Source organism: Lepisosteus platostomus, chromosome 5, assembly GCF_059453375.1.
Source record: "Lepisosteus platostomus isolate fLepPlt1 chromosome 5, fLepPlt1.hap1, whole genome shotgun sequence".
Taxonomy (NCBI): domain Eukaryota; kingdom Metazoa; phylum Chordata; class Actinopteri; order Semionotiformes; family Lepisosteidae; genus Lepisosteus; species Lepisosteus platostomus.
This window is the reverse complement of record NC_142615.1, coordinates 28,840,825-29,129,182: the sequence shown is the minus strand read 5'-3', so window position 1 is coordinate 29,129,182 and position 288,358 is coordinate 28,840,825. Positions and strand designations below refer to the sequence as shown.

At 41.2% G+C, this 288,358-nt stretch overlaps 4 protein-coding genes, 1 long non-coding RNA gene and 1 other non-coding gene across 8 annotated transcripts; 3 read left to right on the top strand and 3 right to left on the bottom strand.

The window, feature by feature from the left end:
* Nucleotides 1–4,169: 4,169 nt before the first annotated feature.
* On the bottom strand, nt 4,170–17,346 carry LOC148665500 (uncharacterized). Its single transcript, XM_088631627.1, has 2 exons — nt 16,724–17,346; nt 4,170–6,197 (listed from the first exon to the last, which is right to left on the bottom strand). The coding sequence occupies exons 1-2, from the start codon at nt 17,106–17,108 to the stop codon at nt 4,891–4,893; spliced, it is 1,692 nt and encodes a 563-aa protein (XP_088487753.1). The 5' UTR covers nt 17,109–17,346; the 3' UTR covers nt 4,170–4,890.
* Nucleotides 17,347–74,082: 56,736 nt separating this feature from the next.
* On the top strand, nt 74,083–74,155 carry trnaq-uug (transfer RNA glutamine (anticodon UUG)). Its single transcript has one exon. It is a non-coding gene; the product is annotated as a tRNA-Gln (tRNA).
* A 62,582-nt stretch (nt 74,156–136,737) lies between these two features.
* Nucleotides 136,738–152,559, bottom strand: LOC148665498 (uncharacterized). Of its 2 annotated transcripts, XM_088631628.1 has the most exons (4): nt 150,339–152,559; nt 148,767–148,847; nt 145,096–145,296; nt 136,738–144,171 (listed from the first exon to the last, which is right to left on the bottom strand). In XM_088631628.1, exons 1-4 carry the CDS (start codon nt 150,655–150,657, stop codon nt 143,510–143,512), a joined length of 1,263 nt encoding a protein of 420 aa, XP_088487754.1. In that variant the 5' UTR covers nt 150,658–152,559; the 3' UTR covers nt 136,738–143,509. The 2 variants fall into 2 exon arrangements, with proteins under 2 accessions (XP_088487754.1, XP_088487755.1); XM_088631629.1 differs by lacking the exon at nt 148,767–148,847.
* A 1,760-nt stretch (nt 152,560–154,319) lies between these two features.
* Nucleotides 154,320–194,906, bottom strand: LOC148665497 (uncharacterized). 2 transcript variants are annotated; one of them, XM_088631619.1, is made up of 3 exons: nt 194,400–194,906; nt 169,069–169,275; nt 154,320–161,337 (listed from the first exon to the last, which is right to left on the bottom strand). In XM_088631619.1, exons 1-3 carry the CDS (start codon nt 194,785–194,787, stop codon nt 158,741–158,743), a joined length of 3,192 nt encoding a protein of 1,063 aa, XP_088487745.1. In that variant the 5' UTR covers nt 194,788–194,906; the 3' UTR covers nt 154,320–158,740. The 2 variants fall into 2 exon arrangements, with proteins under 2 accessions (XP_088487745.1, XP_088487746.1); XM_088631620.1 differs by having other exon boundaries at nt 169,159–169,275; nt 194,400–194,905.
* Nucleotides 194,901–198,843, top strand: LOC148665496 (uncharacterized). Its single transcript, XR_015936564.1, has 2 exons — nt 194,901–195,065; nt 198,378–198,843. It is a non-coding gene; the product is annotated as an uncharacterized LOC148665496 (long non-coding RNA).
* A 12,392-nt stretch (nt 198,844–211,235) lies between these two features.
* Nucleotides 211,236–260,508, top strand: LOC148665495 (uncharacterized). The gene is made up of 3 exons (XM_088631621.1): nt 211,236–211,738; nt 256,738–256,944; nt 257,374–260,508. Exons 1-3 carry the CDS (start codon nt 211,351–211,353, stop codon nt 259,911–259,913), a joined length of 3,135 nt encoding a protein of 1,044 aa, XP_088487747.1. The 5' UTR covers nt 211,236–211,350; the 3' UTR covers nt 259,914–260,508.
* Nucleotides 260,509–288,358: the final 27,850 nt, after the last annotated feature.

Here is a 288,358-nt window from a genome sequence, read left to right as displayed (position 1 = left end):
ATTTTATCATTATGGAAAGCAACATACAGTTTGATTTAGTTTAATGCAAGTATTCATTTCCTTTCTGGATTTTTTTTCTCAAGAAATTCATTCAACTTGTGAAAGATAAAATACAAATCTTGCTGATCAATGCAGAAGAAATATTGTCGGTTGGCAAGAAAATACCAGCTATTTTATCTTTCTTTAAACAAAAACCTGCAGATTGAGAAGCCCGACACGTGGAAGTCTCTGTCTCACAATTAGTTAGCATGTTTAGCAAAATATTTAATGCTCTTGAGAGTTGCAGGAAATATGTGAACAACCACAACAAGTAAATAAATAAGTTCAGTCGTCACCAGGATTGCCAAGTAATGATCAACATTGGCATCTTCTAAAAAAAATCATACTTACCCATGCCATTTGATCTTCGAATGGGTCATGAGAGAATTCATTTCTACGCACATTGCATCCTCAGCTGAAACATTTTAAAATTACGACGCAGATTTGTTTGGGAATTTGACATGCAAAAACGACAGACTGCTGATATTGTTAAATTGGGATTAAAGAGTTCCATTTCAATATTTTTAATAGTTCCATTATAAATTTACCTGAGTTTGAATATGAATTCATGAATGTTGTTAAGTATATGGTAATATTGTTATATTTTTTGTATGCATCACTGATTAAATTGAAAGTAACCCAAGAGCAAATTTCTTTCCTTGTTTGAATAGATGAATCAAAAACTCTCCATTCAACATATTTACAACAGGCACTCTGACGCAGATAAACCCAGAGAAAGTCTTCCCGCATTTTAATCTGTAACTGCAAGAGTAAACAAATTAATTATCTCAACCATAAGTTTCAAACTTTACTTACAATTTCTCTGCTTTGGACAACATTTGATTCCGACACCCCGCAACACTGTACCGGACTATGTAGTTACTGAAACTCAGCTATTAAACCTTTACAAGGTAATGATAACACCCACCAGCCAGCACTCGACTGGCTCAGTCATTGGAGCAAGAGGCTCTGCATCTCAGGGATATGGATTTGAGCCCAAGTTGAGCAGTGGGCATCTTATTTACAGTACATTTACATACAACACATTAATGATTCCTGGCACTACATCACAAGACACAGACTGTGCAAGACTCTGTAAACAATAAATACACAACAGGTGCTTGGACACTGAAAAACACAGTGAAAATCTTCCCTTGTAAAAACATGTTACTGTGTGAGAGAACTGAGCTTTTATTTTTCTGCTTTCAGTAATCAACAAAGAAAACCACACAATTGAAAGACAGCTAGCATACCTTTTTCAAATTGACATCAGCAGGGACTAATAAACTCTTCAGTGAGTGCCAGACTAGCTCACTCAGTAGAGTATGAGTCTCTTAATCTCACAGTTGTGGGTTCAAGCTCTATGTTGGCTGATACAGATTTTTCTTATTAACGAAGTTTCCTGCTCATTCTTGACCATCTTTCACCTTGATGGTACCCAGCACTAAATTACAATGCACATATTTTGATCATATTGATAAAAAAGAACTCTAGCTCAAAGATTCCATTGATAACCTATTTGCGCCAGGCACTTGGACGGAATTAAGAGCTACAGCTATCAAAAATAGTATTTAAAATAATAATAGCCCGTCTATTTACAGTATAATTTACACTAGCGTTTCCTTAAAAAATGCTTGTAAGAATGCTAAGAAATTTCAAAGGTTTTCTAATAAAATAAATATTATGAATCTTTTCACCATAAGGGTTTCACTGTGACTTTTCAGGTAAAATAATGTTTTGAATGCGATCAATAACCACACCAAAATAATATCAGAAAGAAATGGTGAAAATCAAGAAAATAGTCTCTTCAACATGTGGAAATATATTCCTGAGAGGGGTCCTTTTCTCAAAGGTCAGCACTCTCTAAGAGTCACTTCTCCCAACTCAGGACCACAGCTTTCCATAGTGTGCCTGGAAAGAGCAATTCATTTGAGACAGGCACACGTCCCGGTTTTATTTAACAAAGCCATATACACATTTTCTAATGCAGCCAATATTACAATAGACAGTTTATTTCTCGAAAGCTTATGTAAAAAATAAAAAAAAATAAAACATGGATGACAATCTTTCAAAGCTGAAGATTTTACTTTTGAGAAATGGACATTTTATGTATCTAGATGCTTTATAAGCTCTGGTTTTAGAACTTCCAGCATCATTTTCAGCCTTACAAACTGGTTATCGAGTTGCTGATCACTTTGTAAAGTGGGTCCTCCAACTGATAGGCTGGAGCTGTTTAGGCTGCTCTTGCTATTTCCTTTAATAAGACGCTCTAAACATGTTTTTTTGTTTTCAAGTCTTGCATTAGGTTTGTTTTTTTTCTAGCTTTTAAATCAGATGCATGAAAATACTAAATAAGTGCTTAGACCCTATTAAGTCACCGCTTTACAAACTAGAATATTGAGGAAACACCCATACAAGCTGTGCGATGGGGAAGAAATCAAAATTCTTGTCTGTTCTGTGAAGGAGATTCCTAAATGCTTCCATCATATTGCTTTCACGCTAGGACATGAGTGTGCATATGTGTTTGGTTTTCGTTTTACTGATTCTCATTGAAGATTTGGAGATTTAAAATTAAAGAATGAGTAGGCTAGGAAAGTTAAACTGCAGGACTTGAGGTTTTTTTTCCATCGCATTTGTAAGGGCATAAAGCAAATCAAAGGCAATTCCTGCCTCTAACATGACTATAAATTATATTCAAAATACAACAGCTTCCGAACGCTTATCCACATTTCCCCGTGGTTGATTTTTTTTTCTAACAAAGTTCCATTTTTATTTTCAAACAGGGAGACTTTATCATTCCAACTTTAAACCACCCTTAAATCCTCTGAAGCCTCCATCTGTTAGCATGTATTTTGTAAAAGTTTTTTTTAAATGGAAAGCGATTTTGAAACGTATTTCCGCCACCACCTCACACTCCATGTTAGATTTTAGCAAGATAGCAGCACTTGCTGTACACATGATCAAGTGTTTAATGTGATGAACTAGAAATCCCTTGGGGTCTCCCTGTGCAGGTCTGAATCCTGCTAACTACAGCAACCTTCTCATGGTGTTGTGTGCCTGCACAAAAAAAGCACCCTTTCTCTTTTTCTTGTACTTTGAAAACGCTAAATTACTTTGACTCGCTGCATAAGAAAACAGAGCCTATGAACAAAATTTCACAGCTGGAAGTAGATAACAACGCTTTTTGCATGTAGTTCCAGCCTTTGAAATTTATTTAATTAATAAATATGAAAGCACAGACTCCGTAGGTGTTCACACTGCACTGCACTCAGTGAGGATGGCACGGATGAAAACTCATTTTCTTCTATTAAAATAAAAGCCAAAACCGAAACAGTAGTAGTTGTAAGAGGAAATGCCTCCTAGCAGCAAGCAAGTGCTCCTTGTTAGTACAGTGGCAAGTATCCACACCTGACATGGGAGACCAGGGTTTGATGCTCTGATAAGGGAAAGGGTAGCTTTTCTCCAATCACATTCCCATCTCTCATGTAAGAGCTTACGTAGTTTTTCTTTCCCGTCACTTTCTGATGACTGTTCCAAAGGGGAACCCTGTCAACTGTTAAATACTTTCAAAAATCTGCCTGTGTGTTTGATTACTGTTTTTTTCCCCAAAAAAGTTAAATATTGATCTCCAGCAAACAAAAAGGGGTTAAACATGCAAGGCATTTTTGAAGCACAGCTGAGCTACACGGGTATCTTTTCTGTGGTGGTCAGGATATATTGGTATTAGAAACCAGGAGGAATCGCTTCACTCCTATAAAGCATGAGCTGAAATAGAAAAGGAATGGGACATTTTATGTGTTCTTGTCAACGCATTACCTATATCATAATGCCTTTCTCATTTGCATGCTACTAGAAAGACCATAGAGCAAGCTCTTTTTCATGAGTGGAATTCGAACCCACGCCTCCAGTGTGACATCAGTATTGAAATACTGAAAAAGGTGGAAAATGTGTCAGCATTTATAATCCGTCTTCTTTAAGGTGTGAATGTTCTATTGCAAACTGCAAATCATATTCATACAAGGTAATCAGAAAATAATATATACTTACATTTAGTTATGTAGCTGTTAAATAATATGTACTGCTTCTCCTGTCTGTGGAAGTGTGGAATATGGAATTATTAGAATGATGTATTGATTCATACAATATCTCTGATTCTTTATTATTTACCCTTTATTGCATATTTGTTGTATTTGATATTTATCCTCTTAAGGGATAAACACACTTTAGATTGTACAACAAAGACTTTGAGCTTTTAGTAGAATTGAATTAGATGTTTGATTTTTTTTTCTTATAGTGACAACTAAGGATCCTAACCGGTTTTATACACATTTCCTGCTTTACATGGTAAGTTAAAACCGTTACATAATTAAAAGCCTTTCCAATGAGAACAGTCTTAATTGTAAATTAAACAGGGATAAACATAACATTTCAGGACTATAAAGAAATAAACTAAAGAAATAATTCAATCTAGACTGAATAAAACTAAAACCTTTATTCATTTGATTATACACCTAAATTTAACTGCATGACTAATTCAGTTTTAGTCAACCATAAGAAAGAGTAATTATAGTCAAAATTTAGTGGACTAGACTAAATCAAAAGTGGGTGACTACAAAGTGACTATGACTAATAAACATTTAAGGAACAAATAAAGGTTTATCCTGTGCTGAAAAGAGAAGAAAGGAAACACAATGTTTTGGCTGTGAAGCATTTTGCAGGTGTTACATGCTGACTCAGCTACCTACTTGAACCAATAGACATTTTAGTTGACTTGACTAAGACTATGATTAAATCAAAAACTGGTGACTAAATTGGTGTTTTTAAGTCACCTGACTGGACAAAACACTTCCCTCACTGACTGCAGGTGAATGGTGTCTCCCTTGTGTTAATGCGCTGGTGAGCTCTTAAGGTACTTAGCCATCTAAAGCTCTTCCCACACTGACTACAGCTGAATGGTCTCTCTCCTGTGTGAATACGATGGTGGGCTATCAAGGTACTTAAGCGTCTAAAATTCTTCCCACACTGACTGCAGCTGAATGGTTTCTCTCCCGTGTGAATGCTCTGGTGGGCTCTTAAGGTACTTAAACCTCTAAAACTCTTCCCACACTGACTGCAGCTGAATGGCCTCTCTTCTGTGTGAGTGCGCTGGTGATTTCTTAAGGTACTTAAGTCAATAAAACTCCTCCCACACTTATTGCAGCAGAACGGTCTCTCTCCTGTGTGAGTGCGCTGGTGAGTTCTTAAGGTACTTGAGTCACTAAAACTCTTCCCACACTGACTACAGCTAAATGGTCTCTCTCCTGTGTGAATGCGCTGGTGTCTTTTTAAGTACTGCGAGTAACTAAAACTCTTCCCACACTGACTGCAGCTGAAGGGTCTCTCTCCTGTGTGAATGTGCTGGTGTCTTTTTAAATGGTGTAAGAGACTAAAACTCTTCCCACACTGACTGCAGCTAAATGGCCTCTCTCCTGTGTGAAGTGGCTTGTTGGTTTTTGGAATCTGAGACTGACAGAAACACTGTTCCTGTCTGTGCTGTAATGGCAGTTTGTTCATTTGCAAATTCTCCATGGAATGGGCTTGCTCAGATCCTAAGGGATCATATGACTGTGTTAAACACTTCTGCAATGACAGTCCTTCTACTTTAACAGAACAAGGCCTAATTGTTATAAAGTCCTGTTGCAGTTCCTGTTGTTCTTCTTTGTACTGCCTCTTGCCTGTGTGCTGTAACTCAGCACTGTTCTCTTCACCAGGTACATCAGTCTGCTGCTCTGCAGAGTTAATCAACTGAGGCTCCATCTCCTGCTCTGTAAGATTGAAATCACCTGGTTCTTCTTTGAAATCTTGTACAGAGACACAGTCTATTTCATTACAACCCTGTGTAATACTGTTTGTGCCCGGATTAATAATCTTCTTTGTAAAATCATCAGTTACTAGGAACCCAGGTGTCAGGCTGTCAGCCTCTGTCTTCAACATGGGCACAGAATCCAGATCCTCAACACTCTGTCTGCTCTCTCTGTGCTGCTCACTGAGTGTCTCTTTCCCTTCTGCAGCAGTGAGCTCTGTCTCCTGCATCAAACTGGAGCCCCACTCCTCCTCCCTGTGCTGCTGTTCAAGAGGAGCCCTTTCCCCAGCACCAGGGAGAGCACTGGCCTCCGACCCTGAAAATACAGGAAAAAAGGACAAGACCTCTAACATGGGCTGAGTAGAATTTAAAAAGCAAATAACACCATGGAGATACAAGAAAACAAACTTAAAAATATAGGGATTTTTAGCATCTAGACAGACCACCACAGAAAACTAAAACACTGCAATGTTCACTTTATCCTTTCATAGCACACATTTAGTCAACAGTGTTAATTTAGTCGACAAAACTTGACATAATGTTTTGTCAGCAACCCATTTTGCATTTTAGTTAAAGAAAATATAACATAAAAATAATCCACAATGATAATGACAAAGACTTGATTGATCTGCATTTCTGTTTCAGGGCACTAAGATGAGACAAAATGACCTACTGGAGTAAAACTCATATAAGAAATTAATTTCACAACACCATCTGTGTATCTACTTTGTCTGACAAATAGCAGGCTGGCCTTAACGGGTAGAATCCCAAGTCTGACGCTGTATGTGGACTGCGCGGTCGCAATTATGTAATTATCAGGATGAGCCATTTTTCATCTTCTTCTATTTTCCAGCAGTCTCCCATTTGTGGATGGTATTTTCAACACCTCATGTCATGAATTCTTACTGTCTGTTACAATGAGATGTATACACTAGGCTAATCAGATTAAAGAAAAATAAAAGCTGTAGAGAAGAAAGACATGCTTGTAGTGCTCCATGCTTTCAGCTGGAAGAAAAAGATCTGGATTCAGAAAGTATTTCATTAATAATCAAACCAGGAAAAACAGTACAACATTACTGAAGATAAACAGAACTCAGCCACATTATGAGTTGAAATCTACAATAAATCTGAAGCACCTTCTGAGCTGCAGTACCCAGATGCTTGCATTAAGATATCTCTTTTTTACATTGTAGCTAGAAATCAAATTAACTGGTAAACTGAGCAGGATTAAACTGTTCTACAGCTTGAAAATATAGAAATTACAATTTCTTGTCTTGGATAGAGATTATCGTGTAAGAAATAAGATACACTTTTAAAATCTGAGAGTATGTCGAACACGCTATATGTACTGCATTTCAGCTTCATAATGGTGCTCTGTCAGAAATGTTATTTTGGTTCAGATTTTATTTTCAAAATGTTAGTGACTCTGTAAAATGCCTTTTTGTGTACTGTACATTTCACAGCATGTAACAGCAAGTAGAAAAATTCAAAAGAATCAGTTTGTGTAGGTGGCTGGGTATTTAGCTAACAAAGAAAAAATTTTGTAGCACCAACATCATATAGCAGAGTAAAAATATCCTTGCAAAAATTCAAGGTCAAAATTCTTCAATGCGTAGGGTACCTTAATGGCGGAGATGACTACACCAAACATTTTGGGCACTTCCTCTCTCTAAAGCCCTGGTCAAATACGAAGACAGTATGAACAGTTCAAATTCAAACTGAATTTAAAACTACACATTCCTGTTAATGTGGCAGTGCATGTGATCCTTGCTTTTAAACAACTAAACAGGGTAAAAAATCAGTTACATGACTTTGGAGCTTTTGAGTTTTGAAAGCTATATGCAAGTGAACGTAGCCTATACAAAACAAAATATTGCTCTTTTTGCAGTATTCCTCTATTTAAGAATATGGCTGAGCATTTCATAAAAGAAAATGTATTCAAGATAATAATAAGGTCAAACTTTTTAGGTCATTTTTGGAAATGTAACTATATTGCACAAAATGAATTGAAATAAATAAAAAACACAAATAAGCATAAGTCTACATCACAAACTGTTAGCCTACTGGTGCTTTGCCAAGCCAGAAACCTGAGCTCTTTTCTCTGATGCAAGAAAGTCTAATCTTGGCATAGAATCCTGAACGGCAACGAACGGCAAGTGAATACGCAATAAATTCGATTGCTTTCTCTGAAAGCTGCTCTTGTAGATCGTTAGCAATCTCGTCCACTGGAGTAGCCATTGTATTTCTAGTGAGTGATGTTTGCAAGAGCAGACCCTGTCTCTGGACACACTACTTCATTGACTTTTAATAGGCACCACTTTAGAAAATCGCCCTGACAGTATGGTCTCTCTGATTTAGCCATTTCTTCAGCCACGATAAAACTTGCCTTCACCACAGTTATGTGTTACTAGCAAGATGATAGTGTTTTTTCTACTACTAGATTCACAGTGATATCTGTGTAAACGTAGCCAAGGGCTATGCTAAGGGCTCATGGGAACTGGAGTTCCTGCCGCCGTGGAACTCGTACAATAGACCAGGAAAAGTCTTGCAAGGGCCGGATTAAAGTGGCTTGTGGGCTGAATGTGGCCCGTGGGCCGCGAGTTTGACGCATGCGGTTTCAACAGTGGAATTTCAGCTGCAAAAGATTGCACCAGAGACAGCACTAGGTCTGCTTGTCATACACATTCAGGAAAGGGTGAATAGTGCAATAATTAGGTGATCAGTAATGACCGTTTAAAATGTGCATAGAGTAATATATAAATGCTGGGAACTTCACAATTAAAGAGCTCTGAAGGACAAGAGACAAAAGATAGAGAAACCTTGAGCTTTTTAAGGCTGAAACTAAAATTCAGTCTAAAAAATTGAGGCAAATGAAATGTAAAATGTTAGTGTTAGAGATGTAAATAAATGTAAAAATATAAAAATGAAAATGAGCAAAAAGTTAATAAATGGAGGAGGTGTTACTTTGAAATAAGCAAACAGAAAAACAAACATGACCACTCAGTCAGAAGAGGGATGCAGGAACACTTGCAAAAGCTTAGGTAAACAAAAAAAAAATCACAGAAAGGTGTGTTACAAAAGAACATGAAAACATAAAATAGATTTGGTAGAGAGTGAGGGGCTTGAATAATCAGGTGCATTCCTGGCAGTATGAAGAGTATGAAGGTTTGATAGGATAGAAAGCAAGAAAATCAGCTCATATGACAAACAGAGCAATTTGGTCAGAGAGCCTTGTATGAATTATTGGCAAACATGGTTTCATGAAAGGCTTCTAAATCAGCTGGGCATTGAGGTATATTGCCATGGTAAAGAATTTATAAACAGATTTTGTTAAAGCAAGTCAGGTGTTTTTGCAACACATAAAACGTTTTTCCAAGCAACAAAGAGACATTTTTCCAAGAAAGTAATTTAGCCTTTGTCACTAATGGAACCAATAAATAAAGACATAAATATAGAATCTAAAGATTTTTAATTCAATGCTGGTAGCAGGATAAACTTAGGACTCGGCAGCTGTCAGGTTGTGTTCAGTGTATATTTTGTCACTGAGTTAGTGCAAGATGAAATCAGTGAAATCAGGTATTTAGAAATGACTTATTCCAAGAAGGAGATTTTCAGAATAATTATAAATCTAGCAGGATAGAGAAAGCACAGGATAAAGGTAGTTAGATCGATCAGATTAGTATACAAAGCCATTTAGCAAAGTATACTTTAGATCTTTTTTCTGAACCAGGGAAAACCTGATCATGTTTCACTATAACAAAGTTTTGATTACTTAATATAACGCCTTTAAAATTAGCATCTTAAAGCAATACAGTAGGTCTAAAAAGAGTTATAAGGACCACAAATTACAAAGCACATATAAGGTATAAGTATATATAAGAAAGACAAGCAGTTAGAAGTGCCACTGTAATTAGAAAATTAAGACGATACAGACACTAAATAAAAGCCTTACTGAAAAGAAACGTTTTGAAATTAAATTTAAATGCGCTCAGGGTAGGTGACTCAGATATCACTAGGGATACAAATTTAGAGCTCTGGGGTGCAGCTAAAGAAGGCCCCATCACCCACAGAATGTAGAATATCCTGAACACCAGAGTCAGATGAACAAAGGTTGTAAGGGGGGAAGTAGATAGATAAACCAGATAGGTACTGAATGAGGATGAGGATATTGAAGTTGACTTGAAACCTGATAGGAAGCCAGTGGAAGGACTTGAAGACCGGCGTAATGTGATTGCTTGCTAGCAACCCGGTCAGGATTCTGGCTGCCAAATTCTGAACGTATTGGAGATTGCTCAGTGAGGATTTAATTACCCCAGTGAACAGGATGTGCATTTATTTATTCTAGAAAAAAAACCCTCTTAGTTTCTCTAGTTCCCTTTAAAAGAAAAGGAATCAGTGTGATATTCCACAATGCAAAGTGCTACATGGCTGGTATTTACATATGATATTTAACAAATTAATACAAGCAGTTTTTGAGGATTTAAGTATAGGCCTAGTTATTGCATGATGCAAAACTAAAGATGTACATAAGAAAAAGATAATTTTGGGAAAGTTGAAGAATACACTGATAACAAGAACACTTCCTAAAATTTTGGACATACTGCAGTTTGTTCAAAGTAGATTTAGATACCCCAGCGCGTAGAACATTACAGTAGTCAATTCGAGAGAACACAAATGTGTTGATCAGCTTTTCAGCCACAGTTAATGATAGCATAGGGCGTAGTCTAGCGATATTTCTGAGGTGAAAAAAATAATGTTTGCCAATATGCTGCACATGTGGGTCAAATGTTAAACCAGAATCGGTTTATCACTACTCCCCACCTCGCAACCTTCGCTCTACTAACTCTGGACTCCTTACTGTCCCCCAAGGCATACTTTTGACAAATTGACAGGAGATGTTATAGACTGCACCAGCGGCCATGTCACCCTCCAGCTCTCAACTGGCTACCCACTGAAGCTGAACAGGTTTGAGCCTGGTCAGTATGGATGAGAGACCTACTGGAAAGCTATGGATGCTGCTGGGAGTGGTGTTAATGGGACAAGCAGGGGGTACCCACTCTGCAGTCTGTGTGGGTCCTAATGCCCCCATATAATGGCAGGGACACTATAATGTAGTGGGCGCCGTCGTTCGGATGAGACGTTAAGCCGAGGTCCTGACTCTCAGTGGTCATTAAAGATCCCCAGGCATTTCTCGAGAAGAGTAAGGAGTTACCCCAGTGTCCGGGCCCAATTTCCCCCCTTGACCTTTACTGTGTCCGCATGTATAATTTAATTGTTCTTGTCCTGCGATGGACTAGCACACCATTCAAGGTGTACCCTGCCTTGCGCTCGCTGCTTGCCGTTGCTAGGCTCCAGCTCTTCCCAAAACCCTGAATGGGATAATTTGGTTCGGTGAATGGATGGATGTTATAGACTGCAGAGGAAGATGATGAAGTTAACAGACTGGATGTTTACACAGCTACTGAAAAAACATACAAAAAGCATGCTAACAACTGTCCTATCCTATTCCTTAGGTAAGACATTTGATTTTTATAAACAGTTAACATTGAATAATCATTCAATTCAATTTCATTAAGCCAGTCCTGTAACCCTATCTGTAGATGAATCTATACTTGAGAAATTGAAAAACCTTGGGGTTATATTCGATTCTGGTTTAACATTTGACCCACATGTGCAGCATATTGGCAAACATTATTTTTTTCACCTCAGAAATATCGCTAGACTACGCCCTATGCTATCATTAACTGTGGCTGAAAAGCTGATCAACACATTTGTGTTCTCTCAAATTGACTACTGTAATGTTCTACGCGCTGGGGTATCTAAATCTACTTTGAACAAACTGCAGTATGTCCAAAAATCTGCAGCCAGAATCCTGACCCGGTCTAGTTTAAATGATCACATTACTCCTATCCTGGAGTCCTTGCACTGCTTCCGGTCAAATTCTGTGAAGACTTTAAAATCCTTATGCTCACCTATAAGGCTCTGCATGCCTTGGCACCTCAGTACCTGTCTGAACTATTATCGCCCTACTCCCCACCTCGCAACCTTCGCTCTACTAACTCTGGACTCCTTACTGTCCCCCAAGCCTGTCTACATTATGTGGGTGACAGGGCCTTCTCCTGTTATGCCCCTAAGCTCTGGAACTCTCTCCCCAAGTATATCAGAGAGTCACTTTCTCTAAACTCCTTCAAATCCAGGCTCAAAGCCTTATTTTTTAGAAAAGCCTTTACTTAACTTTTCCATTCTTCACCCCTCTACTTTTCTTTTTAGCACCATCCACGGTCTCCTCTGTATATTGTAATTGTGTTTTATCTTGTGTATTCTTTTTATTTATTGTTGTTGTCATTCTGTAAAGCGCTTTGAGAACCCACCTTTAAAGGCTCTATATAAAATAAAGTTTATTATTATTATTCATTCATCAGGAAGTACAATAACCTTCTACAAAAATAAATGTAAATGGTGACAAATCTGTGATTAATGATTAGGGACTTAGAAGTCAAAGAAAATTTAAATTGTTTAATTGTAAACACTAAGTCATATATGCAGAAGCCATTGGCACTTTGCGCTATAGAACGTTCATTCTGTACTGCTGAGCCCCGCACCTCTTCTCTCTTTTGGTACTGCCCCCCTCTCTGAGAGCATGCAGAGGGCGGTGCTCTATTTTCCCAGCCTTTGATTTGAAAAAAAAGACCTGATGATCTGCTTCACACCACAGGAAGAGAGGAGAACTTGATTTTTTCTGTACGAAACGTGTGTTGCATTTATGAAATTCAAGTTTCGTAAATGTTTAGTTAAGAAGTAAAAACCCTACAGCATACACAAATTTTCTAAGCTGATCATAAAGAAGAAAAATCACCCATTGTTTGAACATACAAAGTGTTTTTTAATCTAAACCCAGTTATTTGTAGCTTTTAAAGTCATGCAATGTTTAAGTTAGGCAGGAACACATCATTTTATCTTATTTTTTATTTTAAAAATTGTTTGCCTAGCATGGTAAAGAGCACTGTGATAGACTGAAACACAGGCCTGTCATAATACTTATACTTAACATAATACTTATGTTATCATAATACTAGCACAACATGATTAACACTTACACCATTCAGACTATGGTAGGTTTTCAACTGAATTATTATGGCATCAAAAGACCCAGTTATTAATAATATCAGTGAGATAAAGAATGTGTATATTAATTTTCCTGTTCTGTGGTAATATTTTAAGTAACTCATTCAGTAATTACCCTACAGTTATTACAAATTGAGTACTGGTGGAAGCCTCTACTGAATAAACTTGTTGCTTTGAAACTTTGAAAAAACTTCCTTTGAAAACAATTTCAACACAACTTATAGAAAAATACAGAATTATTAACAGTTGTTAATAATAGATGTTATAAATAGATCTTTTTATTAGGAAAGATTCATTCGATGTCCCCTCTATGAGATTATTTATTACTAATCAAAAATAAATTACTTATTGTATCGATATTTGACATTTCTGTGGATCAATACTCTTTAGACTGAGCAACAAAAACTTGTGCTTTTTGACAAAATCTTATAAAATGTGTTAAATATTTTCTTAGCCATACATTTTATTATTTATTACAATTTAGTACTGATTATACCTTTATACATTTTATTATACAAATAAATTTAAAAAATGTGATTAAAACTAATGTAGTTTTAATCAGTTTAATTAATTTAATTAAGACTAATCATAGTGAAGATTGGGTTGAATGGACTAAATTAAAAATGGATGACTAGAAGGTGGCTATGACTAACAGACACTTTCTTTGACTTGACTAAGACTATGACTAAATCAAAATCTGGAGACTAAATTAACACTGCAAACAAGTACACAGAAAAATAACACTCAGAATAAACAACTTTTCTAAACACACATTACATTTGTTGGTTTCATATATCTCTATTGGCAGCAACAATCAGCATCGACCAGCAAAGTCTCTTAATAACCACATCAAGGTTTAAATGTGAAAATAGCATGGTGATTGGTTGAAGCCCAAGCACAGTCCTCAGAGTGATGTTTAAGGTTGAACTCTAGAAGCTGTGAATGGCTTAGACAGTGAATTCAGAGGGAAACAGTCTGATACAGAACTGTTTAATTACAGAGAGGCTCCCAGCTGAATCAGAAAGAGGCGAGCTGGTGATTCAGAAAATAAACCAAAAAGGGGGAAAAAGGCAAAAAGGCACAGAGATAACCAGTGGTTATATAATGCTAACACGAGTGCAAGACACTCATTAACAACAACAGCGGATTGAATCATAATACTATATAGAAAACGTTATTTTATATAGCCCCTTTAAAAGGGGCTTCTCAAAGCGCTTTACAGATGGAAAAAAGTAACACAGTGGGAGGAGGCAGCAGAATTAAACCAGTACAGTGAGGGTTTGGAAGGGGCAATAAGGAGTTTGATTAAATTGATTGAGATTCTTACTGAAAAACTGGCAGTTTGAGAGAAAGGTGTCCCAATCTGTTTGAATGGCAGGGTGAGAATGTGAGAATGTTTGTGTTGCCCCTGGCAACCGCAGGATGCAGGTCAGACTCAGTCTTGGCATGACAATAAAAGGGCAAGGCCCCCAGCAAAAGCAAAAACCCAAACACACAAATTAACTGAACCTGATTCTTTAGAAAGCAGAGAGCATATATTCTAAAAAAAAAACACAAGTATCACATTTTATAAAAAATATTAGGATGTTAATCTAGATATAATGGGTAACTCCTCACTATTGTAAACATTTCAAGTTTCAGAGCAAAGGGGATGTTTGCTTGGATGTGAAAGCCCCAGACTCACTGATTAAAGCAATTGTCAAGTTTACCTTAGTTTACATTAGTTAATTAAATTCTGGAAAAAGGATTAAGGGTTAATCAGCAGTCCAGGAGCAGTCCAGGAACACAGCCTAAAAGAAAAGGACAGAGATAAGAACAGAGGAGAAAAGACAACATGAAGGTGAGAGCTCCTTGTTCCAAATCATCCATATCATCAAGTATTTGAACCTTTTTAATATAGCCTGTTGTTCTGTAATTTTTAGAGATCTCTGACTGCTGTCCAGTTTAAAGAATCCCTTGGTTGAAACACCTGATTAGTGGGTGGATTTTGAGAATAGGGAGATAAATTGCCATTAATCTGGTAACATAAGGGTTAAGAGAAGAAGTGAGATTTAACTGCAGGTAACAGTGTCTTTAGTTTAGAAGGCAGCTGATCTTTAAGATATTTAAGAGTTGAATACTTTGCAACAGTCAGGTTTTGCTGGGTAGACAGGAAGTGGGCCTCTGGGGCACCTTATTTATAAATTGCATAACTTGCATGTTGTATGTTTATTGTGTGTGTAGTTTAGTGTGTGTTTTGTCATTGTTAATAAATATTTGTTAGCCCAGTGTGTCTTACTTCTGACTCTTTTCTGTGTCAGAGCACAAAGAACCCAAGTGCTTCTCAATCTAATTATTGCTCAGTTATATGGGGGATAGAGTCATTTAATTTAATTCTTGATTTACTCTCTGGGCCATTTCAGGCATTTTCAGACCTCCCATTTGTAACAGGTTGTCAACGATATTCTGTGATGAACTGGTATCCTGTCCATGGTGTATCCCACACTGTGCCACTTGCATGCTGGGATAGGCTCCAGATCTACCCTAACCCTTTACTGTGCAGAGCAGTGAATTCAACTGAGAGGAAATGACTGTCTCTCTAGAAGACTCATACACATTCTGCTGTGTACTTAATCCAAAGAAGTCAGGAAGAAAACAGTGCACATTGCAGTGCTGGTACTTAACTCAACAGTGAGAGCAGACAACACTGGCCAGACAGTGCAACACAAACACACCAAGAGAAAAACCCTGGGAACAGTTTGTCCTTTCAATTCCTTCCAAATCCAGGACACTCCTTCTCCTCCAAGATCAATCAATACAGCAGAATCCCCAAACTTAAAACACCCAAATATAAAATGTGAACAATATACTGCACCTCACCAGAGACAATCCAATATTCACTTGAACCTGCACCTCAAACCCCTAACCACTAGAAAACATAAGAATGCAAATATCTGTCGACTGATTGACCACTTTTATCCTGTTTACAATTTTACCTATATTTCCAGATTTTAATTGCTTTTTTTAAACTTAAATCCCTGGAAACACATTTGGCCAAGATTATGTTAAAAATAAGGAGAATGTTCCAAAGATAAAAAACACTAAATAAGCAAAATACCAAAGATAACAATGATGTAAATACAGTAGCTCATCATTTTTTTACTCCGGTTTCTGAATGATATGAAGTCTAAACAACGTGTTCTCAGTCCTGTTACTGAAATACAGATGAGGGGATGAGGAGAATAAGGGGTTAATTCAGACACAATAACTGGACACTGCAGTACATTAACAAAGCACTGAGAAAGAGGGGTTAATACAGACACACTGACTGGACAATTCAGTACATTAACACTACACTGAGAGAAAGGGATTAATACAGAAACACTGACTGACTTAATATTCCAAAGGAGTTAGTACAGACAGACCCTGGTGGACTGGAATATTTAAATAATAAACAAATATAAAATCTAAAGATATAACACAATACTTATATTTTTCCCTAATGACGTCGGATTATACACTGATTTAGCGAAAGAACTGGTGAATGTGAACGAATTGTTTTTAGCACCATAACCAGACAACAACAGTTCAGTTTTCAGTAAAGAATCCCGTTGCTAAATCACACAAGTCTTTCCCACTTCACTCTGCATCTCTTCACTATATTCTGAACAGTGAGGAAGTTTAAGACACCGTTTTTAAACACACACACACTGACTTCATACAAGTCACCCCACTGACCTAACAGCTGCACTTTCGTGACCATTTCTTCTTTTATTCCTGCAGTGACTTCACGGGGAAGCTTGTGTCCAACATGATGTGTCTGTCTCCGATCTCCTGCTCCCGTCTCCTTCTCCCACAGCTGCAATCTCCACTTCAGGCTCTCGTTTTCCTTCTTCAGCTGCGCCATTTCACTCTCGAAACTGTCCTCCACACACTGTGTGATTTTAAACGCGGCCCGTCTCACCAGAATCTGGGAGACGCTGCGGAGCTTGTCTTCAAACTCGTCCTCAGAGTCAGACATCCTGTTTCGGAAAACGTCTGCCACTTCATATACGATCGATTTGAGTAAAATATCCATGAAAGAATGAAGCTCGGTTTGTAGATTTAACAAGGACGCCGCCATCCTTCTTTAGAGTCGGTGAGAAACAAAGGCTACGGGGTTTAAACACAAGAACTTTCTTCTGTATTTTTATTCTTCACAGATCCTGCATTCAGGCCTGTGATCTGTTCAAGCATGAACACTGCCGACAAGTCGTGTGCGATATCAAAACTTGAAAAGTTACTTTAAGAAATGAATAAGTTTCTTATCATTTAGCTAAAGCAACTGATTCAATCACCGCCACGTGGGTGAAATATCTGCAGTGTCGCGCAGTATGATGACGTCACTCCAGCACTGCCGCGGCTTCAAAGCAACTGAGGGCGGTGCTAAGAAAGAGGAGTTTCTGCAGCCGAACATAAACCTCACTGTACCTCCTATCGCCACCTAGTGTGGAGGAGTGAATCACCTACGAGTTTCACTATTCGTAACTGTCAATTTTAAATTTATGTACTGGACTTAATAACGTACATAATTTACAATGTAAAACTTTCATGTAAGGTTCATGCCCCTCTAGTTAAAAGGTTGCTGGTTCATATCCTGCATCTGGTAAAGGAATCCTACTCTCCTGGGCTCTGGACCAAGGCCCTTAACACCAGCTGCTCTGGGGGTGCTGTACAGTGGGTGATCCTGTGCTCTAACCCCAAGCTTTTTCACTGTCTGTGTATCTCATGGAGAGCAAGCTGGGGTATGCGAAAAATACATTTCTAATGCAAGAAATTGTATTTGGCTAATAAAGTGATCTTCACTTTTTGAGAAGTGGGTGCACACACAGGAAGACATTAATGTTTGTCTTCATTAGAGAATGTATATCAACAGTTTAAGCCAAAATGTTTGTAATTGTGATTTTGCTAAATTTAATAAATCGTCTATCGATGTTAGAAATTAGTCAGAAAGTTAGAAATAGTTTTATTTCCAAATCTATAAACTGTGAAGAGAGTTTACCAGATTATATTCTGAGCTTTGTTTGTAAAGAAAGTCTTTTTAATTGAAGGTGTAGGATTCCAGCCCATATGCGGACGGTTGTGTTCCCTGAATCTATTGTGATCCCCCCGTAGTATTAGTTTTTGTGTCCTTCAAATAAAACTAAGTATTTTACTTGCCCTTTATCGAGTTTTACCGTATGTTTTTTTAAATGTTTGATCATTTTGTATGCTCTTTAGTACTTTACAGGAGATGTTTTAGGATTTATTTAGCTGTCAATACATAAAGCAATTTTATCAGTATCGAACGCTAAATGTAGATCCTGGCAATATTAATGAAATGTTCTTTAGAAAACTGTTTTTTTTTTATATTTCCAATATTAAATTTTTCCAATACCATACAAAAAGTTGAAAGTTTCGATTGCATGCAGCTGATGAAATCTCTCTTTGATGGAAGTTACAACTACATCTAAACTACTACAGAAACAATCACATTTACACGTTTCTTGTGGATCCAGAAGAAGATCATTATGAGACTCAAAACATGCCTCTTTTCTTTTTTGGAGGATGAATGGATTATTGATGTGTAAACATCTGTTCAAAACCAAAATCATCTCCTATTGCTGCTGCTTCTTTGATAGTTTCCTCAAATCCTTCAACTGATCATCGGTATCAAGGGATAATGTCATAAAAATTGTGGTTTTCTTTTAATTGCCAATTTTATTGTAATTACATTTTCTTTTAAAGATGTCTTGCATGTATCACAAGGTATAATAGTCCCTGTCCGTCCTCAGCTAAAATGTTTTTAAAAATACGAAAAAAGTACAATTTACTTAACAACATTTATGGTTACATCTATATTAAAATGAAGGTAAATATACCAAGATATTAAAATTTAATTGTACAGTCCTAACCTAATAATGATTGTGAAGTTTTCCAATACATCTGAACAGTAATTTTGAAATATTTTAGATGAGAATGTAAAGAGAGTACAAAGATCAAATTCAATGACTGAAAATAAACCAGTAGATCACTAAACTGAGTTTCTTCCTTGAAATGATTTGCTTGCGAAGCACTAAGCAACCTTGAATGTATTACGGGAATCAAATATACAGATGGAATCAGACCGTGCTTTCCACATTTTGTGTAACATTTTCCTTTGATAAGGCGGAGTTGTCTTCACAATCTGGATTAAATAAAAAGAAGTGACGTCAGTGTAAAACAGCTTTCCTTCTTGGGGAACAACGGTTGTGTTCAATATTTCTAATAATTTTGGTTTCAAGATCGAAATTTAGTGTGAAGCATAAGAGCCAGCTGGATAAATCTTTTACACGTCATTGACAATGGTCTTTCAACTAATAGTCCGTGCAGGGATCAAATTCCAGCTGCTGTTAAGAGTTGTGTAAGGCTCTGCAACATGCAGAGGAGAAACTAGCTCTGCTTCTTCATTATATACACAGTGAGCAATATTTGCGAGCTTACTTCCCCCTTCAAGCTCTGTATTCGAATGCAGTACAGGACCGGTCATGGAGAAATGAAGCGAGGAGGGTGTGTACATTAAAAGGCTCACAGCGTCCCTGGGAGGGCTCAAACAACCATCCACCCTTTTGGTTAACAACCGAGGCACAAAGATTCAAGTACAGCTTGACACTTCTCGGTCTCAGTGAGATCAATACACTCAGTGTATTTTCAGAGATTCATTTTTTTAAAGGAAAAAACCAACAGCGGCTGAGATCTTCTGGAATTTTTTCATTCTATACTGCAATTTCGGATGGGTACCCTGTGAAAATACGACTTTTGACAAGATGGGATGGACATTTAAGGTCAGCAGGCTTGGGGAATTAGACTTTGTGGCGAAGGCTGCAGGTTCAGCAGCAGCAGAACCTGATCAGTATCAGTTGAGTCTGATATACTTTGAAAACTTGACTTTTGGATTTAGAGTCAGTGTTCTCAGTGTTCCTGGATCTGTTATCGAGAACAACACCATTACTTCTTGACTTCCAATCTTCTTTCTGGTTCATGCCATGTAAAAAGACATACTCAATGGAGTCATGCCAAGCTTGTGAGTTTAAGCCTCACCTGGAGCAGCTCAGTTTTCTTTCTGGACTGTTAAAGAGGGTTTTGTGTTTTTTGTGAAATGAAGAGAGGATTCTCTGTTACTTGTGCTCCCCCTGGGAGAGGTAAAAATGTGAAGTTCATGAGGTGGTGGTAAATATCCTCATATTTAGGAATCCAGGATATGGAATATCAGGGCTGTAGGCATTCAGATCTGTAGATGTAGTGAAAACATTAGAGGAGATGTGTCACTCTCTGTTTGAGAGCTGCGCAGGAAGAATAAAATGTGGCCTGGGAAGAAGAGATTCTCTTTGGAAGAGTGGCACTCCTCAAAGGGAAAGTGCAGGAAAAGTTTTCACAAAGCTGATTTTTGGGGGATTAAAAGTAGATTTTTGGTGTGCCATCATGGTGCAATGCTGGCACGTCTGACTCCACATCAGAAAGCTACGTGTTCAAATCACGTCGGGGTCAGCTATTAGCTTTTCAGGTTCTGCTTGTGCCAAACCTGGAATTCTCACCATGCAGTTGAGTTTTATCTGTGCACCACATAGATAATCTAAACAAAATAGAGCAGTACAGGACACGCAGTGAGGAGCTCATGCAGCGAATACCCTTGAACACGACAAGAGAATAGGCACAGTTCACATCTGCTAAACATCATGTCCGACTTTAGAGACAGCTGCATCAGAGAATGGAATCCTGGAGGAAAGAGATCATTTTTGTATTACAGGTTCAAGCAAATCTGAAAGTTGGGGAGTTTCGGGACACTTTGGTTTTATTAAAAAGTGTCTGAAGCCTGTAAATGTAATTTGAAATGGCTAACCCTATTGGACATTAGCTGGTGCTTTTTGTAACGATTTGCTATTTCATGCAGGAAAAAAAAAGGATACAAACCCAACGTTTGCTTTCAGGTGCAGTTCATTTACATAACGGACATTTATTACTGAGGAGCCTGATTAAAATTTACACGAGCCAGGTAGAAGTCGAACCTAGAATTGTTTGACCCCAAATCAGGCTCGTTATCTATTAAACCTCTGGCATATCATATAACCTGAATTGCACCATAGCAAGCTCAGTGCTGCTACTAGTAATACACCACTCCATCTAAAATTTCAAAGTGACAAATGTGTGTCCTAAATTTTTATGAGTTTTAAAATATCATCTCTTTAAATCAGACAAAATTGTTAATGTGTCCCACTGAAATTCAGATCGATTTAGAATTCAAAGAAAAACTGTTTTCTTCCACAACACCGTGAAATTATCACATCTACCAGACTCTCCAACTTCTCTCTTGTAGTTGTAAAGCAGACTTTGCTGGGTGAGCATTCACTCTTGTAAATTAGGTCACGTATCATGTTAAATCATTTCTTTTCAACACAACATTTCCTGGTGCACGTTTTCTCTATGAAAAAAAAATTCCCTTACACAATTTCATGTTTTTTATATAAAAGTGTCACAAAAGAACTCTTGGGAGATGTCAAAAGTATTGGACATGAAAAATTCCAGATAAGAGCCATTTCTCTTCAATTTTCAGTGTCGGGGCTGCTATGTAACTTACTCTGAGAGTAGGCTCAGTGCTTACTGAACACAGATGTCTCTTTTGACCAGGGACAAAGTATTTCTGATGGAGCGCTATACGCAAAGATTTAATAACTGTCACAGTAAGGTGAACCCTTGGGCGAGGAATGTTCCTGCCTCGTGTATGACTACGCCACCTAGCAATACAAACGGGGTGAAAGGGCCCCTCTACATTGCCACAGGTTCTGTTTATCTTCCAGAATCACCAATGCACACACAGACCAGCGACAATCATTTGTATTGTATAAATGGCTTTTATTTTCTAACTACATTCACATTCACTATCACCCAAAGACACAACGAAAACAGTATTCACAGCAGCAAAAGGTCCTTCCCAGGGTCATAATGAATCCGGAGGGACAGCAATCTTTCCTGTAAAGTACTGAAGAGAGGCCACTCGAACGATTCTTCTTAGTACCTGTAGTCTCTGATGGCCCATATGAAGGAGAGGGGTATCACCCAGTCCTATTTCCCCAGTCCACAGCCAGGTAACAGTAGAAATCCTCTGCGGGTTGTATTACATTCCTTTCAGTTTGAATCAGCTAGCTGGAGTGGTTTCCTTGTTCTTTGCCTTCAGGCATTAAAAGTATCTGTACAGTACCTCTGTTCCAATGCCGATGTCTCCCATGGTCGTCAGTTACTGAACCAGTACTTCCTTGCCTTCAGGTATTAGAAGTCTCTGCAAAATACCTCCATGGTCTCACACTCTGCAGCTTCCTTGTGCTGCCTGTGTCGTCTCCAGGGTCCAGTGGGAATATGGAGCCCCCTCTGTTCTGTCTCAGGTGTTTTTATTCCTCTCCTTAACCAATCCCTCTCAGGGGGTTTTCCACAGTCCCTGTCAGAATTGGGTTTCCCCAGCATTTTTCCAGGAGAAAGCTTGTGGTGTTTGAGGGGTGTGGGAGTGCCGAGCTATGTGTTATTGGCCCTTATAACCTGTTCACTCTCCAGCTCTCTCTCCTCCTCCCTTGGTCTGGATAAAACTGGCTCAGCAACTCCTCAAACCTCCAAGTATTGATACCTAATTGCTTCCTGAACAACTTGAGTATGACTGTTGTTACTGATTGTTCCTGCTAGACTGTATTCCTTAGAACTACAGTTGCCACCCTTGAGTGAGAAGCAACATTGACACCATCCTGGAAATCAACATAACCTAATCAATTACAGCCTGTTACTGCCTAAAGGACCCACATCCCGTGACACATGCATTCCTCCAATTTAATAGTTTTATTCCTGGGAAAAGGCACTGCAACAGAGAGTTGATATTCAAAGACTTCAGCGTCCGTATTGCCATATTGGACTGCTTGTATGCAGACATCGCTTTGATTTTGATTCTCCCGAATTCTGTTTTGCAAGTCTTTAGTGTTTTACTTAATTCAGAGGGTTTTGTATTGACACCGCTGAAGTAAACAAGTGACATAATCACAAATGCGACCAATTGTTCTGGATAAAAATGATTGATGCGAGAAAAATACAGCTTCTTGCATTAACAGCAAGATCCACCAACGCACTCACTTGTTGTGTTGGGGATGTTTCTGTAGTACTCTTCCTCAGAGTCAAAGTTATTTGGCAAGCAAGGACCACTGAGAACAAGTGTGAATGAATTAAGATCACAGTGATTTCTAATATTGCACTGTCATTTTGTGTACAGAGACCTGATAAGAGCACTTCTACTTCTTCCTTATTAAGGGTTTCAGTGTTTAAGAAGATGATTCTCACCTCAATTGCTAGTTTCAAAAGGTTTGTTCAAAGGCACGTTGGCTAGGAATCAAACCTGCTTGTGAGACAGCTGGGCTCACCACTATACCATGAACAGACTTCCAAGATCACCAACCAAATTTTACAATCCTCTCTCTCACCCTAAAAGATATGTAGACTAAGACGCCAAATGGAAACAAATTTTATTCACTCAAATTTCCACTAAATATTTTATTGTGATGTCATTTTAATTAACATTAGCTGTGACAAGGCGTCATTTTTGCCTCTTCAAGTTTAAGAGTCTGCTACTTTATTTGGACTTGGTAAAGGAACAACTTGTTCAATGTTTGCTTACACAGCTCCACCATAGTTATTTGTCCACATTCTAACAGGATGTAAAAATAAGTGATTCATTAGTGCAGAGTGACTGGAAGCTTTAACGTGATAAATATGATGCCTTTTTTCTGCTTATGTCTTAATTTCCATAAATTTACTCTGTAGTAAAGGAAACGCTAAAGCAGGAAATTGCGGGCATTCTTCATTCCTGGTTGATTGCTCGTGTGCAGAGGGCTTCTGCACGTCCCAAAATCAGTTCTGCAGTTGTGTTGCTGTGTTGTGGATGTAACTCAGTGGTAAAGCACATGGTTCGTATGAATGAGGTCCCAAATTCAATCCCCGGCATCTCCATGTCAAAGCAAGAAATGGTCTTCTGACTTGTTGTGGCTGTTCAAGAAGACACCTGTTGAATCTCACCAGGGATTTCTTGAGAGATTGTTCAGCGAGCAAAGCCTCCCTCTGGACTCTGCACTCACCTGAAAACTGTGTGAGCTCTCGTGTAGATTATCTACATGGAGAACAGTGACAAGAACACCTTTGAACTTTGAGAAGAGAAGTGCTAAAGAGCATTAAAAAAATATTTGAAACACTCATAGTACAACTCAAAAACCTAAGGAACAAAAGACCTTTCCATGTTCACAATAGTTTAATGAAAATCAGCCGCTTGAATAGGGACCCTCAGGTTAATAACTAGATCTTCTATTGACTGAGCTATTCCTGTCTACTTGGCTTCTTTTCTTAAACAACATTTCTCAAGAATTTCGTACAACTTGCGAAAGCTGATATAATTATTGCTTATAAATGCAGAGGAATACTGCCTGCTGGTAGGAAAATGGCAGTGATTATTATTATTATTTTGCTTCTAAACCTGCTAATGGAAAGAACAGAGTCGAGAGTCTCTGTAGTGCAATGTGTAGTGTGGTCGGCTTTAAACTAAAATAACATAGGTGGTTCATGAATACCTGAAAATCATTGACCATGCCAGTATTAGCAGCGGATACGAGTGTTTTGCACGTCGAGCTACAATACATAAAAATAAAGCTCCCGAGTCAATATCATTGGGAATATCCAATAATGACGAACATCAGTAACAGTAAGGAAAATTAGACTCACTCATGGAGTTTTATCTTCGAATGGAGGGCGGGAGAATTTGTTTCTAGCTCTCCACTGTTAATTGACAGGACTTTTGATGAAACTGTTCTCATACAACCAACATACAAATCACACATCTTAATGAACATGAAGGGAAATCCATATTGTGAATAACATAAAACTGTCACTACCCATGATTGGGTCCTTGAGTCTGGCACCTAAGACCACTCAGCCATCCTGACAAACAGTGGAAGCTGGTGTGTTGAATGCACCCGTTGCTTTGTCAGGGAAGCAGGGAAGATTATGCTAGAACAACAGAAGGATTATTAACCACTACCAATAGTTCTTTACTTATTATTACAGAGATTTCTACATTGCAAGACAATTGACAATTTTAGATCAAGGAAAGGCATGGTAAACAAAACAGGTACAGAGAGAGTTTGAACTGGAAATCTTCAGTCTACAAGACAAACACCTTACCACTTGGCCACTGTGCCTTTGCTTCTGCTTCCTTTTCCATTAAGGCTAACACGTTTTTAAAATAAAAAAAATAAAAAAAAATCTTTGTGCACAAATTGCCATGGTAAGAGGAATAAAACAAATGACTTTGTGGTGTTATGACGCGTGGAAGTGACTACACCTCCTTTTTCTGAGATGCTTCCTCTCACTTGGTGAAATATTCACTTCTTTGGCCCCCTGGATATAGTTCTTCTGTTAAGCAGGCTTCAGACTCTGCTTATAGAGCCCGTGTAGAGATTTTATTTTTACAGGAAGACGCATTCCGAAATGTATCTCTGTATTTTTAGAAAAGCTTTGAACGGCATATTTTATACAATGCACAAACAGTATTCTAATTGCAGACTGCAGTTCTGTGCAGCAATTGTACTAGATTTGACTATGAATCTGAAATACTTTTAGCAAAGATATTCAGGTTTCCTTGAACCATTAATAAAAATCTACTTCGCTTCCAATCTCTGATGTTACTGTAAACTTGGACGTGATGTTCCTCAGGTGTGCAGTCTGCCTTTCCTCTAGTCGTATTCAAGAGTACTCACTGCGTGAGCTCCTCACTGCATGTCCTGTATTCTACTGTGATTTCATTTAGATTATATACGTGGAGTGCAGTGACAAGATCACCTTGAACATTTCCGGTTTGTGAAAGGAAACACTAAAGAAAATATAAGTGATGAACGTTTAAAATAACCACAGTACAGCTAAAAGAGTGAAAGATAAAAGACAATTTATAATGACATTCACAATAGATTTAAGAAAAGCACAACCACCCAAACAGGGAGTTGAACCCTCAGATTAGAAGTCTAGTGTTCTACTGATTGAGCTATCCAGCCTCTGTGAAAATTCAGACACTGGTGGAATCCTTGGAAGTTACATATCTCTTCTTGTGCCAAAGTGCAGTCATACTTGACCCGTCTGGAACAACCACTGACAGACTTTATCCAGAAGTGACGGCACCACTCCCAGTAGAATGAGAGAGAAATACAACACTGCATTTATCATTCCTCACAGTACTTATATTTTCACTACCATTTTGACCTTTTAACAATCATACCCTTTTCACATTTAATAAGATATTTTAACCATCAAAATTTATGAAAATAAAGAAATGGAACATTTTTTGGAACAATAATAATACAAAAAAAACTTTCAGTGCCTTGAATGCATAAATGTGCACACCCTTTATACAGGGGGTTGTAACTGTTAAAATTTAACCAGTCACATCCCAAATCATGTACAAAGGTTATTTGGCTTCCCCAGACATCAATTGTATTGATTCTGATTAGTCCTATTTAATATCAGCTGATCTCATATAAGGAACCAGATCTCTGAGAACAAACGTTCAAACTGCACAGCGGAACCTGAAGAGAAATCCGTCTGCGGATTGACACTGAATAATGTCATTACAAATTATCCTCCGAGCTGTTTTAAGTGTCCGGCACCTCTTCCTTTCCTACTTTGCAGTGAGCATAATTCTTTCAGTTTCTTCTCTTGTGTTTTCCTCGCTATTTTACTGTCCCTTTCCCCCATGTGGAGATGGATCCAAAACTGAAACCCTGTTTTCTCCCTGTGTTTCTGCAGCGTCTGTCTGTATGAGAAGAAGGAGCTCCATAGCTCCAGTGGCACAATTGGGCAGTGTGTGGTACTTATACAGCAGTACACAGAGGAGTCATACTGAGGTTGTTAGTTCAAGCCTCACCTGGAGTAGTGTAGCTGCTCAATATGGCTTCATGCAAACAATCAGTGGAAGCAGAAGCAGAACAGTGTTGTCTCCAATTACCCAGACTGTAAGCATGGGAATAAAGCTTTGTTTGATTTCTGAAACACTTTCTTTACATCCTGTTTTCATTCAGGTAAGGGTCAACTATATTCACAATACTGCTGACAGCAGGAATATTCAAATATTCTTTACTCAGCAGCTTATTAAAAACAGCTCCCATGATATTCAAACTGATTTTTTACACAGAAGACTGACACAGCTTTGCGTTCTGAATCTCTTTTTCTCGTGTTTCTATTTGATGTGGCACTATGCACTGGGATAGGGGAATGCTGTTCACATGCCAATAGCATTTAAACCACAGCACCCACACTGCTGCAAGTAAGTGTTTTACACACTAAGCAGGTCCTCTGACCTTTCCCAGCTTTGTTTTGGGCTGTGGAACCTTTAGTTTTTTATTATTTTTTTTAACATAACACTACAGGTAATACACTGTGATAGAGGGTCTTCTTCATGACTCAATAGCATTTCAAGCATAACAGCCACAGTTCTGCAACCAAGTGTTTTACACACCAGACAGCCCCCCTCACCTTATACAACGTTTCTTTGGGTTGTGAAACTTTTCCTTATTTTTGTATGATTTTTTGACTGTAATCAAGTGTTGTGCTCACTAGGCAGGTCTCCTGACCTTTCACAGTCTTGCTTTCTTGTGTGAAACTTTAATTCTCTTTTTAGGATTTTTTTAACATGGCAACTTCCACCGATATGGCTGGGGGGTGGGGGGGGGGGTGCTCTTCAATAGCTTTTTCATCTGTACACACAAATGGATGTAACAAAGACACTCAGAACCAACAGAATCAACCTGAACTCATAGGAAAACAAGAATGCCCCTGAGACACCTGCACCCCCCTCCTTGACCACTTTGGTATCAACACCCCCAAACCCATCCATACCAGCTAACAAGACTCAGAATAGGTATTTCCTTTATTTCAGTTCTCTTCCCTCCCCAGGATGCCTGCAAATTCACTATCGCATATTAGAAGCTGTACATGCATTACCTATAACATAGCTACTAATAAATATATACATTAAAGTTAATTATTAATAAATATCTCTTTTATTAATAAAAGTTGTGTATTCATAAGATTCATCGTGAATAGTTGTCTAGAAAGCAATTGTAGTTAAATATAACAATAATTTTCTAGAGAGTGGTGCATAAACTCATTATTTAGTGACTATATTATTTCCACTACATTCAGGACAAATGTGATTGATTCTTCTGCTTAGTCCCCTACTGAGGGGTACAACAACTTGTGCCTTTAAAAAATAAGAAAAACAGAGTAGTAATTATTAAGGTAATTTCAGGTAGAATGTAAGAACTAAAGTTAACTAGTCCTACAGTAATGCGTGGGGTCAGATCAATAGAAAAAAAAATAGTTGTAACTCGAAAACACAACAACCACAAAAGGAGAAGTCTTCCGAGAACCTAGGTAAATCACTGTAGTAGTCTAACAACTACAAAAACAAAGAAATGAAACAACTTGAAAACAAAAAAGAACATTAAAAACATATCTGGAGAACAAGAAAATCACAGAATCTAATTGCGAGAGCTTTTTCAAGTTTTCGATCCATGCTGAAACAAGAAGGAAACACAACATTTTGGCAGTGGAGCCTTCTTTGGGTGTGATACACAATAAACCTTTACTTGTTTCTTTCATTTAGACCTGATCTCCAGCAAATACCTAAGAGCACCTAACCTCATCAGTTGCTTTCAGTAGCTTAAGACACAGGCTACACTACTCCAGGTGAGGCTTGAACTAACAACCTCGACATGACTCCTCTGTGTACTGCTGTATAAGTACCACACACTGCCCAATTGTGCCACTGGAGCTATGGAGCTCCTTCTTCTCATACAGACAGACGCTGCAGAAACACAGGGAGAAAACAGGGTTTCAGTTGTGGATCCATCTCCACATGGGGGAAAGGGACAGTAAAATAGCGAGGAAAACACAAGAGAAGAAACTGAAAGAATTTTGCTCACTGCAAAGTAGGAAGGAAAGAGGTGGCCAGATACGTAAAACAGCTCGGCGGATAATTTGTAACAACATTCTTTGCTGACAATCAGCAGATGGATTTCTCTTCATGTTCCGTTGTGCAGTTTGAACGTTCGTTCTCCCAGATCGGTTAGTTATATGAGATCAGCTGATATTAAATAGGACTGATCAGAATCAATACAATTGATGTCTGGCGAAGCCATATAACTGATGTATATGATCTGGAACGTGACTGGTTAGATTTCAGCACAGTTGCAACCCCCTTTATAATTTGTGTGCACACATATACAACCAAGGCATTGAAAGCTTTTTTTATTATTGTTCCAAAAATGTTCCATTTGTTTTCTTTCTTAAATGTTGTTGATTAAAAGATCTTATTAAATGTAAAAAAATCTGATTGTGAAAAGGTCATATTCTTAGTGAAAAAATGTGAGGAAAGATGGAGTGTGGGAGCCCCTTGACTCCCCGTGTCGTTCTGTATTTCTCTCTCATTCTACTGGGAGTGGTGCCATCGCTTCTGGATAAAGTCTGTCAGTGGTCATTCCAGATGGGTCAGGTATGACTGCGCTTCGGCACAAGAAGAGACATGTGACTTGTGAGGATCCCGGCAGTGTTGACGTTCAAGCAGGGCCCAGGTAGCTTAGCTGGTAGAACATTGAACATTTAATCTAAAGGTCCAGGGTTCAAGTCCCTGTTTGGGTGGTTGTGCTCTTCTTAAATCTCTTCAACTACTTTGAATCTGTAAAATAGATGGTCTGTTTTCCCTCAGTTTTTCAAGTTGTTCTACGAATGTTTTAAATGTTCAATATTTGTCATGCTCTTAAGCACTTTCCGTCACAAAGTTGATGGTGTTCTTGGTGCTGTGCAGCATGTAGATAATGTACACGAGAGCACAGGTCACAGTACGGGACAATCAGTGAGAAGCTCGCATACAGTAGCTTTCAACTCAGTGCAGCCTCCAGAGGGAAGTCTCGCTCGCTGATCGATCTCTCAAGAAACCCCAGTTGAGATTCAACAGGTGTCTAATAATCATGTTCAAAAAGGTGACGATAAGTTTTTTTTAACATATCCTCACATTTTCCCGTACAGTACTACATATTTTCTGTACCCTCAAATCCCCAATGTTACTACTTTCTACTGAGAAACACAAGTATAGTGTGAAATCACAATAAATTTTACAACAAATCTATTCAAATGCCCAGATATGACAGAACACATTTAAGACTTACATCCCCTTTGTATTTCCTTCATTTCAGTTTTCTTCCCTCCCCAGGATACCTGAAAATTCACTATCTCATATTAAAGGCTGGACATGTAATACAACTACTAATAAAGACGGACATTAAAGTTAATTATTAATTATTCATGAATTACACTTTTCACGAAGAAGTGTATTGATAAAATTAATTGTGAATAGTTGTGGTGTCTGGAATGCAATTTTAGTTAAATATAACAATAATTTTCAAGTGAGTGGTGCATAAACTTGTTATTTAGTGACTCTATTATTTCCACTACATTCACAATAGTTCAAATTTAGTTCAGGTGGGTAGCCGCGTCAGCATGTATAGGCTGCAGAGGAACAAGTAATAGGTTTATTCCATGCTGAAAAAAAAGAAGAAAGAAGGAAAACACAACGTTTCGGCCATGGGGCCTTCTTCAGGCACTTGAAGAAGGCCCCACGGCCAATACATACAGTTCAAAAGTGATCTCTTGTTCCTACTGAGTTGCTTAAACCCTGTGAAGAGGCTTCAGTAACATCTAATGGGCAGCAGCTGTTATTTTAGGTTTGTTGCAATTGAGAACAGCTTTAATACAAAGATGAAGACAAATTTCAGCGGCCAAGTTCGTTGCAGGTGACCTGTTGTAGATACCATTCTGAGTAATAATTAGAAAAGATCTATCAGTAGTGGTTAATAATCCTTCTGTTGTTCTAGCATAATCTGCCCTGTTTTTGAGTCGACAAAGCAACAGGTGCATTCAACACACCAGCCTCCACTGCTTATGAGGATTGTTAAGTGGTCTAAGGTGCCATACTCAAGGACTCTTATCTTTTCATGTCACTTATGTGCTCTTGTCTCTAATTGGAGGCGTCAGTTCAAATCACTCCCAATAGTTAAGCTTTCCCTGTCTTTCACTATTCAAGTCTTATATTCACTGACAATCACAGTTAGAGGAAAACAGAAATTGCTTAGCAAGAACATAATGGACAAGAAAATGCTTTCCGAGCACTTCAATGTCTTTGTTAGATAGGAAAATTTAGATATTAAGATTTGATTTCTGCATTAAGAACTGTTTGGGCTGTCTGTAATCGAGAACAGATGTATGGTAAGGTATGCATTAAAATGTGAAGGACTGAATTTTAAAAGCAGCAGGAGAAAGGTGCAGCACAATGCAATTTGTTTTTATTAAATTTATTAAAATTCACAGGTTTTTATGCTGCTTGGATTTCATTCAAGCCTATGAAGTGAGCCCCATTTCATTTTCTATTCATCCACTTATTTTGTAATACGCCTCTCAAACTTCAGAACCGAATATTGTTTCCACTGTGTATTGGGCGAACCTGAATGAAATATTTTAGTGCTGGCTCAAATGCGAAAAAATTCAGGAAACCTGGAAAAGCAACGTTTGCAGTAAATGATATAAATTTAAAGCGTGTAGTCAGCATGAATAGAACAATGCAGCGCTCAGTAAAAAAGCTCTTAAGCCGCAATTCCTCTTTAATCTCAGGCAGTGCATTCGGATACGATGGCTCTGCAGAAGAAATGAGAAATGCCAAACACGTTGTTGCCTTTATTGCTACCCCTGCTGCTGTAGTTTTAAGCTCTAATCAGTGGATATGTTATGTTGTATAGAGTATAGACTACTTTGCGCAATCCAAATTCCACTATGTGAATTTAAGCTTTTTATAATAACAGCATTAACAATACAATGCATGCTCAAAAACTGTTACTTATTAGTTTAAGAAGCGGCAGTGTTTTGACAAAGTCTGGTTTTCAAACAGTAAAAGCTGAAGTGTTTAATACTTACTCGTGAGCAGATCTCCCTCGATTTAGACAAACTCTTGCTCCCCCGATGCTTTCGGAACAATATCTGGATCAAGGCCCAAAGTGGAAAGAAAGCTGAATTATGCAAAGGTCATAAGGCACTGGGGATCACTGTACGCCATCAGGTTTTGCTAGGAGGATTGGAGGGATCAAATGGATACAGAGGGACCCAACGTGGGGGCTGAACCCACAGTTCTGAGATTAAGAGATTCAAGCTCTTTCGACTGCGCCTATTTAATGCTTGTGCTACAACAGTAATGTTTCTAGCTGTGGATAAACATGACATAGTAGGCTGACAGCAGGAACATGTGTTCCACAAGCACTGACAGTATCACTATCAGATTTGGCTGGAGTATATTGTGTTGGGAGCAGCAATAACTTTCCTGCAGAAACAGGTGTGCCTGCATTTATACAGCTCTTTGAATCGGACAAAGTAACAAGAACCAACCTAAAGTCAATTCATGCTATTTGTTCCGATGATGATGTTCATGTAGAAATAGTGAGAAGTCAACATTTGCGTGAACCACCACTTCACTATTTTAGTTTAATGCCGACCACACTAACTGAATGCAACAGAGAGACTCTGATGACTTGGCTTTTTCCCTTTGCAGGTTTTTGAAAATCTCTCATTTTCCTATCAGCAGGCGTATTCCTGTGCACTTATAAGCAAGAATTTCACCTTTTGCAAATTGTACAAATTTATTTGAAAAACATTGTTTCAGAAATTAAATAGACCAGAAAGCTCAGTCAGTAGAACATCAACCTACTACTCTGAGGCTGATTTTCTTGAAACTATTGTGACCGTGCAAAGTAATTGGTCATTTGTCCTTCATTTATTTGAGTTGTACCATGAATGTTTAAAAAGTTCAATATTTTTCATTCTCTTTAGCACTTCTCTTCACAGAGTTCGAGGGTGTTCTTGTCGTAGAGCTGCACATATATAATCTACACGAGAGCACATGAACAGCACAGGACATGCAGTGAGGAGCTCACGTAGCTTTCAGCTCAGTGCGGACTCCAGAGGGAGGCCTCGCTTGCTGAACGAGCTCTCAAGAAATCCCTGGTGAGATTCAGCAGGCATCTTCTTCAACAGTCACGATAAGTCAGGAGACCATCTCCTGCTTTCCTGGAGATTACATGAAATTGGCTAAACTCATTTAAATCATTTTAACCAATTTTACATGAAATTGGTTAAAATCATTTAAATATTAACAAAGCTTAACCTCCTGTTACCTCCTTACTGATCTGGGGACGTCAGACACAGTCCTGTTACAGACACAGGCTGGACCAGACTCACAAGCACACACACCAACAGACACACATTGTCACATGCTAACACATATGCAGACGCAGACACTGTCAGGTACAGTCTTCTCTTCCCCAAGAAAGGACGGCAGGGCCCTGCTACTGTGAGTTTTAATTTCAGGGGAAGGAGGAAGAGGAAGAATCAGAATAATAACAGGAACAACAGTGGACTCACAGCTCTCTGGGCCTGGGGCCTGAGTCTCAAGCCCATCTCCAGTCTCTGTTGGGTCTGGACTGCTTCTCTGGTCACCTCTGTTGACATCGGTGGACAGGACGGCTCTGTTAGACAAATGAGCTCTATGAGACGTCACTCCCACAGTCAATCAATCAATCTTTTTTTTTTTCTTGTATTCTGCCTCCAGAACTAGAGTTTAAATGTGTAATACTATATTTTCTAAAGTACTGCTTGGATAATCCAACTACCACTGCTGTTACTGCTGCTATTGCTGCCATCAGTTCTACTACGACCATGACTACAAATTCTAATACGAATTCTGATACTAATACTCCGCTACTACTAATCAGCTGTCATTACTACTAAGAGTGATAATAACGGAGCACTCACAGTTCTGTGGTCTGGACTCTAGAAAGTGATTCCATTCTCAAGCAGCTCTGGACCTCAACACCTGTTGATGATTCACTTCTGTGGAGTCCAAGCCCACCTACTCACACATTCACACACACTGACAGATATATATTCAATTCAATTCAATTTATTTTTATATAGCACCTTTCACAACAAGGTTGCCCCAGGGCGCTTAACAATACAATTGACGATACATTTTATCAATAAGGAACAAAGACCAGAAGACAATGAAGGAGAGGAATCAAAAACTCCTTAGTAAGGAGAAAAAAATCTCTAGGGGTTCAAGATCAACTGGTTGCCCAACCCCTTTGGGCATGCTAATATTATATAATCAAAAAAGGAAATGATGAGAGTATTAATCCATCCTTTCAGCATGTCTTCTGTGTGTTAGTACTCCATGCAGATATCTGCAGACCAGTAAATTCCTCCTAAACGATAGCTGTATCCACAATGTCCCTCTTGGATCCATGGCAGTGATACAGCCTCCAACTCAGATGGTACCCAGCCCGGGCACCATCCAGACATGTGGGGAGGAGATAGGATAGTTTGGTCAGAACAGATGTATCTGCCTGGTCCGCCAACATAGAGACACACAATGGCATGTACAGCAGCACCAGTAGCCATGGTTGCAGCAGGCTATAATGCAAGGTGTGAGTAGGCTTGGCTGAAGTAATAGGTCTTCAGTCTGGATTTGAATACTGAGATTGACTTGGCAACCTGAATATGGGGTGGGAGAGTGTTCCATAAGCTAGGGACCCTGTAACTAAAGGCTTTACCGCCAACTGTTATTTTATTAATTCATGGAATATGAAGAAGACCTGCATTCTGTGATCTAAGCAGGCAACTTGGATAGTAAACATTAATAAGGTGCCTGACCTCTGAGAGCCTTGTAAGTAAGTAGAAGGATTTTGAAGTCCACCCTGTACCTGACCGGGTACTGCTACTTTCTGCTCCTAGTTATAATTCTAGCAGCTGCATTCTGAATTTGCTGTAAGGTGTTGAAAGAGTGGTGGGTGCTCCCTGATAATAGGGCATTGCAGTAGTCTAACCTGCTGTATACAAGAGCATGCATTAATTTATCTGTGTCTTGAGTGGAGAGAAACTGCGGTAGTTTCGCAATATTTCTTAACTGTAGGAAGCATGTTTTAGATATTGTTTTAACATGAGAGTTAATATGACACCTAGGTTACGTGCTGACTCTTTGAGGCAAATTTTTAAATCCTATGAGTTAAGTGCTAAAGTTATAGTAATCCTATCAGTATTGTTTCCTCCAAACAACATAACCTCAGTTTTATTAGGATTAAGTAACAAAAAGTTTTCACACATCCAAGACTTTACTTCAGTAATACAATTAACTAAAGTGATAATAGAAGAGTTTTCGTTTGGTGTAAACAAAATGTATATTTGTGTGTCATCGGCATATGAATGAAAGTTAATATTATTATGTTTTCGTATTATCCTACCTAGAGGCAGCATGTAGAGAGAGAACACTATTGGTCCCAGCACTTATCCCTGTGGTACCCCCAATTGAACTGGTGACATTGATGAAACAGTACAATTATAAGATATTTGAACATAATGAAAACGATTACTTAAATATGAAATAAACCACTTAAGGACGGTTCCAGATAAGCAAATCCCAAACTCAAGCCTGTGTAACAAAACAGAGTGGTCAACCATGTCAAACGCAGCACTAAGATCTAGAAGCACAAGCACTGTTGCATTCCCTGCTCAGTAGCTCACAGAATATCATTTACAACTCTTGTTAATTCAGTTTCAGTGCTGTGGCCTGGGCAGAAACCAGACTGAAATTTCTATATTATTTGAATCCAGATACGATTGCAGCTGGGCCACAACTATTCTCTCACAAATTTTTGATAGAAATGGGATGTTTGAAACAGGCCTGTAGTTGTTAAGAACCTGTGGATCCAAATTTGACTTCTTAAGGAGCGGTCTAACAACCGGTACCTAAAATTATTCAGGTACAACGCCAGATGCAAGGGAAGTGTTCATTATACTAATTATAGGTCCTGCCAGTACTTCGAGGGAATCTTTGACAAGCTGAGTGGAGATTGGATCTAGCGGACAGGTGGTTGACTTTGTCTTAATAATTAATTTCTTGAGTTCTAGTTCATTAACTAATTGGAAAACTCTAAAGAGGTGCTCATATTTTGTCTGCACCAGATTTCTTTGTGGGTTATTTGATTGTGTTTGAAGTCTGATGGTGTTAATTTTATTTTTAAAGAAGTTTATGAAATCATCACTACTAAAGTAAGATGGTGCTATAGAATTGGTCTTATTTGTTAGATTAGCTATTGTCTTAAGTAAGTAGGTTATTTTTATTGCTTTCTATAAGTTCAGAGTACCAAGCGGACCGAGCTCTATGAAGGGCTTTCTTATATTGTTGCAGGCTATCAGTCCATGCCGACTTGAATACTTTCAAACCAGTAGACCTCCATTTGTGCTCTAGTTTTTGGAAGTCCTGTTTAAGGGATTGTATGTGATCATTATACTATGGAGAGTGTCTACCTTTTTTGACTACCTTGGTCAATTTCATCAAGGGGCAACGGGGCAATTTCATCAAGGGCCTGTCTGACAACTGTATTAAAATTATTTGTGATTTTATTAACATTTTTACTGGAGATGAAGCTAGCATTGTTCATCGTGTTCATGAAATTTAATGAAGTACCCCCGTTGATAAAGTCTTCTCCTTTGCAGCTATCAGGGGCAGTCGAATCTCAAAAGTAATTAAAGAGTGGTCAAAAACAGAGTTATTGATGGGATGGACTAGTACATGATGAATATCAGCTCTATGAGTGATAATTAAGTCTAGTGTATGATTGTATATGTGTGTCTATATTCATAACTAAATAACATAACAGTTCACCAAATTAGGCAATAAACAACACATATGGGCTTGGGGGTCTGTAGGCTAAAAAAAAGGTTTGTAGGCAACAATGTGTAAAAATACATTTCCGATTCCTAAAACCTAATAAAATCCACATAAGTCTCCCTTTCGTTCCCAGTGCACATAACTGAATATAAACCAGACAAGTCAGGTACTTTTCCGATGTATCTGAATAGGTCTGGCGCAGCTGTTACAACAAAGAGACTTACGAACGTTTTTTTCATATGAGCTCTTGCTGTTTAAAATTTGAATATTTTTTCAATTCACTAGAACACACAAAACACAAACAACACTCATCGTAAGCATCTGACCAATCATATTCCTGAATTTTAAACCCATTTAGTATTTATTTTTAACTTGTTTCATTTTTTTACACACCTGTTTTACATATTCTTACCATTTTTAGCAGGTTGTAAGTGGAATTTTTTCAAACATTTTTTAATCATATGAAACACAATCAACCCATTGTAACTTCCCATTGATAATTCCTGAGCTTTCTAGCTGTGTATTATTTCTTTTTACCTTGTCTTAATATTTATTTTATTATTTTCTCATTTTGCAGAGCTTTTTTAATATATAGTGAGCATTTTAGTGTAATTTTAAAATAGGACTATCGATGCTCCTAACTTTTAAACCTGTATTTATCTGTTCACCTGCAGATGAGAAGTGAGATATTTGATTTTAAATTGGTTGATTTTGGGGGGGGGGGGGGGGGGATGTACATTAATTTCCTTGTATGTATCACCAGTGGGAAACTTGGCATTTTTGGAGGAATTGCAATTTGTACTGCAAGGTCTTCAGACTGATATAGTAATGACTGGAGGAGATTTAAATGACACATTTGATCAATCAGACAGGAACAGCATAAAATCTAAAATGGCAGAACCCTCTAAATTACTTAAACATTTCAGACATATTAATAATCTACAAGATTATTGGTGGTTACTGTGTCCTGCTACATACCCTTTCATATTTTTATAGTGTGCATGAATCTGTCCCACTTCATTTACTGGTTTTTAAGGAATATTCCAGACACAAATGATGTCAATTAGTTGGAAGAAAGATACAATGAATTGAAAATGTAATGTGTTTTAAAGGATCAAAAACCTAATATTTCAGATACTCTCATATAAAAAACAAACTTATTAAGATGATTACATTACATTATTAAGTAATGTCAGGTATAATATTCAGAGATGGAATAATCTACCTATAAATATCACAGGAAGAATAAATCATTTTTATGAATAATATAACCATATTATAACCTAAATGTTTATTTTCCCCAATGTTCCCAGTAACTCTTTCAAAAACATTTTCATAGCTGCTTCTTCAGTAATCACTGGTTTTATATTGGCTAAATGATAGTTTAAGAAGGCAACTTCTACATCTGCCCAGCACGGAAAGTGGGTTAAATCTGCCAGATCTAGAATACCATCAGCTTGCAACACAAGGTTTTTATTTGTATTATATATTTTTAAACTCCAAACAAGAGCAATGTGTTAACATTGAAACGTACCCATGACATTGAAAAGGTATTCTCAGAATGTATTGTTTTGTTCTTAAAAATAGGTTTTAGAGCACAAACAATGTTATTAGTACTGTAAGTCTGTTGTTATTAGCCTAGTGCAAAACAAGTTGAATATAACATTTATTCTGGAATACTCATTCTGGTTATTGATATGGTGCTTGACAACAACTCTGACCTGTACCTTCTAACGGAAACCTGGCTTAGGCCCACTGACACTATTCCTTTAGTTGAAGTCTTGCCTAATGGTTATACTTTTTTACAGAAAGCTCTTTGCTCAGGGCGTGCAGATGGCCTAGCAGTCTCTGAGAATTGAATGAAAAACTATTACTGACTTTCACACATCTGAAGCAATGCTCCTTAAAATAGCACCCGAATCATCGACTTACATTCTTTTAGTGTACAGACCCCCCAGGCCCATATCCATTGTTTATTGCCGAATTTGGTGAACTGCTATCTTATTTAGTTATTAATTTAGACACACGTATACAATCATACACTAGACTTAATTATCACTCATAGAGCTGATATTCATCATGTACTAGTCCATCCCATCAATAACTCTGTTTCTGACCACTCTTTAATAACTTTTGAGATTCGACTGCCCCTGATAGCTGCAAAGGAGAAGACTAAGTCATGTGTACCTGGATTGAATATTGGGCATTTTGTACAAATTAATAATGTGAGCATACTAATATGATTGTGCTGAAGCCAAACAGAGAATCACTTTCAAAAATCTTCAATTTAACCTCTAGTGTCCGGTCTTGAAATGCTGAGCATCACCCATCTTCTGACTTCTAGATGCAAGTGTTAATGGATATTTCTTGTCATCTTTTTATCCCCATATGCTCTTCGCTGCTTCATTAAGTACTTCTGGTTCATCTCATGTACCTAGTGGCATCTTGGCTGGTGGTGAATGGCAGGTGGCACCTATAAAATGAACATGCACATTAATATGATTATGTTGAAGACAAAACCAAAACAATACATCTGTTTTGCACTTGCTTGTTAGATTTATAGTCATCAATTGATTTAGGCTGCTGTTCCTGTGAACTCTGTCCTTTGTTTAAGAGACAGGTTAAATTTTAAAACTTTACTTTAATTATAAACTAATGACATTATGGTAATCAAACTTGCAACTTCTTAAATGTTTTAAGATGGCTCTACAACTACTGTATGTTGTCCTTAACCTGTTCAAAACTACCACTGAAATTGTTCTTTAGACTCATCTTGTGGGCTCTGTTCTCGATGAATTGGAAGGGTGTCGTTCATGAAGTCCAGGACTCTGTCGATCTCTCTTACCAAGAGACTGCCCATCTAACGCCGCTGGAAACCCCAGTGTCTGGTTTGGGAGTGCTGTGCTATTCAGATTCTGTCAATAAATTTCAGAAATGGTTCGCCTCTCAAAACTATTTTTGTTTACACTATGTGGCATCTCTTTGCAGTAAGAATTGAGAGGCGTAGATATCGACCCTCTATGGTCATCAGAAAATCATGTATCTTTTTCGCAGTCCCATATCCCTTCCTTATATCCTTGCTGATAAGAATGAGAAATGCAATTTTCAAGACATTAACACGAATATCATTTTTATATTAATTTCAAAATACAAGAAAATGAAAATCTGCAAAACATGCTTTTAAAATTTGAAATGGGCTAACTAATCCACCACAATGCTCTTCTGTGCATCAGTTAAATTTTTTGTGGCCATCTCAAATGCCCTCCTGGCAACCTGGCTGCTAATGAATTGCAGGAGGTATCTACAAAATAAGGAAGCAAGAATGTCTTATTGTTTCCAACCCATGAAAATTAAAGTAATTAAATTGAATATATTATTCTGCTTACCTCTCGTGAAGTATTCTTAAGTCTTGAGAAGGACTGTGAATTTGCTCTCCAGCAGATGGAATGAAAAACTTCTCTGTCTCCTTTCCACAGCTGCTGTCTTTGGCTTTACGGCATAGTTTAATGAAGTAAGAAAGAAACTTCTCATAAAACACAAATAAAATGCAACTCGGGTACATTCCAATTTTTCTAAAATTCTGCACATGGGAGCTATGACCTATGCAGGTGGAGGTCTTTTCTGTATTAACATAGATTTTAATTCAATTCTATGAAAATTGGCATTGGTGCAAGTGTGTGGGTCCTGTAATGGGATGGTTCTAGTTCCACCACAACCCTGAATCGAGTGAATGCGATCAACTTGCATGTTCCCTTCTTCACTCAAAGCAAAGGAAGCCAGCAGCTGTGACGAGGTTTTGTGCTCAGCAATCATGCAGCAATTATGACCATTTTGGTTGCAGAACCAAGTTGCAATTACAGTGCAAGGTCTGCATTTTTAGTATTCTCCTTGAATATAGAAGCATTTCAGTAGAACTGATAACAACTCTTATTGAGTTTAAGGGTATTGGTAGTCCTGCTGCTGTATATTGTTAATATATTGTTATATATTAATGTTTTAAAATATTATAAGTGTTAAACAAATCAAATTCTTACAGATTTGGGCAGGTTTACAACAGGCTTTTAAAGAATTTTTCTTCTTTCTGACATAAAGTATCAGTCATCTAAGACAAAAAATATTTGTTATGGATTTAAATTCTGAATTAATAGATTATTCATTTTTAGTGGAAAAAAAGGGAATGTATTTTTGCTGCGAACATCAAAAGTCATGTATAGTTATTTCACTTCCTTGTTTTCAAGCTGCTGGGTTTTCAGAGCCTGCAGAAAATTAATCTGCATGTGCTGTTCTGATTCAAATGTACTAATTTATATACTGAAAATAAGGATTTTGTGAAAAAACAATTTGTTAGGAATACAGATCCTTGGTAAGGTCCTTTTTAAACCCAACAAGGACAGGAGCTCCAGGGGGTGTCTTCAATACAGTCGAAGTTGTGCTTTTAACTGCTGGGAGCCTGTAGGACTATAAGATACACATTTAAACATCTTAAATCTACAAGACAAACTAGAATACAAGTATAAAAAAATAGAAAGTCTTACTTCTGATACAGTTCTCCAGAGCTCGTCTTCCCCTTTTCTCTACTTTTACTTCAGGCTCTAGAGCCTCTGGCATCTCTTCCATGAGATGGGTAGCAGCCATATCACCCTGCAACTCACATCTGGCAGCCCACTGAAGCTAAGCAGGTATGAGCCTGGTCAGTGCCTGGATGAGAGACCTCCTGGGAAAAACTAAGGTTGCTGTTGGAAGAGGTGTTAGTGGGGCCAGCAGGGGGTGCTCACCCTGTGGTCCATGTGGGTCCTAATGCCCCAGTATAGTGATGGGGACACTATACTGTAAACAGGTGTTGTCCTTTGGATGAGATGTAAAACCAAGGTCCTGACTCTCTGTAGCCATTAAAGATCCCAGGGTGTCTTTTGAAAAGAGTATGGGTGTAACCCTGCTGTCCTGGCCAAAATTTCCCATTGGCCCTTACCAATCATGGCCTCCTAATAATCTCAATCTATGAATTGGCTTCATTATGCTGCTCTCCTCCCCACTAATAGCTGATGTGTGGTGAGCGTTCTGATGCAATATGGCTGCCGTCGCATCATCCAGGTGGATGCTGCACATTGGTGGTGGTGGAGGGGAGTCCCCATTACCTGTAAAGCGCTTTGAGTGGAGTGTAAGCAATTATTATTATTATTCTACCTGGACAGCAGCCTCTTGCTCAGGCATCTGGAACATGGGTATATACTTTTAATATACCTTTACATGAAATGTTCCAACAAAGCTTTTGAAAAGAAGCCTTATAAATTACGAATATATCGCCTTGCTGATGTGTCCTCAGGCTTCCCCCCCTCAAAACAGCCCTCCTGCAGTCATAAAGCCTGTTTCTTTTTTGCCTCATCAAACCCAAGCTCTATGCTCTTGTAATCCCTGATCTGCCTGTTCCTCGGGTGATTCAATTCCTGGAGAGAGACCTCACTGATCTCTGCTGTGGCTTGTTTCATACACACCCACTTTAGGTGAAGAGGAAACTGGGCAAATGTTTTCAGGTAGATCTTGCAGACCAGAGGAATCCTCATGGGTTTCCTTTGAAAATAATTAACATTTATAGGAACATCAGCCAAAACTGATTCCTTAATGTACTTTTTTCTCTATTAGCTTGATGGTGTTTATTGTATTTTCATCAGAATTATACTTTGTTCTAAAATAAACAGACTTTATATACACTGAAAGGTCTCAATTGCAGTTGTAGATTAAACCGGTTCAGGGACGCCAAATATGTAATCATAGTGGCTCTCTGAAGGCACCAGATCTGTAGGGTTTGGGCATTTACTGAGACAATTATTAATTGTAGCAGTAAATCACAAAGTTGATTCTTTTGGTGGCTTTAGAATCCAACCATGCGATATAACTCAAACAACGCACACCCACAGGTACTAATACCTGAGGATACATTTATTAATACATAGAATATGCATATAAACCTAACAGATCTTATCGAGAGGGTTATCAGAATACAAAAGATATATATTCAATCAGTTACAAAGAGTTACACATCAAGAGGACATACGTTCAGTATATCATTCATTAAGACCGTTTCGTAAAGTGAACTTGGTTACAACTTCTACATTAGATACTCAAACAAGTACATAACTCTTAGGACTTAAATTGATATCAACTGGTTTGGATAACAATTGAGTTCTCGAGCTGTAATGCATTGAAGTTGAATACTCATCCAATCTTTGGGGATTCAGATCTCCTGCGGGCACAAAGAAACAGTTGCAGGCTGTTGCTGTCCAATCCGCGCTCTCTGGCTCCGTGCCAGGCTGTGCTGTGCGGCTTGCGACGGTGCGGTGCTGATGCTCACTAACCGGCTAGTTAGTATTGGCTTTAACTAGCAAAGTTTGTGCACAGGAGAAAAGATGACTGTGGGTCCCAGCAAGTCAGGAAGAGGACCGGTTCGTTCCTGATGAAGAGCTAGTTCTGAATAGTGATTCAGCTTTCCACAGTTCCGACCTGTTCACGAGGCCTGCTGCTGGTTACTCTCTGGCAACCTCCACTCTAGACTCTTAGAACAAAGGAAAGTTCTGGCACTCGGACACACTGGCCGTTCCGTGGTTGTACGGGCTGAGTCTCAGGATGGTCAGGAGGCGCGCTTCGAGAATGTCCTGCCCTTGGGAGCCTTCTGCTCCTGGGCCGTCCTGCCCTGGAATTCTCCTTAGAATTCCCTTTAGAATTGTTGAATCTGAATCTTGTCTGAATCTTGTTGAATCTGAATCTGAATCTCCCAGGCTCTCTGTGTTGCCTGTTTTTACCTGGAGGAACTTTAGCTCATTGATTGGCTAAAAGTTCCATGGGCATCAGAGTCCCACGTGGGTTACTCGGCCCTACCAGTCCCTGATTGGTTGATCAAGGTGAGATATGAGTCACTTAGTCCTGACACTTAGGAATGCAATCCAGATGTCCAACTCGCACTCCCTAGACAGATAGGCGCCAATGGATGACCATTGATCATGATAGCCAGGCTTAGCTAAGTGCATCCCCCTTTGGGAGCTGTCCTTGGACCTTAAATCACCTTGCATGAATGGTTTCTCTGTGGCTGCACCACAGAGATGAACAGAGAAATGAGGCCTAATTTGGGAAAGCTCAGAAACACTTAATTCTGCCTTATTATTAAGCCTCGCCGCTACACAGTCTTTCCAGTAGAAGCCATTGTATAGTTTAAGAACTGCTGGTTCTAGAAGCTGCAAAGGGATGAGCTATAGAAAACAGGCGCACCCCCAAGTGGTTTTTACTGGAATTAACCCTCTACCTTGTCATAAGGCACAACTGTATTTTAAACAGAATTCTGCCATTTATTGTATCAAACTATCAATACATAACCATCAAAGGATTAATAAGATGCAGAGTTATCTTTCCAAACACCTCAAAATCCTGCAAAACTTGGAGCTGCTGATATTGCTCAGTTGAACATTCTCACTTTTTCTCCCCTAGACAGTATTCAGACAATAACAGGTCATGAAGTATAGTAAGTAAAATATTGATATTTTTAACAATGTTTGTTGCCAATGTGGAATTTACTTAATTGGAGAAACAAAAACATATCGATAATGAATTCAATAATGAGTACCAATAATGAGTACCAATGCTATCGGGCCACAGTCAGATTTTTATTTTAATTGCTTGGGGGTCCTTCCAGGGTTTCATTTGAGGTTGCTGCCCAAACCATGTCATGAAGTAGAGGAGACACATTCAGACACACACTCAGCATCTTGTAAGTTACTGACACATATGATTAACTTTTCAAACAATCCTGACACTTTTTGGCTGTATGACGTATGAGCAGGATAAGTATATCCATTCCTCTAAAGAAAATATACCAGGCTGTTTCCACAGTACTGCAGCCCCGTGTTGTGGAAGTCAGTGGTATCTCCCAGCTGGGAGGAGGGGTTTAAACCCCCTTGATTTTGTTGGAAATGAGATGAGATGCATTGGACATACTTGAATATCACTCACTTAGGGTCCCCGCCTAGCAAAGGGTTAAGTCTCAAAGGTGCGAAGAATGGGGTTTTGTGATTCCTGAGTTGCCTTTTAATTTTTTTCTTTCTTAACCATAATATAATATTGAAGAAGCATAACTTCAGCAAAAAGCAGTAAGGTTGCCCCCCTACAAATAGCACAAACATTGAAACCATCTCACTCGTTAGTGCTGCATTTGTGCTGCTTACGTTTCTGAGATATAGCACCTTGTTCCTCAGGGGTCATGAAGCTCCCCTTACAACATCATGTGACCCAACTGGTCCCATCGATTAGTACTGAATTTGTGCCAGACTGTGCCGTTGAAAGTAGCTTCCCAGCTGCTACCGTTCCCCAAATTTTGGGGGTTCACCTTGCCCCGCCCCCTTCAACGTCGTGGGGGAATCGGAAAGGTCTCATTTGTTAGTGCTGTATATGGTCTGGTTTGTGCCGTTGAAAGCAGCACAAATGCTGCTTTCATTCCCAAGATGTAGTGCCTTGTTTTTTGGGTGATCACATGATCATGCCTGGTGACCTTATCTTCCGAGTTCAAGGGCTCTGTTACTGGTGCAAGAGTAACAGTTCTGCAATTGTTTCTCTGTTTGCCTGGGTTTTTTGTGCTGGCAGCCGAGCAGAACGTAGTGACACATCTTAATTTGAAGGTCTCCCCATTTAACTTCAGGTTATGTGGAAAATCTGAAAGTTGACCCTCAATGATATTTTGTGACTGGTCGTGTTTTCTTCACTACTCATCCAATCTCCCTGTCTGTCGCAGTACCTTTACACAAGATGTGTTCTGATAAAGTTGAGTCATAAACTTGCATTTCTACCGGAGTGTTCTGCACATCTCTAAATTTAGAGAGACAGTTAGATTGGCCTAATTTGTTTCTGTACAGCCTCCTGTAGCTATGCTGCTCTTCTTGCTCTCAGTGTATTCAAATCTACAGAAACAAATGCAATATTGCCTGACACTCCACAATGCAGGGGGCAACTTGCCGATGAGCACCGACTTAGTATTATCACACTAGGCACTGTTAAGCATCCTTTTGCTATGATTTCTGAAACATTACTTTCGGCTTTCACCTGTTGTAGCCCTGACTCTATTTTCGTTGCACCAAAGACATGCCTCAAACTTTTAACTCTTAGACCATAAACATCTTTGTGCACACCTTTCTGCGCTAAATGTTTTACCAGTTGAAATATTTCTACGTTATCTACAGCCTGATTAACATAGCTGCTATTACAATAGGGACTGCACGGGTACTGACAAAACGCATCAAATATACAACTGTTCAGTACACCCACAGTGTCTACACTCTCCTTTACTGTGGGAGGTCTCTGCTGTTTCCATTCTTCATCAGACCCACTACAGCCTTTTTTATAGGAATAAAAGAATCTATGTAACCACTAAGAATGAAGTGAAAGATAAGATTTTCATGTTTTGGGTGGTGCAGCAAGCCCTCTCCAATTTTCCAAACAACTCAGATCTCATGGATACACCAGTTCTTTGTCCTTTTTGAGCTCTGTTTGTTTTCCAGAACTCATAACTTTAAGTGTTCTGCTCTGCTATTCTAAAGAGCTGGATGTCTGTGGCTCACAGGTGGTAGCAGTGACAACGGCATCCTCACACTACTAATATTCTCACGTTACCTCCTATGTGTGCTAGGTGCTTCATAAGAAACCTGTCAACTCGCATTGGCAGAGTATCATGCTTCAGCACTGATTGATTTAGGTTCTTGAAATCCACCTCCACACAAGCCAAGCTTACAGTGATGTTTACATTTTTGAAAAGTGGAAGCATTAAGCCAGTCCAGAGTGGGATATAGCAAGCAAGCCTTGGGAGATGAGAAACAATGTCCGGTAGGAAATGCGGGTTATCTTTATCACCACTGTCCACAGCAAGCAACCTGCATTCTTCACAGATTTCTGTTACCCAGTATTTCAGTGCTGTCTGGCATGCGTCAAGGGTACAGATTGGCTCTTGGTCCCCTGCTACATCTATTTCTTCAAGAACGTCATCAGGAGAAAAAGCAATGTATCCTTCTGCTGCTCTTTCCTCCATAAATTTTGTCCAAAATGACAGGTTTTCCTAATTCATCCTTCCCTTCTGTCTCATATAAAGCTACAATAATAAGAGCCCTGAGGCTTTGTTTTCATCATCCAGTGACACAAACTGAATCAGCAGGGCTATGCTTCTGATGTAAAAGTCTGAGTCTTCGTCCCTTTTAAAAAAAAAAAACAATCACACCTGCTAACCAGTTTAATGCAGTGTGCTACATCCACTCCGATAAAACAAGGTGATAACTGTGAATACTCATTCCCCAACAATACATACAAAAATAAATGAATGTAGCTCTCAAGGTCAGGATATGGCATGAAAGCCCACTATACTCCCTAGCAATTCCAGAGAAAAATCACACACTGTTTCTCTGGGCAGTAGAGCTCCTGCACGTATCCATTCCAAGATTCAGAATGTGATTGCATTGATGTCTTGCCTCTCCAACAACATCTGAATTAATGCCTTCTCTCTGATCTGGTACTTTCACTCCTTAATATAAAAATATATGCCCTGACTTACCTTGAGGTTGTTTCAGTTTTTTAACAAGGATGTACCTGTAGCATCCATACCTGTGCATGCCAACAGACAAATGTGTTTTGGAATGTGTTTTATAAATATGCATTTGTGAATTTGTCCAATAATGAAACATTTGTCAAGTCTGATATCATGAATACCACCAGAGTAAGGAGAAAAGTACTTAATGTGCTGAATAAAAAGAAGAGAATCCCTGTCAGGTACCTCCTGCTACCTGTGTTCCTGTTTTGCTTTTTTTTTGCTCAGAGCCTCAGTTACGCCAGGAGTACGACTGAATTCTGCCTATGGACAGTTCTGCTAACATACGTAAACACAGGCGTCCTGACAGTCTCTTCTATGACTGGCCTGTGTAAAGATCTATGTTTGTGTGTTTCAGTTTACACTTCAGTGTAACCAATTCATTACTTTGTGGTAGATGTTCACAACAAACAGCTTTCCCTTGCATTCTGAACATTAGGCCTACATGTTTAAAAGTTACACATTACTAAAGGGAATACCTTGACCCTCTTTAAAACCTATTGTTTTAGAAACAGATTGCTTCATTGAGAACATGTGTCCAGAAACCACGTCTCAAGTCCTTCTATTCTTGGCCCTCAGTGTACCTGCTCTCCCCGCACTTGTAAACAACACTCTGGCATGTTTTCCTTCTGTTGCTCGGCTGAGAAGGAGACATCAAATTTCTCTAAGTTTCTTGTTGTTCCTCACTCTGCACTGAACTGGAGCTAGAGGACCTCATCACTTCTTCTTTCGATGTTGATATTTGCAGGCTCTCTACACATTCCCACTCTAAATCCTGCCACACATCACTTCAGTTTGCCTTCGTAAATGTATAGAGAGCTTTGGCAGATACACTACTACTGAGCTGCTCACTCATTTCTTTACACACCCTGTCTGAAGGAACAGCGATTATCCCCCTCCTCAATACGCCAGGTTGTCGTTCTGCAATTATTCTCACAATGGATTCTCTGGGAATCTTTGGCCACTGAGGCATCTGGGTTCAAAACCTAAAACAATGGGCATGAGATCACTTTCACAAGGAAAAGCTTTTGGTTTTTTTATCTCACTATTGCATCTTCTACAAACCTCTATGTGCAGCAGTAGTACAGGTTGGGTTTTTCCCTGTTTGCAGTGCACCAGACATTGTTGTTTGCATCGTGGCTTCAAAGATATTTCAGAGAATATGAAAATAGGAGAATACTATCATTTCTGCAGGACATTTCATTTTCACTTTGTGGAATACAGTAAGTGGTGGTAAAGAAGCCTTTTTTGCATAAAGATGTTTGTTGATTTATGCCTGGATAGCTCAGTTGGAAGCGCATTATCTTAATCTCATGGTTTTGCATTCGAGCCCAATTTTGCATGAGCTTGTCTCCTGCCAGCAGCTATATTACTCTGCAATTCACACCTGGCAACCTACTAAAGCTAAGCAGGTATGTGCCTGGTCAATGCCTGGATGGCAGACCTGGGAAAGCTAAAGTTGGTGCTACAAGTGATGATATTGGGGCCAGTAGGGGGCATGAACACTGTGGTCTGAGTGAGTCCTAATGTATAGTAATTGGGATACTATGCTGTAAAGAAAAAGTGCTGTTCTACATTCTTGAGACATAAAACTAAGGTCCTGACTCTTTGTGGTTATTAAACATCCCTGGATATTTCTTAAAGTGTAGGGGCTTTACCCTGGTGTCCAGGCCAAATTTCCAATTGTCCTTTCCCAATAATGGCCTCCATAACAATCCACATCTATGAATTAGCTTCATCACTTTTCCTCCCCACTGAGAGCTGGTGTGTGGTGTGAGAGTAATGGTGCACTATGGCTGCTGTCGCATCATGCAAGAGGATACTACAGATTGGTGGTGGTGGAGGGGAGTCCCCATTACCTGTGAAGATGAGGGCTTCTCAATATCCTGAGCCAAATGGATGCCTTTTGCCTGCAGGCATTGACCTTTGCCCTGCTGGTTCATACAGGACACCTGGGGCTTGATGCTGCCTGCTTTCCTATTTTTGATGGTTTTCAGTGGTCTGACTTTTTTCACCTGCTCCAAACCGCTCTTCTGAGGCTCCAGCCCATCTTCTCAGAGCTGTTGATTACTGTGAGATGCCAGCCTGTTAGAATGAGTATAGGAGAAAGCTGACTGTGTGGGAAATCAAGGATGAGGCTTTGTGCAGGGAAAGGTGTTAGAGCTCACCCAGGGCTGTAAATCTGTTATTGTCAATATAAAACCACAAATAGTCAGACTGTATCTTTACTTCAAATGTTGGCAAGCAGTGGGCGCATGGCAGTGTAGTGGCAATGCTTGTTAATAAGACAGAATTAAGTGTTGCTGTGCTTTCCCAAATGAGGCCCCATCTCTCTGTTCATCTCTGTGGTGCAGCCACAGAGAAGCTATTCATGCAGGCTGATTTAAGGTTTCCTTTGATAAGGAACAGCTCCCAAAGGGGGATGCACTTAGCTAAGCCTGGTCATCCATTGGCGCCTATCTGTCTAGGGAGTGCCAGATGGACATCTGGACTGCATTCCTAGGTGTCAGGAGTAAGTGAATCATATCTCACCTTGATCAACCAATCAGGGACTGGTAGGGCCGAGTAACCCACGTGGGACTCTGATGCCCATGGAACTTTCAGCCAATGAACGAGCTGAGGTAACCTCCAGGTAAAAACAGGCAACACAGAGCTCCAGGACAACTATTCTAAGGACTATTCCAGTAGGAGAATTATAAGGAAAAATCCAGGGGTGCGAGACAATTCCAGGGCAGGACGGCCCAGGAGCAGAAAGGCTCCCAAGGGCAGGACATTCTCGCAGCGTGCCTCCTGACCATCCTGACACTCGGCCCGGACAACCACGGAACGGCCAGTGTGTCCGAGTGCCAGAACTTTCCTCTGTTCTAAGAGTCTAGAGCGGAGGTTGCCAGAGAGTAACCAGAGGATCCACCCGAGGTTAGCATCAGCAGCAAGCTTCGTGAACAGGTCGGAACTGTGGAGAGCTGAATCACTATTCAGAACTAGCTCTTCATCAGGTACGAACCGGTCCTCTTCTTGACCTGCTGGGACCAGCAGTCATCTTTTCTCCTGTGCACAAACTTTGCTAGTTAAAGCCAACACTAACTAGCCGGTCAGTGAGCATCAGCACCGCACCGTCGCAAGCCGCACAGCACAGCCTGGCACGGAGCCAGAGAGCCCGCAGGAGATCTGAATCCCCAGAGATTGGATGAGTATTCAACTTCAATGCATTACAGCTCAAGAATTCAATTGTTATCCCAACTAGTTGATATCAATTTAATTCCTAAGAGTTATGTACTTGTTTTGAGTATCCAATGTAGAAGTTAACCAAGTTCATTTACGAAACGGTCTAAATGAATGATATACTGAACATATGTCCTCTTGATATATGTAGCTCTTTGTAACTGATTGAATATATACCTTTTGTATTCTGATAACCCTCTCGATAAGATCTCTTAGGTTTACATGCATATTCTATGTATTAATAAATGTATCCTCGTGTATTAGTACCTGTGTGTGTGCGTTGTTTGAGTTATATCGTATGGTTGGATTCTAAAGCCATTAAAAGAATCATTTCGTGATTTACTGCTACAATTAATAATTGTCCCAGTAAATGCCCAAACCCTACAGAACTGGTGCCTTCAGAGAGCACACTACAGCAGGGTTCACCCTGGACAAGACACCAGTCCATCTCAGGGCAAAGACACAGACACACTCACACCTGGGCTATGTTTCCCAGAAGCCAATTACCAGTGTGTTTTTGTGTCGACTGTGGGTGTATGCTGTGGCACCCAGAGGAAACCCACATGAACACAGGGACAACATCCAAACTCCACACAGGCAGCACCCCACAAATAGAACCCAGGGCCTCAGGACTACAAGGCAGCAAAGCTAACCACTGCACCACATTGCTTCCTATAAACATGACAAAATAAAATTTAAAACTTTAATTTTAATTTAATAACAGTGCTGAAAACAAGTTAGTAACATACAGAAAATATTTACACATTTGACTGCATGAAAGTCCTCTTCTTCCTACCTCTTGCTGGTGTTAGACGTCTGTGATATTATGCTTATATTATAGAATAAAACTGTGTTAGTTTAAGAGCTAGAAATCCAGATTTCTTTCTTCACACTGTTGGGAAATAAAAATGTCACTAGAAAACATGATCTCAGATAAACTCACAAACCAACATACACAACTCTCCGCCTTCGGGGCTTAGCACATCACTAGATGATTTAAATACAGCCCACGAACAACACATCCACATCCTCCCAAGTGATCAGGGATCAAGAGGTTTAAAATCCTCCTCCCCGCTGGAAGATACCACTGTCTTTCACAAAGTGGGGCTGCAGCACTGCAGAAAAATCCCAGTATGTTTTCTTTAGAAGAATTGAAATACTTATCAGCTCTCGTATGTCATATAGTAAAAGATTGTCCAAGGATAACTCACTAGTATGGTATTAAAAATATTAATCACTCACAAGACGCTTAGTGTGTTTTGGATGTGCCCCCTCTACTTCACTTTGTGGTTTGGGCGGCGCCAAAAAAGAAACCGTTAGCAAACTCCCGCGAGATTTAAAAATCTGGTTGTTGATCGGCTGCTTTAGGAAGGTAAGATCACAGTTATTAACATGTATATGTAAAATAATCGGAAACAAATCTTTTCATCACTACTGTATTTTTAGGTTTCTGTAATAATACGTGTTCCGCATTGACTACCAATAGAGAAATCTGTATTCAGTTCAGTGCACACGGACCACTGATGCTCAAGAAACTGATAATGGTGTTTTAACAATAAATGTTGTTAAAATGGTAATGGTAAACTATAAAAGATAACATTTGAATAAACACATTTAATTTCCATATATTCATTGTAGGAATATGAGAATTACTTGTTTTGCAGAATAGGTGAGGTGTTTTTGGTTTGAGAAAGATGACAATGGTGTTATGGAAGTAAAATTGGAAGTTTAAATTTTGCCAGCTTCACGCAGCTTTTCCAAAGAGATTTTTTTTATCTTTTGTTTGCCCATTTGGCGGTTTAGTATTTTTTTCGCAGGATAAATGATGTGCTTGTTTACAAAAAAAACTGCTGAGCTTGTGGGGGAAATTCCACTTCCGCTAGGGGCAAAGGGGTACTTCTTGTTTGAACATCTTTGAGCGACATAACAAACGGTCAGCATGTGTGGTATAAACATTACTTTGTTTTAAGCCTCATAGCCGGCATTTAATTCCTTAAATTGGGTAGAGTTTGCCTCTTAAATGTTATTCATTGTTTCTTACAGAGTCACAAGTAATAAGTAATAGGTTTATTCCATGCTGAAAAAAAGAAGAAAGAAAACACAACGTTTCGTCCGTGGAGCCTTCTTCAGGTGAGGTGCCAGTGGTGTTGAGGTATTTTAAAGTGCTTCATCACAAACTGGACCTCTCTCTTTTTGCCAGTGGTGTTGAAGCTTTGCTCTTTGCAGTAGAGCAACACTGACAGGATTAATTGGCATCAAACAGATGCACTGCTGTAAATGTCAAACATGATAAGTTTGTCAATGGCAATGTGAAAAACTTGATTCACTTGTATGCTTTGCACTCATGAAGCTCACATACTATAAAAAATTGCATCTTACATCTTCTAACCTCTAATGTGGTTTTCTTGTTGACCAAAATGAAATGTTAGTATAGTTTTTCTCTGCACTTTAAAGCACAATTTAAATTAATTCAATTCAAACAAATACAGCACAAATGTTAAAGAACATGATTATTAAAAGCAAGCTCTGCCATTTAAGAATTAGCACTATTTTATAATACATGAAGGAGACTGGAACAATTTTTTTTGTAGAAATTCTATTGGTAGTAGAGTGATGGTAGTTGTAAGAAAAAAGGACCCAAAACTATTGAAAGCATAGAGGAAATTAATACTTGCCATAGTATAAAGTACATTTCTAAACACAACCATAACACACCCGTGATTTACGAAATGTTTAAGTAATAACAATTGGAGTCAGTGTTGGATAAACAGGGCATAAAATACATCATTCAGACTATTCTTGAAAACAGTAGGGGTGTAACCCCGGCGTCCTGGCCAAATTTCCCATTGGCCTTAACCAATCATGGCCTCCTAATAATCCCCATCTATGAATTGGCTTCATTACTTTCTGCTCTCCTCCCCACTAATAGCTGATGTGTGGTGAGCGTTCTGGCACACTATGGCTGCCGTCGCATCATCCAGGTGGATGCTGCACATTGGTGGTGGTGGAGGGGAGACCCCATTACCTGTAAAGCGCTTTGAGTGGAGTGTCCAGAAAAGCGCTATATAAGTGTAAGCAATTATTATTATTAATTATTATTACAAATGCTTACAGCACTCTCCCCCCCCACCCCCCCTTCACTCGCTGGTGTCTTTCAACATCCTCTCTGAATATCTCCTTCAGCAGGAAGGGCAGTCTGTTGATCCCGGGAGACAGAAGCAGATGCCCAGGGCTCTGGCAGGCTTTGATTCCCCGACTCCATAGCATCCCTTAATCTTGGATTCTGAAGTCCTGTAGAAAACCAGGACCCACCTGAAGACATCCTGGCAGTGTTGGTCTATGCTGAGAGCCGATCTTCAGCCTTTGGCGGGGTTTGGCGCAGTAGGACTTCAATTGCAGGAGTTCACAGTCTAGCCTTGTGCATTCCCTTTGTAGAAGTCTTGGTCTCCACAGATTGGCCAGTAGCTCTCATCATGAAGCACAGAATATTATTGAGCATCACAGCCTCTGATTCCAGGATGTCTTCAGTACAGGAGTGCTGTGGAGGAGGGAACCATGCAGACTGGTCTGGAGACCCTTAAGACCTCATCCCACTCACTCACTCTTGTATCCTTTCTTGCTGAAGATCAGGGCACTCTGATAAGAACAGTTTTAATTTTACAACTTTAATGTATTTACACAGTAACATGGAGTACATGGTTCTTCATCCAGTCAATTTCAGGATCCAGACACTCTTTTCTGTTTGCAATTACCATAAGAAAACTTGTTTAGCACTGGTGTATCTGTTTGATTTCTCCTGGCTCTTAAACAGTGAGGGCCAATTGTACCAAACTTTTGGATCTAGCATTCAGCTGCATACAAAATTCTGGACTTGTTAATACAGTATTTTCTGGAGACCATTTACAGTTCTAAGCTGAATTGCAAAACAATCTATTAGAGACCAGCTGAAATGGTGCTGAAAGGGCATTGCAGGACTGATCACTGAGCTGCTGTATTTTTGGACACCCTTGTCATCTGATACCTCTGCCCATTTACTCAGAGTCTTGATAAGGACAGCAGCACCAGGGATCCCTCTGACTGCAATATGCCTGACAGGAGACCTGTGATGAGTGGCTCTGATGTTTGACACACAGAGAAGAACCAACATCTCATCAGATCTCCAAGAAACCATGAGGATTGTTTGCCTATGAAAATACTGACCAGCACACGATCAAGAACAGTAAAAGTATAACTACGCTTGAGAACCTCCTGGAATTAAGAAAGCCTCAAACTGAGAATAACATGTCAAAATTTAGAAGAATGCCACAAACCTGAGGTATGTTTCAGTAGATTTCCTGCACCTCAGTCCAGTCTTACCTTCCAGTGACCCACCTGCTGTGTGAGAGCCATGCTGTGTGGTTTTCCTGATTAGATGTCATCAGGTCCTGTAGTTTTGTCTCCTGATTCTCCACTGATAATGGGTTGTGTTGTAACAGAAAGAATAAGGTTCTGGATCCCAAGATGAAGTTAAACAGATGAGTGTATTGCATGCAAGGAACAATAAAGCCGAAGTCTTGTTTCCTGCAAGAAACAACAAAACCGAAGTATTGTTCAAAGTGCCGGTACAAACTTTAGGTTTGTATAGTCTTTCCTTGCTGCTCTGACATCTTTCATTCTTATGGTAAAGAGGGGGGGGGGTCATGGTATTTGGCCAGTTAAGAGACCCTGGCCAAATGGTCAGTTTAAGATTACATCCCCAGGGGGTTTTAGCTCGCATCTGGAATCCTTATCAGTTAACCCCCTTTCCTGCCATAAACTCCAGCTTGTTGATTAGAAGTCTAAACCTCATACAGAAAAGGATTTAATTTAAACTTCACATCTTTCTTCAGTTGGTACTGTGGGATACAGCAAATTGTATTCTGGACAGAACACAATTGAGCTTGACTTCACCTCCTGCAGGATCATACAGCACCTCCACTGGCTCTCCAGTGAACAGAGCGACAGACGGAGAGGCTCCAGGTGGCAGAGACAATGTCGTTGTGAGCTGAAATACAATCAGGACAGAAGGATAAAAACATTATTTCAGGAGTATATAAACTTCTAGTATCCTTACTGTAGACCCTGCTCACCTGGTGCAGTGCTGATGCAGTTTTTTGAAGGTCCATCACTGTGTAGAACCTCTGGTCAGCTGGTGTGAGTGCAGTGTCAGAGCGTGTCAGTGCAGGATGGCTCTGTGCTTGTATCCTGGGCCAGGGATCCCTGCACTGCTCAGTATTACCCTAGGAGACTCAGTGGGTCCTTGCAAGACAAAACAGCACCTCCACTGTGTCAGGGAGTCGAGGACCGAACCAAATTCCTTCACTTTCTATGGCTTCTAGTGGTGACCAGGGAAGTTTCAGCTCAGTTGATCTCAGCTTGTCAGTTGTGGCACAGCGGTGTGAAGTTGGTTCCCCCCTACAAATGGCACAAATGACTAAATCCCCCACATTCGTTAGTGCTTTATTTGTGCCAGTTTGTGCTGTTGACAGTAGCTTTCCTAGCTGCTTTCATTACCAAGATTTTACATCGTGGCTGTACGGGCAGCACTGCTCCAGGATGCCCTTTTCCTCACAGTCTCTTGCTGTAGCCTTGTGTGTTCCCTCTGTAGAAGCCTCAGTCCCTACAAACGAACTCCAGATTGACCACCAGCTCCCGGTTACAGTGTGACTTTGTGGCCTCGCCCCTTTGCCGCAGCATAATGAAGCACAGAACATTATAGAGCATCACAGCCTGGTTCCAGGATGCCTTTAGTGCAGAACTGCTGTTAGGGAGCCATAGGGACTGGTCTGGAGGCCCTGAAAATGACCTCATTCAGTTAACCCATCCCCTTCCTGGCAGAAGATCAGACACTCTAGTAATAAGTGCTGCACTGATTTTGGTCCAGAGGTGGAGAAGTGATGCAAAAACCTGGCCTTGTCTGGGAGTGCCGTTTCCCAGAGTGGGTTTTGGGGTCATTAGGGAGCCAGGCAGCAGGGTCGCACACAGACCTATGAGAACCCCACTCCACATCAGTACAGCAGGTCCCCTTACACCATGTCAATCCATGAATCCTCAACTCTTGTTTCTCTCTCATACATCACTCTATCCTTCCCCTCTTCAATGAACTCATCCCTCTCTCTACAACTGAGCCTACGACATTAACCATCTTGCCACATTCAGGTAATTCCAGACTCCAGTCCTTCCCATTTATCACTCTCACAGTCTCTCATATCTGAATCCATGCAAGTACAGCTCATCACCGCATGATGACATTGCTCACATCTATTTATTTTTATAGCGTGTTGCATAATGTTTGTCTACATTCATAACATACAATGTTCAGACTGGTGTCACTGGGGGAATGTACATTCCAACTCGGGAGAATATTGTCTGAAATGCTCACACCATAGAGTTTTCATTTTTTATTTTCTCAGATACACCACTGTCACCACTCCTTTTCCTGTTGTTGATTAGATGCTTTCACTATTTAAGAAATCCATACAACCTATCCTAAATAAAAATCTATAATTCATTATATGTTTCATTTCCAGTCCGTTGTCCTTAAGATCCAAACTCAATTTAGATTAAACCAGTATACTTTATTCCACTGTACACCCACTACTTCCTCCTTGTTGCTTCCGCCCCGCTGAGTCTTTCTGGGTCATTTATATATTGGGTTCAAGTTTAGTCATTATACTCATACACAGGTATGTAGTATAACGAAATGCTATTTAGCTAGCTATTAAGACAGTAGGTAGTACAAAAAAACAATACAAAAAGAAAAGAAAGACAAAGACAACAGGCAATATGCAAAACAACAACAGGTAACTGATAATGTGCAAAACAACATCAGTTGTGAAAAATCATACGTCAACAGAATGAAATAAAGGATAGAAAATTATTTGAACTTTTTCACATGTGAGATAGAGGTAGATTTCAATGTGTGTTTGAGTTTTGATAAAGAGAAGGCACTGTAGGGGTTCAGATCGTAGGTGAGAGAGGCTGTTCAATAGTTTAATAGTGCAGGGGTAAAAACTGTCTCAGAGTCTAGGTAGTCTAGGCCCGAATTAGGGTATTAATCCATCCATCATGTCTTCTGTATGTTAAGGACACTTCCAGATAAGCCAACTTCAAACTCAAGCCCGTGTAAAAAAACAGAGTTGTCAACCATGGCAAAAGCAGCACAAAGATCTAGAAGCACAAGCACTGGTGCATTCCCTGCATCAGTAGCTAACAGAATATCATTTATGACTCTTGTTAATGCAGTTTCAGTGCTGTGGTCTGGGCGGAAACCAGACTGAAATTTCTCAAGTGTATTATTTGAGTCCAGATACGTTTGAAGTTGGGCCACAACTATTCTCTCAAGAATTTTAGATAGAAATGGGACATTTGAGACAGGCCTGTAGTTGTTACGAACTTGTGGATCCAAATTTAGCTTCTGAAGGAGCAGTCTAACAACCGCTACCTTAAATTGATCAGGTACAACTGTCAAACTGATGCAAGGAATGTGTTCCATCATACTAGTTATAGGTCCTGCCAGTACTTCGAGGGAATCTTTTACTAGCTGAATGAGGATGGGATCTAGCTTACAAGTGATTGACTTTGTCTTAATTAATTTCTTGATTTCTTGTTCATTAACTAATTGAAAAACACTAAAGAGGTGCTCATTGTTTCTGTACTGGACCCTTTGTGACTTATTTGATTGTGTTTGAAGTTAATGGTGTTAATTTTATCCTTAAAGAAGTTCATGAAATCGTCACTACTAAAGTTAGATGGTGCTATAGAATCGGTCTTATTTGTTAAATTAGCTATTGTCTTAAATACGTAACACAGGTTATTTTTATTGTTTTCTATAAGTTCAGAGTAGTAAGCTGAACGAGCTCTATAACGGGCTTTCTTATATTCTTGCAGGCTATCAGTCCATGCTGACTTGAATATATGCAAACCAGTAGACCTCCATTTGTGCTCTAGTTTGTGGCACTCCTGTTCAAGGGATTGTGTTTGATCATTATACCATGGAAATGATTTAATGAACATTATTACTGGAGATGAAGGTACCATTGTTCATCGTGTTCATGAAATTTAATGTACCCCCCATTGATGTGTTGTGTTGTAATAGTCTTCTCCTTGGCAACTATCAAGGGCAGTTGAATCTCAAAAGTAATTAACGAGTGGTCAGTAAAACAGTTATTGATGGGATGGACTAGTATATGATGAATATCAGCTCTATGAGTGATAAGTCTAGTGTATGATTGTATATGTGTTTTGGTCCTGTTATATGCTGACTACAACCTACAGAGTCAAGGAGAGAGAAGCAGTTTTTACTGAAGGTGTCTGTCTGTATAGCCATATGTATGTTAAAGTCACCCAATATTACAACTTTCTCTAAATTAATAACCAAATAAGATAGCAGTTCACCAAATTTGGCAATAATCAATGCATATGGTCCTGGGGATCTTTATACTAAAAGATTGTATGTAGATGATTCGGGTGGTATTTTAAGAAGCATTGCTTCAAATGTGTGAAAGTCATTATAGTTTTTCATTCAATTCTCAGAGACTCACTGAAGATGGCTGCTAAGCCACCTCCACGCCCTGAGCAAGGAGCTTTCTGTAAAAAAGTATAACCATTAGGCGAGACTTCAACTAAAGGAATAGTGTCAGTGGGCCTAAGCCAGGTTTCTGTTAGTAGGCACAGGTCAGAGTTGTTGTCAAGCACCATATCATTAACCAGAACCGATTTGTTGCCTAGTGAGCGGAAATTTAACAGTGAGCATTTTATGGTAGTTTCATGTTTTAACTAATTTAGGTTTACCAGTGGAATGGTGATTAAATTGTCAACACAGGAGCCCCTAAAGGAATGTCTTATTTCTAATGTTGGTCTAGTGATAGTTGCAGTACTCTGTCTATTCACACTCATATCTGGTTCTGAATAGTTGTGTGATTGATGGGATGCTGTGTGATAGAGAACCTGGGTCAGTACAGGAGGTGAACTAGAGGTGGGAGTACAGACCACACGTGATTTAAGATCACATGGCTGAGGACTGAGTGGTGCTCTTAGTAGTCAACCAAGCAACTTCTCTTCTATATTTTGGGATAGAATTAATGATCCCCTTTTGTTAAGGTGGAGTCCATTTTGTTTATAAAAACCAGACTGTTCCCAAAAAATGTCCCAGTTATTAATAAATGTTATTCTATTGGATGCACACGAAGTCCCTAACCAGCTATTTAGGGAGTATAGCCTACTATAAGGTACATCCTATCTGTATAGGATTGGTAAGGGACCAGACACGATTACATTCCGACATTTTCTTTGTGCTCTTTTGCACATAGAAATGAAGTTGCTCTTTAACACCTCGGATTGTTGGTACTTTATATAACTAGTTCCAGCATGAGAAACCAAGGCGGAGACTTCACTGCTGGAAAATATGTCTAGTTTTGCCTGAATGTCAGAAACTGTGGCCCCAGGGAGGCATTTTACAGAGACCGCTGCTTTTTGAAGGTTAGGAATTCTAACATTCCTGATTATCAAGTTCCCAATAATGAGCACCTTATCTGCATCGACAGACACGCTGCCTAAAGCAGAAAACCAGGTCGTTGCCAGGTCGGATTGGTGACTGGTGTGCAGGGAGTCTAGTCTTTGAGCTCTTAGACCTCCATCTGACTGTGACCCAGGGCTCGCCTGTGGTTGCTGCTGGTGCCAGCTCCAAGCTAGAGACAGCTGGGCCGGGAGGGCTTGAATTCTGAATTGACTGAGTGCTCCGACTAAGCTGAATCTATCCATTCCTCAGTCTGCTTCATAGCTAATAGTGTGCTAATGCGCCCCTCTAAAATGCTAATTCTGTCCTCCAACTCTACTATAACTAATCATTTCTGGCATTTAAAATTATCTATATTGTTGGTGGGACAGTCTACGCTGTACATGCTGCAGGACTCGCAAAACACAGGAGTGCTCTTGGTGGAAGACATAATCACCACTCACCCTTTGTAAGATGCACTTACAAATGTAAGTGTAAGATGTTGGAGATTGTCCTTATCCTGTCCATCAGCAGTTTGTTTTGCGGGGAGATGCCGAATGCCTAAGCCTGTCGCTGAAAACTATGCTTACCCTGCAGTCAATGTAGTTAATCAAAAAAGCAAAGTAAAACTTTATATAAAGGGTGCTAGTTGCTATATTATAGATATATCTTGAAATGTTTGTAATTCAGTAGTAGCAGTAGCGGCGTGCATGGTCCTTCTCACTCTGACGGCACTTCCATGTGGTGATGCTCACACTATTTCCAAACATCAAAACAGGCATCCATTACCAAAGTAAATTTCAAATTTCCCTTAATAACAATATTTTAATACCTTATTGAAACATTTGAGTTATTATTTTAAAACAGATGGGGAGACCTGCTCCCCTCCTGACTACAAAAGGGCACAATCGGAAACAAGCCGGTCATCCGGCGATTGCTTCCCAGGGTTTAAATCCAGCCTTGCCTCTTAATGTGGTTTTGACTGTTAAACCAAAATGAGGTGAAGTGGCTACAACCAACCAACAAACAAAATAAACTAATTTACAAAAAGTTAAGAATTATATTTTCTTCAAACTTACAGTGTATGGGACAAGGCACATCACAATGATCCATCAGCTTTTGGAAAGTAGCCAAAGGGAAGGATGCAATATTGTAATAATCCCTTGGGGGAGGTGAAAGCCCTTTGGTTTCAGCATCTTCAGCTAAGGGAACCTGCCCATAGTAAGATCCATGGTACTAATGTATTGAGTATTACCCAGTCACTCAATTAACTCATCTTAATGAGTTAAGGGCAAGTAGGTGGGTTGAGATTTTGTAATTGCAGTTCAATAGGTTCAAAAAGCTCACAATGTTTCTTGTACACTTGTGAAATCCCCACCCTCCACATGGACAGGCTCAAGGACCCAGTCTTTGCAATCTACTCAAACACCTCCAGTAGGAGGGGCCCCAGGAACTGGAAGTGCATGTAGAATTCAAAGGTAAGCCCTTACCACCCGGGGCTCTTGTTGAAAGTTGCACCCCAAAGGGTATCGCTCTGAGCTTTTTAAGCTCAGCTCAAGCTCAGCACTCTGACACAGCTTCCGATTGCTCTGTCTGACAGCTGTGTGCTCCCCCCAGCCAACAAAGCCTCCCATCCAGCATCACTTCAGATTTCTTCACGCTCACCTTTGTCCCCAAGGCAGCACAATCCACACCCTCAGACTGAAACAGGGTGCTGTAGGAAGAAAACATCCAAATGCTTGGAATATTTGGAGTCATGGAGGACTTGGAACTACTGACCCCCTTCCACTGTTTCAAAGCAAGTGCTGTATGGGAGTGACTTTCTGCAGGAAGCACACCTTCATGTACCTGCTGCAATCCATCTTAGTGTTCCCCGGATAAAGGTACCTTCTGAATTCACTTATAATAACCCAGTCCATCCATAGTGGGAGCAGAGGATGTAGTAGCCATCCAGAGCCAACTGCATCAGCAGGGATATGTTATATGTTAACATCCTCCTGGGATGCTGTCAGGTTGAACATCTGGTAGAAGCTGAACTTGTAGCAGATCAGTTGGTCCTCTCCTCGGCCTTTGTGAGACTGGGAGACACAGGGAGTGTGAGAGGGCAGAAGGTCAGTTCAAAGGGTGCAACATGGGAAATTTGGCCAGGACGCTGAGGTAACACGCCTTTCAAGACATTTAATGACGACAGTGAGTCAGGTCCTTGGCTATACGTCTCATCTGAAGGACAGCACCATTTTTGCAATCTAGTGTCTGCGTCACTATTCTGGTGCATTAGGACCCCACAGGCAACAGCATGAGTGCCCCCTACTGGCCCCACTTACAACACCTCCTGGGAAAACTAAAGTTGCTACTGGAAGTCTTCCCTCCAGGTACTGACGAGGCTTACACCTGCTTAGCTTCAATAGGTTTCAGTTGTGAGCTACAGGTTGATATGACCACATCTAAAGACAACAGTCCAATCCAGCCTGGAGAGTCTCAAACTGCTCTGTTAGTGCCAGTGTGACTGATTATAATCTCAGTTATTAACTAATCCATTTGCTGGATCAGTTATCTGCTGAATGGTAATTAGGAGAAGCATGTTTTGCCTGTCATTCCTCACCTTTCACTTATTGTACAGTTTGTCGGGAGGAGAACATGTTTCAATGTTCTGGGCAAACTTCTGTTAAGAAGCTACTGGTTCTGAGACAAGCAGGCAGTCTAACACAGCAGTGCAGGAGCACTTCAGAGAAGAACACAGAAACAGTGGGGAACAAGTCAGTGCCTGAACAGGCTGGGACACCTCAGCGTCACCCGCAAACCCAAAAAGAGTCAGTCTGTCTTCTTGCCTCTGGAGAAAGCGAGAGGGGTTAATACAGACACACTGACTGACTGGACACTACAGTACATTAACACTGCACTGAGAAAGAGAGAATTCAATTAATTTTATTGACAGAAAAACATGTAAATTTTAACTCTTGGAACCCCCCCCCAAAAAATTGTAATTGGAATACCAAACTTTCATTAGTTGCAGTTTTACACAGAATGTTTTTGAAATGCCAACATTTTTCAAAATTTGCCAAAATTTATAGAACATAAGTTCTGATGTTATCCTGCTCTTCACCAGCCCTTCAAAAATCCTCACCATCTGTACAGACCCATAACCAGATTTTTACAGAGTCTTGTAGATGGAGAGTTTGTCGTGGCCAAGCAGAAGGTTGATGAGGAGGGTCTGAGTTTTTAGTTTTTTTGCATAACCCACCCCGAACATGAAACTAACTTCGTTGAAGGCCAGGCCAAGGTTGATAAAGAGCCGGATCAGCATAGGAAACATGACAAGGTAACAAGCGGTGACAGGTGCTGTAGCAGTAGATCACCGTCACTATCTGAGTGCAGAAGAGACAGTTATCAGACACCACCGGATCCAGAACCGACACAAACAAGTTGACCACAAGGGTGTTGTGCAGGACCCTCCACTGCAGATCACCAGCTCTCTTATTGAGGGGAATTGTGTACAGGCTGCCCTGCCACAAGTGCAGTCCCAGAGCAGCACACGCCCACTCTACACTGCGCCAGCAGCCCTGATCCATATCCAGTAGGTTATGGAGCTGTGTGACATTGACTTGGACCAGTCTGCTGGTAAAGTCCAAGCAGTGGCCCAGTTCTGTGTCCATTCTAGGATTGTGAACGAGTGGTTCTTGGAGTGTTCAGTTCAGACTGGGCTGTTTCTCTTCCCTCTGCACCTGCAGATGCCGTTGGGCCTCCAGGAGTTTGCGGTGGAAAGGCGGCAGTGGTGACAGGTCAACCCTGCTAATGTCCATCAAGAAAAGAACATGGTCGAGCCCGAGGTGTCCCGCTCGATGAAGCAGGGAGAAGGTCAACTCCCTCCAGGACAGCGAGGGCGTGCCATACGCCACTTTCTATGCTGCTTGCTGACGAAAGGCGACCATCCCCCTCAGGATGTCAACAGGTCTTTATCCTCCCTCCCTCCCTCCTCCCAGCGCAAGTAGAGGACACCACTCCGCAGCTAGTGCAGCCCTAACCAGAAGAAGGCGAGAAGCATCGCCTGCAGCTCCTCGACCATTCCTGCTGTTGGCTTCAGGAACACCACTTGGCAATACCAAAATGTTGAAGCCACCAGACTGTTGGAGCTGTTGATGTGGGTCTCCAGTGGGAAAGTCACCTGCAGGCTCTTTTCTTTAATGACCTCCAACACCGCAGCTTGCTTCAAACCCTTTGGCACCCATTAATGTTCAAGCTTCCTATTCTAATGTCGCCCATGTTTGTGGAAAAGAAAAAAAAAAGAACAAAATAAAACACGAACAGACACACAGCACACAGACAGAACGCGATATGATGCGAGAGATGGTACTCAATCATGTTGAGGTGCATTCCACGGTCCTGCCCTGATCTTACTCATTAAGCTCTTTAGACGCCATCTCTCTTGATTGCTGAAGTAATTTGCACCCGAGCCCTTTCTTAGATGGTGTGTCACGGAGAGGACAAAGAGCTTGGTGTCTGCAAAAAAGTCCTCGACCACAGTTCCCCTCTTAATCTTCTCTAAAAACTCTGTGATGCTTTGGAAACTGTAGCCTCCTCTGTAGCTCTGCTGGGCTGAGGAGCCCGAGGCAAGGGAGGAGTCTGTGAAGCCGCCCTTGTCATCGCTCCCGGGCGTCCGCACTCCCCCAGTGTCAGAGTCGCTCGTACTTGAGATGAATCTTCCTCGGTTGTTGTCACTGCCTGCTCCCTCTCACCCTGACTCTCTTGAGCAGCAGGGCTCTGCAGCTCCCCTGGTCCGCTAGCACTTGTGTCTTGCTCCCTGGTGTGGGGGGCTCCCTGTTCTTATATGGGCTGAGGCGGTCCAATCTCTCCTACCTGTATTCCTGTGTGGAACACCTCCAGTAATCTCCTCTCCTGCACCCCAGCTGTGGGCTCTCCCCGCTGCCTCCCTGCACTGCTCCACTCCCCTCTGCCTGCCTGCCTGGCCTCTGGTGCACCCCTGGACTGAGGCTTCCTCCTGATTTTTGTCCTCCGGGCAGTTCTTCACCACATGCCCCTCGCTCCCACACCTGAAGCACTTCATCGATTCCAAAGTAACGAATACCACATTATCACAGTTGTCAATTCTAAATTTAAGCGCCACATTGATCTCTTCCAGGGGGTTTTTCAAGATCACACACACTTGTCTTCAGAAAGAGACGATGTGCTTCAGCTGCGGTGCCCTGCAGCCCAGAGGGACCCTCCTGATCAGAGGGTCCACCTGTCTGTACCGGGACAGCTTCCTCTCCAGCAGCTTGTTCATCATGAACGGAGGCACGTTGGAGAGGGTGATCTTCTGGGCAGGGGCCGCACCGGGGAGAAGGTGCCATCCATGACAACCCCCTTCACCACTGGGGTTTTTGCCAGATCAGTAGACTGTAGGAAAACAGCTATCCCTCCACTCATGCAGGAAGCGGACTTGATGTCCACGACCTCCCCGACCGTATGTATGCATCTCTCCAGTGGACAGAACTCCACAGGGGATAATGTTCACACCATGGTGCCCTGTTAGCCTTTTAAATTAGAAGACTGGAGGATCAGAGCCCCCAGAGCTGGCTATGGAATGAAAATGAACCCATTTTTTACCAAACCCCTCTTTTGGTGAAAAGGAGAGTTGCAGACTGATCTGTCAGTGCCGGTGTGAGTCTCATTATAATATCTGATAACTAATCCAGCTCACAGCCGATTGCTGGATCAGGTAGCTGCCGAACAGTAGATAAGAGAAGCAAGTTTAGCCCATCTAGCCTGTCTTCTCCTTTCACTCAGTGGACAGTTTCTCAGGGAGAACAGGTTTCAAAGTTCTAGGGAACCTCCTGTTCAAACAGGAGTACAACATAGCCAGGTTCAGAGATGAGCAGGCAGTCAGACACAGCAGTATGGAAGCACTTCAGAGATGAACAAGTCAGTACCTAAGCAGGCTGGGACTCCTCTGTGTTACTCTCAAATCCAAACAGAGTCCATCTTTCTTTTTGGCTCTGGAGAAGGAGAGGGGAGTTAATACAGACACAATGACTGGACCCTACAGTATATTAACACTACACTGGTGGTTCGTGAAGAGACACACAACGTTTAAAGGAAGATGGTGAAGATGAACACTCAGAACAGAGCACTAGAAAGAAAACCCTCCAAATGGCACTCTAGCATAAGAGGCCAGCATATTATTCATTAGACCACTAGGACTTGAGATTGAGGTTCTGAGCTTACCACAATGGAGCTGGTCTTCTCTCCGTTTCTTGTGCTTTTTATCTTCTGCACAGGGTACATATAGCAGCAGGCCTTTGGGACTGGAGAGATGGGTTCTCCCCTGTGTTTCACTTCTCAGAAGTTCAGGCTTTCAGTACTTGACAAGTCTGGTACCAGAAATGGTAGAGTAAAAAGACCCTGTGCCGGTCTAAGAGAGAAGTAGTAAAGTCCAAAAACACTCCGCAAAAATTCCAAATCCAATAAACGAGCAATAACTCAAAAAAACAGTAGAGGGCAGTAGAACGAGGCAAACAAATCCAAAGATATGAGGTCAGTAATAATCCAAAAAAGAAAGGAATTGGAGAAGTATGCGCTCTACAGAAGCTCAGGGAGACTAACCACAATAGTGAGCGAGGAAGAGGGGAACTAAAATAGTGAAGGCAGGGAAAAGTGATAGGCTAATCACTTACGACATGAGTGTTTGTGAAAGCGGGTGCACGTGGATATGTGAGAATGAGAGCATGTGGGAATAAGGGTGCGTGTGGAATGCGTTACACCTAGACACATCAAGGAAAATAGTGAAATGGTACGTAGAAGAGGTAAATGACCCTTGAGTATGGCTAAAGATGATCATCTTGAGCGGGCCAACTTATGTCCGGAGGGGTGGGCTTGCTTGATGAGGTGGCTGAGTGGTTAAAGCAATGGATTACTAATCCATTGTGCTCTACACATGAGGGTTCAAATCCCATTCTCATTGCTTGTAATGTTTGAGGTGTGTGCCCTTTCTAAGCTGGGTTGGTGTTCCTTTTCTCCTGTACTAGAGCACTCACACTTCTAGTGGTGGCTGAACAAGGGGTAGTAGGCTAACTTTAAGAAACATGTAGTCCATACACACTGACAGTATCGGTATCAGATGAGTGACTTTGGTTTAGGAACAGCAATAACTTTAATCTGGAAACAGACGTGAATGCATTCATACAACTCTTTGGAGTGAAAAAAGTAAGAACTATGGATGTAAAGTCAACAGTTGCTTGAAGCAGCTAAAGACATAGATGACAGTGTTCCACTTAAATATTGAGCTCACAACCCTCAGCATGAATTGTTTACAGGACGGGAAGAAAAGCACTGCTGGGATTCGGATTTAGGATCTCCTATTTTTTAGGCAAACGCTTTAACCAATTAAGCCATGGCACCAGCGTAGCACTGCCCTTTTACAGACACTTGGACACACCGCTCCGAGACATTTGCGTTCACTGTGTGCTGAGCAAGTTGCCACCTTTACATGCAATAGCAGCACTGACTAAAATTAATTATGAGAAATAGCTTTTATCTGGCACTTTTCATGTCCAAGGAGCTCAATGACTTTTCCTTGTACAACAGGATATCTACTACACCCACCACTGATACACAACACAGGCTCGGTGGCTTGACATCTCACTAGAAAAATGTAGAAATCGCAGGTGAATGGATTATAATAGGCTAAAAGCAGCAACAAACAGAGACGTAAAGTGTTTATTTCATGCTGAAAAGAGAAGAAAGGAAGATACAGCACAGAATAAACACTTTACTTATTCCTTTGCAGCCCTACTTCACCTAACAAACTAATCTTTTAACATTTGGGTTAAATGAAGATTTTTTTCTGTATCACTTTGTATCTGTATACTTTATAATGGGTGTGCACACTTATGCAAACAAGGCATTAAAAGTTTTTTTTATTATTTTTAATTAAAAATAATTAGTAATAATAATGTTCCTAAGAATGTTACATTTGTTTTTCACTTTAAAATTGTTGGTTACAAGATCTTATTAAATATGAAAAAAAGGTCTGTCATTATGTGTCTTGATGTCAACCTTTACATCAAAAAAGCTGAAATTTCAATAAATATCCACTGCAGATAATGACAAGATTAACTTGATTAATATTAATACAATAAATATGAAATGCAAGCAAAGTGTGATTCCTGTCTTTATAGCGTGCTTGTTAGAGAGCCAGCTGGCACCCAGTGTACTACAGGGTCTATTTACTGAGACTCAGTTGATGAACAACATCAGGAGTGTTCAGATCCCCAGGACATGATGAGATCACCAAGGTGTTCACACAGGCATACCAACTCAAACAGTGATCTCAGTCGCTCGCCATGATTATATAGTGGTCAGTGCTTTGCGTTGTGGCCACAACAACCCCAGTTTGAATCCAGGTCACCGCAATGAAAGTGGGTCGAGTCACTCACTTTTGCAATTTTACTTGATGGAAAGGGCAAAAAACCTACAGATGCAGGCATTCAAGATGCACGGTACAACCCCATACCGTGTGAAATTACCCACAGTTCACAGCTGTGTACCGCGGTGTGTGATTTGGCTGGCAAAAATGACCAAGAGGGGGACTCGTATTGCATCGGTTGTTAGTGAAACGATTTAATCATTTAATCCCTTTACTGTGCATGTTTTAAACATATTGAATATGTATATGGAATTTTACAGCTAAAGGGAAATTTTAATAGCTGAGCATAAAAAGAAGAGGAGCATAGTGTCTGAAGGTCATAAATTATATTAATTTAGGAACATAAACATATTATGTAAACTGTATGTGGCTGGTATTGGTAGTTTAAAGAAATACACACCAGTATTCCACTTTCTTCCTAAACATTTTAAGCATCAAAGTCTTTCATTCGGTTACATACTGTGGTTATTTTGGAAATGTTTTTACGTGCTCCCTCTGACTATATTGAGTTTATTACTTTGTAAAAAGTTATAACGTTTTAACCTTTTCTGCAAAAACTTACGCCTGTATCATTAAAAAAACATACTTATTAGAATGTGATTAATAGGGAATATAATATGGAATCACGTATATAATGAAATTAATAACGATATAATTATATTCATATACTGTAGCCCAACTCCTGCTAAACTACAAATTAGACACTAGAAGAGTATTATTGGACAATGTTGTGAGGCTCTGGTGAAATAAACTGAAGATTTATAGAGGGGACATATTGTGTATTGCCTCTTTTTACACTTTCGTTTCACAGTTACGTTCCAGTTAATGCGGCACGGAAGATATTAATAATGTAGCACTTTCAGGATCACGTGGGTATGCGTCCTACACTACTGGGGATTGTACATTGCTTACTGGGATAGGATCCAAATAATCTGTACTGGATTAAGAGATTAGAAAATGGATGGAAGTAAAGGCACTGTGTGGATGGAACTATACACAGTGTTAGAAACCCACTATGAGATGGCAGCATCTCACTTAGGATAAATTATTTTATAGTGCTGGCTTAAGAAAACAGCCTTTCCACCTCTCCTGCCTCTAAATATAAACATCTTAAGATGCTGGCTCTGTGGATCATCATCAGCTATGTTTGCCCATTTCTTCAATTCATATGCATCCAACACACAGTTCAATGCTAGCAACTACACAAAATCTAAAATACAATCCTCATTTCAGTATTTATGTAAACACAGTCTGTTAACTTCATCCTCTGCAGTCTATAACATCTCCTGTCATTTTGTCAAAAGTATGCCTAACCCCATTAGGAAGTGTTCTTGTTATCGGTGTATTCCTCAACTTACCCCAAATTATCTTTATCCTACCTACATCTCTAGTCTTACATCTTGCAATAACTCAGCCAACACTTCAATTCTCAAAAACTGCTTGTGTTAATTTGTTCAAATCACAAAATATCATATGTAAATACTGGCCATGTAGTACTTTGTATTGTGGAATAATAGTTTATTTTAAAGGGAACTAGAGAAACTAGGAACTAGAGAAATCAAGAAAGGTTTTTTTCTAGAGTTAATAAATACACATCCTGTTCACTGGGGTAATTAAATCCACACTGAACAATCTCCAATATGTTCTGAATTTGACAGCCAGAATCCTGATCGGGTTGCATTATGCACTGGCTTCATATCAGGTTTCGAATCAACTTCAAAATCCTCATCCCCAGTCATTACCTATCTGGCTTATTATGTGTCTACTCCCCACTTTGCATCCTTTGTCCATCTGACTCTGGTATTCTAGCTGTCCTCATGAACATCTATATTCTGTGGGTGACAGGACCTTCCCTAGCTGCACCCCAGAGCTCTGGATTTGTATCCCCAGTGATATCAGAGTCACCCACCATGAGTGCACTTAAATCGAACCTCAAAACCTTTCTTTTCAGAAGGCTTATCCGAAATGTGTTTTCTCTCTTCTTTTTTCAGCATGGAATAAACATATTACTTATTCCTTTCCAGACTACACATGCTGACGCAGCTACCCACCTGACTTATTTAGTGTCTGCCTCTGCTTCATTTTCTAACTTCGGTAGCACATCTAACTGCTTTTCTTTCTTATATGTTTAAACTTTGTAATCTGTGGTCCTTAAAACTGTTTTTACACCTACTGTATTGCTTTGAGGCTACTTTTAAAGGTGCTTTATATATTTTATTATTATTAATGTTATAGAGAAACATGATCAGATTTTCCCTGGTTCAGAAAAAAAGATCTAAAGTATACTAGTTTGTCTCTCTTCTAACACCCTCTTTGCTAAATGGCTTTGCTTACTAATCTGATCAATCTAACTACTTATTTTCTGTCTTTTTTGTATCCTGCTAGATTTATAATTATTCTGAAAATTATCTTCTTGAAATGAGACATTTCTAAATACCTGTTTTCACTGTTAACATCTTGCAGCAACATTGCAACAAGATATACACTTACTGTAGCTTAACCTGACAGTTCATCCTGCTACCAACATTGAATAAAAAACTTTAGATTTCTATATTTATGTCTTTATTTAGTTATTTCATTAGTGACAAAAGGTAAACTTTCTTGGAAAAATGTTGCAAAAAACTGACTTGCTTTAACAAAATATATTTACATATCTTTTCGCCTGGCAATCTACCTAAATGCACAGCTATCTGAGAAGCCCTTCATGAATCCATGATTGTAGTCATATAAGGCTCTCTGACAGAATTGCTGTTTTTTACGTGTGCTAATTTTTTATTTCATACTCTCCCTGCCAGAAATGCACCTGATTATGCAAGCCCCTCACTCTCTGCCAAATCTATTTCATGTTTGCATGTTTTTTTGTAACACACACCTTTCTGTGATTTTATTTTTGTACCTCTAAGCTTTTGCAAATGTTCCTGCATCCCTGTTCTGCAGTATGTCTAATCATGGCTTTTTTCTGTTTGCTTTTTGAAAGTCACACCTGCTCCATTTCTAAAACTTTTTGATCATGTGCATTTTTGTATTTTTTACACCTCTAGCACTTTAACATCCTAAATTTTCATTCGCCTTAATTTGTAGACTGATTTTTAGTTTTAGCCTTAAAAAGATTGTTTTCTCTATCTTTTGTTTCTTGCCCTACAACTGTTACTATTGATCACCGAATTATTGCACTTGACATGACTTCTTTCATTCACCCTTTCCTGAACGTCTATGAGAAACAGAGATGGTGCTGTCTCTGGTGCGCTTTGCAGCTGAAATGTCACTGTTTAAATGAATAAGAAATGAGATTGCTCATAAATCTAATCACTTAATCTATATAAACACAAAATAATTGCTCTCTGAAAATGCTATTTTTCCTGTTCGTTTAAAGTTATATTAATGGGAAGTGGTGGACGGTGAGCTATTTTGTCAGCAACCTGCTAATCTGCTTAACACCTGTAGAAAACATTATTTTATTTCTGTACAGAATGCATGTTGCATTTACAAAATTAAAGTGTTTCAAATGTTTTATTAAGAATTAAAAAGAACTTACAGCTTACACAAAGACTCAAACTGCAGTATGAAAAATGAATGTGAAGAAAAAACAGGACATTTGATTGCTGGTTACCTTACATTTATTTTAAAAAATGAAATAAAAAATAAGATACAATGACGTGTTCCTGCCTAACTCAAACATTACATGACTTTAAAAGGTGTAAAAAATGGTTAAGATAGTATATTCCATTGCAGCTACCTTATGTAAAGCAGCTCCATACTTCTCACAAAGGTTAGGACTGTCAACACCCCTGTCTTGTTATTTAAAATAGAACAGAACACAACAATTCAGGGGGATGGGAAGGAATTTTCAATAGCATGCAATGCTGTCATTGTTAAGGAACAAGTAATAGGTTTATTCCGTGCTGAGAAGAGAAGAGAGAAAACACAACGCTTCGTCTGTGAAGCCTTCTTCAGGTGTATGGGTCTTCAGCTCAAAATGAAATGCTTGGAGTTTGTAATGTACAGTAGGGTGCTCTGAACGAGTTAAGCTTTGATGCAGGACAAATGTATTTCCCACAAGCTATACTGTAGTGGCAGTTTGAAATGATTTGTTGTTATTAATAAATCACTTAGCTTCAAACATGTTATGATATTAGAAATATAAAAAATGTCAATATAGTGTCCATAATATTTGCCATTATAGTTTTTCAAATACATTTTTATTTCTTAAAAGAAAACTCATGACAACAGCTGGGTTCAAACCCCCGACTTCCAGCACGCAAGGTACACACCTAACTTATTACACCACACAAAATCACTTGGGAATGTGTTAAAAAGATGCAGGCATTTCCAAAGAAAGTGTACTAAAGTGATAATTTGAGCTACAGTTCACAAATATAATTATATCGTTATATACAGTTTACATAATATGTTTATGTTCCTAAATTAATCTCCGGAAACCATTATAGGCATGGTGAATCTGAGATTCTCAAAACTTACTTTTTTACTTACTTTGATTGGAAACTAATACATTTATTTGGATCAATTAAATGCTGTGGTGTTACTTTTTGTCAATGAAAAAATAACGTATTTTCGTGTCGCAACAGTTAAATTGATGCAGACGGTTTCAAAGAATGTGAACCACGGTAATACTTTGAGCTTACAGCCTGTCCAAGGTAATTCATTATTAATACTATTAGTAATATCTTCCGTAAAAACTTTGATGCTTAAAATATTTCTGCATAATTTAAATATTTATGATGAAGGTGGAAGGTTGTGTACTTTAGTCCAGCTCAGCAATCTCGCTTTTATCAAATATATCGACTTTTTAATGTTTAATGATTAACCTGTTGTAATATACAGTTTAAAATTATTAAAAGTCTAAGGAGTATACAACCTTAATTCTAATTGGAAAAAGATTGTCCCTCAGCAGTGACAGGGATTCAAAACTAGGCTTTTTTTGGCAACAGCTCAGATGCTGTACATGAGACGTTAAGCTTTATTAGCTGCACCTGGTGGTTTAACAAGGTGATTCTGGATACTATTATCATAACTGTGGTATGCTACATTGTGATGCACCACGCCTACTGCATTTTAATGCAGCATACTCCGTGCATTTTAATTGGCTGGATACGTAAGCGTGCACTGCAAAGTATCATTGAACTGGTGTGCTGCCACACATAAGCAATTATTTACAGAGGAGTACTGTCTGAGCTTATTGTTGGTAACTAAGAAAGGGTTGTCGCTGAAAGAATCAGTAATGACAGGAAAGATTAATTGTGGGAGCCCCATGGTTCCCCATGTCATGCTGTATTTCTCTCTCATTCTACTGGGAGTGGTGGTGTCACTTCTGGATAAAGTCTGTCAGTGGTCGTTCCCGACAGGTCAGGTATGACTGCGCTTTTTGACACAAGAAGAGACACATGACTTGCAAGGATCTCAACGGTGTCATTCATATTCCAGAGCCAGGATAGCTCAGTTGGTAGAGCATTAGACTTTGAACCTGAGGGTCCAGGGTTCAAGTCCCTGTTTGGGTGATTGGGTTTATTTAATCTATTGTGAATGTCCATAATATGTAATCTTTTATCTTTCACTTTTCTAGCTATACAATGGTTATTTTAAATGTTTATCACTTTTATTTTCTTTAGCATTTCCTTTCACAAACCAAATAAAGTTCAAAGCGATTTTGCTGCTGTACTCCACGTGGATAATCTAAGGGAAATCACAGTACGGTACAGGACACACAGTGAAGAGCTTACACAGCGAAAGCTCTTGAATATCTTGAAAGAGTAAAGGCACACTGCACATCTGCGGAGTTCAGTCACAGCGACATCGGAGACTGGAAGTTTCAATGTCACTTTTTTAATACAGGTTCAAACAACCCTGACTACCTTTTATTTGTTTCTTATTCTTGTTGTGTATGGGTAGGATCTTACATTTTTTTTTAGACTTTATCTTCTTCCATGGAAAAATTCCTGATAATATAGAAGTCTTTTAATATAGAAGCTGCTGGGGACTGACTAAAACTTTTATTTCTGGCTCAAGTTGTATCTGGTGTAGGTGGATGATAGAATGACTTTATCGGGGAGACCTATTAGCAGGACAGCTAGGACTGAAGCAGAAGTCTGAAGCCCGCTCCACAGAAGAACTATATCTACAGGTGCCAAAGAAGTAGAGAGAGGATTACAGAAAACAAAGGTGCAGTCGCTTACACTCATCATAACACAACTGTCATGTCCCACACTTGCCCTTGCAAACCCCATTACATTCCCAAACCCACTGTTTCACACTCTCATTCCTAACTGAACCCATCACATTCTCACAGGCACCAGAATCCACAGTTTCTCACTCCTGAACCAATTATCCAACCACGTTCCTCTCCCTTCAGTATTTAAAGTTTCCTCAAACCCCAAACCCTACTCACAATTGAAAAGCATCTTAGAGTTTTCTAGTGTGTGTTATTTTCTTGTTGGCCTTCACGGCTATGCACAGGATCCTTGGAGAACTACCTGCCTGATCCCTGACAGAATAGTGAGCCATGATATGGATCCCGTGAGCCAAAATCAACTTGACGTTCTCCAGGAACACTCTTGGACTCTGGGCCAACTAACTAAGGCACTCCAGCAACTAGTCAACCATGTCGCGCGATCACCACCTCCACAGCCTGTAGCTCCTGTTCCTGCACCTGTAAATCTATTACCCCCACCCTCCCCGGAAAGATTTGATGGAGATGTCAGGGTTTTCTGACTCCATTGTCATATGGCTTTTTTCATCCGCCCAGACTGCTTCCCAACGCATACAGTAAGAATTGCCTTTATGGTATCTTACCTCACTGGACGAGCTCTGGATGCATATCCTTTCTCGGAACTCCGGGGACTTCTGACTTCTACCTTTTTGAGGCTGTCCTACATTCAGTCTTTGGGAAAATTTACTCGCATCACCCGACAGTTGCACACCTCACTTCCCTCACTCAAGAGCTCCATTCCCTTCAGGACTACATCAAGGAGTTCCGCTTCCTAGCTGCTCTAGTCCCTTAGAGTCACGAAGCCCTTATTCACCAGTTCCACCTTTAATTATGGGATGAATTTAAGGATCTTGTTACGCATTTACCCCTGGACTTTTCATCACTTGAGGCTTTCATCGCACAGGTTTTTGAACTTGAGATCAGGCTTCAACAACGTAAATCAGATAATCGAACCCCCTCCACCCCCTCCCGTCCCGTCCCGTCCCCCCTCCTCTCCTCAGAGGGTAATCCAGAAAAGATGCTGCCGAATCGATGAGGGGCGCTGTCTTTATTGCGGTTCCCATGATCACCTCCGGGCCTCCTGCCCCAGATGTCCACCTTGCTCCTCTCCACCCACAGCCAGGGTCAGTTTACTTCCTCTTCCACATCTAGATCGGGGCTTTTTCTCCCAGCTGATCTTTCATGGAACAAAGAGCGAATTCCTCTCTATGTTTTAGTTGATTCGGGATCCGAGGGAAATCTCCTGGACTCCAGACTCTTCTCTTCTCACAACATTCCTCTGTTACCTGTTACGCTTCCTATTCGTCTACTCACACTTGATGGATTCCCCCTCTCCCCTGTTTGGGTGAAATGGCAGACTCCTCCTCTCAATCTCCATACTGGTGCCACCCACCAGGAAGCTATTCAGTTCCTTATCATCCAATCCCCTTCTCACACAGTGGTTCTTGGTTTCCCTTGGTACAGACACACAACCCATGCATTTTCTGGTCAGAAAGAGAACTTACTGCCTGGGGAGCTCACTGTCTTTCACATTGCTGTGTACTCCCCCGGAAACTTTCAGTTTCCTGTATTTCTCACGATAATCTCTCCAAAATACCTTCTCACTACTCCGATCTACACCTGGCATTTAGTAAATGGAAGGCTCTATCCCTTCCTCCTAACCACATTTCCGATTGTCACATAGATTTAATTCCAGGAGTTCTTCCTCCCAGGGGTCATATCTATTCCCTCTCCCGTGAAGAGACGCAGGCTATGGAGAATAACGTTCAGGAATCTTTAAACTCTGGCTTCATTCGCCCCTCTTCCTCACCTGCCTGCGCTGGTTTCTTTTTGGTTAAAAAGAAAGATGGGTCCCTCAGGCCCTGCATTGACTATCACGGTCTAAATAATATAACAATCAAGAATAATTACCCCCTTCCTTTAATCTCGTCGGCTCTGGAATCACTCCAAGGTGCAACTATTTTTTCCCAATTGGATCTCCGCGTAGACCTAATCTGTATTGAGAAGGTGATAAATGGAAAACGGTGTTCATGATGACCCATGGTCACTATGAGTACCAGGTAATGCCATTTGGGTTGGCAAATGCTCCTGCTGTCTTTCAGGGCTTCATGAATGATGGTTTTAGATAGATAGATACTTTATTTTACTTTATTTTTATCGCCACTTTATAAGGAATTTCAGCTCTATCATATCCCCGATTACCGCCCTGAATCGAAAAAGCACCAATCAAGGCAAATAGGACCCTGAAGCAGACCGAGCATTTGTTCACCTCAAGAAACTTTTTACTACAGCTCCTCTCCATCGTCACCCAGATCCAGACCTCCCCCTTTGTTCTTAAGGTAGATGCATCAGCCAACGGTGTCGGAGCCGTACTATCCCAACGTCATGGAGAGAAGGATATTCCCCACCCCTGCGCCTTTTTTTCCAAGAAGTTGTCTCCGGCTGAAGTCAATTACAATTACAATACAGGGAACTCCAGGTTATCAAACTCGCCCTGGAGGGATGGCGACATTGGCTGGAGGGGGCCCTACACCCCTTCACTATCACTAAAATGTCTTATTTGCAGGCTGCTAAACACTTAAACCCAAGCAAGGCTTGCTGATTACTTTTCTTCTCGAGATTCCGCTTCTTCATTACTTAACATCAGGGTCCAAGAATGTAAAGGCTGACGCCCTATCTCGTCTCCATGGTCCACCTGACTTTGTAGATCCTCCTGAACCTGTTATACCTGCTGAGAGGTTCACTGCTGCAATTAGATGGGATCTGGAGGACCAGATCAAACGTGCACTTATGAACCAAACTGTTCCTCCCCAGTGCCTTGTGGACGGACTTTTTGTTCCTGACTCCATTCGATCTATGATTCATGACTCGTGTTTTGCAGGTCAAACACACCCTGGAATTAATCTCTAGATATTTCTGGTGGCCTTCTATGAAGACCGACGTTATTGGGTCCATGCAGGCTTGTTCCGTCTGTACCAGTGCTAAATCCTCTCATCTCAAGAAGGCTGGTCTACTTCAGCCACTTCTGATTCCTAGAAGATCGTGGTCCCACATCTTGGTGGATTTTCTGATGGATCTCCCAGGGAGTCAAGGCAAGACTACCATCATGGTTGTGGTAGACAGATTCTCCAAGGCAGCACAATTCATTCCTCTTCCTGCTCTTCCATCCGCTCAGGAAATTGCCGATCTCTTTGTTCTTCACATATTCAGACTTCATGGTATTCCTGCAGATATAGTATCAGGTCAGGGACCTCAATTTGTTTCTAGATTTTAGAGAGCCTTTTGTAAATATCTAGGGACTTTGTCACCGGCCAAGTGACCAGGTTTGGCTCAAAAGAAAAGAAACTTCCACACAGCAGTCTTCAAATTCAAACAAAACTGGATTTATTGCCAAAAAATAAGGATAACCAAAAAAACCTCACAGGAGTACTCTCCACACCTTTCCTCCAAGGCACCCTCCTCTATACTGAGCTCTCCCAGTCCCTTTTATAGCCCCTTTTCTTCTAAGGACCATCCTCTTAAAGGGACTCGCTCACATTTTCTTAACAGAGATGGGCAGTTTGCTCAAAATAAAGTATTCAACCATCCCAAAATAACTTATACATTTTAACAGAGTCATGCAACTCTGATATATTCACTTAAACAAAACAATTAATCTTACATTGGTTATTTATAGATGGCTCACCAGTAACCCTTTTTCCCTTTAAGATCATTTGTGTGATACTACAAAAAGGAAAGGTGACTGGTGGCCATCTTGATCAACACAAAACAATACAATACTCCAAATGGGGAAAACACTGCAGTGCTTTTATTGAAACAACAAAAGGGTAAGTATCATTCACACTTCATTTGTATCACATACACTCTCTCAAACATACCAGAAGGGTAGGGGGAAGTATTAGAGTATTTCACATTCAGAAAGAAAGAAAAAATAACAAGCACTCTGTCACAGACTTCCACATCTCTTACATCCGGCTATCATCCTGAAGCCAATGGCCTGACAGAAAGAACCAACCAAGGCCTCCTCACTTACCTCCGAGCCTATGTCTCAGCTTCACAAGATGACTGGACCTCTCCTCTCCCGTGGGTGGAATATGCAATTCTCTCTCCACCTCCATGACTGGAATGTCCCTCTTCTATTGTTCCCTGGGATAGCAACCCCCCCTTCTCACGGATTCTGTTCCTGACTTGAATATTCCCTCCCTCCAAACCTGCCTCACCTCTCTAAAGAAGATCTGGCGATCACCCTGTCACCTATCGTCTTGCCCTTCCTCCGACTCTCAGGGTGCATCTATCCTTCCACGTTTCTCTCTTGAAGCCCTACCACAGATCTCTTTTCTCCCAACCTCGACCTTCTCCACGAATCATTGACAGCCTGCCTTCTTACACAGTTAACAAGATCCTGGATACCCGCTGGCTCCAGGACCGATGGCAGTTTCTTGTCGACTGGGAGGGCTACGGTATGTATTGATGTATTGAAAAATGTGATGTGTCTTAGACTCTGTAACGGGTGTATAAATTAATTATCCCTCCACCTGTCTGAAGATAGAATTCCATGGGTGAATACAATGTTTCTTGCAAGTTGCCATTGTTGGTCATTTTTAGACATTCCCAGTAATATTGACTCAGGTACACGCGTGCAAATCGCTTGCATTTTCTGCAAATATCAAGAGAGTAAAGGTTTTGCTGGGAACTCCAATCAAGCAGAGATAATGTAATATTTGAGAAATGAGAGATGCGTCCCTGACTCAGCATTTGAACCACCAACTTTCCATAAAGGTATATTGTAATATTTTGATATATATTTACCTTAAATTTGATATAAATGTAAATGTAAATTATGTTCAATATATTGTAATGTTGTTGTATTTTTAAAAATATTCTAGCAAAGGGAGACTATTATACTTTGCAAAACATCAATGACAACAGTAAAAGAGGCTGGTATCTTAAGAAAATTGTCAATTGATAGAAAACCAAAATGTGTCCATTTTTGTCAAAATCCTGACAATACAAACAGTCAGTATTTATTCAATATCAAAATTCAGTGGAAGGAATTGAAGAAACTATCAATGAAGAAATGGCAATAGATTCAAGTGCTACAGCAGCAAGGCATAATCAACACAGTACAGTGAAAATGTAGTAATATAATACAGTAAATAAATTTAAAAAAATGGAATAAAGAATTACAAACAAATCAGAAAAGGCACACACACAAAAAAAGTATGAATATACCGAACCCAAGGAAGATGTAATACACAGTATATATATATTGTACACTCCCAAGCATATTGCAGAGAGTAGGTAACTAGTTGTGAATAATAAATTGCCAATTCAGTTTTCACGTATTGCACTTCTATAAACCAGATATAGAAAGAACACCAGTAAAACAGAGCACCAGTTGTTACAGAGGAATCAGGTTTCAGGAGTACAGGTATGATGTCACAGTAGGTCAGTGCTGCCCCTGCCCAGACATACTGTTGTTGGGTTGTAAAGTCTTATGGCAGTAGGCATAAATGATCTTCTGTAACGCTCCCTGTCACACTATGGTAGGATCAGCCTGTTGCTGAACGTGGTCTTCATTCCACTAAACATTTCATGGAGGGGGAGGTGGGGGGGGAGACATTGTCCATGATGGATATTAATTTGGACACTATTCTCGTCTCAGCCAGCACCTCCAGATCAGACCCAATGACAGAACTTGCCTTCTTGATGAGCTTGTTCAGCCGATTAGCATCCCCCACTCTAATCACAGAGCCCCAGCACACCACTGCATAGAAAATGGCACTCGCTACAATAGACTGGTAGAATATCAGAAGCATCTCACTACACACATTGAAGGACCTGAGCCTCCTCAAAAAGTAAAGTCAGCTCTGACCCTTCCTATAAATGGCCTAGGTATTGTTGGTCCTTTTTAGTCTGTCATCAATGTGGACGCCCATGTTTAATGATAATGATAATGCTTCTTTATTAGCCCTATACAATTTCTTGCATTAGGAATTCGTCTTTTCGCATACCCCAGCTTATTTGTACGAGTTAACGGCGCTCCCATGTATACAGACTGGTGTAGGTTGGGCCGTCTTCCTCCTGAGGTCCACCACCAACTCCTTGGTCATAGCCACATCGATCTGCAGGTGGTTCTCCCCACACCACAAAGCTATTGACCCATCCTCTGTACTCTGACTCCAGCCCACCTTCAATACATCCCACAATTGCAGTCATCTGAGAACTTCTGCAGGTGTGCTTCAGATGCTTCAAAAGTACCTTTAAATACAGCAGAGCAACACTGGCCGGGAATCGAACCCCAGTTAATAGTTGGTTATTTTCATAATGTATGTGTTACCTGTAAAGTCACAGTGAAACCAATGTGGTGAAAAGATTCATAATATTTATTTAATTAGAATACTTATGTAATTTCCTGTCATTCCTAATGCTAATTTCACTGTTTTATCTGATCCCAAGCAGCATACAGTAGTGTTTTTATAGAGATTATACCTGATATTTTATTTTGGGGGAGCATCTGATCAGTTATGTGTGCTTTGATTTAAATATAGTTTTACATGAAATTTACATGAAAGTTTTGATGTACATTATTATGTCCTGTCAGTAAACGGTGAAAAATCAATTTTCAATTGCAACAAAATTCACACTCACGAACATTGAAACTCATAGGTGATTCACTCCTCCTGACTAGGTGGCGCTATCAGGTGCAGTGAGGTTTATATCCGGCTGCTAAACTCCTCTTTCTCAGCTCCGCTCCTCTGTTGTTTTGAAGCTGCGGCGGCACTAACTAATGACGTCGTCACGCTGCAGATACTTCTCCTACGTAGCGGTGATTGAATAATTTGCTTTAGCTAAATAATAAGAAGCTTATAATAATAATAACTGCTTACACTTACATAGTGCTTTTCTGGACACTCCACTCAAAGCGCTTTACAGGTAATGGGGACTCCCCTCCACCACCACCAATGTGCAGCACCCACCTGGATGATGCGACGGCAGCCATAGTGCGCCAGAACGCTCACCACACATCAGCTATCCGTGGGGAGGAGAGCAGAGTAATGTAGCTAATTCATAGATGGGGATTATTAGGAGGCCATGATTGGTAAGGACCATTGGGAAATTTGGCCAGGATGCCAGGGTTACACCCTACTCTTTTCGAGAAACACCCTGGGATTTTTAATGACCACAGAGAGTCAGGACCTCGGTTTTACATCTCATCTGAAGGACGGCGCCTGTTTACAGTATAGTGTCCCCGTCACTATACTGGGGCATTAGGACCCACACAGACCACAGGGTGAGCGCCCCCTGCTGGCCCCACTAACACCTCTTCCAACAGCAACCTTAGTTTTTTCCCAGGAGGTCTCCCATCCAGGTACTGACCAGGTACTGACCAGGCTCACACCTGCTTACCTTCAGTGGGTTGCCAGTTGTGAGTTGCAGGGTGATATGGCTGCCAGCCCTGTTTGTCCTGTTTTTAAAATAACTTTTTCAAGTTTTGATATCGCAGAAGTCTTGTTGGCAGTGTGCATGCTTGAACAGATCACATGCCTGAATACAGGATCTGTGAAGAATACAAATATGAAGTGTATTGCGTTTAAATTCTGGAAGTCAGACTTTATTCCTGAATGACTCTGAAGAAGGATGGCGGAGTTTGTTGAATCTGCAAACTAAGCTTCACTCTTTCATGCAGGTTTTGCTCAAATCGATCGTGTATGAAGTGTCAGAAGTTTTCCGAAACAGGGTGTCTGAAGCTGAGGACGAGGAAGACAAGCTCCGCAGCATCTCCCAGATTCTAGTGAGACGGGCCGTGTTTAAAATCACATAGTGTGTGGAGGACAGTGTCAGGAATGAAATGGCATGTCTGAAGAAGGAAAACGATAGGCTGAAGTGGAGATTGCAGCTGTGGGAGAAGGAGTCGGGAGGAGGAGGAGATCTGGGACAGACAGATCATGTTGGACAAATGCTTCTCTGTGATGTCGCTGCAGAAATAAAAGAAGAAATTGATACAAAACTGGAGCTGTCAGGTCAGTGTGGTGACTTGTATGAAGTCAGTGTGTGTGTGTTTGTTTAAAAACAGTGTCTTTAAGTTCGTCACTGGGGAGAATATAGTGGAGAGATGCAGAGTGACGTGGGAAACGGGATTCTTTAATGTAAACTTAACTGTTGTTGTCCGGTTATGGTGCTAAAAACGACTCAAAAAAGGAATTATTTAGCTAAATCTGTATAATCCGACGTCATTTGGGGAAAAATATAAATATTGTTTTTGTATTACAATTGTTGTTATATTTATTTTGATTTTTTATTTATATAGGTTTAAACATTCTAGTCCACCAGGGTCTGTCTGTATTAACTGATCTGGAATATTAAGTCAGTGTGTCTGTACTAACCCCTCCTTCTTTCAATGCAGTGTAGTGTCCAGTTTTTGTGTCTGTATTAACCCCTCATTCTCAGAACAGTACTGAACTGTTGTGCAGTTATGGTGCTGAAAACCTGTTACAGGATCTGTAATTCAGTTACAGGGCTGAGAACATGTCTTTTAGACTGACTCAGTATCATTCAATAACTGGAATAAAAATATTGAGCTACTGTATTTACACCCTCGCTATTGAAAACGCCGGTCTCTTGCTTGTTTAGTTTTTTTTTTCTCTTTTAGACATCCTCCTTATTTTTAACGTAATCTTGGCCAAACGTGTGTCCAGTGATTTAGGTTTTACAAAAGCAAATTAAATCTGAAAGTAAAATAAAAATGAAATTATAAAAAGAATAAAAATGGTTGATCAGTCGACAGATATTTGCATTATTATGTCTTCAAGTGGTCAGGGGTTAGAGGTGCAGGATCAAGTGAATATTTAGATGGTCTCTATGGAAATATGGAAGCATATTTGAGTGACTATCCCCCATATAACTGAGCAATTACTAGACTTTATAGGCTGGGCAGAGCTCAGTATTACACAATGGCCATTCTATAACGTGGAGTGCGAATGGCACCAATTGTGTCTGCATTCATAACTTAGTGTTTAAAATTAAACAACGTAAACGTAAATCATTTTCTTTGATTTCTAAGTGCCTTAATTATCATTAAGCACAGGTTTCTCACCACTTAGACTACTTTTTGATAGCATCCTTAGACAAAGCAGGAACTTGTTGTACTTTCTAATGACATTACACGTGGAAAGATTACAGATTTTAATTGTCTGAAAAGTGTCATCTATACAAACACCACAAAACTATTCTCAATTGTATTTCTGAATGCTATGTTAAATTTAGCACTGTAATAAATTGTTGCACTTTTCCCCACATCTTGTAAAACCATCAATTTCTAATGGTGGCGAAGTGGTTAGCATTGCTATCTTGAAGCACTGGGGCCCTGGGTTCAATTCCTGCCATCCTGTGTGTGTGGAGTTTGCATGTTCTTTCTGGTTTCTGTGGTTTTTCTCCATATGTGTGATATGATTCCCTCTTGCACTCCTGTTAGGTTAATTGGCTTATGGGAAAACTGGCCCTGGTGTGTATGTGTTTGTGTCTGTTTGTCTGACCTGTGATGGACAGGTGCTATGTCCAGGCTGTATTCTGCCTTGCGTCCGTTGCTTGCTGGGATAGGCTCCAAATCCTCTGTACTGAAAAAAGAGATAAGAAAATGGATGGAAGTAAAGGGACTGTGTGGATGGAACTATACACAATGTAAGATACCCACTATGAGATGGCAGCATTTCACTGAGGATAAATTTATTTTATTTAAGGAAACAGCCTTTCCACGTCTCTTGTACATCAGTATCCATACCTAGTTAGTTATTTAAACAAATTGCCTCTAAATATAAACATCTTAAGATGCTGGCTCTGTGGATCAGTATCAGCTATGTTTGCCCATTCCTTCAATTCGTATGTGTCCAACACACAGTTCAGTGCTAGCAACTATCCAGAATCTAAAATACAATCCTCATTTCAGTATCTATGTAAACATACAGTCTGCTAACTTCATCATCTTCCTCTGCAGTCTATAACATCTCCTGTCATTTTATAGTTTTTTTTTTTATTATTGTTATAGAGAAACTTGAACAGATTTTCCCTGGTTCAGAAAAAAGATCTAAAGTATACTAGTTGGTCACTCTTCTTACACCCTCTTTGCTTATTGGCTTTTCATACTAATCTGGTCAATCTAACTGCCTATTTTCTGTGCTTTCTCTATCCTGCTAGATTTATAATTATTCTGAAAATCTTCTTCTTGAAATGAGACATTTCTAAATACCTGTTTTCACTATTAACATCTTGCAGCAACTCTGCAACAAAATATACACTTAGCTCAACCTGACAGTTCCTCCTGCTACCAACATTGAATAAAAAAATCTTTAGATTTCTATGTTTCTATTTATTTAGTGGTTTCATTAGTGAAGAAGGCTAAACTTTCTTAGAAATGTGTTGCAAAAAACTGACTTGTTTTAACAAAATGTATTTACAGATCTTTTCACCTGGCAATCTACCTGAATGCCCAACTATCTGAGAAGCCCTACGTGAAGCCATGTTTGCTATTAATTCATATAAGGCTCAAATATCAACAGATTTGCTGTTTTTAATGCTAATTTTCTGATTCTGATTCTTCACTCTCTGCCAAATCTATTTTATGTTTGCATGTTCTTTTGTAACTCAAACCTTTCTGTGCGTTTTTTTTTTGTATATCTAAGCAAGTGTTCCTACATCCCTCTTCTGCACTATGTCTAGTCATGGCTTTTTCTATTTGCTTATTTCAAAGTAACACCTGCTCCATTTCTAAAACTTTGCTCATGTGCATTTTGTATTTTTTACACCTCTAGCACTTTAACGTCCTTCATTTTCATTTGACTTAATTTGTAGCCTTAAAAAGTTTTCATTATCTTTTGTTTCTTGTCCTACAACTGTTATTATTGATCACCGTATTATTGTACTTGACATGACGTCTTTCATTCACCCTTTCCTGAACGACTATGACAAGCAGAGATAGTGCTGTCCCTGGTGCGATCTTTTTCAGCTGAAATTTCACTGTTTTAAATTAATAAGAAATTAGATTGCTCAAAAATCTAATCACTTATTCTACATAAACACAGCATAATTGCTCACTGAAAATGCTATTTTTCTTGTTAGTTTTGGAAACCTTAATTGAAAATGATTTGAGATGTCAGAAAGGATTTATTTTCTCTGTATTTCTGTTGCAGAAAAAGTGCGCACTTCCTACATTGCTTTGTTTGTCAAGATTTGAACTTTATATTTAGGCTCAGATTTCAACTTTAAATCGTACACTAATTACTAGCAGTAAATACTGATGTTTTGCTCCCTCTTACCACAGAAATATATTTGTGTTGTAGCTGGGATTAACTTTTTTTTGTACGTGTCTCTCCCTACTGCGATTTGGATACAGAACAGTTAAAGATAGTGACAAGCCAGGCACCCAGAGGGCGGGGGGGCGTCTTCCCACCTCCATAACTAAAAAGCCAAATAGGAGTGGCTTAAGCGACATACACAGTCGTGTTGCTGACAGTTTGAGGTAGCCCTTTCGTGTAAATTTCGCTTTGTTGCTGGTTAAGCTTTCGAAACTCAGCCCCAAAGTCATGTGACTGATTTTTTGCCATATTTTGTTGTATAAAAGCAAGGATCACAAGCACCAGTATTTTAACTGGGATGTGTAGATTTTAATTCAGTTTGAATTATAACTGTACATACTGTCTTTGTATTTGGCCAGGGCTTTAAAGAGAGGGCGTGCCAAAAATTTTCGGTGCCATCGTCTCCGCTTAAAAGGTACCCCCCTCGTGGAAGAATTTGAACGTTTGCCCAGCATACTTAGAGGCACCTCAATTCTTTGTGCTCTGACACAGAAAAGAGTCAGAAGTAAGGCACACTGGGTTTGAACAAATATTTATTAGCAATGACAATACACACACCAAAAACTTACAACCCCAGCAGCCCACCTCCAAACCATCCAGAAATACCTGACTGCTGCTAAGTATTCAACTCTTAAATGGCTCCTAGAAAAACCAAGCTTGCTTCAAAACTAAAATTGATACTACCTGCCGTTAAATCTCTCTCTCTTTGTTAACCCTGATGATATCAAATTAATGGGGACCCCATCTCTTCATTCTCAAAATTCACCCACTAACAAGGAGAGGCTGTTTTTAACCAAGGGATTCTTTATAATTCTTTACAGGCAATTGGATATCTCTGAATCTACAGAATAACAGACTCACTTAATAAGGTTCAAATATTTAGCTGCAATCTGGTCTTTCCAGAGCTCCCACCTTGGTCTCTTGTCTCCTTTGTTCTTCTCCTAGTTGTCCTTTTCTTTTACGCTGTCTTCCTGGACAGCTGATTAATACTTAATTTACTGAAAAAGTAATTAGAAGGCAAACCAAGGTAAACTTTACAATTGCTTTGATCACTGAGTCTGGGGCTTCTACATCCCAGCAACCATCTCCTGTCCTCTGAAGCTTGAAATGTTGACAGCAGCCAGGTCTTAGCCATTGTATCTAGATTCACTTAATAATATTACGTGATAAAATTCAGTATTTGTGTTTTTTTTTAGAATGTATACTCTTCACTTTCTAAAGAATCAGGTTGAGATCATTTGTGTGTTTGGACCTTTGCTTTTGTTGGGGGTCTCGCATTTTTATTGTCATGCCTGGACTGGATTCGACCTGCATTCTGTGGTTGCCAGGGGCAACACGAGCATTCTCACATTCTCACCCTGCCATTCAAACAGATCGGGACACCTTTCTCTCAGACTGCCAGTTTTTCAATGAGGATCTCAATCAGTTTAATCAAACTCCTCATTGCCCCTTCCGAACCCTCACTGTATCTGTTTAATTCTGCTGCCTCTTCCCACTGTATCTTTTTTTTTCTCTGTAAAGAGCTATGAGAAGCCCCTTTTAAAAGTACTATATAAAATAAAGTTTTGTATTTATTATTGTGATTCAGTCCGCTGTTGTTGTTATTGAATTTTATTGACACTTCCCTTTTTGCGAATAAATTCAAAACTCAATTTTCTCCCCTTATCATATCAGACAACGACCCAGTGTAAAATCATCTCCAGTCTCATTTTCTCCCACTGTTTATCTCCATGTCATTTTGCCTTTTTTCCCCTCTTTGGTTTATTTTTTGAATTGCCAGTTCACCTCTTCCTGTTTCAGCTGGGAGCCGCTCTGTAATTAAACAATTCTGTCTCCCTTCCTGCGTGGTTTATCTCTGAATTCCCTGTCTAAGCCATTCACCACTTGATTTCAACCTTAAACAGCACACTGAGGACTGTGCTTGGGCTTCAACCAATCATCATACTGTTTTCGCATTCAAACGTTACCAACAAAGCTTATTGTACAAGAGGAGATGTTAAACCTCAGTGTTATATTTTCTGTGAACTTGTTTGCAGTGTTAGTCACCAGTTTTTGATTTGATCATAGTCTTAGTGAAGTCAACTAAAACATCCATTAATCATAGTAGGTGGCTGCGTCAGCATGCGTTGGCTGCAAAGGAACAAATAAAAGATTTATTGATGATGAAGGCTAAACAGCAAAAACATTGTGTTTCCTTTTTTCTGTTTTCAGCATGGAATAAACCGTTTACTTGTTCCATTAATCATAGCTAAGTCTAGTCAACTAAATTTTCATTATAAATAGTCTACTTTTAGTTAATTAAAACAGACGTGGTTTTAGTCACATTTTGTTAAGAAATTTAATTTATTTGTATAATAAAATGTATTAATATATAATAGAATGCATGTCTAACATAATATTTAATGTATATGATAAGATTTTGTCAAAAAGCACAAGGCCTTGTCACACAAATAAAGACTATTGGTCCCCAGAATGGTCAAATATCAATAAAATAATTATTTAATAAGTAATAGGGGTGCATGATATATACAGATGCAGCCATTCAAAGTTCACAGTACAAACCCGTACCGCGGGCAACTACCCACAAGCCACCGTAGTCTATCGCACTAAGTGATTGGCTGGCCAAAATGACCGACAGGGGCACTCATAGTGCATTGGTCGGTAGTGAAAAGATTTAATAATTTAATGTCTTTACTGTGCACGTTTTAATCCGCTTAGTATTGAATATATATATGGAATTTTACCACTAAAGGGAAATTTTAGTAGCTGAGCATAAAAAGAGGAGCATAACGCATCTGAAGGTCATAAACTATATTAATTTAGCAACATAAACATATTGCTGTATGTGAACTGTACTGTATATGACTGGTCTTGGTAGTTGAAAGAAAAAATACACACCAGTCTTCCATTTCTCCCTAAACATTTTAAGCATCAAAGTTTTATTAAACGATCCCCAAATATTATTTAACATGAAAATTAAGCTGTTCACGTTCCTCCGCCTGAGAATATAGTCACTCGTTGCTACGCAACGCAGAAACACAGCCACAGGTAACTAGCAAAGAGAGGACATTAGCTAGCCAATATGATAAAGGAATAAATGATTTTTTTATTTCTTTTGCACATTTATTTGAACATTTCCATCGATTGTACAAGCACTTGGAAACTGTCCAGTCCCTTTAATGCTCCGGGCATTCTCCCAGTCTGGCGCCGGTCTATGTCTTCTAGGATATAATGCTGGCGATTTGTATTAAAATTGGGTTTCCAATAACGCCGCAGCAAACTCTTGTTTTTATGTCCACTAAAACAGACAATCTCCCTTGCTTTTAACCAAGCGTGTAATAATTTCCTAAAATGAAAATGTAACAGAATTCTGGGGTGTCCCTATACCAGAGATTACGGAATGGTGATTGGCTGACACCATCTGACACCCCTCTGATTGGAGAAAAAAACTTGCTGATCTGTTCCACATAGCAGGAAGACAACAGCATATGCTGCTTCTATTCGAAACGCGTATTGTAAAAGTTTAATTAGGAAGTAAAAACCTAATTAAGCGTACACAGATTTCTAAACTGATCAAAAGGAAGACAAATTACCCCTGTTTCGCGCATAAAAAGTGGTTATTAACTATTGAAACCTGTTTTATTTATTTTATTTTTATTTTCCCGTCACCCCCATTGCCATTTAAATCGCAAACCCGTGTTTAATTAAATATTTGTATTGATTCACAATCCGGCAATGCAAGGTAAATCGTTATCTTTGTCTTCTTCATAATAATGTTCACCTCTCTGTCCAGCAAATTAATAATAAACTTTATTTTCGTCGTCTCCGCTTTAAAGGTACCCCCGTCGCGGAAGAATTTGACTTCGGAACGTTTACCTAGCGTAATATTGTATTTCATTGCACTTTGACAGATTGTTTTTAAATCAATTGTTGTCAGAATATCCCCACCTCCAAACAAGAACAAAATTGCAACAATTTTATTAACTGGCTGTTTCAGTAACTTAAAATATATATTTAAACTAATAATTTAACACTATATGTAAATATTTTAAGATATGTTTAAGTTGTGAATGTCTGTAGATTGTATCTTATTTTTTGTTTTTGTTTTGTTTCACGTTAATTTTATAAGGGAATCTTGATTAAAATACTTTTATTTTTTCAGACAGAATCACATTCGCTGCAGCCAAATGGCCTTGCAGATCAGATATCAAGGAACAAAACAATTATCGCGCCCGGCTCCTCAATGGAATCGCATGCTAATGTGTTGGTGTAACACTCTGTGTCTACAGTACATTGTCAACAAACCAGTTTCACAGGTATTTTCAACCCCCAGCCACTGTTGTTTCATCGGTTGTTATCCTGTAAAGCACTTTGAGGAGCCACCTTTAAAGGCGCTATATAAAATAAAGTTTTTTACTATTATTAATATTGATCATATTTTTCCTCCCAGAACTTGTAAATTGTTGTTGTTATTGTTGTTATCCTGTAAAGCGCTTTGAGAAGCAAACTGTCCAGCTTGTCAGGTGCATTCTTTTGTAAAATAATAAGTAGAGATTTGGGCTTATTAGTGCTCCACTTACAGCAACCCAATGTAAATACATTTTGTCTCCAAATCCACCACCACTTGTATGAATCATAGCCCTGCCAAACGATGCAAATTCCGCTGCAATGGTTTTGTGCAGGAATTATTTAGTATGGCATCTCCATGTTCAAGTAAACACTGCTCTGTGTGCAAATGCATTTAAAAAAAGTTTTTTTTTAAAAAAAACACCTTTAAAGGCGCTATATAAAATAAAGTTTATTATTATTAATATTGATGATATTCTTCCTCCCAGGACTTGTAAAATTGTTGTTGTTATTGTTGTTATCCCGTAAAGCACTTTGAGAAGCATACTGTTCAGCATATTGTATTTCATTGCACTTCGACAGATTGTCTTATAATCACTTGTTGTAGAATATCCACCAAGAGGATATTCCCCCCAAAGAGGATATAGAGGATATCCCCCAAAAGGTATCCAGGTAACAGTGAAATGGGCGTACAGTCTGGGGAGATTTCCATGTATTTCCATGTAAATAGTTTCCTGGTTCCACACCACTTGGTGTCTCTCTCTCTGTCTCTCTATCTCTCGGGCCCGCGCTCTTGGCGGGCTTGTCTTGTGTCTCTCTCTCGTCTGGGCGTGGGAGTGATGCTGGCGGGTGGTGACGGAGAAGAAATAAAGCGCAGTTTTTAACTCCACAAGTTTGAGTCTCTGTGTTCGTCCTCAACTAACTCAAATTCATTACATTGGTGTCAGAAGTGGGAGGATGGACAGTGAACGGCCGATGATGTTGGACTCAGAGAAGCGCCGGTTCCCCCAGCAGCCAAGTGACCCCCTAAAGCGCCTTTTGGGGAAAAGCAGCAGCCGCCAGGGGCCGGGACGACCCCTCAGCACCACCAGTGGCCATAGATCTTATCAGGGCTACCCCACGGTGACCTACTCAGCAGAAGGGGGGCCCTTTCCAGAAGGAAGGAGACACCAGACCAGCAGGGTCCAGCCCGCCACCCCTGCTCTAGCCTGCGCCAGTGAGACCGAGCCGTTATAATGGGGAGATCCCATGGCAGATGTTTGAGGCCCAGTTCCAGATGGTGAACTGGGCAAACGGCTATGGTGGATATGGTGGGCCACCTCGCCGTTGTCCTGGAGGGGAAGGCCTGCCAGGCATTGCTGGATGTACCCGGGGACCAGCGGTACAACTACGCGGCGTTGGCGTCAGCCATCCAGAGGCGTTTTGGCAGGAGAGGGGAGGTGCTAGGACTGCTGTGGGCAAGGTTGGCCCAACGCTGCTGCCTAGCGGGTAAGCCGCTGGGTCCAGTCGCCGCAGACGTGGCATACTTAGCCCCCCAGGGTTACCCTACTCTCCCGGAGGAGGCCCACCGGGAGATAGCGCTCCAGGCGTTCCTCTGTGTCCTGGCGCCGACTGAATTGCAGCGCCACGTGAGCAGGCCCTGGCTCTGGCTGAGCAGGCTGATGCTGTATTTGAGGAGACTGGTGGGCACCAACGGAGGGGTGCACGGGGAATCAGATGGGGAGGAGGAGACGGCCAGCGCGGCGACACCGGGGGAGCGACGACGGCGGATCATCTGCCACCGCTGTTGGGAGAGGGGACACATCACACGGGAGTGCCAGGCACCGGAGCCCTGGGGACTCTGGAGGCCGTCGGGAAATGGGAGCGGGGCGGCCTAAAGGGGGGGAAGGCTGCTCTTGAGTGACACTACCCCTGCTCCGGAAAGCCAGAAGGAGTGCTTCACCCCGCCTGCTGTGGGAAGGGTTGGCCACAGCCAGGGCTTATTTCTTCCCTGCCTCATCGAGGGCAGACCCTGCCAGGCCCTCGTCGACACCTGTTCGACAATCACCCTGCTCCGGCCTGGTGTCCTGCCGGGCACCAAGGCAGCCGGACCCCCTCGCTGTGCACTTTGGGGCTGCGGGGGTGAAACACCCCTTCTCCAGTACCTTGCCCCAGTCCACAAGGACTGTATCCTGAGGTTGGACTGGTTGCAGCAGGTGGGTGGTTGCCTTGACTTGGGCCAGCGAGAGTTGGTGGGGCAGGGGGAACGAATCAGTCTCGCAGTGGGCGGGGCAGGAGGTGTCCGGGGTGTGTGGGTTGACCGGAGCGGGAAGCAGAGGTGGCAGCGGCAGGCGTCACCTGGGCCTGTCGGAGCCGCGGGTGTCAGGGCGAGCATGCCAGAGCTGACTTCCAGGACGGTGAGATAAGCTTGCCCCTACCCGAAGTCTGTAAGGCACTCTGTGGGAGGCCTTGGAGGTGAGGGACGGGGTGCTGCACCAGGGGTGGCAGGTGCCCTCCAGCGGCTAGGTCACTGCTTGGCGGCTTCCGGCTGGCCGTGCACCGCTTGGAGAACTGCCCCACGGAGCGACTGTGACACCACAAACTGCCACCTGACCTCGCTGCTGGAGGGCAACGGCCACCCCCGGCGCAGCACCCCGTCCCTCACGCCCAAGTCAAGGCAGCTTGCTGCAACCAGTCCAACCCCAGGATACAGTCCTCGTGGAAGAAATAAGCCCCGGCTGTGGCCAACCCTTCCCACAGCCAGCTCTTTCTGGCTTTCCGGAGCGGGGGTAGCGTAGCTCAAGGGCCGCTCCCGTTTCCTGACCGCCTCCGGAGTCCCCGGGGCTGGGGGAACCAGCAGTTCTCTGAGTCCGACAACATCGGCCGTTCACTGTCCATCCTCCCACTCTGACACCAATGTAATGAATTTGGGTTCGTTGAGACTCAGACTTGTGGAGTTAAAAACTGTGCTTTATTTCTTCTCCGTCACCACCCGCCAGCAGCACTCCCGCGCCCAGACGAGAGAGAAACACAAGACAAGCCCATCAAGAGTGCAGGCCCGAGAGAGATTGAGAGAGACAGAGAGAGACAGAGAGGGAGACACCAAGGGGTGCGGAACCAGGGAACTATTTACATGAAAAACGGGCGATCTCCCCAGACAAGTCCTGGAGGAAGAATATCATCAGTATTAATAATAATAATAAACTTTATTTTATATAGCGCCTTTAAAAGTGGCTTTTTTAAAAAAAAAAGCTGGTTTTTGTTGACAGCTTGACACAAGTTTATCAGTTTAATTCGTCACAGCCAGCACTCCCCCAGAGAGTGATGAAAACCGCGCAGCGCCAGGCGAATGCACATTAATATGTTGGGCTTTTGGGTTCGGGTGGATTTGCGCCCTAAGGTTCAACCTGCAGTACCGCTGTGTACTGTACATACAGTACAGTACGAATGTGTTATTTTGAACTATAAAAAATGTCAATATACTGTAGGAGAAATTGAGTATTGGTGTGTATTTTTTCTTTAAAATACCAATAATAGCAACATGCAGTTTACATAATATGTTTATGTTCCTAAATTAATATCGTTTATGACCTTTATGACCTTCATTATGGTCCTCAGCGTTTTATGCTTAACTACTAAAATTTCCCTTTAGTGGTAAAATTCCATATAAATATTCAATACTAAGCAGATTAAAATGTGCACAGTAAAGAGATTAAATGATAAAATCTTTTCACTAACGACCAATACACCACATTATCTTCTGTGTCGCATTAACATTGGAATGTTTTTTTACAAGTATCAAAAGAAGCGATACACAACCTGTCTCCTCTATAACTCTTCAGTTTACAGAGAAATTCCGCCAGAGCCTCGCAACATTGTCCAATAATACTCTTCTTGTGTCTAATTTTTAGTTAAGCAGGATTTGAGCTGTAGACCATAACAAACAAAAAAACAGAATCCACCTGCGATTCGGGTGTTAACAAAACGTGTTTACAAAGAAAGTGAAATACAGTAATACTACCAGTTATATAGATACATATATTTAGATCCTTAAATTAATATCATTATTAATTTCTCGATTATTAAACAAATAATTCTGGTCCTGGAATCTGACTAGCTGACAACCTTCTGAAGCGGTACCATAATCTCTGGTATACAGACGCCCCAGAAATTTGACTTTTTACTCTGTGATAAATTTTAAATACTCATTCTTAGTGTCAAAAAGAAAGCGTAGATAAAAAAGCTTGGATTCTAATGTATCTGATACAAGTATTTTTTAATTAATATAGTCTTTGTTGTGCTCTTGAGGATCGTTGTGATGTTTTAAGCTCTGGTTGAATGATAAGTGTCGCAGTTTAAATAATTTTCGTTGTTAGAAATTCTGAAACGCTCTGTTAAAAGCAAGGGAGTTTTTATGTCTGTTATACTAAAAGAAAATGCCAGACGAACTAGGGATTGGACAGTTTTTCAGTGCTTGTACAATCGCTGGAAATGTTCAAATAAATGTGCTAAAGAAATAAACAAAAAAAGTAATTTATTCCTTGGCTAGCTACAGATGCAGCCATTCAAAGTGAGCGGTACAGACACGTACCCCAGATAATTGGCTGCGGTATCGCGTATCATGACGCATTATGACGCGGTGCGTGATTGGTTGACCGACAGGGGCACTCGTGGTCCGTTGGTCTGTCGTAGAAAGACTTACTGTAAACGTCTTTACTGTGCCCGTTGTAGATATTGAATTTTACAACTGAAGGGAAATCTTAGTAGCTGAGCATAAAAAGAATAGGAGCATACTGTAACGCGTGTGAAGGCCATAAACGATATTAATTTTAGAACATAAACATACAGTATATAGCTGGTCTTGGTACTTTAAAGAAAAAAATACACACCAGTATTCCATTTCTCCCTAAACATTTTAAGCTTCGAAGTCTTTAACTAACGTGATACCGGAGTCAACAAGCATACTTTTAGAATTTGATTAAAAGGGAATATAATATGGAATCGCGCATCTAAAGAATTTAATAACGGTATGATTATATTCGTGTGCTGCGACAGGGCTGTGTAGGGCTGTTTCGTCTGCCTGTTCATGCGAGCTGTCTTGTAGCCTACTGGTCTAGGTGCGTGACTAACAACGCACAAGTTGTGTGTTTGAATCCAGCACCAGCTGTAGAAAAAGCAGTTAGGTTTATGAGCAATGTAATTACCTATTTGCTTAAAATGCTATATAAAATAAAGTTTATTTAGAGATGAATGATCAGTGTCGCAGTTTAAATAATTTTTGTAGGAGGGCTTGGACAGATTCCAAGTGCATTTTTGCAATTTACATTGCATTGTCCAATGTTCTGTTGTAATACAGGCTAGAATACAGTTACAGCAGTCTAAGCTTTATCAGCCTATTTAAAATAATTTTTTTGAATCCCCGGAGGAACATACTCCATAGGAATCAGCGCTTTTATACAGTATATCGCCTTTAAACACATATATTTAAACACGCGTTTACGATTTAAATCAAAACGCGATTCGAATCAATATAAATGTATATTTTGTAACACATAGGTGACTATTCATTGTTATTAAAAAGACTTAAATTCGATCATGTCATGATATTTAGAAATATAAATTTGTTTGGTGCGAGTGAGGTTTTATTTAATCTCTGACCAAGGGAAACGTTTCATTTTTTCAAAGAAATGTTTGTTAAAAAATAAAGTCATCGTTCTATGGGATTCAATCACAGCCCATGTGACATGGGAGTCAGGAAACTAACACACAGCGCCACCGGATTTAATAACGCAATACAAACACTATAAAATAATGTGACTGGGCACAGAAAAAGTTTACAGCACAGTACAATAATAAATGCTGACCATGACTTTAGAAGCATAAATTACCTTACACTCAATTTAAACACAAGCTGTCTTTCTATATGAACCTCTAAGCTGGTTCATACACAAAATGTAGAAATGCATTAGCCTGATTATGATTTCCCTGGAGGTCTCCCATCCAGGTACTCACACCTGCTTAGCTTCAGTGGGTTGCCAGTTGTGAGTTGCAGGGTGATATGGCTGCTGGCTGGTCTATTAGTAACTCATAGCCATTCACAACAGCTGTTCACAAAGCACTTCAGTGTTCTGCCAGGCTTTTGTGGTGAAATAGAATAGAATGAATATGAGTCATACCCCTGTACTTCTAAAGCAATTAATTTATCCAAAGTTTATGGATACGGTTGAACATTACACATAACAATTCACACAGCTTGCTGGGTAGGGATTTTGCCTATTAGCAGAATTTCCTGACACTTCAGCAAGAAAATTAGGTCACAAGCAAGGATGTGCCTGTGTCTTTTTTCAGGCCACAACATGTAACATTGAACAAAAGTCTTCAATCTTCAATTTCTCTAGTATATGTCCAGAAGTTAAATTTTGGAGAAATTTCATTGAAATAAAATAATCTCAATACTCTACATTAGAAAGCTAATTTCTCCAAATGCAGAAGACTGATGTGTCCTTTAATGTGAAAATATTTGTTTTGTACTGTACCCATCTTCAAAATAAAATCTCATACTTCTGACAAAAATGATAAGCAGTTACAGTAACTTTATACTGTACCTTGTATTGTCTGCAGCAGCAATTTCAGTGAACCATCTGCCGCCATATCATATCTCGTGCTTCATGCATGAAACACACATTTGCATGTTACCTCAAACTCACATGCTCAACCATTTAAATCTCTCATAAATTCATCCAGGCTTTCTCCTGCTCAAAGGGAAAAAAAGTTTTGACAGATAACTAAAAGCAACAAACCCTTGCAAGGTTATTAAACACTTTATAATTTTAAAGTGCACAATCTCTGAAGTTAATGACACAATAACCTATAGTCATTACAGAGTGTGGAACGGTCCTGGTACTGCCCTGATATAATACTGAGCATACCTATCAAACAGAATTACCAACTGTCTGCCTGCTTTTTGTGCACTTGCTAGTTTCCAATAAATAAATATATAAAACTATTGTTTATAGATTTGAGAGAACAAGTGTAGGTTTTAATGATATACAGTATGTGTATGTGAGAATTTTTATATGCTGTACACAATCCTTTGCCAGTAATTAATAATAAATTATTGTTATAGTTCTGTCACTTGCAAAAGTGAAAGTTGAAAAAGATGTCTGGCACTTGTGTGAAGTACTTACAGTATGAGTGTAGTACAATGTCTGAGGTAGGCATGAATGACTCAGCCATGGTGTTACTGTAACGAACAGTTCTTTCCGGACCCTATGCAGACGACACAGTCCGACGGAGTGGGGAAACACTGGGGAAACGTCATGCAGGAAAACGGGGCTGAAGACAGGGGGGCGTGTTCAAGGTGTGCTGGTGCACGGGGGAGGCGTGGCCGAGGCGAACAATCCAAAAGAGAAGTCCTTAGGGAATATCCAAAAACACACGAGAAAGTCCAAAACCAGGAGATCCATCAGAACAAAGAATTAAAAACCACGAAGGCCGGGTCGGAACCGGCGGACGGGGAACGGGAATGGGAACAGAGGTTAAAACCTTAACGGGACCAGGCGCTTCCAGGTCCCGGACTCGCACGATATGGAAATCAGAAGAGGAGCCCGGATGAGCGTCAGCGCCTGGCTTTTAAGGTAGGCTGGGAATAAGGAGCAGGTGCATAGAATAAAGTCTTGAGTGAAAGGGCTGGAGCACCCTTAAGGAGGGGGAACTAATATCGTGACAGTTACCAAATTATAGAATTTGTTTTGTTCTTAAAGGGTCGCTTTCATAAAGATATGTTGCAGATGAAGAGCTCTTCCTTGCTCAGAAAGACAGGAGCGGTAAACTATGAGCTCTACTTGCCACTTACAATACCGACAGTACCAGCTAACTTTAGTAGTGACATTTTCATGGATCTTTTTAACAATAAAATTTACAACATCAGACTTCAGACACAATTAAACAGGCCTCAAAAAAGTCTGGTACAAACATTTTCAGCATGGAATAAACCTTTACTTTAATGGTATAAACCTTAAATGGATTCATATTCTCAATAAGATTTGGTGCTCAGTAACATGACTTAGAAAATGACAGAAGACATACGTATCATGCTTATCCTTCTATTTTTCATAATCGTAAACTCCTTAAGGCAGTTACATTTGCTCTGTTCTGACCTGGAGTTACAGAGAAATTTAAATTCTAATAAGAGATTTGTAATGAGGAAAGTCATACCAATCACTCATACCAGGATTTGCAATTACAATACAAATACTTTCTTTCTGTATGTTTATTTTGCAGTTTGAGTCTATGGCATTCCTTTGGGGGTCTATACTCCAAGGCATGACTTTTTTATAGGAACATGACATTTTTTTAAGGGTCTTTTAATGCAAGCTTCATATAAACCCTTAGCAGTGATTACTGTCTGGAGTAGGTACTTGAATGGCACAGATTCATTGAAATGATTCAATTTCTTTTGAAAATATTTGGGATAATACATATTCCAGAAATCATAGCCGTTGAATTATCCAGAAATTAATTTCTCTCAGGGTGTATTTAACCCCTCATGGATGGCATTGTATGAAATGAGTTTGTAGTTCCCCATTTGCCTCTATTATGATATGCTGTGGACACTATTTTATACATTTTAGGAGTGTCCATAGGAAGGTATGTTCTAGAAAGAGTGAACTTCTGTTTTGCCATTATTTTTAATAGGGACGTTACATGTTTACACTTGGTGCTCCTACTAGAGGAGAGGATATGTTTAATCTAGGCTTATCACAGAAACTGAAACACATCTGGTTGGTGAGTCTACTGTGGGTAAAATGTTACTGGTACCGCATGTTGTAAAGCTCAGTATTTTCTCTCTTGGCCTGACTTTTTTAATGTCTGAGTGTTAGAATCCATGTTGTTGCTGGTAAGGGAACGGTAGGTGCTGTGATTGACACAGTCAAAGCCTTGTACAGAGATACCATTGTAGCTGTTTGACAGTATTTTAGATGTCCTTAGTTAAAAGCATGGGAGGAAGTACTGCCAAGGGGAGGGGGGGGGGCAAGGATTTTTTCTTTGAGTTTGTGAGGTTATTTTTTGTTATATTGTGTTTCAGAAAGCAAGAAAATAAAATTTACTGTATGATAAAAAGAGAAAGAGCTGGAGAAGATCCTCAGATCAGTTTGCTACCAGCAATCAAACAAAAAAAATGGAAAGAATTGTCTCCTCCTGATTGGAACCTTTCTTACTGTCTTATAATTTATCAGGCTACCTTTTAATTTCCACTGAGAGAAGGAAGTCACTTGTCATGCAGCTATTTTATTCTTCATTGCACAATATGCTCTAAGTTAGCAAATGAAACATGAACACTTATTGAAATAAATCAAGAATACGATTAACATGAATGTACAAACTATACTTTATCACATTTAATTATTGGGTTAGCTTTTTATTGAGCCGAAATGTTATAAATGTGTGAACGTCTGTAAAATGGAAATATTTATATATTTCTCTTTTTTGTTACCTGCCTGACAGCATTTTGTATGCCATTCTGTATATTACTGGAAAATATTAGACCCAACCTAAAGAATTCATGGGGGTAGTGGGACACAGTACTGCAAAGAGTCTCCTAAATGGACAGAGCTATTAGTACTTATGTGTTTGAGTCTGGAGAATATAGTAAACTCTAAACATTAAGGGAATGCATGGAATCGGAAAATATAAATTGCATAGTAAGACTTAACTGGTTTTATTCTAGGAAAGCAGACAAGACTGAGTCATGGGACTCAGAGGATCCAAGGCTAGACTGAGTATAATAGGCTTCGGGCTTCTATTGTGACATCTACTGTAAATTACAGAAATGTTAAAAGTAAACAAAATAAAGTAACTAAAATGTGGTCTGAAATCACCCCTTTAGACACCCCTTTTACTTCACTGGTGTCAGATATGAAAGGCAATAGTCTCCCATTCTGTCTGCTGTGTGTTGCACCAGAGGGACTCCCTGCAGCTGAAAGGGGCAGAGTAACTTGCATGCCCTCTAGTACAGTTTACACATGCATGACTTTAAAAGCTAGCAAGACAGGTTTTGATTCACATTGGCTGGCGAGCCTTGTTAAAAAAACTAATGATAATGTAACATGCCTCTGTTCATGAACAAAGTTATACTGAGATTTCCTAAGATACGCGATTAAAAAATAAATAAATAAAAATTTTATTCTCCTGCGGAACACATTCCATAATAATCAGCGGTTTTAAAGTATATATCGCCTTTAAAGGTGGCTTCTCAAAACGCTTTACGGGATAAAAACAACCAGAACAGCAGCAACAACAATATTGTATTTCATTGCACTTTGAAAACCAAGTAATAACTTAACTATACAGTACGTGCAAACGTTTCATATGTTGCTGTCGTGAATGCCTGCGTACCCATAAGTATCTTATTTGCCTTGAGTCTGTCTACAGTATCTCTGTCCCACTACCCCCCTCTCTCCCTCAATTCAATTCAATTCAAGGTGTTTTATTTGCATGACAGATGGGTACAATTCTTGTTGGGAATGTATACTTTGATATTGACACCCGGCGCGGCACCGAGGGAGCGTCTGCATTTATAACTTGGTTTTTAAAATTAGTCAAGCAATATGAAGCATCTCCTTTTACTTTTAAGTCCCTTAAATACATTGAGCACAGCTTTCTCACCATCCTTACACAAAGCAAAAACTTTCCGATGACTCACAGTACAAGTGGAAAGATTACAGATTTTAATCGTCTTTAATTTTGTCTTTAATTTTGCCTGTGGAGTGTATCTTATTAAGCTCTAAATTGCATTTTGAGCGCGGTTTTTTACTTTTTTTAATTGCATTTTGGGCGCGGACAGCACATACAAGGGTTAATGAACTGCGCCAAGAAATTTAAAATAGTATTCTTTAGGTGTGAGGGTAGGAGTGGACCGCAGCAGGCATAATCAGCAAACCAGGAAAACAAAGAACAGGACAGATGAGATGTGTATCCAGAAAGCGAGTGATCAGAAAAAGGAAATGGAAAACGCAGAAAAAGGAAACGCTTTACAGGATAAAAACAATAACAACAGTAGTGGCTGGGCAAACGATTTTTTTTATCGAAATACAAAATGAGATACTGTAAAATGATGTGCATGAACAAAGGTATACTGCAATTTTCCTTTGATACGCGATTAATGCTTCGTAGGAGGAGGCGGTCTTTTCCTCTTGTCTAACAGTCTGTCCACAAACAAAACATTCCTGTTAGACAAAATTTTGTCAATGAAAACCGGTGTGTGTGTCTCTCTCTGCTGGATGTCCTCTCACAAATTGCTGAATGAATAAAATAATTGTATTGAAAACGCATTTGCGATTGTCTGGTATTTAATTTGGTCCCTTTTAACTGTTTTTCGATCTACTGTATTGCTTTGAGATGCCACTTTAAAGGCGATATGTAAAAGTATGTAAAGTTTTTTATTATTGTTATAGAGAAACATGATCAGATTTTCCCTGGTTCAGAAAAAAGATCTAAAGTGCTACACATAACTTTCTTAATTCCATGTATTTAAAGCAGTGAACTACTGTAGGTGTCACATAACATTCAGAAATACAATCACGTATTTGACAAATAAAAACGATTATAATCTAATCCTTCCACGTTTGATCCCAAAATCCCAAGAAATATAAATCTTGACGGGTAGAAAGCTAAGCTGAAAGTTTATTAAGATACTTAGAAGACAAAGATACTGTATCAATTTATGTTGCATTAGCCTGATTATGATTAAAAAACACATATAATTAAACACGCGTTTGCGATTTAAATCAGAACACAATTGAAATCAATATAAATGTTTATATTGTAACGCATACTGTCCATTTCTCTATAAAAATTTACTCTGTTGCACACACACACACAATAGAAGCAGGAAGCAGAAGCAGGGACCGTTGTCAAAAATGACTTAGAATCGATCATGTTGCGATATATTGAAATATAAAAGTCAATTGATTGTCCATAATATCGCTATTCTATTTTTTCGAAGAAATGTTTGTTAAAAGAAAAGTCCAGCACCAGCTAGATTCGAACACACAACCTGCCAGTTGGTAGTTACACATGTAGACCAGTAGGCTACAAGACAGCTCACATGAACAGGCAGGCGAAACAGCCCTACACAGCCCTGTCGCAGCACACGAATACCGTTATTAAATTCTTTAGATACGCGATTCCATATTATATTAGCAGAAAAGCTTAAAACTACCACTTTTTCACACGCTATTTCACATGCTAGTTAAATACTTCGATGCTTAAAATCGTTAGGGAGAAATGGAATACCGGTGTGTATTTTTCCTTTAAAGTGCCGATTCCTGGAATCTGACTGGCTGACACCCCTCTGAAGTGGTTCCATAAAATCTGGTATACGGAAAAGAAAGCGTTGATAAATACAAGTGTCTTTTAATACACTCTTTGCTGTGCTCTTGAGGATCCTTGTGATATTTTAAGCTCTAGTTGAATGATAGGTGTCGCATTTTAAATCATTTTCGTAGTTAGAAATTATGAAACGCCCTGTTGAAAGCAAGGAAGTTTTTATGCCCGTTGAAGTAAAACAAAATGCCTGACAAAGTATGGCTTGGACAGATTCCAAGTGCTTGTACAAATGTGCTAAAGAAATTATACTTTGAGTATACAGCTTGTCCAAAGTCATCCATTATTAATACTATTAGTAATATCTTCAGTAAAGGCTTTGATGCATAAATATTTCTGATAAAGGTAGGTTGTGTACTTTTGTCCAACTGAGCAATCTTGCTTTCATAAAATATACCAACATTTTAATGACTGATGATTAACATGCTGTAATACACAGTTCAAAATTAAAGGCTCAAATGCTGTACATGAGAGGTTAAGCTCCCCCTGGCGGTTTTACAAGGCGACGCCGGATAGTTAACAACGTGACACCACGTTAACTGCGTGATACCGTGTGATACTGCGACACGCCCACCGGGGTATGCCGCAAAATACCTCACCCATTTTGAATGGCTGCATCTGTAATGTCCCGTCCTTGTTAGTTAGATCAATGAAATGCTGTGGTGTTTCTTTTTGTCGATGAAAAATAAAGTATTTTCATTTAAAATGACGGTTACAAATAATGTGGAAAACCGTAATGCTTGTCCAAGGTTATTCATTATTAATACTTTTAATAATATCTTTGATGCATAAAATATTTCTGCATAATTAAAATATTTATGATAAAGATAGGTTGTGCACTTTTGCCCAACTGAGCAATAATGCTTTCATAAAATATACCAACTTCTTAATGACTGATGATTAACATGCTGTAATACACAGTTTCAATTTAAAAGCTCAAATGCTGTACATGAGAGGTTAAGCTTTATTGGCTCCTCCTGGCGGTTTTACAAGGTGATTCCGGATACTTTCCGATATGACGTCATATGACGCGTAATACTGCGTCATGCCGCGTTAGGATGCGACACGCCCACTGCATGGTACCGTGGTGTACCTCACACATTTTGAATGGCTGCATCTGTAGGAGGCTGACATATTATTTTCACCATTTCAACAGAGGACAACAGAATTGCAATTTGCTATGGCTATGGGGGAATGTGGGGTTGCAAGCTTGAGCTGCATGTTATGAACGAGGGTGTATTGAACCAGCAAAGTATCTCCGACTGCGTGTCCATTGGGAGAAACGTAGTCCGTCACTTTAATCACTCTCATCATGCCAGCTCCTGTCTCAAAGATGTACATACACAATGGGGCATGAAGACAAATATGCTCCAACAAGACGTGACCAACAGCACATTTTATTAATCAAGTGTTTGTTAGAACAGAAGCGGGTGCTCGCGGCATATGGAGTAGGTCACAAGTTGCCCGCATCCCTTGCCCTAAATCAGTGGGCGCTAATTGAAAACATGGTGACCCTCCTCATGCCGTTCAAACATTTGACAAGAGACATATAGTGTGAAGTGCAAAAAAGTAAAATCATCGTATGAATCTTTCTTAATAGGAAAATCTGTTTTGGCATTGAAGGAATTAACTAAAAGTTTGTATTATATCTTGTTAACTTTATATCTTTTTATATCTCTATGTTACTAAATTAGTCTCAGGATATCTGGTCTCAAAAGATAACATAGCCACATGATGTCTTTATGCACAGCTGACATAGTTCTCAGGGAAATGACCAAGTGACCTCTCCTGGAACAAAGGGTCAATTCAGCAGAAGGGGCTGCTTCTCATGCAAGCCGGCAGTAAAAGATATATATGTAATGGTCAGCTTTTTAGAATGACCATATATAGCCACATTGCAAGCAGAGAGTCATGTGGGAATGTATCTTGTATTGTTTGTTCCACTATATAAAGGAGCACTGTAAACATTGGTTTTTAAGGCTATACAACGCAAGACTTCCATATGCATATGAATAAAAACAATTTTCAACACACAAGCGCTCAGCTGAAGGCCTTTTTTATGGCACAGCAGCATGGTTAATAATTCTGTACTTTTTTGTAAGTATTTTTTTGTTGAAGTTAGTTCATCCGTTTATTTAGTAGAGGCTCCTGCCAATACTGAAATTGTAATAACTATAGGGGAATTACTGCATGTGATACTTACTGTAAAAATAATATCAGCAGACAGGACAAGTAATATACATATTTTAATCTCACTGATATATTATTAATAACTAGCCTTTTTAATTCCATAATAATTCAATTGAAAAGCTACCATAGTAGCACCCTGATAACTGCGATTCTCATTTGTATCCCCAAGGCACCACACAGTCCACATACAGCCTCAGACCTAGGACTGTACCTGTTACAGCAGCCTGCTATTTGCCAGACAGTAAACAGGCAGTCGGTGAAATTAATTTCAGTATGAGTTTTAACTCCTAAACACATCATTTTGTCTCACTTAACTACACTAAAACAAGAATTCAAAGCAATCTAGTCTTTGTCATTATCATTGCGTATTATTTTCGTCAGCATTTTCTCTTTAACTAAAATGAAAAACAGGTTGCTCATCATAATTTTCCTTGACTAAGTTAACACTGATTGTTTGTGTACTCTAAAAGGTTAAATTGAATATTGGGGTATTTTAATATTATGTAGTGGTCTGTATAGAAGTTATAAATTCCTCTTTAGATTTTTCTTTTTTTTCTCCATGGTGTTATTTGGTTTTGAAAATCTACTCTCAGCTCATGTTAAAGATCTTGTTGTCTTGTCTTGTGTTTTCAGACTCAGGGGCCAGTGCTCTGCCTGATGCTGTGGAAAGGGCTCCTCTTGAACAGCTGCATATTGAGGAGGAGTGGGGTTCCAGTCTGATGCAGGAGACAGAGCTCACTGCTGCAGAAGGGAAAGAGAAACTCAGTGAGCAGCACACAGAGAGCAGACAGAGTGTCAAGGATCTGGAATCTGTGTCCATGATAAAGACAGAGCCTGAGAGTGAGACACCTGGGCTCTTAGTATCTGATGATTAGTAATCTGGAAACTAACAATACTACACAAGGTTGTAATGAACTGGACTGTTTCTCTGTATAAGAGCACAAAGAAGAACTGGATTACTTTAATCTTATTGAGCAGGTCATGGAGCCCCAGTTGATTGACCCCACAGGGCAGCAGACTGATGTTCCTGGTGAAGAGAACAGTATTGAGTTACAGCACCCAGAGGAGAGTCGGAACACGGAGGAACAACTGCAGCTCCTACAACGCATGATGATAATTAGGCCTTGTTCTGTTCAAGTGGAGAGACTGTCATTGCAAAGGTGCTTTAAACAGTCATGTGACCCCTTAGTATCTGATGACTTTACACACAGGTTTAATAATCTGATTACTAAGAAAACTGTTGAAATTGTTAATGAATTGGGCTCTGTGTCTGTTCTTAGGCATAGAGAGCAACAATTGAATGAACTGGATGCATTTAGTCTTGGAAAGCTGGAGAAGAAGCCCCAGATAATTCACACTGCTGAGCAGCACACTGAAGGACACAGAGCAAGATGGAGTGGACAAATTGCAATTACAGTACAGACAGGAACAGCGTTTCTGTCAGTCTAGGAATTCAGAACCCTCCCAGAGCATTTACACAGGAGAGAGACGTTTCAGCTGCAGTCAGTGTGGGAAGAGTTTTAGATACCAGTGCCGCTTAAAAAAACAGTTAACGTAAACCTTTGGTTGAGATCATTGCTGCTCAAGGGGGTCACACCAGTTACTAAAAGCATAGGTTCAAATATTTTTTCGACAAAGACATTTAATGTTGGATCATTTTGATCAATAAATGATTGAAAAAGTATATTCTTTTGTGTGATTGTGTGTTTATTGGGTTCTCTTTATCTATTTTAATGACTTGATGAAGATCTGATCACATTTCAGGTCAGACTTATGCAGAAATTCAGAATATTCTAAAGGGTTCCCAAACTTTCTAGCATCACTGTAACTTGAGCCGTAAGGGGAAGGACATTTAACTGAGAAGATGCTTAGTAGAAGCCCAGCACTCCTCATAAGTACCATGGTGAGAATCCTTGTCTGTCAGGAGCTTTTTCTATGACCTGATTACAATTTAAACTGTAGTGTGAGAAAACGTTCTTCCTACAAATCTATTTTTTTTAAAAAAAGAGATTAATTTGTTATAGCAACACAAAAAAATCTAAGTGAAGTGGCTTTTCAGCAGCTCCTTGGCTACATGGGGAATTTTCTTTTTTGGCAGTTCATATGCGCATGAAAACACTCCTGTAGAATAATGAATAAAACAGAAGACAGGTCTGTGAGGAACACCCTCACATCTGAAGAAGGCTCCATGGCTGAAACGTTGTGTTTTCCTTCTTCTCTTTTCTGCATGGAATAAACCTATTACTTGTTCCTTTGCAGCCTACGCATGCTGATGCAGTTACCCACCTAGACAGGTATGTAGTTGTTTTCACATCAAACATTTTAGTTTTTTTCCAATTGTACTCTGTCAAAGAGACATTAGAAAAGTCATTTTCAGAATTAGGATTTGAAAACACACTACCGAGGAAGACTGCAATGCATTAACGGCACCAGAAATACAATATATTGAAAACAAATAGCCTGTCACTAAGGAATTCATAGAGAAATAGAGTTCCCACCATGAAATACCAGAAGGAGTGCAAAACACGTTATATTACTTCTCTACAGCTGAGAAAGGGAAGTGTGACATTAGACATGTGGTACTGGAGAGAGGAACAAATGGCACAATTAAACAAAATGCCAAAACCCAGGATTAAAACAGGGACGTTTAGAGCTTCAGTCTTAACACTCTCCCAACTGAGCTCTTTCAGCCAACATCCATGACCTAACCTCCACTGCCTGCAGTAGCCTTCCACTGTTTCAGCATGAGTGTACAAAGAGGAGTGGTAGAGCGTTACTGCAATGTCATTCAAAAGGGAAGTGATCCAGCTCAGCTCTCTGAGGACTGTCAATTACATCTTCCTCACACAGATTCCAGCTTGGCATCTTCCCATTGCCATCCTGTGATGCATCTGTCTTTGGGTTCAAATGTGCACCTCATCATTCTTGACATGCTCACTGCGAGATGAGCAATGTAGGGTCAGCTTCCTTGGGCTGAAGGAAGGCCTTGCATTTCAGCAAAAGCACTGGAGTGAACAGCACCTTCTAGGAACTGCTCTTATAAGCCGGCTTTGAAAAGCATCAGAAGGAAGTTATTCCGAGTCTGACAGTTCTACTCTCCATTCAGAAGTTAGATGCTGAAATGTTTTGTCAGCTCCTCAGTTGTCTTTTCAGCTTCACACAGCACTCTCAAGCAGTGTGGGCCAGGAAACAATTAGAGGCAAAAAATGGCCTCCAAATGACTAAGTAAGATCTTGCACAGTATGAGACCAGTATATTTGCTTTGGTATCTGGTGCTTTTAGTATAGATTTGCTTACTTCGCTGTAAGGAATATGCAATACATGCCTTTGCAGCCTACAAATGCTGTGACAGCTACCTACTTTAATTATTTGAGATATATATTAGCACAAATGCCGTTCTAAAATTAAAATCTAACATTAAACACTTAGGGACATTCAGTTATATACAAACAAGAGACAGACAAACTAATAGTTCTGTATTTACTTGGCCTACATATAATAATAATTAATAATTGCTTACATTTATATAGCGCTTTTCTGGACACTCCACTCAAAGCGCTTTACAGGTAATGGGGACTCCCATCCACCACCACTAATGTCCAGCATCCACCTGGATGATATTAACACACTGATCAGACTAATTGAAAACCTCTGGTTCAAAGTTCATGCTGCTTAGAACTACAACAATGTTGAACCTCAGCACCGTACTGAACATGTTAATCTGCTCTCCAGCTTTGTTAGGCATGGCTTTTGCAGTTGAGTTCAGATCTGGAGATGATCTCCAGATAAATCCCTGTTAACTAGTCTGGAGCTGAGTGCTATTTTTCAGTTGCTGGAGTTAATAGACGAACAAGTAAAGGTTTATTCCCTGCTGAAAAGAGAAGAAAAGAAACACATTTTGGCTGTGGAGCCTTCATCGGTGTTTTTTTTCTATAGCTTTCAAGTGCAGTTCAAGGAGCCTGATAGGTTTAAAAGCAACATGATGCAGTCTTCTGATCTGTAGTTAGATGCATTATCCATTACACCACTGTCTCTGGTACCCTTCAGCACTACAGTGAGTTAAGCACTGTTACTAGTAATACATCACCCCCCTCCAAATTTTCTGAAAACACGTTTTCTATATTTTTATCTTCATTCATATTCTTAGTGATGGGCCATATCTGTGTTTGAGTGCCTGGTGCGAATAGTGCACCAAGCCATTTGTTTCCTATATTTTCTGGTGGGGTTATTGATAGCAGGGTAAACTACTACACAGATGAACTTTTGTATAAGAGCAAAAGTTTCAGAATATTTATTTCATTAGAATATGAGGAAATCTTAATAATTCTTACCCATACAATTTCTTGGCCCTCTGACAGGCATGTTGTTTTTTTTTAAATCTACTGTATAAAAAATAAGCAGGAACAAAAATATTAATAAGTTGCAATAATGAACAGTCTCTTTGCTCAGACTATAATGAGGCAGTTTATCCTAGTATCTGGTGAAAATATCTTGAACGCAGAGTCTTTAATTTATTTACTTAAGCAAGGAAAAAAATGCTTCTTGATAATCTTCAGCTGGATCAAATAATACTGGACAGCATGTGTACAGTACGTCAGCAATCTCAGTAACAATGTATTAATAATAAAACCGTAAAGATTTTATGCAACATACCTTTAAAAGGGTCTCACTGAATATCTATGTAAGGAGTTGTGGTGCAGTGAAGTTTTAAAACACACTTCATAATACTCACTGATATACTATATCTACTACTTTATATAACATATAAAGTATGTTACGAAAAACTCAGCACAATTAAAATAGAAAATGTTTAAATTAATAAATAATCAATTATTAATTTCTTATTATGGGTGTTCTTTGTGTTTTGTGTGATTTAGAATTTAAAAATACATTCTAATAATATTTTAAAAAGGATCATCAGAATTCACAAAAAATAAAATGTAACAGAAAATGCTCAACCAAATTTGTAAAAGGAGCTCTAATATTCACAAATACTTATACAAGGTATAAATACTCCATTGGTTTAAAATTCAGGATTATTAATGCTCAGTTGCTTACAATGGGTGTTAGTGTTCTGTAATTATACCTACAGAAATACCTATTTCTATATGAAGAAGAGCAAGCGACTTTATTCCAGTCCTGCTGCCAGACTCCATTGAGATGACTGTAGTAAAACAGAGCACTTTTTCTGGAACATTGTGTAATCACAGGATTTGTTTGCTTGCAGATGGGCACACAAAATGTCTGTTTCCAAAGCTTTTCATACTGTCATTCCATGAACTCGCTTCAGAAATACTGGCACTGCACACTGTGCTCAGCACACTAGCAAAACTTCTCTCTTTAATGCAGTTTTGTAGAATTTGGTTTCCTATCATAAAACCAGTAAATGTGCTAATTGTTATAAATAATTTTAAATTACGTGCACACAAATCAATTAATGCAATATAGTTTTGCCGAGCAGCAATCTTAATGCAAATTAAAGGTTCAATTAACAATAGTTAACTCTCTTGTACCAGGAAAGAAAGAGGACAATACCAAGCAACATTGTGAAGCATCATGCTAAGGTTTGTTTATTTTAAAGAAAAAAGGATTGAGGCAGGCGAAATTACATCAGGACCAGCCTATCAACTGTTCATTCAGTTCAACATAATTATTGCATACAGTATCTGATCCTTCTCTCCCACTCTTTTCTAATGTAGATGGTCAATATAAGTTTAAGTGCATGGAAGGTTTCTTTCTATAGAATTTAGAAGTTGTCAGTTAAATTAGTTTGAGCAATCAAAGTATTTTTTTTCCTCTTGAATACCTTAGGAATGTAGAGAAGGTGCTATTGTTTTCACTGCTGTAAGAACTTGATGCACAATAAAAAAAGTTCCTGTTATAAAAATATTGTAATACTGTAGTATTGTAGTTCTCAGCAACACAAACCTTCTGTCTTATTGTATGCACTTCTCCAGGAGCAAGTTAAGCTCACAGGGATCCCTGGTCAAACCAAAGCTTTATCTCAGGTTGGCTTGTGGGAAAGGAAGAGATCTGACATCACTTTTGCCACAATACACTTTGTCCCCACTTTGTGTGAAACCTCAGGGTTTGAGCACAGAAAAGAAACACACCCACCCCTGATGGGACGGGAGCCCAAGAGTAATGCCTTTAGTGAAGTGCCATTCAGACACACTAAGTTCTCTGATTGGCTATCTTCACTCAGCTAATGAGCCAATCAGCTGGTTCTAAGATAAGATCACTTTATTAGCCATATACAATTTTTTGAATTGTAAGAATTAGGAATTAATTTTTTCACATATCCCGGCTTGCTCTCCATGAGACACACAGACAAAGAGAGAAGCTTAGGGTCAGAGCACAGAGTCAGCTATTATACAGCACCCCTGGAACAGTTGGGGTTAAGGGCCTTGCTCAGGGACCCCACAGACTAGGATTCCTCTGCTGGCCATGGTATTTGAACCAGCAATTGTGCAGCAACAGGCACAGATCCTTAGCCACCACTCCAGTTCTATGTTCTATGTTCTACGTTCTAAGACTTAATAGGCTGTATTTGAATGTGTTTACAGAGAGATAACTTGAAAGTTTCACTTATGCACATTGTGACACTTTATCTTCGCTTCACATAAGAGAAAATATTTTAACACTTTCCTCTACACCTTTACTCTCGTTTGTCTGCAGTCATGATGTTTGTTTGCATCATAACATATTTCACCTGGAAAGAAAGATCAAATGGGCAAAAGGGAATGAGCTTTCCTGACCTGTACAGGATTTAACCCACAACCCTTACACTATAAACAGCCTGCTTTAATCAGGCAAACTAACTGGCATGATGAAAGCAGTGCTCTGTTTGTGGTATAAAAATTTAATTAAAAGTTATTTTTTTCTGCAGTGAATTGAAACCCTCACAATTAAGTCCAATTAAATATACTGGCTCTCTGGAAATGGACAAAACTGGTTTGAGTGCCTGATTTTCTACCCCTTCCTTCTTGGAAAGGTGCCTAACTACCTCAGTTGGTAGGGCATGAGACGTTTAACCTCAGGGTTGTGGGTCTGTGCTGTACATCATACACCATATCCTCCATGTTGGGGTTGGGCAAAAGGCTAACAACCCTGTCCCATAAAAAAGATCTTTAAGGAAAAAGCGACAGAGGGCCTTTGGTTGCTCTCCCACATGGTGCCAGGTATAATGGGCTTCCACTCTCCACTCTTCTTGGAAGAGGGAAGGATTGCTCACTGTGCAGCACACAAGGTATTTTAGAGCTTTGTTTTTACTAAGAATTGAAACCCTTTCAATTACAGTTTGTGTCCTTGTTTCCTGGAAGTGGATACAAGTGGTCTGAGTTGCTTCCCTGTGAGACACAAATAGTGTCTTTAACTTCCTCACAGGTGAGAATATGGTGGAGAGATGCAGCATGAAGTGGAAAAGACTTGTGTGATGTGGCAATGGGATTCTTTACTGAATTATTGTTGTCTGGTTTTGGTGCTGAAAACATCTGTAATACTACAGTAACAGAATCAAAAACACCTTGTTCAAAATAAAATTACTGTATCAGTATTATAGAACTGACATCATTAAAAAATTGTCAAAAGATGTTTTGACAATATGCTGCACATGTGGGTCAAATGTTAAGCCAGTATCGAATATAACCCCAAGGTTTTTCAATTTAGATTGAAGCTCAAGTACAGAACCATCTACAGATAGGGTTACAGGACTGGCTTTACGAAGTTGATGGGGGGGTGCCAATAAGCATGACTTCAGTCTTGTCGCCGTTAAGATGAAGGAAATTTTTATTCATCCAAATTTTTATGTCAGAGATGCAATTAGATAGAATAGAGACAGCCACATCAGTGTTAGGTTTGGAATGGATGTATATTTGAGTATCGTCAGCATAGAAATGAAAGCTGAGGCCATGTAATCTTAAAAGCTGACCAAGTGGAAACATGTAAATTCTGAAGAGCAAGGGGCCCAGTATTGAGCCTTGAGGACCACCAGACTTAACAAGACCAATTTCAGACCTATAACCATTAAGAGAGACAAAGTGACAGTGATCAGTGAGGTAAGATTTGAACCATTTGAGAGCAGTGTCAGAGACTCCAAAAAGTAAGATGTTATGGTCAACTGTGTCAAAAGCAGCACTGGGATCAAGACGGATGAGTATAGAAAGAGAACCAGAATCAGAAGCTATTAGAAGATCGTTAGTGACTTTGACCAGGGCAGTTTCTGTGCTGTGAAGCTGATGGAACCCAGATTGGAGGGGTTTGAAAAGGTTGTTTGTCATGAGGTGGTTATGTAACTGAAGTGTGACAGCATGTTTTAGAATTTTTGCAATAAAGGGTAAGTTGGAGATGGGGTGAAAATTGTTAAGGTTGTCGAGAGCCATGTTAGGCTTTTTTGGCACGGGGGTAATGGCAGCAGTTTTGAGGACCGTTGGTACAACACCAGTGCTCATGGATTCATGTATAATATTGAGGACAATGGGACAGAGAGAAGAGAAACAGGACTGAAATAAGGTGGTGGGAATGGGATCTAAGATAAGCGTGGTGGGTTTCATGCTTGTAACTAGTTTATTGAGGGATGCTGAGTCAAGAAGAGAGAAGCTGGAGAGACGGGAGCGAGAGAAGTTGGATGAGGAGGGAGGAGATATGGAAATGATATGCGTAATGGAGAGAATGTGATGCCGGATATTGTCAATCTTAGAACTAAAGAAATCTAAGATTGTGTTGCAAAGTTGTAATGAGGCAAGTAATGTGATGGGGCAGTTTGACTTGAGCAGTCTGATGATGGTGGAGAAATGATGTCTGGGGTTGTTCTGGTAATTTTCAATGATGTGAGAGAAGTAGGTGGATCTAGAAGACTCTATAGCAAACTTATATTCAGACAAGTAATCTCTCCCCGCCTGATAATGTACATTTAGGCCAGATAGACGCCACCTACACTCAAGTTTGTGAGAGGCTGCCTTCATGGATTGCAGATGGTCATTGTACCAGCGGGCAGGGCGAGAAAAGGAGATGGTTTGAGTTTTTAAAGGAGCAAAGGTGTCAGGAGTAGATAAAGAGCACTGTCAAGTAACTGTATTTTGTTCTCTAGAGGGTCAGAGGAAGATAAACAAGATAAGGAAGACAGAACAGAATTAGCAAACTTTGGGTGATCAATTGATCGCCAGATGTGGAAATTTACAGAGCGTGGGGAGGAAGTGTTAGAAACAGGTAATTCCAGATTGAAAAGAATAGCTAAGTGGTCAGAGAGGCCTAGATCGAGGGGAGAGCAGGGGGAGACAAATGAGTCATTTGCAATAATTAAATCTAAGGTGTGTCCTTTATTATTTGTAGGGGTACAAACAAACTGAGTAAGATCAAAACATCCCAATAGAGAAAGGAAGTCTTTAGCCAGACTGGAAGACCTTGAATCAATGTGTATATTTAAGTACCCTAGAATAAGAAGTATTACATTCCCCTCAAGTTGTATCGGCTAGCCGGGACGGTTTCTTGTTCCTTGCCTCCAGGTATTAAAAGTTTCTGTACAGTACCTCTGATTCAAGGCCAATGTCTCCAATAGTCGTCAGTTCCTGAACCAAAAGGTCCTGGCCTCCATGGTCTCGCATTCTGCAGCCTCCCTTGTGCTGCTTGTGCTGTCTCCAGGGTCTTGCGGGAAACGGAAGAGCAATCTGTTCCAGCTCAGATGTTTTTATTCCTCCCCTTAGCCAATCCCCCTCAGGGGGTTCTCCACTGTCCCTCTCAGAAACGGGTTTGCCCAGTATTTTACCAGGAGGAAGCTTGTGTTGTTTGATGGGTGTGATAGTGCCAACCTAGGTGTTATGGGCCCTTATCACTTCTTTGTTCACTCTCCGGCTGTCCCTCCTCCTCCCTCAGCAACTCCTCACCTCCAAGCACCAGTACCTTATTGATTCCTGAACGACTTGGGTGTGACCATTGTTACTAACTGTTCCCTGATAGAGTGTATTCATTAGAACAACTGAAGTTGCAAACCTTGAGTGAGAGACAACATTGACACCATCCTGGCAATCAACATAACCCAATCAATCACAGCCTGCTACTGCCTAATTTGGCCCACAGCCTGCGACATCTCTGTGCTTGAAGAAAAGCTGTGCATGGGAGACTCCCCCTCTGAAGAAGTTTGCCATCACCCTGCAAGGGAGAAGAGCCATCAATCACCAAGGCAACCACTAAGACAATTAACATTAAACATTTTCATAACATCTCACATTTCATGTCTTTTCTATCATTTCTATCATTTCTCCAGGGGAAACAGCAACTTGAACGCAATGCCTTAGACCACCAGCCATCTTGCGTGTGGTTCTTATACTGAATTATACATTTCTTTCTACTCGTTGATAAGAAAAAAGGGAATTAATGTAATTAGGGAAATATTTTCTTCATGGGGAAAGCTAGCACAAGCAAATGTAACGCTTAGAGCAGTGCTTAATAAAAACGATCAGAAACCGAAAGTGCTTCTAATGTGGATCAGTACATTCCGATACCTGTAGTTTTGCAGAAAAAACAAGAAAAGCCAAACTCCAAACACTGTGTTGCCATTACAGCTACTCTGGCTGTAGCTGCTTTAAGATCTACGCAGCGGGCACAGAAAGTTTTATAAGGTCTGACTGTTTTGCGCTGTCTAAATCAGGACGTCTGGCACTGGCAAAGATGGCAACAATCTGTGGTCAACTCGTACTCAGTTTTTACGTTTATTTATTTATATATGTGTTTTTCCTCTTTTTTGGACTTGGATCAGCCATGTGATACAATAGAGCAATACTTTTACATACGAATAAATTTACGGTCAACCTTCTCTCCCAGAACACGGTTTTATTTAAAAACTTCAACCCCGGGACAAACAGAGCTGGCAGCCCGAGGCCTGAGCACAAGAGGAGGAGGGGGAGAAGGAGTGGACACCTGGCGAGATTGAGGAGACGCCTGTTCAGACCCGCGTTGCCATCTATATTGCTAGCAAATGTACAATCGAACAGGGGACGAACTGCATAGTCAGATTAATTCCCAGAGAGAGATGAGGGAATCTTGTGTTTTCTGTTTTACTGAGAACTGCCTGAATGCAAACATCCCCAACTCAGCTGTGCAGCTCTTCGGATTTACAGTTCACCACATGGACTGCACTTTTGAAAACAGCGGCAAACATGCATGTGTTTTCTCATCCACAGCTCCTAATGCATGGACACTTAGGTACTGTCTCAGTTTTGTTCAGCTAATATCAAGTACCTCATGGTAAAATGCCCGCTCTTTTATCTACCTAGGAAATTCAGCTCTGTTCTAACTGCTGTTTACATCCAACCACAATCAAACGCTGAGGATGCGCTTGGTGAACTGTACAGCATGATAAACAAACATGAAAGTGTGAATCCCGACACTGCATTTATCATTATGGGGGACTTTAACTGCTGCAGTCTCAGGACAGTTTTGCCAAATATTACCAGCACGTCGGTACGGCGACCAGATGCTGTAACACACTTGACCATTGTTACACAACTGTTAAAGGTGCATATCACGCCGTGCTCTGACCACACGTTGGGAAATCAGACCATGCCTCTGTCTTGCTGCAGCCAGGATATAAGCAGAAGCTAAAAGCCTCACCCCCTTCAGAAGGGACCATGCAGCACTGGACCAGTGAGGCAGAGCAACAGCTCTCAGACTGCTTTGAATGCACAGACTGGACTATGATCAAAGACTTTTTTATATTTCTAAATATCATGTTAGAAGCTAAGTCATTTATTAATAACAACAAATAATTTCAAACTGCTATTGATATTATTACTGATAAAAAATATTATCGACACTATATTGAATTTGTTGGTATTTCTAAATACCACAAAATGCATTTTAAAAGACTTTGACTTGTGAAAATGTTTACATCTTATACATAAAACTATCAGTGAGATAATTATCTTTTTGTAAACCTCAGATTTTTCATCGATGTGTAATTACACACTAACTGGAATGCTGGGAGACCACTGCATACACACCTTCACGAGAAATACTGCTCAATATGGCTTTGTGCAATAGGAACCATAGGAAGCAGAACAGTGCAGTCTCCAATTATCCAGAATGTAAACATGGGAATAAAGCTTTGTTTGATTTCTAAAACCCTTTCTTTATTTCCTGTTTTTATTCAGCAGGAAAATTCATATTCTTTACTCAACAGCTTTTTAAAAACAGCACCCATGATGTTCAAATCATGATGTCCATGATTTTTTTACACAGAAGACTGACACAACTATATTCAGCTAGTGTGTATTGTCTGTTTAGGGTTCTGTAGCACTCCAGTTTATGTTGTTTGTACTTGCAAGAATTGCAATTGCAAACATGAAAAAAAGCATACTTGCTTTATACTGTTTATACTGTCCAACTGAGCAATCTTGCTTTTATAAACTATATAGACTTTTTCATGTTTCATGTGTAAGATACTGTAATACAGTTTAAAATGATTAAAAGTCTAATCAGTTTGTAAGAGGACCTGGGGAAGGGTAATTTATAACCGGTATTTCCGGAACGAAACACTGAAGATACTCGATATAGACCTGGGCAAGATGGCCACCCAGGATAACCAGCTGACCTGCTATTGGGAAAAGCCTATGCAGCGAAACAGGGAGACACAGCTGAACGACATTAGGAAACAGGATATAAATGCCCCAGAAGCGGAATCCGATATGGTGAAAGCATTTTGGAGGAAGGAGAGATTTAGGAGTGTACTGAAAGGAATTAAAGAATAACGGACAATTGGATACGGTTTTGACAAAGATTATGGATTACGGCTTGGAAACGGCGCAGAGTAGTGTGGACATACGGATTTAGGACTTTGGATCGTTTAAGGATACTGACAACAGATTGCGGATCGAATTTGGAGAGACGTACCAACGAAGAACAAAGAAGACCAGTGTGGTGTGGCTCCCGCTCGGATTTGAGAATCTAAGAAAGCACGTTTTTTTGTGTGTGTGTGCGGGTTTTGCTTTGCGTGCGTGGAGAATAACCATGAAACATTTAATACAGCAATTCTCCCAGGCCACCCTCGCCCAATTTCAGGCTTTTAAAGGACAACAAGAAGCTATCCAAGCGCAACGGGAGGTGAACCAAATTCAAAGCGAAACTAACGAACTATTATAGAGGAGCAAAAATTAGTACGGGAAGAATTGCACGGATTAGGGGAAGAAATCCGGCAGGCCCCAGTAGTGGGGAGAGACACCGTTCAGGCTGATCAAATTGCGCTACAAAAGATGACAGAGCTTGATGATATGAAAGCATATCTAACCACCTTTGAAAGAACTGCATCTCGAAATGCATGGCCCAAAGAGCAATGGGCCAGGAGAGTAGCCCCTTATTTAATTGGCGAAGCCCAAAAAGCCTATCATGATTTAAAGGATGGAGATGCAGAGAATTATGAGATTATGAAAAAGGAGATATTAGCAAGACTAGGGGTAACCATGGCGAAACGAGCGGTCCGGTTTCACAATTGGAGATACCAGATGGACAAGCCCACGAGGTCTCAGATGTTTGACCTGGTACATCTGGCAAAGAAATGGTTCCAGCCAGAGGAATCAAACCCAGGACAGGTGTTAAAAAGGGTGGTGTTGGATCATTTTGTGAGGAGTCTGCCTGTTCACCTGAAAAGGAAAGTAAGTAAAGGGGACCCCCAGACACTAGATCAGGCAGTGGACTTGGTGGACAGACACCATGCCACAGAGGCCCTGATTAGGGAGGAGAAGGGGGACTTTCGGAAAGAGGAGAGAAGAAGCCCCAAGAGTCTGGAAACCGAAATGAGGTATCGGCCGATAACGTCTAGTGATTATCGTGGACCTGCGAGGATCCCCATCTTATGGAAGTCGAGATAGAGGGAGAACCCGTCGAGGCCTTGTTGGACTCCGGCAGTGGTGTGACCCTGGTGACCCCTACAATACTTCCGGGAGAACTGGAGATCCAGAGAACCAGGGGAATACCTATTACTTGCATACACGGGGACACTAAGGTCTATCCGACGGTAGAAATTAGCATCTCTGCGGAACAGGGGACCTACTGTTCAACGGTAGGAGTGGTTGAGCAGTTGCTTTACCCTGTCGTACTGGGACGAGACTGTCCCCACTTCCTCCAGATTTGGAACACTGTCCAAACAGCTAGGCGAAGACCAATCCCCTGCCCTGAAGACCAGGGTGATGCCCCTAACGACGACCCTGATGAGTTGATCCCACAATAAGGAGGAGCTGAACTTGGAGATGAGTTTGAAAATATGGATTTACAGGACTGGGAACCCCCAGAACGTCGTGGTAAGTTTGAGACGGCCCAATTAGAGGATGGAAACTTGAGATATGCGTGGGGACATGTCAGGAAAATTGATGGGAAGTGGTGTACGGATCCTAGCACAGTGAGTTACCCATATTTCATGACAAAGAATGATCTCCTCTATCAGGTACAGCAGAAGGGACAGGAGGAAGTGTAACAACTCCTTATTCCCGGGGCCTACCAGATGAAGCTCCTCAACTTGGCTCATAGCCACCTCCTGGGAGGACACCTGGGGGAAAAGAAGACATCCGAGAGACTCCTGTCTAGGTTCTTTTGGTCAGGGATCTATAAGGCCATCGAGAAGTATTGTCGGGAATGCCCCGAGTGTCAGAAAAGTGCACCACAACCCTACTATAAAAACCCTTTGATTCCCCTCCCAATTATTGAAACCCCCTTTGAACGGATTGGGATGGATTTGGTGGGACCCCTGATCAGAACCACCAAAGGTCACCAGTATATTTTAGTAATAGTGGACTATGCTACAAGGTACCCCGAAGCCATTCCGTTGAGAGTGGCCACCGCCAAAAACATGTTCGGTAGCCGTGGGAGACCTGGCTCCGGCTCAGAAACAGTATACAACTTGAGAAAGCTTTAGAGAACTTAACATTTTTATTATTAACAAATTGTAAATATGACATTTAAATTGGCGTTATTAATTTTTCACTTAAGTGTATGGAGGAGTGTCAGCTATCAATGAGAGGACACCCCCCCCCCCCTCAGACTGGGCAAATGATTTTTTTAATAAAAAAAAAATAATTAAAAATTAGATATAATTATGTGTTCCTGCTTAACTGAAATATTGCATGACTTTAAAAACAGGTTTCGGTAGTTAAAAAACAGTTTTTATGCGCAAACATTTTTTTGATTTGATTTTTCTTCCTCGTGATCAGATCTGTCTTGGGAAAATGTATTTTATGTGTTGCAAAAAACTTACTTGCTTTAACAGAATATATCTACAAATCCTTTTGCCTTCCAATTTACCTGAATGCCCAACTATTTGAGAAACCCTCCATGAAACCATTTTGCTATGAATTCAAATAGGGCTCTCTGACAGAATTGCTGTTTTTTTACGCGTGCTAATTTTCTGATTCCCCACTCTTTGCCAAATCTATTTTATGTTTGCATGTTTTGTTCACATTTGGGAATTGGAGTTCTGTTTTGCACTGTCAGATTGTGAATAAATATAAGCATTTTATTAAACACGCATTTGTGATTTTAATCAAGATGTGGGTAATGGGGACTCTCTATTATATTATAAACCCAAAATCAATTTAACTAAATGCGCTCTTTTCCTCTGGTTTAACAATCTGTGCAGAAACAAAACAATCCGGTTAAACAAGAGAGTGTGGCGTTACTTTATGTCAATGAAAAAATAAAGTATTTTCGTGTTGAATTTGTTGGGTACACATGGATAGCATGAAGCAACACTGGGTCATTATTATGATTTCTCTACTATTATCGAAACCCTCAAATCGTTATATTTTGGTTATTTTGGAAACATTTTGACATGTTCCTTGTAACTACACTGCTGTCAATATGGTCACAAAATGAAACGCTTGGAGTTTGTAATGTAGGGATTTCTATATTTATGTCTTTATTTAGTGGTTATATTAGTGACAAAGCTAAACTTTCAGCTTTAGTAACGTGTACGCCATACGGCCGACATTACAGTTATTAGGGATTTATAATACTGGCTGGTTTTCTGGGGTGACAGGCTGGTTCGATGCCCCTGATAGTACGCTGGGCAAATGTTCCGAGGTCAGATTCTTCCAGCACGGGGGTACCTTTGAAGCGGAGACGACGGCACCGAAATTTTTTGGCGCGCCTTCTATTTAAAGCCCTGGCCAAATATGAAGACAGTACGTACAGTTATAATTCAAACGGAATTAAAAACTACACATCCCAGTTACCATGGGGGTGCTTGTGATCATTGCGTTTAACCAACGAAACAGGGCGAAAAATCAGTCACATTAATTTGGGGCAGAGTTTCGAAAGCTTAACCTATCAGCAACAAAGCGAAATTTACACGATAGGCTACCTCAAACTGTCAGTTACACGACTGTGTATGTCGCTTAAGCCACTCCTATTTGGCATTTTAGTTATGGAGGCGAGAAGACGCCCCCCCCCCCCCTCTGGGTGTCTGATTTGCCGCTGTCTTTAACTGTTCCATGTCCGAATCGCAGTAGCTACGCGTACAAAATAAAGTTAATCCCAGCTACAAAACATATATTTTTGTGGTAAGAGGGCGCAAAACATCAGTATTTACTGCTATTAATTACTGTACAATTTATAGTTGAAATCTGAGCCTAGATATAAAGTTAGATATAAAGTTAAAATCTCAACAAAGCAAAATACAGAGAAAATAAATCCTTTCTGACATCTAAAATCAGTTTCGATCAAGGTCTCTAAAACGAACAAGAAAAAGAGGATTTTCGGAGGGCAATTACACTGTGTTTATATAGAATAACTGATTTATGAGCAATCTAATTTCTTGTTAGTTTAAAACAGATAAATGTCAGCTGCAAAAGATCGCACCAGAAACAGCACTCTCTCTGCCTGTCATAGACGTTCAGGAAAGGCTGAATGAAGTCATGTCAAGTACAATAATTCGGTGATCAATAATAACAGTTGTAGGACAAGAAACAAAAGATAGTGAAAACTTAAGCTTTTTAAGGCTAAAACTCAAATTCATTCTACAAATTAATGCAAATGAAAATTCAGGACGTTAAAGTGCTAGAGGTGTAAAAAATACAAAAATGCACATGGGCAAAAAGTTTTAGAAATGGAGCAGGTGTTGCTTTGAAATAAGCAAACAGAAAAAAAGCCATGACTATAGTGCAGAAGAGGGATGCAGGAACACTTGTTTAGATATACAAAAAATCACAAAAAGGTGTATGTTACAAAAGAACATGCAAACATGTTCATCATGTACATGAACATGTACATCAATTTCCCTTCGCGATCAATAAAGTCTTATCTATAAACATGAAACAGAGTGAGGAATCAGAAAATTATCATGCATAAAAAACAGCAATTCTGTCAGTGAGCCCTAAATGAATTAATAGCAACCATGGTTTCATGGAGGGCTTCTCAGATAGTTGGGCATTCAGGTAGATTGGCAGGTGAAAGGATTTGTAAACATATTTTGTTTAAGCAAGTCAGTTTTTTCCGCAACACATAAAAGATTTTTCCAAGAAAGTTTAGCCTTTATTAATACTGAAACCACTAAATAAAGACATAAATATAGAAATCTTAAGATTTTTTTTTATTCAATGTTGGTAGCAGGATGAACTGTCAGGTTGAGTTAAGTGTATATTTTGTCGCAGAGTTGCTGCAAGATGTTAACAGTGAAAAAAGGTATTTAGAAATGAGTTATTTCAAGAAGAAAAATTTCAGAATAATTGCAAATCTAGCAGGATAGAGAAAGCACAGAAAACAGGCAATTAGATTGATCAGATTAGTATGAAAAGTCATTTAGCAAAGGGAATGAGAAGAGTGACAAACTAGTATACTTTAGATATTTTTTGTGAATCAGGGAAAATCTGATCATGTTTCTCTATAACAATAATAAAAACATTTATTTTATATATCACCTTTAAAAGTGGCACCTCAAAGCAATACAGTAGATGTAAAAACAGATAAAAGGACCAAAGATTACAAAGTAAATACATATAAGAAAGACAAGCAGTTAGAGATGCTACCAAAATTAGAAAATGAAGCAGATACAGACACTAAGTCTTCTGAAAAGAAAGGTTCTGAGGTTGATTTAAGTGCACTCAGGGTACGTGACTGATATCACTGGGAATACAAATTGAGAGCTCTGGGGTGCAGCTAGAGAAGACCCTGTCACCCACAGAATGTAGATGTTCTTGAGGACAGCTAGAAGACAAGAGTCAGATGGACAAAGGTGGGGAGTAGACAGATAATAAGCCATATACTGTAGGTACTGAATGAGGATAAGGATTTTGAAGTTGACTCGAAACCTGATAGGTAACCAGTGCAAGGACTTGAAAACAGGTGTAATGCATCCCTGATAGGATTCTCACTGTCATATTCTGAACATATTGAAGATTGCTCAGTGTGTATTTAATTTCCCCAGTGAACAGGATGTGCATTTATTAATTCTAGAAAAAAAGCCTTTCTTGATTTCTCTAGTTCTTAGTTTCTGTAGTTCCCTTTAAAATAAACTATTATTCCACAATACAGAGTATTACATGGCCAGTATTTACACATGATATTTGTGATTTAAAGAAATTAACACAAGCAGCTTTTGGAGATTTAAGTGTTGGCTGAGTTATTGCAGGATAAAAAGACTAGAGATGTTGGTAAGAAGAAGATAATTTGGGGAAAGCTGAGGAATACACTGATAACAAGAACACTTCCTAATGGGGTTAGGCATACTTTTGATGAAGATGATGAAGTTAACAGACTGTATGTTTACATAGATACTGAAATGAGGATTGTATTTTAGATTTTGTGTAGTTGCTGGCATTGAACTGTGTGTTGGATGCACATGAATTAAAGGAATGGGCAAACATAGCTGATGCGGATCCACAGAGCCAGCATATTAAGATGTTTATAATTAGAGGCAATTTGTTTAAATAACTAGGTATGAAAACTGATGTGCAAGAGAGGTGGAAAGGCTGTTTCCTTAAGCCAGCACTATAAAATATTTTATTCTCGGTGAGATGCTGCCATTTCATAGTGGGTTTCTAACACTGTGTATAGTTCCATCCACACAGTGCCTTTACTTCCATCCATTTCTAATCTCTTTATCCAGTACAGAGGATTTGGAGCCTATCCCAGTAAGCAACGGACACAAGGCAGAATACACTCTGAAAATAACAGACAGACACAAACACACACACCAGGGCCAGTTTTCCCATAAACCAATTAACTTACCAGTATGTTTTGGAGTCCGAGAGGGAGTCATATCACACATGTGGAGAAAAACCATGTAACCCAGAGAGAACATGTAAACCCCACACACACAGGATGGCAGGAATTGAACCTAGGACCCCAGTGCTGCAAGATAGCAATGCTAACCACTTCGCCACCATTATAAATAGATGGATATATTAGTTATCTTTCTAGTTCACAGGTTTGCATGCATAATTTAATTTTGAAAGCCACTGAGACATCAGGTACTACTGTTGTATTTATGAAAAAGAAACAAAACAAAAAACATACTAACAACTGTGCCATCCTACTCCTTAGTTAATACATTATATTATTCATAAACAGTTAACATTGTTAGCAAAATATTTTGAAATATATTTAACCCTATATTTCCTTTAGTTTTGTATTTAACTTATTATATGATAGTCAGACTTAACGTATATTTGAACAATGAAAATATATTTTTACAAGATGCGGGGGAAAGTGCAACAACTTATTACAGTGCTAAATTTAATATTATTGATTGCTAATAGTTTATGCTAACACCTAACTTTCTTAATTAGATGTATTTAAAACAGTGAACTAAGTGTAACATACTATTCAGAAATACAATCGAGAATACTTTTGTGGTGTTTGTATGGATGAAACGTTTCTAAAATGTATAATGTAACAAAATTAAAGACGATTAAAATCTGTAATCTTTCCACTTGCAATGTCATTAGACAGAACAACAAGTTTCTGCTTTGTCTAAGGATGGTATCAAAAAGTAGTCTTAGTGGTGAGAAAGCTGTGCTTAATGATAATTAAGTGACTTAAAAGTAAAAAGAGATGCTTCATCTTGCTTGATTAATTTTAAAACTAAGTTATAAATGCAAACGCAATTGCTGCCATAAGCGCTCCAGGCAGCAGAACGTTCTTTCTGTACTGCTGAGCTCCGCGCCTCCTCCCTCTCTCAGTGCCGCGCCCCTCTCTGACGGAGCGCAATGTGCGGTACGCTATTTTCAGAGCCTCTGATTGGGAAACTGATTGCTGATCAATTTCACACAACAGGAAGAGAAAATAATGGGATTTTTTCTCTATCGAAACGTGTGTCGTCTTTATGAAATTCATGTATTTTAACTGTTTAATTAAGAAGTAAAAACCTTACAGCGTACACAAAGATTCTGAGTTGATCACGAGGAAGAAAAATCACCCATTTTTCGCACATAAAAACTGGTTTTTAACTCTCGAAACCTGTTTTTATAGGTTTTAAAGTCGTGCAATGTCTAAGTAAAATTTTAAAAATCGTTTGCCCAGCCTACTTGATAGTGGGAGCATAGCCTGTCCTACAGACCATTTGAGCTACAGACCATTAAAAAAACAGGATTCACTTTTTTCTTTCTCTTTTCTCACCCTCTGCAATGCAGGCACAGAAGGGTTAAAAAGAGGTCAGACAGGCAGAGGGAAGGGGGAGGGGTGAAACTGTTACCTGTCCTAAATAGCTAAATAATATATAAATATATAAATAGCATTTCGTTATATCATATACCTGTATATGAGTATAATGACAATAAACTTGAACTTGAAACTTGAACTTGGAGTGAAAGAGATTTACTATTTTTATATTCTTTTGGATGGAGAGGAGGATCATAATGAGTCACAAAACATACCTGTCTTTTCTTCTTAAAAAAGATTAATTCTTTACCTTAAATACAAAATTCTCCTCTTGGTTTGCACTTTCATTGTTTTATTATATGGGTGCGTTATTACGACTCCGATATCCTTGTAGTAGGACTGTGTAAGTAGGACATGATGGCATACAGTGATACCAAGTGCCTTATGAGCTTTGCGCAATTCAGCTCTCTTACTGCTTTGGAGTTCATTGTTCTGAATATTGTTCTGAAAGCAAGAGGTTTTCTAAATTGAGGGTGAACTGCTTGCGAGTAAGTATATAAACTTCTACGTTTACTGTTTGTCCACACTTTGTCGAAACACTGCTGCTTCTTAAAGTAATAAGTATTGTTTTTTCTAGAGTACGCATTGTATTGTTGAAGTTATTAAAAAAAGCTTTAATCCACATAATAGAATTTTGAGCCCCTAGCCCCTGTACAACGTTACATTAGCTGAATAGAGGTTAAATGTATGGCAGCAGTAATACTGTAGCATTACTGGAGTTGGAAGCATTACTGGTGTTTTGGCATTTCTTATGCCTTTTGCAAAGCCACTTGTATCGGAATGTACTGCTCCACATGAAACGAAATTTTGATTTCTGATTGTTTTTACTGAGAGCTGCTTTATCTGTTTTAATGCTGCCAACACATTTTCAATTGCACAGATTTTCTGCAAGCGTTCCTTTGTCAGGCTTAATGAAATCCCACACATCGGATCCAACAATGCTATTCAGGTTCACGATACCTGCTGAAAATGGTTGAGAAGATTGAGCATGTTACAAAGTGGTGAGAAATCTACTATGTGCTCACAAGACTGCTGGTCACCACTAGAGCAAATCCCTCTAGGATTTGTTTTTCTTTCCTGAAAATGCAGCCGCGTGAGAATATATAATTTCATTAATACCATGGGTACAGGTGTATCTAAGAACCCTATATCAAATTGGATAGAGGTTGGAATGGTTGTTCATCACAGAATTCCCACGAAAGAGTCCAAATCCAAACCTTACTCTTCTCACACAAAGAGTAGAGTTGTTTTGTTCTCCTCTAAATCAAGCTGACCACTCAACCGTACGTCAGTATTCTCTACCGCTCACTGAGATTAGCACTGAGATTAAGAGTCAGGCAAGCGGTTTAAAAAAACACCATCTTATTCACACATGGGAGAAACCATTCTCCTGTAGTTAGTGTAGGAAGAGTTTTAGTTACTCAGGCAGTTAAAAAACCCATCAACTTATTCAAACAGGGGAGAAATCATTCATATGCAGTGAGTGTGGGAAGAGTTCTTAAACACGACACTCAGGTAACAGAGAGACTGTCTGAAGTATCAAATCTGCTTGTAGATGTGCAGAGTATTATAGGAAACTTGTACATTTGTGTGCTCCTGTTTGTTCTCTAAAAATAGACTTTTTGGTACAAATTCAAACCTTTGCTGAGCTGTGTTGTGACATGTTGTATCTTCTGTATCTTGGTGTCTCTAACAAGATACAACTGCTTGGCCCTGGTGCGATTGTGTGTTACTTTGTGTGAGTGTGTGGTATTGCTGTACATGAAATCTGAGCTCCATCCTTCACTTCTTTACACTACAGCACAGCAGAGTAGAGTAGAGTGATGGAGTCCATTCCTTACTAGGAGAAGCTGTTGGCCTTTTAATTCAGAGATGTTCAGTCATAATTGCATAGATGGCAGCGTTGCACCATTGGGTCCTCAGCCAAGCACAGGGACCTGCAGATCCTCTTGTACTGAGCAGCAGTACCATTGCTACAACACATCATCAACTAACCTATCTCACTACAGTCTAAACCCAGATCAGAGTCCTTGTTAGTGGATGAACAATCCAACCCCTATGCTGTCCTGAATATGGTCCTGTGTCTCTTGCTGTCTGTCAGGCAGTGTCCACTGACTGGTGTCTTGTATTGAGAAACAGAGAGGCTGTTGTCTCTCCAGATAGCAGTATTGTCTGGTATTCATCAAATTAAGGGAACCTATTGTTTTGGGCAGTTTATTCTAGTTTCACTCACAAGCCCCATCATCATTCACATGAACCTACTGATTTTTTTTACATCTTCCTCTCAATGTTTATATATTATTTTTCAGAATTTCTAATGTAAAGCACCTCAACTGACTAAACAGTCTAGAGAAGACAGTTAATAAGGCAGGATGCAGCCATGAGACCAGCTTTGTGCTTCTCTCTGTGTGCAGCTGCTGCTCTTACCTGGGCAGAACTCAAGGCCAGCAGGGCATCGCCTTGGCCAGGTTTGGGTGTATTTACTCTGGAGTCATTCAGCACAAGCTGAACCACAACTGGACTTCTACCACGAACACCAGGAGAGACCAAGACAACTACAGCAGAACTAACTGGACAACATTTCACTAGGTGAGAGAGTCACTGTCTCAGGGCTCAGAGCTTTAATCCAAGTGTCAATCACAGAAGGCAGGTAATACATGTTGCCAGGTCAGAGAGTCAGTGTGACAGGGCTGTAGGAGTTTTGTGAATTAACTGGGACAATTGATTAATTGTAACAGTAAACCACGAGGTGATTCTTTTATGGTTCTTAGAAAATCAACCGTCAGGGACACTCAGTGACACACACATGGATTCAACACACATTTATTAATAAATAAATAAATTCAATTCAATTCAATTCAAACTTTATTTTCCCCTAGAGGAAATTTGTTTTACAGCACAGTCAGACACAAAACAATGACAATAAACATCATCAAAAGGGAAGAGAATACAGTGTTACAGGAGAAAAGAAACAACAACAAGGTATTTATTTTGCATTGTTTTAAATTTTACATTGTGCATATAAAACATATAACAGTCTGCCTGGATACAGGTGGCAGATGTTACTGTGATGGTTACCAAGATACAAGGTATATATGATCAAAACAAGGTAGAAAACAAGGAATATGCATTCAGTGTACAATTCAGCTATACTGTTTCCTCAATCAGTCTCATGAATATGAATTCTACATTAGCTACTCATAAGTTAGTGTTACTCATACGAATTAAATTGATATCAACGCTTGTTGAGATACAATTAAATTCTCGATTGGCACTGTAGAATACTGGGTTTACTTATCCAGATATGGATTTTTATTCTCTGGGCATGGACACAAAAGACCAGCTGGCAGGCTCTGGCTTCCGGCCAACCAGTCCTGGTGCAGGCCGTAGTTGCAGGGAGAAAGAGGGAAAGATTTCTGCTGTCAGAGATGCACCAGACAGTGTCTCTTTCAGGGGCCTACTAGTAGTCTGGCTGAATAGTAAAAGGTCTATGCACAGAGGGTGACCGCGGGTCTGAGCAAGTAACTCTTTATGGTGGAAGAAATGTTGTTAGGCGTAGTGCTACTGCTGAATAAAAACTTATTCAGTTTGCCGACAAGAGTCCAAACAGTGATCAAGTGAAGTGCCCACTTTGGTGCTAGCGATTCATGAGGTCTACTGCTACAGACCTCAGACAAGAATTCCTCGTGTACGGGCTTTCCCCTGACTGTTGGGCGCACAAGGATGGCTGGAGAAGCAAAGTTCTGAGCTCTGCAGGCTCTTTTAACCAGAACCAAGACAGACGATGCTTGAACAAAAGTTTAGTGGGCATTTGAGACCTACGTGCCCCACAGGTACCTGATTGGTTGATCAAGGTGAGAGATGAGTAGGAATGACCTCTAACATGTACAGTAGGTGTGTAATCCAGATGTTCCCTAGGATATCAGAGAAATAGGCGCCTGGCATGGCCATTGATCATGATAGCCAGGCATGGCTGGGCACATCCTCATTTGGGAACTGCTCCTTATCGGAAAGAAAAATCTTAAATCAGAAACTACTTGAAAAGCTTCTCTGTGACTGCACCACAGAGATGAGGATCAAAGATGGGGCCTCATTTAGGAAAGTATAGCAACACTTAATTCTGTCTTATTAATAAGCATTGCCGCTACAGGGCTCTTGTCTTTAATACAGGTCTGAATCACGGAAGGCAGGTAATACATTTCACCAGTTGAGAGATTCACTATCTCAGGGTGAGACTCTCTTCAATGGAAGTTTTAGCTATATGGAAAATAAAATGGAAACAATCAACTTTAATCATTTAATTTAGATCGAGAAGATCATTTTGCTAATCAAAGCATACCTATCTTTTCTTTTGAGGATGAATGGATTATTGAGGTGCGTTTGCACTTTCAAATGAAGGGTTTGAAAAGATCAAAGAGGCAACTGATCAGTTCCCTCTTTGATCTTTTCAAACCATTCATTTGAAAGTCAATATAGAAGGATATTGATGATAATATCACATAAATTGTGGTTTTCTTTTAATTGCCAAATTTATTAAAATACTCTTTTACAGTTCACTTGAATATTTCACAAGGTGTAATAGCCCCCCTTGTATCCTCAGCTACTTTTTTTTAAACTGCCACCAAATTGCAACAGATCGAACAGTATGTTTACATTTATATTAAAATTGAAGTATTTTAATATTTTGGTATATTTACAACTGTACAATGCTAACCTAATAATGCTCATCAAGTTCTCCAACAAATCTGTGTTGTAATTTTTTTATATTTTGGCTGAAGTCGCAAAGGAAGTATAAATGAATTCTCCAGCCACCCATTTAAAGATCAATCTTCTTGGGTGAAAATGATTTTCTTGGAAGTTGCCGATGGTGATTATTATTGGACACTCCCAGTGATATTGACGTAGGTACACAATAGTTTACTTGTTGTAGTTCTACACATGCAACACACTCGCATTTCCGCACCAACATTTAAAAGCTGGGTCATGGAGTGTTCAAAGCTCTTGTGTACTTTATAATCTGCTTATGAATTTTGTCCAAGAAATTCTTCTGTAACTGTGTAATAATCTATTTCCCTGAAACAAATAAAAAGATCAATTTTATACAAGTAAATTCAGACACTCTCGAAGACCTACAATGTTATTCTGTTTTAAAGGTATTTCCAATGCATTAAGCTTTGCTTACAAATGATTTTAACTAATTTCAAGTCATATTCAGAAAAGCAAGAGATCTTCTGACTTAGCATGGCTGGTAAAGAATTAAACTACTGAATTTCGCAAGGGATTTCTTGGGAGATCGTACAGCGAGCAAGGCCTCCCTCTGGACTCCGCACTGAGTTCAAAGCTGCACGAGCTCCTCACTGCTTGTCTTGTACTGTTACACATGCTCTAGTGTAGGTTATCTATGTGCAGCACAGCAACAAGAACACCTTGAACTTTTTCCATATGTGAAGGAAAATGCTAAAGAGCATGAAAAGTATTGAACATACAAAATATTCATGGTACAACTCGAAAAACAAGGTCAAAACAATGACTTTTGAAGATCACAAGAGACATAACTTTTCCAACAAATCTGCAAATTTTGAAATATTATAGCTGAGAATGCAAAGGGAGTATGTAGATCAAATTCAATGAGTGAAAATTATTTTCTTTGAAGTTTCCGATGTTGGTTATTATTGATCATTCCAGGTGATATTGACTTACGTACTCAATTGTTTACTTGTTATAGCTTGAAATGTGCATAACCCTCGCATTTCTTGCAAATATCAAGATGTTTTAGGTTTCACTGAGAAAAATAATTAAGTTTTGGTAGATATTATGTTTACATGAGAATCATGAGAAGTGCGCACCTAGGTGTGCTTGAACTACCAATCTTCCGCTTAAGATAAAGAGTAACATACACTAACATTTATATGAAGATCTGGATAGAGAAACAAGGCCACAAATGAAGAAGGCACAGACAGGGTTTGAACCTGTAATTTTCAAGACCAAGGCCTTACCAGTAGGCCACCGTGCCTAAATGCAATATTTGTCAACCTATTACACTATGTTAATTGAGGTGCACATGTTTCCACACTGCTCCCAAACCAATATGCTGCTGCAATATATCAGAATGGTCCCGTCAGTGATTGTGGGCCACATGTTCCAGGTGTCAGTCTACAATACCATGTTCAACCAACGCTAGCAATATTACTGTTGTAAATAGAGTAGAGCTGACGACCCTTAAGTTCAGAATTGTGGATTCAAGGGTTGTTTCTGTCCTTTCTGATTACTCTAATTTTTTAGTAAGACAGTGCAAGCATTACGTGATAGTGTACAGTGACAACCCAATGTCTTATGTTATTTGTGTAATTCAGCTTTCTTATTGTTCTGAGGCTCGATTCAGATATCGCTGTGAAAGCAAGGGGCGAGCAAAGGTTTTTCTAAATCGAGAGTGATCTGCTCACGAGTAAGTATAAACACCTGAGTGTTTACTGTTTGAAGACCGCAGTTTGTCTAAATACTTCTGCTTCCTAATTTCACATAATGGTATTGAGACGGGGCAAAGTAGTCTAGCCCTTGTACAATTGTGATCACTGAGTAGAGCTTAAAGTTGTGGCAGCAGGAGTAGTAATAATGGCAAAAACGTGTTTAGAGATCAGCATTTCTCATTTCTTATGCAGAGCCATCAACTCGGAAAGCACTGCCCACAATAAAAGGAATTGCAGCTTCAGATCGCTTTTACTGAAAGCTGCCTTGGTCTTTTCATGCTGACTACACGCTTTGAATTGCTGGCATTTTCTGCACTCATTTCTTTTTGAGGTTTAATAAAATTTCTCACATTTGAGCAAATACTAAGATATTTTATTCAGGGTCACCTAATTCATAGTGCAAACGGCATGTACGGGGGATGCTGTGGCACATGAAGCCATTTGTAATTCTCTCTGGGAGGTTTGAGGGGCATATTACAAATTGAGCTGGTGAATAGAAAATGAAACAGGAGTCACTTGAGCTAAGAAATCCAAGAAACATGAAAACACATGGATTTTAACAGTGCAGAACACTCACAAATTGCACTGTCTTCTGCTCCTTTTATATTTAAGTCATTCACATTTGAATGCATACCTTACCAGAAATCTTTCCTTGATTACAAACAGCTCAAACAGTTCTTAATGCAGAAATTGGAGCCCATCTAAATTTGCCTTTCTGCTTATCACATTTAAGTGTTGATGAAGCATTTCTGCCCATCGTGTTCCTGCTAAGTGGTTTCTCCATTTTCCTCCTCCTGTCACTGCCAGTGAGCAAAGTAAGAGAATAACATAGGAGCAGCTGTCAGGGGTGGGATTTGAACCCACACCTACATTTGGAGACAAGAACACCCAAGGGAGTTAGGAAGACACAAATCATTATCATGCCTTAGACCACTCAGCCATCCTAACAAGCGAAGACAAGAGATGTGCTGAATGCACCAGTAGTTCACTAAACTGAGTTTCTTACCTGAAATGATTTGCTTGTGAAGTGCCAAACTGCCTTGAATGGATCACGGAAATCAAATATTTGGATTCGGAGTGTGCTTTCCAACGTTTTTATAACATTTTCCTTTGCTAGGGTGCAGCTGTTTTAACAATCTGAATTAAATCTGGATTAAATTAGTCAGTGTAAAACAACTTTCCTTCTTGGGGAATAAAGTTTGTGTTCCATATTTCTAATTATTTTGGTTTCAAGATTGCAATTTAGTGTGAAACACTTAAGCCAGCTGGATAAATCCATAATGGCCTTTCAACTAATAACTCGTGCAGGGATCAAACCCCAGCTGTTGGTATGAGTTGCGTTACGCTCTGCAACATGCTGATGAGAAACTAACCTCTGCTTCTTCATTTTATACACAGTAAGCAATGCAGGCTTTGTATTTGATTGCGGTACAGGACCCGTCGTGGAGAAATGAAGTCAGGAGGGTGTGTTCATTAAGAGGCTCACATGTCCCTGGAGGAGCTCACACCATCACCCCTTCAGTTAACAAAGACTCAAATACAGTTTAACACCTCTCGATCTCAGTAAAATTGATACACTCTGTGAATTTCTGGAGATTCAAATTTTTTAAAGGAAAAGAACCAATAATGGCAGAGATCCGCTGTATTTTTTTCATTCTATTCGGTGATTTCTGAAGGGTACCCTATGAAATACGATTTTTGACGAGAAGGGATGGACATGTAAGTTCAGCAGGCTTGTAGAATCGGATGCAGGGTGAGGGCTGTGGGTCAAGCAGCAGAAGAATCTGAACCATATTAATCAACTCTGATGTGATTTGAACATTTAACTTCTTCATGTAGAATCAGACATGCTACTGTTGCACCATGAGGTAGAGCACAAGGTTTATCCGAAGGGTCTGAAGAGAGCTGAGCACAGCACCCCTATTTACAAACCAGATTTGAATGCCAAAAACATTTCACATCTCCTTGCCGTGTATGAATGAAACTATGGCATACACTAAATATTGAAAACCATAAACTTGGTGAATTTCCTCCTACTTTCACTAATTTGAAAAGAACAATCTGTGTCCCTGGATCTGTTATCGAGAACACCATCATAACTTCTTGACTTCCAATCTTCTTCCTAGTTCATACCATGTACAATGACATAATCAATGGAGTTGGATGCATCCTGCAGTTGCAAAGGTGCAGTGTGCGACAATTTTTCACCAGGGTGTTGTGGAGTTGTGCTGAGGTTGTGAGTTTAAGCTTCATCTAGAGCAGCTTACTTTTCTTTCTGGACAGGTGGACACTGTTTTGTGCTGGTTGTGAAACTGAGAGATGATTTTCTGTTAATTGTGCTCCTGGGAGAGGTAAAGATGTGAAGTTCACAAGGTGGTGGTAAATATCCTGTCCAGGAACATCGGGGCTATAGATGGTCAGATCTGTAGATGTAGTGAAGACAACAGTGGAGACAGTGTGTCTGCTCTCTGTGTGAGAGCCGGGCAGGAAGAATAATCTGTGGTATGGGACTCTCTTTGAAAGAGTGGCACTCCTCACAGAAGAGAATTTAAAAAAATCTTCAGCTCCAGGGAAGCTGATTTTTCTCCCTTGGGGAATTAAAAGCAGCTGCTGTGTGTGACCTTTTAGCACAATGGTAGTGTGTCTCACTCGAGATCAAGGGTGTGTACTCAAGTCACGTCGGGGTCAACCAATTTTTTTTCAGGTTCTGTCTGTACTCCACATATTTAAACGAAAAAACAGAACAGTACAGGACACGCAGTGAGGAGCTCACACAGAGAACACGACAAGAGGTTGCTTTCAGGTGTAGTTAATGTACATAACAGTCATCTATTACTGAGGAGCCTGATTAAAATTCACACGAGCCAGGTAGATGTCAAACCTACAATCTTATGTTCTGAAGTCAGACAGATTACCCATTAAAACACTGGCACATCACATACCTGAATGGCTCCATTGTGGGCTCAGTGCCGCTACTAGTATTACACTGACCCATCTAAAATGACTAAATAAGCAACATTTGTTTAATACATTTTTATCAGTTTTAAAATATAATCTCTTTAAAACATGTGTCATACTGAAATTCAGATTGATTTAGAATTCAAAGAAAAAATGTTTTTTTCCACAAAACCATGAAATTATCACATCTTCCACTCTACTTCTCTCTTGTAGCAGTAAAGCAGACCTTGCTGGTTGAGCATTTTCTCCAGTAAATTAGGTCACCTACCATGTTAAATCACTTCTTCTAAACACAACATTTCCTGGTGCACGTTTTCTTCATGAAAAAAAGACATTTTCCCTTACATAATTTCTTGGTTTTGTTTTAAAGAGTACAGAAAGAAATAAAAAGAAAAAGCAGTGTTGCAAAAAAACTCGTTGGGAGATGTCAAGTGCATTGGACATGAAAAGTGCCAGATAAAAACCATTTCTCTTTGTTTCTCTTAGTGTCGTGGCTCCTATGTAAAGGAGGCATCTTGCTCAGTAGGCAGGCTCAGTGCACACCAAACCCAGATGTCTCAGCGGTGTGTATCCAAGTGGCTGTAATAGAGCAACACTCTGCTGGCGCCTTGCTTAGTTGGTTAAAGCACCTGTTTTGTAAACAGGAGGTCCTAGATCCGAATCCTAGTGGTTCCTTTCTTCCTATCATGTTGTGCAGAACGTACCCTTTCAGATAATCACAAAGGGCTTGATTTAGTTTAATACGTGTATGCATTTCCTTTTTGGAAAACCTATTTTTCAATAAATTCACACAGCTATCACCTATCTGTCTGTCTCTCTGGTGCAATCAGTTAGTGCATTTGGCAACTGAAAGGTTGGTGGTTTGAGTCCAGCCAGGGATGGGCTTATGACTCTTTCAATGTTAACATTGTCTCCACTAAAAGTTGATTGGATTTCTCAGTGAAACCTTTACCCTCCTTATATTTGCAGGAAATGCGAGTGTTTTGCATGTGTCCAACAACAATAGGTAAACAGTTGAGTAGCCAAGTCAGAATCACTGGGAATGTCCAATAATGCCAAACATCGAAACTTCCTAGAAAACCCTATTCACCCATGGAAAATGATCTTTGAATGGCTGGCGGGAGACACCATTTATACTCCGTTGTATCCTCTGCTAAAATATTTTTAAAATACAATGCAGATGTGTTTAAGGTCATTAAAAATCCCAGGGCATTTCTTGAAAAGAGTAGGGGTGTAACCCTGGCGTCCTGACCAGATTTCCCATTGGCCCTTACCATGGCCTCCTAATAATCCTCATCTATGAATTGGCTTCATTACACTGCTCTCCTCCCCACTGATAGCTGATGTGTGGTGAGCATTCTGGCGCACTATGGCTGCCATCGCATCATACAGGTGGATGGTGCACATTGGTTGTGGTGGAGGGCAGTCCCCATTACCTATAAAGCGCTTTGAGTGGAGTGTCCAGAAAAGCACTATATAAGTCTAAGCAATTATTATTATTATTAAGGACTTGACAAGCTTTATTACTGTAGTGTCAAACAAATGACAAAGTTCAGGTGTCTGTGAAGCAGAAGTCCCTTTATTCATATGCATATGGAAGTCCGGCTTGCGACCGCCAGACTTAAAAAATAAGTAGCTGAAGATGGTCCTTTATACCTTAAAACACAAAGAGTTACTATGACATATTCTAAGCAAATGATAAAACAGCAACACCTGCCAATTAATTATATCTAAGTTGCAGACTAGACAACAGTTAGTTATTTTCATATTCTGGGCGTATAGCCAGCTCACCAAATACATGCCCCTTATCTTACTGACTAAGGACAGGCAGCATCTTTATATATATTTGAGCACAAAACCTACGTCAAGCCACTAAACTGCATAGTTTGAAAAAAACATACAAAAACATGAAAAGTATATTATCCCACTTCCTGGGCATCTCTTTTATCTCTTCATTCTTCATTACGTTAGCACTGTGCAGTTGGATTTTGATATTTTGACATATTAACTTATTTTAACATAAATGCTGTACAATCTATTGTAATTTTAAAATAATTAACTTATGTGATATTATCATTAATGGAGTTTTTAATGAAAGTTCAGGAGGAATGAAGGCAGCCGCGCTCATTCGACACAGCTGCTGCAATTCTCACTAATCCTGACGTAAGCAACCGGTCTCCATATATATCAAATGTCACCCTCTCCTCTTCCTCGTTCGTTTTCGCCTAGCTCGAATCTGTGCTCCCTTTTCATGGATCAAATCTGCCGCTCCGATGAAGACCTTTTCTGCAGTGCAGGAGACTCTCCTACCCCTCTCGTCCAGTCCTCCCCCCACTGCTCCCCTCACCTCCGTCTCATCGCCTCCTTCAGCCGCCGTTCCACATCAGCGCCGCTCATCTCCCAGCCAGTCCTCACAAGATCCAACTCCTCGCCGATGACTGCGTTCCACCGTTGTAGTCCCTCTCTCATTACAAACCCAGCCTTCCCGTTCCTCCACAGCAAAGTCTCCAAATAACCCCCGCTTCTCTCGAGGATGTCCCTGCTGCCGCGCTTCACGCACATCGGCTCCCCCTTCTCCTAGACCATCTCTTGCAATTTCCAACTGGACCGTAGCAAGCCTCCAGAGGATACTTCAAAAACATGGCGTCCATTTTAAAAGAAACGCTTCCAAAAAAGCTCTGTTTTCCCTGTACTTAACAGCAGTCTACACAAAGGAAACATCAGCTCCACAGCTTCCCCTGGCACCCTCTGACATCACCCTCACCGCCGCCACTCATCCCAACGTGAGGACCCCGAGGCAGCCCGCGCCTCTGCCTGTTGCGTCTTCTGTCTCGTCTTGTCCTGATATATCCGTGTCTGTGTCTCTTCCCCAAGCAATCCATACCTCTGCTGAACAACTGCACCTAGCCTCTTCCACCCAGTCTCCTTCCCTAAACTCCTTGCTGCCGAGTCTAAGGCCCCAGGCTCATGCCCCTCCCCAACCTCCTTCTCCACTTAATCTAATTTCTGCACTCTCTTTTGTCTCTACCTCTGGTGTCCAACACAGCTCAAACTCCTCCAGCTTGGTGCCTTCGGCCCCGGTTTCTTTTCTTTCGGCCCATGCTGCTGTCTCCACGGCCCAAAGGCCAGCTAGTAGGCGTCCCTTACCCTCCCCCACCCCCTGGCTTCCAAGGCGACTCGGCAGCCTGCTCAGTCCTTCACGCGGCCTTCGCCCCTGCTTCAATTCCTCCTCAACAGTCTTCGGCTTCCATATCCCAAGCCACCGAGCTTCAGGCACCCAGATCTGTCTAACCCCTCCTACCACAATCTGCTTTCTGCTCTTCTTCCCTCCTCATCTTCTCCCTTCCCAGGTGTCCAACACGGCATCCGTCATCCCATGCCTTCAGCCCTGGATTCCAATCTCCCCTTTACTAAGGATTTTCCTCTCCGAACAGCCATTCCTGTCCCAGCTCCTCCTAACACACTTAAGTTTAGTCCTCCTCCCATTCCCTTTTCACTCCGGCAGCAAATTCAATGAGGTGCGGACGTCAATCTAGCTCACCTTCTCTCTTCCTCTACTTACAACGCCGATTCTAGAACTGTCAAATGCGGTTCGATTTCCGTTACTCTCAAATCTTCTGACCCTCACTCTGCTTTAGTCCTTCGAGTTTCCGACTTCTGCTTGGCTTTCAGCATTTTCCGCAACATCACGTACTCCGCCTTTCCCGAACGTCGTCAGTAACTCAGCGATTACATTCACAGCATCCCCGATCTCTGTCCTTTTTGAGGGCTCCCTGTTCTATGATTACCATAAGCAGTTCTCGGCCAAGGCTGCTGCCCGCCTACTCCAATGGAACAAGCGCACCTACTGGGGAGCCCTCGACATTGAGCTTTACTGCCGCACTTTCACCAGCGTCCGAGCTCTTTCCTACGACTTCTGTTCCTCTTGGACACACTCATCAAATCTTTGCCCAGATACCGTCCGCCCCTTCGCCCCCACAGCATCTATTCTACCACCAGGTCTTCTTCAAACCTTACCGGTCCAAAGACGTTCGCAGTCGCCCATCGTGATGATCAGAGGCCAATAAATTTCCCAACATCTTCAATTCCTCGACACGGACCTCTCCCCTTCGTCGCTTCCTTCACATTTGCAGCTTCTGCGGTGTAGCTCATGCTCGCTCTGCCTGCCCCCGCCAGCCCTTCCATGCTCGCTCCACCTTCAGCGTTCCCAAATGACTACTGGCTTTTCCGTTTACCCCGATCGACTTCCCCGTTCTTGCTTCCGACCTGCTCAGTCACCCCGACCCCTCTTCCACCCACATCTTACTCGACAGCCTTTCCTTCGGATTCTCACCAGGCCTGTGCACACTTTCTTCTTCCTCCGTCTTGTGCATAAATGTGCAATCTGCCACCGCTAATCCCCAGTCCGTTGATTCCTTGCTAGCATCCAAAGTTGAGAATTGTTTCATGATGGCCCCACTTGACTCTCCCCCATTCCCTGCATACCGCATCAATCCCTTTGGTATAGCGGTCTGTAAGTATACCGGTAAAAAACACCTTATAATTGCCTTGTCAGCCCCTCATAACTCCCGCATGCCAAGTCTCAATAGCCTTATTCCCAGCTCAGACTTCTCCCTCCACTATGTCACAATTGACCACGCCATTTCTCTCCTCAAAATTGCAGGTCCGGGTGCCTGGCTCGCTAAGGCCGACATCTCCAGTGCCTTTAAAGTTATGCCTCTTGACCCAGACTTATGGCTCTTCTTCCGAGTTAATTGGCAGAACAAGTTCTTCGCACATACCTTACCTTCGGACATAGGAGTAGCCCAAAAATATTCGGTACCTTAGCCGAAGCTCTCTGCTGGATCCCCTTGAATAAGTATAAGCTCCCTTTTCTCGTCCATCTTCTCGACGATTTCCTTACCAAAGACTTTCCTCACACCCCACCTGCAAGAACCTCCTCCAGACTTATTTCCATTTTTAGGAAACTAGGGGTATCTTTTAGTATTGAATGCATTCAACTGATAACATTTCTCTTTGATGAGAGAGAACTTTATCCAAAATAAATCGGAAACAAATAAACGTGTTTTTTAGGGGTCCAAAAGAGCATCATCATGAGACTCAAAACCTGTTTTTTTTCTTCTTTCCAGGAGGAAGAATTATTCAGAGACAAACATCAGTCCAAAATCAATGTATTCTCCAATTGCTGTTCTTCTTCAAATCCTTCAAATGAACGACGATATTGAAGGATGATATCGTACCAATTGTAGTTTTTTTTATAGCAAATTTTATTAAAATATTAGCCTCTATTACAGTTGTCTTGGATGTTTCACAGGGTATAAAGACCCTCTTGCACCCTCAGATAAAATATTTAAAAATACAACACATTTATATATACATATTGAACAGTTTTTATGGTTACGTGTATATTAAAATGAAGGTAAATATAAAAAAGTATTAAAATATAAATGTACAGTCCTGTTGCAGGATCTGGGCCATTGAGGCAGTAACAGGCTGTGATTGACTGCGTTCTGTTGATTGCCAGGATGGTGTCAATGTTGGCTCTCACTCAAGGTTTGAAACTTCAGTTTGTTCTAATGAATACAGTCTATCGGGGAACAGTCAGTAACAACAGTCACACCCAAGCTTCCTCCTGGAAAAATATTGTGCCAACCCGTTTCTGACAGGGACTCTGGAAAACCCCCTGAGGGGGATTGGCTAAGGGAAGGAATAAAAACATCTGAGCCGGAACAGAGTGCGCTCGCAATTCCCACAAGCAGGGGTGGATTAACAAACAGGTTAGCATAGGCTGTAGCCAAGGGGCCCCCGACTGGCCAGAGTATTTTTTTAAACGGACCTGTCGGCCAAAATCGTGTCAAAACCAAGACGCGGATGTTACAGTATCAGAAAGACAACATAAAGAGGTATTTCTCTAAAACCCTCTTCAAAAGAAAACTCAGAAATGGTGAGCGTGTTTCAAGAGAATGGCTGCTGTATTCTAATTCAAAAGGAAGTGTTTTGTTTCGCATGTAAATTATTTGAAAAGTCCGGACAGACCGCAGGGTATAGTGACTGGAAAAATGCCGCTGAATGCTTGGCTAAACGCAAAGTGTCGGAGAGCCACACAAAGGCTATGGTTGTATACGTTCTGCGCTGTGCTGATAATGGTTTCATAGATTCAGAACTAAAAAGACAGTTTGACAATGAATATGAGTATTGGACTAATGTCTTGAAAAGGGTGGCTGCAGTGTTGAAGTTAGCAGAGCAAGGGCTGCCTTTTTGGGGACGCAGCGAAACTTTCAGGCGCCCTGACAGCAGGAACTTCATGGGTGTCCTTGAAGTTATCAGCGACTTTGATCCCTTCTTGGAAGCCCATATAGAAAAATATTTAATCGTCGATGCAGTGTATTGACTGATTTGAGACTGCAATGGACTTGCACGAGTTGGGAGATTCCTACTGCTCTTGAAATAATGCGCTCAAACAGGGTCTGTGGTTATCCTGTTGTTTCGTCGGTTTTAAAGTAAGCGTGCGCATGATTTCTGTTGTCAGCTCGCAGGTTGGCTGTAAATCTGATTTATTGATTGTATTGCTGTACTGTGCATTACAGGCGATTCTAGTGTGTGTGTTCCCTGCGTGTGCCACGTCTTATTCTGTTTCAATCCGCGTTAGCAGGCTCTTACTCCGAACGCGTCACTGAATTATTACAGTATTTTCTATTTTTTTTTTCTGGTAATGGGATAGGTGGGGGATGGAGATGGGGATGGGCGGCCTACACAACGTGTAGCCTAGGGGCCTCTGATCACCTTAATCCACCACTGCCCACAAGACCCTGGAGATGACACAGATAGCACAAGGGAAGCTGAAGAGTACGAGACCACGGAGGCCAGAACCTTTTGGTTTAGGAATTGACGACTATGGGAGACACTGGCATTAGAACAGAGGTACTGTCCAGAGATTTTTTAATACCTGAAGGCAAGGAACTACTGTTTCAGGAACTGACGACCACAGGAGACATTGGCATTGGAACAGAGGTACTGTACAGGGACTTTTAATACCATGAAGACGAGGAGCAAGATGTGCATCCCTTTCTCCATTTGTAAGCTTTGGATAAAAAAATAAATCAGTGGCTTTTTTCTTTCCAGATGGCAGTATTTTTTTCTGCACTGGTAGGCAAGATTTGTATTTAATCTTTCGCAAGCTGTATGAATTTCTTGGAAAGAAACTATCACAAAACTACAAACTGAACCCACATAAGGAAATCAGTAAGATCACCGTTAAGCAGAAACAGAACAGTTATTGGGTCCAGTTCCTTTCATCCGGAGTATCAAACCGGTCACTGCTTGTTCTCAGCCAGGCTGCACAAACTGCTCCCTCAAGAAGGGCAACACCAGACAGGAGAGTCAGGTCTGTCCAGCACCAGAGGCCTGGGTTTTTCCAGCACTGCTGGTATGACCCCCATCAGAATCAACTGTCTTCTGTTGGCACTGAAGCAAGAACACAGATGAGCACAGACTGGAGCTGCTGAATTCACAACTTCCTGTCGGGATTCTTAGGAATACTGAAGCTGATGTCTGGGGATTTGAAGGAATACAGGAGCTGATGTCCAAGGATTCAGGGTAATACTGGAGCCAGTGTGTCCTTGAATTCTGAGGAATATTGGAGTTGAGGCTCACACACCTCTATCCTTTCACTAACATCCTATACTCCAGGTTCAGAGGACAGTGACTTCTCTAACAGCACTCAGGCTACCAGACACTCCTCTGGCCTTCCAGTCTTAACTTCTGTCTCCCCAAAATTAAAAGACCAGCTTTCCATCCTAGCTCCTGACAAACTTTTCCATTTTATTTGTATTTTTTGCCTTTTCAAGCTACTATGCAACTGCATCAAGTCACTCATTAACTAACATATTTATCACTTCTAGCAGTTCTCATTTGCTATACGTATGTATAAGGTAAAAAACTACTGTTGCACTGAACTAAAATCCAGCTCTGTAATAACTCTTCACACAAAGACAGTTTAAACCAGAGAATCCCACTTCTAAAACAATTACAGAGAAGGGATTAAACAATACAAAACACAGCAGGAGAAACCATCTTGAACCTTATGATACTTTCTACCACCCCTTAAATAGCTGTAACATGACCTTCCTCAATACTTTTCACTGAGAAGCCATATCTAGTGGAGAGGTCATTAAAGAGATTTAGGATGTGTAACATTTCTGCTTTTACATGAAATATATTCTGCTACAGTAGACTTATTTGAAATCCCAGATTTACAAGAAGCTTTTACTGACCGAGATTAAAGTTTTTCTAACTTGATTTTCCTAAGGTATTGGTTAGGAGGATTTATAATTACTGTTCAGAATGTTTGAGCATTTGTTTTTTTCCACCCTTGCTGTAACAGAATGTTTTTTCTCCTGTGTGAAGGAGCTGGTGGACTCTTAAGGCATTTGAGAAACTAAAGCACTTCCCACACTGGCTACAAATGAAGGGTCTTTCTCCTGTGTGAATGCGCTGGTGGCAGTTTAAAGTGTCTAACCGCCTAAAACTCTTCCCACACTGACTGCAGCTGAATGGTTTCTCTCCTGTGTGAATGCGCAGGTGGCTTCTTAAGTGGCTTGACTGATTAAAACTCTTCCCACACTGACTGCAGCAGAAAGGTCTCTCTCCTGTGTGAATGCGCCAGTGGGTTTTTAAGTTGCTTGTGTTTTTAAAAGCCTTCCCACACTCCCTGCAAGGGAACAGTCTCTCTCCTGTGTTAAGGTTCTGGTAGGGTTTTGAAGTGCTAGACTGACAGAAATGCTGCTCTTGTCCATCCTGTAATGACAGTTTGTCCCCTTCCTCTGAGCAAGGGCTCGAGTGATTCTTCCTGAACGTCTGGCCTTGCTGTGGTTTCTCACTCTGCAAATGCTCCCAGTAATAATCTTGCTCTGTGTGTTGAAACTTGTTCTCTCCATCATGTCCCTCAGTGTGCTGCTCAGCAGTGTGAATCACCTGGGGCTCCTTCTCCAGCTCTGTAAGAAAAAAAACATCCAGTTCATTCAGTTGTTCCTTTCTGTACCCAAGAACAGAGATGTACTCCAGATCACTAAAATGTTTTCTTCGTGAAATGATTCTTAGTGTCCAGATTAAAACATTTAGCCCTATACAGAGCTCATTCAATTTACTACTCTGAACTTATAGAAAGCAATAAAATAGCCCTCGCTACCTATTTAAGACAATAGCTGATCTAACAAATAAGACCGATTCTATAGCACCATCTAACTTCAGTAGTGACGATTTCATTAACTTCTTTAATGATACAATTAACACCACCAGACTTCAAACACAATCAAATAAGCTGCAAAAAGGTCTGGTAGAGAAACAATAAAAGCACCTCTTTAATGTTTTTCAATTAGTTAATGAATAAGAACTCAAGAAATTAATTAAGACAAAGTCAACCACCTGTCCGCTAGATCCCATCCCCACTCAGCTAGTCAAAGATTCCCTCGAAGTACATTTATGTATAAGGACAACAGATAGCAAGTGATTGTATGGGTAACTGAGCAACCAGATTATTAAACCCGTGTAAAGTCATCAGATACTAAGGGATCATATGACTGTTTAAAACACCTCTCCAATGACAGTCCCTCCACTTTAACAGAACAAGGCCAATTTATTATCAAGCCCTGTTGGAGCTGCTGTTGTTTCTCCCTGTACTGACTCTCCTCTGTGTAGTAACTCAGTACTGATCTCATCAACAGGTACATCAGTCTGCTGTTCTGCAGCGTCAATGAACTGGGGTTCCATGTCCTGCTCTGTAAGATTACACTCACCCAGTTCTTCTTTGTGCTCTTGTACAGAGACACAGCCCAGTTTATTACAACCTTCTGTTGTTCAAATTACTAAAAAATACATCTCTATAAAATCATCAGATACTAAGAGTTCAGGTGTCTCACTCTCAGGATTTGTCTTCATCATGGACACAGAGTCCATATCCTCCACACTCTGTCTGCTCTCTGTGTGCTGCTCACTGAGTTTCTCTTTCCCTTCTGCAGCAGTGAGCTCTGTCTCCTGCATCAGACTGGAGCCCCACTCCTCCTCAATGTGCTGCTGAGGAGCCCTTTCCCCAGCATCAGGGAGAGCACTGGCCTCTGAGCCTGAAAACACAGGATAAGACAGCAAGGTCTTTAACATGAGCTTAGAATAGTGTTCAAAAGTAAATAATATGCACACAAAAACAAGCCAAAAATTTAAAATTTGAGATAACAGAGCAATACTATCTAACAACTAAAATTAATTTGTTGAAGCTTATTTAAAAACTAGATGTACACCAAAGATCCAAACAGATACACAACAAATATAAAACAAAGATACAGACACACTGGACAATACAGTACATTAACACTGCACTGAGAGAGATGAGGCTGAAGTTGGCTTCTTATTCGCGTTTTTTGTTCCACCTTAAATGCTGCTGCTGTGATGTTATGTTGCCTATTGCCTGTAGATGGCTCTCTACAGTCTTTTTTAAATGTACTAATCCGGATGGATTCCTGGACATATCCTCAGTAAAGGGGAATATGTTAACTAAATTGTGACTGTCCAAATTGCATATTTGTATGAAATATCTCAGAAAATCGAAAACCAATTTTCAAAACTCACAATAACACAAACTGGCATGTTATACAACAAGTAAACAAGACAAAGGCAAAACATGAATTCACTGGCACATTCTGCATATTTACCACGACCTTGCTTTCTAATCTCAAGTCTCAAATTCTTGCATTTTACAAGACATTTTAAAATAGCAGTATTAAATGGGACATTTAGAACATGGCATATGAGCATATATGGTTAACCGAGGATGAGCAAAGGGCAATGGCACTTTCTGCTGTATTGCTATGGCCTTCCCTCCTGATGATAAGATTGTCTCACAATTCTGACACTGAGGTGTAACCGACTATGAAAATCATGAAGTACAAGAAACTTTACTGTACCAGTTTTTAAATATTTTTAAATACCCTCTGAACATGGCATTTGAGGATTTATAGTCAACAAAATAATGCACCTTCTGCTGATTTGCTTTGTCCCTCCTTCCTCATTACCAAAACATCTTCATATTGTGACACTAAGGTAAGAGACAAAATCACTCATCATGTACATTTGTAATTACGACACTTCATTGTTGTATTTCTGCGTTGTGACATTTTGAACATGGCATGTTAAAGTATATATGAAACCTAGATCAGGACTGGCTAACTGCAATTCATATTGATTTGTCATTGTCTTACTTTCTCAATGAAAAACTTGTTTTCAGTGATTGTGTCGTCGATATGACATAAAATATGCTTCAATGCCAGAATAAATAATCATGGAAAAGATTCCTGGTAATTAGAATTACAATTACCGGTAAAACAGTAAATTACCGTTTACCAATGTCTTCTCACATGCTGTGTTCAGAGGGTCGTATTTAAAAAATGGTACAGTAAATTTTCTTGAACTTCAGGATTTTGAGAGTCTGCTACATTGTCTCTCACACCTCAGTGTCAGAATTGTGAGACAATTTTGTAATCAGGAGGGAGAGCCATAGCAATTCAGCAGAAAGTGCAATCAGCTTTTCCCAATGCATTCTCTCATGCTATGTTCAGAGGGTCATATTTAAAAAATGGTACAGTAAAATTTATTTTACGTCAGGATTTTGACAATCTGTTACGTTGTTTCTCACACCCTAGTGTCAGATTTGTGATACGATTTCAGTCAGGATTACTAGTGACTGAAGTGAGTCAATTACAGGCGAAAGGCAACATAAGGCCAGCAGCCGTATCACTCTGAAACTAACAACTAGCAACCCACTGAAGCTGAGCAGGTGTGGAAAAACTAAGGCTGCTGCTGGGAGAGGGGTTAGTGGGGCCAGCAGGGGGTGCTAACCCTGCGGTCCATGTGGGTCCTAATGCCCCAGTATAGCGATGGGGACACTATACTGTAAACAGGCGCCGTCCGTTGGATGAGATATAAAACCAAGGTCCTGACTCTCTGTGGTCATTAAAAATCCCATGGCTTCTCTCAACAAACAGTAGGGGTATAACCCTGGTGTCCAGGCAAAATTTCCTATTGGCCCTTACCAATCATGGCCTCCTAATAATCCCCATCTATGAATTGGCTTCATTACTGTGCTCTCCTCCCAACTGATAGCTGATGTGTGGTGAGCGTTCTGGCGCACTATGCCTACCGTCGCATCATCTAGGTGGATGCTTCACGTTTGTGGTGGTGGAGGGGATCCCCATTACCTGTAATGTGCTTTGACTGGAGTGTCCAGAAAAGCGCTATAAAAGTGTTGTTGTTGTTGTTAATAATAATAATAATAATAATAATAATAATAATAATATTATTATTATTATTATAACATCACCAGTGTGGATGATGAAATAATTTACATGCTGCAAAGGGCCTATTCCCACCTGGACAGAGCTGGCAGCACTGTGAAGATTATTATTTTTTTATTATTTCTCCAGTGCCTTCAATACTATACAGCCAGTACTGCTAGGAAGGAAACTGGAGGAGATGCAAGTGGGTACCTTCATGATCTCTTGGATCACTGACTACCTGACAAGCAGACCACAGTTTGTGAGACAGCAGAACTGTGTCTGAATGGGTGGTAAGTAATACAGGGGCTCCTCAGGGGACGGTCCTTTCTCCATTCCTCTTCACCCTCTATACTTCCGACTCGAAGTCCTGCCACCCGCAGAGTTCTCAGATGACTCTGCAATTGTGGGATGTATTGACGGTGGGCTGGAGATAGCTTTGTGGAGTGGTGAGGGGATAACCACCTGCAGATTAATGTGGTTTAGACCAAGGAGTTGGTGGTGGACTTCAGGAGGAAGAAGGCCCAACCTACTCCTGTCTGTATACTTGGGAGCGCCGTGGAGATGGTTAACTCGTACAAATACCTGGGCGTCCACATTGATGACAGACTGGAATGGACCAACAATTACGAGGCCATTTACAGGAAGGGTCAGAGCCGACTTTACTTTTTGAGGAGGCTCAGGTCCTTCAATGTGTGTAGTGAGATGCTTCTGATGTTCTACCAGTCTGTCATAGCGAGTGACAGTGGTGTGCTGGGGCTCTAGGATTAGAGTGGGGGACGCTAATCGGCTGAACAAGCTCATCAAGAAAATATGTTCTGTCATTGGGTCTGATCTGGACTCTTTGGAGCTGGTGGCTGAGAGAAGAATGGTGTCCAAATTAATATACATCATGGACGATGTTTTACTGGTGTTCTGTCTACATCTGGTTTGTAAAAGTGCAATACATGGAAGTGGAATGGGCAATTTATTTATTATTCACAACTGTGCAATAGTTGCAACAGTTACCTACTCTGTACAATGTGCTTGGGAGTGTGTAATATCTATACTGTCTATTACATCTTCCTTGTGTTTTCATACTTCAAAATTTCATTTTCAAAATTCATACTTTTGTTTGTGTGCGCCTTTTCTGTTTTGTTTGTAATTCTTTATTCCTTTTTTAAAATGTATTTACTGTATTGTATTACTGCATTTGTACTGTACTGTGTTGATTGTGTCTGGCTGCAGTAGCACTTGAATTTCCCACATGGGATTGATAAAGTACCTACCTATAGGAATGTTATATATCAGGTGGGTAGCTGCGTCAGCATGCGAAGGCTGCAAAGGAACAAGTAAAGGTTTATTCCATGCTGAAAAGAGAAGAAAAGAAACAACGTTTCAGCTGTGGAACCTTCTTCAGGTGAAAGAAAGATATATAAGATATCCTTTCTTCTCTTTTCAGCATGGAATAAACCTTTACTTGTCACAGCTACCCACCTGATATATAACATTCCTATAATCACAACTATGAATGTCCACTGTGGGTTTTACCGGTAATTGTAATTCTAGTTACCAGGAATCTTTTCCATGATTATTTATTCTGGTATTGAAGCATATTTTATGTCATTATGAAGTGTCATAATCACTGAAAAAATATGTTTTTCATTCAGAAAGTAAGACAATGACAAATCACTATGAATTGCAGTTAGCCTGTCCTGATCTAGGTTTCCTATATACTTTAACATGCCATATTCAGAATGTCAAAACGCAGAAATGCAACAGTGAAGTGTCGTAATTACAAATGTACATGATGAGTGATTTTGTCTCTCTTACCTTAGTGTCGCAATATTAAGATGTTTTGGTAATGAGGAAGGAGGGACAAAGCAAATCAGCAGAAGGTGCGTTATTTTGTTGACTATAAATCCTCAAATGCCATGTTGAGAGGGACATATTTAAAAAATGGTACAGTAAATTTTCTTGTACTTGTACTGTATTTTCATAGTCTGTTATATTGTCTCTCACACCTCAGTGTCAGAATTGTGAGATGATTTTGTCATCAGGAGGGAGGGCCATAGCAATTTAGCAGAAAGTGCAATCACCTTTTCCCAGTGTAACGTCGTGTTATTGTGAGTTTTTAAAATTGGTTTGCGATTTTCTGAAATATATTTCATACAAAAATACAACTAGGACAGTCGCTATTTATTTTGATATTCCCTTTCACTGAGGATGTCTACAGTATTCTATCCGGATTAGTACTGACCGAAGAGTGTCAATTACAGGCGAAAGGCAATACTGCAGCGGCATTTAAGGTGGAAAGAAAAATGCGAATAAGAAGCCAACTTCAGCATCGTAAGAGAGTGAGAGAGGTTAATATAGACACACCGACGTTTATAATAGTAATCCTGCCGCTTTGGGGAGTTATTTTACAATGAACATACATATATATATATACTGTATCTTGTATTATTTATAGAATTTCTGTATATTCTACAAATCAGGCACAATAATTCTGGCAACGACGCTAAATTAGAGAGATTGATTCGGTTATAAAATTGTATTTAATAACTTTTACCTTCAGATTAATTACATACAGTACCAAAGACCAAAGATATAATGTGAAACTTAATTCTGGAACGCTATGTTGGCAACCTAAATTTACAAATACAAATAAAATAATTGAATGATTTTTTGCTAATGATGGTGACAACAGTTTAGTTCCCAGTGAAGAATTCAGCTACTACATCACAAAAGTCTTTCCCACTTCACTCTGCATCTCTCCACTATATTATTACCACTGAGGAAGTTAAAGGCTTAGTTTTTAAACGCACAGACACTGACTTCATACAAGTCATTACACTGACCTGACAGCTCCAGTTTCGTGTCTACTTCTTCTTTTATTTCTCCAGTGACTTCACATGGAAGCGTGTGTCCAACACGATCTGTCTGTTCCTGATCTCCTCCTGCTCCCGACTCCTTCTCCCACAGCTGCAATCTCCACTTCAGGCTCTCGTTTTCCTCCTTCAGCTGCGTCACTTCACTCCCGAAACTCTCTTCCACAAATTGTGTGATTTTAACAATTCTGTTTCGGAAAACTTCAGAAAATTCATCCACGATCGATTTAAGCAAAACCTCCATGAAAGAGTAAAGCTCAGTCTCCAGCGTGAATAACAAATTAGCCATCTTTCTAAAGAGTCAATCCGAAACAAAGGCTGAGTTCATACGCTCAGGGTCTGCACACGTCTACAGCTTAACAGGGTCGTACCTATAGGAGCTAAAAAGTTATTTTTAAACAAAATAACTTTTATTATTCATCCTAACCAACCGATTCAATCACTGCCATGCGGGTGAAATGTCTGCACAACCGCGCAGCATTATGACGTCATACATGAGCGCTGAAGCGGCATAAAAAACAACCGAGGAGCGGTGCTGAGAAAAAGGAGTTTCTGCAACTTGATATAAATCTCACTGCACCTGCTACCGCCACCTACCCAGGAGGCCTGAATAGCCATCGAGCTGCACTGTTCGTGTTGAACCGTACGATTGCAAATTTATTTCTGCTTTATACCTTCAAGGACATAAGTATGTACAATATTTTCACTGTAGCGGTTTAATGTAGATGAGTAATATGTCCAAAAACGTTTATTTTGAATATCCCTTTTCCTATCCCTTTTGTTCAAAATATGTACAATGGATTTAAAAATAAATACATCGAAGTATCCCAGATTATATGTAGAGCGTCAGATATACACATCAGCTGATCCTTTATGTTTTGTTATACACAATCAGCACAGAAATGCAAAGAATAAAAAAAGTATCCTAAAGAAATAGAACAGCTAATTATAGAATAACAATAACATTAAGTACAAAATTAAAAGTATATTTTTTCAGACATGCTATAATTAGATTTGGTTAGTGGCACCATTGTTAAAGAGAGTGGGTTGTTGAATTGCACTGAATTTTTGGAAAGATTCCAGATTCCAGTTACCCCTTGGGAATATGCCATATTCTCTGATGTTATCCATGAGACAGCGACTATGTTACTGTACAGTACTGACCTTCCTGATTTTATTGTTAATCTGTTCATGGATGGTGTGAAAATAAAAGATAGAAAATGAAATAACTAAATCCTTGTACCCTCTGCTTCATTCGTCTCTGTATATCCTTCTGGAGTTCAATATATATTAATTTCAGATAGTTTTATACCAACCTTGATAGACACTGCCTAAGAAACAAGATTAAATACATAACTTTTTAATACTGTGGATCCTATCCTTCAGTTTTCTACAGTGAATAGATCCGTCTGTGTCTTGTTTCTTGTACACATATAGGGTAGAATTTGACAACCCAGGAAGACGATGTGCCACTCAAACAAACTATTTTAACTCGTCACTCCGAACCCGTTAACTCCTACATTCACCATAGTCTGTTACCCTGAGCAACCGTAATTCCTACTCAGCCCTCTACCAAACAACATGTAGTTTCACTGCTGATGCACACAAATATAAGTCTGATCTCCAGTTTACCAACAGCAAGCTCAGGCAGTGCTCCTCTGTAAAGCAGTGTTTGTTCCTATCGCTTATGTGGGCTTACCAGGGCACGTGATTGGCTGGCCAAAATGACTGACAGGGGCACTCGTGGTGCGTTGGTCGGTCGTGGAAAGATTTAATCATTTAATCTCTTTACTGTGCACATTTTAATTTTAGTATTAGATATTTATATAGAATTTTACAACTAAAGGGACATTTTAGTAGCTGAGCATAAAAAGAAGAGGAGCATAACGCATCTGAAGGTAATAAACAATATTAATTTAGGAACACAAACATATATACTGCAATATATTGCAGTATATAGAAGATTGAGTCATAGAAGAAGTAATCAAAATGTCACTGTTAACAGTAATACAGGTCTAATAGAGATGAGAAGGTCATTAATAATAAAATCATTAATATTAAACTTTCACCACTACAGTTTCAGTTTACTAACAGTCCTATGGGCAGGACTGAAACCAGATTTGACAGGATTCAAACAAGGAATGATTTCAAGGAGTCAGAAGCTTTCAACTGCCTTCCAAAGAGCCCAACTAAAAATGGTAGCATTGAAATTGGTCGAAAATGTGCGCAAAATCTGAAATCATTGCGTAAGAAGAGGACCATTTCTATACTGAAGAAGGGTCCACGGCCGAAACATTGTGTTTTCTCTCCTTTTTTTCCAACATGGAATAAACCTATTACTTGTTCATTTCTATACAGCTTTATTATTGTACAACTGATAGGACACAGTGCAGAGAAACAATGTTTCTGGAGGAATTACATTGAGAGAACCTGTGGACTTGACTTTTTAAGTTTCATGATTTTTAGTGAGTGCTTTACAAAAAACTCTCTAGAGACTTCATTCCTTCCAATTTCTAACAGCTTTATCAAGTACAGGATAGCAGTGGAGTCTATCCATCACAGGACACACATTAATTTATTATATTTACTATATTTATTATACACGTGTAAATTAATTACTGCAAAAATAATTTACTTCGTACACTGTTCAGAGTGCCGTATACTCCTAGTTTGCGGCACACACGATACATACAGTAAAAAGCCTCAGGCACTGTGTTAGATGTGTTTTCGACGTTATATATGTGTTTAATAATGTCGTCGATTTTACGGTTGCAATTCGACGTTGATTATACGTTGAGGCGACGTATATATACGTATAGCTGTATTTTCGCCGTGAATATACGTATATTCGACGAATCAATGCCCACAGCTTGGCATACAAGGGTTTTGCGGAGGGGGTCTTGCCACCTGCCTGAAAAAAACAGTAAAATGTTTGAGTGCCTATAGAGTTTCTATTTTTATTTTCTTGAGAAACGTTGATACCATTTCCCGGACACCCCGTCCCCCATCAGTGCGCGGTGCCTGGGGAAAAATCTGTAGGGGGGCGTCTGAAATTCTGAGGGGGGGTGATATTTCGGTTGAAACGGAGCTGTACGGTGCAGCTACCCAAATGAAATCTCGCAGCTATGCCATTGATTAGTGCTTCATGATAGAAGATAACGACTAGCAATCTGGTATTTGCGATGAAGTTCAGTTTCACATTTTTCGTCACTCTCACGGTTTGTATTGCCTGGAGCGAAAAGTACCATAAGCGTTCATTTTTGCAGCTACATGGACGTTCTGAATCGTTAAGAAAAAAATGTTGTAAAACCAACAGAAAGCACAGACTGCTATAACTAGTCCTAGTTATATAATGATTTTAAGAATAATGATAAACTACTGCAAGGAATCGGTCCACCTGAGCAAACAGGATCGTAATGTTGACACTCAATAACGACACTGATATGTGCAGTTCCTGGACGGATAGCCCTCCTGCCCATCAAACAGACTGAGTGACTGTTCGTGTCATTTAGTGTTGTCTGACCATTGACAAAGTACAATTTTTTTTTTAGGGCGCAAATTAAGTTAGGTAAATCTTTTTGCCCAAAACTGAAGGGGCGACATTCCTCCCTCCCCCCGTGATGCCAGGCCTGTCCCCATCCTATTCCATAATGTCATTATATATAATACCATACAACAGTGACCGATCCTTACTAACTGCATGCGTTAAAATTGCACATCAGCTCATAGCAGGGGGCACATAGCCACCATGTATTATCAATGTTAAATTTCAACCATAATATCGACAACATTAATAAACGCATACGTTGAGAAAATATCGAACCCAGCATATTTTCCGGTTATATACCACAATGCATTGCTAGTATTCGTTGGTCACCATTTTGGACACGTTTTTCAAACGTAGAAGTATATCCGCAAATATCTCAGCAATCCTCTTTTGACGAGTAATAATAATAATAATAATAAACTTTATTTTATATAGCGCCTTTAAAGGTGGCTTCTCAAAGCGCTTTACAGGATGACAATAACAATAAATAAGAAGACTACAACAATAAATAAGAACATTTCACAAGATAGGACACAATTATAATTACAACAATACAACAATAACAATAGAGGAGACCGTGGAAGATGGTATTAAGAAGAGCAGAGGGGTGAAGAATGGAACCAGTTAAGTAAAGGCTTTTCTGAAGAAGAAGGTTTTGAGTCTGGATTTGAAGGAGTTTAGAGAAGGTGATTCTCTAATGTCCTTGGGCAAAGAGTTCCAGAGCGTGGGGGCATAGCAGGAGAAGGCCCTGTCACCCATACAATGTAGACGGGCTTGGGGGACAGTAAGGAGGGCAGAATTTGAAGAGCGGAGGTTGCGAGGTGGGGAGTAGGGCGATTAAAGTTCAGACAGGTATTGAGGTGCCAAGCCATGTAAAGCCTTGTAGGTGAGCATGAGGATCTTAAAGTCTACGCGGAATTTGACCGGAAGCCAGTGCAAGGACTCCAGGATAGGAGTAATATGAACACTTGCACTAGACCTGGTCAGGATTCTGGCTGCTGAATTTTGGACATACTGCAGCTTGTTTAGAGTAGATTTAGATACCCCAGGGAGTAGAGCATTGCAGTAGTCAATTCGAGAGAATACAAATATGTTGATCAGCTTTTCAGCCACAGTTAATGATAGCATAGGGCGTAGTCTTGCGATATTTCTAAGGTGAAAAAAAGATGTTTTGACAGTATGCTGTACATGTGGGTCGAATGTTAAGCCAGAATCGAATATAACCCCAAGGTTTTTCAATTTTGTTTGAAGCTCAAGTACAGAGCCATCTACAGACAGGGTTACGGGACTGGCTTTACGGAGTTGATGGGGGGTACCAATAAGCATGACTTCAGTCTTGTCACAGTTAAGATGAAGGAAGTTTTGAGTCATCCAAATTTTTATGTCAGAGATGCAATTAGATAGAATAGAGACAGCCACATCAGTGTCGGGTTTGGTATGGATGTATATTTGAGTATCGTCAGCGTAAAAATGAAAGCTGAGGCCATGTGATTTTAAAACTGACCAAGTGGGAACATGTAAATGCTGAAGACCAATTTCAGACCTGTACCCATTGAGAGAGACAAAGTGACAGCGATCAGTGAGGTAAGACTTAAACCATTTGAGGGCAGTGTCAGAGACTCCAAACGTAGTCTCGAGACGAGAAAGTAAGATGTTATGGTCAACAGTGTCAAAGGCAGCACTGAGATCAAGAAGGATGAGTATGGAAAGAGAACCAGAATCGGAAGCTATTAGGAGATCGTTGGTGACTTTGACTAGGGCGGTTTCTGTGCTGTGAAGTTGACGGAAGCCAGATTGGACGTGTTCGAAAAGGTTGTTTGTCATGAGGTGGTTATGTAACTGAAGTGTGACGGCACGTTCTAGAATTTTAGAGAGAAAGGGTAAGTTGGAGATGGGGCGAAAGTTGTTAAGATTGTAGAGAGCCATGTTAGGCTTCTTTGGCACTGGGGTAATAGCAGCAGTTTTGAGGACCGTTGGTACAATGCCGGTGCTCAAGGATTCATGTATTATATTGAGGACAATGGGACAGAGAGAAGAGAAACAGGACTGGAATAAAGTGGTGGGAATGGGATCTAAAATAGATGTGGGTTTCATGCACGTAACTAGTTTGTTTAGGGATGCTGAGTCAAGAAGAGAGAAACTGGAGAGACGGGAACCAGAGTAGTTGGATGAGGAGGGAGGAGGTGTGGAAATTATTTCCGTAGTGGAGAGAATGTGATGCCGGATGTTGTCAATCTTAGAACTAAAGAAATCTAAAAATGTGTTGCAAAGTTGTGATGCGGCAGGTAATGTAGTAGGGCAGTTTGGCTTGAGCAGTCTGTTGATGGTGGAGAAAAGATGTCTGGGATTGTTTTGGTGATTTTCAATGATGTGAGAGAAGTAGGTGGATCTAGCAGACTCTATAGTAACCTTATAATCAGATAAGTAATCTCTCCAGGCCTGATAAATGTACATTTAGGCCGGAAAGACGCCACCTACGCTCAAGTTTGCGAGAGGCTGCCTTCATGAAACGCAGATGGTCATTGTACCAGGGGGCAGGGAGAGAGAAGGAGATGGTTCGAGTATTTAAAGGAGCAAAGGTGTCGAGGGTAGATAAAAGAGCATTGTCAAGTAACTGTATTTTGTCCTCAAGAGGGTCAGAGGAAGAGAAACAGGATAAGGAGGACAGAACAGAATTTGCAAACCTTGGGTGATCAATTGATCGCCAGTTGCGGAAATTTACAGAGCGTGAGGGGGAAGTGTTAGAAACAGGTAATTCCAGATTGAAGAGAATGGCTATGTGGTCAGAGAGGCCTAGATCAAGGGGGGAGCAGTGGGAGACAAAGGAGTAATTTGCAATAATTAGATCTAAGGTGTGTCCTTTGTTATGTGTAGGGGTACAAACAAACTGAGTAAGGTCAAAGCATCCCAAAAGAGAAAGGAAGTGTTTAGCCAGACTGGAAGAGGTTGAATCAATGTGTATATTAAAGTCCCCTAGAATAAGGATCCTTTTAAATTTAAGGGATAAGAATGAGAGAAAATCAGCAAACTCACCTAAGAAGACTCCACTGGGTTTGGGTGGTCTGTAAACTGTGGCAATAATAGTAGATTGGGGGATAGAAACATTTAAAACAAGACACTCAAAAGAAGAGGGAGGAGGTATAGCTATAGGACTTAGACTGTAAAAAAGGTTGTAAATAACAATGATGCCCCGCCTCTGCCTGAAAGACGCGGAAGGTCAAAGAAACCATATCCAGGAGGAACTAGTTGGTTGAACAGGAGTCCATCGTTTTGTTTGTGCCATGTTTCGGTTAAGCACAGAAGGTCCAGTTGTTTTTCTTTGATAATGTCACATAAAAGAAGAGCCTTGCTGTTAACTGAGCGGGTGTTGAGTAGCGCAGATCTGGCCAGTCTCAGGGATGCAGGGGGAAGCGGAGTGCGGTCCAGGTGCGGTAGTGAGAGGAGATTTTTTAGATCGGCGCCGGTACGTGATGGACTCACAGACGTGCGCCGAAAGGCAGGGATAAAGACTCCGCAGGCAGACGAACGAAGAGAACGGCGTCCTGTGCTGCGATTGATGTAGCGAGTCGGTCGTAAAATACCAGTAAAACGGCAGTAATCGAATGTGTCTTTGACCAGGAAGTAGCTTTGTTTTAGTTGAAGAAGTTGCAGTGCAGTATCCCTCAGAGACATGATCGATGAAGCGAGACGGGAAGGAAATCCAGAGAAGGTGGTAGCAAGAGGTGAAGGTCTTCAGTTGAGTAAGTTCACAATGCAGTGGAAGTCGCATTTGTGAATTTGTAACGTGAAGCGGATGAAAATAGATAAATTAGAAATCAGTGTAATCGAGGAGAAAAAGGAAAAAAAAAATAAGTAGATAGAAATGAAAGACTGGTGAGAGGAGCGGCAGCCAAATGCGCCAGCATTCCCTCTCGACCGGAAGAAGAATTCGGTCGAGTAAGTATGAACAATAATAAAACTATCTGAATACATACAGATCTTTCTTAATATTATTTTGATTAAAATAGTACGTGAATAAGCAAAAAATGGCACATAAAAATAGTGTGAATGGGGAAGATAACACAAAATCGTTTCTTATTCTATGCTGTACTTTCAAACTTTGGGTACTCTTTAATTGGGACAGACTTTATTGCTCAACTGCTATGATGCAAGCCAAATTTTATACATTTATTTCAGCTTTGAGCTTAGTAAACCGTTCATTTTTTAGATTATACTAAAGAAGATATTAATCATCATTTATTTGGGAAGTAATATTATATAATTTTCTCCTAGCTGCGGTGCTGAAGTCCCACCCTACATCAACAGAAAAAGAAATAAAGGAGCACGCAATGTGTTACTTGAAGAATGCATATGCAAGGCAGGGGGCCAGGAGATCTGGACACTGAAAATAATAGGTTTTTGGTTCTAACTCCAACCATATATGTATAATAGTCCTCTAAATGTATCCGTATAATAGAACTCCAACCATTTATGTATAATGAATGTCTAAACATAGATGTATAATTGACGTATAACTTTAGACGTATATTAGAATTTCATTCTAGACGAATTGCAGACCACATTTAGATGTCTAAGGTATGCGTTTAATAGACGTATATTATACGTCTTTTGCCCACTGGGAACTCTTGTCATGTTAGCTGTGGTTTAATCACCTTTCTCCTACATGGATCCCTTCATATTTTTTTAAGGAACCCGACTGATTAAAACACTTCCCACAACGTGTCTAGCTGTACGGTCTCTTGCCAGGATGGATGTGCTCATGTTTCTTTAATGTACTGGACTGGTTAAAACTCTTCTTACACTGCCTGCAGCAGAACAGTTTCTCTCACGTATGGAAGAGTTCGTGTCTCTTTAAGGTGCCTGACTGACTAAAACTCTTCCCGCACTGACTGCAGCTGAAAGGCTTTTCTCCTGTGTGAATGCGCTGGTGTACTTTCAAATAGCTCGAGTGACTAAAACTCTTCCCGCACTGACTACAGAATGGTCTCTCCCCTGTGTGCGTGTGCTGGTGTGTCTTTAAGGCACTCGGGTGATTAAAACTCTTCCCACACTGACCACAGCAGAATGGTCTCTCTCCCGTATGGAGGAGCTCGTGTATCTTTAAGGTGGCTGACTGACTACAACTCTTCCCGCACCAACTGCAGCAGAACAATTTTTCTCCAGTATGGGAGAGCTCATGTCTCTTTAAGGTGCCTGACTGACTAAAACTCTTCCCGCACTGACTGCAGCTGAATGGCTTCTCTCCCGTGTGAACACGCTGGTGTGCTTTCAAATAGCTCGGCTGACTAAAACTCTTCCCGCACTGACTGCAGAATGGTCTGTCTCCTGTGTGCATGCGCTGGTGTGTCTTTAAGGCACTCGGGTGATTAAAACTCTTCCCACACTGACCGCAGCAGAACGGTCTCTCTCCCGTGTGGAGGAGCTCGTGTCTCTTTAAGTTGCTCGATCGAGTAAAACTCTTCCCACACTGACTGCAGGTGAATGGCCCCTCTCCCGTGTGAACGTGCTGGTGTGCTCTCAAATAGCTCGACCGACTAAAACTCTTCCCACACTGACTGCAGCAGAATGGCTTCTCCCCTGTGTGCGTGTGCTGGTGTGTCCTTAAGGTGCCCGGGCGACTGAAACTCTTCCCACACTGACTGCAGCTGAATGGCTTCTCTCCCGTGTGCATGCGCTGGTGTGCTTTCAATTGGCTCAACATCATAAAACTCTTCCCACACTGACAACAGCAGAATGGTTTCTCTCCTGTGTGCATGTGCTGGTGTCTCCTGAAAGTGTCTGGGTGACTAAAACTCTTCCCACACTGACTGCAGCTGAATGGCTTCTCTCCTGTGTGAATGCGCTGGTGTGCTATCAAACTGCGCATCTGACTAAAACTCCTCCCACACTGTCTGCAGCTGAATGGTTTCTCTCCTGTGTGAATGCGCTGGTGTGCTATTAAGCTGCGCATCCGACTAAAACTATTCCCGCACTGACTGCAGAATGGTCTGTCCCCTGTGTGCATGCGCTGGTGTGTCTTTAAGGCACTCGGGTGATTAAAACTCTTCCCACACAGACTGCAGCAGAACGGCCTCTTTCCCATATGGAAGAGTTCATGTCTCTTTAAAGCACTCAAATGACTAAAACTTTTCCCACATTGCCTGCAGCCGAATGCTTTCTCTGCTGCAGGGATGGGTTTGTCTCTTTTTAAGGTGTCTGACTCATTAAACATCTCCCCATCCTGACTGCCGCCAAACGGTATCTCCCCTCTGTGAGTGAGCTGGTGGGTTTTTAAGCTGCCTAACTGACTAAAACTCTTCCCACACTCCCTGCAGCTGAACAGCCTCTCACCTGCGTGAATGTGCTTGTGCGTTTTCAAGGTGCCCAGCTGGCTGAACGGTCTCTCTCCCGTGTGAATGCACTGGTGTCTCTTGAGGTCACATGACTGACTAAAGCTCTTCCTGCACCGATTGCAGGTGAATCGTTTCTTTTCCATGTGAATGTGCTGGTGTGTTTTTAAGGGGCTTAAGAGAGGAAACTGCTGTTGCTGTTTGTGCTCCAGTGACAATTCCTGTACGTTGTCGGGTCTTGGCTGAATCTCCTTGATCATCTGGTCTTGCTGTTGTTTCTCCCTGCCCTGACTCTCCTCTGTGTTCTGTGACTCAGCACTGTCCTCTTCACCAGGTACATCAGTCTGCTGCTCTTCAGGGCCAATCAACTGGAACCCGATTTCCTGCTCCCTTAGATTACAGACATTAAATTCATGTTCCTCTTCCTTGCAACCTTGTGAAGAGACCAACTCCAGCTGATTGAAATGCTTTGCAATATTCTTAGTGTTTAAATTATTACACTTCTCTGTAATGTCCTTAGATATTAAAGGATCACCCATTTGTTTAAACCACTTCTGCAATGACAGTCTCTCCAGTTTAACAGAACAAGGCCTTGCTATTATCAAGCCCTGTAGGAGCTGCTGTTGTTCCTCCCTGAACTGAGTCTCCTCTGTGTGCTGTATCTCAGTACTGTTCTCTTCACCAGGTACATCAGTCTGCTGCTCTGCAGGGTTAATCAACTGGGGCTCCATGTTCTGCTCTGTAAGATTAAACTCACCCAGTTCTTCTTTATGCTCTTGTACAGAGACAAAGCCCAGTTCATTACAACCTTGTGTAATATTGTTCAAGTCCAGATTATTGATCTTCTCTGTAAAATCATCACATACTAAGAGCCCAGGTATCTCACTCTCAGGCTCCGTCTTCATCACGTACACAGAGTCCAGATCCTCGACACTCTGTCTGCTCTCTGTGTGCTGCTCACTGAGTGTCTCTTTCCCTTCTGCAGCAGTGAGCTTTGTCTCCTGCATCAGACTGGAGTCCCACTCCTCCCCACTGTGCTGCTGTTCAAGAGGAGCCCTTTCCCCAGCATCAGGGAGAGCACTGGCCCTTGAGCCTGAAAACACAGGACAAGAGAACAAGGCCTTTAACTTGGACTGAGAGTAGAGATTCGAAGGCAAAAAAACCCACAGAGAAAGAATAAAAACTTTAAGATATGGGGATGTTACAGCATCAAGACAGAGCAGTAAAGAGTACTAAAGACATGATGATATTCACTTTTATAGCACACAGACAAACAAGTACACAACTCTCAGGATTTTTTCTTAACACAGATTAAGCTCTGTGTTGGAATCGTATAGCTCTGTTGACATTAACAATGTCCAGCAAAGTGTTGTAATAACCAAGTCCAAGTTCAAATGTGAGCACTGGCCTCTTAGCCTGTAAACGCAGGACAAGAGGACAAGACTTTTCAGTCAGGCTCAACAGCAAATAAAAATCAAAGTAAATAAAATGTGAATAAGCAGCACGTAAAAAAAAGTTAATTTGCAGAAAGACAATTGCTGAGCCTCAGATATTTTAAGTAACATTGACATCACAAACCAAGATTGGGGTAAAAATGATAGGGAACATAAAATGTTTCAAATGTTGAGTCCATTTAAAAAATTGTACACAAGTACACAAGCGCCCACACAGAAGTAAAAAAAAAAAAAACTAAAACAATACTGTATCCAGTACACAATACATGTGCTGGAAATCTGCAATTGCAGTGTAATGCATGAAATACAACAGTTTACACATCAGTGAAGCCAATTTATTCTAACCAACTAAGTTTACACGTCCCCAAGGCCACTGTATTTTACAACGATGCCTGTGAGATATTTAAAACACCTACCAATGTCCCCTAACACAAAACACTCAGAAGCTTAACTTCCAAAAAGGCACAAGTATAACAGCCCTCCCTCTCGTCAATGAAGGTATGGAAATCGTTTTGTTACAGTAGTTCAAGTAGGGCCATCCGTCGGCATGCATAGGCTACAAAGGAACAAATAAAAGCTTTATTCAATGCTGTAAAGAGAAAAAAAGGAACAAAACATTTTGGGGAGAACTCGCTGCATCACCTGCAAATTCATATTTAACACCACACTCATGCAAAGCCCCACTGGAGAATTCCAAATCACTCAGACGACATCTTGTACCTCCAGCAACTTTATTTACTGCATCTCTTGCAGAAAATGCCCAGCTATCAACATTGGAGAAACCGGAAAGAGACTCGGAGACCGCTTCAGTGAACATGTCGGGGTTGTGAGAATCAGAGATCTCTCCAAGCCCGTAGTTTCACATTTCACCTCTAATGGCCGTGATCACACTGATCTCTCCGTCTGCGTCTTCAAAGAAGGGTTTCACAACTCCTATTGCAGAAAGAACTATTATCCTATTATTATTTACAGATTATCCTAAAACTTGGTTCACACCTTCCTCCTTCTCTCAACTCATTTCCTTCTAATCCTCTCTATTCATGTGCAGATTTCGACCCCACACCACTCTCGACTTCATACCACCTGAGTGCCCATTCTGCCTCCCCCTGCTCTCTCCTCCTCGCTCCCAGCTTTTGTTCTCCTGCTGACTTCGCAGTCTTTCTCACACCCGAAGAAGGCTCCACAGCCGAAATGTTGCGTTTCCTTTCTTCTCTTTTCAGCCTGGAAAAACCTTTACTTTAATTTTTACTACTGCATATGATATAGGCTCCCCATAAGCATCAGCTTCATTTTCATATACAGATGCAGCCATTCAAAGTGCGTGGTACAAACTAAACAAACAAAATAAACGCGTCATACGTACACGTACGTGATTGGCTGGCCAAAATGACCGACAGGGGCACTTGTGGTGCGTTGGTCGGTTGTGGAAAGATTTAATCATTTAATGTCTTTACTGTGCACATTTTAATCCGCTTAGTATTGAATATTTATACAGAATTTTACAACTAAAGGGAAATTTAAGTAGCTGAGCATAAAAAGAAGAAGAGCATAACGCATCTGAAGGTCATAAACTATATTAATTTAGGAACATAAACATATTATGTAAACTATATATTGCCGGTATTGGTAGTTTAAAGAAAAAATACACACCAGTATTCCATTTCTCCCTAAACATTTTAAGCATCAGTCTTACATGTGGTTACTTCGGAAACATTTTTACGTGCTCCTTCTGACCATGTTACTTTAAGTTTATATACAGTACTTTGTGAGAAAAGTGATAGTTTTAAGCTTTTCTGTGAATATGCTCGGTACCGGAGTAAACAAAAGCATACTTTAGAATTTGATTAATAGGGAATATAATATGGAATCGCGTATCTAAAGAAATTAATAATGATATAATTCTATTCATGTACTGTAACACACACAGTAGTATATACTGTTTCACCACTTGTCACATGACTGTGTCAGTGTGGTGATGGTTTAAGTGCCTGACTTATAAGCGAGAGGTCGGGTGTTCAAATCCAGCTATCACCACGAATTCTTTTAACAAACATTTCTTTGAAAAACTAAAATAGCAATATTATGGACACTCTATTGACTTTTTTATATTTCTAATATGTTCGAATCTAAGTCATTTATTAATAACAACGGATAGTTTCAAGCTGCTACTGATATCATCATCAATATGTGTAAAAAGTTAATCCTGTTTTTTTATTGTCTGCAGCTCAAATCCTGCTTTAGACACAAGAAGAGTATTATTGAACAATGCTGTGAGGCTAAAGAAATCAATAGCGATATTAATTCAAAGATCTAAATATATTTAACGCATACGCCTGAAATAATAGGGTGTCTGCTCGCCTGCGCGGTGACATCACCGTCTTTCCCTCTGAATCGCTGCAGTAGCAGGAACCTGTACCGTCTGGATCCCTTTAGATCTCCTTTCAGATTTAAAAGGTTATTAATAATATCTTCAGTGTTGGTCGCATTAACATTGGAATGTTAGAGAATAGCGATTACAAACATTAAAATCATACTTGCTTTATACTGTCCAACTGAACAATCTTGCTTTTATAAAATATACCGCCTTGTTTAATGTGTACGATGCTGTAATACAGTTTAAAAAAATTAAAAGTCTTAACAGTATCAACTTGAAATCTTTTCTCTATTAATATAACTATCAAGTGGTATTAAATAAATACAGCTTTTTAGTATAGATTACACTTTTCTAAAATGTATTAAAAAAACTATTACAATCTAATCTTTCCACGTTTGAAACCAGTATTTAAGTTTGTTTATAAACAATGTAGACACAGAGAATCCCAGGTGTGAGTTCATAAACCCTGAATTACGTACTATGCCTACGTCTGCGAAACACCTTATTATCTACTGTAAAGATTTCAGTGCTTTGTGTATATTCTAATTGCAGTGGGGGCAGGGTATGTGGGGACAGGTACCGGGGTAAAGTTAGCTTGAAGTTCAAAACCGATTTTGGCATTTTCATGAAACCTCCTAGAGTTGTGAGAACACTTCCTTTGTGTATAAAGTACATTGTGAATGTTTTCACAGCCTTCACTTTTCGTTCTTATGCCATTTTTGTGACCACGCACAAATATTCTTATGTCCGTATCTTCACAAGGGAAACAATTAGAATTTTAATACAAATTAAATGACCGCGGGCACTTTCCGACCCGTCTACTCTTCTCAGAGTAGAATAGGCTAACCTTCAGTGTTTTGGGTTTTGCTTGTTCACATATCTCCACTTTTTATAAAATGAAATGGTTGAAACAACAGTGGCTCTGGAATAGTTTTCATCAGTGAAAAGTACATCATGAAATGCCTCTTCATTCAATCCATTGGAAAAAAGAAAAGGAGCATAAAGCGTCTGATGGTCATAAATGATATTAATTTAGGAACAGCATCAGAGATATTTTTTTAACTGCACTGCATCGGAGAGAATACCATAGTGCGCTTTTTTTTGTTTTTAAACCTTAAGTTTTTCATCGATGCTTAATTACACACTAACTGGAACCCAGGGGGACCGCTGTGTACACACGTTCACAACGTGAGAAATACTGCTTAGTGCGAAAAACCCATATATCATCATAGGATGCATAACAGCGTAGCCTCCAATTATCCAGACTGTTAGCACAGGAATAAAGCTTTGATTTCTGAAACCCTTTCTTTATGTCCTGTTTTCATTCAGGTAAAGGTCAACTATATACACAATTCTGCTGACAGCAGGAAAATTCCTATACTTTACTCAGCAGCGTCTTAAAAACCACACCCATGGTGTTTAAACCGATTTTTTTTCTACACAGAAGACTAACATAGCTTCGCGCTGTGAATCTGTTTTTCTAAGAAAACATGTGTCATGGGGGAAGATGTAGTGCCTGATTGGAAGACTCGCCGTATTCTACTTTGAAAATACCTGTGAAACCGGTTTAATTCGGCACAGCCAGTACTCCCGCAGAGAGAGAGAGAGATGAAAGCCACGCAGTGCCAGGCGAATGCACATTAATGAAGGGCTTTCGGGCTCACGTGGATTTGCGCCCTACATGCTGCAGTACCACTGTGTACATACAGTAAGAACATGTTGTGATATTTAGAAATATATAAAATGTCAATATAATACTAATAATATTTGCTATTTTAGTTTTTCAAAGAAAGGTTTTTGTTAAAAGAAAACTGATGGCGACAGTTGGGTTAAAACACTCAGGTCCATAACTCAGTCACTTAACTTATCACGCCACCAAGGCACTCATGTGACAAGTGCATATCAGTGAAAAGACTTATACTACTGTTTGTGCAACAGTGCAAGAATATAGTTATTATACCGTTATTAACTTATTTAGATATGCGAATACATATTATATTCCCTATTAATCCAATTATGCTTTTGTTTAATTCGATAACGTGCGTATTTGCAGACTTTGAGTTTACAGCTTGTCCAAGATCATGCATTATTAATACTATTAGTAATATCTTCAGTAAAGACTTTGATGCATAAAATATTTCTGCATAATTAAAATATTTATTATAAAGGTGGTAGGCTGTGTATTTTGTCCAACTGAGCAATCTTGCTTTCATTAAATATACCAACTTTTTAATGTATAATGATTAACATGATGTAATACACAGTTTAAATTTAAAAGTCTAAAGAGTATACAACTTAAATTCTTAACTGAATAAAGATTGTCCCTCAGCAATGATCGGGATTCAAAACCGTATGTTTTCTGGTAACAGCTCAAAAGCTGTACAGGTTAAGCTTCATTAGCTCCACCTGCCGGTTTAACAAGGTGATTCCAGATACTAATAACATAATCTAATTTTCATACGGTAAAGCCCGGTATAATAATAATAATTGCTTACACTTATATAGCGCTTTTCTGGACACTCCATTCAAAGCGCTTTACATGTAATGGGGACTCCCCTCCATAACCACCAATGTGCAGCATCCACCTGGATGATGCGACGGCAGCCATAGTGCGCCAGAATGCTGACCACACATCAGCTATCAGTGGGGAGGAGAGCCATCTATGAATTAGATGAATAGCCAATTCATAGATTGGGATTATTAGGAAGCCATGATTGGTAAGGGCCAACGGGAAATTCTGGCCAGGACGCCGGGATTACAACCCTACTCTTTTCAAGAAATGCCCTGGGATTTTTAATGACCACAGAGAGTCAGGACCTCGGTTTTACGTCTCATCCGAAGGACGGCGCCTATTTACAGTATTGTGTCCCCATCACAATACTGGGGCATTAGGACCCACATGGACTGCAGGGTGAGCGCTCCCTGCTGGCCCCACTAACATCTCTTCCAGCAGCAACCTTAGTTTTTCCCAGGAGGTCTCTCATCCAGGTACTGACCAGGCTCACACCTGCTTAGCTTTAGTGGGTTGCCAGTTGTGAGTTGCAGGGTGATATGGCTGCTGATATGGTGGTATACTGCGACATGCCCACCGCGTTCTACCGCAGCATACCCCGCTTGTTTTGAATTGCATTTGCTGCATTTGTATATAAATACAGAAGCTGAACTGGAGTGTAAGTGTAAGACTTGTGTACCTGTGTTTAGCCACAGAAGAAATGACCTCGAGGGAGGCGCTGAGGCTCGTCGTGTAGCACGCTGGTCTGCAGTCAGTGAGAGGCTGGGTTAAAATCCAGACTAGTCTGCAGTCTATGAGGGTCTGGGTTCAAATCTCTGTGCTACAGAGCATTTTATATCGCTCTTCCAATTCTGGGCTCCTGTCTGACACCCCCAAGCCCGTCTACATTCTAGGAGTGACAGAACCCCGATTTCACTGGACTTTACGGTACTATACTGTGTTATCACCCTGATCTTACTGCGACTCTACTGCAATGTACAGTGTTATTACCCTAATGTCACTGGGCATTGCTACACTCTACTGTGTTTTTACCCTGATGTTACTGGACTTTACTGCACTCTACTGTGTTTTTACCCTGATCTCATTGGGCTTTACTGCACTATACGGTGCTTTTACCTTGATCTCACTGGAGTTTACTGTGGTGGACAATGTTTTTACCCTGATATCACATGGATTTATTGTTCTATACTGTGTTTATACCCTGATCTCACAGGGCTTTACTGCTCTGTACTGTGTTTCTACTCTGATGTCACAGGGCTTTACTGCAGTGCACTGTGTTTTTACCCAGATCTAGCTGGGCTGTACTGCACTATGCTGTGTTTTTACCCTGATCTCAATGGACTGTACGGCACAGTACTATGCTTTTACCCTGATCTCACTGGGCTGTGCTGCGCTGCACTTTTTTTACCCTGAACTCACTGGGCTTTATTGCACTGTACTGCGTTTTTACCTTGATCTCTCTGGGCTGTACTGCATACTGCACTGTACTTTGTTTTTAACCCAATCTCACTGGGATTTTCTGCACTGTAGTGTTTTTACCCTGATCTCACTGAGCTGTACTATGCTTTTACTCTGATCTCACAGGGCTTTATTGAACTGTACTTTGCATTTACCCTGATCTCACTGGGCTATACTGCACTGTACTATGGTTTTACCCTGATGTCACAGGGCTATACTGCTGCCTACGTATACTAATGAAGCTACCCACCTGAACTACAGTGCAGTAAAGCCCTGTGACTTCAGGGTAAAAACACAGAACAGTGCAGTTAAGCCCAGTGAGATCATGGTAAAAGCACAATATAGTGCAGTACAGCCCAGTAAGATCAGGGCAAAAACACTGTACAGCGCAGTGAGATCAGGGTAAAAATGTAGTCCAGCTCAGCAAAGCCCTGTGAGATCAGGGTAAAAGCACAGTTCAGTGCAGTAAGGCCTAGTGAAATCAGGGTAAAACACAGTACAGCACAGTACAACCTAGTGAAATCGGGGTAAAAACACTGTACAGCTCAGTAAGGGCCAGTGAAATCAGGGTAAAACACAGTACAGCACAGTACATCGGAGTGAGATCAGGGTAAAAATACAAAACATCGCAACAAAGCCTTGTGAGATCAGGGTAAAACCACAGTACAGTGCAGTAAAGCCCATTGAGAGCAGGGTAAGAACACAGTTCAGCGCAGTACAACCTGAACTACCATGTAACAAGTTGTGCCAAGGCACAAGACTATACATGCACTGCACACAATAGAAGAAAGCTAAAATATTTCGGTTAATGTATGACTTCAGTTGATGTATGTCTGGATTATTTTATCTGCAGGGTTAATCAACTGGAACTCCATGTCCTGATCTGTAAGATAAAACTCACCCAGGTCTTCTTTGAGTTCTTGTATAGAGACACAACCCAGTTCATTACAGCTTTTTATCATGTCATATTGTCAGTGTCCAGTTTATTAATCTACTCTGTAAAAATTAAGAAACCAGGTGTCTCACTCTCAGGCTCCGTCTTCATCACGTACACAGAGTCCAGATCCTCGACACTCTGTCTGCTCTCTGTTTGCTGCTCACTGAGTGTATCTTTACCTTCTGCATCAGTGAGCTCTGTCTCCTGCATCAGATTGGAGCCCCACTCCTCCTCACTGTGCTGCTGTTCAAGAGGAGCCCTTTCCCCAGCATCAGGGAGAGCGCTGGCCTCTAACCCTGAAAAGACAGGACAACAGAGAACAAAGCCTTTAACATGGGCTGAGAGTAGAGATTCAAAGGCAAAAAAAAACCCACAGAGAAAGAATAAAAACTTTAAGATATGGGGATGTTACAGCATCAAGACAGACCAGTAAAGAGTACTAAAGACATGATGATATTCACTTTTATAGCACATAGACAAACAAGTACACAACTCTCAGGATTTTTTCTTCACACAGATTAAGCTCTGTGTTGGAATCATATACAGATGCAGCCATTCAAAGTGCGCGGTACAGACACGTACCGGAGGTAATTGGCTACGGCGTCGCGCATCGTGATGCAAGATGACGTGGGGTACTGCGGTACGTGATTGGTGGACCGACAGGGGCACTCGTGGTCCGTTGGTCTGTCATAGAAAGACTTACAGTACAGTAAACGTCTTTACTGTGCCCGTTGTAGATATTGAATTTTACCACTGAAGGGAAATCTTAGTAGCTGAGCATAAAAACAATAGGAGCATACTGTAACGCGTATGAAAGCCATAAACTATATTAATTTTGGAACATAAACATACAGTATATGGCTGGTCTTGGTACTTTAAAGTAAAAAATACATACCAGTATTCCATTTCTCCCTAAACATTTTAAGCATCGAAGTCTTTAACTAAAGAGATACCGGAGTAAACAAGCATACTTTTAGAATTTGATTAATAGGGAAAATAATATGGAATCGCATATCTAAAGAATTTAATAACGATATGATTATATTCGTGTACTGCGACAGGGCTGTGCAGGGCTGTTTCGCCTCCTTCTTCATGCGACTTCTCTTGTAGCCTACTGGTCTACGTGCCCGACTACCAACTCACGGGTTGTGTGTTCAAATGCAGCTGGTGCTGGACTTTTCTTTTAACAAACATTTCTTCGAAAAAATAGAATAGCAATATTATGGACAATCAATTGACTTTTATATTTCAAAATATCACAACATGATCGATTCTAAGTCATTTTTGATAACAATGAATAGTCACCTTCTTCCCTTCTGACAACGGTCCCTGCTCCTGCTTCCTGCTTCTATTGTGTGTGTGTGTGTAATAGAGTAAATTTTTATAGAGAAATGGAGGCTGGACAGTATGCGTTACAATATAAACATTTATATTGATTTAAATCGTGTTTTGATTTAAATCGCAAACGCGTGTTTAATTATATGTGTTTTTTAATCATAATCAGGCTAATGCAACATAAATTGATACAGTATCTTTGTCTTCTAAGTATCTTAATAAACCTTCGGGAATGTAAGTCTGAGAAAGACAGTCTCACGTTTGTGGACAGTCTGTCCACAAACAAAACATGTAAAAAAAATGTAAAAAAAACAATTACTTTTTGTCAATGAAAACCGGTGTGTGTCTCTCTCTCTGCTGGATGTCCCTCTCACTCTCTGCTGAATGAATAAAAGCATTTTATTAAAAACGCGTTTGCGTTTGTCTGGTATTTACTTTGGTCCCTTTTAACTGTTTTTTCGGTCTACTGTATTGCTTTGAGATGCCACTTTTAAAGGTGATATGTAAAATAAAGTTTTTTATTGTTGTTATAGAGAAACATGATCAGATTTTCCCTGGTTCAGAAAAAAAGATCTAAAGTGCTACACATAACTTTCTTAATTCGATGTATTTAAAGCAGTGAACTATGTAGGTGTAACATAACATTCAGAAATACAATCGAGAATAGTTTTGTGGTGTTTGTTTAGATGAAACGTTCCTAAAACGTATAACGTAACAAAATTAAAGACGATTAAAATCTGAAATCTTTCCACTTGTACTGTATGTCATCGGAAAGTTTCTGCTTTGTGTAAGGATGGTATCAAAAAGCAATCTTAAGTGGTGAGAAAGCTGTGCTCAATGTATTTAAGGGACTTAAAAGTAAAAGGAGATGCTTCATATTGCTTGACTAATTTTAAAAACTAAGTTATAAATGCAGACGCTCCCTCGGTGCCGCGCCGGGTGTAAATATCAAAATATACATTCGTCCCGGGCAGAGGCCGAAGAGCGCCCGGCTGGGGTGCGCGGGGAAGAGCAGGACAGGAGTGAAAGGCGAGGTTTAGGAAGGCGTACAGTCTGGGCAGGTACACTTTTACACTTTTCTAAAACGTATTTGAAAAATAAAAACGATTACAATCTAATCCTTCCACGTTTGATTTCAAAATCCCAAGAAATATAAATCTAAACGGGTAGAAAGCTATGCTGAAAGTTTATTAAGATACTTAGAAGACAAAGATACTGTATCAATTTATGTTGCATTAGCCTGATTATGATAAAAAAACACATATAATTAAACACATGTTTGCGATTTAAATCAAAACACGATTTAAATCAATATAAATGTTTATATTGTAACACATACTGTCCAGCCTCCATTTCTCTATAAAAATGTACTCTATTACACACACACACACAATAGAAGCAGGAAGCAGAAGCAGGGACCGTTGTCAGAAGGGAAGAAGGTGACTATTCATTGTTATCAAAAATGACTTAAAATCGACCATGTTGTGATATTTTGAAATAAAAAAGTCAATTGATTGTCCGTAATATCGCTATTCTATTTTTTCGAAGAAATGTTTGTTAAAAGAAAAGTCCAGCACCAGCTGGATTTGAACACACAACCCGTGAGTTGGTAATCGGGCACGTAGACCAGTAGGCTACAAGGGAAGTCGCATGAAGAGAGAGGCGAAACAGCCCTACACAGCCCTGTCGTAGTACACGAATATAATCATATCGTTATTAAATTCTTAAGATACGCGATTCCATATTATATTAGCAGAAAAGCTTAAAACTACCACTTTTTCACATGCTATTTCACATGCTAGTTAAATACTTCGATGCTTAAAATCGTCAGGGAGAAATGGAATACCGGTGTGTATTTTTCCTTTAAAGTACCGATTCCTGGAATCTGACTGGCTGACACCCTTCTGAAGTGGTTCCATAAAATCTGGCATACGGAAAAGAAAGCGTTGATACATACAAGTATCTTTTAATACAGTCTTTGCTGTGCTCTTGAGGATCCTTGTGATATTTTGAGCTCTAGTTGAATGATAAGTGTCGCATTTTAAATCATTTTCGTAGTTAGAAATTATGAAACGCCCTGTTAAAAGCAAGGGAGTTTTTATGCCCGTTGAAGTAAAACAAAATGCCTGACAAAGTATGGCTTGGACAGATTCCAAGTGCTTGTACAAATGTGCTAAAGAAATTATACTTTGAGTATACAGCTTGTCCAAAGTCATCCATTATTAATACTATTAGTAATATCTTCAGTAAAGGCTTTGATACATAAATATTTCTGATAAAGGTAGGTTGTGTACTTTTGTCCAACTGAGCAATCTTGCTTTCATAAAATATACCAACATTTTAATGACTGATGATTAACATGCTGTAATACACAGTTCAAAATTAAAAGCTCAAATGCTGTACATGAGAGGTTAAGCTCCCCCTGGCGGTTTTACAAGGTGACGCCGGACGTCAAATGACGCGATTAACTGCGTGATACTGCGTGATACTGCGTGACACCGCGTGACACCGCGTGATACCGCGTGATACCGAGACACGCCCACCGGGGTATGCCGCGAAATACCCCACCTATTTTGAATGGCTGCATCTGTAGCTCTGTTGACATTAACAATGTCCAGGAAAGTGTTGTAATAACCAAGTCCAAGTTCAAATGTAAGCACTGGCCTCTTTGCCTGTAAACGCAGGACAAGAGGACAAGACTTTTCAGTCAGGCTCAACAGCAAATAAAAATCAAAGTAAATAAAATGTGAATGAGCAAAAAAAAGGTAATTTGCAGAAAGACAATTGCTGAGCCTCAGATATTTTAAGTAACATTGACATCACACACCAAGATTGGCGTAAAAACAATAAGGAACATAAAATGTTTCAAATATTGAGTCCATGAAAAAAATGGTTCCAACTACACAAGCGCCCACACAAAAGTAAAAAAAACAACCTAAAAAAATACTGTATCCAGTACACAATATATTGTGCTGGAAATCTGCAACTGCATTGTAATGCATGAAATGCAACAGTTTACACATCAGTGAAGCCAATTTATTCTAAGATCAAATTAAACTGCTTTGATTACAACAACATTTACACATCCACAAGGCCACTGTATTTTAGAATGATGCCTGTGAGATATTTAAAACACCTACCAACGTCCCCTAAAACAAAACACACAGAAACTTAACTTCCAGAAAGACACAAGTATAACAGCCCTCCCTCTCGTCAATGAACGAATGGGAATCTTTTTGCTACAGTAGTTCAAGTAGGTAGCTGAGTCAGCATGTGAAGGCTGCAAAGGAACAAGTAAAAGTTTATTCCATGCTGAAAAGAGAAGAAAAGGAACAACATTTTGGTTGTGGAGCCTTCTTCGGGTGTGAGGGAAGAACTCGCTGCATCACCTGCAAATACTTATCTAACACATACCTTCTTGCACTGTGCTGTACTGTGTTTTACCCTGATATCACAGGGCTTTGCTGTGCTGTATTGTGTTTTTACCCTGATATCACTGGGCTCTACTACGCTGTACTGTGTTTACACCCTAATATCACAAGGGTTTGCTGCGCTGTACTGTGTTTTTACCCTGATCTCACAAGGCTTTGCGGCGCTTTACTGTGTTTTTACTGATCTCATTGGGTATTTAGTGTACTGTGTTTTTACTCTCATTCCACTGGAGGTTACCGTGCTGTACTGTGTTTTTACTGTAATCTCATAGGGTTTTACTGTGATGGACTGTGTTTTTACCCTAATCTCAGGGCTTTATTGAACTGTACTGTGCATTTACCCTGATCTCAGGGCGTGACTGCACTGTACTGTGTTTCTACCCTGATCTAATAGGGCTTTGATGTGCTGTACTGTGTTTTTACCTCGATCTCACTGGGCTGTACTGCACTATATTGTGCTTTTACCATGATCTCAATGGGCTTTACTGCACTGTACCATGTTCTTACTCTGAAGTCACAGGGTTTTACTGCACTGGACTGTGTTTTTACCCCAGTCTCACTGGGCTTTACTGCACTGTACTGTGTTTTTACCCTGATGTCACAAGGCTTACAGCGCTGTACTGCATTTTATACCCAGATCTCACCGGGCTGTACTGCACTGTATTGTGTTTTTACCCCCTTCTCACTGGACTGTACGGCACAGTACTGTGTTTTTACAATGATCTCACTGGGCTTTACGGCACTGTACCGTGTTTTTAACCCTGAAGTCACAGGACTTAACTACACAGGACTGTGTTTTTAACCCGATCTCACTGGGTTTTACTTCAATGTACTGTGCTGTGTTTTTACCCTGATCTCACAGGGCTTCACTGCACTGTATTGTGGTTTTACCCTGATCTCACAAGGCTTTGCTGCAACGTACTGTATTCTACCCTGATCTCACTGGACAGTACCGCACTGTACTGTGCTTTTACCCTGAACTCACTGGGCTGTATAGTGCTGTAGTGTGTTTTACCCTGATTTCACTGGGCTTTACTGTGCTGTATTGCATTTTTGCCCTGATCTCACTGGGCTGTACTGCACTGTACTGTGTTTTTACCCTGAAGTCACAGGGCTTTACTACACGGGACTGTGTTTTTACCCCAATCTCACTGGGCTTTACTGCACTGTAGTTCAGGTGGGTAGCTGTGTCAGCACGCATAGGCTACAAAGAAAAAAGTAATAGGTTTATTCCATGCTGAAATGAAAAGAAAACACAACGTTTAGGCTGTGGAGCCTTCTTTAGGTATCAGAACACGGCCGAGACGTTGTGTTTTCTTTCTTTTCTTTTCAGCATATAATAAACCTATTACTTGTTCCTTTACTGCACTGTACTGCGTTTTTAACTTGATCACACAGGGTTTTACTGTGCTGTACTGTTTTAACCCTGATCTAACAGGCTGTACAGTGCTGTACTGTGTTTTTACCCTGATCTCACTGGGCTTTACTGCTCTGTAATGTGTTTTCAACCTGATGTCTCAGGGCTTTACTGTGCTGTAGTGTCTATTCACCTTGATCTTACTGTGGCTCTACTGTGCTGTACTGTGGAGTGGTGTGGGGAGAACCACCTGCAATTGAATGTGGCAAAGACGAAGGAGCTGGTGACAGATTTCAAGAGGAAAAGAGTTTAACCTACTCCTGCCTACATCCATGGGTGTGGCGTAGAGATAGTGGACTCATACAAGTACATGGGAGTGCACAACAAAAATAGACTGGAATGGTCTAAGAACACCGAGCCATCTACAAGAAGGGTCAGAGCCGACTTTACCTCTTGAGGAGGCTCAGGTCCTTCAATGTATGTAGCAAGATGCTCCATATGTTCTACCAGTCGGTTGTGGCGAGTACCATTTTCTACGGGGTGGTATGCTGGGGCTCTGGGCTCTGGGATTAGAGCAGGGGATTCTAACAAGCTCATCAGCAGAGCAAGCTCTGTCATTGGGTCTGACCTGGACCCCCTGGAGGTATTGGCTGAGAGGAGAATGGTGTCCAAGCTAGAGGCCATCATGGACAACGTCTCCCATCCCCTCTATGACATGCTTTTGGAAATGAAGAGCACATTCAGCAATTGGCTGATCCAACCACGGTGCGACAGGGAGCGCTACAGGAGGTCACTCTTGCCTTCTGCCATAAGACTGTACAATGTATCCACTTTGTGTCTGGGCAGGTGCAACATTGACACTGACCTGTTTTGGACTAAACAGTAAACTCTCTGCTAAATCTGGATTTTCCCGCTTACAACTGTTTTTGTGCAATAATATAATATTTATATTTACATTTATAATGTGCAATACAACTTATTGTGTACTGATCTGATTTGTTCTTTGTACAGATGCAGCCATTCAAAATGCGCGGTAAAAACCCGCGGTACAGTAACCTACCCACAAGCCACCGCGGGGCACCGGAGGGCACCGCAGGGCAAGTGATTGGCTGGCCAAAATGACTGACAGGGGCACTCGTGGTGCATTGGTTGGTAGTGCAAAGATTTAATCATTTAATGTCTTTACTGTGCACATTTTAATCCGCTTAGTTTTGAATATTTATATGGATTTTACCACTAAAGGGAAATTTTAGTAGCTGAGCATAAAAAGAAGAGGAGCATAACGCATCTGAAGGTCATAAACGATATTAATTTAGGAACATAAACATTACTGTATGTATGTAAACTGTACTGTGTATGGCTGGTCTTGGTAGTTTAAAGACAAAATACACACCAGTCTTCCATTTCTCCCTAAACATTTTAAGCATGAAAGTTTTATGAAACGGTACCCAAATATGCGATTGCTGTATAGAATGAATTTTAATTTAAAAAAAATATTTAACACGAACATTAAGCTGTTTACATCTTCCGCCTGAGAACAGTCACCCGTTGCTACCCAACGCAGAAACACAGCCACTAACTAGCAAAGAGAGGACATTAGCTACCCAATATGATAAAGAAATAAATGATTATTTTGTTTATTTCTTTTGCACATTTATTTGAACATTTCCATCGATTGTACAAGCACTTGGAAACTGTCCAATCCCTAGTTCATCAGGCATTTTTTTTTACGCTGCGGGCATTCTCCCGGTCTGTGTCTTCTAGGATATAATGCCAGCGCTTTTTTATTAAATTTGTGTTTCTAATAACGCCACAGCAAACTCTTGTTTTTATGTCCACTATAACAGATCTCCTTTGCTTTTAACCAAGCATTTAATAATTTCCTAAAATGAAAATGATTTACTTTATTTCCCTCACGGGATCAATAAAAGTATCTATCATCTGTCTAAACTATGGGACAGAATTCTGGGGTCTCCCCATACCAGAGATTATGGTAGGGCTTCAGAATGGTGATTGGCTGACACCATGTATAGCTGGTTTGCTATACATACTGTACCAGGAAGAGGATTTCTTTCTATTCAAAACGTGTATTTTAAAAGTTTAAGAAGTAAAAGCCTTACAGCGTACACAGATTTCTAAACTGATCAGGATCGTTATCTTTGTCTTATGCATAATAATGTTCACCGCTCTGTCCAGCAAATTAATAATAAACTTATATTAATTATAAACTTTTATATAGCGTTTTAAACGAATAAGTAATTAGATTGCTCATAAACCTAATCACTTGCTTTTTCTTTTTATTTAGGCTCAGATTTCTATAGATACTATAATATACTATAATAATACTATAGATCGTATTATTAATAACCATAATAACAACCAACCAACAAAAACAACCATATAAACATAATACCAACCAAAAACATAGATAACAACCACAATACAAAATCAAATAATCAAACCATTTTACTCTCGCAAAGTCCTCCAATTATCATAATCCCGCCCCTTATGCAAAACCAAACCTTCCTCCCATCCCAGTTTATCCTGTTTATCACAAACAAAATCCACCTCAATTTTCAACATAAAGCATTACACAAAATCAATACCTCAACACTCCATACTCAACAACGATAATTCACAAACAGCCAGAACATGTAACTACACATTCCCAAACAGACCTAATTTCCATAGCCCCGCCCCTTATGCAAAACCAACATCCCTCCCCTGTTCTCTCTCTCCCCTGGCGGTTGTAATTGTTTTTATTTTCAAAAAATTTTTCGCAAAGTCATGTATTATAAAAATCTTAAGATTTTTATATTTATGTCTTTATTTAGTGGTTTCATTAGTGACAAAGGCTAAACTTTCTTGGAAAAATGTATTTTATGTAAACCATGTTTGCTATTAATTCATTCAGGGCTAAAATATGTTCATTGTCTTCTAATGAAAGAAGGGTTCCTTTCGCCGTAGTCGGGAGCCTAGCCTTTAACTAGTAAGTACTGTATTTACTGGGTTTTTGAGGGGGGGGGGGTGTCTTTCGCTGGAAATCTCGCCTCCTACTTTGAAAATACCCGTGAAATCGGTTCAATTCGTCACAGCCAGCACTCCTGCAGAGAGGGGGGTTGTACTTGCAGTGTATACAGTACACGCGTTATGCTCTTCGTTAATGTCTGTGAAGTTTTATTTAATCTCTGAGCCATACTGATTCTTCTGGAAGCCAGTTTCTGCCAGGGAGTAAAAAAAAAAACACACTATGGTATTCTCTCCAATGCAGTGCAGTTAAAAACATACCTCTGATGCTGCTCCTAAATGAATATCGTTTATGACCATCAGAAGCTTTATGCTCCTTTTCTTTTTTCCAGTGTATTGAACAGGGAGAGGCATTTCATGATGTACTTTTCACTGATGAAACAACAGTGGCTCTGGAACAGTTTTCAACCAAGTCGTTTTATAAAAAGGGAAGATATGTACACGTTACTGAAGCTAAAAGTTTAGCCTTTGTCACTAATGTAACCACTAAATAAAGACATATAGAAATCCCTACGTTACAGACTGTATATGGCTGGTATTGGTAGTTTAAAGATAAAATACACACCAGTATTTCCACTTTCTCCCTAAACATTTTAAGCATCAGAGTCTTACATGTGGTTATTTCGAAAACGTTTGTAAGTGCTCCTTCTGACCATGTTACTGTTTACTGTTACTGACCATATTAAGTTTAAGTGCCTGTGGGCACTTTTCCTGTCCGTGGGGGGTGGACCGTCTTTCATTAGAAGGTTAGTCTGTTCTACTCTGAGAATGTAGAGGGGGTGGAAAGTGCCCGCGGTCATTTAATTAGTTTTAAAATTCACACTGATTCCCTTGTGAAGATACGGACATAGGAATATTCGTGCATGGTCAAAAAATGGCATAAAAACGACAAAGTGAAGGCTGTGAAAACATTCACAATGTACTTTATACACAAAGCAAATATACCCCCCCCCCCCTCTCAATTCAATTCAAGCTGCTTTATTAGCATGACAGATGGATACAATCAGTGTTGGGTATTTACTTTGCTTTGAGATGCCACTTTTAAAGGTGATATATAAAATCAAGGCTTTAACTTGCTTTAACTCCGCAAGTCTGAGTTCTTGTGTCTGTCCTATCCGAACCCGAAAGTATTACAATATGTATCTTTATAGCAGGTGGTGTACAGCTTTTTAGTATAGATTACACTTTTCTAAAATGTATTTAAAAAATAAAAACGATTACAATCTAATCTTTGCACGTTTGATCCCAAAATAAATCTAAACGGGGAGAAAGCTATTCTGAAAGTTTATTGAGATACTTAGAAGACAAAGATATCAATTTATGTTGCATTTGTCTGATTGTGAATCAAAAAACACATATATTTAAACCCGCATTTGCGATTTAAATCAAAACATTATTTAAATCAATATAAATGTTTATATTGTAACGCCTAGGTGACTATTCATTGTTATTAAAATGACTTAAATTCGATCATGTTGTGATATTTAGAAATATAAATTTGTTTGGTGCGAGTGAGGTTTTATTTAATCTCTGACTCAGTGATGGCCTGGCATGGTGAGGTGCGCTGGCAGCTATGTGGTGTTATGCAGTGGTGGCCTGACACGGTGAGGTGCCCTGGCAGCTGTATGATGCAGTGGTGGCCTGGCACAGTGAGGTGCGCTTGCAGCTATGTGACGCAGTGGTGGCCTGGCACGGTGAGTTGCACTGGCAGCTGTGTGGTTTGACGCAGCTGGTGGCATGGCACGGTGAGGTGCGCTGGCAGGTGAGTGATGCAGTGGTGGCCTGGCACGGTGACGTGCGCTGGCAGCTGTGTGATGCAGTGGTGGCCGGGCACAGTGAGTTGCGCTGGCAACTGTGTGGTGTGACGCAGTGGTGGCCTGGCACGGTGAGGTGCGCTGGCAGCTGTGTGATGCAGTGGTGGTCGGGTATGTAGAGGTGCACTGGCAGCTGTGTGTTGTGACGCAGTGGTGGCCTGGCACGGTGAGGTGCGCTGGCATATAATGAATATATTCATGTGCATCCAACACACAGTTCAACGCTAGCAACTACACAAAATCTAAAATATGAGCTCAACTTGCCACTTACAATACCAACAGTACCAGCTAACTTTAGTAGTGACATTTTCATGGATCTTTTTAACAATAAAATTTACAATATCAGACTTCAGACACAATTAAACAGGCCTCAAAAAAGTCTGGTACAAACATTTTCAGCATGGTGAAACATAGTGAACATTTCCACCACTGCGTCGCACCACACAGCTGCCAGCTGTGCCAGGCCACCACTGCATCACACAGCTGTCAGCGCACCTCACCGTGCCAGGCCACCACAGCGTCACACAACACAGCTGCCAGCGCACCTCACCGTACCAGGCCACCACTGCGTCACACCACACAGCTGTCAGCGCACCTCACCGTGCCAGGCCACCACTGCGTCACACCACACAGCTGCCAGCGCACCTCACCGTACCAGGCCACCACTGCATCACACAGCTGCCAGCGCACCTCAGGCCACCACTGCGTCACAACACACAGCTGCCAGTCCACCTCTACATACCCGACCACCACTGCATCACAACACACAGCTGCCAGTGCACCTCTACATACCCGACCACCACTGCATCACACAGCTGCCAGCGCACCTCACCGTGCCAGGCCACCACTGCGTCACAACACACAGCTGCCAGTGCACCTCTACATACCCGACCACTACTGCATCACACAGCTGCCAGGGCACCTCACCGTGTCAGGCCACCACTGCGTCACACATATTTCAGCGCCATATATATCATGGATATTATGGAATCTAATGGATGGATATCTTAGTTATCTTTCTAGTTCACCGGTTTGCATGCATAAATTTAATTTTGAAAGCCACTGAGACATCAGGTACTACTGTTGTATTTATGAAAAAGAAACAAAACAAAAAACATACTAACAACTGTGCCATCCTACTCCTTAGTTAATACATTTTATTATTCATAAACAGTTAACATTGTTAGCAAAATATTTTGAATTATATTTAACCCTATTTTTTCTTTAGTTTTGTATTTAACTTATTATATGATAGTCAGACTTAATGTATATTTGAACAATGAAAATATATTTTTACAAGATTTTACATTAAGCACTTAAAATTAATATGGTTAATAATAGTAAACTGTAACATGCTGTAACAAGATCGGTTAAACTGCGAAGAAAATGCTTTCAGAGAAAATGTTTCAGGTGTGAAGAACATAGATCTCCAATGCAATTTCAACCAAACCTGTTCCCACACACCCTGTCCCCACTACCATTAGAATATACACAAACATTTTAGCGTTTCATTCTGAGCAGAAGACCCTCACACCTGAAGAGTGCTGGCTGTGACGAATTAAACCGGTTTTACAGGTTTCAATCACAGACCATGTGACATGGGACTCAGTAAAGTAACACACAGCGCCACTGGATTTGATAATACCTAACCAAAATCCGCAATATGGTAACAGAACCTGTGTAATTGTTGATAGATGATGTACTCGTAACATTTTTTCAAGACGAACTACAACATTTAAAAAATGACTTGTATGTACTTGATATCTCTAATCAATCCACGGGTTCCAGCACAAAACAAAACTAAAACGCATACCGTTTCGCGCTTCTTATTAGTTGCTCAAAAGTAATATGACCGTATGAAATGCATAATATAAACCTAGAAACATATACGTGAGCAGTACTTAAGCACTGTAGTATAGGTGTTAAGACATACCTCTCAAATACTGTAAATCAAGTTAAAAATATCTCAAGACCGATTCTGGTCGTAATGAAACCATGTTTCGTGTATGTTTTCTTTTTCATCTTGAAATAACTCATTTCTAAATACCTTTTTCACTGTTAACATCTTGCAGCAACTTTGCGACAAAATATACACTCTGACAGTTCATCCTGCTACCAACATTAAATAAAACAAATCTTAAGATTTCTATATTTATGTCTTTATTTAGTGGTTTCATTAGTGACAAAGGCTAAACTTTCTTGGAAAAATGTATTTTATGTGTTGCGGAAAAAACTGACTTGCTTTAACAAAATATGTTTACAAATCCTTTCACCTGGCATTTTCGTAGTTAGAAATTATGGAACGCTCTGTTAAAAGCAAGGGAGTTTTAATGTCCGTTGCAGTTCTTTTGCAACATGAATATAATTATATCGTTATTAATTTCTTGAGATACGCGATTCCATATTATATTCCCTTTTAATCAAATTCTAAAAGTATGCTTGTTGACTCCGGTATCACGTTAGTTAAAGACTTCGAAGCTTACAATGTTTAGGGAGAAATGGAATACTGGTGTGTATTTTTTCTTTAAAGTACAGAGACCAGCCATATACTCTATATATACTTTATGTTAAGATTTCCCTTCAGTGGTAAAATTAGATATGAATATTCAATACTTAAACAGGCACAGTTAAGACATTAAATATACATATACATATTGTATACAGTACAGTTTGGATACGGTAATGTGTTTATGTTACGCGATTAAAAAATAAATAAATAAAACTGAAAGGTCCAGCACCAGCTGGATTCGAACACACAACCTGCCAGTTGGTAGTCACGCACCTAGACCAGTAGGCTACAAGACAGCTCGCATGAACAGGCAGGCGAAACAGCCCTACACAGCCCTGCCGCAGTACACGGATATAATCATACCGTTATTAAATTCTTGAGATACGCGATTCCATATTATATTCCCTTTTAATCAAATTCTAAAAGTATGCTTGTTGACTCCGGTATCACGTTAGTTAAAGACTTCGAAGCTTACAATGTTTAGGGAAAAAATTGAATACTGGTGTGTATTTTTTTCTTTTCATGATAGGTGTCGCATTTTATATCATTTTCGTAGTTAGAAATTATGAAACGCCCTGTTAAAAGCAAGGAAGTTTTTATGCCCGTTGAAGTAAAACAAAATGCCTGACAAAGTATGGCTTGGACAGATTCCAAGTGCTTGTACAAATGTGCTAAAGAAATTATACTTTGAGTATACAGCTTGTCCAAAGTCATCCATTATTAATACTATTAGTAATATCTTCAGTAAAGGCTTTGATGCATAAATATTTCTGATAAAGGTAGGTTGTGTACTTTTGTCCAACTGAGCAATCTTGCTTTCATAAAATATACCAACATTTTAATGACTGATGATTAACATGCTGTAATACACAGTTCAAAATTAAAGGCTCAAATGCTGTACATGAGAGGTTAAGCTCCCCCTGGCGGTCTTACAAGGCGACGCCGGATAGTTAGTCATGTGACACACGTGAACTGCGTGATACCCCGGTGGGCGTGTCGCGGTATGCCGCGAAATACCTCACCCATTTTGAATGGCTGCATCTGTATAATCTGGACTGGGGGTAACTCTTCTTAGTGCACTTCTCACTGACTGGACTGATTGTATTGCATGTATTGTATTATTGCATTATTGTCTCATTTCGTTACACTGTGCTGTGTTGACTGTGTCAAGCTGCTGTTGCACTCCAATTTCCCTCACGAGATCAAAAAAGTATCTGTCTACTGTGCTTTCACCCTGATATCATTGAGCTTTACTATACTGTGTTGTTACCCCAATTTCACTGGACTTTACTGAGCTCTACTGTATTTTTACCCTGACCTCACTGCATTTTACAGCACTGTTCAGTGTTTTTACCCCAATCTCACTGGGTTTAACTGCTCTGTACTGTACTTTTCCACTGATCTGACTGGGCTGTACTGTGCTAGACTGTTTTTCCACCCTGATCTCACTGGGTTTAACTGCACTGTACTGTGTTTTTACCCTGATGTCACGGGGTTTTACTGTGCTGTACTTTCTTTATACTCGGATCTCAATGGACTGTACGGCACAGTACTGTGCTTTAACCCTGATTTCACTGGGCTTTACTATGCTGTACAGTGTTTTTACTCCCATCTCACTGGACTGTATGGCACAGTACTGTGTTTTTGCCCTGGTCTCACTGGGCTGTACTGCACTATATTGTGCCTTTTCCCTGATCTCAATGGGGTTTACTGAACTGCACCGTGTTTTTATCCTGAAGTCACAAGTCTTTACTGCGCTGAACTGTACTTTTGCCCCAATCGCACTGGGCTTTAAAGCACTGTACTGTGTTTTTACCCGTTTCTCACTGGGCTGTACTGCACTGTACAGTGTTTTTAACCTCATCTTACAGGGCTTTGCTGCTCTGTACTGTGTTTTCACCCTGATCTCACTGGGTTTAACTGTGCAATACTGTGTTTTTACCCTGATCTCACTGGGCTTTACTGCGCTATACTGTGGTTTAGATCTTTATCAATGGGTTTCACTGCACTGTACTGTGTTTTTACCCTGATCTCACTAGGCTGTACTGCACTGCACTGTGTTTTTACACCAATCTCACTGGGCTTTACTGTACTGTACTGTGTTTTTACCCCAATCTCATTGGGCTTTCCTGCACTGTACTGTATTTTTACCCTGATCTAACAGGGTCTTACTGCACTGCACCATGTTTTACCCTAATCTCACAGGGCTTTATTGAACTGTACTGTGCATTTACCCTGATCTCACAGGGCATTACTTCACTGTACTGTGTTTTTACCCTGATCTCATAGGGCTTTACTGCATCGTACTGTGTTTTTTTCCCTGATCTTAATGGCCTCATTGCACTGTACTGTGTTTTTACCTTGATCTCAGTGGGCTTCACTGTGCTGTACTGTACTGTTTTGACCTTAATCTCACAGGGTTTTGATGTGCTGTATTGTGTTTTTATCCCTATGTAGCTAGGCTGTACTGCACTATACTGTGCTTTTCCCTGATCTCACTGGGCTGTACTGAGCTGGACTGTTTTTACTCTCATCTCACAGGGCTTTATTAAACTGTACTGTGCTTTTACTCTAATCTCAGGACTTTATTGAACTGTACTGTCCATTTACCCCGATCTCACGGCGTGACTGCACTACTGTGTTTTTACCCTAATCTCATAGGGCTTTACTGTGCTGGACTGTGTTTTTACCTCGATCTAGCTGGGCCTTACTGCACTGTACTATGTTTTTACCCAGATCTCAATGGACTGTACAGCACAGTACTGTGTTTTACCCTGATTTCACTGGGCTGTACTGCAATATATTGTGTTTTTACTCCAATCTCACTGGGCTTTACTGCACTGTACTGTGTTTTTACTCCAATCTCACTGGGCTTTACTGCACTGTACTGTGTTTTTACCCTGATGTCACAAGGCTTTACTGCGCTGTACTGTTTTTACCTACAGTGGTGTGAAAAAGTGTTTGCCCCCTTACTGATTTCTTATTTTTTTGCATGTTTGTCACACTGAAATGTTTCAGATCATCAAACAAATTGAAATATTAGACAACGATAACACAAGTAAACACAAAATGCAGTTTTTAAATGAAGGTTTTTATTATTAAGGGAAAAAAAAATCCAAACCTACATGGCCCTGTGTGAAAAAGTGATTGCCCTCCCTGTTAAAACATAAATCAACTGTGGTTTATCACATCTTTAGAAAGCTGAGTTCAATTTCTCTAGCCACACCCAGGCCTGATTACTACCACACCTGTTCTCAATCAAGAAATCACTTAAATAGGACCTGCCTGACAAAGTGAAGTAGACCAAAAGGTCCTCAAAAGCTCATCCAAGAGGTCACAAAAAAACCCACAACAACATCGAAAGAACTGCAGGCTTCACTTGCCTCAGTTAAGGTCAGTGTTCATGACTCCACCATAAGAAAGAGACTGGGCAAAAATGGCCTGCATGGCAGAGTTCCAAGACGAAAACCACTGCTGAGCAAAAAGAACATAAAGGCTCGTCTCAGTTTTGCCAGAAAACATCTTGATGATCCTTAAGACTTTGGGGGAAAATACTCTGTGGACTGACGAGACAAAAGTTGAACTTTTTGGGAGGTGTGTGTCCCATTTCATCTGGCGTAAAAGTAACACAGCATTTCAGAAAAGGAACATCATACCAACAGTAAAATATGGTGGTGGTACTGTAATGGTCTGGGGCTGTTTTGCTGCTTCAGGACCTGGAAGACTTGCTGTGGTAAATGGAACCATGAATTCTGCTGTCTACCAAAAAGTCCTGAAGGAGAATGTCCAGCCATCTGTTCGTGACCTCAAGGTGAAGGGCACTTGGGTTCTGTAGCAGGACAATGATCCAAAACACACCAGCAAGTCCACCTCTGAATGGCTTAAGAAAAACAAAATGAGGACTTTGGAGTGGCCTAGTCAAAGTCCTGACCTGAATCCGATTGAGGTGTTGTGGCATGACCTTAAAAAAGCGGTTAAGACTCAAAAACCCTCCAATGTGGCTGAATTACAACAATTCTGCAAAGATGAGTGGGCCAAAATTCCTCCACAGCGCTGTAAAAGACTCATTGCCAGTTATCACAAATGCTTGATTGTAGTTGTTGCTGCTAAGGGTGGCCCAACCAGTTATTAGGTTTAAGGTGCAATCACTTTTTCACACAGGGCCATGTAGGTTTGGATTTTTTTCCCCTTAATAATAAAAACCTTCATTTAAAAACTGCATTTTGTGTTTACTTGTGTTATCTTTGTCTAATATTTCAATTTGTTTGATGATCTGAAACATTTCAGTGTGACAAACGTGCAAAAAAATAAGAAATCAAGAAGGGGGCAAACACTTTTTCACACCACTGTATTTCTCACTGAGATTTACAGTGCTGTACTGCATTTTTACCCAGATCTCACTGGGCTGTACTGCACTGTATTGTGCTTTTACCATGATCTCACTGGGCTTTACTGCAGTGTACCGTGTTTTTACCCTGAAGTCACAGGGCTTTACTACACGGGACTGTGTTTTTACCCCGATCTCACCGGGCTTTACTGCACTGTACTGTTTTTACCCTGATCTCAATGGACTGTACTGCACTATACTATGCTTTTACCCTGATTTCACTGGGATTTACTGCACTGTACTGTGCTTTTACCCTGAACTCACTGGGCTGTATAGTGCTGTACTGTGCTTTTCCTCTGATCTCACTGAGCTTTACTATGCTGGACTGTGTTTTTACTCTGATCTCACAGGGTTTTATTAAACTGTACTGTGCTTTTACCCTGATCTTACTGGGCTTCACTGCACTGTACTGTGTTATCATCCTGATCTCACCGGGCTTTACTGCACTATATTGTGCTTTTACCATGATCTCACTGGGCTGTATAGTGCTGTACTGTGTTTTACCATGATTTCTCTGGGCTTTTTACTGCACTGTACAGTGTTTTTACCCCAATCTCACAGGGCTTTGATGTGCTGTACTGTTTCTACCTCGATCTAGGTGGGCTGTACTGCACTATACTGTGCTTTTACCCTGCTTTCACTGGGCTTTACTGTACTGTTCTGTGTTTTTACCCAGATCTCAATGGACTGTGAGGCACAGTACTGTGCTTTTACCCTGATCTCACTTGGTTGTGCTGCGCCGAACTGTGTTTTTACCCTGATCTCACTGGGCTTTACTGCACTGTACTGTGGTTTTACCCTGATCTCACAAGGCTTTGTTGCGATGTATTGTATTTTTACCCTGATCTCACTGGACTGTGCTGTGCTGAGCTGTGTTTTTACCCTGTGTTTTATCAGTGGGCTTTCCTGCACTGTACTGTGTTTTAACCCTGATGTCACAGGGTTTTACTGTGCTGTACTTTCTTTATACTCAGATCTCAATGGACTGTACGGCACAGTACTGTGCTTTTACCCTGATTTCACTGGGCTTTACTATGCTGTACAGTATTTTTACTCCCATCTCACTGGACTGTATGGCACAGTACTGTGCTTTTTCCCTGATCCCAATGGGGTTTACTGCACTGTACTGTGTTTTTATCCTGAAGTCACAGGGCTTTACTGCACTGGACTGTGTTTTTACCCTAAACGCACTGGGCTTTACTGCACTGTACTGTGTTTTGACCCTGATCTCAACAACCTCATTGCACTGTACTGTGCTTTAACCCAGATCTCCCTTGGCTGTACTGCACTGTACTGTGTTTTTACACCAATCTCATTGGGCTTTACTGCACTGTACTGTATTTTTACCCTGATGTAACAGGGTTTTACTGCGCTGCACTGTGTTTTACTCTAATCTCACAGGGCTTTATTGAACTGTACTGTGTTTTTTTCCCTGATCTTAATGGCCTCTTGCTCTGTACTGTGTTTTTACCTTGATCTCAGAGGGCTTCACTGTGCTGTACTGTACTGTTTTGACCTTAATCTCACAGGATTTTGATGTGCTGTACTATGTTTTTATCCCTATCTAGGCTTTACTGCACTATACTGTGCTTTTACCCTGATCTCACTGGGCTTTAATGCACTGTACTGTTTTAACCCTGATCTAACTGGCTGCACTGAGCTGTACTATGTTTTTACCCTTAACTCACTGGGCTTTCCTGCGCTGGATTGTGTTTTTACCCTTGTTTCACAGGGCTTTACTGTGCTGTGCTGTGCTGTACTGTACTGTACTGTTTTTACCCTGATGTCACGGGGTGTACTGCACTGTACTGTGTTTTTACCCTGATCTCTCAGGGCTTTATAGAATTGTACTGTGTTTTTACCCTGATCTCACAGGGCTTTACTGCGCTGTACTGTTTTTACCCTGATCTCACTGGCCTTTCCTGTGCTGGATTGTTTCTTTACTCTGGTCTCACAGGGCTTTATTAAACTGGCCTGTGGTTTTACCCTGATGTCACAGGGCTTTACTTTACTGTACTTTTACCCTGATGTCAGTGGCTGTACTGCGCTGTACTGTGCTTTTATCCTGATCTCACTGGGCTTTACTATACTGTGTTTTCCCACCGATCTCACTGCGCTTTACTGTACTGTACTGTGTTTTTATCCTGATGTCACTGTGGTTCTACTGTGTTGTACTTCACTGGACTTTACTGCACTGCACTGAGATTCTACCCTGATCTCTCTGTGGCTCTACTGTGTTGTACTGTACTATTACTCTGATTTCAATGGACTGTACTGCACTGTATTGTGTTTTAACCACAATCTCACTGGGTTTATTGAACTGTACTCGTGTTCTTACCCTGATCTCACTGGGCTTTACAGCACTATGCTTTTACCCTGATTTCGCTGGGCTGTACTGCACTGTGTTTTTACCCTGATCTCAGGGCTTTACTGCGCTGTACTGTTTTTACCCTGATTTAACAAGCTGTACTACTCTGTACTGTGTATTTACTCTGGTCTCACAGGGCTTTATTGAACTTTACTGTGTTTTTACCTTAATGTCACAGGACTGTACTGTACTGTTTTCACCCTGATGTCATTGGCTTTATTGCATTGTACTATGTTTTTACCCTGATCTCACAGGGCTTTACTGTGCTGTACTGTTTTAACCCCGATTTAACTGACTGTACTGCTATGTACTGTGTTTTTACCCTAAACTCACAGGGGCTCTACTGTGTTTTCGTTTCTAAACTAAACCACCGTAATGGAAGTCGGACATGCCTGATTTGCAGGATATGTTTTTCTAATAAATATGTCAGTTTTGTCTTTTAAAATTCCCTTGATATCCTGACAGGCCCAGGCAATTTCTCAGACGAGAAGAAGATGCTCCTTGAAAACAACACCGCAATATTCACGTAATCCTGCACCTCAAATCCCAGGGATTTTACAGCAAACAGACCAGTACAGAACACTAGAGACACCCTGATATCCACTTTATCCCGCATCCCAAAACTCAGGGATTTTATAGCTCCTAGACAGACCAGTACAGAACACTAGAGATCCCCCGATATTCAGTTTATCGATTAAAAAAAAACACTAAACGAGATCCCAACATTTTCTATAGCGGGTGGGTGTTCCTTATCCAGTTATTGAACAAGATGCCCCAATAAATAACTAAACAATACCGAATCAGCCTAAACTAGCCGTTTTCAGTCCTGTTACAGTATATCAGCACCATAACCGGACAGTATCAGTGCAGCTTTCTAGTAAAATAATCCCATTGCTACATCACACAAGTCTTTCCCACTTCACTCTGCATCTCTCCACTATATTCTGACCAGTGAGAACGTTAAAGACACTGTTTTAAAACACACAGACACTGACTTCATATAAGTCACAGCACTGACCTGACAGCTCCAGTTTCATGTCCATTTTATCTTTCATTTATTTCTTTTATTTTTTTAGTTAATGTGAGTTTGACACGAGGCTGAAGATGGCTACTTATTCGTGTTTTTCCTTCCACCTTAAATGCTGCTGCAGTGACGTTATATCGCCTTTCACCTGTAATTGACTCTCTTTGGTCAGTACTAATCCAGAAGGAATACTGTAGATATCCTCAGTGAAAGGGAATATCCAAATACATAGCGACTGTCCTAGTTGTATTTGTGCATGGAATATATTTCAGAAAATCGCAAACCAATTTTAAAAACTCACAATAACATGAACTTACACTGGGAAAAGGTGACTGCACTTTCTACTTATTACTAGGGCCCTCCCACCTGATTATAAAATTGTCTCACAATTCTAAAACTCAGGTGTGAGAGACAATGGAGCAGACTATCAAAATCCTGGACTTCAGGAATTTTTACTGTATATGACCCACTGTACATGGCATGCAAGAATACATTGGCAAATGGTGATTGCACTTTCTGCTGATTTGCCGTGCCCTTCACTCCTGATTATAAAAACGTCTCAAACTTCTGACATTGAGGTGTGAGATACAATGTGACAGACTGTCAAAACCTTGAAGTACAAGAACTTTTACTGTACCGTTTTTTTAAATATGACCCTCTGAACATGGCATGAGAGAATACATTCGCAAATGGTGATGGTGCTTTCTGCTGTATTGCTGTGGCCCTCCCTCCTGATTATAAAAACGTCTCAAACTTCTGACACTGAGGTGTGAGACACAATGTAACCGACAATGAAAATTTACTGTACCATTTTTTAAATATGACCTTGTGAACATGGAATGTGAGGATTTACAGTCTACAAAACAGCGCAACTTCTGCTGATTTGCTTTGTCCCTCCTTCCTCATTACTAAAACATCTTAATATTGTGACACTAAGGTAAGAGAGAAATAAATTACTCATCATGTACATTTATAATAACTACATTTCACTGTTGCATTTCTGCATTGTGACATTCTGAACATGGCATGTTAAAAAATATAGGAAACCTAGATCAGGACAGGCTAACTGCAATTCATAGTGATTTGTCATTGTCTTACTTTCTGAATGAAAAACGTCTTTTTTCAGTGATTATGACACTCCATAATGACATAAATTATACTTTAATGTCAGAATAAATAATCACGGAAAAAATACTTACAGTGGACATTCATAGTTGTGATTATAGAAATGTTATATATCAGGTGGGTAGCTGCGTCAGCATGCATAGGCTTCAAAGGAACAATTAAAGGTTTATTCCATGTTGAAAAGAGAAGAAGGGAAACAACTTCTCGGCTGTGGAGCCTTCTTCAGGTCTAAGAACGATAGGGCAGTCAGCAAAGATAATCTTCGGTAAAGCGGTTGAGGTCGACTTGGGTTTGCGGGATGTCCAGCTTCTTGGGGACTAGTAAAAAACTGAGGCTTTTGCCGGGAACAGATTGCTCATCCTGCAAAAGCGAAAGTTCAGGGGTTATAGTAACAACAAGGTTAGGATTGGCAGTAGGGTTGCTGATGGTTTTTCTGAGTATAAGATCATTGAGTTTTTTATCCTTCTCTGATTTAACAGCAAACAGACCAGTACATAACACTAGAGACACCCTGATATTCACTTTATCCTGCATCTCAAAACTCAGGGATTTTATAGCTCCTAGACAGACCAGTACAGAACACTGTACTCTGAAGTGAGAAACTGGTAGAGCTGGGAGTTGAGGGACCTGATGAGATTAGTTATGAGGGAATTAACCAAAAATTTGCATTATATCTTTTAAACTATGTATCTTTTACTTATATTTTACTAAATCCGTCTCAGGATATCTGGTCTCAAAAGATAACATAAGCACATGATATCTTTACGCACAGCTGTTCTCAGGGAAATGACCGAGTGACCTCTCCTGGAACAAATGGTCTATTCAGCAGAAGGGGCTGCTTGTCACTCAAGCCAGCAGTAAAGAATATATCTGTAATGGTCAGCTTTTTAGAATGACTGTATATAGCCACAATGCAAGTAGAGAATCATGTGGGAGTGTATCTTGTTTCATTTGTTTCACTGTATAAAAGAGCGCTGTAAGCATTTTCTTTGAAGTCTTGTGCCACACGACGCAAGACTTCCATATGCATATGAATAAAGACGACTTTCAACACACAAAGGCTCAGCAGATGCCGTTTTTTCTGGCACTACAATTATAAAAGGAATATGATGTGGAGCTCTTACCCATTACTTAACTTTTTTTAAGTTGCCATCAAAGATAAACTACAGTCAGCAAAGATAAAAAGATAATTATTTTTTCTGATTGCCCTATCTTTCTTAAACCTGAAGAAGGCTCCACAGCTTAAAGTTGTTTCCTTCCTTCTCTTTTCAACATAGAATAAACCTTTTCTTGTTCCTTTGCAGCCTACGCATGCTGACACAGCAAACATCTGATATATAACTTTCCTATAATCACAACTATGAATGTCCACTGTGGGCATTTTTCCATGATTATTTATTCTGGCATTGAAGCTTATTTTATGCCATACCAAAGTGTCATAATCACTGAAAAAATATGTTTTTCATTCAGAAAGTAAGACAATGACAAATCACTATGAATTGCAGTTAGCCTGTCCTGATCTAGGTTTCCTATATACTTTAACATGCCATGTTCAGAATGTCACAATGCAGAAATGCAACAGTGAGGTGTTGTAATTACAAATGTACATGATGAGTGATTTTCTCTCTCTTACCTTAGTGTTCCAATATTAAGATGTTTTAGCAATGAGGAAGGAGGGACAAAGCAAATCAGCAGAAGGTGCGCTATTTTGTTGACTATAAATCCTCACATTCCATGTTCACGGGCTCATATTTTAAAATTGGTACAGTAAATTTTATTGTACTTCAGGGTTTTGACTGTCTGTTACATTGTCTCTCACACCTCAGTGTCAGAATTGTGAGATGATTTTATAATCAGGAGGGAGGGCCATAGCAATACAGCAGAAAGTGCAATTAGCTTTTCCCAATGCATTCTCATAGGTCATGTTCAGAGGGTCATATTTAAAAAATGCTACAGTAAAAATTCCTGAAGTTAAGTATTTTTATAGTCTGCTATATTGTCTCTCATATCTCAGTGTCAGTATTTTGAGACATTTTTATAACCAGGGGGTAGGTTCATAGCAATAAGCATCATCCTTTTCTCATCCTCAGTTAACCATATATTCTCATATGCCATATTCTAAATGTCCCATTTAATGCTGCTATATTAAAATGTCTTGTAAAATACAATAATTTGAGACTTAAAATGATCAGAAGGCAAGGTCGTGGTAAATATACAGAAAGTGACAGTGAATTCACGTTTTGCTTTTGTCTTATTTACTCGTTGTCTAATATGCCAGTTTGTGTAGTTGTGAGTTTTGAAAATTGGTTTTAGATTTTCTGAAATGTGTTTCATACAAAAATGCAATTTGGACAGTCACTATTTGGTTACACATTCCACTTTTCTGAGGATATGTAATCCATCCGGATTAGTACATTTAAAACAGACTGTAGAAAGCCATCTACAGGCGAAAGGCGACATAACGTCATAGCAGCAGCATTTATGGTGGAATGAAAAACGCAAATAAGAAGCCAACTTCAGCCTCGGGAGTTTGACACCCTAATTTACAGCGCTTCTCTAATAAAAAACGCATGTGAGTTAAGTCATTTTAAGTTTGAACGAGGTGTTTTCGCCCCTGTTACTGTATCGCAGCTGTTTTCTGCACCGAAACCAGACAACAAAGGAGAGGAAGTTACAGACACACGGATTGAAAACACACGGATATTGCAAAACAAAAAAATTTGCAATGGTCGATTATTTATGGCATTTATTTCTAAACTAAACCATCGTACCGACAGTTTGACACGCCTGATTTTAGGACGTGTTTCCTAAAGTCATTGTGTTTATGAAGATGTTTTCAGTCCTATTACTGTAATTGCAGGTGTTTTAAGCGCCATAACCGGACAACAACAGTTCAGTTTCCAGTAAAGAATCGCGTTGCAACATCACACAAGTCTTTCCCACTTCACTCTGCATCTCTCCACCAGATTATCACCATTGAGGAAGTTAAAGACACTGGTTTTAAACACACAGACACTAACTTCATACAAGTCACCACACTGACCTGACAGCTCCAGTTTCGTGACCATTTCTTCTTTTATTTCTGCAGTAATATCACAAGAAAGCCTCTGGGTACCCTGAATTGTCTGTCCCTGATCTTCTCCTGCTCCCGACTCCTTCTCCCACAGCTGCAATCTCCACTTCAGGCTCTCGTTTTCCTTCTTCAGCTGCGACATTTCACTCCCGACACTGTCCTCCACACACTGTGTGATGTTAAACACGGCCCGTCTCACCAGAATCTGGGAGATGCTGCGAAGTTTGTCTTGAAACGCGTCCTCGCAGTCCAACATCCTGTTTCGGAAAACATCGGAAACTTCACACACGATCGATTTCAGCAAAACCTCCATGAAAGAGTGAAGCTCGGTTTGCAGATTTAACAGGAAATTAGCCATTTTCTTACTAATTTACTGACAAAAAAGACGAGCTGAGGAGGTTTAATCTTTATTTTGATCTAAAACAGCGGAATCAATATCTGCCACGAGGTGAAATGCCTACACAGTCGCGTAATATGATGACGTCATTTCTTGGCGCTGCTTCAGCTTCAAAACAAGCGAGGAGCGGAGCTGAGAAAGAAAAGAGGAGTTTCTTCAACCAAAAATAAACCTCACTGCACCTATTAGCACCACCTAGTCAGGAAAAGTGAACCGCCTGCGAGTTCCGCTGTTCGTGGGTATGAATTCCATGTAATAATAAGTGTATTTCCCGTGTTTGTGTTTTTTTTTTTAACTGTGTGCTTGTTAGCATTATTCTCGATGCAGTGGGGTTTTATGTACGTTGTATGTTCAAAATACGTTTTAATTAAAATACACAAGAGTTTCAGCTGTGCTCATCAGCTGATCCCTTAACTCCTTTGATAGAAAATAAGCACAGCAAAACCCACCAATACAATTTTGTAAATAATAATAATATTGTAACGAATTCGGGTTTCGGTGCGAGCAGGCATGGGACTCAGGGAATATGGTTGAACACATTTATTAACTTGAACTTGAACCGGGAAAGGTACACACACAAGGACAGGGGTTACAGAGCTGCACCTTCGCTAACACAGACACGAAGGGAAGGGGCTGTCTCCTAGCCTCCGCCCTACTATATAGCCCCCATGCTAAACCGCTACAATACTTATAATAATAATTGCTTACACTTATATAGCGCTTTTCCGGACACTCCACTCAAAGTGCTTTACAGGTAATGTACAGCATCTACCTGGATGATGCGAGTGCAGCCATAATTCGCCAGAACGCTCACCACACATCAGCTATCAGTGGAGAGGAGAGCAGAGTAATGAAGCCAATTCATAGATGGGGATTATTAGGAGGCCATGACTGGTAAGGGCCAATGGGAAATTTGGCCAGGACTCCAGGGTTACACCCCTACTCTTTTCGAGAAACGCCCTGGGATTTTTAATGACTGCAGAGAGTCAGGACTTCGGTTTTACATCTTATCTGAAGGACGGCACTATACTGGGGCATTAAGACACCTACAGACCGCAGGGTGAACACCCCCTGCTGGCTCCACTAACACCTCTTCTAGCAGCAAGCTTAGTGTTTCCCAGGAGGTCTCCTGTCCAGGTACTGACCAGGCTCACACCTGCTTAGCTTCAGTGGGTTTCCAGTTCTGAGTTGCAGAGTGATATTGCTTCTGGCAATATAAGTTACAATAATCAAATCAAATAAAAATCAAATTAATGTTTATTTATCAAATGCACAACAATACAGCGTGCAGCAGTAGTTGCTGGCAATGAAATGACTTTTCTACAAGCTCACCGGGTCAGTGGGGGGGGTTAAAAATCACAAAATTTACAAAAGTTAAAAAAGGTTACATAATAATACATAATAGTACGATAGAAATTGAATAAATTAAACTCAATACTCAATATAAATAGAGCTTCTATGTGTCCATGGTGTATGCAATATATTATGTCCTAGTAGTGCAGTATGATGAATACACTGAAAATTGTGTCACTGTAGCCATTATAGGTGATTTGCTAAAGGAGCTGCAGGTTGACTATTTAGCAGTCTTATTGCCTGGAGTTAGAAGCTGTTCCATAATCTGTTGGACTTTGACCGAATGCTTCAGTACCGTTTACCAGACTGTAGGAGGGAAAACAGTTTGTGACTGGGATGACTGGGGTCCTTGAGAATGGATCTGGACTTCTTAAGACATCTAGCTGAGTAGATGTCCTGGATGTTTGGTAGCTCACAGCTGGTAATAAGCTGTGCTGATTTCACCACCCTCTGTAGTACTTTGCGATCCCTGGCGGAGCAGTTCCCATACCAGGCAGTGATGCAACCAGTCAGGATGCTCTCAATAGTCCACCTGTAGAAGTTGGCCTGGATATGTGATGGCATGCCAAATGTCTTTAGCCTGCAGAGAAAGAATAGGCGCTGCCGTGCTGTTTTGACCATGATGTTGGTGTGGTGGGTCCAGGTAAAGTCCTCCATGATGTTAACTCCCAGGAACTTAAAACTGCTGACCCTCTCCACTGCAGTCCCATTGATATAGATAGTTGTGTGATCTCCTCCCTGGTGTTTCCTATAGTCCACAATCATCTCCTTAGTCTTACTGATGTTCAGACTCTGTAAACAGACTCTTCACCATCTGTGATCAGGCCAATGACTGTTGTATCGTCCACAAACTTAATGATGGAGTTTGAGTTATGCCTGGTGACACAATCATGGGTAAATAAGGAGTAAAGGACAGGGTAAAGCACACAGCCTTGGGGGGTTCCAGTGTTTAGAGTCAGTGTTAATAATACACATAATTATAATTATAATATGTATTTATAATATGCATAACACTGAATGCAGTATCATAAAGTATCATAGTATCTTTCTACAGATGGGGAATCCATTAAGTCATTTTGTTCCTTTTTGAAAATGAAGCAGCTAAACAAAGTAAGACATACATTTGATAACTTGTATAAGACCTTCCAGTAAACTTGCCTCTTCAGGTGAGCTGCCATTCCATTCTAGCTGATGTAGCAGTTTTTTGGCATCTTTAAACTTTAATGTTTCCTGGCAGCTATCTTAGTTTCTCCAGCTGGAAGAAACAAAAGACTCTAGCATAAAAAAATAAACTCCAAAGGTGAGGGAACACGGAAGTGATTTGGGGAAAAAAGGGAAGGTAAACACCACTCAGAATTTACACTTTACCTCTCTAGCCTAGTAAGTTTTGTATATATCTATCTCTGTAACCTGTAGATTACAGATGTAAGAACAAGTGGCTTCTGATGTCAAAATGTGTGATAAATAGGTGAAGATATTTCAGTTTGAGTCTTCCAGAGAATGTATCCTGAGCCTTAATTTCAGAAAGAGTATGATCTGTGTCACACATATACATGGTCCCCTAGATCATTTCAAAATCACCCAGAGAAGATAATGTGTGCCAGGTAATCTCATTTGGAGAAAATGTCCTGCCATTTACATTTGTGAGACAGGATGAAGACGGCCAGACTGCTTCAGAGTTCATGTCAGAGCAGTGAGAATCACAGATCTGTCTAATCGACAGTTCCCCATCTCAGTTCCTCTTCCTGTATGATCATACCAACTTTCTTCTGTTTCAGAGGAAACATCAGAACTGTGAGGATCACACATCTGTCTAAGATGACAGTTCACCTCTCCTGGCCCTCACTATTCTCCAGTCACACTGATTTCTGTCTTGGAATCAGACAGACAATCACAATGAGCTTATTAATGTATACTGTCCAGGTCGCCCACTTAGCTCACAGAATGCAGGTCTTCTTCATATTCCACACATTAATAAAATAACAGTTGGCGGTAAAGCCTTGGTTACAGGGCCCCTAGCTTATGGAACAGTCTCCCACCCCATGCTCAGGATGCCGAGTCAATCTCAGTATTTAAATCCAGACTGAAAACCTATTATGTCAGCCTAGCCTACTCACAGCTTACATTGTAGCCTGCTGCAACCATGGCTGCTGGTGCTGCTGTACATGCCATTGTGTGTCTCTATGTTGGTCCACCAGGTAGAAACATCTGTTCTGACCAAACTATCCTATTCTCTTCGCCACATGTCCGGATGGCACCTGGGCTGGACACCACCTGACTTGGATGCTGCAATACTGCCATGGATTCAAGAGGGATATTGTGGATATAGCTATCGTTTAGGAGGATTTTGCTGGTCTACAGAGATCTGCATGGATTACTGACATACAGAAGACTTGATGGATGGATTAATACCCTTATTCATTTATTCATTTTTTAATTTTATAATATTAGCATGCCCAAAGGGGTTGGGCAGCCAGTTGACCTTGGACCCCCTGGAGGTTTTTTTTTCTCTGTACTAAGGAGTTTTTGGTTCCTCTCCTCCATTGACTTCTGGTCTTTTCTGTTCTGTATTACAACATGTATGGTCACTTTCTTTGTTACGTGCCTTGGGGCAACTTTGTTGTGCAAGGTGCTATATAAAAATAAATTGAATTTAATTAACCATCCACTGTGCAGAAACTCACAGTCCTTGTGAAAATGACAGTCTTTCTCTAAATAAGGGGACAGCTTATACCAAAACGTCTGCTCACTTGTTCTGTGGGACAGAGGCACCACAGAGATTTACTAAGAGTGGCAATAAGGAATCGGATTTCTCACCCCAGCTTCTCTTACCTCTAGACTATGAGGATCATTCTGTTAGAATGTCCAGCTACAAAAGAGGGATTTCAATTATACTGTGACACTGAGAAGACAGAGTATAGGACCCACAGAGACCAAGAGAAGGGCTTGAGTTGGAAAGAGCAGATCAATGGAGAGGATGGCAAAACTACATTAATGAGCTCAATCATTCTCAGTGAAAGAGCAGCTCACCAAGGGGGATGTGATGGAGGTGGGTGATGAGAGTAAAGTGCTCCTCTCTCAATGTGGGTGAAGACGACCATGAGAGAACCTCCTTGCCAGTTAACCCCAGGGTTAACCAGAGCTGCTGCTGTTACTGATGACTCTTCATCTTCAGACACTGATAACACAGAGACTGAGGGTCAGAAAGACAGGATGACATCCACTGCTAATTGCTATACAGCATAAACCACAATTACAAAAAATGAGACAAAACCTCTTTAGAAGCCCTTTACACAGAGAATTCTTAACACATTCTCAATGTAAAGAGAGAAGTACAACATAATGTGTACACGGCTGAATTAGGCCAATACCCACTGCTAATGGCCAGCAGCCATATCACTCTGCAACTCACAAATGGCAACACACTGAAGCTAAGCAGGTGTGAGCCCTTGTCAGTATCTGGACAGGAGACCTCCTGGGAAAAACTTAAGGTTGCTGAGGAAAGAGGTGTTAGTGGAGCCAGCAGGGGGCGCTCACCCTGCGGTCCATGTGGGTCCTAATGCGCCAGTATAGTGACGGGGACATTATACTTTAAACAGGCGCCATCCTTCGGATAATATGTAAAACCAAGGTTGTGACTCTCTTTGGTCATTAAAAATCCCAGGGCGTTTCTCGAAAAGAGTAGGGGTGTAACCCTGGAGTCCTGGCCGAATTTCCCATTGGCCCTTACCAATCATGGCCTCCTAATAAACCCCATCTGTGAACTGGCTTCATTACTCTGCTCTCCTCCCCACTGATAGCTGTGTGGTGTGGTGAGCGTTCTGGGCATTATGGCTGCCGTTGTATCATCCAGGTGGGACTGCACATTGGTGGTGGTGGAGGGGAGTCCCCATTACCTGTAAAGCGCTTTGAGTGGAGTGTCCAGAAAAGTGCTATATAAGTGTAAGCAATTATTATTATTATAAACTGTTGTATTGCCAAAAACAACAAAAGTGTGTCATTGTGCTATGCAGAGAGAGGGTTAGTCATGTAGGAGAGAGAGCTGTGTGTCAGTATGCCATACAGAGAGAGGGTTAGTTGTCATGATTGTAAGCCCCTCCTCTTAAAGACGCTCCGGCTCTTCCTCGTTTGTCCTGTTTTTTTACACCTGCTTCCTGTTCCAGCCCCTCCCTACAAGAGCCAGATGCTCCCACCATTCCAGGCTTAGCTGTGGAAGATGGACGCTCGGAAGCCCACCTACCAGTGAGCCCAGGAGAGGCTTTTTGACCATCTGGGTCTGAGGCTTGGAGCGCCTGGCCCCGTTAGCTCTTTTTTATTCCCCAGTCCATGCACTGGATCCCACTCTGGCTTTTAACCTTCATGTCTGTCAAGGATGGACTCTAGACTTTAGCTCACCCTGACTTGTTTGCCTTGGCCACACCCCCCCCGAGCACCAGCGCACCGCCGACACACTGTCCTGTTCTTCTAGTCCCGATTCTAGTCTTTTTCCCCGTGTTTGTCTCACTCCCCTCAAGATTCTGCTGTCTGCATAAGGTCCTGAAAGACACATCGTGACATTAGCGGTGTAAGAAAGAGCCGTGTGTCAGTGTGCCATACAGAGAGAGGGATAGTGATGTAGGAGAGAGAGCTGTGTATCAGTGTGCCGTACAGAGAGGGTCAGTGATGTAGGAGAGAGAGCTGTGTGTCAATGTGCTGTTTGTCAGTGTGCCCTACAGGTTCAGTGATGATTTATATACAGATCACTGAGTCAGTATAGGGGAGTCAATCATACTCACTGGAAGGAGGATGTTCAGCACTGCTTGGCTTCTTCTTCTATTTTACTTCTTCTTCCTCTTGTGTCTGTCTCACTGTAACAGAAGCAGAAAGGATTCACATGAGGGGAAGTTCATCTTTCGTTTATTGTTGCTCAGTGGTGCATCCATCATGTTATGTTTTCAGCTGTTCCGGTGACAGTTTAAACCCCAGTTATATAAAACACATCACATTAAAACAGCGCTGTAATGACAAAGAAATCTGAGCCTCAACAGGCCTGCATACGGTATCTTAAGAGGAACTGATCTCTGTTCTGGAGTGTTTACCTGACAGAGATCAGTAAAAAGTAAAAAGAGTAGGAGCAGCAGTGATGAGAGTAGGAAAGTACTGGAAGAATGGAGTAGCAAATGTGCCATGAAGAAAAAAAATCGCTGTCATTTTCTTGACAGCCAGCAGTATTTCTTCTGCACTGATTAACAGGTTTTTGTATTTCATTTTTTACATGCTGTATACATTTCTTGAAAACAAGTTGTTCCAGAAAGGAAATGAATACTTGTATTAAACTAAATCGAGCCAAATGTCGCTGTCCATAATGATAAATTCTGTACATCAAGACAGGAAGAAGGGCACCACTGGGAATCGGAGCCAGGATCTTCTGTTTAATAGGCAGGCACTTTAACCAGCTAAGCCATGGAGTCATCAGAGCATTACCCTTTTACAACCACTTGGACACACCTGAGGAATCCAGAATACATGCTTTTAACAACTTCTCTCCTACAGATCAAGCTGCATATTCTTTGCCTGTCATGAGGAAACACATACTGTAACAAGTGCTGTCCGTTCATGATTTCACATAGCGTCTATGTGGCACCTGTAACATCCTGTTTTGTGTTCTGGCAAAGTCCCATATAAGGAGTAGTTTTTCTGTTACACCAGCATAAGAACGGAAAGTACTGAGTCGACAGTTAGCAGGTCATATGATGTATGTGCTAATACTTTGTTACATTGTATAAAAAGACTAACTTCATAACCGTTAGGAGAGACTAGCTTCTGTAAGCTGCTCTCCCGCATGGAAGTGTAATAAACAGCTCTTCTTTCACCAACATCAGGACATTTTATATGACACTACACACCTTTCTGAGACATCTGCGTTCGGGGTGTGTTGAGCCTGCTCGCTGAGCAATTTGCCTCCTTTAAATGGAATAACAGCACTGACAGCAATACAAACAAAGAGCATTGGCTTTTATATGGGACTTTTCATCTCCAAGGAGTTCAATGTGTTTTGCGTGTACAACAGGGTGTCCTCTACACCCGCTGCTGAAGCACACCACAGGCTCGGTGGCTTGACATCTCCCAAGGAAAATGTTTAAATGGCAGGTGGAAAAGCAAAAAGACCCTCAAGTACGAGGAAAGATGATTATCTTGAGCTCACTGTCTCATGTCCCATGGTATCTGTCTCCTTGACAAAGTGTCGGAGTGCTTAAGGCAATAAACTGCTAATCTCTTGTGTTCTGTCCCCGTGGGATTGAATCCCATCCTCCTTGAATTTAGAGTTTGAAGGGAGTGCCTTTTTTAAATTGGGTTTATGTTCTTTTCCTCTTTTACTCCAGTGCTAGACCACTAATTTTTCAACTGGTTTGAACATGGTATAGCTGACCGACAGCATGGATACTTGGCCCACAAGCAGTAACAGCATAAGTATCAGTATCATATTTGGCTGCAGTACATTGGTTTGGGAGTGGCAATAACTTTCCTGTGAAAACTGGTGTGCCTACAAGAGTAACAAGAACCAACCCAAATTCAACAGTTACTTTCCATAGGTAAGAAGATAGGCAACATTGCTCCAGGTGATGCTCGCATTCTCAAGCTTGGCATGACTGAAAAACAAAAAACAGTTTAAACGTAACAGTTAGTTTCAGTCACTAAAAACAAACAATGGTGCTCCAGGTGATGCTGCAATTCACAATCTCAGCATGACTCCGCTGTATAAGTACCACACGCTGACCAATTGCGCCACTGGAGCTGTGCAAGTTGCTCTCCTTACACAGACTGACACTGCATAAACACGGGGTGAAACACACAGGGTGTCGGCTGTGGATCCATCTCCGCATGGGAGAAGAGGACAGGAAAATAGTAAGGAAAATTCAAGAGAAGAAAAGGAACAATATGAATTTGGGTGACAATATTGGAAGAGTAATTAGTCTGGGAAATTAACTACTTTTGCAGTTTCTTGAATTTCATTATGCAGATCAGTATTGTTGTATCATACAAATGACAAAGTTCAGGTGTCATGAAATAAAGAAGTCTCTTTATTTCATATGCGTATGGAAGTCCGGTTTGCAACCACCAGACTTAAAAATAAGTAGCTGAAGATGGTCCTTTATACCTTAAAATAAAACCAGTTACTATGACACATTCTAAACAAATGATAAGACAGCAACACATGCCAATTAATTATATCTAAGTTGGAGACTAGACAACAGTTAGTTCTTTTCATGTTCTGGGCGTACACCCAGCGTACCAAATACATGCCCTTTATCTTACTGACCAAGGACAGGCAGCATCTTTATATATTTGGGCGCAAAGCTAACTTCAAGACACTGGACTGCATAGTTTGCAAAAATACAAAAACAAGAAATGATATTATCAACTCACTTCCCAGGTGTCACTCTTATCTCTTCACTATCAATAATGAATTTATTGCCAGCAGCCATATCACCCTGCAGCACACAACTGGCAACTCACTGAAGCTAAGCAGGTGTGAGCCTGGTCAGTATCTGGATGGGAGACCTCCTGGGAAAAACTAAGGTTGCTGCTGGAAGAGGTGTTAGTGGGACCAGCAGGGGGTGCTCACCTTGTGGTCCACATGGGTCTTAATACCCCAGTATAGTGACGGGGACACTATACTGTAAACAGGTGTCATCCTTCGGATAAGATGTAAAACGAAAGTCCTGACTCTTTAAAAATCGTAGGGCATTTCTTGAAAAGAGTAGGGGTATAACCCTGGTGTCCTGGCTGAATTTCCCATTGACCCTTACCAATCATGGCCTCCTAATAATCCCCGTCTATGAATTGGCTTCATTACTCTCTGCACTCCTCCCCGCTAATAGCTAATGTATGGCAATAAACTGCTAATCTCTTGTGTTCTGTACCCGTGGGATTGAATCCCATCCTCCTTACAGCGGAATACAGCAGATTCTGGTCTTTGTATGGGTACTTAGAATCCCACTGTTGTTTTACCAAGCAGAAACTGAAGGGGTTCAGACTTGAATATTTTCAATATTTGTATTACAGTAATATTACTGTAATATTAACAGTAGCTCAGTCATCACTATTACACACATGAATACTAGCATACTAAAACTGTTACACTAATTTCCCATCCTTCGGATGAGATGTAAAACTGAGGTCCTGTCTCTCGTGGTCATTAAAAATCTCAGGGCGTTTCTTGAAAATAGTAGGGTGTAACCCCAGCGTCCTGGCCAAATTTATCATTGGTCCTTATCAATCATGGCCTCCTAATAATCTCCATCTATGTATTGGCTTCATTACTCTGCTCTCCTCCCCACTGAAAGCTGGTGTGTGGGAAGCGTTCTGGCACACTATGGCTGCTGTTGCATCATCCAGGTGGATGCTGCACATTGGTGGTAGTGGAGGGGAGTCACCATTACCTCTTAAGCGCTTTGAGTGGAGTGTCCAGAAAAGTGCTATATAAGTGTAAGGAATTATTATTATTATAATTATTATTATTATTAATATTAACATGAACACTAGTATTAGTATTAGCTCCTGCTCATCAGTGACAGGGAGAGTGGTGCCGTGGTTATGACACTTTAAAATGTATTAAGTGAGGAAAAAATGCATTAAAACTTTTATTTACATAAATTGATCTACTTGCAATATACTTTTCGAGCTCCCGGATACAATTATTAAAAGGATAATGCTCTATGATTGAAAAATATTCACACAAAATGCACTATGATAATTGATCAGTACGTTCTGTATGAAACTTAAGCTGTTTTCTAGAATTTTAAAATAGGCTCATAAATGGGAAACGAAACAGTACTCATCAATCAAAGGCAGTAATTGATTATTTTACAGTCGTTCAGTTGAAGAATAATAATAATTGCTTACACTTATATAGCACTTTTCTGGACACTCCACTCAAAGCGCTTTACATGTAATGGGGACTCCCCTCCATAACCACCAATGTGCAGCATCCACGTGGATGATGTGACGGCAGCCATAGTGCGCCAGAACGCTCACCACACATCAGTTATTAGTGGGGAGGAGAGCAGAGAGTAATGAAGCCAATTCATAGACAGGGATTATTAGGAGGCCATGATTGGTTAGGGCCAATGGGAAATTTGGCCAGGATGCTGGGGTTACATCCCTACTCTTCTCGAGAAACGCCCTGGGATTTTTAATGACCACAGAGAGTCAGAACCTCGGTTTTACGTCTCATCCGAAGGACGGCACCTGTTTACAGTATAGTGTCCCCATCACTATACTGGGGCATTAGGACCCACGTGGACCACAGGGTGAGCGCCCCCTGCTGGCCCCACTAACACCTCTTCCAGCAGCAACCTTAGTTTTTCCCAGGAGGTCTCCCATCCAGGTACTGACCAGGCTCACACCTGCTTAGCTTCAGTGGGTTGCCAGTTGTGAGTTGCAGGGTGATATGGGTGCTTAATAATGCAACAATACATCAATACAATACAATACAATAAACACAGTCAGTAAGTGTCACACTCCACACTCTCCCTCACAAACGCTGTTCCATTCCTCACTCTCCATAGCATATGGCGTTGCATTCCCAAACCCAATGTTTCACAATCTCATTCCTAATTGAACCCACCACATTCCCACATGCACCAAAATTCCTCAAATTCTCACTCCCAAACCAATTATCCAACCACATCCATTTCCTTTCAGTATTTAAAGTTCCCTCACACACCAACCCTTGCTCACTATTGAGAGGCCTCCAGTATAATTTGTGTGTTTGTGTGTTTGTGTGTTTGTGTGTTTGTGTGTTTGTGTGTTTGTGTGTTTGTGTGTTTGTGTGTTTGTGTGTTTGTGTGTTTGTGTGTTTGTGTGTTTGTGTGTTTGTGTGTTTGTGTGTTTGTGTGGTCCCTGTGCCACTCTGCGTTCTATGAGATTGCCCAGTCCCCTTCAACATATTGCACACCAGTTTTAAACAGAAGATTCAGGTTTAGTCCCAAAACAAGTCAAAGTTGCCTCTGCTCAGACACACAGTGGATGGGTCGTAGAGTGGAAAGGGGTGGGCAGTTATAAAGGAGCTACAGCATAATGAAGTTCTCAACAATGTAGAAGAGTTTCTCTTGAGCTGCTCCATGTAGTTAGGAGAGCCTGTTGAGCTCTGGCAGATGGTATAATCACAGTCAATGTTCTAGAACTCTGAAACTCTGAGACATAGGACCTCTGTCACTGAGCTGACATATTTCATGTGAACCTCCCTGCATCAGTTTGACATGTCAGGTAAATGCTCCAGAAAAGAGATCAGTTCCTTTTAAGATACCCCATGCAGGCTTGTTGAGGTTCAAATTTCTCTGTCATCACAGTGCTGTTTTAATGTGATGTGTTTTATATAACTGGGGTTTAAACTGTCACCGGAACAGCTGAGAATATAAAACGATGGATGCACTACAGAGCAATAAAAAAAGAAAGATGAGCTTCCCCTCATGTGAATCCTTTCTGGTTCTGTTAAAGTGAGAAAGACACAAAAAGAAGAAGAAGTAAAATACAAGATAAAAGAAGCCAAGACTGACTGTCAGGAGGACGAGCAGTGCTGAACATCCTCTGAGTATGATTGACTCCCTAATACTGACTCAGTGATCTTTAAATAAATCATCACTGAACCTCTGTAGAGCACACTGACACACAACTCTCTCTCTGTACGGCACACTGACACACAGCTCTCTCTCCTACATCACTAACCCTCTCTCTGTACGACACACTGACACAACTCTCTCTCCTACATCACTAACCCTCTTTCTGTACGGCACACTGACACACAGCTCTCTCTCCTATATCACTGACCCTTTCTCTGTACGGCACACTGACACACTTTTGTTGATGTTGGCAATATTTTATCACTCTCTTCTGTATACAATTAGCAGTGGGTAATGGCCTAATTCAGCCTTGTACACATTATGTTGTACTTCTCTCTTTACATTAAGAATGTGTTTAAAAAACTCTGTGTGAAGGGTTTCTAAAGAGGTTTGTCTCGTTTTTTGTAATTATGGTTTGTGCTGTATAGCAATTAGCAATGGATGTCATCCTGTCTTTCTGACCCTCAGTCTCTGTGTTATCAGTGTCTGAAGATGAAGAGTCACCAGTAACAGCAGCAGCTCTGGTTAACCCTAGGGTTAACTGGCAAGAAGGTTCTCTCATGGTCGTCTTCACCTACATTGAGAGAGGAGCTTTTTACTCTCATTACCCACCTCCATCACATCCCCCTTGGTGAGCTGCTCTTTCACTGAGAATGATTGAGCTCATTAATGTAGTTTTGCCATCCTCTCCATTGATCTGCTCTTTCCAACTCAAGCCCTTCTCTTCGTCTCTGTGGGTCCTATACTCTTTCTTCTCAGTGTCACAGCATATTTGAATCCCTCTTTTGTAGCTGGACATTCTGACAGCATGATCCTCATAGTCTAGAGGTAAGAGAGGCTGGGGTGAGAAATGCGATGTATTTATTATTTAGAGAGAGACTGTCATTTTCACAAAGACTCTGCACAGTGGATGGTTGATTCAATTAAATTTATTTTTATATAGCGCCTTTCACAACAAGATTGCCACAAGGCGTGTAAGAAAGCAAGTGACCGTATATGTTGTGAATATAGAACAGAAAAGACCAGAAGTCAACAAAGGAGAGGAGCCAAAAACTCCTTAATAAGGAGAAAAAAAACTCCAAGGGGTCCAAGGGCAACTGGACATTATACAATTAAAAATGAATAAATGAATAATGGTATTAATCCATCCATTATATCTTCTGTATGTCAGTACTCCATGCAGATCTCAGTAGATCAGCAAAATCTTTCTTAACGATAGCTTTATCCACGATGTCCCTCCTGGATCCATGGCAGTATTGCAGCATCCAACTCAGATGGTGCCCAGCCCGGGTGCCATCCGGACATGTGGAGAGGAGAATAGAATAGTTTGGTCAGAACAGATGTTTCTACCTGGTGGACCAACATAGAGACACACAATGGCATGTACAGCAGCACCAGCAGCCATGGTTGCAGCAGGCTACAATGTAAGGTGTGAGTAGGCTAGGCTGACGTAATAGGTTTTCAGTCTGGATTTAAATACTGAGATTGACTCGGCATCCTGAGCATGGGGTGGGAGACTGTTCCATAAACTAGGGGCCCTGTAACTAAAGGCTTTACCGCCAACTGTTTTTTTTAATTAATCCATGGAACATGAAGAAGACCTGCATTATGTCATCTAAGGGGGCGACTTGGATTGTATACATTAATAAGCTCCATTAGATAGACATGATCCTGACCTCTGAGAGCTTTGTAAGTAAGAGAGCTAAGTATGGGGGTTATATGGTCGTACTTTCTGCTCCTAGTAACAATTGCTGCATTCTGAATTCGCTGTAAGGTGTTGAAAGAGTGGTGAGTGCTCCTTGATAGTAGGGCATTGCAGTAGTCTAACGTGCTGTGTACAAGAGCACGTATTAATTTCTCTTTGTCTTGAGTTGAGAGAAACTGCCTTAGTTTTGCAATATTTCTTATCTGAAGGAAGCATGTTTTCGATACAGTTTTGACATGAGAGTTAAACGAGAGCCTTGTCTCTAATATTATCTAGGTTATGTGCTGTCTTTGAGGCAAATTTTTAAATCCTCTGAGTTAAGTGCTGAAGTTATAATACTCCTATCAGTATTGTTGCCTCCAAACAACAGAACCTCAGTTTTGAGGTTGAGTAACAAAACATTTTCACACATCCAAGTCTTTACTTCATTAACGCAGTTGACTAAAGTTATAATAGACGAGTTGTCGTTAGGTGCAAACAAAATGTATATTTCAGTGTCATCAGCATATGAATGAAAGTTAATATTTCTAACTAGCAGCAGCATGTACAGAGAGAACAATATTGGTTCCAGCCTTGATCCTTGTGGTACCCCAAATTGAACTAGTGAGATTGACGAAGAAGTACAATTATTAGATATTTGCACGTAATGAAAACGATTAGTTAAATATGAAGTAAACCACTTCCACATAACCATAAGGATGGTTCCACATAACCCACCTTAAACTCAAGCCTGTGTAACAAAACAGAGTAGTCAACCGTGTCAAAGGCAGCACTAAGATCTAGAAGCACAAGCACTGTTGCATTCCCCATGTCAGTAGCTAACAGGATAACATTAACGACTCTTTTTTAATGCAGTTTCAGTGCTGTGGCCTGGGTGGAAACCTGGGCAGAGACTGGAATTTCTCAAGTATATTATTTGAGTCCAGATACGACTGAAGTTGGGCCACAACTATTCTCTCAGTGGTTCCTGTCACGCCCTCATCCAACCAGATTCCCACACGAAAGCTCCCTCACGCTATTTACACTCCATCTCTGAGCACTTCTTCTAAACGACACTGTTCCTGTCAACCAACCAACCACAACACTCCACCTATCAACACACCTTCCTCCTCTCACAATATGTAAACCCTCTAAAACCCTCTGCTCTTTGCCCGGTATTGGTCGCCCCTTCAGAGCTCCTATCTCTCTCTTTCTAAATCTTCTAAGCTTTTAAGGATATGAACTATGGAACTTGCTCTTGACCACGTCTCTCGCCTAACCCTCTCCTGGATCAGAAGCTTCTGGGTCCTTTCCCTTTGTTTCTTGACCACTGTGGTACCGCACTGGGTTCATCCTTCTGATTGGTCTGCTGATCATTCGTGACAGTTGGTTAACCATGGAACAGCAGGATGGATTCCAGAAGAAATTTAGTAAAGAGACTTATCAGATCTGGACATGTTGAGAGAAATTATTCTATGAGCCCCATATCATTGTGATTGTCTGTCTGATTCCAAGACAGAAATCAGTGTGACTGGAGAACAGTGAGGGCCAGAAGAGGTGAACTGTCATCTTAGACAGATATGTGATCCTCACAGTTCTGATTTGTCCTCTGAAACAGAAGAAGGTCTGTATGATCATGCAGGAAGAGGAACTGAAATGGGGAACTGTCATATTAGACAGATCTGTGATTCTCACTGCTCTGCCATGATCCCTGAAACAGTCTGGCAGTCTTCTTCCTGTTTCACCAATGTAAATGTCAGAACATTTTCTCCAAATGAGATAACCTGGCACGCAATGTCTTCTCTGGGTGATTTTGAAATGATCCAAGGGACCATGTATATGTGTGACACAGATCATAACTCTTTTTTAAATTAAGGCTCAGGATACATTCTCTGAAAGACTCAAACTGAAATATCTTCACCTATTCATCACACATTTTTTAAATTTCCAGAAGCCACTTGTTCTTACATCTGTAATCTACAGGTTACAGAGATAGATATATACAAACCTTTCTAGGCTAGAGAGGTAAAGTGTAAAGTGTGAGTGGTGTTTACCTTCCCTTTTTTCCCCAAATCACTTCCGTGTTCCCTCACCTTTGGAGTTTATTTTTTTACGTTGTTTTGTCCAGCTGGAGAAACAAAGTTAGCTGCAAGGAAACTTTAAAGTTTAAAGATGCCAAAAAACTGCTACATCAGCTAGAACGGAATGGCAGTTCACCTTAAGAGGTAAGGTTACTGGAAGGTCACACAATTTATCAGATTTATATCTTACGTTGTTTAGCTGCTTCATTTTCAAAAAGGAACAAAATGAATTAATGGATTCCCCATCTGTAGAAAGATACTATGATGCTTTATGATACTGCATTCAGTGTTATGCATATTATTGGAACCTATTTACAAAATTATATTGGTGGGCTTTGCTGTGCTTATTTTCTTTCAAGGGAGTTAAGGGATCAGCAGATGAGCATAGCTGAAACTCTTGTGTATTTTAATTAAAATGTATTTTGAACATACAATGTACATAAAACCCCACTGCATCGAGAATAATGCACACAAGCATGTCATTTAAAGAAAAACACAAAGTCAAGAAATAAATCATTATATGGAATTCATATGATGAAATTCGCAGGCTTCACTCTTCCTGCCTAGGTGGCGCTGGAAGGTGCAGTGAGGTTTATTTCTGGTTAAAGAAACTCCTCTTTCTCTTTCTCAGCTCCGCTCCTCGTTTGTTTTGAAGCTAAAGCAGAGCCAAGATATGACGTCATCATATTACGCGACTGTGCAGGAATTTCACCTCTTGGCAGCGATTGAATCCGCTGTTTTAGATCAAAATAAAGATTAAACCTCCTCAGCTCGTCTTTTTTGTCAGTAAATTAGTAAGAAAATGGCTAATTCGCTGTTAAATCTGCAAACCGAGCTTCAATCCTTCATGGAGATTTTGCTCAAATCGATCGTGTGTGAAGTTTCCGAAGTTTTCAGAAACAGGATGTTGGACAGCGAGGATGGGTTTCAAGACAAACTCCGCAGCGTCTCCCAGATTCTGGTGAAACGAACCGTGTTTAAAATCACACAGTGTGTGGAGGACAATGTCGGGAGTGAAATGTCGCAGCTGAAGAAGGAAAATGAGATTCTGAAGTCGAGATTGCAGCTGTGGGAGAAGGACTCGGGAGCAGGAGGAGATCAGGGACAGACAGATTGTGTTGGACACACGCTTCCCTGTGAAGTGACTGCAGGATTAATAGAAGAAATGGACACGAAACTGGAGCTGGCAGGTCAGTGTGGTAAAAGCACAGTACAGAGCAGTAAAGCTTAGTGAGATCAGGGTAAAAGGACAGTACAGAGCAGTAAAGCCCAGTGAGATCAGGGTAAAGGCAAAGCACAGAGCAGTAAAGCCCAGTGAGATCAGGGTAAAAGCACAGAACAGCTCAGTAAAGTCTAGTGAGATCAGAGTAAAAACACAGTAAAGGGTAAAGGGTGGAGAGATGCAGAGTGAAGTGGGAAAGACTTGTGCGATGTTGCAACGCGTTTCTTTACTGGAAACTGAACTGTTGTCCGGTTATGGCGCTAAAACACCTGAAATTACAGTGACATGACGGAAAACACCTTCTTCATACACACAATGACTTTAGGCAACACGTCCTAAAATCAGGCGTGTCAAACTGTCGTTACGATGGTCTAGTTTAGAAATCCATATTTTTCGAGTAGGCCATAAATAATCTTTTTTTTTTATATGACCATTGAAAGTTATTTTTTGTTTTGCAATATCCGCGTGTTTACATTCCGTGTGTCTGTAACTTCCTCACTTTTGTTGTCTGGTTTCGGTGCAGAAAACTGCTGTGATACAGTAACAGGACCGAAAACACCTCTTTCATACGTAAATTGAATTAACTCGGTACAGAGCACAGTCCTGCATAGTAAAGCCTATTTAGATCAGGGTAAAAGCACAGTTCAGCTCAGTTAAGCCCTGTAAGATCAGTGTAAAAGCACAGTATAGCAAAATAACGTCCAGTGGGATCAGGGTAAAACTACTGTAAAGCCTTTTTGCATCAGGATTGAAACGCAGTACAGTGCAGTAAAGCCCAGTGAGATCACAGTAAAAGCCCAGTACAGTTCAAGGAAGCCCTGTGTGATCAGAGTAAAAACACAGTCCAGCACAGTAAAACCCGGTGAGATCAGGATAAAAGCACAGTACAGGTCAGTAAATTCCAGTGAGATCAGTATAAAAACATAGTACTGTGCCGTACAGTCCATTGAGATCAGGGTGAAAACACAGTGCAGTAACGCCCAGTGAGATCAGAGTAAGAACACATAGCTCAGTAGAGCCACATTGAGATCAAGATAAAAACACTGTACAGTGCAGGAAAAACCCAGTAAGATCAGGGTAAATAGTATAGCACAGCAAATCCCCTTTACATAAGGATTAAAACACAGTACAGTGCAGTAAAGCCCACTGAGATCAGGTGAAAAGCACAGTACAGCACAGTAAACCCCAGAGAGATCAGGGTAAAAACACATTACAGCGCAGTAGAGCTACAGTGAGATCAGGCTAAAAACATTGCAGTGCAGAAAAACCCAATGAGATGAGGGGAAAAGCACAGTGCAGAGCAGTAAAGCCCTGTGAGATCAGGGTAAAAGCACAGTACAGTTCAATAAAGCCCTGTGAGATCAGGGTAAAAGCACCGTATAGCACAGGAAATTCTAGTGAGATCAGGGTAAAAGGACAGTACAGAGCAGTAAAGCTTAGTGAGGTCAGGGTAAAAGGACAGTACAGAGCAGTAAAGCCCAGTGAGATCAGGGTAAAAATACAGAACAGCGAAGTAAAACCCAGTGAGATAAGGATAAAACCACAGTACATTTCTGCAATGCCCAGTGATATCTGGGTAAAAAAAGTGTACACTGCACAAAAGCCCAGTGAGATCAGGGGAAAAGCACAGTACAGTGTAATAAAGCCCAGTGAGAGCAGGGTAAAAGCACAGTACAGCTCAGTAAACTCCAGTGAGATCAGGGTAAAATCACAGTACAGTTTAGCAAAGCCCAGTGAGATCAGGGTAAAAACACAGTACAACGCTGTACAGCTCAGTGACATCGGGGGAAAAGTACAGTACAGAGCAGTAAAGCCCAATGACATCAGTGTAAAAGCACAGTACAGTTCAATAAAGCCCAGTGAGATCAGGTTATAAACACTGTACAGTGTAGTAAAGCCAGTGAGATCAGAGTAAAAACACAGTACAGTACAGTAAAGCCCATTAAGATCAGGGTATAAACACAGTCCAGTACAGTAAAGCCCAATGAGATCAAGGTAAAACACTGTACAGTGCTGTAACGCCCACTGAGATCAGGGTAAAAGCATAGCACAGTTCATTAAAGCCCTGTGAGATTGGAGTAAAAACACAGTCCAGCACAGTAAAGCCCACTGAGATCAGGTGAAAAGCACAGTACAGCACAGTAAAGCTCAGAGAGATCAGGGTAAAAACACAGTACCTTGTAGTAAATCCCAGTGAGATCGGGTTAAAAACATATTACAGTGCTGTAGAGCCACAGTGAGATGAGGGTAAAAACAGTGTACACTGCAGAAAAGCCCAGTGAGATGAGGGGAAAAATACAGTACAGAGCAGTAAAGCCCAGTGAGATCAGGGTAAAAGAACAGTACAGCTCAGTAAACTCCAGTGAGATCAGGGTAAAATCACAGTACAGTTTAGCAAAGCCCAGTGAGATCAGGGTAAAAACACAGTACAGTGCAGTAAAGCCTAGTGAGATCAGGGTAAAAGCACACTACAGTTCAATAAAGCCCATTGAGATCAGGGTAAAATGAAAGTATAGTGCAGTAAAGCCCAGTGAGATCAGGGTTTAAACACATTACAGTGTAGTAAAGCCGGTGAGATCAGGGTAAAAACACAGTACAGTGCAGTAAAGACCAGTGAGTTCAGGGTAAGAGCACAGTACAGTTCAATAAAGCCCAGTGAGAACAGGGTAAAATGAAAGTACAGTGCAGTAAAGCCCAGTGAGATCAGGGTATAAACACAGTCCAGCACAGTAAGTCCCAGTGGGATCAGGATAAAACCACAGTACAGAGCAGTATAACCCCATGAAAGCAGAGTAAAAACACAGTCCAGCACAGTAAAGCCCAGTGACATCAGGGTAAAATGAAAGTACAGTGCAGTAAAGCCCAGTGAGATCAGGGTAAAAACACAGTACAGTGTAGTAAAACCAGTGAGATCAGGGTTTAAACACAGTACGGGTCAGTAAAGCCAGTGAGATTAAGATAAAAACACAGTCCAGTACAGTAAAGGCCAATGAAATCAAGTCAATGTCAAACACTGTACAGTGCTGTAACGGCCACTGAGATCAAGGTAAATAGTATAGCCCAGTAAAGCCCATTTACCTAAGGATTAAAACACAGTACAGTGCAGTAAAGCCCACTGAGATCAGGTGAAAAGCGCAGTACAGCACATTAAAGCTCAGAGAGATCAGGGTGAAAACACAATACCTTGCAGTAAATCCCAGTGAGATCAGAGTAAAAACACATTACAGTGCAGTAGAGCCACAGTGAGATCAGGGTAAAAACACAGTACAACGCAGTACAGCCAAGTGACATCAGGGGAAAAGTACAGTACAGAGCAGTAAAGCTCAGTGAGATCAGGGGAAAAGCACGGTATAGTTCAATAAAGCCCAGTGAGATCAGGGTAAAAGCACAGTACAGTGCAGTAAAGCCCAGTGAGATCAGGGTTACAACTTAGTACAGTGGAGTAAAGCCCAGTGAGATCAGGGTAAAAGCACAGTACAGTGCAGTAAAGCCCAGTGAGATCAGGGTTACAACTTAGTACAGTGCAGTAAAGCCCAGTGAGATCAGGATATAAACACAGTATAGTGTAGTAAAGTCCAGTGAGATCAGAGTAAAAACACAGTACATTGCAGTAAAGCCCAGTGAGATCATGGTAAAAACACAGTACAGTGCAGTTAAGACAGTGAGATTAGGGTAAAAGGACAGTATAGTTTAGTATAAAGCCCAGAGAGATCAGGGTAAAACCACAGTACAGTTCAGCAAAGCCCAGTGTTTTTGGAGTAAAATGAAAGTACAGTGCAGTATAGCCCAGTAACATCAGGGTAAAAGCAAAGTGCATTATACTGTGCAGTATACTATACTATAATGCAGTACAGATCAGTGAGATCAGGGTAAAAACAGTGCAGTATACTGTGCAGTATACTATATTATAGTGCAGTACAGCACAGTGAGATCATGGTAAAAACGCAGTTCAGCGCAGCACAGCCCAGTGAGATCAGGGTAAAAGCACAGTACAGTTCAGCAAAGCCCAGTGAGATCAGAATAAAAACACAGTATAGTGCGGTAAAGCCTGTGAGATCAGGATAAAAACACAGTATAGTGTGGTAAATACTAGTTAGATCAGGGTAAAAACACAGTACAGTGTAGTAAAACCAGTGAGATCAGGGTTTAAACACAGTACAGTGTAGTAAAACCAGTGAGATCAGGGTTAAAGCACAGTACAGAGCAGTAAAGCTCAGTAAGATCAGTGTTAAAGCACAGTACAGTTCATAAAGCCCTGTGAGATCAGAGTAAAAACTGTACAGTTCGGTAACTCCCAGTGAGATTTGGGTTAAAACACAGTAGAGCACAGGTAAGCCCTTTTAGATCAGAGTATACAGTGCAGTAAAGCCACTGAGAGCAGTGGTCCGGTTTTAAACACAGTACAGTGCAGTAAAACCCAGTGAGATCAGAGTAAAAACACAGTACAGTGTAGGAAAACCCAGTAAGATCATGTTATAAACACAGGATAGTGCAGTAAAGCCCAGTGAGATCAGGGGAAAAACACAGTAGAGTGCGGTAAAGGCAGTGAGATCAGGATAAAAACACAGTACAGTGTGGTAAATCCTAGTGAGATTAGGGTAAAAACACCGTACAGTGTAGTAAAACCAGTGAAATCAGGGTTAAAGCACAGTACAGAGCAGTAAAGCTCAGTAAGATCAGTGTTAAAGCACAGTACAGTTCATACAGCCCTGTGAGATCAGAGTAAAAACTGTACAGTGCGGTAAATCCCAGTGAGATTTGGGTTAAAACACAGTAGAGCACAGGTAAGCCCTTTTAGATCACAGTGCAGTAAAGCCACTGAGAGCAGGATTAAAACAGTGCAATGCGGTAAAGCCCAGTAAGATCATGGTAAAAACACAGTACAGTGCAGTAATGACAGTGAGATTAGGGTAAAAGCACAGTCTAGTTCAGTAAAAAGCCCAGTGAGATCAGGGTAAAACCACAGTACAGTTCAGCAAACCCCAGTGTCTTTGGGGTAAATAAAAGTATAGTGCAGTATAGCCCAGTAACATCAAGGTAAAAGCACAGAGCAATATACTGTGCAGTATACAGTAATATAGTGCAGTACAGCACAGTGAGATCATGGTAAAAACGTAGTTCAGTGTAGCACAGCCCAGTGAGATCAGGGTAAAAGCACAGTACAGTAAAGCCCGGAGAGGTTTGGGTAAAAACACATTACAGCACATTAGAGCCACAGTGAAATCAAGGTAAAAATACAGTACAGTGCAGAAGAACCCAATGAGATCAAGGTAAAAACACTGTACAGTGCAGTAAACCCCACTGAGATCAGAGTAAAAGCATAGTACAATTCATTAAAGCCCTGTGAAAGCAGAGTAAAAACACAGTCCAGCACAGTAAAACCCAGGGAGATCAGGGTTACACACAGTACACTGCAGTAAAGCCCAGTGAGATCAGAGTAAAAACACAGTACAGTGCAGCAAAGCCCAGTGAGATCAGAGTAAAAACACAGTACAGTGTAGAAAAGCCCAGTGTGATCATGGTTTAAACTCAGTATAGAGCAGTAAAGCCAAGTGAGATCAGAGAAAAAACACAGTACAGTGTGGTAAATCCTAGTGAGATCAGGGTAAAAACACAGTACAGTGTAGTAAAACCAGTGAGATCAGGATTTAAACACAGTAGCTTGCAGTAAATCCCAGTGAGATCAGAGTAAAAACACATTACAGTGCAGTAGAGCCACAGTGAGATCAGGGTAAAAACACAGTACAACGCAGTACAGCCAAGTGACATAAGGGGAAAAGTACAGTACAGAGCAGTAAAGCTCAGTGAGATCAGGGGAAAAGCACGGTATAGTTCAATAAAGCCCAGTGAGATCAGGGTAAAAGCACAGTATAGTGCAGTAAAGCCCAGTGAGATCAGTGTTACAACTTAGTACAGTGCACTAAAGCCCAGTGAGATGAGGGTATAATCACAGTCCAACACAGTAAAGCCCAGTGAGATCAGGGTAAAAGCACAGTACAGTTCATTGAAGCCCAGTGAGATCAGGGTAAAATGAAAGTACAGTGCAGTAAAGCCCAGTGAGATCAGGGTTAAGACTCAGTACAGTGCAGTAAAGCCCAGTGAGATCAGAGTAAAAACACAGTACATTGCAGTAAAGCCCAGTGAGATCAGGATAAAAACACAGTACAGTGTGATAAAGCCCAGTGAGATCAGGGTAAAAAAACACAGTAGAGTGCAGTAAAGCAATTGAGATCAGGATAAAAACAGTACAGTGCGGTAAAGCCCTCTAAGATCATGGTAGAAACATAGTACAGTGCAGTAAAGACAGTGAGATTAGGGTAAAACCACAGTATAGTTCAGCAAAGCCCAGTGTTTTTGGAGTAATATGAAAGTACAGTGCAGTATAGCCCAGTAACATCAGGGTAAAAGCAAAGTGCAGTATACTGTGCAGCATACTATACTATAGTGCAGTACAGATCAGTGAGATCAGGGTAAAAACAGTACAGTATACTGTGCAGTATACTATATTATAGTGCAGTACAGCACAGTGAGATCATGGTAAAAACGCAGTTCAGCGCAGCACAGCCCAGTGAGATCAGGGTAAAAGCACAGTACAGTATACTATGCAATAGTGCAGTACAGCACAGTGAGATCATGGTAAAAGCACAGTATAGTAAAGCCCAGTGAAGTTTGGGTAAAAACACATTACAGCGGATTAGAGCCACAGTGAAATCAAGGTAAAAACACAGTACAGTGCAGTAAACCCCACTGAGATCTGGGTAAAAGCATAGTACAATTCATTAAAGCCCTGTGAAAGCAGAGTAAAAACACAGTCCAGCACAGCCAAACCCAGTGAGATCAGGGTAAGAATAAAGTATAGTGCAGTAAAGCCCAGTGAGATCAGGGTTAAAACACAGTACAGTTCAATAAAGCCCAGTGAGATCAGAGAAAAAACACAGTAGAGTGCGGTAAAGACAGTGAGATCAGGATAAAAACACAGTACAGTGTGGTAAATCCTAGTGAGATCAGGGTAAAAACACAGTATAGTTCAGTAAAGCCCAGTGAGATCAGGGTAGAAAACACAGTACAGTGCAGTAAAGCTATTGAGATCAGGATAAAAACAGTACAGTGTGGTAAAGCCCTGTAAGATCATGGTAGAAACACAGTACAGTGCAGTAAAGACAGTGAGATTAGGGTAAAAGCACAGTATAGTTTAGTATAAAGCCCAGTAAGATCAGGGTAAAACCACAGTACAGTTCAGCAAAGCCCAGTGTTTTTGGAGTAATATGAAAGTACAGTGCAGTATAGCCCAGTAACATCAGGGTAAAAGCAAAGTGCAGTATACTGTGCAGCATACTATACTATAGTGCAGTACAGAATAGTGAGATCAGGGTAAAAACACAGTGCAGTATACTGTGCAGTATACTATGCAATAGTGCAGTACAGCACAGTGAGATCATGGTAAAAGCACAGTATAGTAAAGCCCAGTGAAGGTTGGGTAAAAACACATTACAGCGCATTAGAGCAACAGTGAAATCAAGGTAAAAACACAGTACAGTGCAGTAAACCCCACTGAGATCTGTGTAAAAGCATAGTACAATTCATTAAAGCCCTGTGAAAGCAGAGTAAAAACACAGTCCAGCACAGCCAAACCCAGTGAGATCAGGGTAAGAATAAAGTATAGTGCAGTAAAGCCCAGTGAGATCAGGGTTAAAACACAGTACAGTTCAATAAAGCCCAGTGAGATCAGAGAAAAAACACAGTAGAGCGCGGTAAAGACAGTGAGATCAGGATAAATACACAGTACAGTGTGGTAAATCCTAGTGAGATCAGGGTAAAAACACAGTATAGTTCAGTAAAGCCCAGTGAGATCAGGGTAAAAAACACAGTACAGTGCAGTAAAGCCATTGAGATCAGGATAAAAACAGTACAGTGTGGTAAAGCCCTGTAAGATCATGGTAGAAACACAGTACAGTGCAGTAAAGACAGTGAGATTAGGGTAAAAGCACAGTATAGTTTAGTATAAAGCCTAGTAAGATCAGGGTAAAACCACAGTACAGTTCAGCAAAGCCCAGTGTTTTTGGAGTAATATGAAAGTACAGTGCAGTATAGCCCAGTAACATCAGGGTAAAAGCAAAGTGCAGTATACTGTGCAGCATACTATACTATAGTGCAGTACAGAATAGTGAGATCAGGGTAAAAACACAGTGCAGTATACTGTGCAGTATACTATGCAATAGTGCAGTACAGCACAGTGAGATCATGGTAAAAGCACAGTATAGTAAAGCCCAGTGAAGTTTGGGTAAAAACACATTACAGCGCATTAGAGCAACAGTGAAATCAAGGTAAAAACACAGTACAGTGCAGTAAACCCCACTGAGATCTGGGTAAAAGCATAGTACAATTCATTAAAGCCCTGTGAAAGCAGAGTAAAAACACAGTCCAGCACAGCCAAACCCAGTGAGATCAGGGTAAGAATAAAGTATAGTGCAGTAAAGCCCAGTAAGATCAGGGTTAAAACACAGTACAGTTCAATAAAGCCCAGTGAGATCAGGGTAAAAGGAAAGTACATTGCAGTAAAGCCCAGTGAGATCAGGGTTAAAACTCAGTACAGTGCAGTAAAGCCCAGTGGGATCAGGATATAAACGTGGTATAGTGCAGTAAAACCAGTGAGATCAGGGTAAAAACACAGAACAGTGCAGTAAAGCCAGTGAGACCAGCGGAAAAGCACAGTACAATGCAGCAAAGCCTAGTGAGATCTTGGTTAAAGCACAGTACAGAGCAGTAAAGCTCAGTAAGATCAGTGTAAAAGCACAGTACAGTTCAATAAAGCCACCTGAGATCAGAGTAAAAACAGTACAGTGCAGTAAAGACAGTGAGATTAGGGTAAAAGCACAGTATAGTTTAGTATAAAGCCCAGTGAGATCAGGGTAAGAGCACAGTACAGTTCAATAAAGCCCAGTGTTTTTGGAGCAAAATGAAAGTACAGTGCAGTATAGCCCAGTAACATCAGGGTAAAAGCAAAGTGCAGTATACTGTGCAGTATACTATACTGTAGTGCCTTACAGAACAGTGAGATCAGGGTAAAAACACAGTACAGTTCAGCAAACCCCAGTGTCTTTGGGGTAAATAAAAGTATAGTGCAGTATAGCCCAGTAACATCAAGGTAAAAGCACAGTGCAATATACTGTGCAGTATACAGTAATATAGTGCAGTACAGCACAGTGAGATCATGGTAAAAACGTAGTTCAGCGTAGCACAGCCCAGTGAGATCAGGGTAAAAGCACAGTACAGTAAAGCCCGGAGAGGTTTGGGTAAAAACACATTACAGCACATTAGAGCCACAGTGAAATCAAGGTAAAAATACAGTACAGTGCAGAAGAACCCAATGAGATCAAGGTAAAAACACTGTACAGTGCAGTAAACCCCACTGAGATCAGAGTAAAAGCATAGTACAATTCATTAAAACCCCGTGAAAGCAGAGTAAAAACACAGTCCAGCACAGTAAAACCCAGGGAGATCAGGATAAAATCACAGTCCAGCACAGTAAGGCCCATTGAGAACAGGGTAAAAGCATAGTACAGTTTAATAAAGCCCAGTGAGATCAGGGTTAAATGAAAGTGCAGTGCAGAAAAGCCCAGTGAGATCAGGGTATAAAAACAGTGCATTATGCTGTGCAGTATACTATACTATAGTGCAGTACAGCACAGTGAGATCACGGTAAAAACGCAGTTCAGCGCAGCACAGCCCACTGAGATCAGGGTAAAACCACAGTACAGTAAAGCCCGGTGAGCTTGGGGTAAAAACACATTACAGTGCAGTAGAGCCACAGTGAAATCATGGTAGAAATACAGTACAGTGCAGAAGAACCCAATGAGATCGAGGTAAAAACACTGTACAGTGCAGTAAACCCCACTGTGATCAGGGTAAAAGCATAGTTCAGTTCATTTAAGCCCTGTGAGATCAGAGTAAAATCACAGTTCAGCACAGTAAGGCCCAGTGAGATCAGGGTAGAAGCACAGTAAGAATAATAATTGCTTACACTTACATAGCGCTTTTCTGTACACTCTACTCAAAGCACTTTACAGGTAATGGGAACTCCCCTCCACCACCACCAATTTGCAGCATCCACAGTACAGAGCAGTATAGCCCAGTGAGATCAGGATATAAACACAGTATAGTGCAGTAAAGTCCAGTGAGATCAGTGTAAAAACACAGTACAGTGCAGTGAAGCCCAGTGAGATCAGAGTTAAAACACAGTAGAGTGCGGTAAAGCCAGTGAGATCAGGTTAAAAGCAGTGTACACTGCTGAAAAGCACAGTGAGATCAGTGGAAAAATACAGTAAAGAGCAGTAAATCCCAATGAGATCAGAGTTAAAGCACAGTACGGTGTAGTAAAGCCCAGTGAAAGCAGAGTAAAAGCACAGTACAGCTCAGTAAACTCCAGTGAAATCAGGGTAAAATCACAGTACAGTTAAGCAAAACCCAGTGAGGTCGGGGTAAAATCACAGTACAATGCAGTACAGCCAAGTGACATCAGGGGAAAAGTACAGTACAGAGCAGTAAAGCCCAGTGAGATCAGGGGAAAAGCACGGTATAGTTCAATAAAGCCCAGTGAAATCAGGGTAAAACAAAAGTACAGTGCAGTAAAGCCAAGTGAGATCAGGGTATAAACACGGTCCAGCACAGTAAGTCCCAGTGGGATCAGGATAAAACCACAGTACAGTTCAATAAAGGCCAGTGAGATCAGGGTAAAATGAAAGTACATTGCAGTAAAGCCCAGTGAGATCAGGATATAAACACAGTATAGTGCAGTAAAGCCCAGTGAGATCAGTGTAAAAACACAGTACAGTGCAGTAAAGCCCAGTGAGATCAGCGTATAAACACAGTATAGTGCAGTAAAGCCCAGTGAGATCAGCGTATAAACACAGTATAGTGCAGTAAAGCCCTGAGACATCAGGTTGAAAACACATTACAGAGCAGTAAAGCCCAGTGAGATCAGGGTACAAACACAGTACAGTGTAGTAAAGCCAGTGAGATCTGGGTAAAAACAATACAGTGCAGTAAAGTCCAGTAAGATCATGGTAAAAACACAATACAACGCAATAAAGACACTGAGATCAGGGTAAATGCACAGACCAGCACAGTAAAGCCCAGTGAGATCAGGGTAAAAGCACAGTACAGCTCCCTAAAGTCGAGTGAGATAAGGGTTAAACCACAGTACAGTTCAGCAAAGCCCACTGAGATCGGGGTAAAAAGAAAGTACAGTGCAGTACAGCCCAGAGAGATCAGGGTAAAAACACAGTTCAGCGCAGCATAGCCCAGTGAGATCAGGGTAAAAACAGTGTACACTGCTGAAAAGCCCAGTGAGATCAGTGGACAAATACAGTACAGAGCAGTAAAGCCCAGTGAGACCAGCGTAAAAGCACAGTACAATGCAGCAAAACATAGTGAGATCTTGGTTAAAGCACAGTACAGAGCAGTAAAGCCCAGTAAGATCATTGTAAAAGCACAGTAGAGTTAAATAAAGCCCTGTGAGATCAGAGTAGAAACAGTACAGTGCGGTAAATCCCAGTGAGTTTACGGTTAAATCACAGTACAGCGCAGTAAAGACAATGAGATCAGGGTAAACGCACAGTACAGTTCATTAAAACCCTGTGAGATCAGAATTTAAACATAGTCCAGCACAGTAAATGCCCAGTGAGATCAGGGTAAAAGCACAGTACAGCTCACTAAAGTGGAGTGAAATCAGGGTAAAACCACAGTACAGTTTAGCACAGTACAGTGAGATCGGGGTAAAAAGAAAGTACAGTGCAGTATAGCCCAGTGAGATCAGGGTGAAAGCACAGTACAGTAAAGCCTGGTGAGGTTGGGGATAAAAACACATTACAGTGCAGTAGAGCCACAGTGAATCAAGGTAAAAATACAGTACAATGCAGAAAAACCCAATGAGATCAAGATAAAAACACTGTACAGTGCATTAAACCCCACTGAGATCAGGGTAAAAGTATAGTACAGTTCATTTAAGCCCAGTGGGATCAGGATAAAACCACAGTACAGAACAGTATAGCCCTGAGAAAGCAGAGTAAAAACACAGTCCAGCACAGTAAAACCCAGTGAGATTAGGGTAAAACATAGTACAGTTCAATAAAGCCCAGTGAGATCAGGGTAAAATGAAATCACAGTGCAGTAAAGCCCAGTGAGATCAGGATTTAAACTCAGTATAGTGCAGAAAAGCCCAGTGAGATCAGAGTAAAAACACAGTACAGTGCAGTAAAGGCCAGTGAGATCAGGGTATAAACACAGTTTAGTGCAGTAAAGCCCAGTGAGAGCAGAGTAAAAACACAGTACATTGCAGTCAAGCCCAGTGAGATCAGGGTAAAAACACAGTAGAGTACAGGTAAGCTCTTTTAGATAAGAGTATACAGTGTCGTAAAGCCATTGAGATCAGGATAAAAGCAGTACAGTGCGGTAAAGCCCAGTAAGATCATGTTAAAAACATAGTACAGTGCAGTAAAGACAGTGAGATCAGGGTAAAAGCACAGTATAGTTTAGTATAAAGCCCAGTAAGATCAGGGTAAAACCACAGTACAGTTCAGCAAAGCCCAGTAAGAACGGGGTAAAATCACAGTACAGTTTTGCAAAGCCCAGTGAGATCAGGGTAAAAGCAGTGTTCACTGCTGAAAACCCCAGTAAGATCAGTGGAAAAATACAGTACAGAGCAGTAAAGCCCAGTGAGATCAAAATTAAAGCACAGTACAGTGCAGTAAAGCCCAGTGAGATCAGTGTATAAACACATGCCAGCACAGTAAAGCCCAGTGATAACAGGGTAAAACCACAGTACAGTTCAGTAAAGCCCAGTGAGATCTGGGTTAAAACTCAGTACAGTGCAGTAAAGCCCAGTGAGATCAGAGTAAAAACACAGTAGAGTGCGGTAAAGCCAGTGAGATCAGGTTAAAAACACAGTATAGTGCAGTAAAGCCCGGTGAGATCAGAGTAAAAAAGTAAAAACACAGTACAGTGCAGTAAAGCCCTGAGAGATCAGAGTAAAAACAGTACGGTGCGGTAAAGCCCAGTGAGATCAGGGTAAAAACAGTGTACACTGCTGAAAAGCCCAGTGAGATCAGTGGAGAAATACAGTAAAGAGCAGTAAAGCCCGGTGAGATCAGAGTTAAAGCACAGTACAGTGTAGTAAAGCCCAGTGAGAGCAGGGAGCACAGTAACTCCCAGTGGAATCAGCATAAAACCACAGTACAGAGCACTATAGCCCCGTGAAAGCAGAGTAAAAGCACAGTCCAGCACAGTAAAGCCCAGTGAGATCAGGGTAAAAGCACAGTACAGTTCAATAAAACCCAGTGAGATCAGGGTAAAATGAAAGTACAGTGCAGTAAAGCCCAGTGAGATCAGGGTTAAAACTCAGTACAGTGCAGTAAAGCCCAGTGAGATCAGGATATAAACATAGTATAGTGCAGTAAAGTCCAGTGAGATCAGTGTAAAAACACAGTACAGTGCAGTAAAGCCCAGTGAGATCAGCGTATAAACACAATATAGTGCAGTAAAGCCCAGTGAGATCAGAGTAAAAACACAGTAGAGTACAGTAAAGCCTATTGAGATCAGGGTTAAAACACAGTGCACTGCAGTAAAGCACAGTGAGATCAGGGCAAAAACACAGTACAGTGTAGTAAAGCCATTGAGATCAGGAAAAAAACAGTCCAGCACAGTAAAGCCCAATGAGATCGGAGTAAAAGCACAGTATAGTGCAGTACAGCCCATTGTGATCAGGGTAAATACATAGTACAGTGCAGGAAAGCCCAGTGAGAACTGGGTAAAAGCACAATACAGCACAGTTTAGCCTAGCGACATCAGGGGAAAAGCACAGTATTAATAATAATTACTTACACTTACATAGCGCTTTTCTGGACAGTGCTCTCAAAGCACTTTACAGGTAATGGGGACTCCCCTCCACCAACACCAATGTGCAGCATCCACAGTAGAGAGCAGTAAAGCCCAGTGAGATCAGGGTCAAATCACAGTCCAGTTCAGTAAAGCCCTGTGAGATCAAGGTAAAAACACAGTCCAGCACAATGAAGCCAGTGTGATCAGTTTAAAAACTGTATAGTGCAGTACAGCCCAGTGTGATCAGGGTAAAATCACAGTCCAGTTCAATAAAGCTCTATGAGATCAGACTAAGAACACAGTCCAGCACAGTATAGCCAATGTGATCAGTTTAAAAACTGTATAGTGCAGTATAGCCCAGTGAGATCAGGGTAAAAACACAAAACTGTGCAGTAAAGCCAGTGAGATCAAGATAAAAACACAGTATAGCACAGTTAAGCCCTTTTAGATCCGGGTATACAGTGCATTAAAGCTTGTGAAATCAGGGTAAAAACACAGTCCAGTACAGTAAAGCCCAATGAGATCAAGGTAAAAACACTGTACAGTGCTGTAACGCCCACTGTGATCAGGGTAAATAGTATAGCACAGTAAAGCCCATTTACATAAGGATTAAAACACTGTACAGTGCAGTAACGCCCACTGAGATCAGGGTAAAAGCATAGCACAGTTCATTAAAGCCCTGTGAGATCAGAGTAGAAACACAGACCAGCACAGTAAAGCCCAGTGAGATCAGGGTAAAAGCACAGTACAGCTCACTAAAGTCGAGTGAGATCAGGGTAAAAGCACAGTACAGTTCAGCAAAGCCCAGTGAGATCCGGGTAAAAACACAGTACAGTAAAGCCCAGTGAGGTTGGGGTAAAAACACATTACAATCCAGTAGAGCCACAGTGAAATCAAGGTAAAAATACAGTACAGTGCAGAAAAACCCAATGAGATCGAGGTAAAAACACTGTACAGTGCAGTAAACCCCACTGAGATCAGGGTAGAAGCATAGTACAGTTCATTAAAGCCCTTTGAGATAAGAGTAAAAACACAGTCCAACACAGTAAGGCCCAGTGAGATCAGGACGAAACCACAGTACAGAGCAGTATTGCCCTGTGGAAGCAGAGTAAAAACACAGTACAGTTCAATAAATTCCAGTGAGATCAGGGTAAAAAGAAAGTACAGTGCAGTACAGCCCAGTGAGATCAGGGTAAAAATACAGTTCAGCACAGCATAGCCCAGTGAGATCACTGTAAAAGCACAGTACAGTAAACCCCGGTGAGGTTGGGGTAAAAACGCATTACAGCGCAGTAGAGCCACAGTGAAATCAAGGTAAAAATACAGTACAGTGCAGAAAAACCCAATGAGATCAAGGTAAAAACATTGTACAGTTCAATAAAGCCCATTGAGATCAGGGTTAAAACACAGTACAGTGCAGTAAAGCCCAATGACATCAGTGTAAAAGCACAGTACAGTTCAATAAAGCCCAGTGAGATCAGGTTATAAACACTGTACAGTGTAGTAAAGCCAGTGAGATCAGAGTAAAAACACAGTACAGTACAGTAAAGCCCATTAAGATCAGGGTATAAACACAGTCCAGTACAGTAAAGCCCAATGAGATCAAGGTAAAACACTGTACAGTGCTGTAACGCCCACTGAGATCAGGGTAAAAGCATAGCACAGTTCATTAAAGCCCTGTGAGATTGGAGTAAAAACACAGTCCAGCACAGTAAAGCCCACTGAGATCAGGTGAAAAGCACAGTACAGCACAGTAAAGCTCAGAGAGATCAGGGTAAAAACACAGTACCTTGTAGTAAATCCCAGTGAGATCGGGTTAAAAACCTATTACAGTGCTGTAGAGCCACAGTGAGATGAGGGTAAAAACAGTGTACACTGCAGAAAAGCCCAGTGAGATGAGTGGAAAAATACAGTACAGAGCAGTAAAGCCCAGTGAGATCAGGGTAAAAGAACAGTACAGCTCAGTAAACTCCAGTGAGATCAGGGTAAAATCACAGTACAGTTTAGCAAAGCCCAGTGAGATCAGGGTAAAAACACAGTACAGTGCAGTAAAGCCTAGTGAGATCAGGGTAAAAGCACACTACAGTTCAATAAAGCCCATTGAGATCAGGGTAAAATGAAAGTATAGTGCAGTAAAGCCCAGTGAGATCAGGGTTTAAACACATTACAGTGTAGTAAAGCCGGTGAGATCAGGGTAAAAACACAGTAAAGTGCAGTAAAGCCAGTGAGATCAGAGTAAAAACACAGTACAGTGCAGTAAAGACCAGTGAGTTCAGGGTAAGAGCACAGTACAGTTCAATAAAGCCCAGTGAGAACAGGGTAAAATGAAAGTACAGTGCAGTAAAGCCCAGTGAGATCAGGGTATAAACACAGTCCAGCACAGTAAGTCCCAGTGGGATCAGGATAAAACCACAGTACAGAGCAGTATAACCCCATGAAAGCAGAGTAAAAACACAGTCCAGCACAGTAAAGCCCAGTGACATCAGGGTAAAATGAAAGTACAGTGCAGTAAAGCCCAGTGAGATCAGGGTAAAAACACAGTACAGTGTAGTAAAACCAGTGAGATCAGGGTTTAAACACAGTACGGGTCAGTAAAGCCAGTGAGATTAAGATAAAAACACAGTCCAGTACAGTAAAGGCCAATGAAATCAAGTCAATGTCAAACACTGTACAGTGCTGTAACGGCCACTGAGATCAAGGTAAATAGTATAGCCCAGTAAAGCCCATTTACCTAAGGATTAAAACACAGTACAGTGCAGTAAAGCCCACTGAGATCAGGTGAAAAGCGCAGTACAGCACATTAAAGCTCAGAGAGATCAGGGTGAAAACACAATACCTTGCAGTAAATCCCAGTGAGATCAGAGTAAAAACACATTACAGTGCAGTAGAGCCACAGTGAGATCAGGGTAAAAACACAGTACAACGCAGTACAGCCAAGTGACATCAGGGGAAAAGTACAGTACAGAGCAGTAAAGCTCAGTGAGATCAGGGGAAAAGCACGGTATAGTTCAATAAAGCCCAGTGAGATCAGGGTAAAAGCACAGTACAGTGCAGTAAAGCCCAGTGAGATCAGGGTTACAACTTAGTACAGTGGAGTAAAGCCCAGTGAGATCAGGGTAAAAGCACAGTACAGTGCAGTAAAGCCCAGTGAGATCAGGGTTACAACTTAGTACAGTGCAGTAAAGCCCAGTGAGATCAGGATATAAACACAGTATAGTGTAGTAAAGTCCAGTGAGATCAGAGTAAAAACACAGTACATTGCAGTAAAGCCCAGTGAGATCATGGTAAAAACACAGTACAGTGCAGTTAAGACAGTGAGATTAGGGTAAAAGGACAGTATAGTTTAGTATAAAGCCCAGAGAGATCAGGGTAAAACCACAGTACAGTTCAGCAAAGCCCAGTGTTTTTGGAGTAAAATGAAAGTACAGTGCAGTATAGCCCAGTAACATCAGGGTAAAAGCAAAGTGCATTATACTGTGCAGTATACTATACTATAATGCAGTACAGATCAGTGAGATCAGGGTAAAAACAGTGCAGTATACTGTGCAGTATACTATATTATAGTGCAGTACAGCACAGTGAGATCATGGTAAAAACGCAGTTCAGCGCAGCACAGCCCAGTGAGATCAGGGTAAAAGCACAGTACAGTTCAGCAAAGCCCAGTGAGATCAGAATAAAAACACAGTATAGTGCGGTAAAGCCTGTGAGATCAGGATAAAAACACAGTATAGTGTGGTAAATACTAGTTAGATCAGGGTAAAAACACAGTACAGTGTAGTAAAACCAGTGAGATCAGGGTTTAAACACAGTACAGTGTAGTAAAACCAGTGAGATCAGGGTTAAAGCACAGTACAGAGCAGTAAAGCTCAGTAAGATCAGTGTTAAAGCACAGTACAGTTCATAAAGCCCTGTGAGATCAGAGTAAAAACTGTACAGTTCGGTAACTCCCAGTGAGATTTGGGTTAAAACACAGTAGAGCACAGGTAAGCCCTTTTAGATCAGAGTATACAGTGCAGTAAAGCCACTGAGAGCAGTGGTCCGGTTTTAAACACAGTACAGTGCAGTAAAACCCAGTGAGATCAGAGTAAAAACACAGTACAGTGTAGGAAAACCCAGTAAGATCATGTTATAAACACAGGATAGTGCAGTAAAGCCCAGTGAGATCAGGGGAAAAACACAGTAGAGTGCGGTAAAGGCAGTGAGATCAGGATAAAAACACAGTACAGTGTGGTAAATCCTAGTGAGATTAGGGTAAAAACACCGTACAGTGTAGTAAAACCAGTGAAATCAGGGTTAAAGCACAGTACAGAGCAGTAAAGCTCAGTAAGATCAGTGTTAAAGCACAGTACAGTTCATACAGCCCTGTGAGATCAGAGTAAAAACTGTACAGTGCGGTAAATCCCAGTGAGATTTGGGTTAAAACACAGTAGAGCACAGGTAAGCCCTTTTAGATCACAGTGCAGTAAAGCCACTGAGAGCAGGATTAAAACAGTGCAATGCGGTAAAGCCCAGTAAGATCATGGTAAAAACACAGTACAGTGCAGTAATGACAGTGAGATTAGGGTAAAAGCACAGTCTAGTTCAGTAAAAAGCCCAGTGAGATCAGGGTAAAACCACAGTACAGTTCAGCAAACCCCAGTGTCTTTGGGGTAAATAAAAGTATAGTGCAGTATAGCCCAGTAACATCAAGGTAAAAGCACAGTGCAATATACTGTGCAGTATACAGTAATATAGTGCAGTACAGCACAGTGAGATCATGGTAAAAACGTAGTTCAGTGTAGCACAGCCCAGTGAGATCAGGGTAAAAGCACAGTACAGTAAAGCCCGGAGAGGTTTGGGTAAAAACACATTACAGCACATTAGAGCCACAGTGAAATCAAGGTAAAAATACAGTACAGTGCAGAAGAACCCAATGAGATCAAGGTAAAAACACTGTACAGTGCAGTAAACCCCACTGAGATCAGAGTAAAAGCATAGTACAATTCATTAAAGCCCTGTGAAAGCAGAGTAAAAACACAGTCCAGCACAGTAAAACCCAGGGAGATCAGGGTTACACACAGTACACTGCAGTAAAGCCCAGTGAGATCAGAGTAAAAACACAGTACAGTGCAGCAAAGCCCAGTGAGATCAGAGTAAAAACACAGTACAGTGTAGAAAAGCCCAGTGTGATCATGGTTTAAACTCAGTATAGAGCAGTAAAGCCAAGTGAGATCAGAGAAAAAACACAGTACAGTGTGGTAAATCCTAGTGAGATCAGGGTAAAAACACAGTACAGTGTAGTAAAACCAGTGAGATCAGGATTTAAACACAGTAGCTTGCAGTAAATCCCAGTGAGATCAGAGTAAAAACACATTACAGTGCAGTAGAGCCACAGTGAGATCAGGGTAAAAACACAGTACAACGCAGTACAGCCAAGTGACATAAGGGGAAAAGTACAATACAGAGCAGTAAAGCTCAGTGAGATCAGGGGAAAAGCACGGTATAGTTCAATAAAGCCCAGTGAGATCAGGGTAAAAGCACAGTATAGTGCAGTAAAGCCCAGTGAGATCAGTGTTACAACTTAGTACAGTGCACTAAAGCCCAGTGAGATGAGGGTATAATCACAGTCCAACACAGTAAAGCCCAGTGAGATCAGGGTAAAAGCACAGTACAGTTCATTGAAGCCCAGTGAGATCAGGGTAAAATGAAAGTACAGTGCAGTAAAGCCCAGTGAGATCAGGGTTAAGACTCAGTACAGTGCAGTAAAGCCCAGTGAGATCAGAGTAAAAACACAGTACATTGCAGTAAAGCCCAGTGAGATCAGGATAAAAACACAGTACAGTGTGATAAAGCCCAGTGAGATCAGGGTAAAAAAACACAGTAGAGTGCAGTAAAGCAATTGAGATCAGGATAGAAACAGTACAGTGCGGTAAAGCCCTCTAAGATCATGGTAGAAACATAGTACAGTGCAGTAAAGACAGTGAGATTAGGGTAAAACCACAGTATAGTTCAGCAAAGCCCAGTGTTTTTGGAGTAATATGAAAGTACAGTGCAGTATAGCCCAGTAACATCAGGGTAAAAGCAAAGTGCAGTATACTGTGCAGCATACTATACTATAGTGCAGTACAGATCAGTGAGATCAGGGTAAAAACAGTACAGTATACTGTGCAGTATACTATATTATAGTGCAGTACAGCACAGTGAGATCATGGTAAAAACGCAGTTCAGCGCAGCACAGCCCAGTGAGATCAGGGTAAAAGCACAGTACAGTATACTATGCAATAGTGCAGTACAGCACAGTGAGATCATGGTAAAAGCACAGTATAGTAAAGCCCAGTGAAGTTTGGGTAAAAACACATTACAGCGGATTAGAGCCACAGTGAAATCAAGGTAAAAACACAGTACAGTGCAGTAAACCCCACTGAGATCTGGGTAAAAGCATAGTACAATTCATTAAAGCCCTGTGAAAGCAGAGTAAAAACACAGTCCAGCACAGCCAAACCCAGTGAGATCAGGGTAAGAATAAAGTATAGTGCAGTAAAGCCCAGTGAGATCAGGGTTAAAACACAGTACAGTTCAATAAAGCCCAGTGAGATCAGAGAAAAAACACAGTAGAGTGCGGTAAAGACAGTGAGATCAGGATAAAAACACAGTACAGTGTGGTAAATCCTAGTGAGATCAGGGTAAAAACACAGTATAGTTCAGTAAAGCCCAGTGAGATCAGGGTAGAAAACACAGTACAGTGCAGTAAAGCTATTGAGATCAGGATAAAAACAGTACAGTGTGGTAAAGCCCTGTAAGATCATGGTAGAAACACAGTACAGTGCAGTAAAGACAGTGAGATTAGGGTAAAAGCACAGTATAGTTTAGTATAAAGCCCAGTAAGATCAGGGTAAAACCACAGTACAGTTCAGCAAAGCCCAGTGTTTTTGGAGTAATATGAAAGTACAGTGCAGTATAGCCCAGTAACATCAGGGTAAAAGCAAAGTGCAGTATACTGTGCAGCATACTATACTATAGTGCAGTACAGAATAGTGAGATCAGGGTAAAAACACAGTGCAGTATACTGTGCAGTATACTATGCAATAGTGCAGTACAGCACAGTGAGATCATGGTAAAAGCACAGTATAGTAAAGCCCAGTGAAGGTTGGGTAAAAACACATTACAGCGCATTAGAGCAACAGTGAAATCAAGGTAAAAACACAGTACAGTGCAGTAAACCCCACTGAGATCTGTGTAAAAGCATAGTACAATTCATTAAAGCCCTGTGAAAGCAGAGTAAAAACACAGTCCAGCACAGCCAAACCCAGTGAGATCAGGGTAAGAATAAAGTATAGTGCAGTAAAGCCCAGTGAGATCAGGGTTAAAACACAGTACAGTTCAATAAAGCCCAGTGAGATCAGAGAAAAAACACAGTAGAGCGCGGTAAAGACAGTGAGATCAGGATAAATACACAGTACAGTGTGGTAAATCCTAGTGAGATCAGGGTAAAAACACAGTATAGTTCAGTAAAGCCCAGTGAGATCAGGGTAAAAAACACAGTACAGTGCAGTAAAGCCATTGAGATCAGGATAAAAACAGTACAGTGTGGTAAAGCCCTGTAAGATCATGGTAGAAACACAGTACAGTGCAGTAAAGACAGTGAGATTAGGGTAAAAGCACAGTATAGTTTAGTATAAAGCCTAGTAAGATCAGGGTAAAACCACAGTACAGTTCAGCAAAGCCCAGTGTTTTTGGAGTAATATGAAAGTACAGTGCAGTATAGCCCAGTAACATCAGGGTAAAAGCAAAGTGCAGTATACTGTGCAGCATACTATACTATAGTGCAGTACAGAATAGTGAGATCAGGGTAAAAACACAGTGCAGTATACTGTGCAGTATACTATGCAATAGTGCAGTACAGCACAGTGAGATCATGGTAAAAGCACAGTATAGTAAAGCCCAGTGAAGTTTGGGTAAAAACACATTACAGCGCATTAGAGCAACAGTGAAATCAAGGTAAAAACACAGTACAGTGCAGTAAACCCCACTGAGATCTGGGTAAAAGCATAGTACAATTCATTAAAGCCCTGTGAAAGCAGAGTAAAAACACAGTCCAGCACAGCCAAACCCAGTGAGATCAGGGTAAGAATAAAGTATAGTGCAGTAAAGCCCAGTAAGATCAGGGTTAAAACACAGTACAGTTCAATAAAGCCCAGTGAGATCAGGGTAAAAGGAAAGTACATTGCAGTAAAGCCCAGTGAGATCAGGGTTAAAACTCAGTACAGTGCAGTAAAGCCCAGTGGGATCAGGATATAAACGTGGTATAGTGCAGTAAAACCAGTGAGATCAGGGTAAAAACACAGAACAGTGCAGTAAAGCCAGTGAGACCAGCGGAAAAGCACAGTACAATGCAGCAAAGCCTAGTGAGATCTTGGTTAAAGCACAGTACAGAGCAGTAAAGCTCAGTAAGATCAGTGTAAAAGCACAGTACAGTTCAATAAAGCCACCTGAGATCAGAGTAAAAACAGTACAGTGCAGTAAAGACAGTGAGATTAGGGTAAAAGCACAGTATAGTTTAGTATAAAGCCCAGTGAGATCAGGGTAAGAGCACAGTACAGTTCAATAAAGCCCAGTGTTTTTGGAGCAAAATGAAAGTACAGTGCAGTATAGCCCAGTAACATCAGGGTAAAAGCAAAGTGCAGTATACTGTGCAGTATACTATACTGTAGTGCCTTACAGAACAGTGAGATCAGGGTAAAAACACAGTACAGTTCAGCAAACCCCAGTGTCTTTGGGGTAAATAAAAGTATAGTGCAGTATAGCCCAGTAACATCAAGGTAAAAGCACAGTGCAATATACTGTGCAGTATACAGTAATATAGTGCAGTACAGCACAGTGAGATCATGGTAAAAAGGTAGTTCAGCGTAGCACAGCCCAGTGAGATCAGGGTAAAAGCACAGTACAGTAAAGCCCGGAGAGGTTTGGGTAAAAACACATTACAGCACATTAGAGCCACAGTGAAATCAAGGTAAAAATACAGTACAGTGCAGAAGAACCCAATGAGATCAAGGTAAAAACACTGTACAGTGCAGTAAACCCCACTGAGATCAGAGTAAAAGCATAGTACAATTCATTAAAACCCCGTGAAAGCAGAGTAAAAACACAGTCCAGCACAGTAAAACCCAGGGAGATCAGGATAAAATCACAGTCCAGCACAGTAAGGCCCATTGAGAACAGGGTAAAAGCATAGTACAGTTTAATAAAGCCCAGTGAGATCAGGGTTAAATGAAAGTGCAGTGCAGAAAAGCCCAGTGAGATCAGGGTATAAAAACAGTGCATTATGCTGTGCAGTATACTATACTATAGTGCAGTACAGCACAGTGAGATCACGGTAAAAACGCAGTTCAGCGCAGCACAGCCCACTGAGATCAGGGTAAAACCACAGTACAGTAAAGCCCGGTGAGCTTGGGGTAAAAACACATTACAGTGCAGTAGAGCCACAGTGAAATCATGGTAGAAATACAGTACAGTGCAGAAGAACCCAATGAGATCGAGGTAAAAACACTGTACAGTGCAGTAAACCCCACTGTGATCAGGGTAAAAGCATAGTTCAGTTCATTTAAGCCCTGTGAGATCAGAGTAAAATCACAGTTCAGCACAGTAAGGCCCAGTGAGATCAGGGTAGAAGCACAGTAAGAATAATAATTGCTTACACTTACATAGCGCTTTTCTGTACACTCTACTCAAAGCACTTTACAGGTAATGGGAACTCCCCTCCACCACCACCAATTTGCAGCATCCACAGTACAGAGCAGTATAGCCCAGTGAGATCAGGATATAAACACAGTATAGTGCAGTAAAGTCCAGTGAGATCAGTGTAAAAACACAGTACAGTGCAGTGAAGCCCAGTGAGATCAGAGTTAAAACACAGTAGAGTGCGGTAAAGCCAGTGAGATCAGGTTAAAAGCAGTGTACACTGCTGAAAAGCACAGTGAGATCAGTGGAAAAATACAGTAAAGAGCAGTAAATCCCAATGAGATCAGAGTTAAAGCACAGTACGGTGTAGTAAAGCCCAGTGAAAGCAGAGTAAAAGCACAGTACAGCTCAGTAAACTCCAGTGAAATCAGGGTAAAATCACAGTACAGTTAAGCAAAACCCAGTGAGGTCGGGGTAAAATCACAGTACAATGCAGTACAGCCAAGTGACATCAGGGGAAAAGTACAGTACAGAGCAGTAAAGCCCAGTGAGATCAGGGGAAAAGCACGGTATAGTTCAATAAAGCCCAGTGAAATCAGGGTAAAACAAAAGTACAGTGCAGTAAAGCCAAGTGAGATCAGGGTATAAACACGGTCCAGCACAGTAAGTCCCAGTGGGATCAGGATAAAACCACAGTACAGTTCAATAAAGGCCAGTGAGATCAGGGTAAAATGAAAGTACATTGCAGTAAAGCCCAGTGAGATCAGGATATAAACACAGTATAGTGCAGTAAAGCCCAGTGAGATCAGTGTAAAAACACAGTACAGTGCAGTAAAGCCCAGTGAGATCAGCGTATAAACACAGTATAGTGCAGTAAAGCCCAGTGAGATCAGCGTATAAACACAGTATAGTGCAGTAAAGCCCTGAGACATCAGGTTGAAAACACATTACAGAGCAGTAAAGCCCAGTGAGATCAGGGTACAAACACAGTACAGTGTAGTAAAGCCAGTGAGATCTGGGTAAAAACAATACAGTGCAGTAAAGTCCAGTAAGATCATGGTAAAAACACAATACAACGCAATAAAGACACTGAGATCAGGGTAAATGCACAGACCAGCACAGTAAAGCCCAGTGAGATCAGGGTAAAAGCACAGTACAGCTCCCTAAAGTCGAGTGAGATAAGGGTTAAACCACAGTACAGTTCAGCAAAGCCCACTGAGATCGGGGTAAAAAGAAAGTACAGTGCAGTACAGCCCAGAGAGATCAGGGTAAAAACACAGTTCAGCGCAGCATAGCCCAGTGAGATCAGGGTAAAAACAGTGTACACTGCTGAAAAGCCCAGTGAGATCAGTGGACAAATACAGTACAGAGCAGTAAAGCCCAGTGAGACCAGCGTAAAAGCACAGTACAATGCAGCAAAACATAGTGAGATCTTGGTTAAAGCACAGTACAGAGCAGTAAAGCCCAGTAAGATCATTGTAAAAGCACAGTAGAGTTAAATAAAGCCCTGTGAGATCAGAGTAGAAACAGTACAGTGCGGTAAATCCCAGTGAGTTTACGGTTAAATCACAGTACAGCGCAGTAAAGACAATGAGATCAGGGTAAACGCACAGTACAGTTCATTAAAACCCTGTGAGATCAGAATTTAAACATAGTCCAGCACAGTAAAGCCCAGTGAGATCAGGGTAAAAGCACAGTACAGCTCACTAAAGTGGAGTGAAATCAGGGTAAAACCACAGTACAGTTTAGCACAGTACAGTGAGATCGGGGTAAAAAGAAAGTACAGTGCAGTATAGCCCAGTGAGATCAGGGTGAAAGCACAGTACAGTAAAGCCTGGTGAGGTTGGGGATAAAAACACATTACAGTGCAGTAGAGCCACAGTGAATCAAGGTAAAAATACAGTACAATGCAGAAAAACCCAATGAGATCAAGATAAAAACACTGTACAGTGCATTAAACCCCACTGAGATCAGGGTAAAAGTATAGTACAGTTCATTTAAGCCCAGTGGGATCAGGATAAAACCACAGTACAGAACAGTATAGCCCTGAGAAAGCAGAGTAAAAACACAGTCCAGCACAGTAAAACCCAGTGAGATTAGGGTAAAACATAGTACAGTTCAATAAAGCCCAGTGAGATCAGGGTAAAATGAAATCACAGTGCAGTAAAGCCCAGTGAGATCAGGATTTAAACTCAGTATAGTGCAGAAAAGCCCAGTGAGATCAGAGTAAAAACACAGTACAGTGCAGTAAAGGCCAGTGAGATCAGGGTATAAACACAGTTTAGTGCAGTAAAGCCCAGTGAGAGCAGAGTAAAAACACAGTACATTGCAGTCAAGCCCAGTGAGATCAGGGTAAAAACACAGTAGAGTACAGGTAAGCTCTTTTAGATAAGAGTATACAGTGTCGTAAAGCCATTGAGATCAGGATAAAAGCAGTACAGTGCGGTAAAGCCCAGTAAGATCATGTTAAAAACATAGTACAGTGCAGTAAAGACAGTGAGATCAGGGTAAAAGCACAGTATAGTTTAGTATAAAGCCCAGTAAGATCAGGGTAAAACCACAGTACAGTTCAGCAAAGCCCAGTAAGAACGGGGTAAAATCACAGTACAGTTTTGCAAAGCCCAGTGAGATCAGGGTAAAAGCAGTGTTCACTGCTGAAAACCCCAGTAAGATCAGTGGAAAAATACAGTACAGAGCAGTAAAGCCCAGTGAGATCAAAATTAAAGCACAGTACAGTGCAGTAAAGCCCAGTGAGATCAGTGTATAAACACATGCCAGCACAGTAAAGCCCAGTGATAACAGGGTAAAACCACAGTACAGTTCAGTAAAGCCCAGTGAGATCTGGGTTAAAACTCAGTACAGTGCAGTAAAGCCCAGTGAGATCAGAGTAAAAACACAGTAGAGTGCGGTAAAGCCAGTGAGATCAGGTTAAAAACACAGTATAGTGCAGTAAAGCCCGGTGAGATCAGAGTAAAAAAGTAAAAACACAGTACAGTGCAGTAAAGCCCTGAGAGATCAGAGTAAAAACAGTACGGTGCGGTAAAGCCCAGTGAGATCAGGGTAAAAACAGTGTACACTGCTGAAAAGCCCAGTGAGATCAGTGGAGAAATACAGTAAAGAGCAGTAAAGCCCGGTGAGATCAGAGTTAAAGCACAGTACAGTGTAGTAAAGCCCAGTGAGAGCAGGGAGCACAGTAACTCCCAGTGGAATCAGCATAAAACCACAGTACAGAGCACTATAGCCCCGTGAAAGCAGAGTAAAAGCACAGTCCAGCACAGTAAAGCCCAGTGAGATCAGGGTAAAAGCACAGTACAGTTCAATAAAACCCAGTGAGATCAGGGTAAAATGAAAGTACAGTGCAGTAAAGCCCAGTGAGATCAGGGTTAAAACTCAGTACAGTGCAGTAAAGCCCAGTGAGATCAGGATATAAACATAGTATAGTGCAGTAAAGTCCAGTGAGATCAGTGTAAAAACACAGTACAGTGCAGTAAAGCCCAGTGAGATCAGCGTATAAACACAATATAGTGCAGTAAAGCCCAGTGAGATCAGAGTAAAAACACAGTAGAGTACAGTAAAGCCTATTGAGATCAGGGTTAAAACACAGTGCACTGCAGTAAAGCACAGTGAGATCAGGGCAAAAACACAGTACAGTGTAGTAAAGCCATTGAGATCAGGAAAAAAACAGTCCAGCACAGTAAAGCCCAATGAGATCGGAGTAAAAGCACAGTATAGTGCAGTACAGCCCATTGTGATCAGGGTAAATACATAGTACAGTGCAGGAAAGCCCAGTGAGAACTGGGTAAAAGCACAATACAGCACAGTTTAGCCTAGCGACATCAGGGGAAAAGCACAGTATTAATAATAATTACTTACACTTACATAGCGCTTTTCTGGACAGTGCTCTCAAAGCACTTTACAGGTAATGGGGACTCCCCTCCACCAACACCAATGTGCAGCATCCACAGTAGAGAGCAGTAAAGCCCAGTGAGATCAGGGTCAAATCACAGTCCAGTTCAGTAAAGCCCTGTGAGATCAAGGTAAAAACACAGTCCAGCACAATGAAGCCAGTGTGATCAGTTTAAAAACTGTATAGTGCAGTACAGCCCAGTGTGATCAGGGTAAAATCACAGTCCAGTTCAATAAAGCTCTATGAGATCAGACTAAGAACACAGTCCAGCACAGTATAGCCAATGTGATCAGTTTAAAAACTGTATAGTGCAGTATAGCCCAGTGAGATCAGGGTAAAAACACAAAACTGTGCAGTAAAGCCAGTGAGATCAAGATAAAAACACAGTATAGCACAGTTAAGCCCTTTTAGATCCGGGTATACAGTGCATTAAAGCTTGTGAAATCAGGGTAAAAACACAGTCCAGTACAGTAAAGCCCAATGAGATCAAGGTAAAAACACTGTACAGTGCTGTAACGCCCACTGTGATCAGGGTAAATAGTATAGCACAGTAAAGCCCATTTACATAAGGATTAAAACACTGTACAGTGCAGTAACGCCCACTGAGATCAGGGTAAAAGCATAGCACAGTTCATTAAAGCCCTGTGAGATCAGAGTAGAAACACAGACCAGCACAGTAAAGCCCAGTGAGATCAGGGTAAAAGCACAGTACAGCTCACTAAAGTCGAGTGAGATCAGGGTAAAAGCACAGTACAGTTCAGCAAAGCCCACTGAGATCCGGGTAAAAACACAGTACAGTAAAGCCCAGTGAGGTTGGGGTAAAAACACATTACAATCCAGTAGAGCCACAGTGAAATCAAGGTAAAAATACAGTACAGTGCAGAAAAACCCAATGAGATCGAGGTAAAAACACTGTACAGTGCAGTAAACCCCACTGAGATCAGGGTAGAAGCATAGTACAGTTCATTAAAGCCCTTTGAGATAAGAGTAAAAACACAGTCCAACACAGTAAGGCCCAGTGAGATCAGGACGAAACCACAGTACAGAGCAGTATTGCCCTGTGGAAGCAGAGTAAAAACACAGTACAGTTCAATAAATTCCAGTGAGATCAGGGTAAAAAGAAAGTACAGTGCAGTACAGCCCAGTGAGATCAGGGTAAAAATACAGTTCAGCACAGCATAGCCCAGTGAGATCACTGTAAAAGCACAGTACAGTAAACCCCGGTGAGGTTGGGGTAAAAACGCATTACAGCGCAGTAGAGCCACAGTGAAATCAAGGTAAAAATACAGTACAGTGCAGAAAAACCCAATGAGATCAAGGTAAAAACATTGTACAGTTCAATAAAGCCCAGTGAGATCAGGGTTAAAACACAGTACAGTGCAGTAAAGCCCAATGACATCAGTGTAAAAGCACAGTACAGTTCAATAAAGCCCAGTGAGATCAGGTTATAAACACTGTACAGTGTAGTAAAGCCAGTGAGATCAGAGTAAAAACACAGTACAGTACAGTAAAGCCCATCAAGATCAGGGTATAAACACAGTCCAGTACAGTAAAGCCCAATGAGATCAAGGTAAAACACTGTACAGTGCTGTAACGCCCACTGAGATCAGGGTAAAAGCATAGCACAGTTCATTAAAGCCCTGTGAGATTGGAGTAAAAACACAGTCCAGCACAGTAAAGCCCACTGAGATCAGGTGAAAAGCACAGTACAGCACAGTAAAGCTCAGAGAGATCAGGGTAAAAACACAGTACCTTGTAGTAAATCCCAGTGAGATCGGGTTAAAAACCTATTACAGTGCTGTAGAGCCACAGTGAGATGAGGGTAAAAACAGTGTACACTGCAGAAAAGCCCAGTGAGATGAGTGGAAAAATACAGTACAGAGCAGTAAAGCCCAGTGAGATCAGGGTAAAAGAACAGTACAGCTCAGTAAACTCCAGTGAGATCAGGGTAAAATCACAGTACAGTTTAGCAAAGCCCAGTGAGATCAGGGTAAAAACACAGTACAGTGCAGTAAAGCCTAGTGAGATCAGGGTAAAAGCACACTACAGTTCAATAAAGCCCATTGAGATCAGGGTAAAATGAAAGTATAGTGCAGTAAAGCCCAGTGAGATCAGGGTTTAAACACATTACAGTGTAGTAAAGCCGGTGAGATCAGGGTAAAAACACAGTAAAGTGCAGTAAAGCCAGTGAGATCAGAGTAAAAACACAGTACAGTGCAGTAAAGACCAGTGAGTTCAGGGTAAGAGCACAGTACAGTTCAATAAAGCCCAGTGAGAACAGGGTAAAATGAAAGTACAGTGCAGTAAAGCCCAGTGAGATCAGGGTATAAACACAGTCCAGCACAGTAAGTCCCAGTGGGATCAGGATAAAACCACAGTACAGAGCAGTATAACCCCATGAAAGCAGAGTAAAAACACAGTCCAGCACAGTAAAGCCCAGTGACATCAGGGTAAAATGAAAGTACAGTGCAGTAAAGCCCAGTGAGATCAGGGTAAAAACACAGTACAGTGTAGTAAAACCAGTGAGATCAGGGTTTAAACACAGTACGGGTCAGTAAAGCCAGTGAGATTAAGATAAAAACACAGTCCAGTACAGTAAAGGCCAATGAAATCAAGTCAATGTCAAACACTGTACAGTGCTGTAACGGCCACTGAGATCAAGGTAAATAGTATAGCCCAGTAAAGCCCATTTACCTAAGGATTAAAACACAGTACAGTGCAGTAAAGCCCACTGAGATCAGGTGAAAAGCGCAGTACAGCACATTAAAGCTCAGAGAGATCAGGGTGAAAACACAATACCTTGCAGTAAATCCCAGTGAGATCAGAGTAAAAACACATTACAGTGCAGTAGAGCCACAGTGAGATCAGGGTAAAAACACAGTACAACGCAGTACAGCCAAGTGACATCAGGGGAAAAGTACAGTACAGAGCAGTAAAGCTCAGTGAGATCAGGGGAAAAGCACGGTATAGTTCAATAAAGCCCAGTGAGATCAGGGTAAAAGCACAGTACAGTGCAGTAAAGCCCAGTGAGATCAGGGTTACAACTTAGTACAGTGGAGTAAAGCCCAGTGAGATCAGGGTAAAAGCACAGTACAGTGCAGTAAAGCCCAGTGAGATCAGGGTTACAACTTAGTACAGTGCAGTAAAGCCCAGTGAGATCAGGATATAAACACAGTATAGTGTAGTAAAGTCCAGTGAGATCAGAGTAAAAACACAGTACATTGCAGTAAAGCCTAGTGAGATCATGGTAAAAACACAGTACAGTGCAGTTAAGACAGTGAGATTAGGGTAAAAGGACAGTATAGTTTAGTATAAAGCCCAGAGAGATCAGGGTAAAACCACAGTACAGTTCAGCAAAGCCCAGTGTTTTTGGAGTAAAATGAAAGTACAGTGCAGTATAGCCCAGTAACATCAGGGTAAAAGCAAAGTGCATTATACTGTGCAGTATACTATACTATAATGCAGTACAGATCAGTGAGATCAGGGTAAAAACAGTGCAGTATACTGTGCAGTATACTATATTATAGTGCAGTACAGCACAGTGAGATCATGGTAAAAACGCAGTTCAGCGCAGCACAGCCCAGTGAGATCAGGGTAAAAGCACAGTACAGTTCAGCAAAGCCCAGTGAGATCAGAATAAAAACACAGTATAGTGCGGTAAAGCCTGTGAGATCAGGATAAAAACACAGTATAGTGTGGTAAATACTAGTTAGATCAGGGTAAAAACACAGTACAGTGTAGTAAAACCAGTGAGATCAGGGTTTAAACACAGTACAGTGTAGTAAAACCAGTGAGATCAGGGTTAAAGCACAGTACAGAGCAGTAAAGCTCAGTAAGATCAGTGTTAAAGCACAGTACAGTTCATAAAGCCCTGTGAGATCAGAGTAAAAACTGTACAGTTCGGTAACTCCCAGTGAGATTTGGGTTAAAACACAGTAGAGCACAGGTAAGCCCTTTTAGATCAGAGTATACAGTGCAGTAAAGCCACTGAGAGCAGTGGTCCGGTTTTAAACACAGTACAGTGCAGTAAAACCCAGTGAGATCAGAGTAAAAACACAGTACAGTGTAGGAAAACCCAGTAAGATCATGTTATAAACACAGGATAGTGCAGTAAAGCCCAGTGAGATCAGGGGAAAAACACAGTAGAGTGCGGTAAAGGCAGTGAGATCAGGATAAAAACACAGTACAGTGTGGTAAATCCTAGTGAGATTAGGGTAAAAACACCGTACAGTGTAGTAAAACCAGTGAAATCAGGGTTAAAGCACAGTACAGAGCAGTAAAGCTCAGTAAGATCAGTGTTAAAGCACAGTACAGTTCATACAGCCCTGTGAGATCAGAGTAAAAACTGTACAGTGCGGTAAATCCCAGTGAGATTTGGGTTAAAACACAGTAGAGCACAGGTAAGCCCTTTTAGATCACAGTGCAGTAAAGCCACTGAGAGCAGGATTAAAACAGTGCAATGCGGTAAAGCCCAGTAAGATCATGGTAAAAACACAGTACAGTGCAGTAATGACAGTGAGATTAGGGTAAAAGCACAGTCTAGTTCAGTAAAAAGCCCAGTGAGATCAGGGTAAAACCACAGTACAGTTCAGCAAACCCCAGTGTCTTTGGGGTAAATAAAAGTATAGTGCAGTATAGCCCAGTAACATCAAGGTAAAAGCACAGAGCAATATACTGTGCAGTATACAGTAATATAGTGCAGTACAGCACAGTGAGATCATGGTAAAAACGTAGTTCAGTGTAGCACAGCCCAGTGAGATCAGGGTAAAAGCACAGTACAGTAAAGCCCGGAGAGGTTTGGGTAAAAACACATTACAGCACATTAGAGCCACAGTGAAATCAAGGTAAAAATACAGTACAGTGCAGAAGAACCCAATGAGATCAAGGTAAAAACACTGTACAGTGCAGTAAACCCCACTGAGATCAGAGTAAAAGCATAGTACAATTCATTAAAGCCCTGTGAAAGCAGAGTAAAAACACAGTCCAGCACAGTAAAACCCAGGGAGATCAGGGTTACACACAGTACACTGCAGTAAAGCCCAGTGAGATCAGAGTAAAAACACAGTACAGTGCAGCAAAGCCCAGTGAGATCAGAGTAAAAACACAGTACAGTGTAGAAAAGCCCAGTGTGATCATGGTTTAAACTCAGTATAGAGCAGTAAAGCCAAGTGAGATCAGAGAAAAAACACAGTACAGTGTGGTAAATCCTAGTGAGATCAGGGTAAAAACACAGTACAGTGTAGTAAAACCAGTGAGATCAGGATTTAAACACAGTAGCTTGCAGTAAATCCCAGTGAGATCAGAGTAAAAACACATTACAGTGCAGTAGAGCCACAGTGAGATCAGGGTAAAAACACAGTACAACGCAGTACAGCCAAGTGACATAAGGGGAAAAGTACAGTACAGAGCAGTAAAGCTCAGTGAGATCAGGGGAAAAGCACGGTATAGTTCAATAAAGCCCAGTGAGATCAGGGTAAAAGCACAGTATAGTGCAGTAAAGCCCAGTGAGATCAGTGTTTCAACTTAGTACAGTGCACTAAAGCCCAGTGAGATGAGGGTATAATCACAGTCCAACACAGTAAAGCCCAGTGAGATCAGGGTAAAAGCACAGTACAGTTCATTGAAGCCCAGTGAGATCAGGGTAAAATGAAAGTACAGTGCAGTAAAGCCCAGTGAGATCAGGGTTAAGACTCAGTACAGTGCAGTAAAGCCCAGTGAGATCAGAGTAAAAACACAGTACATTGCAGTAAAGCCCAGTGAGATCAGGATAAAAACACAGTACAGTGTGATAAAGCCCAGTGAGATCAGGGTAAAAAAACACAGTAGAGTGCAGTAAAGCAATTGAGATCAGGATAAAAACAGTACAGTGCGGTAAAGCCCTCTAAGATCATGGTAGAAACATAGTACAGTGCAGTAAAGACAGTGAGATTAGGGTAAAACCACAGTATAGTTCAGCAAAGCCCAGTGTTTTTGGAGTAATATGAAAGTACAGTGCAGTATAGCCCAGTAACATCAGGGTAAAAGCAAAGTGCAGTATACTGTGCAGCATACTATACTATAGTGCAGTACAGATCAGTGAGATCAGGGTAAAAACAGTACAGTATACTGTGCAGTATACTATATTATAGTGCAGTACAGCACAGTGAGATCATGGTAAAAACGCAGTTCAGCGCAGCACAGCCCAGTGAGATCAGGGTAAAAGCACAGTACAGTATACTATGCAATAGTGCAGTACAGCACAGTGAGATCATGGTAAAAGCACAGTATAGTAAAGCCCAGTGAAGTTTGGGTAAAAACACATTACAGCGGATTAGAGCCACAGTGAAATCAAGGTAAAAACACAGTACAGTGCAGTAAACCCCACTGAGATCTGGGTAAAAGCATAGTACAATTCATTAAAGCCCTGTGAAAGCAGAGTAAAAACACAGTCCAGCACAGCCAAACCCAGTGAGATCAGGGTAAGAATAAAGTATAGTGCAGTAAAGCCCAGTGAGATCAGGGTTAAAACACAGTACAGTTCAATAAAGCCCAGTGAGATCAGAGAAAAAACACAGTAGAGTGCGGTAAAGACAGTGAGATCAGGATAAAAACACAGTACAGTGTGGTAAATCCTAGTGAGATCAGGGTAAAAACACAGTATAGTTCAGTAAAGCCCAGTGAGATCAGGGTAGAAAACACAGTACAGTGCAGTAAAGCTATTGAGATCAGGATAAAAACAGTACAGTGTGGTAAAGCCCTGTAAGATCATGGTAGAAACACAGTACAGTGCAGTAAAGACAGTGAGATTAGGGTAAAAGCACAGTATAGTTTAGTATAAAGCCCAGTAAGATCAGGGTAAAACCACAGTACAGTTCAGCAAAGCCCAGTGTTTTTGGAGTAATATGAAAGTACAGTGCAGTATAGCCCAGTAACATCAGGGTAAAAGCAAAGTGCAGTATACTGTGCAGCATACTATACTATAGTGCAGTACAGAATAGTGAGATCAGGGTAAAAACACAGTGCAGTATACTGTGCAGTATACTATGCAATAGTGCAGTACAGCACAGTGAGATCATGGTAAAAGCACAGTATAGTAAAGCCCAGTGAAGGTTGGGTAAAAACACATTACAGCGCATTAGAGCAACAGTGAAATCAAGGTAAAAACACAGTACAGTGCAGTAAACCCCACTGAGATCTGTGTAAAAGCATAGTACAATTCATTAAAGCCCTGTGAAAGCAGAGTAAAAACACAGTCCAGCACAGCCAAACCCAGTGAGATCAGGGTAAGAATAAAGTATAGTGCAGTAAAGCCCAGTGAGATCAGGGTTAAAACACAGTACAGTTCAATAAAGCCCAGTGAGATCAGAGAAAAAACACAGTAGAGCGCGGTAAAGACAGTGAGATCAGGATAAATACACAGTACAGTGTGGTAAATCCTAGTGAGATCAGGGTAAAAACACAGTATAGTTCAGTAAAGCCCAGTGAGATCAGGGTAAAAAACACAGTACAGTGCAGTAAAGCCATTGAGATCAGGATAAAAACAGTACAGTGTGGTAAAGCCCTGTAAGATCATGGTAGAAACACAGTACAGTGCAGTAAAGACAGTGAGATTAGGGTAAAAGCACAGTATAGTTTAGTATAAAGCCTAGTAAGATCAGGGTAAAACCACAGTACAGTTCAGCAAAGCCCAGTGTTTTTGGAGTAATATGAAAGTACAGTGCAGTATAGCCCAGTAACATCAGGGTAAAAGCAAAGTGCAGTATACTGTGCAGCATACTATACTATAGTGCAGTACAGAATAGTGAGATCAGGGTAAAAACACAGTGCAGTATACTGTGCAGTATACTATGCAATAGTGCAGTACAGCACAGTGAGATCATGGTAAAAGCACAGTATAGTAAAGCCCAGTGAAGTTTGGGTAAAAACACATTACAGCGCATTAGAGCAACAGTGAAATCAAGGTAAAAACACAGTACAGTGCAGTAAACCCCACTGAGATCTGGGTAAAAGCATAGTACAATTCATTAAAGCCCTGTGAAAGCAGAGTAAAAACACAGTCCAGCACAGCCAAACCCAGTGAGATCAGGGTAAGAATAAAGTATAGTGCAGTAAAGCCCAGTAAGATCAGGGTTAAAACACAGTACAGTTCAATAAAGCCCAGTGAGATCAGGGTAAAAGGAAAGTACATTGCAGTAAAGCCCAGTGAGATCAGGGTTAAAACTCAGTACAGTGCAGTAAAGCCCAGTGGGATCAGGATATAAACGTGGTATAGTGCAGTAAAACCAGTGAGATCAGGGTAAAAACACAGAACAGTGCAGTAAAGCCAGTGAGACCAGCGGAAAAGCACAGTACAATGCAGCAAAGCCTAGTGAGATCTTGGTTAAAGCACAGTACAGAGCAGTAAAGCTCAGTAAGATCAGTGTAAAAGCACAGTACAGTTCAATAAAGCCACCTGAGATCAGAGTAAAAACAGTACAGTGCAGTAAAGACAGTGAGATTAGGGTAAAAGCACAGTATAGTTTAGTATAAAGCCCAGTGAGATCAGGGTAAGAGCACAGTACAGTTCAATAAAGCCCAGTGTTTTTGGAGCAAAATGAAAGTACAGTGCAGTATAGCCCAGTAACATCAGGGTAAAAGCAAAGTGCAGTATACTGTGCAGTATACTATACTGTAGTGCCTTACAGAACAGTGAGATCAGGGTAAAAACACAGTACAGTTCAGCAAACCCCAGTGTCTTTGGGGTAAATAAAAGTATAGTGCAGTATAGCCCAGTAACATCAAGGTAAAAGCACAGTGCAATATACTGTGCAGTATACAGTAATATAGTGCAGTACAGCACAGTGAGATCATGGTAAAAACGTAGTTCAGCGTAGCACAGCCCAGTGAGATCAGGGTAAAAGCACAGTACAGTAAAGCCCGGAGAGGTTTGGGTAAAAACACATTACAGCACATTAGAGCCACAGTGAAATCAAGGTAAAAATACAGTACAGTGCAGAAGAACCCAATGAGATCAAGGTAAAAACACTGTACAGTGCAGTAAACCCCACTGAGATCAGAGTAAAAGCATAGTACAATTCATTAAAACCCCGTGAAAGCAGAGTAAAAACACAGTCCAGCACAGTAAAACCCAGGGAGATCAGGATAAAATCACAGTCCAGCACAGTAAGGCCCATTGAGAACAGGGTAAAAGCATAGTACAGTTTAATAAAGCCCAGTGAGATCAGGGTTAAATGAAAGTGCAGTGCAGAAAAGCCCAGTGAGATCAGGGTATAAAAACAGTGCATTATGCTGTGCAGTATACTATACTATAGTGCAGTACAGCACAGTGAGATCACGGTAAAAACGCAGTTCAGCGCAGCACAGCCCACTGAGATCAGGGTAAAACCACAGTACAGTAAAGCCCGGTGAGCTTGGGGTAAAAACACATTACAGTGCAGTAGAGCCACAGTGAAATCATGGTAGAAATACAGTACAGTGCAGAAGAACCCAATGAGATCGAGGTAAAAACACTGTACAGTGCAGTAAACCCCACTGTGATCAGGGTAAAAGCATAGTTCAGTTCATTTAAGCCCTGTGAGATCAGAGTAAAATCACAGTTCAGCACAGTAAGGCCCAGTGAGATCAGGGTAGAAGCACAGTAAGAATAATAATTGCTTACACTTACATAGCGCTTTTCTGTACACTCTACTCAAAGCACTTTACAGGTAATGGGAACTCCCCTCCACCACCACCAATTTGCAGCATCCACAGTACAGAGCAGTATAGCCCAGTGAGATCAGGATATAAACACAGTATAGTGCAGTAAAGTCCAGTGAGATCAGTGTAAAAACACAGTACAGTGCAGTGAAGCCCAGTGAGATCAGAGTTAAAACACAGTAGAGTGCGGTAAAGCCAGTGAGATCAGGTTAAAAGCAGTGTACACTGCTGAAAAGCACAGTGAGATCAGTGGAAAAATACAGTAAAGAGCAGTAAATCCCAATGAGATCAGAGTTAAAGCACAGTACGGTGTAGTAAAGCCCAGTGAAAGCAGAGTAAAAGCACAGTACAGCTCAGTAAACTCCAGTGAAATCAGGGTAAAATCACAGTACAGTTAAGCAAAACCCAGTGAGGTCGGGGTAAAATCACAGTACAATGCAGTACAGCCAAGTGACATCAGGGGAAAAGTACAGTACAGAGCAGTAAAGCCCAGTGAGATCAGGGGAAAAGCACGGTATAGTTCAATAAAGCCCAGTGAAATCAGGGTAAAACAAAAGTACAGTGCAGTAAAGCCAAGTGAGATCAGGGTATAAACACGGTCCAGCACAGTAAGTCCCAGTGGGATCAGGATAAAACCACAGTACAGTTCAATAAAGGCCAGTGAGATCAGGGTAAAATGAAAGTACATTGCAGTAAAGCCCAGTGAGATCAGGATATAAACACAGTATAGTGCAGTAAAGCCCAGTGAGATCAGTGTAAAAACACAGTACAGTGCAGTAAAGCCCAGTGAGATCAGCGTATAAACACAGTATAGTGCAGTAAAGCCCAGTGAGATCAGCGTATAAACACAGTATAGTGCAGTAAAGCCCTGAGACATCAGGTTGAAAACACATTACAGAGCAGTAAAGCCCAGTGAGATCAGGGTACAAACACAGTACAGTGTAGTAAAGCCAGTGAGATCTGGGTAAAAACAATACAGTGCAGTAAAGTCCAGTAAGATCATGGTAAAAACACAATACAACGCAATAAAGACACTGAGATCAGGGTAAATGCACAGACCAGCACAGTAAAGCCCAGTGAGATCAGGGTAAAAGCACAGTACAGCTCCCTAAAGTCGAGTGAGATAAGGGTTAAACCACAGTACAGTTCAGCAAAGCCCACTGAGATCGGGGTAAAAAGAAAGTACAGTGCAGTACAGCCCAGAGAGATCAGGGTAAAAACACAGTTCAGCGCAGCATAGCCCAGTGAGATCAGGGTAAAAACAGTGTACACTGCTGAAAAGCCCAGTGAGATCAGTGGACAAATACAGTACAGAGCAGTAAAGCCCAGTGAGACCAGCGTAAAAGCACAGTACAATGCAGCAAAACATAGTGAGATCTTGGTTAAAGCACAGTACAGAGCAGTAAAGCCCAGTAAGATCATTGTAAAAGCACAGTAGAGTTAAATAAAGCCCTGTGAGATCAGAGTAGAAACAGTACAGTGCGGTAAATCCCAGTGAGTTTACGGTTAAATCACAGTACAGCGCAGTAAAGACAATGAGATCAGGGTAAACGCACAGTACAGTTCATTAAAACCCTGTGAGATCAGAATTTAAACATAGTCCAGCACAGTAAATGCCCAGTGAGATCAGGGTAAAAGCACAGTACAGCTCACTAAAGTGGAGTGAAATCAGGGTAAAACCACAGTACAGTTTAGCACAGTACAGTGAGATCGGGGTAAAAAGAAAGTACAGTGCAGTATAGCCCAGTGAGATCAGGGTGAAAGCACAGTACAGTAAAGCCTGGTGAGGTTGGGGATAAAAACACATTACAGTGCAGTAGAGCCACAGTGAATCAAGGTAAAAATACAGTACAATGCAGAAAAACCCAATGAGATCAAGATAAAAACACTGTACAGTGCATTAAACCCCACTGAGATCAGGGTAAAAGTATAGTACAGTTCATTTAAGCCCAGTGGGATCAGGATAAAACCACAGTACAGAACAGTATAGCCCTGAGAAAGCAGAGTAAAAACACAGTCCAGCACAGTAAAACCCAGTGAGATTAGGGTAAAACATAGTACAGTTCAATAAAGCCCAGTGAGATCAGGGTAAAATGAAATCACAGTGCAGTAAAGCCCAGTGAGATCAGGATTTAAACTCAGTATAGTGCAGAAAAGCCCAGTGAGATCAGAGTAAAAACACAGTACAGTGCAGTAAAGGCCAGTGAGATCAGGGTATAAACACAGTTTAGTGCAGTAAAGCCCAGTGAGAGCAGAGTAAAAACACAGTACATTGCAGTCAAGCCCAGTGAGATCAGGGTAAAAACACAGTAGAGTACAGGTAAGCTCTTTTAGATAAGAGTATACAGTGTCGTAAAGCCATTGAGATCAGGATAAAAGCAGTACAGTGCGGTAAAGCCCAGTAAGATCATGTTAAAAACATAGTACAGTGCAGTAAAGACAGTGAGATCAGGGTAAAAGCACAGTATAGTTTAGTATAAAGCCCAGTAAGATCAGGGTAAAACCACAGTACAGTTCAGCAAAGCCCAGTAAGAACGGGGTAAAATCACAGTACAGTTTTGCAAAGCCCAGTGAGATCAGGGTAAAAGCAGTGTTCACTGCTGAAAACCCCAGTAAGATCAGTGGAAAAATACAGTACAGAGCAGTAAAGCCCAGTGAGATCAAAATTAAAGCACAGTACAGTGCAGTAAAGCCCAGTGAGATCAGTGTATAAACACATGCCAGCACAGTAAAGCCCAGTGATAACAGGGTAAAACCACAGTACAGTTCAGTAAAGCCCAGTGAGATCTGGGTTAAAACACAGTAGAGTGCGGTAAAGCCAGTGAGATCAGGTTAAAAACACAGTATAGTGCAGTAAAGCCCGGTGAGATCAGAGTAAAAAAGTAAAAACACAGTACAGTGCAGTAAAGCCCTGAGAGATCAGAGTAAAAACAGTACGGTGCGGTAAAGCCCAGTGAGATCAGGGTAAAAACAGTGTACACTGCTGAAAAGCCCAGTGAGATCAGTGGAGAAATACAGTAAAGAGCAGTAAAGCCCGGTGAGATCAGAGTTAAAGCACAGTACAGTGTAGTAAAGCCCAGTGAGAGCAGGGAGCACAGTAACTCCCAGTGGAATCAGCATAAAACCACAGTACAGAGCACTATAGCCCCGTGAAAGCAGAGTAAAAGCACAGTCCAGCACAGTAAAGCCCAGTGAGATCAGGGTAAAAGCACAGTACAGTTCAATAAAACCCAGTGAGATCAGGGTAAAATGAAAGTACAGTGCAGTAAAGCCCAGTGAGATCAGGGTTAAAACTCAGTACAGTGCAGTAAAGCCCAGTGAGATCAGGATATAAACATAGTATAGTGCAGTAAAGTCCAGTGAGATCAGTGTAAAAACACAGTACAGTGCAGTAAAGCCCAGTGAGATCAGCGTATAAACACAATATAGTGCAGTAAAGCCCAGTGAGATCAGAGTAAAAACACAGTAGAGTACAGTAAAGCCTATTGAGATCAGGGTTAAAACACAGTGCACTGCAGTAAAGCACAGTGAGATCAGGGCAAAAACACAGTACAGTGTAGTAAAGCCATTGAGATCAGGAAAAAAACAGTCCAGCACAGTAAAGCCCAATGAGATCGGAGTAAAAGCACAGTATAGTGCAGTACAGCCCATTGTGATCAGGGTAAATACATAGTACAGTGCAGGAAAGCCCAGTGAGAACTGGGTAAAAGCACAATACAGCACAGTTTAGCCTAGCGACATCAGGGGAAAAGCACAGTATTAATAATAATTACTTACACTTACATAGCGCTTTTCTGGACAGTGCTCTCAAAGCACTTTACAGGTAATGGGGACTCCCCTCCACCAACACCAATGTGCAGCATCCACAGTAGAGAGCAGTAAAGCCCAGTGAGATCAGGGTCAAATCACAGTCCAGTTCAGTAAAGCCCTGTGAGATCAAGGTAAAAACACAGTCCAGCACAATGAAGCCAGTGTGATCAGTTTAAAAACTGTATAGTGCAGTACAGCCCAGTGTGATCAGGGTAAAATCACAGTCCAGTTCAATAAAGCTCTATGAGATCAGACTAAGAACACAGTCCAGCACAGTATAGCCAATGTGATCAGTTTAAAAACTGTATAGTGCAGTATAGCCCAGTGAGATCAGGGTAAAAACACAAAACTGTGCAGTAAAGCCAGTGAGATCAAGATAAAAACACAGTATAGCACAGTTAAGCCCTTTTAGATCCGGGTATACAGTGCATTAAAGCTTGTGAAATCAGGGTAAAAACACAGTCCAGTACAGTAAAGCCCAATGAGATCAAGGTAAAAACACTGTACAGTGCTGTAACGCCCACTGTGATCAGGGTAAATAGTATAGCACAGTAAAGCCCATTTACATAAGGATTAAAACACTGTACAGTGCAGTAACGCCCACTGAGATCAGGGTAAAAGCATAGCACAGTTCATTAAAGCCCTGTGAGATCAGAGTAGAAACACAGACCAGCACAGTAAAGCCCAGTGAGATCAGGGTAAAAGCACAGTACAGCTCACTAAAGTCGAGTGAGATCAGGGTAAAAGCACAGTACAGTTCAGCAAAGCCCAGTGAGATCCGGGTAAAAACACAGTACAGTAAAGCCCAGTGAGGTTGGGGTAAAAACACATTACAATCCAGTAGAGCCACAGTGAAATCAAGGTAAAAATACAGTACAGTGCAGAAAAACCCAATGAGATCGAGGTAAAAACACTGTACAGTGCAGTAAACCCCACTGAGATCAGGGTAGAAGCATAGTACAGTTCATTAAAGCCCTTTGAGATAAGAGTAAAAACACAGTCCAACACAGTAAGGCCCAGTGAGATCAGGACGAAACCACAGTACAGAGCAGTATTGCCCTGTGGAAGCAGAGTAAAAACACAGTACAGTTCAATAAATTCCAGTGAGATCAGGGTAAAAAGAAAGTACAGTGCAGTACAGCCCAGTGAGATCAGGGTAAAAATACAGTTCAGCACAGCATAGCCCAGTGAGATCACTGTAAAAGCACAGTACAGTAAACCCCGGTGAGGTTGGGGTAAAAACGCATTACAGCGCAGTAGAGCCACAGTGAAATCAAGGTAAAAATACAGTACAGTGCAGAAAAACCCAATGAGATCAAGGTAAAAACATTGTACAGTTCAATAAAGCCCAGTGAGATCAGGGTTAAAACACAGTACAGTGCAGTAAAGCCCTGATGTGTTTTACTGTAAAAATACTGTACAGTGCAGTACATCCCAGTGAGATCAGGGTAAAAACACAGTTCCGTACATCACAGCCCAGTGAGATTAGGGTAAATGCACAGTATGGTGCTAAGTAAGGTTGGGGTAAAAACACTTTACAGTGCATTAAACCCCACTGAGATCAGGTAAAAGCATAGTACAGTTAATTAAAGCCCTGTGTGATCAGAGTTAAAACACAGTCCAGCACAGTAAGGCCCAGTGGGATCAGGATAAAACCACAGTGCAGTTCAGCAACGCCCACTGAGATCAGGGTATAAACACAGTATAGTGCAGTAAAGCCAATGAGATCAGGTTAAAAACTCAGAACAGTGCAACAAAGCCCACTGAGATCAGGTTAAAAACACAATATATTGCATTGATCCCTCTGGGCTTTACAAGTGAAAGAGCAACAAAGATAATTAAATTTATTTATTTAGCACCTTTAAAGGTGAATTCTCAAAGCACTTTACAGAATGCCAAAAAATAAGATATGCGTAATGAGAGTACATAGTAAGAAGAGACAATAGATGGGGTACTGAATACAGTAGGAGCAGAGGAGTCAAGAACCCAACCAATTAAGTAAAGGCTCTTCTAAAGAAGGTTTTGAGTCTGGTTTTGAAGGAGTTAAGGCATGGTGACTCTGATATCGTTGTAGATGGAGTTCCAGAGCTTTGGGGCATAACAGGAGAAGGTTCTGTCACTCCTAGAATGTAGACGGGCTTGGGGTGTCAGACAGGAGACCAGAATTATATAAAATGCTCTGTAGCGCAGAGATTTGAACCCAGACCCTCGCAGACTGCGGACTAGTCTGTGGAACCTGGACCCTCACTGACCACAGACCAGTGAGCTACACAACGAGCCTCGATGCCAACCTTGAGGTCATTTCTCCTGTGGCTAAACACAAGTACACAAGTCTCACACATACACTTCAGTTCAGCTTCTGTATTTATATATATGAAAATGAAGCTGATGCTTATGGGGAGCCTATATCATATGCAGTATTAAAAAGAACAAGTAAAGGTTTATTCCAGGCTTTAAATTGAAGAAAGGAAACACAATGTTTCGTCTCTGGAGCCTTCTTTGGGTGTGATAAAGACAGGGAAGTCAGCAGCTGATTTATCACAGGAGAACAAGAGCTGGGAGCGTAGAGGAGGCGAGAGCAGGGGAAGGCAGAGTGGGCACTTAGGTGGTACGAAGTCGAGAGTGGTGTGGGGTCGAAACCTGCACATGAATAGAGAAGCTTAGAAGGAAATGAGTCTGTCGTTGAGAGAGAAGGGAAGGTGTGAACCAAGTTTCAGGATAATCTTGATTTCAGAGTTCTTTCTGCAATAGGAGTTGTGAAACCCTTCTTTGAAGACGCAGACGGAGAGATTAGTGTGATCACGGCAGTTAGAGGTGAAATGAGAAACTACAGGCTTGGAGAGATCTCTGATCTCCCGATGTGTTTACTGAAGCGGTCTCCGAGTCTCCTTTCCAGTTTCACCAATGTAGATAGCTGGGTATTTTCTGCAAGAGATGGAGTAAATAAGGTTGCTGGAAGTACAAGCTGTCGTCTGAGTGATTTGGATTTGTCAAGTGGGGCTTTGCATGAGCGTGGTGTTAAATATGTATTTGCAGGTGATGCAGCAAGTTCTCCCCTCACACCCGAAGAAGGCTCCACAACCAAAATGTTTCTTTTCAGCATGGAATAAACCTTTTACTTGTTACTTTGCAGCCTACACATGCTGACGCAGCTCCCTACTTGAACTACTGTAGCCAAAAGATTTCCATTCCTTCATTGACGAGAGAGGAGGCTGTTATACTTGTGCCTTTCTGGAAGTTAAGTTTCTGAGTGTTTTGTTTTAGGAGACGTTAGTAGGTGTTTTAAATATCTCACAGGCATCGTTCTAAAATACAGTGGCCTTGTGGACATGTAAACTTAGTTGAAATTAAAGCAGTTCAATGTGATCTTAGAATAAATTGGCTTCACTGATGTGTAAAACTGTTTTATTTCATGCATTACGATGCAATTGCAGATTTCCCGCACAATGTATTGTGTACTGGATATAGTATTGTTTGTTTGTTTTTTTACTTTTTTGTGGGGACTTGTGTACTTGGAACAATTTTTTTCATTTACTCAACATTTGAAACATTTTATGTTCCCTATCATTTTAACCCCAATCTTGATGTGTGATGTCAACATTATTTAAAATATTTGAGGCTCAGCAATGTTACTTTCTGAAAATTACCTTTTTTATGTGATGCTCATTCACATTTTATTTACTTTGATTTTTATTTGCTGTTGAGTCTGAAACGTCTAGTCCTCTTGTCCTGTGCTTACATTTGAACTTGGACTTAGTTATTACAACACTTTTCTGGACATTGTTAATGTTAATAGAGCTATACAATTCCAACACAGAGCTTAATCTGTATGAAGAAAAATGGTTAATCCTAAAAGTGTTATTTTTCTGTGTACTTGTTCGTCTATGTGCTATAAAAGTGAATATCATCAAGTTTTTAGTTCTCTGTACTGGTCTGTCTTGATGCTGTAACATCTCCATATCTTAAAGTTTTTATTCTTTCTCTGTGGTTTTTTTACTCTCAGCCCATGTTAAAGGCCTTGTTCTCTTGTCCTGTGTTTTCAGGCTCAAGGGCCAGTGCTCTCCCTGATGCTGGGGAAAAGGCTCCTCTTGAACAGCATCACAGTGAGAAGAAGTGGGGCTCCAGACTGATCAAGGAGACAGAGCTCACTGCTGCAGAAGGGAAAGAGAAATTCAGTGAGCAGCACACAAAGAGCAGACAGAGTGTTGAGGATCTGGACTCTGTGCATAGGATGAAGACAGAGCCTGAGAGTAAGACACCTGGTTTCTTTATATTTAAATAAAACATTAATAAACTGGACACTGACAATATGATAAAAAGCTGTAATTAACTGGGTTGTGTCTCTGTACAAGAGCTCAAAGAAGACCTGGGTGAGTTTAATCTTACAGATCAGGACATGGAACTCCAGTTGATTAACCCTGCAGATAAAATAATCCAGACATATTTTAGCTTTCTGCTTTTGTGTGTATTGCATGTATAGTATTTTGCTTGTGCCTTGGCATGGCTTGTTATTTGGTAGATGTTTTATTCATCTCTATTATTAGTGTCATCACAATTCTACTTTGATCTTCATTGTTGATGATTATTCAGTTATTGCTACTTAAAAAAAATCTGAGAAGGTTTTGACCTCTACCCTCAGCCCATGTTAACAGTCTTGTTCTCTTCTCCTGTGTTTTCAGGCTCAGAAGCTAGTGCTCTCCCTGATGCTGGGAAAAGGGCTCCTCTTGAACAGCAGCACAGTGAGGAGGAGTGGGGCTCCAATCTGATGCAGGAGACAGAGCTCACTGATGCAGAAGGGAATGAGACACTCAGTGAGCAGCACACAGAGAGCAGACAGAGTGTCGAGGATCTGGACTCTGTGCCCATGATGAAGACAGAGCCTGACAGTCTGATACCTGGGCTCTTAGTGTGTGATGATTTTACCGAGAAGATTAATAATCTGGACTCGAACAATATTACACAAGGTTGTAATGAACTGGGCTTTGTCTCTGTACAGGAACACAAAGAAGAACTGGGTGAGTTTAATCTTACAGAGCAGAACATGGAGCCCCAGTTGATTAAGCCTGCAGAGCAGCAAACTGATGTACCTGGTGAAGAGAACAGTGCTGTGATACAGCACACAGAGGAGGGTCACTTCAGGAAGGAACAACAGCAGCTCCTACAGGGCTTGGTAATAGCAAGGCCTTGTTCTGTTAAACTGGAGAGACTGTCATTGCAGAAGTGGTTTAAACAAATGGATATTCCTTTAATATCTAAGGACATTACAGAAAAGTGTAATAATTTAAACACTAAGAATATTGCAAAGCATTTCAATCAACTGGAGTCGGTCTCTTCACAAGGTTGCAAGGAAGAGGAACATGAATTTAATGTCTGCAATCTAAGGGAGCAGGAAATCGGGTTCCAGTTGATTGACCCTGAAGAGCAGCAGACTGATGTACCTGGTGAAGAGGACAGTGCTGAGTGCTGTGAGCACACAGAGGAGAGTCAATGCAGGGAGAAACAACAGCAAGACCAGATGATCAAGGAGATTCAGCCAAGACCCGACAACGTACAGGAATTGTCACTGGAGCACAAACAGCAACAGCAGTTTCCTCTCTTAAGCCCCTTAAAAACACACCAGCACATTCGCACGGGAAAGAAACGATTCACCTGCAATCGGTGCAGGAAGAGCTTTAGTCAGTCATGTGACCTCAATAGACACCAGTGCATTCACACGGGAGAGAGATCATTCAGCCAGCTGGGCACCTTGAAAACGCACAAGCACATCCACGCACGTGAGAGGCTGTTCAACTGCAGGGAGTGTGGGAAGAGTTTTAGTCAGTTAGGCAGCTTAAAAACCCACCAGCTCGCTCACGGAGGGGAGAGACCGTTCGGCGGAGGTGAGGATGGGGAGATGTTTAATGAGTCAGACACATTAAAAAGACACAAACCCATCCCTGCAACAGAGAAAGTGTTCAGCTGCAGGCAATGTGGGAAGAGTTTTAGTTACCCAGGTGCCTTAAAGACACACCAACGTACACACACAGGGGAGAGACCGTTCGGCTGCATTCAGTGCGGAAAGAGTTTTAGTCATTCGAGTGCTTTAAAGAGACATGAACTCTTGCATACAGGAGAGAGGCCGTTCTGCTGCAGTCTGTGTGGTAAGACTTTTACTCAGTCGGGCAACTTAAAGACACACAAGCTCCTCCATAAGGGAGAGAAGCCATTCAGCTGCAGTCAGTGTGGGAAGAGTTTTAGTCACTCGGGCTCCTTCAGGAGACACCAGCTCATTCACACAGGAGAGAAGCCATTCAGCTGCAGTCAGTGTGGGAAGAGTTTTAGTCGCTCGGGCATCTTAAGGAGACACCAGCACACGCACACAGGGGAGAAACCGTTCTGCTGCAGTCAGTGTGGGAAGAGTTTTATGATGTTGAGCCAATTGAAAGCACACCAGCGCACACACACAGGAGAGAAGCCATTCAGCTGCAGTCAGTGTGGGAAGAGTTTTAGTCACACGGGCACCTTAAGGAGACACCAGCACACGCACACAGGGGAAAGACCGTTCAGTTGCAGTCAGTGTGAGAAGAGTTATATAACATTGAGCCATTTGAAAGCACACCAGCGCATTCACATGGAAGAGGGGCTATTCTGCTGCAGTCAGTGCGGGAAGAATTTTAGTCAGTCAAGAGATTTGGAAGTACACCTGCGCATTCACACAGGAGAGAAGCCATTCACCTGTAGTCAGTGTGGGAAGAGTTTTAGTCGGTCGAACAACTTAAAGAGACACGAGCTCCTCCATACGGGAGAGAGACCGTTCTCCTGCGATCAATGTGGGAAGAGTTTTAATCACCCGAGTGCCTTAAAGATACACCAGCGCACGCACACAGGGGAGAGACCATTCTGCAGCCTTTGCGGGAAGAGTTTTAGTCAGTCCAGCTATTTGAAAGCACACCAGCGCGTTCACACGGGAGAGAAGCCATTCAGCTGCAGTCAGTGCGGGAAGAGTTTTAGTCAGTCAGGCACCTTAAAGAGACACAAGCTCTTCCATACGGGAGAGAAACTGTTCTGCTGCAGTTGGTGCGGGAAGAGTTGTAGTCATTTGAGCAACTTAAAGATACATGAGCTCTTACATACGGGAGAGAGACCGTTCTGCTGCAGGCAGTGTGGGAAAAGTTTTAACCAGTCCAGTACCTTAAAGAAACATGAGTACATCCATGCTGGCCAGAAATTGAACAGCTAGACATGTTGTCGGAAGAGTTTTAATCAGTCAGGTTTCTTAAAATAATATGAAGGCATCCATGTAGGAGAAAAGTGATTCAACCACAGCCAGCATGAGAAGAGTGTTAGATAAGCCTTATAAGAAGGCACCAGCGAGAGGAATCCCTGAAAAAATACACGAGAGGACGTGGAAGTGAGGGGTTCACAATTCATTCTCTGTGCAGCATGTTCAAAACTCCAGCTGTAGCATTACAGTATCTGCTGCAGACAAGACCAGGAGCCTGCAGACACAAAGAAGGCTTGTTTTAAGGATCCCAAAGAATTATTTTTGTGTTGAAGGCCAATTGCAGCTACCTGCTTTGAGAAAGCACTGATATACACCAGCTCAATTACGTAGACATCTTCGGATTGAGGTAGAAGATTGCCTGACCAATAGAAATTAATGAAGATTGATTTATTTTTCTTTTTGAGACTTAAGCTCTTTGTATTCCTTTGTATTCAAGTAAGTGTATAAAAGGTCAGCTGTAACTTCTCTTGTGGGAAACATCTTCCTAAATGCAAGGTGGGTGCTTCTCTTCAACCGAATGTACAATAAATTCCTCTTCTGCTTAACAAAAGGGACTCCAGTGGATTATTACTCTACACTTGTAAAGGGTCTGTGGTTGTCCTGTGATGGACTGGTGTCTTGTCCAGGGTGTACCCTGCCTTGCGCCTGTTGCGTACTGGGATAGACTCCACTGCAACCCTGTACTCGATAAAACTGTTAGAAATTGGAGGGGTGGAAGTCTCTAGAGAGTTTTTTGTTAAGCACTCACTAAAAAAGTGAAGTCCACAGGTTCTCTCAATGTAATTCCTTCAGAAACATTGTTTCTCAGCACTGTATCCTATCAGTTGTACAATACTAAACTTGTACAAATTTCATTGGACAAACCTGTATAAAAATACCCCTGTCTGCTTCACGGATTCCACCCCAGCTGAAAATTGGCTGAAAAGGTCCTTCTCTTCATATGCGATGATTTCAGAGTTTGCGCACGTTTTCGACCAATTTCAGTGCTACCATTTTTAGCGGGGCTATTTGGAAGGCAATTGAAGGCTGGTGTTCTTTTTAATAATTTCTTGTTTGCAACCTTTCAAATCTGGTTTCAGGCCTGCCCATAGGACTGAAACTGTCCTGGTGAAAGTTTAATATTAACAGTTTTATTATTAATGACCTTCTAATCTCTATTAGCCCTGTGTTACTATTAACAACGAAATTCTGATTACTTCTTCTAACTACCCAATCGGCCAGACAGGTCGAAAGGCTCATCTCAGTTATAACATTTAAGTTCATAATTCAATCACAATTAATAGTTTCTGTTAGACCGTAGCCAGTCAATGTAATTCCCATCCTCTACAGAGCTCTTGGTCAATGCATTGTATATGAACAACCCCTAATATGAAACTTTGTGTATAGTACCATGAAGAATAAGATTTTGAAACCTTACTTTCTATACCTTAGGAAAGTCTTGGACATCCTAACTACAATTTGAGCTTCTGTGTGTGTCACCTGCTCTGTTTGTGTCTCATGCTCTCTCTTCTGTGCGTGTGTGTTTCCCGCTCTGTCTGCTGTGTGTGTTTCTCCTGTCTTTCTGCTGTGTGGGTATGTACTCTCTTTCTGCTTTGTGTGTGTGTCTCCTGCTTTGTCTGCTGTTCATTATTGAGAGATCTGCTGGTCAGAGTTAACTTAGACTTCTGCGCCTCTCTGGAGATCCTGGCAGAGACATGGACTCCTCCTCAGAGCTCAAGAGGTGGGCATCATCTCAGACTATAACAAAACAAGCACGCGTTTCCAATTTGGTGAAAATATGGGACACTCTGGGGATGGCGGGACTGTTCATTCTCTTCACGCGAGTTTGCGGTGATCAAACTCATGGGAAGGGAAACATTTCTAGCCTTTGTGAGTAGAGAACAAAAATCCATGGAGTCTTGCTTGGCTTAATTTAGCATTTTTTCATCAGCTCCCACCACATCTTAATTAAAATTCTGTCCGGAAAATAGACAAGATATTTTCTTTCATCAGGAGAACAGATGCTCTCCAGTCTGCATCCATTTGCCTGAAATACACACATTAATGCCCACATCTGTTATATCAACTGTGAGGTAACGTAGCCGGTTTCCTATGTGAGTCCTTTGGTTTCTCCTTCTCCAAAAAGTTAAAAAAGAACGTTTGTGCAAGATGTTTAATTTGGACACACCTAGAGTTCACCCCTTCGTGAAAAGACCAAAACTATATATAAGAACATAAATGGACAAAAGGTCATCATGCTGCGCGGCTGTTCACACATTTTGGAACAAGTAATAGGTTTATTCCATCTCTGAAGGAGACTTGGAGACTGCTTCAGAGAACACGTCAGGACTGTGAAGATTAAAGATCTCTCCAAGCCCATTGTTTCTCATTTCACCTCTGACAGCCACGACCACTCTAATCTCTCCTTCTGTGTTCTCAAAGACGGTTTTCCGAATTCATACATCAGAAAGACTACTGAAACTAAACTTATCTTGCAGCTAGGATCACACCTTCCCCCTTCTCTTAACGACAGGCTACTATTCTACTACATTTTCTCCATTCATTGGAAGTTTCATTTCAGACCTTTCTACACCTATCCTGACTTTACACCTCTTGATTGGCCTCTCTTTCTGTCCCCTGCTCCCGCCTCTAACCCCTCCTCCCTCCCAGCCTTTGTTCTCCCACTACATTACCTTTGCCTACTGTTTTATCTCTCTCACACCTGAAGAAGGCTCCACGGCCGAAACGTTGTGTTTTTTCTCTCTTCTTTTTTTCAGCATGGAATAAACCTATTACTTGTTCCGAAATGTGTGAACAGCCGCGCAGCATGATGACGTCATACAATAGCGCTGCAGCAGCATAAAAAACAACCGAGGAGCGGTGCTGAGAAAAAAGGAGTTTCTGCAACTTGATATAAATCTCGCTGCATCTGCTACCGCCACCTACCCAGGAGGCCTGAATAGCCATTGAGCTGCAGTGTTCGTGTTGAACCGTGCGATTGCAAATTTATTTCTGCTTTATACCTTCAAGGACATAAGTATGTACAATATTTTCACTGTAGCGGTTTAATGTAGATGAGTAATATGTCCAAATACGTTTATTTTGAATATCCCTTTTCCTATCCCTTTTGTTCAAAATATGTACAATGGATTTAAAAAAATTTAAATCGAAGTATCCCAGATTATATGTAGAGCATCAGATATACACATCAGCTGATCCTTTATGTTTTGTTATACACAATCACCACAGAAATGCAAAGAATAAAAAAAAGTCTCCTGAAGAAATAGAACAGCTATTTATAGAATAACAATAACATTAAGTACAAAATTAAAAGTATATTTTTTCAGACATGCTATAATTAGATTTGGTTAGTGGCACCATTGTTAAACAAAGAGTGGGTTGAATTGCACTGAATTGTTGGAAAGATTCCAGATTCCAGTTACCCCTTGGGAATATGCTATAGTCCCTGATGTTATCCATGAGACAGCGACTATGTTACAGTACAGTACTGACCTTCCTGATTTTACAGTCAATCTGTTCATGGATGGTGTGAAAATAAATGATAGAAAATGAAATAACAACCATATCTGTGTACCCTTCATTCGTCTCTGTATATTAAATAACAAGATTAAATAAATAACTTTTTAATACTATCCTTCACTTTTCTCCACTGAAGAGATCAGTCCTTGTCTTGTTTATTGTACACATATAGAGTAGAATTTAACAACCCAGGACGATGATGTGCCCCTTGAACAAACTCTTTATTTTAACTCGTAACTCCAAACCCGTTAACTCCTACATTCACCATAGCCTGTTACCCTGAGCAACCGTTATTCCCACTCAGCCCTCCACCAAACAACATGCAGTTTCACTGCTGATGCACACAAATATTAGCCTGGTCTCCACTTTACCAACGGCAAGCTCAGGCAGTGCTCCTCTGTAAAGCAGTGTTTGTTCGTGTAGGGAAAACCGGCTCAGGGACGCCAAATATGTAATCATAGTGGCTCTCTGAATGCACCAGTTCTGTAGGGTTTGGGCATTTACTGAAACAATTATTAATTGTAGCAGTAAATCACAAAGTTGATTCTTTTGATGGCTCAAACTACGACCGCTCCTGTGGCAGGGAGGCTGTTGGGACCTTGGCCGGGACATGACTTCCCTGTATATCTGGGGAACAAGAAAATATTCTTATTTCTTGTCCAGAGGGAACAGAAGGAATCTCCACATAGGCTTCTGTGTTCGGTGGGCACTGTGTGAGCACAGTCTGCCTCTTGGCCCCCCTTTCCTTCTGTACAGAAGGCTTAGGAGCCTTGACCTGTTTCCACACTTTTCCTTTCTGGTGATCCACCAAAGGTTCCTCTCTGAGTCGCATGCCCTTTTCTTTTTCTACCCGTTTGAGCTTGCCGTGTGACATCAAACACCGTTCAACCTCAGTGTCAATCAGTGTCCCACTGTGTAAGACATCTCCCATGGCAGCCTTGAGGTAAAAGCTTCCTGCTTTTCCTCTGTGTTTTACTGCCTGCTCTGTGACTTCAGGGTTGGAGTCAGCACTCACTTGGGAGTGGCTGACCTCATCCAGGCAGGAACCCTTCCGCTCAATCAGATAGACTGAGGGAGGGAGAGGGGGCGGGTCTCCGCCTCCTCCAGTGGAGAGTATCAGCTCATTCACGCTTCCGGCAGCCTTGGGGAACGGTTGTCCCTGTCCTAATAAAGCTTGTTCAAGGCTGGCCAGGCGGGCGGCTACTGAATCCTTTTGTTCAGCCTTTTCTAGCCCTTTCCCTCCTCCGGTGTTCTCATGGCACTTAGGACGCTGGGAGCGGTCCTGTGTGAGTGCTTTGGAACGGGGCTTAGCCAGCTCAGGAGCCTGTGCTCCTTCGAGCAGGAGGGAATTAGCCCTGCTGGCTCTGACGGCGAACACAGTCGCTTTAACAGCTTTTTGCTCAGAGCAACTTTGGACATCATACTCCCAGGCTTTCTGCACGAATCTCTTAATATCAGTCATTTTCATGGTCTGTGCATCTGTATGCATTAAGATCATCTTTCTGACTGACGGGTGGAGATTCGCAATGAATAAACCCTTGAAATGTGTGTTCTCTTCGCAACCCTCATCATTTCGCCCTGCAAAATAAGTTCGTCTAAATCTCTCGTAATATTCGCGAGGGGACTCTGCTCTCTCGTGCTTAATGTTAAGTGCGGTGGCTATCGCGGCAGTCGGGTCAATAAACGCACTGTATTCTTCGATAAGTGCTTGACATAGCTGCTCAAAGTCATTACAGACTTATTTCATCTGCCTAGCCATCCACTCATGTACAGCTCTGCTGGTAGTTTTCCTGACCAGAAACACTTTCTCCTGTTCTGTGGCGTTTGGCAGGTACTGCAGGTTATACCTGAGGTCTTGAATATAACTCTCAATATTATTCTCTGACACTGCGGGGTCAAATCTCTCTATGTCCTTCGCTAGCTCTCTCAGAGAATGGAGATTTATTCTCCTAGCTTCTCCGCTGACGGAGATATGGAAGAGATCATGGTCAGACCTGTCGCTGCTAGAGAGAGTGCTTAATAGCGACTCAAATTCAGACCTTTTAGCAACCATCGTTAAACTTAAAGAGTATTACTTTTAAGTACGAAATCACAGTTTTACCACAGAAAACCACAAGATCAAGTATGCAATCAACCTGGTAGATTGCAAAAGATCACAAAACAATCAAGCACTGCTTAAAGAGCAAAGGGGAACTTTTTTCCTTTCGGCTTTCAGCACACTGTATTGTCGTGTATGAAACCCGCGGCGTTTTATATTGAATTATTCCGCTTGGTTGACTCATTTCAGTCTTGCCACGCCCACCCAGGGACGCAAAATAATGTAGGGAAAACCGCTCAGGGACGCCAAATATGTAATCATAGTGGCTCTCTGAAGGCACCAGTTCTGTAGGGTTTGGGCATTTACTGAAACAATTATTAATTGTAGCAGTAAATCACAAAGTTGATTCTTTTGATGGCTTTAGAATCCAACCATGCAACATAACTCAAACTACGCGCACACACAGGTACTAATACACGAGGATACATTTATTAATACATAGAATATGCATGTAAACCTAACAGATCTTATCAAGAGGGTTATCAGAATACAAAAGGTATATTCGGTCAGTTACAAAGAGTTACAAATATCAAGAGGACATACGTTCAGTATATCATTCATTAAGACCGTTTCGTAAATGCACTTGGTTATAACTTCTACATCAGATACTCAAAACAAGTACATAACTCTTAGGAATTAAATTGATATCAACTAGTTGGGATAACAGTTGAATTCTCGAGCTGTAATGCATTGAAGTTGAATACTCATCCAATCTTTTGGGATTCAGATCTCCTGCGGGCACAAAGAAACAGTTGCAGGCTTGTTGCTGTCCAATCCGCGCTCTCTGGCTCGGTGCCAGGCTGTGCTGTGCGGCTTGCGACGGTGCGCTGCTGTTACTCACTGTTGGCTTTAACTAGCAAAGTTTGTGCACAGGAGAAAAGATGACTGTGGGTCCCAGCAAGTCAGGAAGAGGACCGATTCGCTCCTGATGAAGAGCTAGTAATAGTGATTCAGCTGTCCACAGTTCCGACCTGTTCACGAGGCCTGCTGCTGGTTACTCTCTGGCAACCTCCACTCTAGACTCTTAGAACAAAGGAAAGTTCGGGCACTCGGACACACTGGCCGTTCCGTGGTTGTCCGGGCTGAGTCTCAGGATGGTCAGGAGGTGTGCTGCAAGAATGTCCTGCCCTTGGGAGCCCTCTGCTCCTGGGCCGTCCTGCCCTGGAATTCTCCTTTGAATTCCCTTTAGAACAGTCCACAGAATCCTCTCCAGAATCTTACTGAATCTTGTTGAATCTGAATCTCTGTGTTGCCTGTTTTTACCTGGAGGAACTTCAGCTCGTTGATTGGCTGAAAGTTCCATGGGCATCAGAGTCCCATGTGGGTTACTCGGCCCTACCAGTCCCTGATTGGTTGATCAAGGTGAGATATGAGTCACTTACTCCTGACACTTAGGAATGCAGTCCAGATGTCCATCTGGCACTCCCTAGATAGATAGGCAGCAATGGATGACCATTGATCATGATAGCCAGGCTTAGCTAAGTGCATCCCCCTTTGGGAGCTGTCCTTATCAAAAGAAAACATCTTGCATGAATGGTTTCTCTGCGGCTGCACCACAGAGATGAACAGAGAAATGGGGCCTCATTTGGGAAGGCTCAGAAACACTTAATTCTGCCTTATTATTAAGCCTCGCCGCTACATTCGTATTGCTCATGTAACACCAATTCGATGATACACGCTTAGCTTTTTCCCCCCTTCATTCAATCAAATAGCAAATGGGGACTCTCTAATCTTGTGCTGCTGTGAGCCAGATTCGATGCAGGGTTGTTGCAATCCTTTGCAGCCTACGCATGCTGACGCAGCTACCCACCTGAACTGTTCACACATTTCACTCACATGGTAGTGATTGAATCGGTTGGTTTGGATGAATACAAAAGACACTTATTTTGTTTAAAAATAACTTTTCAACTCCTGTAGGTATGACCCTGTTAAGCTGTAGATTTGTGCAGACCCTGACCATATGAACTCTGTTTCGGATCAACTCTTTAGAAAGATGGCTAATTTATTATTCACACTGGAGACTGAGCTTTACTATTTCATGGAGGTTTTGCTTAAGTTTTCCGAAACAGAATGGTTAAAATCAAACAGTTTGTGGAAGAGAGTTTCGGGAGTGAAATGGGGCAGCTGAAGAAAGAAAACGAGAGCCTGAAGTGGAGATTGCAGCTGTGGGAGGAGTCTGGAGGAGGAGGAGTTCAGGGACAGACTGATCATTTTGGACACATGCTTCCATGTGAAGTCACTGGAGAAATAAAAGAAGAAATAGCTGTCAGGTCAGTGTAGTGACTTGTATGAAGTCAATATCTTTGCGTTTAAAAACAATGCCTTTAACTTCCTCAGTGGTAATAATATAGTGGAGAGATGCAGAGTGAAGTGGGAAAGACTTGTGTGATGTAGCAGCGGGATTCTTTACTGGGAACTGAACTGTTGTCCGGTTATGGTGCTGAAAACATCTGTAATACAGAAACAGGGCTAAAAACAGCACGTTTAGACTCAATAATCTCATCATTGGATCACTACCATTAATAAAAAAATCATTTAATTATTTTATTTGCATTTGTAAATTCAGTTTGCCAACATAGTGTTCCAGAATAAAGTTTCACATTTTACTTTTAGGTCTTTGGTATGTAATTAATCTGAAGGTAAATGTTGTTAAAGACAATTTTATAACCGAATCAATCTCTATAATTTAGCGTCATTACCAAAATTATTGTGCTGTATTTGAAGAATATACTGAAATTATATAAATAATACAAGATACAGTATGTATATTTCTGTTCGTTGAAAAATAACTCCCAAAAGATTACTATTTTAAACGTCAGTGTGTCTGTATTAACCTCTCTCTCACTCTCAGACGACGCTGAAGTTGGCTTCTTATTCGCGTTTTTCTTTCCATCTTAAATGCTGCTGCAGTATCGACTTTCGCCTGTAATAGACACTCTTCAGTCAGTACTAATCTGGATGGAATACTGTAGACATCCTTGGTGCGAGGGAATATCCAAATAAATAGCGACTGTCCTAGTTGTATTTTTGTATGAAATATATATATATTTCAGAAAATCGCAAAGCAATTTTAAAAACTCACAATAACACGAAGTTATACTGGGAAAAGGTGATTGCACTTTCTGCTTATTACTTTAGCTCTCCCCCCTGATTATAAAATTCTATCACAATTCTGACACCAAGGTGTGAGAGACAATGTGGCAGACTGTCAAAATCCTGAAGTACAATACATTTTACTGTACCATTTTTTAAATATGACCCTCTGAACATGGCATTTGAGGATTTATAGTCAACAAAATAATGCACCTTCTGCTGATTTGCTTTGTCCCTCCTTCCTCATTACCAAAACATCTTCATATTCCAACACTAAAGTAGGAGAGACAAAATCACTCATTGTGTACATTTGTAATTACGACACTTCACTGTTGCATTTCTGTATTGTGACATTCTGAACATGGCATGTTAAAGTATATAGGAAACCTAGATCAGAACAGGCTAACTGCAATTCATAGTGATTTATCATTGTCTTACTTTCTGAATGAAAAATATATTTTTTAAGTGATTATGACACTTCAGTATGACATAAAATATGCTTCAATTCCAGAATAAATAATCATGCAAAAATGCCCACAGTGGACATTCATAGTTTTGATTATAGGAATGTTATATATCAGGTAGGTAATTGCGACACGTAAAGGTTTATTCCATGCTGAAAAGAGAAGAAAAGAAACAAAGTTTCAGCTGTGAAACCTTCTTCGGGTGTAAGAAAGATATATAAGATATCCTTTCTTCTCTTTTCAGCATGGAATAAACCTTTACTTGTTCCTTTGCAGCCTTCGCATGCTGACGCAGCTACCCACCTGATATATATAACATTCCTGTAGGTAGGTACTTTATCAATCCCATGTGGGAAATTCAAGTGCTACAGCAGCCAGGCACAATCAACACAGTACAGTACAAATGTAGTAGTATAATATAGTAAATACATTTCAAAAAAGGAATAAAGAATTACAAACAAAACAGAAAAGGCACACATACAAAAAAGTATGAATATACCAAACACAAGGAAGATGTAATAGACAGTATAGATATTACACACTCCCAAGCACATTGTACAGAGTAGGTAACTGTTGCACAAGTTGTGAATAATAAATAAATTGCCTATTCCACTTCCATGAATTGCACTTTTATAAACCAGATGTAGACAGAACACCAGTAAAACAGATCAGCAGTTGTTACAGAAGAATCAGGTTTCAGGTGTACAAGTATGGTGTCACAACAGGTCAGTGTTGCCCCTGCCCAGACATACTGTGGTTGGGTTGTAAAGTCTTATGGCAGTAGGCACGAATGATCTTCTGTAACTCTCCCCGTCCCAACGTGGCAGGATCAGCCTGTTGCTGAATTTACTCTTCATTCTGACAAGCATGTCAAAGAGGGGGTGGGGGACATTGTCCATGATGTATATTAATTTGGACACCATTCTCCTCTCCTCATCTTCTTGATGAGCTTGTTCAGCCGATTAGCGTCCCCCACTCTAATCCTAGAGCCCCAGCTTACCACTGTCACTCGCTATGACAGACTGGTAGAACATCAGAAGCATCTCACTACACACACTGAAGGACCTGAGCCTCCTCAAAAAGTCAAGTCTGCTCTGACCTTTTCTGTAAATGGTGTAAGAGGACCCGGGGAAGGGTCCTCTTACACCACACATTACTCCTATCCTGGAGTCCTTGCACTGGCTTCCGGTCAAATTCCGCGTAGACTTTAAAATCCTCATGCTCACCTACAAGGCTTTACATGGCTTGGCACCTCAATACCTGTCTGAACTTTTATCGCCCTACTCCCCACCTCGCAACCTCCGCTCTTCAAATTCTGCCCTCCTTACTGTCCCCCAAGCCCGTCTACATTGTATGGGCGACAGGGCCTTCTCCTGCTATGCCCCCAAGCTCTGGAACTCCTTGCCCAAGGATATTAGAGAGTCACCTTCTCTAAACTCCTTCAAATCCAGACTCAAAACCCTCCTTTTCAGAAAAGCCTTTACTTAACTGGTTCCATTCTTCACCCCTCTGCTCTTCTTAATACCATCTTCCACGGTCTCCTCTATTGTTATTGTTGTATTGCTGTAATTATAATTGTGTCCTGTCTTGTGAAATTTTTCTTATTTATTGTTGTAGTCTTCTTATTTATTGTTATTGTCATCCTGTAAAGCGCTTTGAGAAGCCACCTTTAAAGGCGCTATATAAAATAAAGTTTATTATTATTATTATTATTATCTCTAACAGGTATTTCCAGAACGAAACACTGAAAATACTAGAGATGGACCTTAGCAAGATGGCGGCCAAAAAGAAGTGAGCTGGAATCTGGTGACCTTTCCCTCAAGCAAAATTTCTGGCTTGATGTGCTCCAGAACCTCTTTATTGGTGACCCTTGCTGTCCATGGTATCCATAACAGTCTTCTCCTGCACCATAGCTCGAAAGCATCCATCCTCTTTCGGTCAGCTTTTTTCAGGGTCCAGCTTTCACACCCATACATTGATATATGTATGCCGGTCCCAAGCCCGGACAAATGGGGAGGGTTGGGGAAAGACCTGGTGACCTACCCTAGAAAACCATCGCCTTGAAAATTCATGGAAAATCTCTCACATATTCTCATATCCCATGTTCTAAATGTCCCATTTAATATGACTATTTTAAAATGTCTTGTAAAATGCAAGAATTCAAGACTTTTAATGATCAGAAGGGAAGGTCATGGTAAATATGCAGAAAATGCCAGTGAATTCATGATTTGCCTTTGTCTTTATTTACTCATTGTCTAACATGCCAGTTTTTGTTATGTGAGTTTTGAAAATTGGTATGAAATGTTTCATACAAAAATGCAATTTGGACAGTCACTATGTACTTACGTATTCCCCTTTTACTGAGGATATGTGCAGTAATCCATCCGGATTAGTAGATTTAAAAAAGACTGTAGAGAACTATCTATAGGTGAAAAGCGACATAACATCACAGCAGCAGCATTTAAGGTGGAAAAAAAACGTGAATAAGAAGCCAACTTCAGCCTCATCTCTCTCAGTACAGTATTAATGTACTGTAGTGTCCAGAGTGTCTGTATCTTTTTTATATATCTGTTGTATATCTCTTTGGATTTTTGGTGTGCATCTATTTTTTAAATGAGCTTCGACAAGTTCATTTAAACACAGTTGTTAGATAATATTGGTTTGTTATCTCAAATTAAACATTTTTAGCTTGTTTCTGTGTGCATATTATTTACGTTTGAACACTATTCTAAGCTCATGTTAAAGGACTCTCTTGTCCTGTGTTTTCAGGCTCAGAGGCCAGTGCTCTCCCTGATGCTAGGGAAAGGGCTCCTCTTGAACAGCAGCACAGTGAGGAGGAGTGGGGCTTTCGTCTGATGCAGGAGACAGAGCTCACTAGTGCAGAAGGGAAAGAGACACTCAGGGAGCAGCACACAGAGAACAGACAGTATGTCGAGGATCTGGACTCTGTGCCCATGATGAAGACAGAGCCTGAGAGTGAGTCACCTGGACTCTTAGTATCTGATGATTTTACAGAGATGTAATTTGGACACTAACAATGTTACAGAAGGTTGTAGTGAACTGGGCTGTGTCTCTGTACAAGAGCACAGTTTAATCTTACAGAGCAGGACATGAAGCCCCAATTGATTGACCCTGCAGAACAGCAGACTGATGTACCTGTTGATGAGATCAGTACCGAGTTACAGAACACAGAGAAGAGTCAGGACAGGGAGGAGCAACAGCAGCTCCTACAGAGCTTGATAATAACAAGACCCTGTTCTTTTAAAGTGGAGAGACTGTCTGTATAATTTTAAAAAAAGGAAATAAATGAGTGTGGGTATTAATCCATCCATCCATCCATTTATCATGTCTTCTGTGTGTTATTACTCCATGCAGATCTCTGTAGACCAGTAAATTCCTCCTAAACGTTAGCTATATCCACGATGTCCCTCTTGGATCCATGGTAGTGATGGAGCATCCAACTCAGATGGTGCCATCCGGACATGTGGGGAGGAGAATAAGATAGTTTGGTCAGAACAGATGTATCTACCTGGTGGGCCAACATAGAGACACACAATGGCATGTACAGCAGCACCAGCAGCCATGGTTGCAGCAGGCCATAATGTAAGGTGTGAGTAGGCTAGGCTGAAGTAATAGGTCTTCAGTCTGGATTTGAATACTGAGATCGACTTGGCATCACAAATATGGGGTAGGAGACTGTTCCATAAGCTAGGGGCCCTGTAACTAAAGGCTTAACCACCAACAGTTATTTTTTTAATGCATGGAATATGAAGAAGACCTGCATTCTGTGATCTAAGCAGGTGACTTGAATGGTAAACATTAATAAGTTCCATTAGATAGACAGGTGCCTGACCTCTGAGAGCCTTGTAAGTAGAACGATTTTGAAGTCTGCCCTTTACCTGACAGGAAGCCAATGAAGAGAGCTAAGTATGGGGGTTATATGGTCGTACTTTCTGCTCCTAGTAACAAATCTAGCTGCTGCATTCTGAATTTGCTGTAAGGTGTTGAAAGAGTGTTGGGTGCTCCCTGATAATAGGGCATTGCAGTAGTCTAACCTGCTGTATACAAGAGCATGTATTAATTTCTCTGTGTCTTGAGTGGAGAGAAACTGTCTTATTTTTGCAATATTTCTTATCTGTAGGAAGCATGTTTTAAATACTGTTTTAACATGAGAGTTAAATGAGAGCCTTGTGTCTAATATGATGCCTAGGTTACATGCTAAGTCTTTGAGACAAATTTCATTTCATTACTGCAATTAACTAAAGTGATAATAGCAGAGTTGTCATTTGGTGTTAACGAAATGTATTTGTGTGTCATCAGTATATGAATGAAAGTTAATAATATGTTTTTGTATTATCCTACCTAGCAGCCGAATGTAGAGAGAGAACAATATTGGTCTCAGCACTGATCCCTGTGGTACCCCAAATTGAACTGGTGACATTGACGAAGCAGTACAATTATTAGATATTTGAACATAATAAAAACGATTAGTTAAATATGAAGTAAACCACTTAAAGGCGCTTCCAGATAAGCCAACCTCAAACTCAAGCCTGTGTAACAAAACAGAGTGGTCAACCGTGTCAAAGGCAGCACTAAGATCTAGAAGCACTGTTGCATTCCTCACGTCAGTAGCTAACAGAATATCATTAACGACTCTTGTTAATGCAGTTTAAGTGCTGTGGCCTGGGCGGAAACCAGACTGAAATTTCTCCAGTATTTTATTTGAGTCCAGATACAATTGAAGTTGGGCCACAACTATTCTCTCAAGAATTTTAGATATAAATAGGACATTTGAGGCAGGCATGTAGTTGTTAAGAACTTGTTTATCTGAATTTGGCTTCTTAAGGAGCGGTCTAACAACCGTTGATCAGGTACAATGCCTGATGCAAGGGACGTGTTCATCATACCAATTATAGGTCCTGCCAGTACTTCGGGGGAATCTTTGACTAGCTGGGGATGGGACTAGAGTGGGGATTGGATCTAGCGGACAGGTGGTTGACTTTGTCTTAATAATTAATTTCTTGAGTTCTTGTTTATTAATTAATTGAAAAACATTAAAGAGGTGCTCTTATTGTTTATCTACCAGACCTTTTTGCGGCTTATTGATTGTGTTTGAAGTCTGGTGGTGTTAATTGTATCGTTAAAGAAGTTAATGAAATCATCACTACTGAAGTTATATGGTGCTATAGAATCAGTCTTATTTATTAGATCAGCTATTGTTTTAAATAGGTAGTGAAGAATGAAGAGATAAGAGAGATGCCCAGGAAGTTGGATAATAATATCATTTTCACGTTTTTTTACGTTTTTTGCAAACTATGCAGTTTAATGGCTTGACATAGGTTTTGTGCTCAAATGTATTCAAAGATGCTGTCTGTCCTTGGTCAGTAAGATAAAGGCATGTATTTGGTAAGCTGGCTAAACACCCAGAACATGAAAAGAACTAACTGTTGTCTAGTCTGCAACTTAGATATAATTAATTGGCAGGTGTTGCTGTTTTATCATTTGTTTAGAATATGTCATAGTAACTCTTTGTGTTTTAAGGTATAAAGGACCATCTTCAGCTACTTATTTTTTAAGTCTGGTTGCAAGCCAGACTTCCATATGCATATGACTAAAGAGACTTCTGCTTCACAGACACCTGAACTTTGTCATTTGTTTGACACTACAGTAGCGAGGGTTATTTTATTGCTTTCTATAAGTTCAGAGTAGAAAACTGAATGAGCTCTATATAGGGCTAAATGTTTTAATCTGGACACTAAGAATAATATCACAAAGAAAACATTTTAGTTAACTGGATTATGTCTCTGTTCTTGGGTACAGAGAAGAACAACTGAATGAACTGGATGGTTTTTGTCTTACAGAGCTGGAGAAGGAGCCCCAGGTGATTCACACTGCTGAGCAGCACACTGAGGGACATGATGGAGAGAATAAGGTTCAGAGCAAGATTATTACTGGAGACATTTGTAGAGTGAGAAACCACAGCAAGGCCAAAAGTTCAGGAAGAATCACTCGAGCTCTTGCTCAGAGGAAGGGGACAAACTGTCATTACCGGATGGACAAGAGCAGCATTTTTGTCAGTCTAGCACTTCAAAACCCTACCAGAACCTTCACACAGGAAGTGTTCTGTGTTCTTGCTGCATTGCCAACAGGAGAAAGTGGACTCTGATTGGGGTCATACCAGCATCACTCCCAGTAGCCCAGCAGTGCTTGAGAAGCCCAGGCCTGCTCTGGTGCTGGACAGACCTGACCCTCCTGTCTAGTGTTGCCCATCTTGAGGGAGCAGTTTGTGCAGCCTGGCTGAGAACAACCAGTGACCGGTTTGATACTCCGGATGAAAGGAACTGGACCCAATAACTGTTCCATTTCTGCTTAACAGTGATCTTACTGATTTCCTGATGTGGGTTCAGTTTGTAGTTTTGTGATATGTTAATATTTTTTGATAATGTCAAATAACGTCAATTAATAGTAATTTGTGTTGTTGATACTGCATCAGAGTGGCTGGTTACTTCCTGTTATTCTTAAAACATTTTTCTAAAAGGAAATATTTATTTTGCATCAAAGCTATTATAGTAGTGAAAACTACATTTCTTCCTGAAGTATGTAAAATAAATAAATCTGAAGAATTGCCAAAGCACAATGTATCAACGTGGGTGACACTAAGGGAAAAGGAACTCAACATTGAAAACCACAAAGTTTATATTCTACAGAAAAATGTGCTTGAAAATATTTAACAAGATAAAAACCTTACACGCATGGAAACCAATATTTACCACTAGGGTAGAATGTAGCATAGAACAATAGGACAGAAGGTTAGTGTAACTCGATACTGCATCACTCTTCCCCCTCATTGTGCAGGCTGACTTGTTCAAGATGAACTGTCTTCCAGCGAGAGTCAGCTGCAATCACTTACTCAGTCAGACATAATACTCTGACAGCACCTTGGCTGATTTGGTTAACATGCGTGCTTATTGAACAGGAGATCCTGAGTTCAAATCCCAGCAGTGCCTTTCTTCCTGTCTTGTCTTAAAGATTGTATCACTATGGATGATCATGTGCAGCTTCATTCATTTCCTTTCTGGAACAACTTGCTTTTCAAGAAATAAATACAGCTTGTGAAAGTTGAAATACGAATAAAGAAATTTGCCCTTTCTATTTTCTAACTACATTTGCATTCACTATCACCCAAAGACACAATGAAAACAGCATTCACAGCAGCAAAAGGTCCTTCCCAGGGTCATAATGAATACAGAGGGGCAGCAGTCTTTCCTGTAAAATACTGAAGAGAGGCCACTCAAATGTTTCTTCTTAGTACCTGGAAAGTCTTCGATGGCCCACTTGAAGGAGGGGGGTACCACCCAGTCCTATTTCCCCAGTCTCTGTTCAGGTAACAATAGAAATCCTCTGTGGGCTGTATTACATTCCCCTCAGATTATATCGGCTAGCCGGGTGGGTTCCTTGTTCCTTGCCTTCAGGTATTAAAAGTCTCTGTACAGTACCTCTGTTTCAAGGCCAATATCTCCCATAGTCGTCAGTTCCTGAACCACTCGCACTCTGCAGCCTCCCTTGGAAGCCTAGCTCAGGACAGGCTAACTATAATTCATAGTGATTTGTCATTGTCTTACTTTCTGAATGAAAAATGTATTTTTTCAGTGATTATGACACTTTGGTATGACATAAAATATGCTTCAGTGCCAGAATAAATAATAATGGAAAAAATGCCCACAGTGGACATTCATAGTTGTGATTATAGGAATGTTATATATCAGGTGGGTAGCTTTGTCAGCATATCTTTGCTGACTGCCTTTCTTTTGAATCCAGACGTTCATCGTGAGACTCAAAACATACCTGTGTTTTCTTCTTGTGAGGATGCATTAATTATTGAGGTGCAAACGTCAAGAATAAAAATCCTCTGCTTTTACTGTTGCTTTTTTCATAGTTTCTTCAAGTCCTTTATTTGAACGTCCATTTCAAAGGATATTGATGATAATATCACATAAATTGTCGTTTTTTTATCGCCAATTGTATTCAAATACTGGCATCTTTTACAGTTGTCTTGGGTGTTTCACAAGATTTAATACCCCCTTTGCATCCTCAGCTAAAATATTTTAAAATAACAACAAAAGTACAATAGATTGTACAGCATTTATGTTAAACTTAAGGTAAATATGTCAAAATTTCAAAATCCAACTGCACAGTGCTAATGTAATAATGCTTTTCAAGTTCTCAAACAAATCTGCATTGTATTTTTAAAATATTTTAGCTGAGGATACAACGGGAGTATAAATGAAGTCTCCTGCCAGCCATTAGACGATCATTTTCCATGGGTGAATATGATTTTCTGGGAAGTTTCGATGTTGGGCATTATTGGACATTTCCAGTGATTCTGAGTTAGGTACTCAACTGTTTACCCAATGTTGTTGAACACTTGCATTTCCTGAAAATATAAGGAGGGTTAAGGTATCACTGAGAAATCCAATCAACTTTTAGCGGAGACAATGTTTACATCGAAATAGTGATAAGCCCGTCCCTGGGTGGACTTGAACAACCAGCCTTTCAGTTAACAGCCGAATAAACTAAACTGATACAGAGAGACAGACAGAGGGGGAGTTTTTTTCCAATCACAAGTTTCTGGTTGAAGGAAAAAAAACAACGTTTGTATTTTCTTGTCAGCCAGCAATATTTCTTCTGCATTGATAACCAAGATTTGAATCATTTTCATTTTTAGCAACCTTTGTGAATTTCTTGAAAAACAAGTTTTCCAGAAAGGAAATGCATACACGTATTAAACTCAATCAAACCTTTTGAGAAAGGGTATGTTCTGCACAACAAGATAGGAAGAAAGGCACCACTAGGATTCGGATCTAGGACTTCCTGTTCACAAAACAGGTGTTTTAACCAACTAAGCCACAGTGCCAGCTTACTGCTCTATTACAGCCACTTGGACACACAGCTCAGAGACATCTGGGTTCGGTGTGCACTGAGCAGCAGATCTACATGCTGCAAAGGGCCTACTCACACCTGGACAGGGCTGGCAACACTGTAAGGATCATGTTTTTCGACTTCTCCAGTGCCTTCAATACCATCCAGCCCTTACTTCTAAGGAGGAAGCTGGAGGAGATGCAAGTCGATGCCTCCACGACCTTGTGGATCACTGACTACCTGACAGGCAGACCACAATCTGTGAGACTTCAGAACTGTGTGTCTGAAGAGGTAGTGAGTAACACAGGGGCACCTCAAGGGACAGTTCTTTCTCCATTCCTCTTCACCCTCTATACTTCGGACTTTAAGTACAACTCAAAGCCATGCCACCTGCATAAGTTCTCAGATGACTCTGCAATTGTGGGATGTATCAAGGGTGAGCAGGAGGAGGAGTACAGAGGACTGGTCAGCAGCTTTGTGGAGTGGTGTGGGGTGAACCACTTGGAACTGAATGTTACAAAGACAAAGGAACTGGTGGTAGATTTCAGGAGGAAAAAGGTCAAACCTACTCCTGTCTACATCCATGGGAGTGGCGTGGAGATGGTGGACTCATACAAGTACCTGGGAGTGCACATCGACGATAGACTGGAATGGTCTAAGAACATCGAGGCTATCTATAAGAAGGGACAGAGCCGACTTTACTTCTTGAGGAGGCTCAGGTCCTTCCATGTGTGTAGTAAGATGCTACACATGTTTTATCAGTCGGTGGTAGCTAGTGCCATTTTCTACGCAGTGGTGTGCTGGGGCTCTGGGATTAGAGCATTAGATTCCAAAAGGCTGAACAAGCTCATCAGGAGAGCAAGCTCTGTCATTGGGTCTGACCTGACCTGGACCCCTTGGAGGTAGTGGCTGAGAGGAGAATGATGTCCAAACTAGAGGCCATCATGGACAACTTCTCCCATCCCGTCTATGACAGGCTTGCAGGAATGAAGAGCACGTTCAGCAATAGACTGATTCATCCACGGTGCGACAGGGAGCACTACAGGAGGTCATTCTTGCCGTCTGCCATAAGACTGTACAACGCATCCACCTTGCGTCTTGGCAGAGGCAACATCGACAGTAACCTGTTTCTGGACTAAACGCATATACACATCTACTGCTACATCTGTTCTCTTTCTTTTTCTTTTTCTTTTTCCCGTTTACAACCACTTTTGTGCAATATATGCCAGAGACCTGTGCAATACATTTATATTTATATCTATGGTTACATCTATATTTATATTCATATGTGTGATACGATTTTCTGTGTACTGTTCTGTTTTAGTTTTCTCTTGTGTGTCCGGACTGTGAGTAACTCTTGTATTGTATTGTATGTATTGTACTATTATTATATAATTCGTTACACTGTGGCTGTGTTGTGTGTGTTAAGCTGCTGATGCACTGCAATTTCCCTCACGGGATCAATAAAGTATCTATCTATCTTTAACATGGTAGGTGACCTAATTTACCGGAGCAAATGCTTGCCCAGCAAGGTCTGCTTTACTGCTACAAGAGAGAAGTAAAGTGGAATATGTGATGATTTCATGGTGTTGTGGAAGAAAACAGTTTGTCTTTGAAATCAATCTGAATTTCAGTGCGACACATAAACCCTTTGTCTGTTTTAAAGAGATTACATTTAGACATTTTAGATGAGTCGTTGTATTACTAGTAGCAACACTGAGCTCACTATGGTGCCATTCAGGTATGTGATGTGGCAGTGGTTTAATGGATAATACGTCTGAATTCAGAAAATAAGATTGTCACAAGCCCTACCGACTGCACCTCTCTTGCTCCTCTATTACAACAGTAATATTACTAGCGTTGGTTGAACATGGTATTGTAGGCTGACAGCTGGAACACGTGCCCCAAAAGCAGTGACAGGACCATTATCAGATATCGCTGCAGCATATTGGTTTGGGAGCAAGAGTAAATTTCCCGTGGAAACACGTGTGCCTTCATTAACATAGGTTGAGAGATCTTGTATGTAGGCATGGTGGCCAAGTGGTAAGGTATTGGTTTCATAAACTGAAAATCATGGGTTTGAACCCTGTCTGTGCTTTTGTCATTGACCCCCCTTGTTTCTCTATCCAGATCTTCATATCACTTGGTGAAAGGTTGGATTTTGTTACTCTTTATCTTAAGCTGAAGATTGGCAGTTCAAGCCCCCCCAGGTGTGTACTTCTCGTAATTCCCATGTAAACAAAATCTCTGCCAAAGCTTGATTATTTTTCTCAGTGAAGCCTAAAACATCTGGATATTTGCAAGAAATACGAGGGTTTTGCACATTTCAGAGGGCGAGGGGTAAATGGCAGTTCCAGTCCCGCTGGTGCTGCTAGACAAGGGTTTCCAGTTGAATGGAGAGCGTCAAGTTAAAACGCCTCACCAACCTGTCGCTCTGGGGATGCAGCGGGGTGGTCCACATTTTCTTAATCCCCAGGTGCTGGAACACCCCCGTGAACACCTGGGACTTGAAATTTCACCCCTGGTCATTGTGGAGCTCCTCAAGCATCCCCAGCCTGACAAACATTCCTTCCAGCAGGGCATTGGCTATGGGCTCTGATCCAGGAGGGCATAAGTCTCAGGCTACTTCGTAAAGTAGTCCACCACATCCAGGACGTAGTGGCTGCCCGCCTTGGTGCGCAGAAATGGGCCCAGTACATCCACCCACACCCATTTCATGGGCGCCCCCACCTGATGTTGTTGGAGGGGCGCTCGTGAGCGCCCAGGAGGACCCTTTTGGGCAACGCAGACTGCAGAACTGCTCCATATCCCGGTGACAGCAACCCCAATAGAAGTGGTCCTGGAGTTGCCGCAGGGTTTTTGCGGTGCCGAAGTGCCCCATGCCCAGCTGGCTAAGCACCGCTTGTTGAACCGCACCGCTTGGAGAACCGCCCCACAGAGCGACCATGGCATCACAAGCTGCCATCTGACCCGCCACTGGAGAGTAACCACCACCCCCGGCGCAGCACCCATGAGGGGCGAGCTCCTCCCGTGCGGGCCAGGTCCCCGCTGTCTTCAAGTGGAGCACTGGCCCAATGTCAGGGTCTGCCTTCTGCTGCTGCGCCAGGTCCGCCAGGCCCACACCAAAGGCCCTTCTCCTAATGCTGCTCCCACCGTGCGCAATAGCAGCAGTCCGCTGCCTTGCAGAGCCTCTGCGAGGGAGCGTCTGAGTTTCGGTGGCGAGACCCCGCACAGTCCATGACCGTGAAGTCGGACTCCTGCAGGATCTCAATTGAAATTGAGCGGCCAGGTGAGGGATGCATGGTCCATCCGCAGTTTAAACCGGGTTCAGCTAGGGCTTGAAGTGGTGGACCGCAAAGCAATGACCCTCTCCCCGTCTGGCCCCTCCTGTGCTAGCACTGTGTCAACTCCCATATCACTGGCATCTGTATCTAGCACATAGGGCAGCCCCTCCAGCAACATTAGGTGGGGGCGCCCATGGAGCTAGTGAAGGTGGACGTGCTGGGCCCGTTTCTGTGCACCGTGGCGGGCAGCCGCTACGTCTTTGTGGCGATGGATTATTTTACGAAGTGGCCCGAGGCCTATTCCCTCCCGGATCAAAGCCTGTAGCCGACACCCTCCTGGAAGGAATGTTCGCCAGGCTGGGTGTGCCTGAGGAGCTCCACAGCAACCAGGGGCAGAATTTCGAGTCTCAGGTGTTCGTGGGGGTGTGCCAGCACCTGGGGATTAAGAAAACGCGGACCACCCTGCTGCATCCCCAGAGCGACGGGTTGCTGGAGCATTTTAACTGGACACTCTCAACTCAACTGGCCACCCTTGTCTCACGGCACCAGCGGGATTGGAACCACCACTTACCACTCTGGGCGTCCTGGACTGCTGTGCAGGAGTCCACAAGGTGCACCCCAGGCTCACTCATGCTGGAAATGCACACCGTGGTGGATTTGGCATTCGGTTTGCTGCCAGGAGGAGTGCTGGGCCGGATTACGAGTGGGATCTGCAGCAGCGGATGCTGAGAGTACACAGCTTCGCCCAAAGCCGCCTGACTCAGGCGGTGGTATGGCAGAAGCAGTACTACGATCTGCAATGCAGGGGGACGCCTTTTAGACTGGGGGACCTCATCTGGGTCTACAACCCGCGGCACCGCAAGGGCCTCAGTCTGGAAGGGACCTGGGGAGGTCCTAGAGGTCGTGGGGGAGGTCTGCTACCGTGTCCGGATCGGGATGCGAGGGAGGGTGGTGGTCCTGAACTGAGACCACCTGGTGGTCCTGCACTGAGACTGCCTGGATCCCTTCAGGGCTCGCAAGGGGGCGGAGGAGCCAGGAGAGCAGCCAGGTCCAGATTTCACCAGGCTGGGGGGGGCTGAGGGGGCAGACCACCAGACTCCACCTCGACGAATGGGTCATTTTTCACGCACAAATTATGAAGCATGAAAAGTAACATATAGAATTGTATGAGCCTAAAAGGGACTGTATAATCATCTTTAAGAAGCACGCACATAAGCTAAGTATAATATACCTCATACTCTAAAAATGTATGCTTGGGCAATCATACTTTATGGTATTCCTTCCAACATATACATATGTTTTTTGTTAAGAAAGCCACCTGAGGTCTCGCCACTGATATACTTATATAAAAGGAATAAGAGGGGAGGGGAAGCCTCACCTCGAAGGAATGCCCAAGGCTTGGAGACAATAGTGTTATATAAGAATGAAATTGTATAAAAGAAAACTTCTGAGTTGGGATAGGCAGTTGCTCCATGGACCAACTCGGCTTGTTACATTTGTAATAAAGTCTATCCTGAACTCACAAGCTCAGGAGTCTGGGAATTATTTTTGAGAATAATCCATGCCAGACGTGTACTCGCTGGGTGGAGCAGAGGCTGCAGGATTGTGTGCTGGACATAGACGGGTTATCCGACGACGGCGGGATGCCAGACGTCTCAGGCGGGGGCAGTGTAGAGCATTCACCTGGCGCTGTGGCTGAAGAGTGCTTGGCTGGGGTACGTGGCGAGGGGCAGGACGGGAGTAGTAGTGGTCAGGGTGGGGACGAGGAAAGCCGCTGACCAGTGCAGCTGACCCACTGCAAAATGGGTGTACAAAGTGTTGAGATCGCCCAGATTTGTGTAAATAGTTCCCTGGTTTCACACCCCTGTTATACTTATACCCAATTGCCATCCTATCCCTGTGTAACTACCCAAATAGACCCCAGTATGTTGCTCTCTCTGGCGCTCGCTCGTTCTCTTTCTCTCTGTCTGCTGGTGCATGGACGCGGGAGTGCTGTGCTGGCTGTGACGAAAAATAAAGTGCCGTTTTTCAGTCAATGAGTGTCTTGAGTCACTGTGTTTGTCCTCGCCGGACCTGAAAATACTAGAGACCTAAAAATACTACAACATATTACTATTGATATTAATGTACATAATATTATATTGTAACGCCCTCGCCCAGTGGTGGGCAGGATTGGCCGACTCCCCGCACGGAGCTGCGCAGCTTTCTGGGGTTGGCCTCATACTACCGGAGGTTAGTCCAGGACTTTGAGCATTGCTGCCCCGCTGCACCGCCTCACCGACAAGGGCCTCTGTTTCGACTGGGACTCGGACTGTGAGGCAGATTTCTGCCGGTTAAGTGAAGCTCTGGCGGGGGCCCCTGTGCTGGCCTACCCCGATCCGCGGTTACTGTATATCCTAGATACAGACGCGAGTGACTCGGTGGTGGGCGCGGTGTTGGCGCAGGAGGGGCCAGATGGGGACCGTGTAGTTGCCTACTATAGTCGGGCTTTAAATAAGGCTGCTGTCGGTGATGGTGGCGGTCCGCCACTTCAGGTCGTACCTGTTCGGGACCCGATTCCGGTTGAGGACCAACCATGCGTCCCTCACCTGGTTGCTCCACTTTAAGGAGCCAGAGGGGCAGATGGTGTGATGGATAGAGGTCCTGCAGGAATACGACTTCACTGTCGTACACCGTGCGGGGTCTCGCCATCTCAATGCCGAAGCTCTCTACTGCATCCCAAGAGCGACGGGTTGGTGGAGCGGTTTAATCGGACGCTCGCCACCCAGCTGGCCACCCTGGTGTCCTGGCACCAACGGGACTGGGACCGCTGCCTCCCCTTTGCGCTCTGGGAGTATCGGTCCAGGAATCTACCGGGTGCACCCAGGCCTCGCTCATGCTGGGCCAGGAAATGCGAACACCGGTGGCCCTGGTCTTTGGCTCGCCGCCCAGAGACGAGTTGGCACTGCCGGCTGGACCAGACTATGAGTGGGACCTGAGGCAGCGGATGCGGCGGGTGCACAGCTTTGCCCGGACCCACCTGACTCAGGCAGGAGTCCGGCAGAAGTGACACTTCGCTACAGGGGGCCTGCCTTACAGCCCGGGGACTTGGTTTGGGTGTACAGCCCTCGCTGCCGCAAAGGCCTCAGCCCTAAGCTGGCACCGTCATGGGAGGGGCCTGCTGAGGTCTGCTACTGGGTCCGGTTGTGAACATGGTGGTCCTGCACCGAGACCGCCTGGCACCCTACCGGGTCCGGGAGGAGGAGCCCCGCGGGGAGGCTCTGGAGGAGCAGCTGGGGCCAGAGCTGGCCGACAATGGGGCGTCTGCGGGCCATCAGCAGCCACCGCGGCGCAGCCTTTAGCCGATTACGAGTACAGCCTGAGTACAGCCTGAGGTGGGTGTTTGACATCGGCAGGATGCCAGGTGCTTCAGGTGGGGGCAGTGTAGAGCCCTCGCCTGCTGGTGAGGAGAAAGTGTATCTAGTCGCTCATGGTACAGCGAAGCAGTCTGGGAGTTGTAGTGGGGGGGGAGTCTGAGGGTCAGCACGATGACCAGCAGCTGACCCTGCGTATGTAAATACTGTTATATTAGTTTTAGTGTTCTGTGTAGCTTTGTAAGTGTATAGTCTTTTGTTAATGAGTTTCCACCCTAACCGGGTGTACGTGTTCCATCGCTGTCCTTGTGTGTGTAGTGTTGTGTTCGGTTTGGTGTGGTTTCAATAGGAGAATAAAAGCAGTTGCTTGTTTTGCTGTCTTTTGTCCTGTGAGAACTTGAAAACACTACAATATTAACACTAGTCCCCATGAACAACTCTGGTACATGGTACATCTTGAATTATTTTTTTATTAATTTTAGAAAACTGCGCTTTCCAGAAGCTACTAACACCAATAATTGTCACATAATGCTTAATCCAATAGTAACATTTCGGGTGAAATAGAATATTACTTGCAATAAATACGGTTACAGTAGACATTTTAGGACTGTTTTAGCTCAGATCATCAGTTCATTTGGTCTCAGGCGGGAGTCCGGCAGAAGCGGCACTACGACCTGTGCTGCAGGGGGTCTGCCTTCCAGCTCAGGGACTTGGTTTGGGTGTACAGCCTGCGCCGCCGCAAAGGCCTCAGCCCTAAGCTGGCGCCGTCATGGGAGGGGCTCGCTGAGGTACTCGGGGTGGTGGGCGAGGTCTGCTACCTTATCCGGTTACGAACACAAGGGAGAGTGGTGGTCCTGCACCGAGACCACAGCCCCTCCCATGATGGCACCAGCTTAGGGCTGAGGCCTTTGCGGCGGCACGGGCTGTACACCAGAGGAGCAGCCAGGGCTGGAGCTGGCCGAAAATGGGGCGCAGTGGCCACTCCAGCAGAGTTCCACAGCCTTTAGCCGATTATGAGTACAGCCTGCCGGGACGCCAGACGCTTCAGGTGGGGGCAGTGTTACGCCCTGGCCCAGGGGTGAGGAGAAAGCACACCTAGGCGCTCGTAGTACCGCGGAGCAGGCTGGGAGTTGTAGCCAGGGAGAGTCTGAGGGTCAGCACGATGACCAGCAGCTGACCCTGCATATGTAAATAGTGTCATAGCAGTTTTAGTGTCCGGTGTCGCCATATAAGATTATAGCTTGTCGTTAAGGAGGACCACCCTAATGATGTGTACCTGTTCCGTCAGTCTCCTCATGTGGTATATATCCTGGTTTTTGTATTTTGGTCATAAGAATAAAAGCTGTCGCTTGGTTCACTTATCGCGTCTCCACTAGTCCTTTGTCCTGAAAGAACCTGTATACGCTACAATATATTACTATTAATATTATTGTAATGCAATCGGCAGCGCACAGAGGGAGCCTGAGCAAATCCTGGGTGCGACAGGTGGCCACAGCCCTTACCAGGGCTACCCAGTAGTGGTCCCGCCGGTAGAATTGGGGCGACTGGCCGCTACTCCTGGTCAGCTGGAGCTCCAGAGAGAGGATACCCTCCCTGCCGGAGCCGATCAGCGATTCCCACACCCATCGGCGCGGGTGCGACTAGGTCGCTACGATGGGGAAGCGCCTTGGGAAACCTACGAGGCGCAGTTCCAGCTCACGGCCCAGATGAATGGCTGGAGCCGGGCGGAGATGGTCGGCCACCTGACCGGGAGATGGCTCTCCAGGCCTTTCTCAAGGCCCTCTCACCCGAGGAGCTGCGGCGCCACGTGCAGCTGGCCGCTCCAACATCGCTGGAGCAGGCCTTGACCCTTGGTACACGGGCTGAGGCCGTTTTTGGGGTGGCTGGAAGCTCCAGCAGACGCAATGCGCCCTGCCGGTTGACCGAGGCAGCGATGGAGGAATCCAGCGAGGGGGAAGAGGAGCCAGCCTGTGCAGCGACCCCCGCGGAACAGCCCTGCCCGCTGATTTGCAACCGCTGCGGGAAGTGGGGACACCGAGCCTGGTTCTGCTGGGCACCCGAACCTTGCACTCCTCGATCGGCGTCGGGAAACGGGAACACCTCAACCTCCGCTCCGGAGAGCGCTGTTAAGACCGGCGCCCCTCAGGCTACCGTGGGGCGAGTCGGCTGTAGCCGGGGCCTGTACCTCCACTGCCAAATCGAGGACCAACCCTGCCTGGCCCTACTCGACACCAGTTCATCAGTAACCCTACTCCGGCCGGGCGTCCTCCCCGACACCGAGGGCACCAACCCCCCAGGATGGGGGGCCTCCAGCCTGCGGCTAAGGACCGTGACGGGACAGTTCGCTGCAGTCCGGGGGAAACAGGTGCTTGCCTTCCGTCTAGGTGCAGCAACGGTGCGCCACCCCTGCTACCTCGCACCCATCCAGGAGGACTGCATTCTGGGGCTGGACCTACTGCAGTGAGTGGGGGCCAGTTTGGACTTTGGCCAGCAGGAGTTGGTGTGGCAGGGGGAGCGACTTCACCTGGTGGAGGGCAGGCCCGGCGAAGGCCGAGGGACGCGGACTTGCCAGAGCCGGGGGAAAAAGAGGCAGTGGCGGCGGCGGCAGTCGCTGGGGCAGACCAGGCCTGCGAGCCGGGGAGCGAGCGTGCCGGATCCCGCCCCCGAGTCAGCCAGGGGGCCAGACAAGGCGGCAGCGGCGGGGGCCGAGCGTTGCGTGGAAGTGAGGCGCACTGTTGAGGACGATGAGGACCAGCGGCAGCGGCTCCAGGAGCTACTCACCCAGAACGAGGACCTTTCTGCGGCGAGAGATGAGGACTGCACCCGCACTTCCCTGGTCGAACACGAAATCAACACCGGCGACGCTCGGCCCATCCTCATCCCATCGGGACGCATGGTTCACGCCAAGCGGACCGCCGCCGAGGAAAAGACCTGGGAGATGGCAGCAGCGGCGGTGATTGAGCCCTCCGCCAGCCCGTGGTCGGTGCCAGCTGTACTGTTCAAAAAAAAAGATGGCTCGTGGAGGTTCTGCGTCAACTACCGCAAGCTGAACGAGGTCACCCGGAAAGATTCCTACCCCCTGCCGAGTATAGATGACGCCCTGGACTACATCACCGGGTCGACCTGGTTCAGCTCCCTGGACCTCCGCTGCGGCTACTGGCAGGTATCGCTTGCTCCCGATGCTCGCCAGAAGACGGCCTTTTCCATCGGCCAGGGCCACTGGCAGTTTACTGTCATGCCTTTTGGCCTGTGCAATGCCCCGGCGACGTTCGAGAGGCTGATGGAGAGGGTGCTGGCATCGGTCCCGCGGAACCAGTGTGTGCTGTATCTGGACAATCTGCTGGTTCATGCCCGGGGTTTCGACCAGGCCTTGACGAACCTCCAGGCGGTGCTGGCCTGCATCCGCCGTGCTGGCCTGAGGCTCAACCCCCGCAACTGCGAGCTCCTGCGGCAGAGGGTGACCTTCCTGGGACATGTTGTTGGACCGCGAGGGGTGGTTACGGACCCACGTAAGGTCGTCGCAGTGAGGGGCTGGCCGACTCCACGCACCGTCGCAGAGCTGCGCAGCTTTCTGGGATTGGCCTTGTACTACTGGAGGTTCATCCGGGACTTTGCCAGCATTGCTGCCCCGCTGCACCGCCTCACCGACAAGGGCTGCCGTTTCGACTGG

What these genes read in the sequence shown, in the direction of transcription:
- LOC148665497 (XM_088631619.1), bottom strand. Translation starts at nt 194,787, where the DNA reads ATGGCTAATTTCCTGTTAAATCTGCAAACCGAGCTTCACTCTTTCATG. An exon ending in CACGAAACTGGAGCTGTCAG is followed by an intron (nt 169,276 to 194,399) that starts GTCAGTGTGGTG and finishes CTGTCTTTTCAG; the next exon opens with GGTTAGAGGCCAGCGCTCTC. An exon ending in GATGAAGACGGAGCCTGAGA is followed by an intron (nt 161,338 to 169,068) that starts GTGAGACACCTG and finishes CTGTGTTTTCAG; the next exon opens with GCTCAAGGGCCAGTGCTCTC.
- LOC148665500 (XM_088631627.1), bottom strand. Translation starts at nt 17,108, where the DNA reads ATGGCGGCGTCCTTGTTAAATCTACAAACCGAGCTTCATTCTTTCATG. An exon ending in CACGAAAGTGCAGCTGTTAG is followed by an intron (nt 6,198 to 16,723) that starts GTCAGTGGGGTG and finishes CTGTATTTTCAG; the next exon opens with GGTCGGAGGCCAGTGCTCTC.
- LOC148665498 (XM_088631628.1), bottom strand. Translation starts at nt 150,657, where the DNA reads ATGGCTAATTTGTTATTCACGCTGGAGACTGAGCTTTACTCTTTCATG. An exon ending in CACGAAACTGGAGCTGTCAG is followed by an intron (nt 148,848 to 150,338) that starts GTCAGTGTAATG and finishes TTCTCTTTTCAG; the next exon opens with CATGGAATAAACCTTTACTT. An exon ending in GATGAAGACAAATCCTGAGA is followed by an intron (nt 144,172 to 145,095) that starts GTGAGACACCTG and finishes TTTTTCTTACAG; the next exon opens with AGCTGGAGAAGGAGCCCCAG.
- LOC148665495 (XM_088631621.1), top strand. Translation starts at nt 211,351, where the DNA reads ATGGCTAATTCGCTGTTAAATCTGCAAACCGAGCTTCAATCCTTCATG. An exon ending in CACGAAACTGGAGCTGGCAG is followed by an intron (nt 211,739 to 256,737) that starts GTCAGTGTGGTA and finishes CTGTGTTTTCAG; the next exon opens with GCTCAAGGGCCAGTGCTCTC. An exon ending in GATGAAGACAGAGCCTGAGA is followed by an intron (nt 256,945 to 257,373) that starts GTAAGACACCTG and finishes CTGTGTTTTCAG; the next exon opens with GCTCAGAAGCTAGTGCTCTC.